This window comes from Melanotaenia boesemani, chromosome 6, assembly GCF_017639745.1.
Source record: "Melanotaenia boesemani isolate fMelBoe1 chromosome 6, fMelBoe1.pri, whole genome shotgun sequence".
Classification (NCBI taxonomy): Eukaryota; Metazoa; Chordata; class Actinopteri; order Atheriniformes; family Melanotaeniidae; genus Melanotaenia; species Melanotaenia boesemani.
This window is the reverse complement of record NC_055687.1, coordinates 9,387,200-9,675,557: the sequence shown is the minus strand read 5'-3', so window position 1 is coordinate 9,675,557 and position 288,358 is coordinate 9,387,200. Positions and strand designations below refer to the sequence as shown.

The following is a 288,358-nucleotide window of genomic DNA, read 5'->3' as shown; positions in this document are numbered from 1 at the left end:
GAGCTTTCTGAACTGAACCAGTAGTTATTTGAGTTTCTGTTGCCATTCCATCTTCTCCAACCAGTCTGCCCATTCTCCTCTTACATCTGACAGCAAGGCAATTTTATTCAGACAACTACTGCTCACAGGATATTTTTTCTTTTACAGACTATTCTTTGTAAACCCTAGAGAGTGTGTGTGAAAATCCCAGCAGATCAGCAGTTTTTCATATATACTCAGACCAGCCCATCTGGCAGATGTGCAAGTCTAAACAGCCGTTTTAACAGTCTCTTATGTCTCAAACTGTACAAACATACAGACCTGCTCAGACTCAAAAAAGAAGATGTCATTTCCAGATGTGATATCTTATAAAAGGGCAGTTTAGAAAGGTTTGCACATTGATTTATTTTGCTTAAACAAAAAGAACAGCTAGATTCAACAAATCTCTAACAGCAAAATCCAGACCAAGCCAATTCTTGTTCCTAATAATATCCCTTCATTTTAAATTGGATCATCCCGAGTCTGCTGATAACATGGCTTGAATGTTTCCACTGATGTTTAAGTCTGTGGATTTTACTTGAATAATTCTTTAGACAAGCTGCAGACCTTCTGATAGGTCAGGTTCAATATCACATACTTATTCATATAAACAAACCAAAAAAAAAAGCATGCACACATGCCACCTTTACAGTCGTTTTCTCCTACTACCTTTGATTTTTTTATCTATCTTCTGTTCCCATGTGTGTCTGTTTCTCCACAGAAGCTGTAGAAGAAAAAACACTAAAGCAAACCTTGAGCTTTATCTGACACCTACACAAAACTACCTTATCGTGTATGCATTGGAAAAAGCGTTAGGTGTGATAGGGGCAGTAAAATAGGCCACAGTGAAAGGGTAGAGGTCTATGAGGAATTTTATTAAGTTGTCAGAAAATGAAGAGACAAGACTGCATTCCCATTGACCTTGCTTAGACAGCTCAGAGCGATAACGCCTGAAAAATATTGAATAAACTTTGCTGTGCTTTATTTAACACATTCTCAAAGTGAGCAGCATTGAAGGGGGTATTTACTGTAGCATGTATGACTTACAAAATATATTTTTATTGATTTTCAGTAAAAGAACACAATGAAGCTTAAGCCACGCTAAGGCAGCTAAATCTTCAGCATATCTTAAAGTTAAAAAGAAACTCAAGTTTTCTCATTTTGAAAAACAATGCCCTGTTGATGCTATAATTTAATGTGAGGTTATGGAAATTTTCATTTTGTAAAATAATTTGTTTGTAACTAACTGTTTTTGTTTGTTTGTTTGTTTGTTTGTTTTTTAAATGACTAGTGCCCAATTTCATTATACTTATCATATTAATCCTAATTTTTATTGATATACGCAGGCATTTCAAAGCCACTGCTGCCTGAATTTTTACACTGTGACTGTGTAACTGCAGTGCAGCTTACTAAGACATGTTCACACTGCATCAACCAACTTTAGTGAAGCTGAGAGGCAGAGAGCTCTTCCGCTCCTTATTGTTCATATGTCATGGAAACTAACAAAATCTCGTATGAATTTGCTGATGACACTCAGCTTTATATTATTACCTCACCAGAGCACTCTGGTCCTATAAAAAACTTTAGTGAGTGCCACAGTCAAATCAATATTTGGTTGTGCAATATTTTACTTAAGTTAAAAAAGATTAAACTGAAATCATCCAAACCATCTGAGGATTAGTGAACAGTGTTAAAAACAACAGATCAAGCCAGAAAATTCATTTTATTCATTTTCATCAAATTGTCAAATTCGTCAAATTTTTATCGGTCATTTTGAAACAGTAATGAAATCACTCTTTTACCACCTGATGAATATATCAGGTATTTATACCATGGTCAACATTCTATTCTGATTGGCTTTAGGTTGTCCATTAAAAAGTGATAATGGACACCTTTAAATGAAGTTCCTGTCAAATAGCCTTATCGCTGTAAATTATTATTTGGTAACCATGGCAACAGAAACTCAGACGGTGGGCTAGAGACACGTTAGATTAAGTCTGTGATGGCGCATCGCTGTGAAAGCAGCCTGCAGGCTTATAAAAACGATTTAGGATAGACTTACTTGCTTGATACACAGATGATCAGAGTGAATGGTGGATAATATTTCTTGCAATAAAAATGATTTAGGAAACTATCTGTGGACTTTGACTGAAACAAAATTTTGCATCATCCTCTGGACACACACAAGCTGTAAGAGCTGCACCCGCCCTCTGAAATGATACTTTGTGTCACGTAACATAACGTTAAGCAATCATCTCCCTTCCCTCCACGGATCAGGTCTAATACAACAGCTGCGGCCTACCAAGTTACCTTGACAACGTGTCACGATGAAACAGTCCACTTCTTGGATTGCCGATTCTTGTGAATAACTTAGGATTTTAACGGTAAAAAACAACACTAACGTAATAATAATTGATTTGATATTTATTTCTTTTGTAAGTGATCATGGTATGAGCAGGATAATGCCCTTCAAGCTGCCCATTATCATAAATTAATGGACTTCACAGAAGCAAACGTTCACTCTTCCGCATCATTGAATTGATTTTAAGATTCTTTTATTGGTTTTTAAGTCTCTTAATGGTCTTAGCCCACCTTATTTATCTGATTTGCTTTTATCTTATGAGCCCACTAGACCCCTCAGGTCCTCTGGTACTGGCCTTTTAACTGTTCCCAGAGTAAAAACAAAAACCCACGACGAGTCCTCCTTTTATTTCTGTGGCCCTCGTATGTCGAACAGCCTGCCTGAGGACGTGAGGGGAGCACCTAGTGTGGATATTTTTAAAAACAGACTCAAGACCCACCTTTGTCGTTTAGCATTTTAATCATTACTTTTATTATTACTATTGTATTTATTCATTTATTTATTCTTAACACACAGGCTGTATTCAGCTTCTATTTATTTATCATTTATGTATTTGTTTTATCATTTTGTATTCTCTTATTTCACGGGTTCTCTTATTTTATGGGTCTTAGCAATATTACTTTTATACCCAGGGTTGGTTTTTAGATTGTTTTAGATTTGGTTTTACAGTGTTTTATCTCAGTGTTTCCCCACACCACTAGACCCCAGAATTTATGACAGCGTTTCCTTGGTCCTTTTAACTTGCTTTTACCCTCTGTGTTGTGTGTGTGTTTGATGGGAAGGGGTGGGGGGTGGGCTTGCTGCTCTTGGGTTGGGGTTCTGAGGGATTTTACTCTCTGTAAAGCACCTTGAGTTGCTATTTCTATGTATGAAAGGTGCTATATAAATAAAGTTTGATTTGATTTGATTTGATCATTCCTTAACTGATGATAATGGACACCTTGTCTGGCACTATCCCTTACTTATGGCTCAACATAATTTATAAAAATGGTTCAATGCATTTGTTTACAGTAGGCTTGACTACTGTAATTGAGTTTTTTACAATTTTCCTTAAAAGAAAATCACTTACACAACTGCATTTCATCCAGACTGCTGTTACTTCCTTACAAAGACCAAAAAAGGCAACATATAACTCCAGTTCTCAGATCTTTTCCCTGCTGGTGCTCAAGGTACTGAGTAGTTCTTGACCAAAATAAGTATCTGATCAGATAATGCTTCATCAGCCACTCAGATTCAGACCAGGACAACCTAGGTGATTTGGTTTGATTGGGTTGGGAGCTCCTGAAGATTTTTACCTTACTTTTGATTGGTTAGCAAACACACTGCACTTATTTAAGTGGACTAAACCATCTTGACAACGTTATGCAGTTACTACAACTTCTCGCTATGGATGATGTTCTCTGGATTAGCTTTCCTGTCCATTCCAAAAGCTAAAACTAAACAAGAAGAATCAGCATTTAGTTTTTATGCTTCTAATATCTGGAACAAACTATCAGAAAACCTGCAGTCTGCTCCAAATTTTAGTTCCTGTAAGTCGGGTCTGAAAACTCTTTTAAATGCCACTGCTTTTAATTAAGATTAAGGGAGTTTATCCTTCATTTTAAAAAATTTTTCTTTCACATTTACATTTACATTATGGTGACGATGATGATGATGGTGATGGTTACAACTGCAAAGATGATGACTAAGATGATTATGATGACTATGCATTTCCTGTTGACGTCTACCTGAGCCATAATAGATTGTGTAAATATTCATACAGCTCTTAACAAAAATCCTTTCAAATGTATTTTTTTAAGCTTTGACTCCTTTTAGAAGGCTTTTCAGGTGACCCTGTTCACCCATTGCAAAACCATCTGGCTCTCAAAAAAGTGTACTTTGACTTCTGTATACTCCAGGTAATATACAGATTACTCATGAGTACAACACACATACACACTCACAAAAATCAATTTAACACAACTTTAAATGTAAACACCATATGTTAACGTAATGATAACAGAATTAAACTAATATCATTTAATAATAAAAAAAAATGTTGCAGAGCAGCTGTTCTGCAGATAAAACCAGACATGGTGTGTGACCTTAAATTCCTGGTGTCACACACACCAGTTGGTGTTGTGCTCTTGCTGCACTCAGACTGTTTTTATCTGACTTGTGTTTGACATTACAAATAATGTACAAATTTCAACCCACATGTGCGTGACAGCTGCACAGTATCTGGCAATGTTTTTGGGATTTCTTTTCAGGCTGCAATCTACAGTGTGTTTGTTTACCATCAGCATCTAATGAATCCAGAGCTGTGTTTTCTCTTCTGGCTTTGATGCGTAATTACTATGTGCAGAGAAATTATGATGACGAAGGCTATACAATTCTGGTATGCTAATTGCTTCAAGATCCAGGCCTTTTTTGTACCACAGTTTAGACTATAGAATCCACATCACCTCAAAAAGTAGCCTAGACAGACTAGCCATGTGTCTTGTCTTTCATCATCTCTGTGTGTTAAAGTTTTGGATGTTTTGAAAGGATTGATTAAGCGATTGGAGCAGATCTGGTGATCTGCTTAGTGACAGCTGATTTGGATGTGTTTTATGTAAAATGTTTGACACATGAACTCTGAAACAACACATTCAGACACTGTACATGAAGGCACCAGATTTTGAGTAGTTATCTGGGTACTTATAAGAAGATAATTAACAGAGAAAGTTAAGATGATTCCCACATACTCATTAATCAAAAGTTACTTGATGATTCATTAAAATATGATCCCCAGGTCTCTATCAATTCATTTGCTACTACATAATTTTTATTAGAATGAATAAGAAAGCATTTATTTGCAATTTAATTTAGTTTATAAAGTATTTTTTGCTGTGTAATCTCTGAGACACTTAAGAGCCTTTACTTTTGAATTTGTTGTAAGTTTATCTTTATGGAATAGTTAACTAGGAAACTAATTATGCCCTTTGTCACAGTTCTGTTCATAACTTATGAGAAGGCACAGTCAGAGCATTGAGGGTGTCCAGTTTGCTGGACTTAGGATTGGGTCTCTGCTTTTTGCAGATGATGTGGCCCTGTTTGCTTAATCGGGTCGCGATCTTCAACTCTCGCTGGTACAGTCCAAAGCCTAGAGTGAAGCAGCTGGGATGATGATCAGCCCCTATAAATCCAGGTATCTAGATATAATCTAGATATGGGATTCTTGATACAGTTCAACTATCCCATATCTAGTATGGAGCCGATTTTTGTGGAATCTGCAGTGATGCAGACTCTGCATCGGTCTGTTGTGGTGAAGGAGGAGCTGACAGGCAAAGCTCTCTATTTACCAGTTCATTTCAAAGGAATTAGATGAGGTGGCTTCAGCATCTGCCTTCAAAGCTTCCCTGGTGAAGTGTTCCTTGAACGTCCCACTGGGAGAAGACCACTTTGGAAGACCCAGGAATGACTGGAGATCCCAGCAAATGAGCTGGGTGAATTGGCTGGGAGAAATTTTATATTTCATTAAAATCTGTTTTTTTTTTTTGGGGTACTCACTACCAAATAAAACCTTGTTTATATCTGGAAGAATTTTGGCCACTAACGGTCACCGTTCACTCACTGTGCTAGGCATTTTTAAGTAATATCTATTCCCATTTTTGCCACTAGATGGCACTGTACCATTAAACTACTGCCCTTCAACCTGACCTCAGATAAGCAGTAGAAAACTGACGGATAAATAATTGTATTCGGCAGCGTTGGTCTGTCTGTTTGCAATATAACTCATAAAGTTATGGATGGATTTTGATTCAATTTTCAGGAAATCACAGAAATGGAAGAAGGAACACATGGTTAGGTTTTGGGGGTAATCCATATCTATAAATGTGATCCAGGAATTTTTAAACTATTCTTTACTATTCTTTTACTATTGGGAGATAAAAAATATTTTGCCAAAAAACGTGCAATGGTTTGGAGGAGGTGTGCATCCTCCGAGTGCTTTTAGTTCTTCATTAATTTACACATTTCATGGCAACTACTCAAAATGTTGTTTTCAGCATGACTTCACAGATACACTTTAAATAAAAGTTTGCACTTTGCTAATTATCAGCTTTCTTCATAAACAGATAAACACGTTTGTCATCACATGTGTATAAATTTGCAAAGATGCACAAAAACTCCATCGTTAATTATTAGTACTGTCACAGTTTCATTCTGTATCAAAATGTGCTATATTATCTTTTCCCAAAACACTGAGCTACCCAACTTGCAATGATATGTTCACTCCTGCATTCACATTTCAAAAGAACATTTTCCCAAAAACTTTATTGGCACTGATTTCCAATACAATAAGTTGGATACTCTTAAAAAAAAAAAAAAAAAAAAAAAAAAAAAAAAAACTGACCACCTTGCATCTCTTTGGTTAGGTATGCCAATTCAGTTGTGATGCTTGTTTTTATTGTTTTAAAGTGCTGGGGTATTTATGGCAGCTGCATGGGGCTGAAGGCGAGAATAACCTGAAAACTGTGTGGTTTTGGCCAGTGTGCCACAGCATGCCCTGTAATGATTTAATATTTTTTGGAAGTGTTTTTATGAAAATATTTCTTTAACACTTAATCTGCTCATCAACAAAGCCAAATCCCTCCACAACCTTGAGGTTTGCATGTCAACTACTAACACTCAAGATTCCTTTGATAAATATGTCAACACTGGTAAAAAAAAGACTTAAAATCCTCAGGAGATATGTTCCTATACAGAGTAAATGGTGCATAAAGCTACATGCACAGTTTCATCTGCAGTGAAAATGGTTGTAGCTTTTTTCTAGTCTTATTGTTGAGTTTGCACATGAAGCATGTCTTTGCACTGCACAATCTCTGATTCAGGACCCTCCATCTGCTTGTTGGTGTCATTATAAGAGAGTACATGTGTAGGCGAGGTATTCTGTTTTAATTGAGAACATATCAGTCAGCTGTTTGCACAGCTGCAGACTGTGTTCTTTCAAGAATGCTTCTATTCCTTCTATTCCATAAATTCACAGAAACATGTCCATGTGACAGCCAATGTGGCTAACAGTATTGTGTATCTGTACCCATTGCTAATCATATATATATATATATATATATATATATATATATATATATATATATATATATATATATTATATATCTTACAGTGAAACATCACAACAAATGTTAACTTACCCTCATTTAAATTGAAAGGCTGTGTTCGCTTTTCGGAGGCAAAGTTGAAGGCAGAGAAGAAAACAGACTAATATAGGAGAAAGTTTAAAGAATTATTTATCACATTATCAACACTGATTAGCTTGCTGTGCTTAGTCCACATGGGAGGCTGTTAAAGCATACTTATTTGTCATTCTTGTAACAGTCATATGAAACTCATAACTTTTAACCTAAAGTGCAGGTGAATGTATTTCAGTTAACTGAATATGTGTTTATGATGTGAAGATGCAGATATATCATATTACTTAATGTGTGTAACAAGCTTGCATTGACTTATGAAAGGGTTTTATTGGGCCACATATTATTTACAAGGAACTTAATAAGTAGCATTACTGAGTGTTACCTCAGAAATCTTTGCAGGAAATAAGTCAGCTTGGTCATCTCTCCAACCTTGTTAAAAAGCTAAATATGTCTATCTCCCTTTTTTTAAAAAAAAAGTTTTTTTTTCAGTTGTAACTGTGCAGCATATAACTTTTAACTCTAGATACCTGCATCACCTCTACAAAATGACTTTCTTACCATTTCCCTTCCAGTACATATTTACAATTATTAGCGCACGTTATAATTGTAGATGACTGGATGTGGTTGGTTGTCCGTCCTGGCGCAAAGCTCGCATATCAACATCTATCAAATGTCAAAATAGTGCCTTGGAGGATTCACCTCTCTTCAATTAGGAGCTAGGGCCATTGTTTGGAACAGGAGGCTTATTTAGGTTTCCTCTTGGCACGTTTGCACATTAGAAGCCATCTTATGTCAGGGAAACTTCTCACCAACTTCACTCCCACACTGCTTGCTCTATTTTAACATTCACCCCCTCTGCCTCCCCTATATACAAACTTTCAGACTTTCTTGAGATCAACTACTGAGGAAGCACCGCCCCTAGGTTTATACACATGTACACATCTGTTACTGAACCACATGTTCTTCATTATATCAAGCCACTCACTGAACAGCCTGCGGCTATCCAGTTACCTCCTGCTCGCCCTTCTTTTTTAATGGGACTCTGTGTCTGTGAGTGAGAGAACTGTATGAGTATGGGTAGATTAAGTTGAACTGGAGGGCTTACTAAGGATGTGCGGAGAAACAGCCCCTACCAATAAATTGGAAACAGTTTTTTAGAAGATTGGGCACCAAATAAGGGGTGAAGTGTGTGCATGCATGAGTACATTCTCATGTGAAAGATTTAAACTCCCTCATCTTAAAGGTGAAAATATTGACATTTTGGTAGCTTCTTACTTATGGACTGCTGGAATGATTTTCATTTTTGGTTAAAAGATATCTATCTCTGCAGCTATTAGCTGATTTTGATTTCCAAAGCTTTGCACCAGACACGCTTTTCCCATTCTACTGAAATTTAAACTCTATAAAGGGTCATTTCTTTGTGTTTTAAAATATCAAAAACCATCTCCTCTCTTACACTTTACTCCCATAAGAACCCACATTTATCATAAACACTAATGGGCTTCTCAGTGGTTGGCTGTTTTCTGAGTGACACAAGTCCAGGATAATAAATGTAATTTAATAAATCCAGAAAGAAAGATGAAAAAATTGTTACAAAACCTTTACTAGTCAAAATCTCAAACCCTGCTTAAGTGATATAAAGTAAAAGTAGTTATGCTGAATGGCCAATTTCATAATCAAATGTTTTATCAGAAGATTAAAGGTCAAGATGAGCTTAGACATAATGTTAGTTGACAATTCTTTTTTTTTTTTTTTTTTTTTTTATTAAAAAAAAAAGCCAAAAAACATTACTTAACCCACTGATTTCTAGCTATCCTTGAAAAGTTTTACAATGGTAACAACTGCTTGTCATTCCTTAAAGGTGTCTTGGATCTGTTTGTTGGGTCAGCGATGGAATAATATGTTAATGTGCTGTTAAAAAAGTTAAAACAACATAAAATGATGGTGGCTGAGCTGCACTCAGAGCATAGCTAAAGAGTAAATGCAACTATACTTTAGAACAACATAAATGCTTTACACTGCAAGAAAAGTGGCCCAAATTTGACTATGTGTGACTCTGATATCTTTTTTTTTTATTTTTTATCTGACCCTGGCCACTTTCATGTGTGGTACTAAAACAAAATGTGCCCAATGCTTTTCAAGGCGACCTCTGCATCTGCACGGTGGCAATGGCCACCTCTGATTGGACACCTCAGGTGTCATCTCAGATGATTGACATGTCAGTAGAGGAGAAGGACAGAAACATCTTTGAACACGTCAGTGTCATTTCACCAGTGAAGTAAAATCTAAAGTAAACTCTAAAATAGTTTCCTAAATATTTATTTTTTTAAATTATTGTTATTTGACTGCACATTTGTAGAAGAATGTTTCACTGTGCAAGAACAGCTACTAGTAATATGTAAGACTATTTACCTGGTGTTAGCTTGAAGCTACATAGCAGCCCTAATCTAATTCTATAGTAGCACTACAATTGTTTAAAGATGATAAGTTGGAAACCGTGTCATATTTAGTTTTCAGTGAATGTACATAAGGACTACACATCAACTCATTTAATTAAGATTTTAACATTGGAACTGAAAATAAACTAAAGAATGTTAGAAGAGTACCTTAATATCCAAGTGACTTAGAGCTGGCTGAGCTAGAGCTACACGATCCAGTTCAATTTAAACAGGAGGCTAGCAAGGCAGCTAGTTGATTTTAAAGTAACCTAGTAACCCAGCAGCCGACCCGTCTAAACAAGCTCAGCTTTTTCCTGGAGTGCAGCAGCCGGTAAGACAAAAATTAACAAGCTAGTTGCTGGGTGCATTGTAGGAGACATGCTCCCCCTGTTGACTATTGAATCACCCAGGTTTAGAAAAATACAAGATAAAATGATTATGAGACAAGTGTGGCCATTTCTTCCAACAGACAGGGATGTTGTTCTTAAGGTTTCGAAGTAATTTTGTTTATAATATACAGTAAACACTATTCAGAGGGGCAGTGATGATTCAGCTACATTGTTAGTCCATGTCTACACGGTGAATTTAAGGAACGGTAAAGTAAAGTAATATGTAGTGGCGTTACTCTTCAAATGCAGTAATGAGTAAAGTAATGTCATTACAATTTACAGAAGTAATAAGTAACTAGTAGCTGATTATTTTTTTAAAGTAACAACCCCAACACTGGGCATTAAAATGTGTAGAAATATAGTCAGTATTATTTTGAATTGGAATTATTTTGTATTGGAAGATATAAGAATGTTAAGAAATAGTCATATTCATTACATTCTTGTAAAGAAGAACACAATCAAGCTGAGACAGACTCCAACCCCAATGTCAGCAGCCCTGACACCTCCCAACGTGGAGCTTACAACACAAGTCATTGTGATCAAACATGGCCCCCTGATAAAGTCTCGCCCACTCTCTGGCTGCTTGATGTATAAAAGTCTTGCTCCACCACTGTCTTGAATTAGAGTGAGACAGACAACAAAACTCTGCACCTATAATAGACAAGAAACAGCTAGATAAAATGTAAACAATGGAAGAAACAATATTATATCACACTTTTGCTGACTTTGGTTGCACAACTTCAAAACTGATGCACACACGCTAACATGTAGCATCAATTTTTACTTCTGTAAACTTCTGCACATGATATCACATCTTCAAATTGGGGTCACTTCAAGGGCTGTGTACTGTTCATAATGGTGTCTGATGCCAGACGCATTTAAATTATAAGGGAAACAACTAAGCAAAAAAATCCAGATTGCATCAAAATTGGAATTAAACATTAAGACCAGCAGTGTCTACGATGGACTGGCAACTTGTCCAGGGTGTACCCTGCCTGCTTATTGTTGGGATAGGCTCCAGCTCCCCCGAGACCCTGAATTGGACAAAGCGGTATAGAGAATGGGTGTATGGATGGATGTTCCTGCTGTGTGAATTTAACCTATGTTACTCTGTTTAATGCATCTTTGTTACTCTGTTTAATGCATCTTTAACCTGATATATTTTCCCTCAGGTTGATCTGTATTTTCTCTACCTCTCTCCTCTTTACTCTTCATTGGGTGACTAAGATCATATGGCTCAAATGGCCATTTCTCCTCCAGTAGTACTAGCCTGAGGTCTGTGTTGCTTTTGACAGTTTTGGTTTATATATTATTCATTGACTCTGAGCTGCCAACAGCCCAGTTTTCTGTTTAATTTCATTAGTTTAGTTTATTGGCTTTAGTTTCAGGGAGACGTCTGACATGTCAGTGTATGGTTGTATATTTTGGCCAGAACTGCCTTCACCCTTACTTTTGTTTGGCTGTGGACTTTCTGCAATTAGATGTGCTTTGAACTGCAGCAGCTCTCTGATTTTATTTTTTCTAAGCCACGGTTAGATTTAGGGAATGTAACAAGAACCAAGAGCTGCATAGAGACCTTGTAAACTTTCAGCAATATAGGTCCTTCATTCAAGTCCACTCTGCTGACTTGGGAGCAAAATGACAGATTTTATAAATAAACTAATAACACAAAGAGTTGACCTTTGACATTTGTTTTTGCCTGTACCTTTGCCTCCATATAGTCATTTAGATGTTTTCTTAGAATCTGTTTGAAAGTTTGTCTTCCTCTCTTGTCTGTCAAATCTGATGTTCACATTTCATCCTTAATGTGAACAATTAAATGTAATAATCTTTTGATTTAAGTAAGTGGTGGGAAGAACTAAGGTTTATCAGGGTCTTCAGTACCCAAGTCGAAGTGTATAAAATAAGGATTAGATTTTGTGTTTTGGGGCTGTTACTGTGTATTTTGCATTCTTGTTGCAGGAGCTGCTTTTATTTATTTACTTTTTCAATTTCACCTATTTTCACCAGGAAGTCCCCACTAGGAGTTGAAGGTTGTTACTTCCTGTCAACTAGTGGGCAAGAGGTCAAACTGAGCTGTTTTTTACACTGTCAGCTTTCATTTTAATTACCCCTCTGTTGTACCCAACATGCGCATACGTTTTAAGCCTGGTATTATTAAAGATCTGTCATGCAGTGCAGCTTCCTGTTGATAATGATCTTCATCAGCTTCAGGAATATGAGAACAAGTAATGGGATTTGTATTAATTATGTTTGCCTACTTTGTTCTGATCATGTGGTCTGATGTTGGGTGTGATAAAGATAACACTCCACAGCTTCAATATGGTCTACTTGACCCACCCCCTAACCTCAGATAAATCACTCTGCAGCACAGAGAAACCTGGATCCACAAAGAATTAATGGCTTTTTATAAAGTGAATTTTAGAAGAAGAAAATCTTAATTGGGAAATGTTTACAGATTAATAATCAGCATTTAACATAATTTTTTAAGCTTTGACCAACCCACATGTTGAAAAATGTTTTTCTTAAAAACACACCAAAATCATTTTAAACAATTGAAAATATAATAAAATTACAATTTGAATCATTCACCAAAGCCAATGTTTTACAATTTACTTTACTAACAATGTAAATGTAACATTGCTTAGAAGCACAGCATTTTGGACATTTTGTTTTAAGATAAGAGAGCACAACTTTTCCTATTTTTACATATACCAAACAAAAGTTTCTGAATTGATTTTTGATGAGAAACTGCCCATTCATCTGCAGAATGATGATACACATTACATCTGCCAGGAAGCAGTGAGCTGCGACATCTAACACCTCTTCAGCAGCTGATCTGTATCTGAGTGAAAAATTATCATAAAATCTTCTCTGCATGTATGTTTTCTGAGAGCAGACCCACAGCTGAAGATATAATCATCTTTTTCCAGAGTTTTGACACACCCACAACTTTAATAGACTAGTATTTAAAAACATGTTTCAATCGCTACTGTGTGTAAAGCAGATGTAGTTTGGTGGTTTGTGATATTTGAAACTAGTGTAATCAAGAGAGGCAGATGAGAAAAATAGCCAATGGATGACAGCTTTGACATGGGATGCCTTTGGGGATTTACCAGTTCTGTTTCAGTAGAAATGGTTAAGTTGCAACATCTGTTGAATAAGTGAAATATTTAGTAATTTCATAGTTCAGGTGTAAAAGTTACGAGATGACTGTTTTTGTAGATAGTTGTTTTGTGTCAGGTGATTTTACCTGTGACCAAAGAGCGTTAAGTGTGACAGCATTTTTTAACATAACCATGCACGTTCTCTCTATCCTATAAAATGTCCACATAAATCCTAATTGTAACCAGTAGAGGCAGAAAAAAAATTATAGAAATGTGAAAAATCATGTTGGCTAGGATTTGAATTAGTGATTTTATTCTTGAAGAGCAGATGGTTTAATGCCACCAATCAGCTTCGCTTTTACTTCTTACATGAAACATTTGTTTTTTGTTTTTGTAGAAACAGAAATTATCATGAATACAATGCAAACATTAATGTTGCCACATCGCAACAGGACCTGAGTTGTCTTTAGAGCTTAAAAATATGTAACTATTGTGTTAGTCTTTTTCTGTTACAACCATGGTCATTCATAAATTTTAAGATACTAGTTGGTGTGTAACCTTAAATAGTGAAAATTTGCATAAAACTATTGTAGATGGTTTATTTATTTATTTTTCATTTGTTTATTTTTTGCCTCTTAAGCTTCAGTAATGAATTGATGTCTTGTTGGAGCAATGTTGTCCACTGTGACCCAGTTTCATATTTGTAGCCTTGAAAGTTTCACGAAATCTGACACTGTTTTTCATGCTACTACTGCACACTCATTAATTCATTCCAACAGTCCCACCATCTCCCACCGGCTCTCACTCACTCAAACTGGGTGGCTCAGTCATGTTGTGCATTACAGCTCTTACAGAATATTAATTCACGCCGCACTCCCTCTCACTGACACGGGACAGCACAGGCGATGACAGAAGGGGGCCTGAAGCAGTGATGTGCAGCTTAAAGTAGCTGCCACGCTGATTTGCTGGTCTGGAATCAAGCCTGTATGCTGCATCACCACTGCTGTTATTAGAGAGCAGATTCTGTGCCTGCTTCCCAGCAGGGAATAAGCTCCTTGAGTGCAATGAGGCACTGAAAGTTTTAGCCGAACTGATCAGGATGACTAGTACTTCTGAATGGAGCCAAAGGGCAGTAGCCGTGTGGATGTGGTGACATGGAGAAAAACAAATTCAGTCTGTTGGTTGTCATAAAAAAAAAAAAAAAAAAACTGTTGACTCAACTTCAGAGCATCTAATGTTGTTTACTGGTTGGGTTGTTTTGTGTGTGTGTGTGTGTGTGTGTGTGTGTGTGTGTGTGTGTGTGTGTGTGTGTGTGTGTGTGTTTGAAATGATATTTTCTTGATTCAAAAATCCTGTCACAAAGCCCGTTTGATTCTACTGAGGATTATACAATTAATTTTTTTTTAGAGTTTCCTTTTAATGACATTTTAAACATCTCTTTAGAAGTTGAGTTCCAACTGGAAGGTCGGTGGTTCGACTCCAGGCTTTCCCTGACTACATGTCAAAGTGTCCTTGGGCAAGACACTTAACCCCACATTGCCTCCTGATGTGCCCATCAGTGTATGAGTGTGTGTGAATGGGTGAATGTGATAAATAGTGTAAAGCGCAAGCTGACTGGAAAAGCGCTATATAATATACCATTTACCATTGGGGACTATGATAAGAGTTGGATTAATAGACATTTGATGCAAACATCAGCCCACTATTAAGTCCCATTCAATGGCCTGAGCATACCCAGCCAAAGCGTCATTGGGTAACTGGTCAGTTACCAGTCATGTTATTGACTGGAAAAGTAGCTGTTAATGAAATAATGTGATAAAGGCTAAACAGCTGATAGATGTTCATTATTTTGTATTAAAGAAGCCTTGTTATACTATCAAATGGGAACAAAAGATGTGCCTGTGTCTGAGCATATTTATTTAGGTAACTAAAGTGACAACCAAGCAAACTATGGCATAAGACAACACTTTCAATTTGTTGGGACTACTGAGGTTGACAAAACATCCTTGTACAGAATTAAGTGAGGCATTCAGATTATCAGAGAGCTGTTACCTCACAGCACTGACTCAGCTTCTCCGGCCCAGCTGTCACTTAAAGACATGTTGCATTCATTGAAGTTTTGTTTTGTTCTGTGCTATTAGCAACAAATTTGTATCAGTATTATTGTAGTTCTGCTAACATAGAAAATAGGTAATAATTCTCTGCCGGTACTTTGTTCAATGTTTAATGTAAACTTTGACATTTAATTGGAATTCTCTATCCCTCCTATTTATGCATTTATTTATTTTCAATTCAACCTTTGTTTTACCAAACAGATGCTTGAAATAAAAGGACCACTTTTACAGGCACGACCTGGCCAACATAGCAGCATGAACACAAACAAGAGGGCCTTACACAGGACAACACATAACATTAAAACACAACTGCACCCTTATGTATTTCAACACTGAACTAAAGCTTCAAAGTTGCATTTGGCTCAAGAGACAAAGAAGATAATTACATACTGGATAAAAACATGTCTTTCCTGGTCAGTTATTTCATGATTATGAACCCAGTAAGTCTGAGAGAATGCTAATTGCATGCTTAAGGTTATTAGGTTACATCACAGCAGCCATGTCTCCTTGATGTTCTGTTTACATGCTACTAATTATTAAATGTAACCTTCTTTGTGATCAGCATACAGTCCAAGAACGTCACAGCTCTTTCAGAACATTGTTATTGAGCATTATCCAGACAATTATCTGCATATGAATGTAATTTTAACAAGACAGGTTTGCGATGTGCATGGCTCTCTCTCTCTCTGCTTCAAGATGGATTGTAAATAATTTGATATCTACTAAGCCATGTGGAATTACACATCCAGCTGAAGTTGCTGTTTTCATCTGGTTACACTTACTGCAGATTACTGTTGTTTGATTTGGTATCACAATAAATGGATGAGGCAGCAAAAGGTTGTCTTTTTTAGTGGAAGACAGACCAAAAGAATTGGACTCCAAAGTAACTCACTACATCTTTGTCAGCAATATTCAGATTTACAGTCTCCAGTGAAAATGGGAAGCCAGAACAATCCTAGAATCTCTAAATCTACTAGAAGTGAGGCAAAGAATAATAATAGCATCTTTATGTGTCCATAACTTTGTTGTATTGTATCGTCAAAGCTTTATAACTACTCAAATGCAAATTGTTGGCATAACTTATACATTAGTTCCTGTGAAAATCAGGTCACTGATGTTGTCCCCCTTTGAATGGAATAATTGCTGCCAAGGATTTCCAACATCAGCACCACAGGAGACTGTTGCATCACCTGAAAGCTTTCCAAAGCAACTCACTGCACCACAATGGTCCCAGCATGAGTCCCTTAAGACCCAATTCCCAGGATTTTTAATGTCATTATCAACATATTGAGCATTATAATCCAATTAAGAATCAGCAGCAACTCAGACATAATCAGCCAGCTTTAGGGTAACACGAGCCAAAGCTGGCTGATACTCAGGATATCACGACTCCTACACAAGCAGTATAATAGAGAAGCAAAGAGCAAAAAAAAATTTGTGTTTTAACTTATGTTTCTCATAGTCACGTATTTAATGGTTGATCTTAGGTTTTTGTGTTAGAGACAAAATTTCTGCATGACAAACCTTAGGAGTGAAACAAGTAAGTGTTTGCAAAGCAAAGAGGGTTTTATAAAATATGCTATTGAGTGGTATTATGTGAAAGTAGTATTTTTTTCTGCTTAAAATACCTGGGTGACTTTAACCCATTTAGACCTGAGGCTTTGATAAAAAAAAAAAAAATAAATAAATATATAAAGCATTCTTAAACATGAGCAGTGTTTGGAAATAGCATCCTTATGCCCAGAGGCTTTTAAGAAACCACAAAACTTTTATTTTTCGGCCTTAAGAGAGTACAAATATGGAATAAGAACCATCTGAAAAGTTTTTTTTTATTATTCAGTGCCCACATGGTATGAGGCTTCAAATCTAAAATCATGCTAATTTTGCTCCAGGTTTGAAGAGAGAAACTCACATTTGTTGCATCACATTTGTATGAACTGAATACACATAGAAAATACTGTAATAAAAAGTATATCATGTGTTTATTTCTATGTTAGAAAATAAATACGATGCTGTACAGTTGAATGTGCAACAGATTCTACATTCTTGTAAAGTAGATACATGATATGAACAGTTAAGCAATGAGAGATGACAAGAGGCAAATGTGATGTCTGCTGTTGTTTCTACTCAAGATAGTTTCACAGCTCACTCTGGTCTACCTGCATGCCACCAATCCAATAAGATGATAAATGGAATTGCTGGTCACACGTGGCAGGCAGAGCCAGAGGAAAGAGGAGGACAAAAAGGCATCAATCACATTTCCATAAATATTTAATATACCAATGCTGTGAAAGAATCATAGCTTCCAGGAAATGATTTGAAAGTGTCTTTTTCCATTTATAAATCATGAAGCGCAAGGAATTTACTGTCTATCATACAGAATTTATGAGAGATGCTCTCTTTTTGCAACAAATAGTTCACACAGCAGTGAGAGAAAAGAAGATGTGTTTATCCCAAATACCCAACAATTCCAAAGGGAATCCAAAGTGTAACAATCCTTTGCAATGTTGTCTCAAAATGTTTTAGAAATGTAGAAATGTATGTGCTCCAGCACCAGGGTTTAATAGGCTGCGTATCCAAGAGTTTGCAGCTCATGTCACCCACCATTAAAAACCTAAAATGTGTAAAGATTGAGTGGGAGATCTCACAACTCTATTGTTATTGAACCAGCAATAATGTTACAGCTTTAAAGTGCAACCACTGCTGCCGAATGCCGGGATGAATCAGTAGTAACAAACTTTATAAATTAGGTTTAAACTGGTTTGTGCTTCCATTTATTTTCAGTTTTCTGGACCTAAACCTGCAGTTAATTTGAAACAGAATATTAGATACAACAAGAACAACTTAAGGTAAAACATTTACACGGTTGAGGAAGACAAGCTGTAGCGGTCAAACGGGATTTATTCGTGGCCATAAAGTTAAAATTTATTTTTTGTTTCTTTTTGAAATTAATTTAGTCTACAGAAAGTTCTTATAAAGGACAGAATTTTTGGATGATAAACTAATGGCAGTTGAACAGTTCTTTCATTTTCAGTTTTTGTTTGATAATTAGCCCTGTGCCTGCTTTTTAGGCCTGTGTTTGAATATTGCACGCCCATAATTAAATGAGTTTATCACTACAACCACAACATCTGTCTTAATACTTTCGAGTCATAGTAAAGGGAACTCTTTTGTAAAGGTGTGGAAATATTAGTATTGCTGTTACCACAATAAGTGACGATGCCAGATGGCACAAATAAAAAAAAAAAAAGGTTTCAGGCTTGTCTAACAAAAAATCCATTCAGGATGAATCTCTTTTTGGAATGATGCAGCTGTGGCTCCAAACCTTCATCAAATCGCAGTACAATGTGTAAACATTATCTCTACAAAGGCTTGCTTTGAAGCGAAGCAGAACACAATTAGCACACAGAGTTCAGATGAGGTTTACTAAATGGCCATTTTGGCACAGTTTGGCCATCAAAAGCAAAAAAATAAAAAATCTATTTTTAAACATCTGTTCATGCAAAGTTTGGGAGGCTTCCATGCAGAGCTAATTATTTTCTATAAGCTCTTTTTTTTCTGTACTACTGACCTTTATTTGAAGGTTTTGACACAGGACAGGACACCATGGTGACTGCAGGAGTAAATCCAGACTAGTTTCAACGACTACTTTCAGCCTCCTTACCCACTCAACCTTCCACTCTGACCAAAGCCTAATTTAATGAGGTCTTATATATTAAAAATGTACCTTTTTCCAATCTGTTTATTCATTTAGGTCGTTGCATATCATCCCTGTTGGTGACCAGATGTATTCAACCAGAAGAGAAACACCTAGTGTCATCCCTTTTGAATCTTGTTTTTTGTGTCACTATGTCAGAGCCAAGACACATTTGTCAAACTAATTCCCAAAATTCTGCATATAAATAGCCAAATTTAAGTAATGTATCTTTAAAATCAATATATTAAAGGACAAGAATGTTTCTGATTTTAAAACTCTACTTCATTCAAGAAGCACTAGTTTAAAACTGACTGTGGAGTACACAGTACCAAACTTCTCTGGTGTTAACCTGCTCAGAGGTTTCAGAGGAAAATTGTCATTTCTTTGGCGCAGTGAGGGATAAGACTTGTAACTAGATACTATGGGAGTTTCTTACCAGCACCCCCATCCCTGCAGTGTCTTACATACATAAAGATGTGTTCAGAATAACTGAGTATTTTTAGACTTTCTACCTAGAGGAACAACTCTGAGCTGCCACACACTGTCAGGCAAAAGTTTAGTAGAGCAGAATGGACCAGAGGCGGCACCACCTGGATCTGAACCGCTGAGCTGCATGTCTTCTCTCTTTTTTTTTCTTTTTTTTACTTTTTCCATGTGCACCCAGGAGCTTCGATGTCTCATTATATTTATGAAATATTATTAAATCACTGACAGAAAAAACTTAATTTGCTGATTTTTTTTAAAAAAATATATAGTTTTGGTTCTCAATAGCTGAAACCAGTTTTACAGCTTTTTTTCTTCCCATCACATTATAACTGCCACATATTTTTAGTTATTTATGTAAACTTCTACTAAAATTAGCTTCAGCTCTTAACAGAGATGCAAATCATTTAGCATACCATATAACAACATACACTGTCATAGTATAAGTGCTGTGGTGTACACGCTGTCAGCAGCCTTTATCAGTAAGGGCCAGATTGACAAAACCAGACAAAAACAATATGTGGTTGCAAATCTGAAACAGCATGATAGTTTACAGTTATCAAGCAGCTTATTTAGAAGCTTCTACAAGTAACAACACAAATTAGCTTAAGGTTGTAAAATTTAGACATATCTATTGTCAGGAGTCTGTGATTTAACAACAACACAAGGGAAGTTTATTTCTTTGGTCTACATCACAGTTCATAAGGAACCTTAATACTATTCTACATACATATATACTGTATGTATGAAGAACAGGAATCAAGACCAACTTTTGGATGTATTCCTGAATATTAAGGCATGTGAATATGAACTTGGTGATGCAGAAAGAGATTTGTAAAGTATATTTTTCTCTGCAGGTGAAAATGTGGTTTGGTTTAAAGGGCATTGATGCACAATAGAAGCGATAAAATCAGCTCATCAATAAACAACAATTGGACATGTAAGACAATAACAGACATCTAAGATCCAAAAGTAAAACAATAAAAACTGATAAAAAATTTTATATAAACTAACTTGTAGAAGACCATACAGTCTTCTACATAGAAGCTAACGTTGTCATCTTTGCGCATTGATAATCTTTGTGGACAGTGGAACAAATGAATGTTTATACCTGTTGTGTTTGCACATGAGGACACTGTACCTCCTCCCTGATTTTCACAATGTGTATTCTATGTGCAAACCAAGAAGATGACAGAGGTCAGAGGAGAGTAGGCAAACTGGTTGGAGATGATAGAAAGGCAATAGGAGCTTAAAAAGAAAGGCAAAGGTTCCAACCAAGGTATGCAGAGTTAGCATCTCTGAACACAGAACACGTCCAACCTTAAAGCAAATGGGCTACAGCTGCAGAAGACCACACCAGTGCCAATCCTGTCCACTAAGAGCAGAAAACTGAGGCTACAATTTACACAGACTCACCAAAACTGGACAATAGAAGATGGAAAAACATTTCCTGGTTGGATGAGTCTCTTTATTCAGCTTAGAGAGAAATTTTAATGTTGTAGTAGTTTTTGTTTTGTTTTGTTTTGTTTTTTTAAATTAAACTAATTAGAATTAAGTAGAAGATGAAGAAGATAGTAACTTGTTCTGAAAGGTGAGGCTGCTGGCATGAATAATCTCTGGAACCTTCCTGTCAGAGTTGAAGAAGTCTCTTACTGAACACTTTTGTTGTTTCTTCACTGTGCTGTGTGGAAGTTGTGAGAAATCTTTCTTTTAGTTCAGCAGCCTGTGCAGCATTCTTTTCAAGACCAATCCGCAGCACAGAACCAACCTTCTCGATCAGTTTGTTCAGTCTTTTTAAGCCTCTGGCTCCGATGCTGCTGCCCCAACAGATGGCTGCAAAGCTGCTTGCACTTTCCACTACAGACTTATGTATGCAACATCTTGGTGCAGACATTGAATGATCTCAGCTTCCTTAAGGAGTAAAGTCTGCTCTGTCCCTTTTTGTAGATGGCCTCTGTGTTGCCTTTCACATCTAGTCTGTTGTCTAGCTGAACTCCAAGGTACTTGTTTCCCTTCACCTTTTCTCCCAGGATGTAAACAGTGTTTTGTTTACTCCTGTTCCTCATGAAGTCAACACGTTTTGTTTTGTTTGTGTTCAAGATGAGGGGATTGTTTCTGAACCGTCTCACAAACCGACTGACCAGATCGCTGTACTCAGATTCTTGTCCATCATTGATACACCCCACAACTGCAGAACAATCAGTGCATTTCTGCAGACAGGACTTAAATTGGATGTATGAGGTGAGAAATGGTGAGAGTATAGTCCCACTTGGTGCCCTAGTGCTGCTGACCACCATCTCAGACGCACAGCCTTTCCGTAAGTATTGTTGCTGACCATGTCCATCCCTTTATAACCACAGTGTAGCATCTTCTGATGGCTACTTCCAGCAGGATAATGCGTCATGTCACAAAGCTCAAATCATCTCACACTGGTTTCTTAAACATGACAACCAACCTTCTCGATCAATTTGTTCAGTCTCTGTTCTGGACTCCAATGGCCTTCACAGTCACCAGATCTCAATCCAATAGAGCAGCTTTGGGATGTGGTGGAACGGGAGATTCTCATTATGGATGCAGCCGAAAAATCTGCAGCATCTCTCGTGGCTTATGGGGGTTTTACTACAGTTTTGTTTCTGTTCCTTAATTTCCATTGTCTTTGTGTCTTGTGTTTTGGTTTCCTGTTTTATTTTGTAGTTTTTCCCTTTGTGTATTCTGTTTTGCTTCCTGTTCATCAGCACACCTGGTTTTATTTGCTCATTTGCTTCACCTGCTCCTCGTTAGCTGTCGATGTCTTTGTTTCAGTTGTCCTATTCCTTTTTTTTGCTTTTTTCTTTTTTTTTTTTTTTTATTTATTTATTTATTTTTACTGTTATTATTAAACCTTGGTTTCCTGCACCTCCCTCCTCCTTTCTTGTGAGCCTGCATTTGGGTTCACATTTCACAACTGTGTGATGCTGTCATGCCAAAATCTCTGAGGAATGTTTCCAACATTATTATTGAATCTCTGTTACGAATAATTAAGGCAGTTTTGCGAACAAAAATAGGTCAAAACCCTGTGCACCTTTTCAAAGTGTATAATATAGTGGTCAATATACATTTATTTACTTCTTTTTAATTATGCAGAATGTTTTCCCCTCTTTTCTCTAAAAACTTTAAAGAAAACTTTTCTTGAGATGAATTTTTAACTTTCAAATGTAGAAATATAATTTATTTGTGATTCAGCAGTCCATTATATGAGCTTTTTATAGATTAAGGAAACAGCTATAGCTATTTATAGTCTCCTTCTATTTGAGTTTTTAGATTTAAACTACGGTTCCATTATCAAGCTTTTTTTGTGTGAGCAAGCTGCAAACCACTAATAGTCCATCTGAAGGGTTGTTTAAAGAACTATAAATAGAATAAAAGCCATATTTTCTGGCTCTGCTGCTGTATGTTAATTGTCCTCATGTCTCTGACACCGGATCAGACTGGCTTAGTTCAGGGCCATGGTTTGCAGAATTACACTGCTCTCAAAATAATCTCATGCTTTAAAAACCACACAATTCATTTAAATATTCCAGTGAATATACCCACTTTGCATTCAAGTCAGTGATATACATGGAAATGTCAAAATATTCTATTCTGGCATTTATCTTTGTTCTTTCCCAAGAGTCTTTCAGTTTGTTTACATCATTACAAAAACCTTAGGCTACCTCTGCACATTGGTCTTGGACACATTGGCGTCTTCCACCAGGCCCGGACTGATGGGAAGAGCGGGGCAATTCCCGATGGCCTGGGCCTTAAGAACACGCAAAAAATAAAAAATAAAAAGAATAAATAAAATGTCATGATGCTCTACATCGGTGCAGCTGATTGGCCTGTCTGGTAGAGGCACCCACAGACTAAACAAGTTGTCATTAATAAGATAATGCTAACTGGTTGGTACCCCAATCAAGATTTTTTTCTAAGATTAATCAATACGAGGAAAGCGTGCTGAGGCACAACAGCTGAGAGGAAAAGAAACATGGTGGCACAAATGGACTAAAAATAAAAGCACTTCAGGATGAGGCATTTTGATATTTTCAAGGTCCCCACTGGCAGCAGAAACAGACGGGTTAATAAATGTGTGATACAGGCGAGACAATGAATATCATATGATGATCACTAGTTCAGATTCTTCATGACCCTTTTTATGTAGCTGTAGTAATGTCCCTGGTACAACTAACTGTGAAAACCTCATTCTGTTGTTTCTGTGGTTTGTTGCAGTACTGTTATATCTACTGTTGGCTGGAACATAAAGCTACTGGTTATTCCAACCTTGGATATAAAGCCGGTATTGTATGGGATTTCCTGGTATCATAGATAAAATATCAGTTAATATAATGTGCTGTGTTTAACTGACAGGTGGATATTTTGATACTTTGGCTGCTTGGTCTGTACACAGGTCCACATCTGTCCACATCTGTCCTTGACCAGCTCAGAAACAGCTGCAAACTGTTGAGGAACATTTTATTAGTCCAGGTTTAATGCAAATAAGGGAACTTTTTACAGTGTGTATGGAAGCATAGAGCTGTCACCCAAATAAAAAAAATTAGGTTGTTATAACGTGACAGTTTATTGTAAAAATGTGAAACTTATTACAATATAACGTGATGTGTTTTTGTGGTGAAAACATGGAGAATAAACAGTATTCACCTTTTTATGGGAAACTGCATTCTATGGTCAGAGAAATGTCTAATTTACCAAATGGGATTAAGTTGTACTTGATTGGAGAGATTTTGTGAAGCTTGGAGAACACTGTGATACCGTTGACTTTGCAGACACGACTACATATTCGTGCAACTTACTTCTCCCAGTCCCAGCTGTGCATATAGCCTTTATAATTTTTATTTTAGTTTTCTGAAGACAGCCATAGGCGTAATCACTGGTACATGTTATCAACCAAAAGCAGCGCACACACTCTATGGCAAGACACACACGCACCGTCTCACTGTCCCACATTTCTCTGTGTAGAACAATAAATTAGAGTTGAACAATTAATTCTTGCCAAAAACAACTGAAATGTTTCAGCTTGATGAGAATAATCTCCATTAAATGTATTTTGCTCCAATATTTCTAGTCACAAACAACATCTGCAATTGATTCATGTTCTTAAAATAATAGTTATCATGTTTTTATAATAAATCTTATCATGTAACGTGATAGGTTTCACATTTTTACCACAAACTATCATGTTATATGGTCCCAATTTTATTTTTTTTTAGGTGACAGCTCCACGCTTTTGTAAGTATGTTTATCTGATTTTAAGAAATATGTTTGCAGCTTGTTATCCTTATTGGTTAAATGTTGATGTCTAAGGTTTTCGTTGACAATATGGAGGTATTTCTCTATCTTCAAGAGCATAATTGTTTATTTGAGTGTAAGAGTTCTTGTTTTCATGCTCAAATATCATATTGCTCTCTCTCAAAACTCTGCTCTCACATTCAAAAAGTCCCTTCTTGCTCTCAAATATATCGTTCTTCCTTTCAAAACTCTGCGCCTCTTGTCAAGTTTAGTGCTGCAGGTTCAAACCTCGGGCATTCAAGCTTGGTCTCCCTCACACTCAGACACATTCTTTGCTGTCTATAAACTTCTGCTCTTGGACATTTTTTCTTCTCTCTTGGTTTGCAGAATGAGCCGCCTGTCAATTGTCCTCCAGCCACTAGAATACAAGATAAATGCTGACCAAGCAAATCATCCCAACCTTCTTCAGGGTGTGCTGTTTTTTATTATATACATAATATACAGGGTGTGCTATTAAAAGTAAAGAGGAAAATTATAAAATGATAATTCTAAGCAAACTTTGGTGCCAAACTGTGTCAAGTAAAATAAGCACACCCTGAAGAAGAAAGTGAAGAAGTTCGGGACTATTTGCTCCATCACCATTTATCTAGTACTTTATTGTTCTCTATTGTACTCTATTGGACGATACAGGACATGAGCAATATCTCCATATATCAACTCCATTGGGAGTGTGTGTTTGTGGATGTGTTTCTGTTTATATGGTAATGACATGGCTTATTTTACTGCATGAAATATTTGGGGTGACCTGCTGGACCAAACATATCTCCACAGTGTGTTGCTACATGATAAAGTTTGGAAACCCCTCTGAAAGTTGGACAGTCTTTTATCTAAGTTGAGTTGACTCTTTCATTTTCTAATGTTAGATAAATGGCATCAGGTAAAGTTGCTGTAGGCCACTTCTGCTTGTACTACAGTAAACTAGCGTCTAAATGATTTGCTGACAAAATGATCATGTTGTTTATTTCAGCACAAAACCATCATTAATAGGAGTCCTGGTTTGACTGTTGTATTGAACCTTTTGAAGAGGGCAGAGAAGAGACAAACACTGGACTAGTGGTTTGTAGTTTTATGTGAATGTTGATCTAGAATAATGAGCTTTAGTGATTACTTAGTCAGTATATGTGTGTGTACGTGCACTTGTGCAAGTGTGAGGATATGCATGCAGTCTATGAGCTGGGGTTGTCTGAGTGAGTGTATGACTTACTTCTGGCCTGACTTTGTGTCCCAGTCCGGCCCTGCTTTCTATCGACATAACTTATATCTGACATTTACTTCTGTACTGTTATACTGCTAATTGTTTTGCCTTCTGGTTTTTAGTATCAGTGTCTTTTTCTTATTCAAATGAGCAATAAAGATAATTATGGGATCCATATAATGCAGAATGACAGCAAGACAAGACTGACTGGTTTTTTAATTCATCCCAATGCCTTAAGGAGTGGTGTGATATGCTGCTGAGATGCTCATTTGTTTGCTAAAATAAAAACTCTTCTCAGTAAGTTGTGGTAGATGTGTGATCAGGTGCTCTATTGAGGACACTGCAGAGTGAATTTGTGTCATGACAAGAAGAACTAGTACAACAAATATGAGCTCTTGCTTTTAATATTGCTGCCTCGTCTCTTGTCTTTTCATTAAGATCATATAAAACCTACTCAGCACATGAAAATTATGAGAATTCTATCAATGTTTTCTATGTGCATGTTGAAGTATCACTAGGGAAAGGCTGATAGATACTGCAAAACTCCATCCATGCATCCATCTTCCGTATCTGCTTATTCCAATGCAAGGTCATGTGGAAGCAGGACCCCATCTCAGTTGCTATCAGGTGAGAGGCATGGTATACCCTAAATAGGTCACCAGTCTATCACAGGGCCTGTCAAACTTTTTATATTTTTTGTTTTTTGGGAGATGAACAAATAAAAATTTAAATATTTCCTTGCAGTTTGTTTTTTTTTTACATTATGTGAAAATGTAAAGCTTAACATACAGAATGTGGCACAGTCCATTTCTGCTTTAAGAGCTTTTATTTTCCTTTTAAATACTTTATTGAGCTCAATAAAATCATATTTTGATATTTTAGTTGCTTTTTGTGAACTGGTAGGAATAGAAGTGATTGAGTTAAAGCAGAATGTGAAATTGTCTCATTTCGATTGCTGATGCCTGAATTATGTTGAATCAAAAATTGTTTTGTGGCAGAATTTATATCAGCAAATATTGATTCTTTATCCACTGAACTGTTCTGACATTATATTGTATCCAACTTGTGACTTGCGTCTCTAGTAGTGATTTACAGGTTCTTTCATCTCTGTTATAGTTGCACCAACATTCAGCTTAAACTCTGCACTGAAGATAGATACAGATCCTTCTATTTCTTGCCTGCATTGTTTATTTGCTTAATTTGGTTCATTTTCAGGGCTTTTGCAGATGCGTACCCCATTGCAGCAAACGGAGTAGTACTACTGGAAACCAGGGTGGCGGTGTTGCACAGTATAGCTGGCATGAAACGATCAAAGAGAAAAGAGTGTGATTTATTTACAGACCACCACCGTATAACTACACCGCCTCTTTTTATATCTCTTTCTAAGAATGTATATTATCATGAACTCCTCCACCATCACCATGTTTGCTGTGGTCTGAAGATGACATCATGATGGGTGGAAAGTGGATGTATCTATTTACACATGTAAACGGAGCATAAATGGGCCTTTAGTAGAAGATTTAGAAAACGCAGTTACAACAGTCCCACTACAACTTCTGAACAAAACTCTATAGTTTTGTTTACGACAATATGCATTTTAGAGAGATGTTGACTTTTAACCAACAAACCTTTGATTTTATAAATCATTGTTTGTTGTCTTTTTTGCAGTAAGCTGACAGCTGGTTTATGTGAACAGCTTTATGTTTATGTCTGAACTTGTGCTTTTCTGACTTTGGTGGCCCCTTACGACGGTTAACTCAGCATCTGTCTTGCATCTTATCTCTTCGCTGAGCTCTCTCCAACCAGCAAAAGTCAGTCAAAGGTTTAGTCTTGTCTCATCACTTGCTCTGTCTCTTTCTTTTTTTGTTTTCTTTGCATCGTCTGATAAAATTCTCTTGCGTTTGTTTACTGAATCAGCTATGATGCATGGCCAGTGTGTTGATATCCAGTTGCTGGCATTTGATTAAGCAAAACTCAGCTGTAACATAATAGTACAGACTGGGGAAAAAAAAAAGTTGTGAAGTGCAGTTTTTTTAGCCTTGGGATACTGCAGAGCTACAACAGCTCCAGGAATGTACATAATTAATGTCAGTATGGCCTAAAATGGGTCAGAAGTACAGTTTTAAAGTCCCACATTTAACATTCCTGATCCGTCTGATAGCACAGTAATGGCACTCCGGGATGCCACATGATGTTACAGCTGCCTTTTGCTTTATGCACTGCGTCACACGATAGCAAGCAGATATCAACACGACAGCTGTTTCGAACACGGATAGCGGCTGAGTCACAGAGAAACATAAGAGGACACTACTGGAGGAGAGGAAAAGAAAGACATAGACAGCAAGAAATAAGACAAGAGTCAACATAAGACTGACTTTTACTATCTGGAGAGATCACAAAACAGATAGGATGCAAGATGGGTGCCTCTTTAAGGTTGGAAACTTGTGCAGTGTTGCTTTAACACTACTTTTAATTTAGTAATCTTTCATTCGGACCAAAAAATAATAACTCTTCTAACTATAATGAATTGAATTAAAAAATTAATGAAACCAGGTCTGTATGTTATCATATTAAATTCAAATAACACACAGAGTTCTCCCAAGACCATATCCATTCCATTTTTGGAGACATATCATTGATTGGTCTGAGCTATTGCAGTCATTTGAGATGTTAGATTAAACTGTTTACATGCAGTCATTTCTTTTATTCTTGTAAAGTAATACCAAAACTTAAAATAGCTTCTGGCCATTAAAAAGCTTGAAATATGGTTGGTAGTTTATGAAAAGGAAATGATGCTTTGTGCCACAAACCAGTTGCTTTTTTATTCTTATTCTTTTTTTTTTTTTTTAGTTCTTTCTCTGTTCTCTTAGACCTTTGACATCATCCTTCTGTGAATCTCTTCCAGCCAGTTTGCTCATGAAATTCAATTTACACCCCCCAACACCTGTTACCCACCCTGACAAGCTTACCTCTCTGTATTTGTCTCCTGCGCTTTACATCCTCTGTCATAAATCTCTACAGTTGCTTTCACTGTGCAAGCTGTATGGAAACCCGCATCGTGTAAACATAAAATGCTTCATGTTTTTTTTTTTGTTTGTTTTTTTTTTTTTTTGAAGGCAGGCTGCACATTGTTTTCCACCCATAAAGAGACTCTTTAGTCAGGGAAAAACAACAGGTTAGCAACATAAACAGCACAATGGAGGGAGGACATTATTTGCGAGAATGCAGTTTTTGTGTGTGGGTGGGAAAGGCAACCGCGTAAACACACAAGACCTCTAATGTATTTCATCGCTCCAGTAAATCAGTACTGATAGTCACCAAATGGATTTTTGTTTTTTATGACAGAGACAGTGAAATTTATATGATAATGTCAAACCACCAAAGTATTCATCAAGCAAATGTACTAAATATGACCTTGAGTTTCAGCAGTTAATGTGTTTTGTTACCAAAGGCAACCACTTATTCTAGAGTAAGAGCATCATAATTCAGTTGTATGACAGATGCATTAGTTTAGTGTTTTTTCAACATTTCTGTTGGCGCAACAACAGACTTCTGTGGTTTTACTTCCACCTAATTGTACAATAGAGAAAACTTTGTTCTAAATTGCAGCATTAAAGAAATTAAGACTAAACCTTTTCTTCAGCACACACACACACACACACACACACACATATATATATATGTATATATATATATTTATATATATGATTAGTCCATAAAACGTTTGATGCCTTTTATGACTGACCCAAGGCATCAATCATACTTACAAACTAGAAAAATAGACTGTTTTCTTGTTCTGGTACTTTTAGATTCCTTTTTCCACATACACATTCCATTCATATTGCTCTACTTAGCATGTTTTGTTTTTTGTTTTTTTTTAATATCTAAAGCGCTTTCTAGTGATTCTCTGTAATAAATCATAAAGTATTTTACCTATCACTTCCAACATTGTCCAAGTCTGGAGTATATGCAGACACATTCACAAATTGGCACATGTTAGATATTGTGGCCCTGCTCATCTTTGCAGAGCTTTCAAACAGGCTCATTAAACTAATAATATACAGTACAATGTTTTAAATCTTTCAACAACAACCAACTGTTTGCTTTGTAAAATATAGAGATAAATATATTTTTCTAGAGTATGTCTCCATGCCTATAATTTATGCTCATGAGTTTTGAGTTGTGGCCACCAGTGCATGCAAATGCATTAAAGTGTCTCTTGGGAGTCTTGCTGTTTTTTTGTTTATTTATTTATTTATTTGGAGTGTAAATCACATTAGTTTAGTTTTAACCTTAGTTTAGGGGTGCATTAGAACCAGACCTTCTTAAATGAACCCTAATTTGTTTGAGACCACCTTGTTATGCAATATTAAAAGTGTAGAATACATGCTGGGTGCATCATAATTCGAGGAAGGTTTAAAATTTGAAAGATTAAATTTCAATATGTTAACAATTTTTTTTAAATGAACTTTAAAACAAAGGTCTGAATCCAGCATGACCCCTAGATATTTGAATTCAATTATATGGTTAATACTTTGATTGTTTTTAAAAATCAGAGGAAAATTACTGGGTTTGTATTTTTGGAAAAGAACATGGATTGAGTTTTTAATCAACATGTAAGATTGGAAATTTGTAGCCATTTAATACCTTTTTGCATTCATTTGTTAATCTGGTAGCAACTTATTTTTCATTTTTTCCATGAAAATAGAGCACAGTATCATCAGCATACATCAACAAGTCAGCATCAGTGCACACAGATAGGTCATTTATGTAAATACTGAAAAGCAAGGGTCCTAACACAGATCCCTGAGGCACTGCCTTTGTAATTGGTTTGAATATAGATTTAATATAATTCACCTGAACACACTTATGTCAGTCACCCAAATAAGATTTCATCTAGATACCCATTAAATCTCATTGTTGACAGTATCAAAGGCTTTACTTAGATCAAGGAAAACTGTTCCTATCACTCCCTCTTCATCTAATTTAGCCTTAATCATTTCTAACAAGTAGCAGTTAGCCAACTCTGTATAGTGTTTTTTTTTTCTAAAACCAAATTGCATTGAGTGTACAATAAACAAGTCATGTTTCAGAGTTCTGACTTTCTTCCACCTGCCTTCTTGCTTTATAAAAATATCAATGCTTGTCAATAAGCTAATATTTTAGACCTATGTTTGCCACGTTGCCACATTAGCTGTCCCTGTCTTATGTTGCTGTTGCCAATAACTGTCAGGGCATCAATGCTGAAACAAACCTTGTATAAATCTAAGTCACAGCTTTAACAAAGCAGCAATCTTTACTCAAGATCCATATGCTCACCTCTTGTTTTTGTCTCAGAAGGTGATATTCACCCATTCCAAGAGGAAAGAGGACCACTTATTCCAGGCAGCCTAGAAATTGCGAGTGTAAAGTGGATCCTCGGGGTAATGGACAACCTGAAGCAGTTGGAAACATTATATTTTCACCTGCCAGTCACATATGGGTATTTTGTTTTTCATTACATGTAAAATTTAATTTGAACTCAACCTTCAATCAGCAATGTCATGGTTGAATATTGTAATTAATGTATTTTTGTAGCTTTAGTGGAAGTTCTACTTAGAGATGTCTAGAAATTTCTATTTATATTTACATTTGTCATAAGGATCCGTGTTGTCCTGTAATGTTTGACTAATCTCTGGCATATAATATACTACACATATATTTGAAATTACAAAGCTCAGTTGTTTTATTTTTTAATTGTTTGTTTGTTTCAGACTAAAAACAACTCCTGAGTGATGTTATCTTAATCTTTTCCAGGTAGAGTGTGATTCCCAAAGTTCTTTTCATTTCCAATAATACACATCAAGTCTTCTTTAAAGCACTAACTTAAAATGCATTTGTAAAAGTTGTTTTAATTCATTTATTCATTCCACCATTTAGATTAATGTAAAACTTATTCACACCTTCTAAATGTGTATTAATGGCAACCTGGCCACTGTTACAGTGGAGGTCCAGGAGAGGCAGCTGCCAGACAATAAGTCAGGATCTGAGCCTGAAACTTAGTCATTCAAGGCAGACAGGTGTGAAATTACAATACGAAGGACATTGGACACTGAAATGAACACAGACAAGGATTATGCAAATATTTTTGTTTCAGAAGATTCCCAAATGAGTAAAATTATCTGGAATTATCTAATGACTAAAAGTATAAATGCTTCATACTTGTAGCTGCAGGTAGATAAAAAGTGCCAAAGGTTTTGTAAATTATAAAAAAAAAACAATTGTAATTCATAATGTGTAATTATGCAGACATTTGCATGTGTTTCATATAAAATGAAAGACAATGCTAAGAACACAACAGCACTATAACGCACTTTTTGTTGTTGATCTTTGGAGCAGTCTCACCACATCAGACCCACATCATAGTTGGATCATCAAACTTAAGAGTCCACATTCCATATTTTCTTGACTGGGTGATGTTAAGAAAAGGATAGAAAAGGTTTTGTGACTCAAACTTATTAAAGTTTCACAACATGAGTGATATGGATTATCAAGTGAACAAGTGAAACCAACACACGCAAAGTGGGAAAACAACACTGAAAATGACACAAAGTGATGTAAAAAGTTAGACGATAAGTTACAAACATGGAACACAAATATAAATAGGAAGAAAAGGGAACCTAGAACACAGGGGTAAAAGATATAGAATTAAAAGCTCAACTCTTTTGTCTATTTCTAGCCTCCTTGTTCCTTTTCACCTTTATCCTCCTGCCAGTGCTTCTTTCAAACTGAGACTTCCTGCTTGCAGAAATCCTTCAGTCAGTTCCGAAAATGCGCACAGAGGAGTGAGGAGCCTCATTGCGGGAGCTAAAAGTGAAGATATACCAGTGTATCTGTCCTTTGCTAGGGTCTTTTTGGCACATGCAACATGTAAAGAAGGATTGAGCCATTTATCCCACATTAAGTTCAAAGAGTAAATAGATCAGATGCACTTTCAATGCCTTGTCTAAGAGAAATACTGACACAAAGCTGTACTCTGATGCAAAAAATACATATAATCAAAAAGTACTTGTTTAAAATGATGTCTCCAAAACAAGTTTTGTTATTTGAACAATCTCATCTTCTTGAAAATGATGGAAATCAGGTGCACATTGAAAAATGGGATAAGGGCAAGTAACATGAGAACAGAATAAAAAAATATCAGCTATACATTAATTAATCCTGAAACCATGATCACTTTCCCTAACGGAGTACAAACTTTGTATGACTAAAAAGCACTGATCTTTAAGCAGGCTTTGCATTAGTATAAAAAGGCACTTTTTTAATTATTCAAAAAAATTGGGGGACTTGGAAAATAATGCCCTTTGCTTGCCTTTAAGATTATTGCTTTAATGTGCAGTATTGTTTCATTACACACTTTCTGTAGGCAATTTGAGGTTTCTGGTTAATTTTGACTGGGTATTTTTTACTGCTGAGAACCTTAGACCAATTTTTAGATATAAAATTTAGGACAACAGCTCTAAACATTGAGTCACTGTGCCAATCATGCAAGACAATATACCACACAATTCAACTGTTAGTTTCTCATGTTAGCTATTGTCAATTACAACAGGAATGGTTTCCACACAGTGTAAACAGAATAATCAGTCAAATAGTCAACAAAGAAAGAAATGCAGAACTCTGAAGGAGCTGTAGAAGCTCAAACATAATCATCACTGATCATCTCATATATTCTTTGGCTGTTTTGGTCTCCATAAAATTTTCAAGTAACATTTCTAAAATTATTGGTTCCTACAGTAGGTTATGAAGTGAGTTTATGTGATCTTTGTACCTGCAGAATTTGTTTAAGAGGATAAAGAGTAAAACTGTAAATTAAAAAAAATTAAAAATCCATGTTTATGACAAGAAAAGGGGAAAGTCTTATAAATGCTCATATGAGTTTCTGCTGTGCTGAATTGAAAATGAGTCCCTTTCTTGCCTGGTTGAGCCTTGCTCTAGTCTATTCCACTCACATCCTCTCTGAAGGCAGTAGAGTTTGAGGAGGACTAGTTGGGGGTGAAAGGATTGTGTAAGATTTTCTGTGATCACTTACACATCTGAGAGCTAATACTTGTCACTTTCTGACAGGAGCTTAGTCTCAGTAAGGCTCTTTGGTGAAATTTTGCTAAAGGCCAACACAACTTCATTAGATGAAAGTCAGTGAGCGTTGATCAACTGTTATGTAACTTTTCAGAGATTGGAAATTAATCAAATAAGCTGAGTCATATGAAGGTAGTTTCTGCTCCAAGGGGTGTGGATTTTTTGTTGTTGTTTTTTGTTTTACTTCCTTCTTTAGCAGCTTTCTCACTTACATTAATTGCTTATTAGACTTACGGTATATAACAGAAGAGCTCACTCAGTTTTGTTAATTTAAAATAACCCTGACACTTAAAAACAATTGCTTGCACAAATTATGCTTTGCAGCCACCCTTCTTTATCTAAATATGGGTGAAGACGAATGGGTGTTGGTACAACAGCTGCAGACTAACTTGGATTGCCGTCATACTAATTTCATACATCTGAACTGCAGGAAACAAAAGATCAACATTTATAGAAAATTACAAATATCCAGTTAGTGATGAGGCTTTCCAGTAATTTGATAAAAGGAAAGCTTCTCAAACTTTTATATTCTGTTTGGCATTTATAAAAAAAATAAGTGAAATCATGCAGACTGTTTTTAGTCTGCAGTGCAGCTTCTGATTATTGCCATTTCTAAAACTAAATTATTTAGTGAACTTTAGTGTAGAATCAGTCAGGGATGACAATTAGTAGCCAAAAAGATTCTATATGAATGACCAAATTTAAGGAATACAAAATACCAACTCACAATATAAAATAAGCCTCTATGCGGATGATTCCTTACTATATCTACACCACCTCCATAGTTCACTCTTAGAAACCTTTACTATTGTTACATTTTCTGATATCACTAGTCATACAGTAACATTTATTCTGCAACATCACCATCATCCTGACTGACTGGTTGAAAATTGATCAAAATAACTAAATAACTGTCACACCTTGTAAATCAACACCTATATGCCATAAATTCCGATTTCAAAACAACCCACTTTACTTTCTGTGAAAGTATAAATCACCCACATTCATCATCTGAGATAATAAATTTCATTAATATATTAAAGCCAAAGTTCAGATGTAAAGATTTGGCAGAGAACACTTCCTATAGTATTAATAGTTTAAGTCAATAATTAAATAGAAAATTAGCATATCAAATAATCTTTTAAAGCCGATGAAAAGAACAAAATGCAAGGAGTGCTAAATGGGTATAAAAAAGGAGTATTCCTATGGTACTCTTCAGTTCAGGGATTCAGGCATAGAATGATAACTGAGGCACTCAGGAAGATGATGAATAAAAAACCTTTATTGTATCATGGCTAGTCTAATAAAAACATGCCCATGCCAACACTTTTCAGTCTAAGAGGACTTTGTCAGGGCAAATGGCAAAATGTTTGTCATTCAGCTCAGTTCATGTTTAAATAGACAATCAAAGACAGCTGCTCTGTGTGGGCAGGTAGGTGGTCACATGGTACATATGACCTGCCAATGACAAAGTCAACGATTCATTAAAAGAACATTTTCACTGCATAAATAAACAAGATGAAAGAAACATATATGTACACGTACATACATTTCAGCAAGTGCATCCTCTTATTAGGCTTATAAGTAGACAGAGAGCAGCAAAACCATTACAAAAAGGTAGGTAGTTTTTCATTTAAACCTGGGTAATGTGTAGCTTTCAATGTATAGTATATGTATGTAATGTATAGTCTTTTGAGCCTTTCTCTACCTCTGGTTGCGTTTTCAATGTTCTCTATACCTGATATCTTCAACAAATTACAACTGCTATGATTAGCATCTTTATAATGAACAACCATAGGATGTTGGGGGTTGCCAGTTCTTATTGCATGTGTATGTTCAGCCAATCTTGCCTTCAGTTTGCACTTTGTTCTCCCAATATAAAAACAACCACAAGGACATTTGAGTCTATAGACTACATATGAGGTATTACAATTAAATACAATTAATCTTTTAAAGCCCTCTGGATTGAATAAAAAAATACTGAAAATATTCAGGTAAAAAAATAGTAATATCTATCACTACAATTACTACTAAATTAAAACTGAGGGTGTGGTGGCCTAGTGGTTACAGAGGTGGGTCTGGAGAACCCAGGTTCAAGTCTATGGTGTGCCAACAGAAGTGAACCACTCTGGGCCTCTGAGCAAGGCCCTTAATCCCCCTCAACTGCCCACCAGGCATTGAAACATGGCAGCTCACTGCTTTCAAGTAAATCTAGAGATGGGTAAAATGCAGAACCTATTTTCCAATGGGGATTAATAAAGGAAAAATATTAGTATAATATAAATCAATATCAAGTTTATATACTGCAGTCACTATACTAAAAACAAAGTGGGAAATTATCTTTAAATATCTCCCAGCGTAGACATCTGGACAGATCTTTGCAGTAATAGCTTGTCTATGACAACAAATGCAAACTTTATGAATATAAAACTATTCACAGGATACACATTACTCAAAAGGAAATGTTTAACAACGGGCTTATCCAACACTTACACTTGTTGACCTTGGGGGGCAGAGATGATTATCTTCATGCCACATGGACTTGCCAACCAGTATTCTCCCTCTGGATGGTACTCATGGAAAAATCTGTTATTTTGAGCTGCAGTCTCACTCTATCCATTATTCTTCCTGCTTGATATGTGGGAAGTTGATTATCTGTCGATCAAGTATAAAAACCCACTCCTCATTTCTCTAGCTATCGCCAAAAGAATTTTTTTAAACCTGGAATGAAAAACAAATCAATAAATATCAGTCACTGGATTAATCTGTCTAGAGAATATATCATATTTGAAAAAATGAAATCTACCCACAAGAACAATATGTGTGAAACCGATTGGACATATTTTAATTTAGCTCACACATCTGATCCTGAAGCCTCCTACACATCCATTAACTTGTAGCAATGCAAACATATTTTCAGTCATCCTTGTGTTATCAGTCGCTCATTATTATTATTGTTGTTATTGCTATTATTATAATAATTTACTTATGATAGTTCTGTGGTTGTTTTCAGCATTATAATAAATATTTGAGGTGTAATAGGTTTTTATTAAGGCTATCAAGTGATTAAAATTTTAATCAGATTAATGATGGCTTACAAATTAATCATGATTAATAACCATTCGCGACTATGCCTAAAATATGCCTGTTTTTACTGTATTCTGTCAATGGAAAGAGCCAGTGCTCACTTTTAAAATAGATTATCACGTTAGTTGCAATAGTCAGTTCAATTTTACATAAAATTAAGAACTTAAAAAATATATATCTCATTTGTGTCCCCTTTTTTCCTGGTCAGTGCCCCCACCTTGCCCCCCATCAAAACTTATCTAGACCCACCCCTGCATTGCCGAGGCATAATTCCTTTCTACCATCTGTCACCTACTTTGTTAAAGAGGAAAGCTCCTGTGATTTAAATCGCAGAACCTGTTCATAATTTATCTCAAAACATTCATGGCCCCTAAATCATCAAAGAAGACCCTTGCATCCTTTTGCTGTTTTACTCTCACTAGGTACAGTATCTAAACCTGATCTATCTTCATAGATGCATTTTATGATTAGTATATTTTACAGCAGTCACTAGCAGACCTCATTAATACTGAAAAGCTATATAAAATAAAGGCAAACAATATCTAACTGAAAAAGGTTGTTATCAACATTGTTCATTCTTCAGCTTCAAGTGACAGTGACATAGATCTGATTGACATGAGACTGATAAATTAGCTTGCTTTTGCTAGTGCATCCAAAAGCAATACTTTTAGATAAATATGTGCCAATGTGAACCATGGAAGTTTTTTTTTTTTTTTTTTAATGAGGGTAAAGTGCATGTGATAAATCTTCTGACCTAGAAAAGTGTGGGTGTTAAAGCATCCTCATCCCCCACAGGTGTGATGCTCTGAAATTCATGTAGAGCCAACCAGCTTCTTCCATGTTGCTTTTAGAGACCTCCATGTCTCGCTGTCATAAATGATGGACGCTCCCCATGTGCTAAATACGTTTAATGCAGTTAATACATAAATTAGTTACCACTGTTAACACGTTATTTTTGACAGCCTTAGCTTTTATTAATTTTTGTAAAAATGTTTTTAAATGTGATTTATAAATAAAGTGGATTGGATTGAAAATGTTATTTAATTTATCTCACTAGCTGTCCATCTATGCATGTCAAATACATATAAACATACCTAAAAAAATAAATAAATAAATAACAAATAAAGAATATGGAGTGCAATGTGGTCTCTGGGGTGGAGTTTCTACTCAAATGTCCACTTTTAATAGATTTCATCTCATCTGCATTGCCAGGAAGGAAATGGTAATAATTACAAATTATGCATGGTATGAAGGTAGTGGCAGATGATAGTACATTTGGAGTGTTGTGGGGGTTGGGTTGGGAAGGTTCCTCTGATAGCGCTTGGTTAATTGATCCTACTGGGTCAGTAACAATGGAACAGTAAGGTTAGAGAAAAGTAAGAGGATCTGGATTTTATTTTTTTCATATTATGAGAATTATTGGTATTGGTAATTTTGTTGTCATTTCTTGTCAATGATAATAATAATAATAATAATCCCCACAGCCCCTAACTGCTGCTTGAATCTGGAGAACCCAAGTCCCTGACCAGGCTACAAGACACATGTCTGCTCCTTGGATGCTGGAATCTGGCAGCCCACTTCTCCAAGTGCAACTGGGATGGATGCTATAGCTTCTTTCCATTTAGTGCTTTTGGTCTGATTTGAAGGAAACATCAGTCAGAAAATAGTCATTTTGTTCAACTCAACCATTTGATTGCGGCAGTCTTGTTAGTGTCTTGTGGCTTTTACAGTTCCAGCATTGCGTTGATTAATCTGTAACACCGTGCTATGTTCCTTTTGTACCCTGAATAGACATAAGTAATAACAGCCTTCACACTGAAGAGTAATCATCCTTCATTTCTAACAGTCAGAAATTTATCCCTGCTATATTTGGACTATAACAGCAATAGCCTTTAAACCTCTGTGCAATATAGAAATACATTTTTTTAACCACATTCAGAGAATTAACTCTTTATTTCTGATCATATTTCATATATGACAGCCTAGAATCTCACAGTGTATATCAAGCTCCCAAATGAGTTTCTGTTCCTCCAGTTAGACATACTGTATATTAGTTTTCTATGGTCACATTCTGGATCTGTGAATAGCCTTTTTTAGAGCATCAGCAATAGCTTTACAAAAAATCCATAACCCAGCTATTGCGAAACATGTGTAATGCTGTTTCAGCAGAGGGACACACAGCCACTGAAATAAGAGGAAAATGATTTTTGAGACAACAACTGGAGGAGGACTGAAGGAGGTGGTGGTTCCAAGTCCAAGTGCACTTTATCAAAAAGCTAAATAAAAAAGTGGTACTGAAGAGTATTCAGTCAGAGGCTTTACCCTATCCAGTGCAACTTCAGTGTTCAGAACTTGTAAAGCCCTCAAACACAAACAATGATCCCAGACACTTCACCAGTAATGCGTTTACAGCCACACTAGCCTCACAAATCTGTGTTTGTTCATTCTGTTAAAATGAATCCACAAGCCATACAGACAAACAAAATTATCCAAAGGTTTCCCATTTTTTTAATTCAGTACAATAGCCCATACTTAACTCATCAGGATAAACTGTAAATTTCTTTATATTTTTGTGTATTGATGGTAACGTTCTAGAAATTCATCAACAAAACATTTAGAATAAATTAACTTTTAAAGATGCTTTGAAAGTAACTTGTTAGGTTTTTGTCTTTTAAATCACTTATCAAATACTTGCTAACATTGGCTTGTAATTATATCAAATGCTGTACTGACAGCAGCTGCATGAAAAAGCAGTGCTGTGCTCAGTTGTGACCTGATTCTTAAGCTGAAGTTTAGATTAAACCAGCATGACCTGGACAGTTTTGCAATGAGATCACATTATAATTAATACTTTGTTATATTTAGTACTTGTTAGCATTTAGATTTAAATAACTTCTTCATCGTGGGAATTTTGCCAGAACAGTTCAAAGATTTGTTAACCAATTAATTAACCAATGCAGCCACACTAACCCTTTTCTTTTGTAGACCAGCGCAAACAACTGGTGCAATTGTTTAACTAAAGTTCCAAGTACGGACACAATTTTTCATGTCTTTAAGAGGCACAAAGACCAAATTCTCCACCTACAGAACATTTAACCATCAAAAAACAAATTAGGTAAAATTGTATGTATATAGATCACAATCACCAGTCCCTTATTTTCTTCTGGGGTTTTACAATCTCTGCAGCAAATCCCATTCCCTGTAACCTCGATTCAAATAAGTTGGAATTCCCCAAAATCTTGTTAATAATGAAAATCTTGAAGAGCTCCAGAGAATGTTACTTTGCAAATACAAACACAACTAGTGTGGTGTTTTAAAAATAGTCCTCCATAATAAATGGACAATAAGTATGACCAAATTAAATTCCATAAGTAGATTTGAGATGATGTCAAGCAACCATGTGTTGAAAACACAGAATCTGAGCAACACAGCTTCTGTCTGTTTGCGTTTGAAGTGTTTCACTTTTTCTTAAATGAACCAGCTGTCACTCAAACTGAACAAGCTGTCATTCCATTATTGCAATTACTCTTGCTTTCTGCAGCCCTTGAACTCTGAAGTGCACATTTTTCTTTTCTGGAATATGGAGAAAATCATATACTATTGAAGAAAGGCAAGTGGAATAAAAAGAGGATTATCACTTTTCTAACTCGTGAAATGTCACCTTTATACACATGTACACTGGGAGCAGATGCTCTCCTCTCAGGGCTCCTCTGGGGCACAGCAGTGCTGCTTTCACCACTAAATCTCTTTGCATCTGTGAGCTTTTCAACAGAAAATGTTGATCAATGGTGAACAGGTGGCTGAAGTACCCAACTTTATGAATATGCATATGAGTAATGTGTTAAACACTGGCAGTTTGGCTTCAGCTTCATGCTAAAAGAAAGAGAGAAAAGGGAAAGTCATAGTGAGAAAAGGCAGGCTCATTCTTTTTTCTGCAGAAATAAAGTTGTAAAGATCACGCATGGGCTTATAATTAGATGCACTATGTGTGTAATAAAGGTACAGTAAAAAGATATTCCAAAAGAAGGTTTGTTTTTGTTTTGTATTGTTTTTCCACTTCTGGATTAGGTTCAGTCACTAACAAAGTAACACTTTATTTTAGTATTTATTTAGTAAATTAACACTATTTAGTACTTGGTTTTCACTCAGGTTGCAACTTTATTACATTTTGCTGGATGCGTATATATATATATATATATATATATATATATATATATATATATATATATATATATATACATACACTACCATTCAAAAGTTTGGGGTCACTTCCCTATTGAATCCCATGGCAAAGTGACCCCAAAATTTTGAACAGTAGTGTATATACATATATATATATATATATATATATATGTGTGTGTGCATATATAAATGACGCCAGGTCAAGGGAGAGTTAACAACAACTCTGTCTGTTGTATGAACCATCACTGAAACCAATGAGCTGATCTCAAGTGTAGACAAGAGTGTAGACTGTGCAAAGAAGCCCCTGAGACAATCCAACACATAACTGCAGGGTGTAAGATGCTGGCAGGGAAAGCTTACAAGGAGCATCATAACCAAGTGGCTGGTATAGTGTACAGGAACATCTGTGCAGAGTACAGACTAGAAGCCCCGAGGTCAAGGTGGGAAACACCTCCGAAGGTGGTAGAGAATGACCGAGCCAAGATCCTGTGGGACTTCCAGATCCAGACCAACAAAATGGTAATGGCAAACCAGCCGGATATTGTGGTGATGGACAAACAGCAGAGGAAAGCCGTTGTGGTTGACATCGCAATACCAAGCGATTGCAACATCAGGAAAAAGGAACATGAAAAACTGGAGAAATACCAAGGCCTGAAAGAAGAACTTGACAACGCCTGGAAAGTGAAGGCAACAGTGGTGCCCTTGGTCATCGGAGCACTCGAGGCAGTAACCCCCAAACTGAAAGAGTGGCTACAGCAGATCCCAGGACAAACCTCAGACATCTCGGTCCAGAAGAGTGCAGTCCTAGGAACAGCAAAGATACTGCGCACAACCCTCAAGCTCCAAGTCCTCTGGTAGAAGACCCAAGCTTGGATGGATGAGAGACAGCCCAAGGAGGGCGAGGGGACAATATATATATGTATGTGTGTGTGTGTGTGTGTGTGTGTGTGTGTGTGTGTGTGTGTGTGTGTGTGTGTGTGTGTGTGTGTGTGTGTGTGTGTGAAATATTTCACTTTGCATGTAATGAGTCCATATAAGTCCATATTAGTTTACCTTATTAAGTTGAATTACTGAAATGAATTTTGATATTCTTTTTTTTTTTTAGTTTCATCTGTTTAGATAGATAGACAGACAGACAGACAGACAGATAGATAGATAGATAGATAGATAGATAGATAGATAGATAGATAGATAGACAGACAGACAGACAGACAGACAGACAGACAGACAGACAGACAGACAGACAGACATCTTTTTAAAATGGCCTTTCAACGGTTTGAATTGTCCTCTGTATCGAAGTATAGACAGAATAGTTTCATTCCATGTGTCCAGCAGACAACAGAAATATGGTGGCTCCCACTTTTGTTGGATCATTGATCGATTAGGAATTTAATTGCGAATGTATAGTCTCTACATCAAGTAAACACAGGCTTCTATGTGGTCTAATTATATAGTCTGCTTAATGCCTCAGGTGAAGTGATTACCCTACGTGAAAAGAGCTAGATGGGTATTTTAATGGCTCATATACAGTGACATTATGTACTTATTTAAAATAAAGTCTCTAAAGACCCTGACCCACTCAGAAAATTGCGCTGAGTATTGAGCTGAGCAGGAACAAACACATGGGATATGTTTTGTTTTTGTTTTTTTGTTTTTTTTTCCTCTGTCCTCCCCTGCTTTCCAGATAAAAAGCCTGGATGTTGAACAAGGTTTGATTTTCCTCTGCGGCCAAGACGAGCCCCATAGTGTGAGAAAGACAGCTGTATTATTTTGGCCGAGGCCAGCGGGTCATTATCTTGTTCTCAGGTTGTCTTTGGGGGATTTCCGGGCAGTGGTGATGTATCCCTCACACACACACACACACACACACACACACACACACACACTGAGGACATACTGGCCTACAAAAACAGTCAGATGTTTTTCTGTTTAGTGTTTCATTTGTTTTTATGTGAATTTTTTTTATTTTATATCTATTCTTTTTGCTCACATGAATATTACATATTTATGAGGACCTTTCATGGGAATGTTTTTCTGTGCCATTAACACTTTATTTATGTCCTTCTTGTGTTTCCTCTGTGGTGGTCTTCCATGCTGGAAAAAAAGAAGTATGCTCATGCCCGAGTACAGATCAGGAATTGATTACAGCAGTCAGACTAAGATGAAAATAATTAAATTTTTTTGTGTATTTAAATTGTTCAAATTGTTCAAAATGGATTATTTATTTATTTATTTATTTTTTTATTTATTTATTTATTTATTATACTGTATTATTTCCAGCTAGGAAATTCCTTTTCTGTATTTAACCTATCCTAGTTGCAATAAGAACAGTGGGCTGCCAGATTCCAGCATCCAAGGAGCAGCCATGTGTCTTGTAGCCTGTCCAGGGACTTGGGTCCTCCAGATTTAAGCCCATTTTTCTAACTGATATGCCACCACTTCCCCAAAAGTGCACTCATGGGCGTCTCTTTTTTGCTTATGCCATGGGCCTGCTCTGATTATTGCTTTAACCCTTGTTAACTCTGCTTTAACAGTGACTATACTTGATCTTATCATAAAGATTAGGAGGTAAACTTGTCTGTGCCATCTCCACCCTTTGATTTAGGCATATCATTTTAAAAGGGAGTATATCTTATGTTAATACTTTTTCAAATTTTGACACTTCCCATTAAGTGACATCTTAGCAATCTGTTAAAAAAAAAACAGTCATTCAAGCATCAAACAAGTATCTATAATTAAATATATATTTTACTTCTAACTCCAGACATTAATGATTGAAAACACAGTAGACAGCGTGTTCTTATAAAAAGACCAGATAAAGTTGCATATTATTAGCATGCATTTATAGTTTTGTGTAGCATTTCATGTTACGTATATTGAAGGGACAACTCCCGACCCTGTAATTTACATCTAACCTTTTGGATGTATTGTTAATGACATAAAAAGCAGAAAATGTGTTGAAATGACATGTTTAAAGTCGCAGAAGTGACCTGTTTTTTATGAAAGGTACAATGAGATCAAGTTGCAGTAGATAAATGGAAAACATAATGTAGGATAATTATGCCTGTTCTGGGGCATGGGAATCTAATATCTCCTCCTGCTACTTATCAGAGTTTGTGTACAAATCATGAGTCAAACATTGTCAGGTAGAGAGATGTCTAATGTGATGGCCAATGCAATGTGTTTAGTTGCATTCAGTCTTTTTGAATTGTTCCTTTGTACTCAGCTGTTGTTTTGAATTTTACATTCATGATGAAACCGAGTTTCTCCACCACTGCAGATCTTAAAAGCAGCCTTACCTGAGCACCATATGGATGCTCTGTTCCTCTGCAACAATCGTGACTGTAACTGTAGATGGCAGATTAATTACTCAACGACTCTCTTAGGAAAGTTTTCATTGTACAGCACAACACAATTAGACCTATTCCATAAGACAAAGGTAAAAGCTTTGGTTTAATAAGCTTCTTAAATCTTGCTCTGAAGCCGGCGCCCTGCCCAGCATATCACATTTTTGTGTAGTCAATATAAACAAAAGAAAATCACGTATCAAAAATATCTGTTTGACCTTATATAAGTAGGGGTGTCAAATGTGCAGACTGTTCCATTAAACTAATTCTAATCACAAGCAGTGTACTACAATATAATGATTTTACTGACACTGACACACGTCATAACTCACAGTCACATCTGTCTGCTGTTTCTATCGAGTCACTTTTAACATCTGCAAACACCTAATTACATAAGTAAGACAGCAGCTCATGAACTGACCCAGGGCTTTGATGTTATCCTGTTGTGTGCATATATATCTGTGGATCAAAGGTTAAAAGTCAAAGAAGGCACACAAGGAATCATCAGTATGCAGGGGGTTGGGATGCTAAAACTGACCCATACCCCCCCACCCCTTGCAGCCAGATGTGTCAAAAGTTCACCATCCTCTAAAATCATCTATTCTTTCTGTCTGAGTCCAAAAAAAAATAAATTAAAATGAAAATCATGTTAAAAACTACAAAATAACCCACACAAATATTTCCTGATGGCTTCATTCTTCTTTTTAATCAGAGCAAATTGTGAGAAGAAGCTGCAAACAAAGATGTCACCTTCTAAGAAATGCCACCATTTTGACATTTGCAGCTTTCTCACTTTTCCCCACTGCTGCACAAAAGATCTGAATTTCAAATGCCAGCAGGTACACACGAGCTGAGAGGAGGGGGAACACTGTGGGGAGGGCTTATTCGATCAGGCAGTGGGTGGCTAGACCTCGCCCCCCTCACTCCTCACCATCCATCTCTCTTCTACAGAGCGAGGGAATAAAAGTGACAGAGTGCAATCACTGTCTCTTATCTGCCGATGAGGAGAATGGGTAGGGATGAGATTGAGTGACCAGCCGGCTGTGGCGTGTCTACTGTGTCAGCCTTATTGAATTACGACTGTTCAGGAAGTGGCGTGTTATGAGCCGCGCGGGGCCACGGTAAGATATCACAGGCGTGGATTCGGTATGAGTCGACGGGGCAGAAAAGCGACTGAAATAAAACCCGTCTGTATGTAAAGTTCATGATATTTTTCATGAGGTAATGAGATCTGAGAAGATATTGAATTAGCTGTGATGAAAAAATGTGCTATAAAAGGTTTTGGGTAATGTAATATATTCCACAGAAGACATGGTGACAGTCCACAGCTCCAACATAAGAATGATGGAAGTGAGCAGCTAATTCTTTACAAAATAGTATTTCACCAACAAATGGAAGAACAATGACCTAATTAGGTTGTAATAAGGTTATGGCCGGTCACGAAGCAGCATCTTTTACAGCTGGTATTACAATTCCACCAGATAAATCCAAGTTTGGTATTTCCGTCTGCCACCTCTCCATTTGACCAGCTCTAGTATCTATGTTCACGCTTCTTCTGTGAGACTGGTGAGAGCCTATTAAGATCTGTTGATAATTGTTGGCTTTCACCATGCCATGCACGGCACACAAACAACTGTAAAAATCTCAACAAATGGGATTAAAACTGTTCACAAAGGCCCAACACATCAGTGGAAATAGCTCATTCTTCTCTTCTTTCAGCTGTTCCTTTTAGAGGTCACCACAGCGGATAATCGGTTTCCATCACTTCCTGTCCTCTTCATTATCCTTTGTCATGCCAACTTCTTGCATGTCCTCCCTCCACACGACCATAAATCTTCCTTTTTCTTCCTTCCTGGCAGTTCTACTTTAAAGTATCCTCCTCCTACTACACCTAGTGTCCCTGCTCCACAACTGAGCTCCCTCTCCCTGTGATATACTCATTCCTAATCCTGTCCATCCTCATTCCTCCCAACATAAATCTTAGCCTCTTTAACTCCACCTCCTTCAACTTCTTTTCCTTTCTTTTCATCTGTGACACTGTCTCCAACCCATCTAACATAGCTGGCCTCACTACCATTTTGGAAAGCTTCCCTTTCACTGCTGCGTGGTATCCTTAGTCTCAAATCATTCCTGACATTCTTCACCACCCAGCAAACCCAGCCCATGCTCTCCTGATTGCTTCTCCTTCGCAACCCTACTGCTTTGAACAGTTGATGTCAGGTATTTAAACTCATCCCATTTTGCCACCTCTTACATTCTAATCATTCCACTGTCCTCTCTCTCATTCAAGCATATGTAGTCTGAGCCCGGTCTTACTTACTCTTAAACATAAGCTTGATCAGGACCTCCTCTGATGTCATAATATACTAGATGTTATTTAACAGGATTTTTAACTTTGCAGGCTGAAGGCTGAGTAGGTGTATTTTAACCAAACTAAGAAAAGTCTGACATTACAGTGTCCAAGATGAAATAAAAAATACTGCAGTCTCCCATATCTCACACAGTATTTCAGTATCATTATCCAGTGTGTTGGTTTAACATAATCAAGTGTTTCAAAAGCTCAACCACAACCTTTTCCTAACTGAGTAGTTTTAGTGCCTTAATCTAACTACATAACTGTTGTTTAAACCTAACAAATAAGGACTGATGCCTATTCTTAACTAAATAATTGTGTGTATGAATAAAAAAAGTGCACAATTTGTGCTCATTCATCAAATTTTATCATTTTACCAGGCCCCAGACAACTCAGAAAATTCAGACATCACAACTAGTGGTGCACTAATTATTCACAATCATAATCTGATTATCATGGTGCAAGTCCAACAAAATTAAAAAGCAAGCCTTAAGTAACACTACTCAAACTTTTCAGATTTGTCCACTCTTTCACCCCCGAACATAGGATAATTTAGCATTTGTCTTGCATTCTGTATTTTCTCTGAGTTTTCTTCAACCTGTAAAAGCCAGACCAATGTGGACTCTTGCTTTGTCACTCATCCTTTCAATAATGTCCCGGAATATCTAGCAATGATCATAATAAATGACTAGATAACACAAGCATGGAGTTTTAAGGTTAAAAATATATGTAGTGTTGCTTTAAAGTGCACAATGAGCTGCAAAATCATACTGAACTGCAAAAGGTTTTTATGCAGCAGATATTACAAGATCCCTTTTAGTTAGAGATTATAGATAGTTTTCAATTTCATCAAGTTGAAGAGTGCAATCTGTTCTGCAGCCATCAGCCATTCATTCATTCATTCATTCATTCATTTATTCAGGGTCGCGGGGAAGCTGGAGCCAACAAAGATGTGCAGTATACAGTGGACAGGTCGCCAGTCCATCTTAGGGCCAACACAGAGCGACAATAACCATTCACACACACTCTCCTTCCTGTGGAGAATTTCAAGTGACCAGTTGACCTAATGCATGTCTTTGGATGGTGGAGGAAGCCACACTTACACAGAGAGAAAGTGCAAACTCCAAACTCCATGCTGTTCAAACTCCTCCCCAGTGATGAATAGTAAAAATGACAATTTCTTCTCAAAAATGACCCCAAAGATCAGAATGCACAATCATATTTTGTGATTGTTATTAGAATGAATAAAATGGGAAGCACCACAAAGAACAGATGTGCTTAGAGCACCCATTTGGCTAACAGCGGCCCTGGATTTAGATTTTTATTGAGTGTTGACATGTTACACTCCTGCCAATGCCACAGCCAAAAGTTTAGTCTTAATCTGCATTGTGTTTTTATCAATGAGTTTGTCTTCACCAACATTGCTTTTCTTTTTTTGAGCGTGACATGTGCAGGAAAATTCTTTCTGAATTATTTCTGTGTAATTTAAAATAATTGACTATTAAAGTAGCACTACATACTTTTCCGACTTTATAACTCTGTGCTTTTAACTCCTTTTGAAGCTATCATTGCCCAGCAGCGCCCAAGCCTGAGAAACCACAGATCATTTTTTTTTTGTATGCAAATCACCATGTCTCATCATCTGCTCCCTGGTTCTCTGCCCTCTGGACCAATTGCTGCTGCATCCACGGACAAAAGGGCGTGACGTCCCCTGGATCAGTGGCAGCTTTGTTCTTTGTTTGGCAGCTTGCTCACTTGTTGAGACCCTGGTTGTTTTCTTGAAATTTGTAAATCATCACTTTGTGTCTGACCTTTCAGCTGGTGCTGAGGTCTGGTGTTGAGACTTTAAGGCTTTTTACTTCTTTGTCATTTTTTACTTTTGACTTTTTATTGCTGGATGGAGTTCAGAGAAGAGACAGGATGCAAGATGGATGTCAAATTATAATCTAATCTGTTTTTCTTTTGTTTTTTTTTTCTTTTTAAATGACAGCCAACTCAGCTTATCCTAAACTACTAATAATGGCTCAGTCTTCTCAGTTACATGAAAAAAGACCAGTCTTGATGACCTACACTTCTGGATGTCTTGTTTTCCATACAGAATTTATTATGTCTCCTATCACATCGTCACAATCACAAAGCAGGTTATAGGAAAACAATTAGATGCGGCTGATTATCTCATGTATCTAAACAAAGGGGCATATTCACATTGCCTTTCAGTTATAAAGAACATCTAAAGATTGTTTTCCAGTGACCTCATCGTGTCTTCATCACCAGGGTTTTGTCTTAACTGCTTACATCACCAAGCAAGTGAGAGGCTGCACAAGGAGCTGCCCTTGGCTTATTGTAGCAGTGCTTTGTCACAAGGATTATGCCATCATGCCCATCAAACATAAGATAGCAGTAGCAGAAACAGACAATCTGGACCTTTCTGACCTTTCTTTCCTCAATGACAAATGATGCAACACAGCTCACAAGGTCACTCAGAAAAGATGCTTTTGATATTGGAAATGCATTTGTTATGCATATAAAAAGTTCATATTTGTATGATCAAAGGCCAGGAGAGGTCTCTCAAAGAGAAGAATCAACTCGTACTCATCCACCCACTATCTGTACAGTCAGATATGTGGTACAGACATAGAACGGCTGGCATGGATGTTGATAGGCAGGCACTGAGCCCTTAAGGGCATGATAATAACACATGAGAATGATATTTTAGTGGGAGTGAGGAGGTTGGTGGGAGCTTTGGCTTGCTTATTCGTGGCCCTAGCCTCATCTGTAGAACTGTGCCCAGTGGGCTTCAGGTCAAGGCTGGGTAAGCGCCCTCTTACACTGCTCCCCAGGGATGTTTATTAGCCAGGCTCCACAGCTAACATTGGGCTGACCTTCCAATGCCTGCTGGCTCTGTAGCTCCCTCACTCTGCATCACTGGTGGGCAGTTAAACAGCGAGTCACATTACAAAACGAGCCAGAAAAGCCCTCTTGCCCTGAACAGCTCAGGGGCAGTATTTTAAACACATGCGATCGCACAATTTGCAGCCTTCCACAGTGTAAGGTGAATAAATCTTTGAGGTTTTAAAGAGTGGTGATTAAATGTTATACTGGATCTGTCTACCATGCCTCTGGTAAGGGAACTGGTCACAGAAATCTTGTTTTTGTTCAGTGTTTGTATAATAGTCAGAGTTATTTTATTTTCTACTACAAAGTCTCAAGTCAAATATTGACCTTGTTAGAAAAGGTTTAATCTTCATGGCCCTTAGTTTATCCTGAGAGATTTTTAACAGAGGCTCACATTTTTTGAGAATGAGCACTGCAGAACAGTAGAACTTGTGAATATAGTTAGTTGAAGCACTACGTAACTTTTACACCTTGAAACTTTACATCCCGGACTTGTTTGATGGCCTACTGACATCTAATATGTGTATTTTTGGAGCCGTCACTGACCAGCAGCATCTCGTAGTAGAGAAACTACACTATACAACTTTTTCTTCCAGGACGCCATGTGATGCTGCAACCGAGTTTCACTTTATGCACCGCGTCACACACTAGCACGCTGACGTAAACACACCGGCCATTTTAAAAGCGCACTATAGCTGATTTAGCAAAAAAAAAAAAAAGCAAACACAAGAAGAAATTATCAAAGGAACACAGTACAGACAGGATGCAAGATGGATGCTGAATGAGCTGTCAACAGATGGCATGTCCCTGAGAAAGTTTTAAATCTAACTTTTGAATGGCCACTATCTGTAACTACTAGAATAGCAGCAAAAATAACAGTAAGAAAATGTCAAAATGATAAAACACGAAATGGGTATTTCATGATTATTTTTACAAAATCAGAGATGGCTGCAGATAGTAAAAGTGGATTAAAAACACCTCCTTCATCAACATTAACAGTGAGTCAGCAATTTTCAGATTTTCTTTATTGGCCTTTTGTAATAGGTTGTGGGTTGACAGTTGGGTCAAAATGTATTAGAAGTTGTATTTCCATTACAGTTTTTCACAAAACAGAAGCGATATTTCGACAATTTAAATAAAGTACAATTGCAATTTGCGGCCATTTCCATTGAATGGTGTTTAGCGCATTAGCCGTTATTCTAGTAAAATCTTGTCCATGAGACTTTGAGGAGGAAGGACTTTTCTAATCTGTAAAACTCTGCATTTTGCTGTTGTTTGCTATCAAGCATGGTAGTTAAATTTTTTCTTCACTGATTTGTAAAAGTATTTCCATCTCCTCCTGCATCTACTCATACCACACCATCTTTGCTTGAAATGAACTTGTCACGTGACCTCATGTCCGGGGATGTGTATACTTCTGTATCAATACGTCTAAAACAAACCACCTAATGAGAGTGTAAAAACTTTTTATCGATATTTGGGAGGTTGTTTTGAAATGTAGGTGTTTCTATTACCAGTTTCTTTTTGCAATATTTAGGTTTTGCGCAATTCTAAGGGTGACGGAAACGCACCTAGAGACAGCTTCATTGTAGGTGTTTATAGACAATATACAGAAATAAAACACTTTTTTATTTTTTTACATTTTTGTCCACATTTTAATACTGATGCAACTGTTTGTCTCTCATAGAGTATCCAACAGGAAGGAGGAGAGCAGGCAGCAAACACAGAATAAAAGTTTTTTTATTTTGTCCAGGACCAGTTTTCACCTCATCCATCATTTCTTAAGTCTGTCATTTCTGTGTTCTTTCTCAATCAAAATCAAAATAGGATGTATGCTGCTCTAAAATCTATCACTATGCTGAAGTAAAGATGCTTATTTTTTTTTAACAAATTGTGTTTAATCTGACTGATTCCTGCTAACTCACTGCATGGTTTTAGTGGCCTTAAGAACTTGCATGGTTGATATGCACATTCAATGGAGCACAAAGATTAGTGTGGTTCATGATCCTACATGGGTCAGTCTGGGCCAAAATTATTTTTATTATTATTTCATATATGTTTTTGGTCCTGGTCATCCCCTGCTAACGGCTAACATGGACAGCTCCCTTTAGGACCCAGTAGTTTACAAGAGAGCGCAGTGTTGGCAGCATAGTAGAGGTTAATACACAAGCAGATTAGCAGCAAAGAAGGCGTTGATGACCCATAACTCATCGGGGAATATTTAATGTGCTCCTATCCTCACCCTCCTGTTAACCTTTGTCTTTCACACCCTTATATACTTGCCCCTAACACACACACACACACACACACACATACACTGACATGCATACATGCTTCACCACACAGGGAAGTGTTTGTAGCTCAGAAAGACTAATTAGATTGTCAGGGCGAAAGAGGGAAGGTTGTAATGCAGTCTCCCCTCCCTTGGTGAAGTGACACCAATTAATGCAGAATTGCATGTGACTGTCTCTGCCCCCCCACCCCTTTTTCCCCTCTTCAGGCCACCATTGCCCACCATCCCTCCCCACCAGCACCTCGAGGTGACAAGCACGCTGACACATCACGGCAGCTCCAATCTTTCTTCAGGCTGTTGTGGAGGAAAAAAACAGCTAATAAACAAAACATCACCACAGGAAGAGAGGTGGCAGCTGAATGATGATGTGGGTGAAACATATTGCGTGTCCTCGGCTGCTCTGTTTTTTTTTTTCTTTTCTTTTCTTTTCTTTCTTTATACCTTTATTTGAGCAGACAGTCTTTGGCACAGTGAGATCAGCAGCCCTCACTCTGATGAGAATGGATGTGTTGGAAATGAGAATCCTTTATGAAGAGGTAATCCGTGACATCCTTCTTTACTTCTCTTTTTTCCCTCTTTTTCATTTTGTCTCGATCTTTCTTGCTGAGCTCTCGCTACTGTGGTGTGTCTGCACAGCTTTTACACTGATATCACCTGTCAGTCAAACAATGTGGGCACCATGTGGCAGCTTCAAACTTTGATTTTCTGTTGATGCGATTAGTAGATTTGCAGGTGGTGTCCAGTCATCAGTTGTTGAAACATGGTGTCTATCACAGCTGATAACCACACAGATTAAACAGATGTAATCACTTCTTGAGTGCAATTAAAAGATTGATGCAGTGTAATGTTATTTTGTCTCACGGCTAAATTTTAACAGAAGTCACTTATGGTAGATATTGAATCAAGTTAAAGAAAACAGTATTTTCCAATCACAAAAACAAAGCTGATTTTTTTGGGGCTTTCATTTAAACAAAACCCCACAAAAAACAAACCAAAAAAAAAAGCAACAGCAACAAAACACAATACATAAGTTAACAAAACAGAGATGTGCATTAAGTAACAATAACCAGTTTTCAGCATCACAAATTTGGCTCTTTTGTAATCACAATCACCATAGCAACCACGATGCTGACCAGGTTGAGTTTCAAATTAGGCAAACCAAATTTATTTATATAACACATTTTCTATAAGACAACTTATTCAGCCGTACATGATCAAAACATACAACCAAGAGCATACGGTGAGTTCCATATAATATAAACAGAGATAAATCGGATATACATCATCTTCACAGTCATTGTCATCAGAGTACATATTCAAGAACATATTTAAAACAAAATAAATAAAAAAAGAAAGAATAAAAACGGAAACAGGGAAATCTCCCAATTTAAATTAAAAACCGTGGCAAATAAAGTTTTAAGACTTAATTCTAAAAAACTAAGATTTGGAGCAGAATTCAGGTTTTCTTGTAGTTCGTTTGATTTTAGGAGCATAATTCTTTTATGATTAAATCATCTGTAAAGAGCAGCACCCTTTTAATTACTTTTTCATTAATTATCCCACATAAGAAAAGAAATCTAATCATGACAGTAATTTCATCTGCTGAAATATTAAATCTGTCAATACCCAATACAGAAATAAAAAGTGTTAGCTGACCCCAGAATAGTTGTTTATACCTCACTTTATTATTTGATGTCCTTGACAGTGCACATTATGGGGATGCTAACGTCAGGTCAGCAATAAATAGAGTGAAAACAACTAAGAAATTTAATGTTTTTGTTTTTTTGCAAAGGATTATGGGTCCTTTGAGAACAGCATAAACACTGAGAAGCATCCTTGAAATTTCACAAAGCAAAGGACTAATTCCTTTAAAGGATGGACATCAGAAAGAACTGATGGCCTTTGGTAAGATTTTGTGATGTACTATCCTACAAATGGAGAAAATCACCTGCTGTCATGGTTGAAAATGGTACAAACAGTGAGGCAGATCATGTACTCTTGATGAAGATTTCAGTAAAAATAATATTCTTGTTGGTCAGTATTAGATTTTCCAGTATGCCTTAATCAATGAGGCTGTGTTTTCAAAATGAGCCAACATCCTTTCTTTTTCTTTTCTTTCTTTTCTTTCTTTCTTTCCTTTCAGCACCCCTGCAGAATAACCTCCCTGTCTGCCTTTTGTCAAAGGGTTTTACGATGTTTCCACACATAAATAGATGAATAGACAACAGTCAACTCTCATTCCTTTTTCTGAAAGTTCTTGTCTTCTTTGATGAAAGTTGCAAAAAGTCAACATTAAACTATTTCTGCAGAACAGAAAGTTTGCAAAACTTAAAGATGCTGTTCATTTCATGTAAATGCCTTGGGAGTCATAGCCCTTTCCTCTAATTTCAACTTCCTTGTCTCCTCCACTCTCCTGATTTTGACCTGGAAATTCTTCAAACTAAATATTCGGAAGGATATCTCAAGTTCCTTCATTTAAGGGAGAATTAGTAAGAGAGGAAACTTTTCGAAGGAGCTATAAGCAAAGATACACCGATAAAAGAAGGCTTTTTTATCACCTGTAACATCTGAGGAGGATGTGACATGTTAATTTGAATTAAAATTAGATCATTCTTTGTCACAAACACTTATTGAAACAGATAATTAAATGAAGTCTTAAGTTGTGTCACATGTTATTTGAGATGAAGTAAGAATGTGTCACTTTCACGTCATTACCTCTGTTTCATCTCTGGTGGGCGGGACCACGCCACGAAATAAAAGGTCAGTCTCTTCTTCTTCTTTCCTTGTAGAACATGGTAAGTAGTTATAAATAGTTCGTTCTAAGAGACTAAAAGCACAAGTTATTTTAGTAAAGTGATTAGATACTAACAAAAACATTTTTAATTATATATTAAAATAGACCTTTGGTTTTATTACACACTGTATCATTTCTAACAGAAGTTAGGCTATGGTTTTTTATGCTATCACTGTATGAGCGTCATGTCAAACAAAGTGTTCAAAAATCATTTACAGTGATTATTTCACCATACTAACTGAGTGACAGTGGTGGAAAACCAAACCACTGATCCATCACGGTCCCTAGTCGGTTCTTCATTAAAGAAAGAGCAAAGTGTGTTAGATCAAAGCTTAGACACACTGCGATTCAACCTAAAAAGTAAGAGATTTCACCCTGAAGAAGGCCTCCTGGCTGCTGGAAAAGCCCATAAAACAGCACAGACCATGAGTCACCAAAAACTTCACTGAGCCCAACACTAATGACATTCTTCAAGGCAAAAAGTCTGTTCCGCTTTAAAAATATCACTTTCAGCACATATGTGGAACTGCTTTTAAAAAATCATATTTATTTTACTTATTAAGCACACAAGTGTTTCATTTCAAGAAAACTTGTTGGCCCCAATCGGTTTTTTTCTCACAATCAGCTGTTTTAGAACCGAGACTGAAGTAGCATCCTGCCTGTGTGAAGCTTTACAGCAAAGGAAACCAAGTCCACGTCTCTGGACTCAACACACTGTGTGCAGTATAAAAAAACAGGCTACAACTTTTAGGAAGAGAAATGCATTTGAAAAATCACAGTAATAATCATTAAGAAGCCATAAGGCACATCAATAAATTCATGATTCCCATTTTTCTATAACTTCAATTTGCAAGCGAAATGAAAGGAGAAAAAAAACTGTTGCAAAAATATTCACATAATGCAATAAAATATAAATGACATGTATTTATTTTCATTTTTGCTCCACGCTTGACATTTAAAGTGAATAATTTCAAACAAAAGACGAGAGCCCATCTTGGGAATACACATGAAATATGATTTGTCAGAAGGACTAGGCGAGGACTGATTAAATACTGACATCTTAATAATAAAGAAGATCAGAGCACACTTACTTTTTTTAATAAAAGATCCTCCACAGATTTACTGGTACTGAAAAAAAAAATAATAACATGGGATCTAATTAGTTTCAGTCATAGCATTTCCTTCTGTTTGAGCTGGAAAGTGAGTGAGTATCCAGTTATGGACAGAATAAAAGAAATTTCATCAATAATAATTATTTCCAAAAATGTGGATGTTCAGTGGAGGTGTTGGTTATGCTAAACATCCTTTTTGTAGTTTATTAGTATTGTCACACAGTTGTGGGACAAAAATTCCGACTGCCAGAGGTGACAGCAGCTCCCTGTCAGTCACAGCAGATACTTGTAATGATTTTGAATGTGTTTATTAGACCAGACAGCAAATGTCTGCAATTTCACACAGCAAGTGGTCAACAGAGAGAACTGCCTTCTCCCCATCGACTCCCTCCTACTCTATTCTCTTGACTGTTGCCCTCTGTGTGACTCGTCTGCTCAGAGCTCATTTCAAGGCAGAGCATGTCACCACAGAGCTGGTGGTATCTGCATTCACTCATATAGAACCTAAGCATGCATAATAAAGCATTTGCCCTATCCACTGTGTATATCTGTATAGACATATGGTGGCTGTTTTATAGCTTTGTCATATTCCACAAACCCTAAGCCTGAGCTGCAGCACAGCTAACAATGTACCTTTCATAACTGCCATCCTTGTACTTTACCTCCCTTTAAATGGGGGTCACCTGCTGAGATGGTGATGATAAATATAGCAAGAGAATATGAGAACCAAAACAAAAACAACTCTTCACAAATTTCAGTGCACATATCAGCTTAGTATTTAACGAGATGTAAACTGTGAGCAGTAGTAGAATTTCTTCTTTTGAAATCATGCATGAAAAAGAAAATTCCACAGAAATAAGGCCAGCACTTAAACCTGCATTATGTGCATTTTGTAATATTAGCATACAATGAAGTGACTCAGTGTGGTGTGAAAGGTTTGAACACTGTGCCAAACCCACTTGCAGCCCTGCAGCCCTGTGCAACTTTTAGTTTGTATTCATGGTGCACTCACACTATAATGGGAAAATGAGAGAAACTGAAAATGTCAAGTTGGTAGCACTGAAATATTGTTCCCTTAACCTCTATGGTTCATTCACACAATTAAAACATTTTTTTATTGACATTGTTTTCACATTCCAAATAATCCAATATGATATATAATAACTTTTTCATGAGGTAAATTAATCATATTAGTGTCATGGTTTATGGTTTTTTGCTTCAGTGTTATTTCTGTTCCTTAGGCCTGGTGCACACATAAAGATTATCGGGCTGTTTTTGTCTCGATTTTGCCCCTTTACGACCAAGGGCAGCAAACGCCCTAAGATTTTCCTATAAAATTATCATTTGGTCTAAGGTGTGTTACGAGCGAATTTGTCCCGATAATCGGCTCCGAAACAGGTCGTGGCTAACAATGGGAAATATTAAACATGTTCAGTATTTCCGATTGTTGGAATATCTGAGCCGATGGCTCCTGAGTTGAGACTCTGTGGATGGCGACATGGAATAGAATGTAGCCAATCAGAGAGCGAGTGGACTGGGGAACAAAGAAGGATATAAAGTTTGTGGTCAAGCTGTCTCCAGTCTTATTTTTTTTCATTTCTGGTTTTTTCTGTTAACAATAGTCCCAAGACCATCATCATTGACTCGTTCTGTATATCCTCTTCCATGGTTGGTGTTCTGTTTTCAGGTTGTTGCTATGTTTCTTCTTCTTTGTTTTTTTGCCGGTTGTTGCCATGGTTCCTCTTCTACATTTTTGTCAGATCATGTTTGGTCATGCAAGATGTCTGGCTAGGAGGGCTATACTAAGGATCGGTTGCAGGACAGCATCGTTATGTGTGTGTTCTGTGATGAGATTATCTGAGCACACCACATGTACGATCAAAACTGTTAAATGCCAGATTTTTTATCTTCACGTCTGAGGTCTTGGATAAAAAATCTCATAAGTTAAAAGAAAATTCTTATGTGTGTGCCAGGTCTTAGTTTCTGTTATCCTAATGTTGTCTGTTTTTTGGTTTCTTGTCTTATTTTGTAGAGCCACATCCTTCTATGTTCTCTGCTCTTTACTTCCTGTTGAGCATACCTTGTTTAATTAGCTCATTCACTTCACCTGCTCCTCGTTAGTTATCATCAGTATATTTACCCCTTGGTTTTTGTTACCCTTTGCCAGATCATTGTTCTTTTCCCTGTTTTTTTTGTCTCTGCAAGTTTATCAGTTGTCCATTTTAAATCTTGGATTATTACACTTGTCTGCTTCCTGCCTCTTCAGTCTGCTTTTGGGTTCACTTCCTACCTCTCAATGTGACAGTATGATCTAGCCATTCATTGACCCAGCAAACTTTAGAAAGTATGATGAAGCCTTTGAGGAAATGCACCAGGCCACAAAGGCTTAAGATTATTGCATCGTTGGACCTATCTCCATATAGGACCAACTGGCAACAGCCAAAATGATTATAGACTTGTTACAGGCTAAACGCTGGTACCCAAATCTTTTGAGAGGGGCTGCCTCATTGGGAGAGGTGAAAGAGGACATTGATTCCCTATTTGAATTCAGCCAGTCAACTAGTCCAGAGTCCATCTACGTCCCAGATGTCAACATCCAAACCCCGAGTAACCGGTCCACCAAGCCCCCAGCTCTCCTATCTCTTCACATGAGCAGAGACACTCCAAGAAGAGGCAACACAGAAAACCACATCCCCACGTCATATACCGAGCAGCAGCCGCTCTCCTGAGCAACAGTCAACATCTCCTGTGTTGTCTCCAGGGCTTCAGCTTCCTGCATCTCTTGTGTCATCGCTTTCGTGTCATCACCACGTCGGTGCCTATGTCCTGTCCAGCACTTTAGCATCCCATCTTCTGTCCAGCACTTCAGCGGTCCATGAGACCTGTGTCCCAGCCCTGGTCCATACTGCTGACACCACCAACACCAAGCCTTGCTCCTGCTCCTGTTTCCGAGGGGGTCCTGGGATGGGACGCTCCTCCGTCTCCTGTGGTTTCTGTCTCTCAGGAGGTCACTCCTCCTCCACCTCGGGTTACTGCACCCGAGGAAGTTGCTCCTCTGCTTCTGGTTTCTGTTCCTGAGGGTGACCAGGAACCCTGGAAAGGGATGGTCTTCCTTCGCCTTTGGTTCTTGTTCCCAAGGGGGTCCCGGAAAGGGACACTCTTTCTTTTTTAATTTTTTTTTTAAATAAATTGTGCTTTTTCTTTGCTGTTCCTTCCATATCCATGTTTGTGCTGCAAACAATGTGGTATATGCGGATAATCAATTAGGGAAGCCTTTACACCCATTTGTGGCTAAAGAAGGGAGTGGAAAACAGGCTTGTAAACATACTTATAATTGTATGATTGAAATTCATGAAAGAAATCCAAATGTACATGCTGCTTTTTGAATCTCAATTCAATGCAAATGCCATGTTTTGCCTTTTGCATACAGACAATTTAAAACCCTTTTTGTACATCTGAGCCACAACATGCAACATGGCAGATTATATCAAATAAAGTGAAATCATATGTTGACAGCCTTGTTGTTTAAATATATGTTAAAAACTTATATATAACTGATGTTGCTATTCAGCCATCTAAAAAGCCACAACTTCTACTTCCCAAAAAGGATTTAATTAACTGTCATGTTCAATATAGTGTTATAACATTTTAATAGTTTAAGGTGGATGGCCCAGACCAAGAGCTGGACAACTGTCAGTGAAAGACAGACTGATAGATTAAATCAGGTCTTCTGCACTATAATATGTTGAAGAGAGCCTGGAGAGGTAAAGATACTGTATGTTATGAAGAAACGTTATCAAGAGTAAGACATAAAACTAAACTACAGTATTTTCATTCCTGAAACACATGAGATTGTAAGAAAACCTGCTGGTAAATCTGAACATGCTTTTTTGTTTGTTTGTTTGTTTTTTGTTTTTGTTTTTTGTATTTTTTTTGTTTTTGTTTGTTTTTTTGTTTGTTTTTTTGTGATCACAAAACCCAATTTTTTATACAAAAAATTTCAGTGTTGCATTAAGTTTGTGACAAAGAAGATGAAACTCTGCATCCAGAACAGGGCATGGATATTAGTTGGTAATGTGGGAATTTGTAACAAATTGTTGTGTTTTTTTGGGGTTTTTTTTTTTTTTGTTTGCTTGTTTTTTGTTGGGTTTTTTTTACTTTGGCTAAATTTACACATCAAACCTACTTTGTTAGAATCATAATCAAACTGTTTGGCGTAAAATATAGCCTTTCAGATCCCTGCATGTTTCTTGCAAGCATAAGGCAAGGCCTTTCTCCGGCAATGAGGCTGAGTAGATGCAACTCTGTTTTTAGCATCAACATTCCAGAAAAGTGGCAATGTCATCAGATCATGTCTCTGGATCAGCCTGACCTGGCTTATTTTCAGTCTGTATAGAACATCTGGTGGATGCTTCAGGCCTCAAGCAAGATAACACTGTGCATTGTGTGTGTTACATTTTGAAAACACATCTCTGGTTATTGAATACAAATATGATCACACTACCCATGTATTATAATTCTGTCCCACATTTTGCTACAGAGTAAAGTTAGAGGAATTACTTCAGCAAGGATTTTTAAAAAACATTCACTCTTTCATAGATGAGAAAGGTGCCATTATATAAATGTGAAACTTAACGAGCTGTTCAGTAGCTTCTCTTCTAATGGTAATTTAGGAGACTTCCTAGCTCATTAGCTTAGCTTTGCTCTCTGTGTGGAACATTTTTTTACTCCAATCTTGGATAGCTGCCCTTTTTCCTTCGAAAGTGAGGCCCTTGTTACTTCCACTTACTGCTGGTCAGTGAGTTAATATTGCCTGTACAAGTTAAGGATCAACGCTAAGTGGTGAATTTGCAAGCATTGAATGTGTTCCTAAAACAAATGTTGACCATTTGATTGAATTGATTTTACCATTAAATATATAAATAAATCACTGTGTGTCACAAAGAAAGTTTTTTTGCACATAATGGGATTTTTTTTTAAGATCAGAAGAAAAACTTTTCTTTAAAGAAGAGAAAACTCCTGAGCGATTCTCTAAGTAATAATCCCTGAAATCCTGCAAACCCTGCCAACAGCATGCAATAATGGAAGGGATGTGAAGATAGCTGCTCTTTTTCTATCATCTCCACTGCAGGTTTCTCTCAGATGTGTAATGATGCTATTTGGGAGGGCAGTCTTGATAACTCTGCAGAGATAATCTGTCGGTGTAATCCCTTCTTCTGTAAATTGGGCTCTTCAGCTGCCAAGCTGATGTTTCTCTGAAGTGCAGTTGAAAACCCCTTGCCTTCAGATAACCTTACTTGTTTCCCATTTTATCCCCTGTTTCATCTCATTTCTTGCTTCCACTTTTCTCTTTTGTGTATTGCTTTATTTACAGTAAGACGACCTTTATAAAACTGACTTCTTCTGAACTTCACTTAAAGCGTTTTCTCCCTTTACTGTCTCGTGAAATTGAAGCCCTGCCAAGAATAGTCAACAGAGTTTGGGGCACTGCATGAGCTGGCTGTTTGGAAGATTATGATTGCTCATAACGATCAGCATGCCTTCGGGCGATGCTGTGTTTTTTTGATGCCTCATCGAGTACAGAATGGCGAGGAAGGCATAGGAGAGAAAATGTATATAGTATTCTGAAATGATAGTAATGATGATCATAATAGCGCTGCGCTAAACGTGTTTCATGGGTGACAGCTTTAAGAGGCTGCAGGATAGCCTATATATTTTGTTACTTTCAGTCTTAGTGTCTTAAAATAACTGCAGTGAAGCGCACTCCAGTTCTGGTGAGGTGCTGGCTAACAAGTCTTTTGTGCCTGAAAAAGAAAAAAAAGAAAATAAATATTTGTGCGCAGACTGTCATGGCTATAGTGCCTGATCTGATCTGATTTATTTATAGACACAATACAAGTCTTTTGCAGATTTTCTCAGTGAAGCGCCCCCTATCAGTGGCTAATTCAGCATCCATCTTGCATTCTACATGTACTGTAAGATCTCTCCAGCCAGTAGAAGAAAGTCTTATTGAGACTCTTGTCTTATCTTTTGCTCTGTCACGTTCTCTCTCTCGTTTCCTCTCTGCCTTCAATAATGTCTTCTTGTGGATTTTTGCTGAATTGCACTTTAAAAATGGCCAGTGTGTTTAGGTTCAGTTTAAGCCTCTTAAAAATAATAATAAAGAAAAAAAAAAAAAGGAAATGTGTGTTTTGTCAATTTCTCCCCTTTAATAAAAGCAGTTGTTGTATTAGACATTGTTGGACAGCCTGATTAGTCACTTTTAAGGTGAATTTTAAACTATTAAGATTTTGCATTTGTGGAGTGGACAACACAGCCAAACATTTGGGTAGTGCCCCCCAAAAATTGTGTAACAATTCCCTGTTTTAAGATGTAAGTGCTGCTAGGGAAGTGTCAGTCACAGATGTATGACTGGCACCTGATTGGCACCTTATTGATAGACATATAAGAAGGAGATTCTGGGGCCAGTGTTGATCTCATATCTCTAGAATCTGGGACCTAACTCCATCCTCTAAGATGACAATATTCTCCTCCAAAGAGCCAGGATCATCACAGAGTATCACCAGAATTTGGAAGTGTAGAGCCTGGAATTATCTGTTGTAAGTTCAGACTTGGCCTAAACAAACACATCATTGTTTTTTGGAGGCACTATTCACACATTTAGCTGTATTGCTCATTTGAGCACAATCCCTACAACTTAACGCCCATTTACGCTCCCTTACGTGCATACATAGGGACGTCCATTTCACACGTTGTCATATGTTGCCATCCTCATACTTATATGAGTGTGTTGCACTTCCATGGTGGTTGAGGCAATTGTTACACTAGTGGGCAGTGGTAAATTCAGAGTTCACTCCCGTGAGCCGACGTCAGTTTCAGACACTGTTTGGCTGCATCGCTAATAAGTTGTTTCTAACCGCCCAACAAACCCTAAACACTACAATCTTTATTCAAAAGCTTGCACAATTTCTACAGTTGTGCTCATCTTCATTCCTTTTTGCTTTTTTTGTTCTCTATTCCTGATCCTCTTCTTCTTCTCTAGTTTGTTTCTTCCACTGGTCGCATATCAGCTATTGTGCTCAGCAATTACCTCGTGATTTCTGGTGGTAGTGCTCCATCTTCTGCATCAAGCGATAAATAGCTAAGCTCCCTGAAAACAAATCAAATTACGTGCATAACCGATGCAGAAGACGGATGAAACTGCTGGTCCATCTGCATATCCGTCTTCTGTGTCGAGCATAAATGGGCTTTTAAACTGTGTTGTAAAGGGAACTAATTAGGCATTGCAGCAAACTATGAACCATTTGGTATTATTAAAGGGGAGAAACAAGTAACAAATTTCACTACTTTTTGTACAAAGTTTAGCTTTATTTAAAACAAGCATTAGCAGTTGTAGTGGCATCATTGTCAAATTCACTTTTATTTCCATTGTTTTGCTTTGTGAATGTGCTGTAGTTAAGTAAGTTTAAATTTTCCAACTGATGCCAACCAATGAATCTGCTCGACAAACTGTGTGTCTGATCTTCCTGCTGCAGATTCAAGAATCAGGCCCAAATGCCATTGAGCATTAAAGTATTACATCCATGTAAATTTTGCCCTGCTGAAAAACAATATTTCAAGAATAGTAATTACAATTATCCTGGATTTTACAGTTGAAAAGAAAATATAAAGAGAAGTTTTTAGGAATTTCTTAAGCCGTTATCATTATTCTTTCTTGTAAACAAAAGTTGATCATTTCATTCTCTAAAAACCAGGTGATTCAACAAGTTTGTTACATCAGAACTTATTCAAAGTTGGAACTTCCTTTTCCCATAATGAGTACAAATTACTCCATACAATCAAACACGAAGATTTTAGTGTAACTGAATAATATTCCATATATTTTCATTTAAAATTTCCATTAGTCTCTTCTTATGCAGAACTCCTTTATTTGCATTTAACAGTTATGAAAATATGACTGAAGAAAAAAAAAAGAACCAAACTTGAGACATTTTTTCAAATACTTAATTCAGATAACGTACACTTGCCTCTTCATACGTGCATAGACGAGACGTTCTTTGTAGAAACCTATTCTCAGTACTGAAAATACTAAAGAGGTCAGAAAGAAAGACAATGAGAAGAGTAGTCTATGTTCTGTCAATAACACATCAATGTGGTGGGTGAAGCTGCCGGCTTATGTTGTTTTTTCATTTATATCAATACTGTATGTATTTGGATGTCTCAGCAATATTAATGAGGCAGGCAGAAAAGAGTGCAAAGCTGCAAATATAATCGGCAAGCTGACTTGTTTGCAGGATATTCTCAAGACACATCAATCTGACACTGGACTTTTCTTGCACTAAAGTCCTCTGGATAAAGTGTGGAAAATTTCAGGCTTGCTTTTACATGAGAGAAAAACTTTTATGGAAACAAAAGGAAGGTAATACCTTTGAATCATCAATCTCTGATAAAACACCTTTAAGAGTTATTTTAAATGCATTCAAATTAATATATAATTAATAAATATTAGTCTTTTGTGAGCATCACATACTTTTTATACTGCTGAAAAACAGACAGTTTACTGTTGGATTTCAATCATCCAGGTAAATACTATGCAACAATATACATCTTTGTTATCATCTTACAGTAACATAAGATAGAGGTATTTTCTACACAGAATACAGACTTTTCCTGCCTAAACTTAACCAGGAAACTTATTAACTTAACCTAACCAAACAGTTATGGAACCTAATCATAAACAAACTGCACGTCAGTCACCTCTTCAAGAAGCTCCTCATGTTTCACTTACTCAAAAACACAAAATTCTATCCTTTCTTAACATATTTCTCTACTTGATCTAATATGATCTCATTAGAAATTTCTCATAATTTTCTCCTAATTGTGACTATTTCAACATTTTTTGCAAGAACTTTTCCTCATTCTGCCACTGCAGTGCTCTGAGAGCACTGTGCTTGTAACTCTTGACCTTCTTAGTATTAATTTCTTGTAATGATGGTGATCTGCTATCAGGAGTGAAGTTCATTGTGCCATAAGATTCACTTGAATTCATTAACTAAAGGTCTACTTTGTTAATAAAAATGGAAAACTGGGAAGATGGGGGATAAAAGTTCAGTGAAGTACGCTATGCACCATACAAAAGCACCACAGAGTGTGCCATTCTACGGAATATTGATCTAAAATAAGGTTGAAAAAGAGTGAATGAGGGACATTTAAACTTAGTTTCTTTAGCTGAAAATGAAAAAGACCTATTCAATAATGTATTCAGGTTATTTTTGTGTTATCATAATGTGTTTAAAAGCATTTTAAAAACTATCTTTGACCTCCAATCATGCAAAATACAACTTGCTATATGTTATAAGGCATGTGTGGAAAAGTATTTATCTCATACCTTGACCATCAAAGACTTGAAGGTCATTGTTTGTTCAGTGCTCATATTTAATCAAGGATATTACCCAAATTCAAATTATAGCATTAATTGCCCCAAAACCTAGAAACAACCAACAAGATCACCTTAGGAAAACATGCCTGAAATTAAATTGATCTAGCAGTAGGACATCTCCACATGCTTCTGCCACAGATAAACTAACAATTCCTTAATCAAAACAATAATTACATCAAAATAATATTTATTTTTGCGACTCTGTGGCTTATAAAAGCAAAACACTTGAAAAGGATAAATTCTACACTGTAACGTGGAAATGTTCATAAGAGCTGCATTTTTATGGTATAGAGACCGTACTTTTGTATTTAAAGGTATTAAACCATTAGCTTTAATTATACATAGGCACATTTTATACAGTGCACTGAGATTTGGATACTTGTGATCAGCACAATCTAGATTATCCACATCCCATCATATTTTAATTATTCATTCATTCATTCATTTTCTGTACCACTTAGTCCAATTAAGGGTTGCGGGGATGCTGGAGCCTATCCCAGCAATTAGCTGGGATGAAGTGCAGGGTACACCCTAAACAGGTCACCAGTCTATTGCAGGGCCAACACAAAAACTCATGCTCACTTCTAGGGAGAATTTAGAATGACCAATTAACCTAACATGCATGTCTTTGGACAGTGGGAGGAAGCTGGAGGACCCAGAGAAAACCCACACATACAACAGGGAGAACATGCAAACTTCACACAGAAAGGCCACTATTCGAACCTCCCCCAAGCCAAGGCTCGAACCAGTGACCTTTTTGCTGTGAGGCCATGGTGCTAACCACCACACCGTCATGCAGCCCCTATCATTTAAAATGTATATGCAAAACATCAATGAATTTGTGATTAATGTGTTTTTTCACATTCACCCGTCACAATTACCTATTAGATTTAATGGGGCAGTGTGTCCAGACTTTTCACTCATACCGTCTGTATTTATTTATCCACAGTTGAGGGTCTGAATGTTGAAAATAAAACATGGAAATAGAGGGGAATTATTTTATGGTGCAGTTTCAAGCTTCTCAAATAAAAGCATTTTAAATTCCCATTAAATGGGAAGCAAAGTGATATAAACTCCTGCATATTTACAGGTCCCCTGAAGTACTACAAGGAGAGCTCACTATAAAAACAAACAAAAAAAAAACTGTCTCTTGTGATTGGTCAGCATTAGCAACCTGACTCCATCAATAATACCTCCAAAGCTTTTTTTTTTCTTCATTGTTGGCCAAGGTACTCAAATTATGCAAGATCACATGGAAAAAAACAACATTCAAGCCTCAAATTCAATTTCATTCTCAGTGTTTCTTTCCTGGTTATTTGTTCTTTTCATGTAGCCAGGCTGCATTGTGATGTCATCCCATTTAGGGCATCAGTAATCTGCATGTGGTAATCTTCAAAAGATTAGGAAGATCTAATCCAACATTGCCGTAAAAGTGGTACAATACTAAAATGGATTACCTAATCCTGAATAGCATAATATAGGATTTCCAAATCTGGATCACTCTGATCCAGATTAAAGTTTTTGAACAACTTGGCCTGAAGAATTATGACCTTCAGCATTGTATTAAGCTTACCCATACACATACTATCTATGCACAACATGCAGTTAATATAGAAATATGGTCATTTTTCTTTTCTCCACTTCATAATCATCTGTGAGGGATTTTTATATTATAATAGACGTTTCTGTGGTTTTATATCTGCACTGCACAACATTTAATTTAAGAAGAAATTATTGTTTGAGTGTCTTCATATGCATAAGAGAGGAACAGTGAGGGACTCATTCTGTTGGTCTTTACAATCCAGCAAGGCAAAGTTCAGAAATGCACAAGCAGCCCAGCCAAGAGAGTTTCTTTGTCTTTTATCCAAACAAAATCAAATGGATTCATGTTTTAATGAAAATCCTGTTTCAGCCTTTCTTTAAAACTATATGATGTTTACTGAGAAAGATATTATAAACAAGAGCTCCATGTGTTTGGAAAAGAAAATAATCTTTTTTTCATTTTTTTTTTCACACATTTCCCCAGTAATTCAGCCTGACGTATTTGGCATCTGCTCTAAATTTGCCATCTCCAAAATTTTAAACAAAGATCACTGGGTTCAAACAATATTTGGCTGCACATTGTGAATTTGTGGTGAAGTTTAAATGTGGTTTTACTGTATGAGCTGTGTGTTGCCAGCAGGAAGCTTTCAGGATATCATATGAGAGATCAGTTGTATGAGTTTTTGTAAAATAAGAAACAGTATGTGCTGCTGTTCTACGTGGGCACAAGTACATTGTGCTCACATTTCCTTTACAACACTGATGCATTACTTTAGAGTTCCATGTGACAGCAAGCTGAATGTGTTGCTTGGTTGGTTATAAAAGGTAGTGATTAAAGAGAGATCCTGGTTTGATTTTGTTTTATAACCATACTACTAATCCATATCCAATATGAGCTCAGATTGTTTAATTGATGTATTTAGATATTTGTTTTTCAATCAATTCTGAGCATATTTTCATCATTTCAGATGTAAAATTATATAAAATTATTTGTAAAAAGACAGAAATAATTTAACATAGTTAATAACATAAAGTAATTCTACAACTTATAGCTATGTTGAACTAAATATAGAAAAAAAAAAAAAAAAAATAGATAAACTTGCAGCAGCAAGCAGTCTACACCCGAAGTTTAGTTTTTATGAGGATTAAAATGCTGAGGAAGAATTTTAAAAAATGTTCTTCCTTAAAGACATTTTCTCTTCTTTAGATGCCTTGTTGGAAATGTCCTCATGTGAAATTAGTCCGTACCTTGCCTTAATTAACAGGGTGAGGCATATGAAAGTGCCTTTCATACCAGCAGGGCTCTGTGCTTATGTCAGCTCCCAAGCCAAATTTTGAACTGGTCTGCACATTCACACAGACTGAAAAAAAAAAAAAAAACTTGGTTCAGAGGCTGAAAATTCAGTTCTCAACTGGAACCAAGAAACAGTAGTGTTCCACTCCAACATCTTCAGGCGGCAAAGGCTGGGTTTACCCAAATGCTAGATCAAAAACAATCATCAGACCGTAAAAAAAAGACTTGGACAAAATCCGGATGTGGTGTTACATATCCATCTTTGCAGCTGAGAGCCAGAACATTTTTTGTCTGAAAGCACTAAGATTTGTGATTGGCTGCAGTCTTCATCCTGAAGTATTTCTCTGATACTGCTGCTAACTTATAAAATCCATGTGTTCTTTATAACATATTGAACCTTGTGTTAAATGCAAATGAATCTGACCCTCTGCTTGCTTCGAACAATATGTGTAACAAATTTCTTCACTTCTTTGTTGACAAAGTTAATATTAGATCTCTGATTTCACTGCCGTCCACATTAGTGTCCGTCTACATTAGTGTCCGGCTCAGGCTTGCTTGACCATTTCCAGCCAGTTTCTCTCGCTAGTTTAGAGACGTTTGTGTCTAATATGAATCCATCTGGTTCTTCATGTGACATGGTTCCTCCTCGGCCGCTCATGGAGGTCTTTCCCACTGTGGGACCTTTTATTCTAAACTTGATTAATTGCAGTCTGACATCTGGCCAGGTACCAAAAGACTTTAAGTCTGTGTTCATCCTTTGCTAAAAAAAATCTGGTCTAGACTCATCTAATTTAGCCAACTTTAGACCTGTTTCCAAGATACCTTTCTGAGTAAAATACTGGAAAAGCTTGTTTACACTCAACTGAAGGACTTCCTAGATGAGCATACAATTCCAGAAGAATTTCCATCTGGTTCTTTATGTTTTCCAAACATGCCACTTCCACACAGTGCTACAGGTTACTCAGACTGGAAGCTGCATGACTGGCTGAAGTAACACCAAAATGCCCATTGCACCAAATATTGTGGTGTTACAAATGGAGTCTGGTGCTCTATCTCAAGAAGCACAAACTCATCTTAAGTTAGAGCACCAGGCTCCATTTGTTTTTTCTTTCAACTGGTATTTTGTTGTTAGTCTAGTCAGGCTGTCTTTGTCTTTATTTATGACTATTAAATTAATATCAGGCTATATTTTTTAGTTATTAATGCATCTGTCATTTAAATTCCTATTTGTCACAAACCAAATTATAACAGCTGTAGCTATATTGTGTTTTTACATCATCATGCTGTTTCATTATCTTTATTCTCCACAGCTGGCGGTACCTTACAATATATGCTCAACCTTTACTTGCATGCAACCATGTAAAAGATCCAGAATTTAAAAACAACAACAAATTGCTCATTATATTAATCAATTTTCAAATACCACCAGTCATAGTTTGTTTATACAGCTCTATCCCAATGGAATAGTTTGAATTTATTTGCATGTATTAATGATTATTGACAGGCAGGGATATGTCCAGCAGGCAGATAAACACAGGTAGGTATTCTTTGTGGTTTAGAGAATCCTATGAGAGGATGAGACACTAAAGCCTTGTGGAACACTATCATCATTATGCTGCATTCATATTCAACATCTATCTCTGTTCTCCAGCTTTCAGTGGCTTTGCTTGCTCAAAGAGACCCAAGGGACCAAGTATAAAATGTATAGCTGCTGCGTGTTTCTCATAATTGGCTCTAAGGTGAGGCAGGTCTTTGAGTTGTTTGTGCAGACTCCAAAACAGCCTGTCTGAATTCAGCCATTGTGCTTGCATGCCCTCCATGCAGGTATTTGTTGATCTGCTGCAGCATGGTTGTCAGTCCTAACTCAAAAAGGCCACAGAGCCAGTGTTTGTAACATTCTCATGGTCACAAGAACATCTTGTGTTTGTTAAAATATATAATATTTGGATTACAGGCCTTGTGCATTAGGTTATTGCGACAATGTTGATGTAAGCATTCCACTGAGGTAGTGGTTTTTCCAGTGATTGCATCAACAGCATATGGCAGGTTTATTATAATGATAATAACCTTTATTTAAAGAGCACTCTAAAAACATTTAGGTATTCTTATGATTAATGAACACTTTTAGACATGAGCACATAAAATGTGTGTGCTGCATTTTCCTTTTAATGAAGCATTTAATATTAGTATGTATTTTTCTTCCTATATTTCATTGTTGGTTTGGGCATTAAATGTTATTTCATATGAATGCAGCAAGCTGTGAGGTAATGTAGACTAAGTCACAAAGTCAAAACACCAGACACATAAATATGGAGCCCTGTCAAAGCAAAAATTACTACATTACATTTCACACTTAGAAATGAGGGTGCAGGAATGGTCCTAAAACAATGCAAATGCTTCATTGCACCAAGTATTTGAAAAGCTACCTTAGAAAAAAAAAATTGAACTATATCTTTATCTTTTGTTTATATATGTCAAGAATGGATGAGGTGGTGAGGACCCAACTGCAGGCAGTCAAGGCAGGAGGCAGAATCAGTGCAAATGACAAGGTTTATTTTCCCGAAACTCAAGACAGGGAACCACACAAGACAGGGATAAACCATACTACATATACCACATATAAGGATCTGACAAGAGCAAACTGAAAACCAAGGGCATATATATACACGGAGGGAGTAACAAGGAACAGGTAAAGTGAATGAGTAATTAGACCAGGTGAACTAATGAGCCAGAAACAGAAACCACAGGAACATAAGAGGGAAAACTGAACTAAACATGACAAAACTGAAAACCTAAAGCCTGTTATTAGCCTAACTACTGAACTTTGGTAGGTTTTCTTATTGAGATGTTCCCTAACGATGGCTAATTCAGCATCCATCTTGCATCCTGTCCACAGCAACTAAAAGTCAGTCTGATGTGGACTCTTGTTTTATCCCTTGCTCTGTCTCTGTCTTTCCTCTTTTTCCTTGATTTCTCTGTTAATATTCTCTCGGGGTTTCTTTGTTGAATCAGCCACACAGCATTCAAAACTGCCAAGGTGTTGATATTCTGTTGCTAGCGTGTGATGCGGTGCCATAGAGTGAAATGCTGCTGTAAGGTGATGCACATTGATGGGAAAAAAGTTGTGAAGTGCAGTTTCTTAGCATTGAGACACTGCTGGGCAATGACAGCTCTAATGTACATAATAAATGTCACTTTGCTATTGAGATGAATGAGAAGCTCTGAAAATACATGTTTAGAGTTGACATGCTATAGAGATAACTGATCCAGTTATCAGATTGCATAACAGAAATATAAACTTTAATCTTTATTAAAACTTGAAACTTGTTGACTACAAAATGTCCTCTGTTGTCATTTAAGACAAAATTATAAAACGAAAATGTAATCATCACATCTGCCCGTTAAGCAGGGTGCTCTTTTCACCAGAAAGAACCTCCAATATCCTTCAGTGTTGCTTGTGCCTTGGTAAACATTTTGCAGGCTTAGTCAATCAATTTCTTGTTCCTATGCAAACAAGTGAGCACCAATGTGAATGATGATGACAGCCTGTAGCGTTGCTGCCCTTTTCTAACCAATTATTGTTCACAAATTTCACAACATGTCTTTTGTTTTTTGCTTGAAGTGTGGTTTTGTGAGATATGGAGGCATGAGGCATGGAGTTTGCTCCCTTTTGTTTGCTGAAAGTCACAAAATGAAAATGACCTGCTGCGCATTAAAAATGCCATCACTAAATAACTTTTCTATTCAGAGACGGATTGATCACGGCTCTGTGTGTGTAAAAGCGATGATGGCAGTTAGACACATAACATACAACATATTCATAACCGATCAGCAGAAGTGCTGGGCAGGTTTTCTCATCTGCAGATAAAGCCAGATGATGAGTCCTTTAAGCTTTGTTTTTATGTTTCGCTAAATTAAGATGAGTGGCATTGGACTGTGGCTTACTGTTCAGATATGAGAGAGGCATCATCGCTTTAAGCTCCTCACAAAACCATTGAATATGTTCATTCCCTTAAATGTTGAACTCTTCCTACTATCTGTCCAGGAATCATTTTATCAGTGTAGTTTTGCATTTGCTCGGCATGGTCAGAATTATAAATGCACCACTTCGCTGAGCCGTAAACACATTTCCATTTAGGTTTCAACCTGAAGGAAATAATAAAATGATGAAAATCCAAAAGAATATATTGGCTTTTTATCGAGTTTGTTTACTGGAGAAACCTTTGGAGATTGTTGTGGTATACCGACAGTAGACAAAGATTTGTCAGATCATTGTATATCATTGCCCTCTGAGCTTGTGTCCTCCTCCAACCTTAGAAAGCGCCTCACCACAACAGGCATCATTGCGCTGACAAAAAAAACCAAAAAAAACAAAAAAAAAAAAAAACAGAGCTGGAGTAAATCTAGTAGTGTTGAATCACAGTTCACTCATAGCAGAGGATTTCTTTTTTTATTTTATTTTTTGTGCTGCTTGAGGCCAAAGAGGAATGCAATGAACAAGCATGACCTGATCAGAGGCCTCCCTATTTAGCTGACCACTAACGTGGTGGTACATGTGTCATGACAGTTGCAGAGGCCACTTGAACTGTCTTCCTGTGAGTAACCCAGGAGCATTTTGACAATAGAGACTGGCAGAAATAGAAATGCAGTAGATGAAGGCAAGAGATGAATGAGTCAGTGCAGTCATGGTCATCTATTAGATTTTCATCAAACACAGATGCAGTCAGACCAAATGTCTCAGCACTACCATCTCAGCACAGGTGACTTATTAGTCTGCCAAAGCATTTACATCATCATCGACAGCTAATTAACTGTTGTCACCCTATCTATCTATCTATCTATCTATCTATCTATCTATCTATCTATCTATCTATCTATCTATCTATCTATCTATCTATCTACCTACCTATCTATCTATCTATCTATCTATCTATCTATCTATCTATCTATCTATCTATCTATCTATCTATCTATCTATCTATCTATCTATCTACCTACCTACCTACCTGTCTACCTACCTACCTACCTACCTACCTGCCTGCCTGCCTACCTACCTACCTACCTACCTACCTACCTACCTACCTACCTACCTACCTACCTACCTGTCTGTCTGTCTGTCTGTCTGTCTGTCTGTCTGTCTGTCTACCTGCCTGCCTGCCTGCCTGCCTGCCTGCCTGCCTGCCTGTCTGTCTGTCTACCTACCTACCTACCTACCTACCTACCTACCTACCTACCTACCTACCTACCTGTCTGCCTGCCTGCCTGCCTGCCTGCCTGCCTGCCTATCTATCTACCTACCTACCTACCTACCTACCTACCTACCTACCTATCTATCTATCTATCTATCTATCTATCTATCTATCTATCTATCTATCTATCTATCTATCTATTTCTTAATTTTTTTTTATTCTAATTCATTAGGGACTTTGTAGTGAATTAATCTAAATTAATCCCATTTTATTTCGAAAATGATATTTGCCTCAAAAAGCACATTTTATATTATTTAAATGGATTTTAGTGGGCGACTGACTCAAATAATTAACACAGACATTAATATTGTAAACTCAAACTCTGGTTATGTCTGTAAAAATGCATTTAATTTAATTTTAATTTAAAACAGTAGAGAAAGAAATAGAAAATATTCCTGAATATAAATAAACACACCAAAAGGGAAAGCTCCATTTTAAGTACTTTAACAAGCGGCTCCAGCTTTCTCTAATTGAGAGTCTACTTTTTAAATGTTTTCATCCACTATCTTCTTTATTTGGCGTTACAGTAAATAGAATTACTAGATGGGTCTGAAAACTCATTAAATATAGTACCGAGGCTCTGACTTATGTGCTGTGTAATCGTTGTACAGGAAGTGATTAAAATTCTGTGTTGTTTGGAATGCAAACAGCAATTAAATGTGTGTTTTTTTTTTAAGTAATTAAGCCTAATTTAACAACGTACCACTAAACATTTACCTAAAGGTAAAAAGACGTGCCCTTATAGTAGCATATGCCTCTCAAAATTTCCAAAAAATGCCCCAGCAAAAATAATATCCTTACACATATAAAAGTAACCCAATCCATGGACACTGATGGTCCGATATACGATCACAGGTAGCTTTGACTGATAACAGCCTGGCCGATCTCTCCTATCTTTGGCACATAGAGCCATGTGCCAGCTGAAATGTGTACTCATCTGAAGCCCAGAACACTTGTCCACTGTCTTTCTGGCCATCTCTGATTAGCTTGTGCCCAGATAACTTGGCAGTGTTTCTACTCAGAGTTGACATATGGTTTCCTCCTTGTTTAATATAGTTTTTAGTTCTGGATGTGAAGGCTGTGTAGAGCAAAGATGGTTTTCCAAAGTACTCTCAAACTCAGGAGGTTTTATTAATTATGATGCCACGATAGCTTTTTATGCAGCGCTGCCTAGAGCTTTAAAATTATTCTCAACCTCAATAGCAGTTTTCATCTGGATCCTATTTTCACTGAGGTTCACCCAGACCCTCTCTGAATCTTTGTAGATGCTGAAAGGCCAAAGTTCTTTACAATTTTCTATTGAAAGATACTTATTTGGAACTTACAGAAGTTTTCTAACTGAGTTTTGGCTTAAAGTGGTGAGCTGCAACTTGTCCTTGCTTGGAAAATAGTAAGGCTCATTATATACCAAATTCTGACACCCTTACCTGTTACACATTGATCTATTTATTGTAGAATCCATAATCCAAATTTTTTCATTTCTTTAATTGCCGGTTTCCCAGGTTCTTTTGAGTATATTGCAGATATTGTATATACTGTATATTGTTAAATTTTAAAACACTGTATACAATCAAGTTAGTCAGTGAAGGAACTAAGAATGATTTCTTTGGACTTGTGTCTATTAAATTAAGGTTCCATTGATTTATATAATAAAGATTTACGTTTTATTTAAAAAAAAAAAAAAAAACCCCAACTACTCTACAAATAAGTTTTGTCGAATGGGGCAGAGATAAAACTGCTTACCGGTCATTTCTCTTTTAAGAACACACAATATGTTGGTTATAGCTTCTGATGAAGGATTTGTCAGTTAAATGTTTATGGGTTTTGTTGAGTGTTATAATACAACCAGCACTCTGAAGAAGTTAGATCTTTTAGAGCATAATTAGGATACTGTACACTTTTTGTCTAGTCAGTCGACCATCAGTCACCCCCACCCCCTGCCCCTAATATGTGTTACTCTTTTTAACTTTTATATCTCTATCTTCCAGTCTAAGTTCTTCAAATGCTTTGCCTTTTGCCTGGATTGTAAATCAGAATTTGTGCTCAATGACTTGGCCGGATGACAAAGGATAAATAAAATATTTTTTAAAATAAAGTAATTTCAATCAGAAAAAAAGCCTTGAAGAGGTATAATAAAATCTAAACACGTGGATTCGAAGATTTTAATATTAGGACCTCGCGCTACAACCCCAGCATGACCCAAATAACATTATACTAGTATTTATACTAAATTTCGTATTGCTGTGGACTAATAACTAATTTATGAGAAATACGATGTCAGACATTTACTAGTGTGGTATAACAGAGAGAATAATGTAGCTAATATGTTTTTAGAGTCGTTTAAACAGACCTAATCCCTCCCATAAAGTCAGAATGTGCGCTTGTTTAAATCCTCGTTCCCGTGGTCTGATTGGCCGTCTGCTTTTGAAGGGGCTCAAGTGTTCAGGCATTCAACATCTGGAAGAAAAGTGAGCCCTGCTAGGCGGAGCGAAAGAGTCATACTCGAGTTATTAACCAGTTGGAGGCGACAGAACTATAATAGCGTTTTTCTATTGGTTGGAACTCCTGTCAAACTCCGTTGTGGAGGCGTGGCCTAAACTGCTTCCGAAATGTTGTGATTTTCAGTCTGACTGACTCCAGTCCTGAAACAGCAGTGAGGGGCGCCTTTTCGCTACGCTGGCGCTCTGGGAATACAAACTGCAGAAAAAACAACCAGTTTTAAACTAACAACTCTCTCTTTTTTAAAATCTTCTTCATTGAGACTTGACTGCTTCGTCACTGCGACACTATCACCGCAGAAAGACTGCGACGTATGTTTTTCACGGTGGAAGTACCAAAGAAACAATGAGGTAAGAAGTGGCTCGATTGCTAGTTGCAGACTGAGCGGAGAGGTTCTGTCGCAGCTGGGCTCTCTTTCCTCATTAGGGGTCTCGTTATCTTAATTAGCCACAGATAAGATGATACTTTAGCATCTGAATAACGCTATTTGCTTACAAAAAGCACTACAAAAATACCTAATAATGTAAAAATGTTCTTTAACTCCTACCAAGTTTAATTTAGGCTCCAGAGGAGCTGCTGGTTTTCAGTTTTCTCGGCTGTTTCTGAGACAGTTGCAGGAATGACACTCATTTACTTGCTGAGACCACAATGTTTTTTATTTAATTGTATTTATTATTATTATTATTTACGTATTTATTTTGTAAGAGATCGAAGATAGTTTAGTGTTGGCAGTTAATTATATCGTATCATGTTTCCACTCCTGTTATTGCTTCAGGAGTCACAACTTATCACGAGCGCGTCTCGTTGAGTGGCATTTTGCCTGGAACATTGATTGAATTTGTATACCGATTTATTTCCTAGCGAAAACAATCTAAACTTGTTTACACTGGATGGTTTGTGCAGAATAGGCAGCAGATGACACGAATAAATCAATTTAATAGGGAAAACAGTATTTGCGTGACTGTTTAGTTATAATGAGACGGCACATTTCCCTCCCACTTCGCCTACATTTTACCTCCTAAATCATGGTTACTTCATCTGCAGTTTTTTTTCTTAATACCAAACTCACAGGGGAAGGAAAAAAAATTAATAACGATGAGCTCATTGTTCTAACAGGTCTCTGCTCCTGCACGTAGTTTTTACTACAGCCTGTTTTGGACCCCAATGCCATGCACAAAGACATCTGAAACCTTCTTTTTTTTTCTGCCTAAAGAGTCCAATGAGCTGCTGGTGAATATTTATGTTGAAATGGATGCGCTGAGCTGCGCTTGAACCGTTTTCTGCAGAAATATGAGTATGATTTGTCTCAGTCTGTTGTGAATTTACTCTCTCTTCTCCCTCAGTGGGTGTTCAGTTTCAGTTGAGGCTAAGAACATTTCAGCATTAAATAAATCTTGCCAGGGTGCAAAAAGCGACATACTACACCACTTCTTTTTAGATTTTGTCCTGTAGCAAACTAATACAGCAATATTCCAATGGTGCTTTGTTCTGTTTTTTTCCCCTGATCAATAACAGGCTTTGCAAAAGTTTTAAAGGCATTTTAAGATTTTATACTCAACTTTGCCCCAATTGCACAGCAATATTTGGTGATTCAGAAGGTGGCTTTTGTTTTTGTTGTTAGGAAAGAAACGTCATGCACTCCCTGGTCCGGGCAGTCAGATGTTTTAAGTGGAGACAGTGTGGTCAGATCTTGTGACTTTCTTTGGATTTGCTTTGTCCCAACTCCTCTCAGCTGCTGCAGTGATATCATAGGATGGGGAGAGGGGCACTAATGGCTTGCGGTTTCTTACCGCAGTTGTACAGTGACTTAGCACTCTTTGCTGCTCAGAGTATATTGCAGAATGGTTCCAGATTATTCTTTTTGACACGACAAGGCAAGGTGCTGCTTCTGTACAGGGACAAGTGGGATGCCTGATTCTTAACCAGCAGGTCTGTCTGTGTTCCCACTCACACTGTGAATAGTGCATAGCAATCTACATTCAGCCCTCGTTTGTGCTGGTCGCCCACACTCAGAATCAACCAGCTTGTCTTTGTTTTTTCCTCCTCTTTTACCCATAACCATTAGGAAATTCTCATTCAGCTAACGGGCTGAGTTCTAGCCGTAAATGTGTGCTCATTCCTCATCACTCCTGAAAATTGCTTGCTCTTCATCCAAGCTCTCATTCTCAGGCCCACATAGGTCCGTTGCTCAGTTAGCCAGGTTAATGATGCATTTAGCCCAGTGTATAATTCTATTTCTGATTTCCATTTTGTCGTTTGGTTTTAGTTTAAAATGACAAGAGGCCCAGATGGAAGGGCCCTATATGTGTGTGCAGATGGCATCCTCCTAATGGTCCTGAGGGTAATGATGGTTGAAATAGGTTCCTAACCAGAGGCTGAGGGCTGTGGCCCTTGGGGGGGACATTCAGCTTGCCTGTTCCATTTTCATCATCAAGATAAAGTGCTCAATATATAAGCACAGCTACATATAAAACACACTCACTTGATTTTGCAGCTTGAGTTGGTCAGTAAGGAAAAAAATAAAGCAGAATTTCAGTGGAACTGATGAAGACACTTTACATCAACTCCTCAGGTGCTTGAAGTTGTTCAGCTGATGCTCTCATACTACCCCCCGCCCCATCTGGGCTCAGTGGAATGTTGGATGATATATTTTGGGCCATTGTTGTGCCACCTTAACAACAGTGATTTGTCTAAAGTGTCTCCAATCTCAAGCACATGTGCAACTGCTGATGTCTAAAGAATGGGTTGGTGCAGTGCTGTGCTTCAGGAAGCAACAGTTAATCTCCCCTCCACATCCGCAACATATGGGACTTTGTTTGGCCCTGCACCTGAAAGCGGCACCGGTCTGTGGCACCTCATATTTCATTTTGATAATGGCTGGTTACCCGTGGCAACTGTGCAGCCAGTGAGAGTCTTGTTTCTTGAAGGGCATGGAAGAAAAAGAGGAGGAGGGTGGGTTCTGAGGATGTGAGCTCCAAGGCTTTTTCCCCTTCTGCACCTCCACCCTTTACTGGCTTGTTGCGTTGTAACCAGCGAAGGGTGTGGGACCCCTGGGGAGTGAATTATTACCTGTCAGCCCTGCAAGCTCCCTGTCATCCATAATCCTGGCCTGACACAGCACAGGCCAGCCCGGGCTATCTGCTAAGACCACCAGGCACTGGCCTCCAGGCCTGGCCCCATTTGGCCACAGCTGGTACGAAATCACATTAACATGTTGCGTCAAGCGTTACAAACGCGCAGGTTAAGCACAGCAGACGGACCTGCCTCATGCCTTCAGCAGCATGGAAAGTGGCTCCTCCATCACTGCTCTCACTGGTTGCTTTTTTTTTTTTTTTTTTTTTTTCCTTCTTCTTTCCGTAATTTTCAGCTGCTCTCCCAACTGAGCAGAAGCAGCTTCTTAACTGTGCCTGGAAGAAAAGTTTTTGCTCATTGTTTTGCTGATGCAGTGCTACGAATCTCCCAGGTATATTAGCCTGCATGGTTTTTTTTAAGTTCATTTATAGATTACCTGTGGCTCAGACATAATAGATGGTGCCAATTTAGTTGCATCTGTTTCCTCATTAATGGTGCAGCCTGCCTGAAGTTAAGGTGAATTCAGCACTGACAGTCTTTCCTCCCATTGGTCTGATCTGAATCCTTGGCACACTTATAATTACTTATGATTCCAAAAACAGACGTGCAGTCATATCCCTCCTGTGGTCTTGGTGTGGTTAGTCCGGCAGTGGAAATTACAGCCAGGCTGATGAGAGTGTAAATTTTGGGAGGAAAACCTTAGAGTTCAGTGAAAGGCTAGAGGGAAAAGGAAGAAAAAGAGGCGGGAGGTGGCAGACCACAAACTGGACTGGTGACAGGCCTCAGTCCGTCCATCCAGACTGGCTGTCTTCCTGTGGTTTTTGCCGAGCTGCTCTTCAGAAACATTAACCCCTTGTCAAACATGGGCTTAGGCATCACTTGCCAACCCGCTATGGCCACAAGCAGAGGAGCAGGAACACTGCATGACTGTCTGGTTTTGCGCTTCATAAAACTTACTGGACAGAGTCCAGAAATTAGAGGGGAACATATAATGTGTAACTCGTAAAATCAGCAAAATGACTGTGATTAATGTTTCTAGACTAGAAAGAGGGATCTAATATCCCATGAAAGAATCTCTGTTAAGAATTAAATCTCAGCTGCTGTGTGTTTTTAAGGATTTTGGTCTCTGTTTCATGTCAGTGTTTAGACATGTGCTGAGGTTTCTGTGTTTTCACTGAGGTTTTACATAGGAAATGTTACCGTTGGCATAAAAATACCTGTAGTCTCATGTTTTTTTTATCTCACTCGTTCTTATTTTGGCTGCCCTCTTTAGATGAACAACGAAGTACCTCTCCTTTTTATACAGCGTAACAGGCACACACACTTTGATTTGCGTGACAGAAGCTACCAACAGGCTGCTTGGAAGCGGCAAATGCAACCAAAAGGATCTCTCTTGAAAGGAAAAAAATGAATTATCCAAAATTTAATCCTCTGTGTTTTTCATTCATATTTCATGTGATAAAGTAGCTAGCATGGCCTGCTATGTGCATGGATTTGTATCATTGTGAAGGATAATTATCAGATGATAAAGCACACAGATCTTTAAATACTCCGATCCAGATTTAAATCTTTTAAAACTTTAACACTCAGTAAGTTAAGTCAGACAGTATGGGGAAAGTTTGTTTTTGAAAAGTGGAAATTGATTTATTTTGAGATGACATGTTCTGTAGAACATTAAATCATGCTGTGTTCTCCAAATGCATCTGTTCAACAAGAGTGCCGTGAGCGTTGTTGTTGCCAGTCAGTACTTGCCTGCATCCTTTGTGAGACTTTGTTCCAACGAGAAAATGCTGAGTCACCATCGTTCCATTTGGATTTTTTTTTTTTTTTTTTTTTAATGAATGATTAGAATTGTGTGTCCAAACTAAGCTGGACAAAGGCAACAACTCTGATGTAAAAATGGCAGCTGGGGTTGCAGATGAGGAAGATGTGAGGACTAAAATGATACATAGGGTGTCTGGGGAGTCGATGGCTTCGCTAAATAAAGCTAAATTTAAACTGTGGCAGGTTAAGAGGAGTTCCGTGGAACTGATTGCTTGATCTGAAGCAGCCACAGTATTGGCTACAGTGTGTTTGATAAGCAGAATATTGGTTGATGATCACACAGTTTTCTTTTGTGTTTTATATATGCTGCACACCCTAACCCTCCCACAGGTTGAAATCAGATGATGAAGCCATGGATGTGTTATTGCTTTCACTATTTTATTAGTTGCTTAGTATTTTTTAATTGTATATATTCTTTACACATTTTTTCTTTCTTTCTATCACTTTGGAAGTCAGAGTTGCATAACGATACGCATTTCCTTTGAATCTAAGAACAGATGCAGGCATGTGGTGCGTTACAATATTCTTTAGATTTTCTCTCATTCTTTTGTGGTAAACATAAATAAAATGCACTTACATAGTCTGACTACTATACTGTACTCTGTTAAGTTTTTAGTTCAAATGGGTTTAAATTTTGATGACAAACACCGGCTTGTATTTGACACATTCACTTTTTGTCTATCCTTTTTCTCTTCACTTTTTCGCTATTCACTTTTACCTCTTACGGTTTTTCTGACTTCTGGCTATATAAGCATTACTAAATCAGAGTTATTGTTTGTAGAAACATTTTGACAACAAATTGCTTTTACTTCTCCATGTTTTTTTTTTCCAGTATTATTTCCATCTCCATTTCTAAGTGTTTTTTGCCTGCTTCATTTCACAGAGACTGGCTCTCAATCAAACCGGGTGGGCGGCACAGTAGCGATCCCTTTTTTTTTTTTTTTTTTTTTTCTTGGTTTTTCAATTTGTGAAGTTTTCATTTCTGTTAGTGGAGTTATTTTCTTTGCCTGTTCAGCCACTGAGGCTATCACAGCTTGTACTAAAAAGCCCAGTTACTCTCCTATTTCCTCCAAACAAACGTCTGTTTCTTCTAGAGGAAATGTAAGCATCCATCTTTGTGCCAGAGGTTATTTCCCTGGAAAGACCGACCAGACATCCAGAGCCTTTCACCACCTCTCTTTGATTTGGTGTGCACTCTCTAAATGAGCATTTGGCACTGCTGACATCAGTTTTGTCTTCAACAGAAGAAGTTGTTATTGACACATGTCGCCATGCTCTGGGTCACGTCCGTACTCAACTTGAAAATTAAACTTGATTCAATATATATTCCCCCTGCACTGATATGTTTGGCTGCGTACCATTAAAATATCCTCTCACATGCAGCCTTTAGCAGCACAGATTGAAATCTCACAGCTGATGGAGTGATGACATTCAGAGACAACAAAACAGATCCAGATAAGATTGAAAAACAGGTTTGCTTTAGTAAAGTTGGCTGACGATGCCTGAGAATCTGCTGTCAGACGTGTCTGTTTTGGCAAAATTCAGCTTTTAGGCTGTTCATTAGTATGTTGTTTTTAATTCATGAGAGCTGAACAAACTTCTCTGCCAAACTGTTAGATTTTAGCCCCGTATGCCTGAGACGGCTGCATGGTTAAGCTCCTGCTTTGTGCAGTTTTAAGATAAGAAAACGTCTGTTTAAACGTGTTAATCTTGTTAAGGTTTTGTTTAGACTCTTTCCTTGTTCCCGAGTGTGAATGAACAACTTGTGAGAATCAGCTGAAGAGTCATATTAGAGCTTGCAAGCTTTGCGTCATCATCAGCTCCCCTGTCAGTTACTTTTTAATTTCATTGCTTCATCAATGAAATGTCAAAACATTAAAACACAAGTCCAAAGTGTTCTTAAAAGGCAAATACAAAATACAATATGAAATTACATCTTTTTTTGCTGCTTTTATGTGTTATGGTTTTGGGTTTTCATGCAAAATGAGCAATTTGGAAATGTCGCTGTTGGTTTGAAGACTTTTTACATTTTTTTACATTGTAGCTGAAGTGATTTGTTGGTTTATCAGTAATGAAAATGCTGACTTTCAGGCATATATAAAGGTATATTAAACAAAGGAAAAAGCTTTATAGCTAAATTAGCAGTTAAATGAGCATTTTTGGGGGGGTTGGGGGGGAGTTCACTTCTTGGTTACAAAAGAAGTAATTCTTAGTTATGATCATGTGTCACTGAGACTTATTGCAGCTTTTTGAAATGAGAATTTTCATGGCCTTAAAACGTGAAACGAAGCAGGAAATTAAAATCCCAAGATAAGGTCCCCCCCCCCCCCCCCCCCCCCCCCCGTCATACTTTTTTCAAAGCTGCTGGTTCCCCCAGTAAGATCCCATTATATCTCATCCCTGCTCTTCACACACTAAGGTGACAGGTTCTTTAATTTATTTAAGTGCTCATAGATGTTTTTCTCCCATTATGATGAACGGGAGAATGAAATGAAATGGGCTTTCCTCTCAGCAGTGTAACGTGGCATGTCTTTTGGGGGGTGGGAGGGTTGTACCTGCATCAAATTTTTCAAAACATGGCCGTTTGACATTGTCACAAAAAAAAGTTGGCCAAATTCCCTTGCTTTTTCTCCTTTTATCGTGTTCTGACTAATATGCAAGAGTGAAACTCTGCAAATTTTAGTTGAAAAGTTCATTAATGGTTTAGGAAACTCAGATTGGATCCCAACCCTCAAATGGGGTCTTTATCAGATCCCTTATGTGTCCACCCTGTCTGCTGCAGACAGGAAATGCAGCCAGTTTTTCTGCAAACGACACCCTGCATACCTTCTTACTTAAATCGGGAATGTGTTAAATTTAGAATCAGCTGTGCTTTTGCTCATAAGATGAAACTGTGAATCTCTGTGCGTGTATGAAGTGTTTTGCTGTGTGAACATTTCGGGGCAGATGCAGGCTGGTTTTAATCGGTACTTAAGCTCTCACGCTATTATTTATGTATGTTTTAGTGGTCACCATATGCGCAGCAAATATTTGGCTTGGACGTCGTGTGAGATATAAGACTGCTCGCCTACACTTAGCTTGGTCATTTTCATCCATTTCTCAGAACTCTGGGCTGGTTTCCATCAAACTGAGTCTATTTTTAAAACGGTCTTTGGGGGTGGAGGTGGGGGGTTCAGTTAATGATATATGAATTTGAACTGGGCAGTGGTCCAGACTGACTAAAACATACCACCTCTGCCACCACCTCCTCCTCCTGCTCTCCTTCAGTACCCTGAACTCTTCTCATGTGTGTATGGTCATCTCTGAGTCCATTGTGCTGGGCTGTGACAATGTTACCAGCAGTACTAAAAACTAAAAAACCCTTTCAATACGGTAGTGGTGGTTATAGGTCTTAGCTAGTATAACATGCAAGTATAACCTGATGCATGTTGCAGACAAACTCCCTCAACTTGGCAACGGACTCCTCTCTTTCCTTTTTAACAGTGATTTCAGAAGTAGATGCATCTGACTGTTTTCATGATGCATTTTAAAATTTAGGTTACAGGTTGGTGCTCAATAAAAATGTAGATTTTACAAAAGGGCTAATAACTACTGATAATGAACAGGGTCAAGATGCTTTTTGCAAGCTGAGTTGGAGGCAAACTGTGATGCTCCAACCGTGTGAACAATTTCAGAGTAATTATGGATGATAATTTTGCATAAGTGTGTGTGTGTTTGTGTGTGTGCCTGTACCCCTGCAGTGATGTGGATGACTGCTTCAGGCAACAGAACATATTCATTAATTTACTCTGAAGCTGTAAACTTATTTTCACATAGAGAGACACACAAACACCCCGACTCAGTCACACAAGCCCACTTGCATTTTCCAGGAATGAATCTTTGTTTGATCTCTCTTCATTGCCTCCCTCTCGCTCTACCCCCTGCCTCTCATTGTCTCCCTGAGGGGCAGTTTCTGGTGACTGACGGCACGAAAACCATCCGACGGTAAACAAAAACCCAGACCACAGTATTGCTTTAATGTCGCATCTGAATGACAGGAGAATGTGACAGGAATAAGGGGGCAACACACACACGTTAATACTGACTCCACGTCTGAAGCTGATAGTAGCCCTCCAGGAAAACACTGTGTGTGCTAGTGTTGGCCTGTAGCTACATGTACCAGGAGGACAAAATATCAAGAAGTCCAGCTTAAAGGCTTGGACACGAAGACACTTCACAAGTCTTTCTACTATTCTAAAGCAGGATTTCATAATTTATCTCCTGCTAGTTAATACTTACAAGGTTACCTGTTAGATACACACAATGCTGCTAGCAATGAAGAATTTCCACTTATTAAATTTGTGTGACAGACACTGTGGTTGCACTTTTGTTCAATGAATAACTGTTAGTGACCTTTTAAAAATGAGCAACCACATTCCCATTCCAGTCTCTGCTTCTTACTGCAGTGTTGCAGCAAAATACAGAATGGTTTCTGCTCTGTGTCAGGGGCATCTCGGTATCAAACATGGCTTTCTGTAAAATGACACAATCAAGAGGAAAGCCTAGTTAATCTGTGGTCCCTGTCAAGATTTTCTTTTTGATTGTGAATTACTTATTTAGGTCTGTTGTGTTTCTGTTTTGAGGAAATCTGAACATCCTGCCCTGAAAGCTTTAGATGTCTTTAATCTGGTGTTATGAAAAAAAAAACAAAAAACCCTGGGATACTGCTACCCTCTAACATCTGGCTTTTGATTACAGTGGGAAAGTGTTTAATCAGTGTGAAGTCCTGCGCCAAATGACACTGTAGTATGACACAGCTTCAACTCCTATCAGCCTTGACGGCAACACTACACGTTTTCGATGTGCAGTACAAATGTGATCCTTTGAGAGAGGATGTGTGGAGTGTATCTCTGTATTTTTTAAATCCTTAGGGGAATATCCTCAACCACTAGAACTACATGACTGAAGCAACTGCACATTAGGTCAATGTCAAGCTTCAAAAAACTTAAAAGCTCAGTTTGTCACCAGTCGGTCATTTTAATAAAATATGTGCTTGGCAGGCATGGCAGATGTATGGGTGAACTATACAGACACAATTCTGGATTCATTGTGCTCCCTAACCTGCCATTCCAGTCATAAATACTCTTTAGGAGACACTGATGAATCAGCCAGTTTTCAGCTGGATGATCACTCTCATATGTTCTATTCTACGCCTTTCACATTTATACTCATGAGCTTCAGGATTGTCCTCATCATGCACAAAGTGACAACCGTAACAACACAGCCGCTTAGGCGCACACGCGCTAGCAGGCGGTACATGTGGAAGCTCTTCACCGTGAACTAAGAAGGCAGAAAGCTCTCAATATCTTGGAACATTTTGGTTAATTTCAGCTAAATGCATATTTTGCTGTGTTTTAGTGAATGGAGGTCCCGTATCCTGGGAGTCCTACAGAATAACGCATCATTCAGTGTTTAATTATTAACAAACGGATGAATTTCTTTTTAAAGATGGGATCTAAAAAATATTTTTGTAATCTGTTGGATAGTGAAAGGATATCAGAATTGGTCAAAATTGGAATTGGCAGGTTTGAGTTTTACTAAATCCGGACACATATGGGCAAAGAGGATTGCAGTAGGTGCATCTACTCATTTACTCATGTTTATCTCAGCCATAGTTTCTTTAATCTACACAGTACAAACAACTTCAAATTAAATAATGATTAAATCCAAACAAAAATTCAGAAATCTACTTGCAGAACAAATTGTTGTGAAATCATTTATGAGCAATAAGTTTGTTCAAATGATGTGGAATTTAATCAGATCTCTTGTACCAGCACCACGCAGTGATGTAGCACACTTCCTGCAACATGCTCCATGTCCGTGTTTGCAGCCCCTCTGATGTGTAAAATAAATGTGTTAAAGAAGAGAGATTTTGACTGGCCATCATGTGCAGGAGACACAGGTCACTTACTGCACCGAGGCAGTCTATTCACCAGGAAGATCTTTTTAATTAGGCTATGTTCTTTTAATTAACCAGCCAACATAATGTCTGTGTCCATTTGTCACCCTCTTTTGTCTCCTTGCAGTTCCAGAGGTCCTTGCCTCCTATTATATGTCTTCATTCACTCAAATGTATTTCTTTCCTCTTCACTTTTAGATTAGCATGATAATACCCCGTAGTAGGGAGGGAAAGTGCTGAGGAGCAATTGCAGGACTGCTCATCAGATTCAATGTGTGCAAGACCACAGTTATTATCATACTGAATGCACTATCACTTAAACTAACAGCCTGAATTCTGACATTTATCTCCAATATCATAGAATGAATGTCAATTGCATAGGAACTACAATGGCAAATTACAGGTTATGTTATGCTCCTTAGAGCCTGGATCTTTCCCCTGTGTAATTACGCTATGCAAATTCTGCCCCCATGCAGTTGGCGCGTCGGAAAGAATGCTCCCCAACTGTTTTCGATAAGAAGTGAAATTTGAGTGAGTAAATGTGTTCATTTACACACTGGCATTGCCCCTGAAACCTGAGCACATCCTCTGTTTCTCCCTTGAGCTCAGAGGCATGGGGGAGGAAAGGCTCAGCTGGAGCTTGTAGCTGTGTTTCCAGAGACCAGGTCAGATGCAGGTCAGGCCACCTTGAACTCCTCAGCTGGATTTATTGTGTTGGAGGTGGACAGGATCAGACCGTGCTCCTCCCCACAACATGAGGACTTTGTTAGTCGGACACGGAGCAGACGCTGGCAGCGCAGACAAATCCCTGTCACGCTCTTAGAGTGGAACCCTGCAGGGGTCAAAGGTCTTGTGTTAAGGGTGGTGGTGTGACCTGAATACTGATTGATTTTTTTTTAAGTTTGTATCAAGGGAGGGGGGCTTTGCCTGGTAATATAAGAGCGGGGCCAAGCTGCTTACCCTTACCCCAACCATGGGGATTTTGAATAAGTGAATTTGGTAAAAAGAAAGAGGAAAAGCTTTGTCACGACTTGTTTAACTCTTCGGCTCTACTGTATACCTCAGTGGGTGTGTATTTTCACTTTCCCTGAAACAAGACACGAGACCACATGTTTCCCCTTAATAGACAGCTGAGTGGGAAAGGGCATGAGCGTGGTCTGTTTGTCATTTGGTGGAAGACAGAAGAGGCCACCTTCCCCAGTTCCTCTGCAAGATTTATTACTTGTTCAAATGCCTGATCACACTGACCATTGATAATTATATCAATCATTCAATTAGTGTAGTTCAAAGTGCTTGAAAAGTGACCTAAAGGTAAATGGAAATCCCATTATCATACAAGCAGATGAAAATGATGTAGTCCGGAATTTAAAATGACCCTTTAAACTGTCAGAAAATCTTTATTTTATCATACTTAATCATACTGTTCTCAGGCCAGTTTTGTTCTTTCACTTCTTGTACTATCAAAAATAAAAGTTTTCTGTTCATTTGCAATGAATTGGGCATCACAGATGTCACTAAAATCAGGAAAATTAGACATGAGCTATTTACTTTTTTTTTTTTTCTTTTAAGAAAAATAATTAGGAATATGCAGCATTATTAGTTTTGGTTTCACATTATTCTTCTGCTGAGACATTTCCATAAGGCCTTCATGTAATTATATTAATAAAGTTTGCCCTCATCCTGTTTCTTCAGTGCTGTTTAAATGTCTCCCGTCTCCACCTTTAAAAGGTCAAAAAACACTTTGGGCACAGAACTCAAATAAAATTGAACTACCTTCATATTGAACTAAGGTCACTGACTGGATTTCAGTTAGCAACACGACCACTGTTTTATGGGTTTAGTTCATACATAGCTTAACATCTTAATGCAAAGATGTATTTTTCGAGCACACAATTTATTATGGATTGCACCCACTGCTGAAGTATTGAATTTGGTTTGGTTGGTTTTATGGCTGGGCAATATATCGCGATTTTCAAATATATCGAAACTTTATGAGACGCAATATAGAAGGAAGCAATATCGTTTATATCGAGATAGCTTGTTTTGAGATAAGATTTGGTTCATATCGCCCAGCCCTAGTTGGTTTGTCCTTCTTTGCAGATTCATTTATGTAATTTATGACTCAGAAAACTTTGATTCTCCAGCACAAAAAGACTTTGCTGCTACTATGATCAAAAGACTTAGAGCAGGAATCATAGTTTTATAAAGCAATGCTAAAAAGAAAAAAAAGGAGTGCTAAGAAGAAGGGTAACTAGAAAGATGATTTGTGAACTGAGTTGTATTTTATAATGGTATTAAGCTTTAGGTGATCTTAGGAATTTTCTTCTTCTGACCATGGATGCTGGATTTTATCTTGGTTGATTATTGAGTGAATTTTCCCACAAGCTCGGTTGATTAACTCAATGCTGCTGAGGTATCAGAAGGGTGAGGAAGTGTGTATGTTTGGTGTGTAAACCCCACTAAGCTGGTTCTTTTATTATATTTAAATAGTCATTAACTACTTGGCTCGAGGCTTTCCTTTCCTGAATTCCTTTGACCGCATGTTGTGTGTTTTGTTTACTGGACCTGAAAGAACCAGTGAGGTCATGGTATCGGGTCAACCATCACTGTCTTGTGTTTGTGTCAATCAATAAAGAGTCATTTCACAACTGTGAGGTTTGAAGAATCTATACATCCATAATCGATTCTGCAGATTATAAAGGCTAAAAGCTCCAGGTGGCCCAAACAAGCATAACAAACATCCGGTCATGCAGTCCAGAGGCCAAGCACTGATTGGATTAGTCCTTCAGTTGTGGCTCCAAGTTGTGGTTTTGAGATTGCTCAGTTGCCTGTTGAAGGATGCTGTTTATACATTTGGTCAGCACTTGATTCTGAGCCCAGGCAAAAACTGGATTTATTTATTTATTAATTTTCTCTCTGTTCATTCTCTTCACATACACTGAATGAACTAACCCAGTCTTTAATCTTGAACTTTTTTCTTTTTCTTTTATCTATTTTTAAGGTGGTGCTGAATCGTGGGACTTGTAATACTGGAGTTTTCCAAGAATCTGCGTTTCCCTTTATCTCATGGATAAGTGTTGGCGTGATTCTAGCAGATGGTTCAATCTACGTCAGTAGCTCTTCTTAGCTATGTTACAAAGCACAAACACAAACTATTAAAGTCATCTAGATGCATTTAGGAGCAATTTGCAGTCTGGAGACTCGAGGTGCCTCGGAGAGCCTGTAGTCTGGAACCTTTGTTGTGCCGACACAGGAATTTGTTTTCCATAAAGCTTTATCTGCCTTTTGATGTTTTGTGTTGCTCCCAGCTTGTACTGTAACTATAAATGGCGAGTGCAGACCTATTTCTATCAAGATTTCATTGTACAGCACTGAAACAAGAAAATAACGACCATATGCCTAAATGTATCACTACCTGGGATACACTATACTGACACCCAAAATGTAGTTTCCATTTGGGATTTGTGGCATTTATGTCAAAACAAAGAGAACTCGAGAATAGAGAAGAAAAAGAAGTTGGCAGGCTGGTTTCTGCCTTACCCTTAACTGAACCATCACCAGCATGTGGCTGCCAGCTGGAGTGCTCGCTAATCCAGAGGATGCTGCCTCTGCAAGTCTTACTGGGCTCTGCTGGTTGAAATGGGCTGGGTCTAAACATCCATTATCATCATTTGTCAGAATTCGCCTTTTCACATAGTCACATTTTCTAATGCCCCAAGAAAGTTTAAGGAAATGGGCCAATGGGGCATTGAATCATCAGCGCTTTCCCAAAACAATAGCTACATAAAGGAGTTTTCTAAAATTATAAATATGAATGCTTATTGAAATTTGTTCCACATTTAAACTGATTGCTTTTTGGCTTGAGCAAGGGACTGAGTTATTATATTGTTTATCTAGCAGTGACTTTCAAAATATTTATTTTTTTAGAGTCTGCAAGTTAGTTGAAGCGGATTGCAGTACTTATGCACACAAAGTAAATACGTTTGTTTTTAATTTGTGAACATACATATTAACTTAAAGTTGCACCACTGGACTTTGGCAGCGCTTAACGATAGCAAATTCGACATCCGTCTTGCATCCTGTCTCTTCTCTGAGCTCTCTGCAGCCAGTAAAAGTGATGAGCAAGAGATAAGACTTTTCTTATCTCTTGCTCTGTCTCTTTCTTTTCCTTCTGGTCTCTGATAATGTCCTCCTGTGTTTCTTTACTGGATCAGAAATGGTGCGCGTTCTTAATGGCCAGTGTATTGCTATCCAGTAGCTGGCTCATGACGCTGTGCCACAAAGCAAAACACAATTATTTCATGATGCACTGGACTGGAAAGTAAGCTGTGAAGTGTGGCTTCTTGGCTTCAAGGTGCTGCAGGGCAATTACAGCCCCAGGAATATGCATAATCAATCTCAGAATACTATCAAAAAGCTCAGTTTTAAGGTTGCAAACTTGTATAGTATCCCTTTAATGCTCAACTTAAAACTGCTCTTCAGTAGAATCTAGCTTCTTCAACAGTAAGGCGCTTCTTTAACCCACTTAAGTGCTCAGTTTTTAAAGTTTTTTATGCATGTTATTGAACTTTTATTTTTACATATTGCATTGGCATTGTTTTAGGTAATGTTTCACTGTATGAGATTTTCTGGGTTCGTATTCTGGCAAGGTGAAGGCATTTTTCTGGGAGCAGCTTGCAGAACAGATTGTGGGCTGAGATGCTATCATCAGATTTGGCTAGTTTGAGCTCTGGGATTTGTCAAAAGATTTTGTTCACTTATTGCAAAGCAAGCTATTGTCATGCAAACAGCATTTCAGACATGATTTTTCCCCACAAGAATTCAAAGTGGATAAATTCTTATTAACATGGCACTTGGCATTTTCACGATGAAAGACATCCAGTATTAGTTTGCCACTGTTATTTATACTTTTTGGTCTTAATGGAAAATATGATTGTTAGCAGCACTGTAAGCTTCCATGTTTAATATCTTCTATAAACACGTGTAAGACTCTTTTCTTACTTTCCATTCAGATTCACAGGCCGCTGCAGCTGAAGCCTGCTCCAGCCTGGTGTACTAACCTGCTCGGTGGATTGCTGCACTCAGCAGACTGTTGGATAGCTGCAAGGTAAGGAACGCTGTTTTTCTCCAAAATAGGTGCTGCATACTTAAAAGTGAAATATGATTAGACTGAGGTTAATATAATGTGATGGAAAAAGGTCTACTCTTGAGAAAGCTCTGGAGATATACTTAATTAATAGATGCTAAAAGGAAATCCTGCTACTGCTGCCTTTAAAGCTCAACATGAACTCCATAAATATTTGCCATATTTTTGTAGAGCTGTTGTTATGAATCCAAGGACAAAATATGTTCGCATACTGAATTCACACACTTACGTACATTGTGATGAACTAGCTGTATAAGAGCAGTAAAAGTTCTGTTCATTTTTCAGTAAGTTTAGTTGTGTTCTGTTAAAATGGTTAATGCCATTTTGTATGGGGTCTCGCATAAGTTCATGTATAAATCTGGCTTTAGCCAATGCTGGGTAAATTCTGGTTATTTTAAATGAGAGCTTCCTGTACTTGTGATTTATCTGAAGGGTTTGCTTAAAACAGAGAATGGAGAATGCAGGGTTTTGTTGATTGCACTTGCCATGATTAACAGATGGAAAATGGATTTGCAAATGGGCTTCATTTAAATTGTGAAGTAGAGTTCTTTGTGCTGATTAATGGTAATCATCATCACTGTTCCTTAATTAAAACAAATACTGTCTGTAGTCTCCGAAATCAGGGATTGTCAATAAACCTAGATTGGCACATGCCAAGTTTAGATCTGATCAGTGATTTCAGTGCTATACGCTTTGTTGTTCGACTGTCAGGTGATCAAGTAGAATCGAGCTACAGAAATGCATCAGAAACTTTTAGAATCACTAAAAAGCTATTTTGTCTGGTCGAGAAATTTCCCCAGTGAGCTTGAGCGTGGACAGTAGAGGACAGGGCCAAGGAGCGGAGATGACAGCCCGCCTCGTGGGAAGGCTGGAGACAGATGGTTGGACAGATGCAGGCCTGCTGTGACCTTGAAAGAATCAGTAGGAAAAAGCAGTAAAAATATCTCAAACAAGTGGTGCTAAACAATTCACCAGGAGGGCCAATTTTGTGAATTACATGCTTCTCCAGAATTGTTTTGTTAGACATGTTGTTATGCACATAAATGCTCCTGCGTTATCGATCATTAATGCAGCAAAATTAATTTGGGGGAAATTCCGCTGTAATTTGATTTGTTTTGGTTTACATTGTTTGAGCTTAATTGATGGCAGGATGACAGGAGATTCACTGACTAAAGAAGCTGTTAATTGGAAAAAGGTTCTAGTAGCCTTTGAAAGCAGGTACAATTTAGTTAGTAGTCAAATAAATAAATTAATAAAATCCAGTTTCCTAATGGTTTCCAGCAACTATCAGTCAGCATCCACTCTTTTATAAATCATTTATTCATATAACGTTTCTGTGAGAATTTAGTTAGATTAAATAATTTAATCAGATGTTTTCTCACAAGAGATTCAATTACTAGGGCTGGATATCGTCACTAATTTCCTGAATCAATTTAAATCACAACAGCCCATTTCAAATCGATTTCGATTAAATTAAATTCGATATTGATTCATTTACAGCTAATTGTGTAACATTATCTGTTTTTCTTGAAAATTAAAGACACTTTCAGATCATTTTTATAAAACACTGAGTGTATTTACTTGACAACCAAAATCAGTTATCTTGGAGTAATCAGATTACTATAATCTGATCTGACGCATCTACATGCATTTCTGAAATAATAACATGGTATGATGTTGTCTCCTCTGATTTACAGCCAGAAATGTTGTGATGAGAAAAAACAAAACAACAAAGCAAACATTCATTTTCTGGACCGCTTAGTCCATTAAGGTTGCGGGTAAGCTGGGGCCTATCCCAGCATTAACATGTGAGAGACAGGGTACACCCTGGACAGTTCACCAGTCCATCACAGGGCCAACACATAGGGGACAAACAACCATCCACACACACACACACACTCACTCCTAGGGAGAACTTAGAGTCATCAATTAACCTAACATGCATGTCTTTGGATGGTGGGAGGAAGCTGGAGTACCCAGAGAGAACCCACGCATACACGGGGAAAACATGCAAACTCCACACAGAAAGGCCACCGCCCTCAAGGTTCAAACCTCCCCCCAGCCGAGATTCGATCCTGCGACCTTCTTGCTGTGAGGCTGCGGTGCTAACCACTACACCACCATGCAGCAACAAACAAACCAACCAAAAACAACCAGAACAGGAAAAAAAGTAAAACTTTTTAAATGTCCTGAGGAAACCGTCTCATTCATATTCATAAAGTTTCAGATCTCAGTTAATGTGTTGATGTTAATAAAACAAAGAGTATTGGATCAACTTTCAGCCGTAATACAACTCAGAAATTCTTAAAGTGGTGTGGATTCAGCTTGTTCAGCTGTGCGCGTTCCCATGACGACCGTGATACTATCACCGATACTAACACATGGATGGAGCAGAAATACTTCATCTGCTCCACAATGGAGGAAGATGCTTCCATCTTCACTTACCTGAGCTAACCTACGTTAGCTGCTAATGTAAGAGCCCGCGGTCTTAGCATTAGCTGCTAATGTGAGAGCCCGCGGTATTAGCATTAGCTGCTAATGTGAGCGATAATACGCTGCATAATACTTTACAGATTAGTATAATCCACACTGGTGAATGAACACATCTGTATTTGACATGATCTCGGCAAGAGAAGCTGATTTTGAAGGAGGTGACACACAGGCAAGCAGTTGTGTATACTAAGATCTTGCCGAGCCTCGGTAAGTCACACGAGAGTAGGATCACGTTACCGGAAAAGAGGACGTGTAGAAAAATGAATCTCCAAGTTAATTAATCGATATTGGATTTATTTAATTTGAATCGATTCAAATTGCTGAATCAATTTTCTTTTTAAAACCCAGCTCAACAAATTACGGCTGTAAACAATTATTCTAATTCAGTAAATGCCCCTCAAAATATTTGGTTAGCTAAAATATAAAAAAACTGTCATGCAAAGCAGCAATACAGTCACGATTTAGTCTTATCAAGTCTAAAGCCTAAACTCTGTTCCTTTTCTGCGATGCAATTTACAGATGCAATAAGTGAACCTGCAAATAGCCTGATCTAATTAATTTCTTACATATCTCTTTAGAAAATCATTTAAAGATTATAAGGCAAATTCTTTGGTTGATTTTCTTTCAATCCACTCAGCAGACTATGAAAGAGTATGCGCAATTTTGTAAAAACGTGTGGGAAGGTGACAGGAAAAGGACAGTTTCACAAGCACAGCTGCAATAAAAACGGGTGTGAATGTTTATGTTTATGTTAAAGGTCATCTATAAACATGTAATATGAACAAAAATGAAAATGTAAGAAATTACTCTATAAATGATTTATTATTATTATTATTATTATTATTATTATTATTATTATTATTATTAAATAATAATAATAATGATGATGATAATGATGATAATGATGATGATGATAAAAAATTGTAATGTTGATTCAGGTCACCATCTGTGTTGTTACTTGCCCCTGTACCCAAAATATTCATACACATGGGTCAGAAGTTCCATACAGGTGCAAACATTCTTGGGTCAAACTTGTTTTATGTAATCACATGTTTTCCCTTCACTCTGTTTATGCTGTAATTACTGAGTTATATTACATTACTACTATTAGTATTCTTATTTTTTCTAGAATGGCAATGACATGCAGTAGCTCTGAAATTTCCTTTTTTTAGCTTTGTATTTTTCTTAGATTTCCCAAGCTTATTTCTATGAAAACACATTTTTGAAGCATTTTTCTCTGCTGTTTGGTTTCAGTGATTTCTGCTGGTAATCCTGGTACTTTTTAACATCTGTTTCAATGCACAACTAATCAAATGGGAGTTTTTTTTTTTTCTTTTTTTTTTACAAATTGGAGAAGCTGATTAAGTTTTCCAAAGTTGAAGAGTAGACACCAGATTCCCATGGAGGAGCAAAGAGGAGAAAGTGAACATTGTTTGTACCATAATGGAGAATGTGAGATCACTGGCAGACAAAGTAGATTAGATAGCATCTATAAGAACTTGTGCCAGACTCAAAAACTGCTATCAAACTACAGGCAGACAGGGACTGCAGACAGAATGGTAACAGTAAAGGATTAGTGGCTGCAGTTATTGGTAATGACCGATGGTGTAATTCTGGTCATGTTACTGAGAGAGTGCATCTTCACATCCTGAAAGTTGACCTTTTGAGTGTGAGGCTTGGTTCATCTTTGTCTGCTGAGAGTTTACCTGTATTACGTACTTATACTACATGTGACTAGGACTGCAAATAATGACTATTCTGATAGTCGATTGGTCGACTAGTCATTTTAATAGTTAGTGACTAATCGGATTATGTATCTCATAATTATTAAATGGATCTTATATCACTTGCAGCTTTGAAATCTTGTATAAGGTTGTTATGTAAGTCTGACGTGCCTCGTCTTTAAATGTTCGAGCATTGCAGACGTATTTCCATGGTACGCAAGGTCCGCTTCACAAATCTCACATGTATTTAATTTATTTTGTAAGTTTAACGTGAAGTAATTTCAGACTGCCACCGTTCTATTCCCTGGTCGGCCGCCATATTTTTCACCTGGCGGACTTTATTGCACATGTGCACCTCTCAGCAGAGATAAGAATAGAAGACAATGTCTCACTCTGTAGTATTTTTTGTTTTGTTTTTGTTTTCTTTGCCGACAATAGTCGACGGGTAAATTAGTTGTCGACCACTTTTATTGTCAACATTGACTATTGACAACATTGACTAATCTTTGCAGCCCTACATGTGACATCATCGGCACACTTCCTTCTGGGCCACAAACACCCCAACGTATTCATGGTAATCTCTTGAGATGTCAATCATCTCCTACTTGGCAAACTTTTTCCTCAGTTATTTATACTACATCATCGGGCTGGGCGATATGACTTATGACGGATATCCCGATTTATATCTTTTTTTTTACTTTATCCCGATAGACGATATATATCCCGATGTTTTGAAATCTGCTCTAGAGCACTGTGTAAGTGATAAATTCAACATTGTCCTTTTTATTGTGAACCAGGAACTTGCACTTAAACTTAATAAAAACTAGTGTTTCTCCAACCATTATATTAGGGGGGCGCCCCAACCCCCAACATCAACCCAAAGATCAAGTTTATTTTATTTTCTATAATTACTCAATGAATATCTGGTATATTTTTTCATTCAGTTATTTTAAATTCAAATATTATATTATTTTTTTTATTTTGCACCAGATCAAAACTGAAGTAATCTAGGGTTCCCTTTTCTCTAGAACAGGTTTATATTTTGTTCTTTTATTATAAAACCTAAACAGCCTAGTTTTATCCATCTTATTCTCATGTTGGCATGTAATTATGTGCACACACAGGTGAGCTTCGCTCCCACCAGCAGACAGAAAGTGCACATTAAAAATGGTTCAACCACCTGTAAATCAGACAGAAATATCTGCTTTAATAATAATGTCAAAAGAGCAGCTGAAGGAGTTTCCTGCTCCGGTGTAAGAACTTTCTGTCCATTGGGACACACATGTAGCTGAACAGTCTCCTCGTCATTGTCGTTATTTCTGAGGCGAATTACTGCTTAAAATGGACGTCTTGCATTTAGCCTCTATCTCTTAACGCTCCTAAACTAGCTAGATGGCTACCCGCATACTGCTTTTCTCCATGATTTTTCCTGTTTCTCCTAAAACAACATGCATGTGCGCAGGAGAGTTTTCTGGATGGATGGGGGAGTGAGCTGCTGTGAATGAGGGAAGCTGTGCGACCAGTGGACTGAGCACTACGAAGGAAAAACCCATATAGAAGCTTAAAACGTTGCTGAGATTAGTTTATACGTTTATATGTTATATGTAAAACGTCTCGGGATACATCGAGAATACTCGACATATCGCCCAGCCCTACTACACCAATATAATTTCTGTTTAGGGACTTGTAGTGCAATTCAATTTACTTGCTATTAAAGGCTTGATGGAGATTTAAGCAAGACATACTGGTCTATAGTGGTCACTTGATTCTCTCTGGGGGAGACTGATGAAATACATGGAAGTTTATGCAGTTCCGTGCAGAACAATAGTTATCTTGTCTGTAGTGAAATGAATGCACTCCTGATTCAATTCAGTCAGCAGAGAGTGAAGCAAAAACCACCATCAGCCTGATATTGTGCAGGCCTCTTGGGCTTTTATCACAGTAAAGGGAGAGCCACGATCAGAGCTGGGAACTGGATGGTGGGCTGTGGGTGTAGGGAGATGTTGTGATGGAGGACGGTAGAGGTGTCAGGCGTATAATTGGGGTGAGGAGATCTCTGGGGTGGATAGAGGGAAGCTTTATTAAGACCGCTCAAGTCTGATGTGCTTGCATGGCCGCCTGGCTCTCCCATGCACACCCACGCCTATCCTCCATTTCCACTAGAGACTCTGTAACAACAAAGGGATGAAGGCCAAAGTCCTCAAGTTCCTTTCAGTTACAGATAAGACAAAGGACCCCATTACTTTAAAAGCACTGATGGGAAGGCAGCAGTGTATGGATCTGCCTTTTCTTTTAATTCAGGTCCTATTGTTCCTTCTTCCCCACTTTTAAGTCACTATTACTTATTGATGCTGCAGCATTGTATCCTTAGATTGTAAAGATTTGTGAGCGAGTTGTACTTTATTGAGATGTCAGTGATGCTTTCAGTAGAGTGTCAGAACTGACGACTGGTTAATGAGCTTCCTGAGTTGTTTAACTTGTAAATTGAATAAATACTCTCATATCTTAATATGATGCACATTATTCGCCTTAGCTTTATGATTACTCATTATTACATTTGTTTTCCACAGTATGGTGATACTTTGGTTGTGATCCAGTTAATGCACAACTTGAAAACGTATGAAGAACACGGCAATAACAACATTTACAGCTCAAAGTGTTGACAAATATTGGCACTCACAACGGATAAAATGGCAATAATATTGCTTGTTTTGGCTCACGACAGAAAATGAACTTTCCAGGGTGACTTCCCCTGTGACTGAGCACATCAAGGCTGATGGTAAGATTAGGAGCTTAACTGCTTATTTTCTCTTGCTGTGCGAGTACTGCATTGTTATTTTTGAAGTGCTCATATCAATAAATGAATCCTTTGTAGATTTGTGCATCCTTGACTTGTTTAGAATTGTTTGCTGTCTCACAAAAGCGGCTTTTGTGAGTGACAAAGATTTTCTGTTGAAACAGGGGTGGTTATGGGAAGAATTGGTGGCCAACCCCAGAACTCGACTGTAAATTGGTTTCTCTGGAACTCATGAAAAGAGGACCGGGGGTCCGTTCTCTGCTTCCTTAGAAGCTTGTTAATCCCCCACAGCTCTGAACAGAGGGAGAGCTGCTGCAACATACATAACCCTTGTGAAAATGGCGCTACTTCTCCTCCAGCCCTCTTTGGGCCTCTTTCTACTTGGTACTGTGGGCCTTATTGGCTAATCCTCTACCTTGTCATGGCAGGGAGATTGCAGGCTTTCAAAGCTGACCGCACTTCAAAGTTACAGGCGTACGGGAACTTAAGGGGGTGGGAGGAAATTGGGTAAACCGCAGGCAAAATGTTCAGGGTTCACCTCAGCTGTTCTTTGTCCATTCCCGAAGTTACACTGAAACATGAGTACATGCTGTCACTGGATCTGTGTTGGTTTTCAGCATAATGTCACTACTAAGATTATATTAAATATTTATTGAGAGTTTGCTGAAACTCAGAATTAACAATTATATTTCTGAAAACCATTCTGATTTGGATTTTATTGCTTGTAATGGATTCCTGGAAATAAATAAATAAATACATATATATGCATATGCTGCGATACCACGCTGCGCCTTTTTCACACCGGCTCAAAAGTAATACAACCCACTGGGAAGATTTTCCGAACCTCTCGATTAGTCAGCATTGCACTTGATGTGTATTTTGTCATATACAGTAGTATATAGACTGACTCTATTTGTGTAATGTGCCTGCGCATTGCAGGGGTTATTACTGTAGGCCAGGAAGTGGGGGCTTTGTACTGACGCCATAGGCTACATGTGTGCTCTGCCTACTTGTGGGGAGCAGCGAAACAATTATTGAGGCAGTGCTCGCAGCTATTGTTTCTCCATTCGACTTATTTACATATTTCAGCATATAAAAAATTATCAAATAAAAATTATCACGCTCATTTTTTCTTACCGTACAATTAATTGACTTATTGCTTATCGCGACAGGTCAATAACATGATTGCTCATAAAACTTTCTGAAGATAAACAAGTAAAGATGCTGCTATGATCGTGTTTGTTAGTATACAGATCATCCAGTTGGTCAAACTTAGTGATTTTGCTTTTTCCGTAAAGAAGCATCCTGTATAAGTGGCAGCCATTATAAGTGCAACTCTTTAAACGCTTGAGAGGAGCATCAGTGCTGAATTTATTAACTCGTAAGAAAACACTGGACCAACCTTAATGAAGGGAAAGGAGATACTATGTGGCTGCAACTTCAAGTAATGCCTGATTATTTTATTGCATTAGACAGTCATGTAAATTACATGAATACATTTTGTCTGACATCTTTCATTCTTTAGTTTTTTAATGCAAAATTTCAGACAAAGTCATCTTATATTAACGTAGCCTCTGTGAAACAGAGTGGTAAGATAGCGTTAGATATGGTCTAAAGTGCTTTTTATAGGATATTTAAATTTTCAACATCTGTAGTTTCACCACTGCAGACTTGTATCACAGCTTAGTATAAATGTGTTTGATTTTCATTGCAGAGCAGATGTTTTTTTTGTTTCAGTCTTTATGATTTTTTTTTTTTTTAAGCTTTCTTTATCCTGACAAGTTTCCAGTGATGCCAAGTAAAAGACAATATGAGGTCATTTTTTTTTTTTTTTTTTTTTTTTTTTTTTTTTTTACCCAATGTCTTTTTCTGTGAATGTCCTTCATTTTTCAGGAAGATGATGCCAAAATTTACTGCAGCTGTTACCACGGTGTGACTCTGCCTTCAGGCCAGATGTATGACTCACTGAAAACACTCGAAGCACAATGTGTCCCCTTCCTGTTGAGCAAGACAAATCCTGTATCAGTCCAGAATGGGATAAAATTTCACTTTTTCTATGTATCGAGGCATCAAATCCCTAAATAGTCAATGCATCCAAACTGTAACTACATCCATTCTCTGTACTGCTTTGTCCATTACAGGTCGCGGGCAAGCAGGTGAAAGGCAGGGTGGACCCTGGACAGGTCACCAAAAAAGATAACCCCAAAAATGCATGTTTACAATTTTTTGTTGTTTAGTTGCATATTTAACATTTCTTTTTTTGTCCTTTCATAATTAATTATGTTAACTTTTAATTGCTTTAAGGGTCATGTTTTAAAATTTCTTGGTGTTCCCAAATCACCATCTCACTTATAAATTTACATGTGCAACACAGCAGCTTAATTACTTTAAGTGGAATTAGGTGGTTATTATTTCCCACATTGGTGCTGAAGAAATGTTTATTGTGACTCAGTCACAATAAAAGAACACACACACACACATTTTGCAGGTCTGTGTAAGCTCAAGATGTCAATAAGCTGTTTAAACCTTTGCCCACAGCAGACCCTTTATAAAGGTTAGTTAGCTTTAGCTCAGCAAAGAGGATTATGTCATTAACTAGTTTCTTTAAGTAGCATCTGTTTGAGTTTTATCTTATTCTGTTCATCTTATGTCATTAGTACTGCTTACTTCAAAGGACTTTGGAATATATCAGGATGCTCAGGGTGTAAAAGATGTGCAGTTTGTTTACTTTGTTCTGATTTCTTTTTGAGAAATGTTTATTTTTTTTCTCTTCTTTCCATCTTTCTCTTTAAATGGGAATTTAGTCATGTAGAGCTCTGATACACCTGACATCTTTAGATGGCTTGTAAAGAAAACTCTTTAAAAACCACATAATAGTTTTAAAATGGGTTTCAGTTATGTTTTTTTATTTTATGCAACTAAATATATAGAAAACTATGTTTTTGTTAGCTTGCAGTGCTCAAGGTGATACTTTGTAGCTCTCACAAATAAACCAAAAAAAACTTACAGTGATTTAAAAAAGTGGAAATGATGGTTTAAAAGATTATCTAACTCTTGCCAGGCATACATTGCAGTGTATTTACCAAGTCGTTCATGTAACAGTCGCACAAAATTAGTGTGTGTTCATAATAGGTGTTCACAGATTGATGTATCATCTTTTCCAGCAAACACTTGCTGATCCCTTACTGTCATGTGTGAGATTTTTTTTTTCTTTATAAAACAAACCTGCTCATGTCTTTGTGGAAGGTGGAAAATAGTTGACATTTGACTATTTTGTCATTTTCTAGTTAAAATGAGTAATGAATTAAATCCGTGACAAATTAATCAACAGTGACAGTAATTGTTAGTTATAGCCCTTAAACAGATGATTGAGTCTTTCCTGCCCAGGCTTTTAATCCACTTGTTTCATCCCCCACAGGGCAGCCAGGCAGTGACTCTATTGACCATAAAAGCCTGTGGTTTATGGCTGAAGTTGATGCTTCATGTGGTTATTGACCAGAAGCTGTTGGCGTAATGTGGGCGGACCAGTCTGATTAGTCTTATTGACCACAGAGCAGTGAAGCTCAGATATTTCCTTGTACCTTTTTTTTTTTTTAAATATGTTTTTCATCATACATCTATTATGAACACTTAGATAGTTTTCACACCCACTAATAACATTTTTTCTCACCCTGGAAATGATTTTGGTTATTGGGGGATGCAGAAAGTCAGTCTCTAGCGAGACTTTAAAAAAAATGTTATTGCCAATATCATGTTGTTAAAGCCTGAGAAGATGAGGCGTTTTATATGAGAGCCTCTCGTATTTTCTTATAATTGATGTTTACACATTTTCTCAGTAGAGCAATAATAAAGATTGGTCTTTTAATTGCTGATGCATGCCACCCACACAGGTAATTGCAAGCTGTTTGCTAGAATGCAAATGTGCTCATCTTTGGTGTTGGTCTCTAACAAATTAAGAGACTTGGATTGATTCCCTCTGATTTTAAGGAATTACTTTATTTTATTGTTGGAGGTATTGCAAACACCAGCTTCATTATTACTTTTCAGCCAGTAAGATGGCAAATGACGCCAAGTAAAGTTAATGTTGGTTATTATGGTGACTATTCATATTTGCCGGTTTGAGATTTAGCTGGGAACTAAAGAGGAACTGAAGGTACCCTTCCTTAGGTTATTTGTCCCAATAATGTGTACATAACCAAATCAAATAAAAAGCAGCAAAATATAGATCTTAGAAAATAAAACCCATAAAAAGTATAGTCGGGCTTCCAATAACTATCAAAGCAAATCTGAAGCAATGTTTTGAAAAAACAAATGCAAATCAAACGTTATTTTTCATCAGTTGGCTGATCGATGATGAATGATGCTGAGTTGTGTTGTCAGAAGATGACAGTACAGGCTGTGCTGCTTAAAGTTGGAACTAATTAGAAAATATAGTTGCTCGAAGAGGAGAAAAAAAAAAGAAATGCTAGATATATCTGGGATATTATATCTCATCTGGAAAGATATCTGCCAGTCAAGTTTACTGTGTTCCCGCTCAGAGAAACTGAGTCATTAAATTTCTAAACTTCATCATAAACTTATTTGATTGATTGTATAACTGTGCACGCTCCCACGATGGGCACCAAGGTTTCAGTGCAATAGCAGAGCAGGAAAACCTGTCCAACTTCTCACTGGAAAGCAAAGTTTCCATCTTCCTGTTTCTAAATGTGCACACTCTATCTGCTGGTGGGAGTCTGCTTACCTGTGTGTGTGTGTGTGTGTGCACTTATCCATGTGTGTGGATGGAACGTGTCTGTGTTGCCATGTGCGATACAGATATGACATGATAATATAAAAAAGATAAACATTATCGTTTTTTAGTAAAAGTATAAAGTATACTGTAAACATTTTGTAAAGGAAAAGTTGTTTTTTAATGACCTCTGTTCTGACTTGGCTTGTAGAAAAAATGAGATCAAATTAAATTCACCTGTAGGGAGGTGGTGTGTCTCTCCCTGTCCCTCCCCCAATGTAATAGCAGGGGAAACATTGAGGTCCTTATTGGATATTTGCTTGACAGGAATGGTTTAGAAAAGATGGGGTGACATGCAGGAAAAGGCCTCAGACCAGGATTCCTACACATCAAGAAGCTGTAACTTCTATATGTTAACCATGTCCTCAACCAGCCCTAAACCAGTTTTTTTTTGTATATATTTAGATATTTTTCCTTTAAATATGCAGCAGTCTCTCGTACCTGTAGTTTCTTCTCTTGGACAGCCTCCAGGTGCAGCTCAAACACAGGAGGTAGGTAAGTTTGATGGAGGGTGCTCTCATTATCTGCCGGCGCTCCTCTTTGGAAACAAGGACCAGAAATGGATGCAGCTTTTTCACGTTTTCTAGAGCCACGTAGCATTGGAGGTTCTCAGCTTATGGACAACTTAAGTGTTTTCTGCCGACCTCTTACCCCAATTTCCACCATGTGTGTCTCATTCTGGCTGCGCCGTGGTTTTGTTCCGACATCTGCGACGGGTCAGTTCACACCAGGAGCGTGTCAGGTGCGGAGTGCCCGCAAGTGCAGTCTGCTTAGCTGGATCTATGAGATCATGAAATCACAGGAGAATTGGAGAATCTTGTGATTGCTATTGTACTGCTGTTGCAGAATAAACACCTCGTCGTCCATAATGAAAAACACACTGGGACACCCAGACCATTAACACTAGAACCGCCAAGAGGGTAAATTTTACTTCCTTGGTTGTTCAAACACTTGTATCTCTGTTAAAATAAAATCCCTACTTCTTATAATTCGTGACTTTTCCTGAAATGGGTCCTGTAAACATACAGTGAATTATGGTGGGTGTGTGATCACAAGAAAAAGAAATTTGAGCATGTATACCTAGAACCTCCAAGGAGCTAATTTCTACCGTCTAATTTAATGCACTGTGTTCAGCTGTCAGATGTTTTCACGTCACGCCCATTCGCACCACCTCTGGTTGCTTAGTAACGCACGTGAGTTTGACAGCTGTCAGAGTGAGTAATAGGGTTTTATAATCATTTAGGGTAATATAGTGCTAAATTTGACTAATGGATAAATACAATAGACGGATGAATGCCAAAGAAGTTTGATTATTATTCCAAGGCCTGAGTGACGGAGAGTTGGAGGGCGGAGAAGTAGCTCTGGATGTGGGTGAGGAGGATTCTGACGAGACAGTGGAGGAATCGGGAGAAAGTGATGATCTGTCATTTTTACCTGGTAACGAGTCATCTACTGAGGATGACCTGATGAAAGATCGCAGACAAAGGAAAAGTTCCCGGCTTTTGGTCACAACTAAGGAGTCACCCACCACACATACTCAGCCCTGGTAGGGCCTGTAGTGAAAGGTGATAACATGTCATTTTGTAAAATCCTGGTAACATTCTCTGCTCTAGTTGAGATAACTCGACATTAGCTTATTTTATTCGCCCCCGGCACAACTGTCGTTCGGGACAGACTGTCAGTGCGCCCCAACCGCACAGGGATCAGTCCACGCAAAGGGCGCAAGGGGTCTACGGTGATGTCGGCTACCTACCCGACCCCTCTTGAAACACGACCAAGGAGTCTGATGCACGCGCGAGTCAGAGGGCTCGCAACAACGTTTATTTATATTGTCTTCCTCTAAAATGAACTAAAATATTGAAATCTGTCATTTTGTTATTTAATATATGCTGTTTTGACTGTTTAGTTAGTTTTTTTTAAGTCTCCATTATAACTATTAAAATAATAAATGTAAACGAACAACTTCAATGCATCTTTGCGTTATTTGCGCTGTTGCAGCAGGGGGTGGTAAAAATTACCCTACTCGGCGGTTCGAGGAGTATTGGAATACTGGCGGTTCTAGTGTTAATGACATAATGTTTACATGGTTCATTGAGTGCAAATCAGCACATGAGCTGATATTTTGACACGTGCTGTCAAAAATAGACTGGGCACATACAGTATGTTTAGCGGAGAGCCGCTACAAGCCTCTGAGACGCTCCTGACACGCACACGTGTGCCTGGTGTGAACTAAACCATGGACTAAAACAGCTGCGAATAGCTGCAGAGGTTGCGGCACAGCCATAATGTGGCACACTCGCACCTGGTGGCAATTGGCCTTTAGCTACTGCTGAACTTCTGGGGAAGACTTGATCCCTGTGCACAAAGATGGGGGAGGCTGCAGTGGTCAAAAGGCATTCAACCCCCATGTAGCTTTTTCTTTATTTTGGCTCAGGCACCGTGGAAAACTCTTAAAGGAGTCATCACCTGGAAATTGCACTTTTTCAAGTTAAATCATTTGTATTGGTGTTGGACCAAAGTGTTAACTCACCTGAAAGTCTTTCTTTTGAAGACGGTCGAGTTTTTCTGCCCTTTGTTCACAACAGAACCACCAACAAGGGTAAAGTCTTGCAAAGGTGTGATTTTTAATTTGCTCCTGGGATTTTGTCATCACAGGAGGTTATTTGAATAAGCCAGTGCCTCTTTCCCGCCTAAAGTCATGCTTTAAGCGTGGAATGATATGATTTAAAGTCGATTTACTGCTGATGCAGCTAATGCTAGCGCTAATGCTAAGGGACAAGCCCAAAAGTTTAACCCCCTGCAATGTAAAAAGTGGGGTGAAGTACTCTGCCACATAAATTTTTATTAACATTTTGTTGTAAACGTGCTTCTTCCACCATCTCAATATCTTATCTCAAGCTCGGAGTCTGGTTCAAACATAAATGGCTTCCATCTATGATTGAATCATGGATAGGGAGATTAATTTTTATTCAATATGTATAATACCACTTTGTTGTTCATGGTCTTACATTGAAAAACCAAATTGATTCAAATATATAAATCTATAAAAATTTGGTTATTTTCCCCATAATCATGGTCAAATAGTTTGGTAATTGGATCAGTGCGGGTACATACCGTAGATATTCATATGAGCCATTAAATAGCCGCCCTTTCATTTTAGTTCTTGTGATGAATGCAGTTACATAAACACCTTTTTTCCTCTGCAGCAGTCTGTCTTGAACTGAGCAGCTTTTCATCATGGCTACCCTCAGCTTGTAACTGTGTTGAGCGGGACTGACCCATGATAGATGACCTATCAATACAGGTGGACATGCACACTAAATATCCCTCTTTCTCAAGATCCCCCCCACACCCATTAACTCCCACCATTTTCTTCTGATACAGAGTATTTCATACCTCTACATAAGTGTGGGCGTTAAAAATTAGTTCATTTTCCCTCATCCCTTCTCAGCAGACTTCGCCTCTGCACTCAGGGTTCCGATTTTTGCCCAATTGTGAGGGGAAGGAGCAGAAAGTCTCCCCACAGCTGCTGTTTGCACCTTGAATTTCTCTGCACATCAGTGCACACTTTCTGCAGGGCTGATCCACAGAGAGAGGGGTTAAGCACTCTCCTTATAAGCACCTGTGTGTCTCAGAGATCAGGGGATGAGAGTGGGCGGATGGGATGAGAACAGAAGGCGAGGATGACGCCACTGAGAAGGTGAAGAATGTGATTACTGAGGGTTGGCCTCAGGGAAAGTGGCACAGAAAGCAAGATGAAAGATTTTTTTTTTGATGTTGTAGTTACAGTTAAGTTTTGTTTAACTTTTAGGTCCTCTTAGTTCTTATCCAACTGCCTTGCCTACTCTTAAAAAAAAAAAAAAAAAAAAAAAAAGAAAAAAAAAGTTGACATGGCATCACAAGCAAAAGGCTTGGTAAGCTTTTTAGAGCCAGTCATGGTGCACCATTTCCCTCGTCGTAATTACTGCTGAAACAAGCAGCTCTGGGAAGGTTCAGTACTGGCAGACCCGTCATTACTGACAATCTCCCAGCCTTTACCTGCCACAGCTAAGATGCTTTCGCACTGCAGGGTTGTGATGATTGCCCTACTGAGCTGGCAGAGGAAGAAAAGTGGGGGAGAAGAAAGGAAGATGATCAGAGACAGGGAGAAACTCGCATTTGGAGGTTTTTAATAACTGCGAGAGAAATGACAGCACAGCTGAAACCCTCAAAAAGAAAAAGTGTTTCAAACCAGAAGCTCCTCAAACCTGCCAAACAGCCATCTTGGTTTCCATGGTGATATAACATTGTCCAGGCCTAAGAGGTGAACTTCAAATTTTCACAGCGGCCTGTCAAGCATGTTTTTGCTGAGCTGTCTAGGGCTTGGGTCTCAGCCACCAGGCTTTTCGTGCCCTTCAGTTCAGCACTTAAGCCTTTTCAGCTCAAAACGTCACGAGTCATTTACTTTACTTCAAGGAGTGTGTACATGGAGCTATTTCCTGCCAAGGCATGTTTGAGGTTTTTTGCCACACCTATGGGCTGTTTATCATAAAGTAGTTCTTAGTGGTGCTTTGCTTGTAGCAGGACTAGAATCTTGGCAGCATTTTGATTTATCCTCAAATTCTTCAAGCGCCCCTAAAGATTTCCTGGCTGTCACATCATTTGGATTTTCCTTTCACTGTGCAGAATATGCATGTGTGTATTCTAACATCTGTACTCCATACATTCTAATTTTAGATGGGCACACATGAACAAATTAAATTGACCAAAGTTTAACTTCAATGAGCAATAGTCGGATGTTTTAAAGAGAAGGTGGAAATGTTAAGAGTTGATAGTTTTTGAAGCAAAGAATGAAATACAATGAGTTTTTTATGTCTTATAGAGTGTTGGGCTGATACAGATTCTAACATAACATATATGGAAATACTTGCTAATCCTGCCAAAAGTAAGGGGAACAGCTTCGGAGAGTATTTCTGTCTTAACACCATCCAACACCACGAATCATAATTGGTTTTTTAATGTCAAACACCACTACACAGAGACAAGGAAGTTACACAATCTTGCGTGGCAATTGTTTTGAGTTAGGTGGAGAAGCAGCTACACATGAGTCACTGTTGCGCTAACATTTAGCATTAGCGTTACACTTTGGAAAATCCCACTTGCAAAGCAGTGATATGCCTCATATGCAGGGCTGACATTTCTAAAAGGGGCATGAATGCTGCCAGATTTACCACAAGTAACGTTATAACGTTTATGGTAGCAGTGCTACCAAAGTATTAGATTATTTTATCTTATTAAATGGCACTTTGTGCTACTACCGTATTGTGTGTATATCGACGCAAAGCTGTGCTTCTCAGCTTTCAGAATATGTTGAAGCGTAAACAGTAGAAGAGTTGCGGTATTTTAATGGATGTCAGTCTTTTTCTGTCGAGGCTTAAGTTATAAAGGGTTAAAGGAAAAGCGTAACGAACCATACAAACAAAGTTTTAGAATTTTTTGTTCTGGATGACCAGCTCCTGTCCGTTGTGGAAAACCTTCACTGTAAGTCCCATTTCAAGATTTTTTTAATAGAACTTCTTTGATTTGAGTTTCTCCTCTAATTGAAAAAAGTTCTGTGAAAATCTTGTTTTGTGTTAATTGATGTTTGCGAGTTTAGGCAATGCTAGGCCATTGAGTAACTGTCTACAGCAGGGGTGCCCAGCTCTGGTCCTCAAGGACCACAATCCTGCAGGGTTTTGGATCGGTACTCAGATTGGCAGATACCTAAACACCACGCACTGGAACCGGTATCGGACAGAAAAAATTGGTATTAGAACATCCCTAGTCTTATATACATTTTTAATACTATATTTCTTAAAATATTGCAAAGTATGATTCATAAAGCTTGAAAAAGACAGTTGCATCTGATAGAATGGATGATGGATGGAAAGAGGGGTTTTTCAGAAAGCATTTTTAGGAAGGAAATATATTTCTCAGTTGGTGAACGTTGGCATAGTTGTGGTGAAACAGAAACTTATCGGCTGCACACCAACTGTTTTCACTTCTTGTTTTGCAGCATATAGTCCACCGTCTGTGCCCAGTGCTTCTGCTTCATGAAATAACTTGGCTGAATTTTTAGACGTGGGTGTGTGCTTGTACATGCGTGTGTTTAGAAGTGTGTCGTTTCTTCCACTTCCACACAGACTGTTATAAGAGGAAAGGTGAGGCAGCTACTGGTTAAAAATGCTTTCAACCCAGCAGGTGGAAACAGGTGCTGCAACTTACCTGCCCTGCAGCAAGTGCATGCCCCAAGGTGGAAACAAGGGAGCTCTTTACACAATCAGACAAAGCAACACAAAAGTGTTTACCTTTTATTTTTCCATTACCTCAGCAATGTAGATGTATGCAGATTCAGTGTTGTCAGAAATAATAATGCTTTGTGTTGTTTTGCATTGAACTATGTTATGTTGACATATTATTAACCACCAAGTGCAGGCTTAACCCTTTGAGCCATATGCCTGTTTTTCAGAACTTTGCTCAAAACTTGCATACCATTAAGATATCTCTGCTGCCACAAGGTTAGTTTGAATACTTTTAAAGTAATAGTAAAGAAAATACTTTTTAAATATTTTTTTAAGATGTGTAAATGTCAGTATATGTGTTACCAGTGAAGAATAAATGAAGATGACACATAGCATAAATGGAAAAAAAAAGGTTTAAAAATTTATATAAATATTGTTTTTTGGAATGCAATTGTACTTCTAAACCTCTAAAATATCATAGTACAATATGTGGACATTACCCATGCAAAGGTCAACTCTGATCTAGCAATGCAGAACAAATTACAGAGGTTTTAGTGCAGACAGTTTTTGAAATGGTCATTTTGACACAGTTTGTTCTCAAACTCCATCAGTTGGGGGACCTCAGGTTTTGAAAGAGTTAATATAATGAAGCAGTTTGACTGAACAATGAGCTGTGGCAAATCAGTTAGTACAAAATGAGAGAGGTTTTAGTACAAACAGTTTGGATGAAGTCTTTCACCGTTTAACCCAGTTTGGCTGTCTGAGAACGCCAACTGTAGTACTCAGGTTTAGAGGATTAAAATGCTCTTAAATTTAGTTTTTTTTTTTATTATTTAGGGTTTGCATCAAGTATTTGAAGTCTCAAATTGTCAGACTAATGTAGAAGCTTACTTTGGCTGTACTGATGTCTGCAGCTGAGCTAAAGACATGTTTGTGTGCTTCACTTCTTCCAAATACAAAATTTAACAGAAACCAGGGAAATGTGTTGTAAGAAGGACCTTTTTATTTGTTCATGTCAACACCTTCATTTTAATCTTTAAAGTTGCTTTTCGCTCGCTGCCTTATTTGGGTCTGGTTTACAGCGCTAAACAATAAAAATCATACTTTGAAACTTTATCACCCCACACACAGTATAAACTTTATCACTGTACACACAGTATACACCACACACAGATTCCAGTATCCCATAATCTAATAAATGACTTGACAAGTTGTTCCCAACCAAAGGTCACATGCATAATTCAGTAAATGGAGACGGTAGCAGAAAAGGAATACTTTAAAGCTTAAACTTCGTTGGTGTGTTGTCATGTACTCAGGGTGGAAGTATGCAAAAGTGCATCTTTTAAAATCTTTTTACAAGTCTGATGCAGTGGGTGGATGATTTACCCAAGGTTGTTATAGTTTTTTCAGTCCCCAGCACGAGCCCTGCATATGCTCTCCAACCACATAATACCAACTCAGACCAGGTCGGCATTGTCTCAAGGGCAAGACCTGAATAGCTCTCTGCCTTGTTGACTGATGAAGCTCATCCATGCGCCAAGTTCAACAAGTCGGCTGCCCTTCCCTTGCTGTGCAATCCTTCAGCCTTTCTTTCTGCACACGGGTGTATCTCCCCACTGCTATTGCACTCATCTTCTCCCTTTTCAAATGCTAATGGCACTGAACCGTGCTGGAGCTCTTCAGCTAGAAGTGAACTCTCTTCTCAGTAGAGAATTTATGGATTGTCATGCAGAGTTTTTAAGGTTTGGCCCAGCGGGCAGTTAAAATTTCTTCTTGTGGCCAACTCCTTTTGGCCACAGTCTCAGCAGCTTACTGCAATACATACACCATGGGTGTCTTACTGTTGTTATTATGCATAATGGAACAAAATCCAGTTTCGCTGCCCATTCTGTATACCCACCCACCACTTCAAACCCCACAAAAACCACTGGTGATGTGTTGGAACTTTTGCCTGGCTTCAGCATCCTAATGCATCAGCAGTGATCCAAACAGTTTGAAAAAGGACAAATCACATTTGTCTCTTGAGAAACACTAACAATGCACATTCTCTGTTGTCCCCCCCCCCCCCATTTGAATCAAAGCTTGTTTTCCCAAAGAACAGACAATGACCTTCAAAAGCTGAGCTCCAGTAAGTCTGCTCTTTTGACGTGTTTGGTTTTTTGAGAAGCGTGGACATGATCACACGTAAACTAGAGTGAGGAGTCAAAAAATTAGCATATAACTGTCTTTTATTGTTACTTAGTTCCTTGCCTTTTCATCCCACAACCATCAGCTGTCAGTGCACCTGCCAGATAATAAACTAACAGCATTTTCTTCCAGACTGAGTTTTAACAGATGCAGTGCTTTGAAACTGGCATGAACAGGAACAGGAAAGCAAATATTTGAGGGCACTAATTAATGAAAACCACTGTGCATGCATCATAAATAATTCATTTTAATAAGTTTTGCTTCTCATATTTAGAGAAAAGCAGAAGACACCTGAAAAATGTCCTTGGCTACTTTGAAAATGGGTCTTTAAGAGTACATGTACATATCACAAGTTATTCTGATGTGGGGAAACAAGCTGACGTGTTCAAGTTCTTCCCACTCCGAACTGCTTATTCACGCTCCACCAAAACATATATTTATTCTTTCTTGTTTTAAAAGGTAACTATTTCCTGTTGGCTGCATTGTGGTTGCCTCACGGGGCTGCGTGTCCCTCCCCATGCAGTGTAATGTAATTTGACCTTAGGCATGAATGTGAGCATGCAGGGTTATTTGGTTTTGTGATGGACTGGCGACCCATCCAGGTGTACCCCGCCTTTCGACCGATGGATAGTCCCCAGCTCCCCCGCGTTCTGAATTTAATCAAGCAGGCATAGAAAATAGACTGATGAAACTCTTTCCTGCCTCAAAATAGGAATGATGTTACTTTTCATTTCAGCCTTATTGAGTACTGCATATGTGCATCTATGAAAATGTTAACTATTTCTGAGGACCATCTCCACCTCCCTCTGCTGCTTGCCTTCAGCTTGTTTTTACACATATGTTTGGCATATATAAAGACCATATGGATATGTTGGTGTGGTTAAAAGCTTCATTTAGATTGGAGCAGATGTTTAGATGAAAATAGTGACAGCACTACTTTATTTTAAAGAAAGTAACAAACTTTGTTTGCTGATGCGACCTGAAAATAATCATTACCTGAACTGGTAGCTAAGTGTTTAAAAAAAAAAAAAAAAAAAACATCCAGTATGAAGCATGACTCATAAACTGTTTAAAATGTTTTTATTAATTATTAAAAGCTTTTGTATGGTTTTGATGTTGAATACCCTGTGGGTGTATGAATTTTTCATTGAGGCAGGAAGCTTTGTTAAATCTGTATGTTGCATTGAACTCCTGCATGCATGTTAGCAAAATTGTGGAACATTGTTTAAGGTTCATATAATTCATAAAGATTCATATATTAAAGTAATCTTAATTATCTGAGTCAGTCATGATTCTTAGAAATTGGTCCAACACATCCTGTAGGTTACAGTGTAATCCCATCTTTTCCTTTCAAGTTGTTCTAGCTTGTTCCACTTGGAGGTAGTGGTAGTTACAGGAGGAGTTCTGCATCCCACAGGACAGGTGGAAATACCCTAATGGCAGTGGGTGGTTGTTGTCTGGGTTTTTGGACACCCCTTTGCCATTGTTGGGCTCTGTTTGTCTCTGCTTATTTTTAGGCTGATTTGACTTGTACAGCGGTAATGATGGAGGACCTACACCTTTAACATGTCACGCACAAGCTCTCCTTACTTGTCATCTTCATTTCTTCAAAACAAGCAACATTTTCACAACAATGTGGCCATTTAGAGTGAAGAAATGATCATGACTGAAGTGAGACCACCTCTGTTTGACATGACTGAAAAACACAAAGCACATTCTGCTATGGTAACTTTTTATTTGTTTTTATCTCAAGTCTTCTGTGTTGCCTTGCTGTATAATGTCTGTTTGGCTCTGGGGAGCTTTTGCGGAGGCATAGTTGTACATCGTTCATCAGATCTGTTATGTACTGTTTGGTTCATTCAGACACTGGTGATGTAATTACTGCAAGTTCTTCTAAGACACTTGTGATTCTACATTTACTGTAGGTGCAATTGTAAATGCTTTGGTTTCTCTTGTGCTCCTCAAACTGAATGCTGAAGCAGAGTGTACCCCAGGAGTGTTGCTAGGCATAAAGCTCTACTGGGGCACAGGTCCCCTTCCACATATCCCCCATCTCCCATACACACACACACCCACACACACTGCCCCATGCCACTGTCACATTCCTACCAAAAATACTAATTGAGATATTAATGAGTGTAAGAACATATTTATTTTAAGAAACATGAACACTTTCAACATGGCAGCAAATGCATAAATGCCATAAACGATGGCAAGTCAGAACTCTCTTCATACACATTCCAAAGTAATGGATAGTACCTGGTTTTCAGGGTGACAGTTCAACTCATTATGAACAGTTTGTTTAATTTTTGAGTATTAAAGTGTACTGCCTATTTTTCAATTCCAAAAAGTGCCCCAGTAAATGGGGTCTGGCGACGCTTCAGACGTACCCCATCCTTTGTCATGTGGAATAGTTTCCAGCTTATTGTGACCATTTACTGGATAAAATCAGTATATTTAAGTAATATAGTTGTTTTTGTTAAGCATTTTGTAGCATCTACTGCATCAAACCTTACATTTTCTGCATGAGTTCCCAGCTCATATCTTTACAGCTTTCAATTCCCAGACCTATTTTGACACCTAAATAAGCAGTGATTGGTTTAATCCCTTTAATATTTCATCAGTTTCCGAGTTTTTACCAAACACAATAAAGTTATTTACTGTAGTTATTGTGTGGGGATGGCCAAAACAGCTTTGAGTTTATTTAGAGAAAATGCACAGTACAACGATCCAGAGCTTATCCCAGGAAGGGAAAAAAAAAAAAAAAAAAAAAAAAAACTGAACAAATTGAGCACAGAAGCAAAAAGAGAAGACGAGCCAGACCATTGACCATCTGGCACTCACTGTGTCACTGACCCCAGCTGATGCGTTGTCAAATCATTTTCTCATAAAAACCCTCCCGTCCTTATTGCCAGAGCTTTCATCAGAGTCTTAAATGTTGGAAATGAAACTCTGTTGTAAACACTGGATCGTGAGCTTGATTACAGTCACACACTGGTGCTGAGGAAATCCTGTTGACTGCATGAGTTGATTGGTGGTAATCTGAGTGATTTAGTTGGGGAGGGATAGAGTGAAGTAGCAGATTGAAGTGGGTAGTGGAATTGTTGGCAGCTAAGTTGTAGATTAACATGTAGTTTAAAACTGAGATAAACTTTTTCTCTGTTTCCCAATACAAAGAAAGTAAAAAGCAGAGGAGCGGCAGATACACTGGGTTGGGAACCTTTTTCTTTATCTTTATTGCTCTAACAAACCTTTTGACTTGGAAGTTTTGTGCATTCTGGCAGTTTGAGGCATTTTCCAGTAATTAAAACAAGGTCGCAGCTTTACGTAGGTTTTTTTTCCTGTTGGGGGTTATCAGTGGGGACCACAGATTGACTCGCTGTATGAAGGAATGTCAGACTCAGCCTCATCTCTTACAGCTGTAGCAGCACTTTGTCACTGCATTTCAGCTCTGAAACACAGCTGCTTCTGCAGGCTCCAGACTGTTGATCAACAGCTTGCCATGTACGCCATGCATGAATATTTTTTTCTATTCCTGCTTTCCTCTTTTTTTTTTCTCTCCCACATTTTTGCTTCATTACTGGTGTATAAATAAGGAACGGAGGCTCGTTCAATTGAAACTTGGCCAGAAGGAAGAGTCTGAGACTTCATAATGGAGTAATTTGAATAAGAGGGTGGGCTGCTTTGTTTTCTAAGGTTCTATCATAAAACGCTCCCACTCAGTTTTTCTAGAGGATTTGATTCTTAATTGAAAGCTGCCTTAGAGCAGTGTTTTTATAATTCATGAAGACGGAGATGGCGGAAATCATGTCTGAAAGCAGACAGTATTCACACATCCACATATTGCAGCTGTGTTTGTTCGTATCAGTCCTCTGTCATTTTTTCTCATTGCCACTCTTTCGTGTTTCTCTGCTCCCCCTGTCATCACCTTGGCAAGAACCTGTTTACAGGCCCCGAAACACTTAATTGACTTTTCATCAACACAAGCTGTAATTGGCTTTTAATTACCGTTTTACATCATGTTTTGAAATTCAAATCAACAGTGTCAACTCAGTGAAAGGGGGCTCTTCAGTGCGTTGCTGTCATTAACTGATGCTACAAGAGGAGTGTCTCAATATTTGTGCCATGTCGAACATCTTGCCCATATTCACTAACTGAAGAAAAACCTCACCAAGCTGTTTGTCTGCCTGGAATCCAAACAGAGAGCCTTGATACTGAAACATTTGGAGTGACAATGACTGTCAGCCGTTAGATATCATGCAGCAGCCTGATAGACACAACGTAGATGAACTCATATCCCAATTTGATGCAATATGCAGTCTGCATATTGCAAGCTCAAACTGATTAATATATATCACAGGGCTTGGACTACAGCATGCATGTGCACAGTTGTGCACGTAAAATCGGAGCGGTGCATATAATTTGTGATTGCTTGTGCCCTTGTGGAAAAAGATGTTAACTTGGAGTGTAGCAATCTTTGTCGGCCGCTCCAGCAATTTCTTTTCAAAAAAGCAGCTAGCACCACATCTACCAACTTTTTTCTGCTGTTATTGAAGACTTAGGGAGAATAACATGAAAGCTTGCATTGTCTTTGCTTTTCTCATTGAGCAGCAGGGCTACCGTAGGCTCCTACCTGGTCCCACAGCACTCACAGGTCCTTGCACAGCAGGCCCTCCCAGCAGCAGTCAGAGCAGGTGTTCACATATGATCTGGACCCAGACTGAAGAAGAATTGCACATGCACGAGTCCTGCCTTACAGTCAGATATTAATATCTATTAATGTAGATCAGGGATCCTCAGTCCTGGTCCTTGAGGGCCAGAGTCCTGCAGGTTTTAGAAGTTTCTCTTCTGCAGCACACCTGATCCAGGCTCAGACTTGTGCAGAGCTTGATAAGTCTGCTAATTAACCTGTTGATTTGATTGAGGTGTGTAGTATTAGGGTAACTTTTAAAACTTGCAGAACACTGGCCCGTGAGGACCCTGATGTTGACTGTAGACCAGGACCGATTCAAACATTTATGGGGTCCGAAGCAGAATTTGATTTGGGGGACCCCCAACCACCACAGTACCGCTGGTACTCAACCGCTACAGGTGTTTGATAAGTTCATCCACTATAAATTCATTTGCATTATTTATAGTTGGCATACATTATACCAGTATGGTTTTTAACTTTGCTGGGGTAGCAGATTCAGGAAAACGGTCAGTTATTCATTTGCACTTTTTAATATTTACAGTGATAACAGAAAACATCACAAGACACATCTAGAAAAATTAAGTTTAGCAACTTAATTATTGCAAAACATGCAATCTTCCATTACACATTAGCTTAAAACCACAGCTGATTTGTCCATGACTTCTTACATTAGAAAACCTCCATGCAGTAGAAGCCCTACACTGCTGCAGAAATGGATTAAACCAGCATTATTTGGCAGCCAAATATGATGAAAACTTAATTGAGTTTTGTGCTTTATTATTTTTATTTAAACAATTCAGTGATATATTTCTTTCTTTTTTGTGTGCGTGTATTAAATCAAGATATGTTGGCATTTCAAGTGCACTTGAGGGCCCCCTGGTGGTGGAGTTAAAGCAGAATTAAGAAAACTGAACTACAAAAACTAATGTTTTTTTTTTTTTTAGTTTTAATAAGATTTCTTTAAGACTTAGGTTAAATTTAAGGTAAATATTTAACAAATATGGGTTGTGCACCTAAATCAATTTTCGTCCATGTAATTCTATAACAAGTGCACTTTTACAAAAAAAATGTATTTTGAGCCCTGATATGGAATCTCTATAGTCTCATCTCAACAGATCAACCTAAAGCAAACTGTGAATAGTAATGAAGCCTTTATCTTTATTTTTTATTTGTCTGCAAATAACCACATTAAGCCAAAGCATGTGATGAGTTTTCCAAATTAGTTTAAAACTTAAATTATGCATTTAAAAAAATGTATAAAGCCTCATTCTAATCAATATGTTTCATTTTTAAAGAGACTGCATTTGGCAGGTGGCCACATCAGCCATCAAGATGTGCATTGTGAGCACCGGTCGATAAGTCAGGGTCAGTCTTCCACCTCCATTCAGCACTCTAAAAGCAGTTCCCACGCTCTTTGCTATCAGTGGAGAGAAAATGAGGGTAGGCATCTAATCTGAGATAGCATCAGTTCTACTGCACAAAACATTTTTTCTTTTCTTTCTTTCTTCTGACTGTGAACATCGCAGCTAAACCTTGGCATTGCTCGGAGATGTCCATAAACTTACAGACCTCAGGATGACCTGTGGTTGTTTGTGCTTTTGCTCGGATAGCAAACATGTCCGGTCTCTTGACGGCTCTAAGCCCTGCTGCTCAGAGACCTTTTCTCACATTAGGCTGAGCACTTTGGGAGATGAGGATTGGAATACAGGAGTGTTTCTTTTTTCACTTTTTGCTCTTTTTCCCTCTTTCTTCTTGGCCACCATCTGCCAGAGTTTCTCAGTTTATCTCATTTAGTCCTTTTTGCCACATCTCTGTTTTCTCCCTGCTCCTGCAACGGTGGTTCAGGGATTGTGAGTGACGTTTACCAACGCTTCAGCCGCCAGAGGGGCTTTGTGAAAGGGGCCGATCTTTTTAGAGCGTCTGTGATGCTCCCCAACAAACTGTGACACTAAGACGAAACGTAAGCTGGCAGCCAACGTGTAAACCATTCAACCCCCCAGACCTTGGACAGGTTCTTTTTCATTGCTCCATAGAGCTCATTTTGTTCTCCTTATTCTCTCCTTTGGTACGCAGTTGGAAAGTGTAACAAGACTTTTTTTTTTTCTCTTTACCCCTGGAAGGAAAAACCGGAGGCAACCTCAGTCTGAGTTATTGCTGCTACCACTGCCCTTCTAAATTTCAACATCATTCAAACAAAACTTGGAAATTTGATTTTTCTTTCATTTGAGTGAAAGCCTTTTCCCTACCTGCACACTTGAAAGCCTATTAAAAATACTTGTGTGTTCATTATTAGTAAACCGTCACAACTGAAATGCAGAACCCCTGCTGAAAACCACAGCTGTGTGCTTACCTTAGCAGGAGGGATTCATTTTCCAATTCACTTGCCTCGAGTGATTAATCCTGGCTACAATGGAAGCGAGCCAATTATTGTTTCAGTAATTTATATTTTCATAATTTATCTATTGTTTAATGTTCAATGGAAACCCCACCCCCAGGCAATTTGATAAATCATGGGAGAATAGCAAGATAGCAGGATGTCAGGAAGTGGAAGTCACAGCCAGAAACTCACAATAGGCTTTCCTTCGATTCATGTCAGTTGTCAGTGATACGTTCATATGAAGCTTCAGCAGGTCTCATGTCCAACCTTTCATTACTGATGCCCCATTATCTAACTCTCAGGCCCTCTGAGGCTATGAAACCAGGCTGATAACGAGACCTGCCATTTAAAAGGCCACAGTTTTCTCACTGTGTCGTGTCTCATTACAAACCACCATGTTATTTGTTTATACTGCTGTCCTGGCCTCCCAGCCCCTTCACCAACAACTGTTTCTGCAAGAGCTCTAGAATTAAAAAAAAAAAAAAAAAGCTTTAATCACAGGAATATGTTGGAAATTTTTTTAAATTAAAGTGCAATTGCTATTATCTGTTTTCTTTTTTGGGGATCAGTCTTGTTTCTGCAAAATTGCAGCGATTGTAATCTGTTCCAGCTAAAAGCGTGGAGAAAAAAATAAAAAGCTCAACTTGAAATGGAGCCATTCATCACAGAGTAACAGCATCACAGAAAGGCTGTGAGAGGGAGCAGGAGAATGTTAAGAGAAAACGCTCGGGGTAAGGAACAGAAAAGATGTAGCCGTTGGAAGGGCAAAGAAAGCGCGGCACCCTTTCTCTGACAGAAGTTCGCCATTCCCCACTCTCCTCATGAGGATGTGACATTTAAGAGGGTGGTGTCTTGTTATTGCAGACCTAATTAACATTCCACAATATGCCAGCTGGAGATGGACGCCCTGCCAGTCCTGTCCTCTTTTTCACCCTCAGCTGTGTTTGTCCATCAAGTTCTTTCACTTTCTCTAAACGTAACTGGCTCTGGGTGACTGATCCCCTCGCACCCTGAGGTCTTTATTGTGTGACGACACATAGGCCCTGCCAGCGTCTTCTCAAATGTTCCACTGTGGTCAGTCTATTTGCCACCGCCTGAGGTGTCAGGTAGCGGTAACCATGGTGACAGAGCTGAATCTGAATTGTTGAAGGTGTCTGAGCCCTTGAGGCACCGAAGATCCAACAAGCAGTGTCTTGCTAGATGCACTTTCTTTGCCAGGTCAGTTACAGTCCTTTTACAAATGTCAAAGGAAAGTGTCACAAGTCTGCAACCTCCCTGCAGAATGCAACACAACAGCTGGGACACAATCTTTTTATTTTTTAAACCTATAATAGAGTTTAAGTATGACTACTATTTTTCTTTTGTTTGGAGGCTTTTTTTTTTGTTTGCTCCTTCACTTTTCTACACTCAATAGTTAAGTTCAAGCCATTAATGTCAACTTCCAAACTGCTGTTGCTGTCTCCAAGAAGTATAGCAGAGACTTCCTCACAGAAATAGCCAGGTACATAAAAGTTGTTAAACTTTCCATAAATGGCTTTAATCGCTGTGAGAAAGTGATCTAAGGTTTAATTATGTACTGCAATGTCTCACACAGCAGACGTCACTGCAAAGTTCTGAGAGCAAATCCACAACGCAAACAGTCCTCTAAGCCTGCTGCCGCTGCTGGTGAGATCAGCTAACACAGGCACTTACAGGGCAATAAAATGAGTTAAAGTTAGGTGAAATGCACCAACTCGCCACATGAATAGTAACTCTGATACATGAGGAGGATTGCATGACAGCTCTGTTGTGGAAATTGTGAGATTACGTCATCTAAAAGCCAAGCTTTGCAGTGAGATCCTGTCTTTAGTCATTTTTCTAAGATTTTATGTAAACGGTGCTGGCATAAATTTAGGACGAGAAATAACCTCATTAACATGCATATAAAATGATATGTTAATTAGATATGACTGCTGTTGATTAACTTAATTAGTCTGATGAAATCTGTTTTTTAAAGATCTTTGTGTTTAAATAGTGAACTGGAGTTCCAGTTTCCATTCGTATGGAAATGTTTTATGTATTTGTTTTTTTGTTTTAGAAATCTGTCACTTACATCAGTGAGTACAGAGCTTGAATAAATTTCTAATATCAAAGGCAAGTTGGAAAGTATATTCTTAAGCAGATTATGTTTTAGTTTGTACATGTGGTGCTTGCTTGTGTTGTAATGTAAGCATAAAGCATGATGTTGCCTCAGCATGTTTTTTTCTCTGAAACATGAAGGCACTAATGACCTTTTATGGAACATGAAAAAATAAATGACTGATACAGAAAGCAGGCTGCAGCAGCTGAGGGCAAAGAAAAGGATCATAACAGATCATAAATCCCATAAATAGATATAACAGTATAGCAATATGTAAATTTTTTTGTATTTTTTTGCAAGGAAAAGAAGTGATACACATAAAAAATGACTATAAGCAGTGATCTTTGATCCTTTACCCAATAAAACACTTTAAAGCCTCTTAATTCGTGCTTTAATCATTTGGTTAAGGTTCAAAGAATAATGCAGAAAAAACAAAAATACACCAGATAAGTAGGTCTCTTCTTGGTTGCTGCTGGTGCTTGTGTGCTGTCTTGGGATTTATTCATCACCACAGTGTTTGGCTGCTTATCAGCAGTGCAGGCAAGTATGGAGCTTGTGGAGATGACAGAACGGCAGGACTTGCTGTGGCAGGTTGGATCTCTGAGCCTGGAACAACAGTCGCCGAAAGCGAGAGTGGCATCTCGAGGTTGGAGGGGGGGCGTTGTCACTCGTGTGAAAGATGGATGCCACACAGAGCCTGAACTGAAAGTGGGGCAGTTCTCGGAGAACAACACCAGAGGGGAGGAGGGGAAGGGGTAAATAACATCCCAATCTACAGTCTGAGGAGACGTTTAAGGAGTCTTTCAGCAGTGGTTTCAGTTTGGGACACGCCAGTCAGATAAATGATGAGCAGGAGATGTTTTGGGCACCTCCTTGCTGTCAGTTCAAATAAAACTTCAATTTCGACTGTGAGCTTCAGTGCATTTGTTCCTGTTACTGTAGGTGGAGTTTTCTCCCACTGGTAGTAAATTCCAGCGACATCTCATTGTCTTTGATATTCTTGATTGTGGGCTGCAGCTCAACTAAACGCAGCCTCTGAGTCTGTGCATATCTCTGTGGACCGTCTCCACTGATCAATTCCTCAACCCATCTGTCTGTTGGGCTTATTCACAGAGCCACACCGTAGGCGAGACGAACCCCCGCTGCAAGAGTCTTCATTAAACCTTTCCTCCCTACCTCCCCCTGCCCCTCTTCTCCTTTTTGTATCTCTGCAGCCTTGAGGAAAGTTAATGAGAAGATTCGATCAGCTGGCACCCCTTCTCCCCTGCGCCTTCCTCCACTACATCCCTTTCTCCCAGCTACTATCTTCCTCCAGTGTCAGCGTTACTCGTGTATGTAGCTGGAAAGTGGTGAGTCAATCCCACCATACATTTTTTCTTTTACAGACTTTTTACATCCATTTGTTTGATATATCACTTTACTGAGCCATTTCAGCAACTTTCTCCCACTGGAGACCCTGCCCCCAAGCTAGTTAAATTGTCTATTGTCCAGGATTTTCTTCATTTATTCAATAATCATGAAACACATTTGCTTAATGCCTGCCTTCTGGCTTGTTTGGTGAGCTTAACATACAAAAAAAAGACACAAAAAGAGAAGAGAAGCTGCTTTTTGTCCAACCACAGCAGATTGGAGCTTTCTGGAGGAGATGTTAAAGAAACATGAGCTAACATGTTGGATAGCACACATAAGTAATGTGCAATCCCTCTTGTTCAATATGTTCTTAGTTCAAAGCTCATCTTTATCCTTGTTCCTTACTTCTCTGCTGCACTCTCACCCATAAATGGTTATGGTTAGACATTAAAGTATATGGCTGGGTTAGAATTAATATGCTTTGATTTGATTTGCCAGTTACAAATGGTTACTTAAATGGTTACCATCTACACATTTTTCTATTCATGCTTCATCATCCCCATCACATCACAACCTGAGGGGAAAACAGCAGCTTAGGGATATGTTGCCATCTGACAGTTTGCAGACATTGTTTGTGACACGTGTGTTTCAGAGGCAGACAAGTGTACATATTACATGATGTGAGACTATTCTGGATATAAAATGCAGCTGCTCTTTTCACTGTAAACTTTAGAGGTGAAGTCTGTGTTCCAGACTTCATTGTTAAACTTTGTTGTTAATTATGATCTGAAGTTAGACCCACAGTTTTCATAAAACAAGTATTACTCAGTTCATTTTGATTTCCATCAACACGTGGAGTTTTTAACTGACAGGACCAAATAAATTCAGGCATTGGTATCGACTACAAGAGTCAGCTTATTAATCTGACATATTAGAAATGTGTTTTTTATGGCTTTGTACAATCAAAAAGACAAATTTAACTTTTCAGAAATGCTTGGTATGTGCTGTGCAGCTGTTAAATGTGATTTGCTCTAGTTTTATGGTGACAAAGATAAATGTTTGCAGCATCGTTTATGTCACACTCAACTATTTATTGTACAAAGATAGTTTAACTTAAAGATTTCAGCTGAAAAACACCTGCATCAGTATTAATTTAGTATAAAATCAACTGTGCCAACATACAGTTGGGGATTGATTGTATGCCAAGTGCCCTGAGATGATGATGTCAATTGGCGTTATACAAAAAAAGCTGAATTAAATTGAACTCGTTTTTTTTTTTTTTTTTTTTTTTCCACCTGCTGCAGTGTATTGTGGGAGGTGCAGGGTGCTGGTGTGGCTCCGTTGTTCTGGCAGAGAAATGGATTTGCAATGATGGATGGCACCAGTGGTGCTGTACAGGTCTCAGCCTGTTGCTGAATCACAGCTTTAAACTAATTTTGTGGACACAGTGAAGCCGTTGTGCTTTATACCCGAGCTCAGGACCTGGCTCGTTCAACGGCCTCGCTGAAGCTTGCATGCCAATTACCCGCAACCACTCCCTCCATATTAGTCAGAAGGGAGGGAGCGAAGAAAGGAAATAAAAAAATATATATTTGCTTACTTGCTTAAGTGCTGTTATAATGCAGGGACTGTCACTCTGTGACACGCTGTGGAATTGCTGAATTATTTTTCCCGTATGTAAGAATTATAAAGCATGCATATACTTGTATGGTTGAAGCAGTGACATCTGGGACATGTGGACATGTCTTGTGTCTCTGTTTAGAGCACAGATCTCTTAAACTGACGTCATTGAAAACAGTTTATTTTGTGCTTTTGAAGACTGATCCTTATCCACTCGTTTTTTTACAGGTTTAATTTCATTATGAGTTTGATGTTGTGCAGCAGGAAAGGTCTGGCATTTACAGTCTGTATTAAAGGAAAGTCGAATCGTATGTTCCAAGGGTTTGTAAGGTGACCTTTAACCCATTCATACATGTGCAGGTATGGCTTTACTACTATCTGCTTCCTCTGTGTTCTTTAAGACTTTTAACTTGCTGCTTCTTCCATGCACTGAGCGTTTCATACAGCTGTTAAAGCCAGGAAAGAATTACATAGTTGCACCTGGATGCACCTCAGTGGGAAACCATGTCTGAGAGGAAAATCCTGTTAAATGTCCTCCTCAGTAAATTCACTACCTTTTGTTTATTTTACATCTCTCCAGCTCGATAGCTACAGCAAGTAAGCATGAACTGATTTCAACTGGGGGGATTTTAGTCATGGTAAGTAAATATAAACTGCTTAAGGGCATGTCTATATTTTGGGCTGTATATAATCACGGTTGCGCTCCTTGTGACTGCTTGCTTTGCAGTGCGAATGAAATGACTGTAAGCAGCAGTTGGCACTTCCTCTGCATGAGTCTCACCAGGCAGAAGTCTGCAGCAAAACTTAGATGTTCAGCATCGCTACATCCTCACCGGCGGCCATGTCTGTTCTAAAATCATGTAAAGAATGACAGTATGATGTCATTTTGTTCATTTATCAGTTGGAACATTAAAATGTGTGGTTTTTTATTGTTCTATGCCCTAACACAATGTTGGGGATTTCCAGGAGACTAAAAGAGCACTTATGACGTCAGGGTCATCAAACTCGACAAAGTTGCCCCAGGATGCACAAGACTCCATACACAATTTCACACCTTTAAGTGTAAAACTGATGGAGATCCCCTTCACAACAGCGTTGTCTTAGAAATGCAAAGAACACTGCCGGGAGCTGTTTGTCACTGTAGTTATTCATGATTCAGAGTGGATTTATCCCATTAAGGCTGGTAAAACATTCCAGTCTCTCAGGACAACCTTCTCTAAAGGCCTGTCTTCATGCAGGTAACGGTTGGAAGATGATACAAACATTGAACTGACAGTATTGTTGTTGTAGTTCTATCTTTGTGGAACCTCCCAAAAGTCCTTGGCCATCTCATCCCTGGCTTTTAGTGGGAGGATTTCATGGCAGCCGTGTGTGACCTGGGACCTGTTTGGGTCTGTAATGCATTAAGATGGATGCAGCCATCCCGCTGTCAGATGATGAATTGCGGGCTGCAGAGAAAGCTCTTCGCTATGTAAAAGAGGTGCTTGCAGACATGGCACTTTCATCAATCAGCTGGGGACTGCTGTAATGTTGTTACACTGCAGAAAGAACACACACTGTTTATATGCAGCACACAGACATGAACAGAAGACATTTTTTCTGCCTGGATAATATTTTCCTCCTTTGCTTCAAGAAATGTGACTTGAGTACATTAACGAAACGTTTGGGGGCTTGAAATTCTTGTTTTGGACTTCATTACAAATGATCCCAATACGTAATCAGCTGTCTTCTTACAAGTATAATGCTACCTTCTCTTCCCTACAATTTTCGTGGTTTGCTTAGGCGTCGGTATCAAGGTCTCGGTTAAAGTGACACCTGGAATCTTGCATTCACACATCCTCACAAAAGCCCAGCAGAGCTCTCTGACAAGCCTCACTAAGATTTCAGACGCTCAGGAGATAATTTTGGCAAAGGTGTGATTGCCCCGGTAAAGTGACGGTGTGCCACATGAAGCTGGATTACCACAGCAAAGTGGGTTACAGAGCAGGTGAAAGAGCCTGATGTTATTCCCAGGTTATATAAAAGAAATCTAATTAACATCTAATTATATTAGCTTTATATGCCTTTAATTTCATTGTCCTCAACTGTCAAACTGATACCCAGACCCAGCAGTGATGCACATGGTTAGTATGGTAACAAAGCTTACAGGACCTACTGACTTTCCTGTGTAAATGTGAGCTGCTGATCTCCTTCAGAATGCACCGTATCTCCGCCCTCCTGTTCTCTCGTCTCTCCCTTCATGTTGCCACCCTTTTATTCTCTCTGCGTGTGGTCGTTGAGTCGTAGCAGCTCTTAAGGCAGGAGGTGTGGTGCAACTCTGGCTGTTTTGGCAGATAAGCCTCAGCCTGCCCACCTGCATCCCCTGCTGCTCATCAACCAAAAAGACTTGCAGTGTCACAGGCATTAATTCTGCGGCGGTAGATTGCCATCTCAATGGATCCATGGTAACCACCTCGCCGCCTTCATTTTTCACGCATGAAAAAGGAAAAAGAACATCCAAATCTCCTTGAAACAAACAAGAAGTCTCCAAAGAATGAAACCATTGACTGGTAAAATGCTCCGTGTCAGTGAGCGATGAATTTTTAATATATTTTCACTTGACCTTTCATTTTATCTCGTGAGATCAGAGAATTAGTTTTTCAAGATTCCCTGCAGTAAAAGCACTGGAGTTTATAGATGAAAAGTGGGCTTGTTGTTTAGTTCCCAGAAAAGGAATTGATTTAGAGAGTTTGGGTAAATCAAGCAGTTTTAAAATCTATTAACTGGAAGTGTATCAACCCTGCAAACACTGTTGGTAAACACAACAGAGAACATATAAATGCAAATATTTCAATAAAACAGGGTCTTTAGCAGGACATCTTGTGGGCTTCAGTTGAGCGACATGATGGCTAGCTTGCTGCCTTGCCTGCTGCTCATACTGGACAGCATCTGGTGAAAACCGTATTAGTTTTGAACACAGAAGTTAAAAAAGAAGAAAAAAAAACTAATACTGCATAAGTTTAGTGTTGCTCCATTGTTAACTTGCCATGAACGAGCTGGTTGAAGGGAAGAGATCTCCAGTTTTACTCCTGGCCAATCGGTGAGCCATGTTTTCTTCTTCTGCCTGCATATTTTCTTTTTGGTCAGTACTTGTTTCGGGGAGCACCACCCTAAAGTTCAGAGTGAAAACAAGCCAAACAACGGTGCAATGTTTATATACATACCCCACCCAATCCAACCGAGTCCCTTGGTCTATCCTGATGTGAATGTGTGCTATTAGTTCCTCACTGAGTGAAGTGACCTGGAAGTATCTCCAGTGGCATCTATGATGAGAGCTGGAGGAATTCTTTAACTTCTAAGAAAAGGGCTTCATTGCCTCCTTTAGCCTAGGAAGCACTGCTCCATCATTTATCAAGGATGGATGATTCCTTCATTTTCTTGTGATTACAACATACAAAGCGACGCTTAGTTGTGCTGTGATTTAGATAAATAGATGGTATTTGGTGTGAGCAGTGACTTTTTTTCACTTTATGGATTTAGTTTTATTATTTTGATTCCCAAACATCATAATAACCTAATATTTGATATATTATGATACTTGCAGGATATAAAATATAGCCTCTGGAACAATGCAAAAACATTTTATGAGGCAAAAACCTTGATGCTCCATAGCTTTGACCTGGAAGTACCAGAAGAAGGCAGCACAGAGATGAAGATCTACAACATTGAAATCTTCTCCTTTGAGCTTCAAAATGTGAAAATGTTTCTCTATGTCAACACATTTTCCTTGTCAAATTGAACAATGGTGCCAAATCCACTCAGACCTTTACTGTTGCAATTACCTTTAATTGATTTCTTTCTGCACATATGATGGCTATAACATCAAGTTGTCTTCTTTGATGCTCCAATCGTCGTGGCATTCCCTTCCCCAGGCGCTCACAGCACATCCTGCTGTATCCTGAGCTGTGAGACCGGACATGAAGGCTAGTTGTATGTTGGGGGATTTTACAGCTCTTAGTCAAGCAGAAGGATCTATATTTCTCTGCCCTGAGCCAAAAGAAGGGATTGGCTTGTGAAAAGCACCGTGGTAAAGGTCAGTAATCAGCGGCTAGGTTATTATGTGGCAGATTGAAAAGGAAATTATTTTCTGGTGAAGGCAGGGAGGTGTGAGTGTGTGTAGATGTAATGGTTTTTGTTATGTGTGAGATTGTGTGTAGAGGTGTAGCCTGGTGCCCTGGTCTTTCCGTCGAGGGTTTGCTGACCTGTCAACGTTAGTCAGCCTACAGGCCTGTGAAATGACCCACCACAGGGCTCACCTGGGGCCCTGCAACCTCTTTCAGCTGTTCCCTTCACACTGTTGCTCTCTATTTTCTATTCATTTTTCCTCTCTGTGTCTTTGCAGCTTGATATTCAAGCCTTTCACTCTCACACAGGCACAATTGCTGGTTTCTGTTTTCTTCACAGACACAAATCTCCTTGCTTTTCCGAGTTTTAATAAAAATCAGTTAAAGAACTGAGTGATGGGAGACATTCCTGTTTAATTTTTTTTTATTTTTTCTTCTTGCTACTGAAATTGTTCCAGGAACAGAAATAACCTATTTTAACGGCACAGTTGGGCTTTTTGTGTTTTGAGGCTGTCTGATGCTCTTCCATTATATACAAAATGATTTTTTTTTTTCTGTTCTTCTGTAAATTTTCACTCTTATCTTTACAATACTTGTACACCTCCTGCCGGACCTGCAGGTTTGAGGTTTCAAGTGTTTTTTCATGTCACAAGCTTGATTCTGGGAGTATATTCCCGCTGCTCTGGTCCATAGCACTGTACTTTTCCTCTGATGGTGAAGAGATGGATGGTGGAAAGAGATTGATCCTCATGGTGCAGAAATCAGTCAAGCTGACAAATGGCAGCCCCAAACTTGGAAAGCCATTAGCATCCCGAGCGGGAGTGAAATCCAGCCAAGACCCGCTGGTTTCCATGAGCCTTTCTTCCAAAGCACAGGCCCATGCCAGGCCACGACATGGCAGTGGGTGTAAGGCAAGGCAAGTTCATTTGTATAGTAAAATACAACGGGTGGTTCAAAGTGCATTAACAAAGTAAGAAGCATAATTTAACATTAAAAACAAAAGAAAAAGGAAAAAGAACATTAGATAAAAACAGTATGAAAACACAAGTTTTAAAAATTCCAGCCTAAAAGAAACAGATGCTGATTTGGACTTCTAAATAAAACCTACTAAATGCCGTAAAGAACAGATGGGTCTTTAACCTGGATGTAAATTAAGTGTGTGAGCTGATCTGAGGCTTTCTGGGAGTTTGTTCCAGACATGTGGAGCATAGAAGCTGAAAGCAGCTTCTCCATGTCTGGTTCTGACTCTGGGAACTGATGAGAAACTGGATCCAGATGACCTGAGGGTTCTCGTAGGTACTGGGTCAAGAGGTCACTGATGTATTTTGGTCCCAGACCATTCAGAGCTTTATAGACCAGCAGCAGAACTTTAAAGTCTGTCCTCTGATGGACAAGCACCCAGTGTAAAGACTTCAGAGCTAGACTGATGTGGTCCTCCTTCTTGGTCTTAGTGAGGACTAGGCTGCAGGTGTCCAATTGATTTTTTTTTTTTATTTAGGTAAACCTAAAAAACACTGTTACAATAATCAGGCTGACTAAAGATTAAAGCATGGACTAGTTTTTCCAGGTCTTGTTGAGACATCCTAGGTGGTGTAAGCACCACCTCATGTCCTGGCTGGCCTTTACAGCCGCTAGCCGGCATGTTGACACAGGGCAGAGCCCCAGTCATTAATAATAAAAAAAAAAAAAACCCTCCAAAGACACATGAAGGAGTCGGCTGTCTTTCTGTTTAATAGTCATGACTCATGCATTTGGCATTTTGGCTGTTTCGGAGTTAAAATCAGGACTTTGACTGGCATTAAGTGTTACTGCTGGATGTTTGCAGTTAGTCAACACTGTCAGGATTCAGCATAGAATTGGACAAAGTTAAGTTTTGGAAAATAGACTTGTGCACATGTCCTGAATTAAAACGAGGCTGAAGTTGTTACAACCTTGCATTGAACATGTTTTCCTCCTTTACTGCTCTGTTTGAACAACCCTCCTTTTCTGGCTGGAAGAGGTCCCATTTGGATTCATTTTGATATTGAATCAGATTTTCACTCCATGGATAATGTAGAACAGCTTTTTCTGTCCTTCTGTTACAAAACCAGGTGAGAGGTTAGTTTTTCTGCTGTTGACTGTGGTCCGCAGAGAAGAAAATCTGTCCTAGACATCAGCCAAACTGTTTTCTATACGTTTTGTGTTAGAAGAGGTGTTTGTAAAGGAAGCATTTCATTTTCTGTGTTGAAATTGAAATGGGAGTCAGATGGTGGGCCAGCAGATGGGAAGAAGAAACATAATCTTGTTCGTCTAAAATAAGTGACAATACTAAAGGATGCTAACAGGAGTGTTTTACTAATTGTCTGATTTCGTAAGAGGCAGATTGATGCATTGTGGGTGGAGTACCGTTTTGCAGTATAACCTTCTACAATGTTGAACCTTAAGTGCTAAATCTAAAACAGGGGAGTGGATGGTGGATGGGCTAGTGAGGGAAGTAGTTCCTCTGTAGATGGCAGAAATTTGCATAATTTCTATTCTAGTTGCGATCACGTCAAATGTGAAAATTACATGTTCTAGTTTAAAGTAGTTGCATCATGACTGTCAGTCTTTAAGTGTGTTTATGAAATGTAAACTCATTGTCACGCAAAGGGGGCGGGGGTGGCAGGGAGAATGCCACTCTACAGGAAATGCTGCGACAGACGTGGAGATCTAGAAGCAGGAATGTGACCCGACGATTCCTTGCACCAAAAGCTGTTTGTGGATGAGAAGCAAGACACACAGACTTAAACTAAATATCTCCAGTGGATAAACCTTTGGACTAAACATGCATGTTGAACTTTAACCTGTGATTTAAAGCACATTGAGTAAGTATTTCTGTTTTTCAGTTTTCTGTCGGAGCAATTTCACCTGCAGCTCTTTATGAGCTTTTAAACGACTGAACTTTCGATGTGGCTTGAAGTCGGTTTCTGAACTTGTTTTATAGATGATTGCAAAATGAGAGCAGGAAGTCATTGAGACTGAGTAAAACTTTAGATTCAGGACTACAAACGATGGTCTTTGACTTGGAAATATAGAGGGTTTTGCAAGAAGGAGTAAAAAAAAAGAAATAAAGTAAGAATGATAACTGTTGCCCTTTTAACATAAAAAATATAATAAATCCTAATTTATGTTCATGCATACATAAAGGTTAATATATAGTAATTACTCGAACTACTTATAAAATTAAATTTACTAGAATTAAAATTAAACACTTTGAAGGCTCACTAGCAAACAAGTTCAGTGCAGTAAAGTATTTTGCAATTTGACCAGAACTGATCCAGTTTTGCTCTAAATTTAATTAATTTTATTTTTGCAGATACTTGTAATCCATAACAGGTTTCATTAAAAACTCGCTTTATTACAAAATTCGTCCTGACAAACTGAGATCTCTGCAACGTAAAATGCATGTTAGTTTCAGCAGCCTTGTTCGACCATTCTTGTTCTTTTGTCCGTATCCAACTTCCACATCCATGTGATAGGCTGGCAACCTGTCCAGGGTGTACCCCGCCTCTCGCCTAATAACTGCTGGCATTAGATCCACATCCCCGTGACCCTAAAGTGAAATAAGCGTGGTAGAAAATGGATGGAGGGATAATTTCCACTTTCATGAATCAGCACACTTGTTTGTGTTTAGGTATGCACCGATACCACTTTTATTCAAAACAAGTATAAGTACTTACGTTTGAGTACTTGCCGATACAGAGTACCGATATGAGTACTAATAAATCCCATTACAGTTCTCTGGTAAGATGCAACGACTGAGTGCTAAATTGTGTGATACATCTAATGTAAGGCTTTAAAACCCTCAATCTTAATAAAAAGAGAGGATAAAGTGATTTTTGCTGGATTCTGTTCACAGCAGTGACAGGGCACCGTTATGTCCAAAATCTGTTTCTCTTACTGAGGTAATGCCAAATTCTGATTTTTAATTGTAACTTTGTTGTGTATGCTTTAATTCCACAGATTAATCTCTTTGCATTAACACATTCATTTTGACTGCCCTAGTTTTGACAGATTGGTACCAGGTTCGGTAGTTTCAGAACACTTTTATGAATACAGAATATGAGTACACACAAGTAGTATCAAACTGAAACTGGTATTGGTCCTATTGGGTTATTAGACTAATATCCCATTGAGGTAAGAAAATAAATATACCCTGTTTAATTTATCTAAAAAGGTGAAAACGCTAAAATAGTCAAAGTTGAGCACAATTTGATTGACATTGAAGGATGACTGCAGCTGCTGTAATTTCCATACCTTCTTGGAAAAAGTTAGCAGTGATAGCATCATCGGCCTTCCATGTTTAAATGCCTGACCTGAAAATGCTCATGAAAACGCTGCCAAAGTGGTTGTCTCACTTTTCCACCTTGCTGGTTTATGGCATTCTGGCTTCAGCGCGTCTTTAGCTGGCTGCAGCCTTGACAAGTGGTGTCTGGCTATGTAGGTTCTCTCTTAGGCACATCAGTTAAGTGCACGTTAATAAATGTTTACAGACTTTTTTTTATTTCTGGTGCTGGCTAAGAAGGGTGTCAATGTTTAACCATGTACTCTGCTAATTAGACTCATTCCTGGTTATTATCAGCATCCAGATTGGATACAAATTTCTACCTTCACTGACTTTGAAATATGATTTTGCTGTTTCTTATGCACACTTAAAATCTCACCCAGCAGCAAACGGCAAATTACTTGCTGGATTGCCTACATGTGGTGGCCTGTTTAAGGGATTTTAAGACAACAGGAAATTTCATGCACTGCCTAGATACCTTGTTTACAGAAGGGCTCTGCACACCTGGAAACAGGCGAATGGGAGCTTAAGAGTGTGGCTGCCAGGGGAAAAAAAGGGATATCGTTGACAAGGCAACGAGAGCTCATTATCTCTCCGTCTATGCTGGTCCACGGTGCATCATTGATGGGTGCCACAGGAGAGTTTGGTGCAGATAGATGGGGTTGCGCCCTGTGTTCCATACAAAGGACGACTGAGCAGGAATAACACATCCATGAAATGACGTGTCACCGCAGTAATCCTGGATTACCTGTCTGCCTAGCTTTCTTCATCACACGTCTGTGTCGCATGTTCCCCATCAGAAAAGATACGGAACAGCAGCTCAGCCTCAACTGTTGTTAGGCCGCATTTGACCTGTATTGTTAGGAAACAAAGTGCATGTTGTGGGAACTCGGCTGTTTCTGCCTCGTGCTCATTCTCTGCTCACCAGTTTTGGAAAGGATGTGTGTTGCAGAAACTGAGGACTGATGCATTGTTCACCTTTCTGCTACTGCTCATGTCTTTTTGTCTGGATCAGTTATCATATCTGCTGTACTTAAAGATGTGCATTATCTGCTGCATTTATCAGCAAGTGACGCAAAGAGGACATTTTTAAGCAGATGCACAATAACAAAACATGCAATATGTTTGTTTTTTGTTACATTTCAGCAAGCATTAATTTTTTTTTTTTTTTTTTTTGTAAATCATATTACTGTACCAGCTTAGTAGCCAGCCAAAAGACCCTCTGATTGGAAGAAGTTTGAACTACATTGGTTACTTTTTACTGTTGTGTTTTAATGCATTTTTTATAATGATTCTTTCTGAGCTGAGCCTCAGCTGCGTTATAAATGTGAATTCTTTTGTTAGTAAGTTTGGTGTCTACGGGTAAAGAGCACAAGGAAAAACGTCTGAATTTAGACATTTTTCTTGCTCATTTTACATCTTCAGCTTTGTGGGAAAGTCCTCTGAGAATGTGTGAGATTACAACCAGAGGAGTCTGCAGACAGAAAAACCTCCAGCGAACAACCCTGATTCACACCTTTGTTCAGTCCCCATTTTTAGTGTTTTATTTCTAGCATCTTGCTACTTCTATTCTGCAAGTTAGTGATCTGTTTACATTTCAGCCTCTAAGCAGTGAGATGTATTCTGCCTGCTGGTGTTTACTGGTAGATACGTCTTGTGTTTGCAACCACCAAGTGGAGAATGAAGTTTGCTGTTTTTCCCCTGTTCATAATTTGCATGATGCACTGGAAGAAGCCTGCAAAACCTCAGGCGCATTTAGCTGGCACAAATAAGTGCATAACTTTGAGAGCAGTCAGAGATTCTTGGATTCCTTCAAGAAGGCTCATTCATCACATGCGTTTATCATGTGCTTGAGCAAAGAAACCTTGCAGAAGTTGATAAGAAGTGCTCCTTTGGCTTGACATGAGCTATGATGGACTTAAAAAGATGAGGATTATGGAAACAGCTAATTAAATGCAATATTATACACAAAATTCAGTTTTGTTGAATGATAGTTGAGTTCAGTCGCATATTTTCTTTTGGTTTATCTCGCAAACTACTCCATAGTTACTGTTGATGCTGCAAAAGCACATTAAATAAATGTTCCTCTTTATTTTGTAAAAGAAACAAACTATTAGATGTTAGTTTCACTTTGAGTTGGGGCGGAGCACTTTAATAACATAAATAAACCATGTGCCAGGTAAAGTGGAAGCTTTTAGCATCTGAAAAGGTCTTGCACAAAATATTAAGTGGATATTTTTCCCTCGCTCTTTGCATTTATGACCTTCTGATCCCTCATAACAGTTTATTACTATTTTTGTCAGCCTACATGACATTTACTGTTCACATTTTCCGATTTAGCTGTCAAGGATAATGGAAGAATGTACAGGGAAAAATAACCAAACAAAACAAAAGTCTGTGCATAACAGTTCAGAGAATTATTTCTATATATTGTCATTATATAATTGTGTCTTCATAAATATGCTTTAAGGGGGTTCGGAGGTTCGTGTTTCAGTGTAATGTGCTCTTTAATAAAGACACAAGTTTGCTGATTGGGAATGTCAGTGCATGTGGCATTCAGCCCCATCAGGTGATTTATGAGCATGCTGCTTGGCTATTACATTACAGACCCCAGCCCTATTCAGTGATGTTAGTAGAAGGAGTCCATCTTTGGTAAAACAATGCAAGAAAAAGCTGCATGTTTCAGTGGAATATCACTACTTTTTGGTAAAAGAATGAAGAACAAGGATAATCTTATAATGTTGACTGTGTAGCAGCTATAGCTAATTTACATAGTGTTTGTTTATAAAGGAAGATGATGTACAAAGAGGGTTGGCTCGGGCTAGTTGGCATCTTTCTTGAATATTACATGTTTAAACACTATGGTGGATCAGTTGTGCTTGAATGAAGTAGTTTTGAGGACTTTTCCCATTTATCCTGGAACAGTTCTTCCCAGCACAACATGTTATTCCCGTTTGAACCACACTGCAGTGAGAAAAGGTGCAAGTCTGCAGTTTCTTCCTACTCTGGACCTGGCCCTGTGTTTACAGAGGGAAGGGGGTGAGAGGCCGCCACAGAGAGGCCGGAGTTCACACAGCAGAGCATCCCAGCTGAAAGGCCAGTTGTCAACCACCGGCGGAGAGGAAAACAACGGGGCATCAGCCGGAGTGGTTTGGAGAAAGGACGAGTCAGGGTCGCTTTCAATTAGCACAGCGTGTTGTCACTGCAGAAAGCCACAGAGGCAGGGAGGAGGAGGAGACGGGAAGTAGCCTTGGGTTTAAGGAAGGAGAAAAGAAGGAGAGCCAGTACACAACGAATAAGACAGAAAAAAAAAATAAATAAATTACTCAACAGACATCACAGTGTAGATATACTGTAGGTCGTGGTTGAAGGTCCTAAACCAACAGGCTAAAATTCTGCTGAGAAGCTGGTTTGCTCTTTTTCCAACCAATAAGAATAAAATTCAACCAATTCTGGCAAATGTTTATGAATAAGTACATACTGTATAATTCCTTCTTCCACAGAATCAGTATTGTTTTTTGGAGATGTTTAGAAGGTCAGCGGCAACTCTTGACATTTTTTGGATGGAAGATGAATGTGTTGGCCACACTGTCCTTTGGGATGATGTGCCAACAGATTCCAGAGATGGCAGCCCAACAAAGCTCCATCTTTACACATTTACTGTTACGGCAGGAGTCGAGCAGGAGTCAAACTTGTCAGTAAAGACTGAAGGACTGTCTCAGAACTGCCTCCCAGCAGGGTAGAGGAGTGGAATAATTAATAGGTCTAACATTCCACTTCATGCTGACAACCACTCAAGAACTCATTTGTGACAAGAAAGCGTGAAGACCCTCACACTGTCAAACATGCTGATAAAGATGAATCTCTTTATAATTCATGACATGAAATAAGAGGACCAGAAAAGCACTCTTTGTTGGTAAAGTACATAATTTGTCCAGTAGCTGATGATGTCATGATGGTTATGGGTGACAGATGCCAGTTCAATAGGATTTCCTGGAATTTTAAAGGAATAACATGTCTTCTAAGGGGTTCTGGAAAATAAATGTTTTTTTTTCCTCAAGTTAAAAATGGTACTTTATTGCAGTTAATGCTATGATGCATGCTGGGATTCCTCTTCCCGAGGGTTTGTAAGAACTGCAGAGCAGAATGCGAGTCATCGTCTCTTGGTGGAGGGCAGTCTGAGACAAATGAAGCTGCTCTTTTTTTGGAATACATTATCCCATCGAAGTGCTGGTCTGCTTATGTTGAATGTGGCTGTGCATTAAGTGCAGCCACACAAATGTGCCAGTTAGTCGTGTACTCTGAAACTTAGGCTTACTATGTCTGCTTTGCCGTTTCTCATTACTTTGACAGAAGTGATGTTGACTGTTGGCTTGAATTACATGGACTTTAAGGTCTAAATTGAAATTGTTTTCTAACTATTTCAAGCATTGAATGCAACTGAAGTTTTTTTTAACATTTTTTTCTTAACATTAGTAATTAAAACCAAGTGGAACTTTCAATAAGCTTAAAGTTCTGTCCTGTTTAGATTTATCTCATTCAAATTTTTTCAAATGGCAAGTGTTTTATTTTTGTTTAGAGATGTTGAAATGGTAAAGGGATGCTGGGGGAAAAAAAAAGGTTGAGGTATCCTTTTATAGGCTTTTGTCTTAGGCTCAGTCCTTGACCCTACCATTTGGCCCCACCCCTAAATTTTGCATCAATTAGGTGTCCCTTCTCTTTTAGGGATAAATGACTTATGGTCGTTTAGCTATTCATATGGGCTCCAATGCCCTGGTTCAAGGGGTGGAGGATCACTGCTCCTTGAAAGAAAAGAAAAGGGGCACCTTTGCAATGCAAAACGGAGAGGTAGGCCAAGGGGAGGATTTGGAATGGGGCCTAATACAGCTGAATGGAAGAAACTGAGTGTGTGGCCAATTTCAGTTTAAAAAAAAGAAGTCCCAAACTTCCTCTGTGTTTTCTTTTGGAAAAATGTCTCTGACACTGAATCAGTTGAAGTTTAACATCCTATGTGTAGTATCAAATGTAGGTCATCATTACCCATGATTCTCAGAAATAGAAGCATTAATGCCAACAAAACAGGCTAAACAGGACTGAAGGTTCTCCCTAGGAATGCTCACTCGTCTGCAGAGTAAAGTAATGTGCAAAGACACACACACGTTGCCACCAAACATTTTCATTGTTTGGCAGAAATAGCTTGTGTGACATTTTCCCAACTCTGTGCTTAAGTTTGTGCATGAAGAACATCTTTGTATTGCAGGATTTTTGACTTAGGATCAAGTATCCCAACAGGGTCTTCCTCAGTACCGCTCCACTGGTGTTGTAGGTAAACCCCAGACAGGCTTCTAGTCCATCATGGGCAACACAGGAAGCCTCCAGCTGACCAACAGGTTCAAAGCCATCCTTCACAAGTAGCAAAATGTTAACAAATGGGTACTTCTGGAGATTCATTTACCATCTTTCCTTTTTAGATGGTCTCCACTTGTAATGCTAATGACTGCAGACATGAAGCTGCTTTAGTGGAGGTTAATGCTTTGCATCAGTTCAATAAAGGAAAGTTGCTCTTTTAAAAGCATTAGTGTAATTTATATAATATGGTTACTTCAACCCACAACTATGTTGCTCAACCCCATTCTGCATCACTTAGACCAAATCTTTGTTCCACAGCTTTGATGTGGGCTTTATGAGTTTTCTCTAGATGACAGTAGGGAGATTAATTAGAGCTGAGCCTCCACACATCTCTACGCGCTTTGTTTTCTAGATAGCGATGCTAACAATAGACTAATGTGGGAATCGAAAGAAGGAAATTGCCTGAAACGAAAACGCCAACAAGTAAGTCCAGTGTCGTCTTCAGTTAGCGATGTGGTCAATGCAGCTGAGCTGTTTTCTTTTGGCGAAGGCATTGTAGAAACAGGCCCACAGAGCATTGAGCAATTTGTTGGACATTTTTTCAGTAATTGGTAGTTGGTTAGACTTGGCCTGAATTCTTGTTTATTACAGACGTGGGCTATGTTGAGTTGTGCACTTATTTCAGAGTAGAAGGATGTATTCCTGACCGGAAGAGCCACTTTTAGCAGTTTTGATGGATATTTCTTAGCCGACAATGCTCCTCTATTCTCACACAGTTCAGCGTTCTAGTCTATTACATTCTCCTCCTTTTCTAAAAGACTGCAATTAATCTAATTAGTAATCAATCAGCCATTGAGCCTCCTGCCTCCTCTGCGCTAATGGAGGGTATGACAGGTCGGACCTTACATTATTAATACCTTGGTTCCTGAAGCCCAGGACCCCCCTGATGCCCACGGTCAGGGGCCATTGATCACCACCACAACCCAGTAAGCACTGCAAGGACCATCGGGAAATATCCAGAGTTGTGTGTGAGTGGAGATGGGAATGAGGTGTGTGTCATTCTATGAATCTGTTTAGTGGGATTTAGAGTCATTTTGGTACAGGATGGATTTTGCCAACTTTGCTCAGGAGAAATTTAAACAGTTGGAAAAAGTGAGATATTTGCCTGGTGGTGTGTGGAGTCTGCAGGGAGGTTTAGGAACCATGTTGGAGGTAGGAGAAGGATTGTTTGAGTGATGTTAATGGGAATATAGGGCCCTGAAAACCTCATTAGGTAAATGGGGCTTACTTCAAAACTATTATGGCAGAATAAGCAGGCCCCTCTGTGGGACTATATCTAGAAAATGGGATTAGAAATTATAGTATGGCACAAACACCGGGGCACAGTGATTGCAGCGTGGCAATGAAACAATCTTGGCAACATTATCCTTCGTTTCCCATGCATTATATGAGCACCTTTCCTAATAGCTCTAGCAGCTGAAGTTACAGAGCCCTACCAGCTGATCTCATTTGATATAATCAATATTGGACCCTGCTAGGTTTAGGCTGGGGTGGGGATCGGCTGAGCAGACCATTCAACAGGGCTATCTTCATGTTGTGTCCTCTTTAGCTGAATCTGCTGACCCCAATTTATCTACCTCTGTGCCAGCAGCTGTTAATCATGTAGATTATCTAGTCTGCATGTTGTTTTTGAGGACAAGCAGTCTTTGTGGAGTTATCAGGACTAGACAATCAGAATCAGCTCCTCTAGACAAAATATATTCATATCATGTCAAAAGTCTCTTAGGTGCTGCTAATTTACATTGTTTTGTACATTTGTGATACTCCTCACATAGATGCTATAGAAATAACAATTTTGGATGTTAGCTGAGCAAAAAAATCAGCATTTAGTTTTAGTTTGTCTTGACCAGAAGACTACATGAATTAATGCAGAGATTATTAAAATGATCTGCAGCAATACTTAAAAAGTTATACGAGACAACTAAAACTCAAGAGTAGATAATAAATGTATATGCTTCCTTTAATACCAGAAGTGGTCATTAAATAGGATGATGGGTATGAAAATATGCGCCAATATTCACAAATAGAAAGAGTTAAGAGGGGAGAATGGGAGGACTCGGTATGATTGGGGACTTGGTTACATAAAGGCTGCAACACTGAGCTGCTCCAAGTTGACTTTCACACTGCACTACCCAAAACAAACCAGACCTTTTTAATATCATTTTCCCATCCTCGATAAGAGGCAGCGCTGCATCAATAATTACTGAAGGATAAGACAAACAACAAAGAAGAAAACTCGCTCATCTATTGGTTAATGCGGGGAAACTAGAAGAGAAACTTCAACACGATACTGTATTCTTTGCTCGAGTTTGAGAGCACATTTTTACCACCGTCAGCTATGTCTGCTCCATCATACACTGTGCAAGTTTAAATCCTGCTTCAGTTTTATCAAAAAGGGTGGGTGGGAGGCAGATAAAGAGGGTGTTTACTTCCTAAATTCAAATTGGGACCAGGTTCCACAAGAGAGGGGCCTAATAACTGAAGGCTCTACTTCCCACTCTACTTTAGTTACTATTAGCTTTGTGATATTTAGATCTGTTGATTGTAATGATATGAACCAGATCAACATGTGCTGCTTGACTACAGAGTGAGTGATTGGTGGAAGTGAGTGGTCAGGGGTTGTGTGTAAATGGCCTTTCTTTTTTTTTTTTTTTTTCTTTAAGATGACATCATACTTAATGCCACCAGGCCACTTCCCGTGACTAACATGCCGTGTAACTTGGCACAGTGGCCATAACATCTACACTAGCCAGAGTGCAATACCACACTCCCTCATCTTAACGCCTCACAGGTTAAGTCACCACAAGACGGCATGTTGAAGCTGTCATATGGCTCTGTTTAATTTCCAGAGAGCTGGGGCTGTTAAGTATTTACAGTCCTTCAGTGGCTTTATGGTGCTATGATGGGAGTGAGCAGTGGTGTTGAGCTCACAGCAGCTGCAGTCAGCGGACTCATTCAGAAGGGATTTAGACAGCAGCTCATCTACTGTGCTATGTGAGTCAGTGGACATCTTTTATCCATGGCTGAGGATGTGAGGCATTGCTCTGCGGTCATGACACCCCCCATGTCCCCTCTTGAGTACCTCATGGGTGTAGGTATATAAATGTCATATACAAATGTAAGCTTGGTTACGGGAAATCTATACAACACTTGTCATTAGTCATCACTAATCATTGTAGACTGCTGTTGTGTATGTTTGGAGAGTGCTGAATTTTCAGTCATGGATTTACAGGAAGTTCATTAGTCATTAAGGCTCCTCAGTGTGATTGTGGTGTGTCTGTGGGGGGCTCTGGGTGAAAGATGACAGTGCATTGGGCGAGCTTACAACTGAGTGGTGCTGGTTAAAACTCCAACTGTGCTACATAAATGAGTCTTTTGAGAACAGAGATGAGATCAGGGAAATAAAAGGTTTTCAATAGCTGAGAAGACCAAAATGAGAAGAAAGATGTTAAATAGCTAGCTAGAAAATATTTCTACATAGGTGATGCTGGGGAATATTAGATGTCTTTGATGTAGTGAGGACAGGTCAGAGTTCACCTGCACACCTACACTTACCAAGCTGATTTTGTTGTGAGCAGCATTTTTATTTTATTTTTTTTTTTGCAGCAGCAGGTACATCAGTTCTTCTTTCTGCATAATATTACTTGCAGATATCTAGTTACAAAGCAGGTTTGGTGTAAAGTTCCAAAGTGTAGGCATGGTAAACTGCTTGGTGCATTGAGTCTGAAGTACAGTTGCTGACATATTTGTGTACTCGCATAAAGAGTGTGGGCTGAGGTTTGGACATGGGAACTGAATTATCATGAACTCATGACCTCTCTGTATTTATCATTATTCATTTTGGTCAAGGTTGTATATGAAGAAGTGAACAAAATTTCATTGTAGAGAAAACAAAGTAAAACAAGACCAAAATCAGAAGTTATCCTGGACTTTTTGGCCCTGTCATCACCACGTTGAAAGCCACCACAGCTCAGCACATCTGGCTCTCTTTATGACGTCTCTGCTTGTGCTAGCTGTGATGTTATGACAGCACAGTGAGTGAGGAGATTACTCTGAGAGGACATAGAGCTGATACCCATGGGGCCTCTGTGGGTCACTGACCCCGTTTAAGCAAAAGAGAAACCCCTGAGGTTCTTTTGCGAGTATGTTTGCAGTGCAGCTGTTCCTATTGTGTTGTCCATTCTCATGTTGTTTTCTATTTGCTCTTGCAGGAAGTTTTTTGAAGACTGAACGCTCATAGAGGGAGAACCTCAAAGGGGGCTTTTAACCCCTAACAGCCCACCAACCAGTCCATCTTCAAAACCCTGCTCCCTTTACATCCCTGCTGAGGTTGCTTCCCGGGGAAAAAAAAGGAGGAATACAGATTGGTGTGCAGTTGGATGTGACGAAACTGTAAGTGCTTCTTTTATATTTACTTTTACAGATACTTTATGTCCTTAATTTAGTTTGTTTTGTTTTTTTTAACATCATTGAGCACTGGACTTCTCAGGGCTCAAGCACTAAGGTAGGTAGTTTTCCAGTGCTCTTTAATACTCTGTAGCTCTGCAACTTGTTCATGAACAAATAAAAGTAAAAAAAAAAAAAACACAGTACCTAAAGCACATAAAAAAACTGAGTTGCATGTCCTTGCTCTGCTATGTTGAATATTTCATTGAATAAACAGCCAGTCATCGGAGGCTCATCTAGATCCCCCTAAAACAGGTTTATTGATTGAGAATGACAGCTCTGTAGCTACACTGGCAAACGGCCCAACAACTGCCATCAGGTTCAAATTAAGACTTGGATCAGTTACTATTATAGCTCAATATTACCAGTTTACCTCAAGGGACTTCACATCCTGTGCAGCTTACATCTTTCTCTGCGTGTGGGCAAAATGTCAGATACTTCAGTGAGTTGCTACTGAGGATGTATCCCTCCTCCTCAATAGGTCAAACGATGTTGAATGTGTAAAAGAGTGGCATGGTAGGTGAATATTCTTCTTAAATGTTCTCTATTTGCTCAAATCCTCAAACTACACACAATTCTGCTGATTGCCGATGGCTGTAGAGAACAATAACATGTTTGCTTTGTTGTGATTTCAAGTTGTCACACCGAGAGGCTCTAATTTGCCATAATAATGAGGGTAACCGGGGAGCAGTTAGCATCCTCTGTGTTATGTGGGAGTTGGTTCAGATCATTATTTTGTTCTGTTTTTTTTTTTTTTTTTTTATTTTATTTTTCAAAAGCAAAAAACTTTCAAAGCTCTGTTTCACACACACAAACGTGTAGAAAGATTGTGTAATACAGACATTGTTTTGCAAGGGTTAGCTTTACCCCCATGTGCTCTTATTTTCATTGATATGACCCAATAAATGCTTACCTTGAGCTATTGTTCTCACTATTCATACCCTCCCCTTTGGCGATACAGGACCAACGTAGAGCATTGTGCATCGGAGTGAATAGAAGCCCACCACTTTGGCATTGCACTCTGCTGACAGCAGCAAAACAATACATGCCGGTTCGGTTAGATGTATGAGTGTACAGGAATGAGGTGTTGAACTGAATCATTGGTATACTGGTTGTATGAGGGGCCCTGATGTCATTCTTTTCTGCCTGTCTTTATTGATGACACAAAGACATATCAAAGGGAGTGAAATGGGGACAGAATGGCAGTCAGTGCGGGTGCACAGGCGTGAGACATGATCAGACCTCTGTATTGAATAGAGGTATTATCGTGCCAAAAAATGTGAGAGCTGGATGGAGGCAGAAAGACTGAGGAGCATTGCATTCATATCTAGTCACCCACTAGCTTAAGAATGCCTTCACAATGTTCTTGTCACTGTGAGGGAAGCATAGTTTGGATGTATGAACATTTGTTCATGGCCCACATGCTTTACAAAAAAAAGGAGAAAAGAAGACTGTTGTATTTCCAGCTGAAGTAGCTGTTAGAAAATTCTGCCCTTTGTCTTCATGTGTCCAACCGCACAAGGAAATGCTTTAAGATAAACTCTGAGACCTGCTCGATTTCATTATATGACCTCGGTAAAGAAATACAAATGTTTTTTTTTTTTCCCCATTTTCCTCTAGATGTTGTATAACTGTACAAAAAGATGGAGTAGATATAACACTTGATCACTTTTTATAAATATATGGGCATGTGATTGGTGGAAATGCTACCTTAAAATGTCCATGTCGACTGTTAGAAAAAAACATTGAGCTAAACTGGATTTTTTTTTTTCCCATTTATAGAAAAAAATGACGTGGTGATCTTTGGATTCCAGGAAGAAAACTGTACAATCTTCCTTCCCACTGTTTTTACAGTGGCAGTATGATACCAGATCTGTACTAAATCTGCTACTGGAGTTCCTATAAATGTTCCTGAGTTACATTGAGATCTTGGCAAACAGCTTTGTGCTCATTATGTATTGATCTTGCAATCCAGCGCTGCTTTTTACATACGTTTAAAGGTACCATCTCATATGGTTTTATTTAGAAGAGAAATGGGCGGGTTTTAACTGATACTCCTATCTTCTTTTTTTATACTAAAGTTATCATTTTTTTCAATGTATGAATAAATGAAATACTCTCTTGAATAAACCTTTTGCCATATTTTTATTTATTTATTTAAAAAGACAGCAAAAAAAAAAAAACTAAACAAACAACAAACCTTTTGCCATCCGGACCAGGACTTTCTGAAAAAGGAGCTTTTTGATCATTGCTTGCTAAATAAAGGACTTTAACTAGAACAATCATGCAGTTTTACATTGCTTCCAATTTGTTTGATAAAACATTATCTCTGCATGATCCCAGTTTTTGCTCCTCTCTTTTCAGCCAGATGAAGGAAGGACTTCTTTAAATCTGTGCCACACTGGAAATGCAGCTAACTTTCGGTTTTTGCCTGACAGATCAGATGGTGAAGGTGTGACGGAGAAAAGAGGCTCTTGGTCCAGATTAAATCCTGGGGTGTTCCACATATATGGTTTATACTTGAGTCACTTGAGTATTAGGGCTGCAGCGATTAGTCGACATTGTTGACAATAGAATTTACCCGTCGACTATTGTCGGGGAAACAAAAAAATAAAGAAAATAACTACAGAGTGAGAAATCCTCTTCTCTATCTCTGCTGAGAGTTGCACATGTGCAAAGAAAAAAAAAACCAAAACTACAGAGTGAGACATCGTGAGTTGCATATGCGCAATAAAGTCCACCAGGGGAAAATATGGCGGCCGACCGGGGAGCAAAACGGCAGTAGAGGACGTCAGAAGTCTGGGATAACTTCACATTAAACTTACAAAATAAAGTAAATACATGTGAGATTTGTAAAGCGGACCTTGCGTACCATGGAAGTACATCTGCAATGCTCGAACATTTAAAGAGGAAGAACGTCACACTTACATAACAACCTTATGCAAGATTTCAAAGCTGAAAGTGAAAAAAGAGCCTTTAATAATTATGAGATATATAATCCAATTGGTCGACTAGTGGTTTTAATAGTCAGTGACTAATGGACCATCAGAATAGTCATTAGTTGCAGCCCTATTGAGTATATTTCCTCACTTTCGGCCTTTGATAAACTCAGATTAGCCTCTCACCGCTTACCTGAAGGGCTTGACTCTTTGTCAGTGTCTTAACATTCTCCTTCACTTTCTTCCTTGTTTTTTTCCTGAGTCGTGCTCTTGTTCAATGTTAAATGAGGGCACGGCCACACTTGGATGTGCTGTGACAAATTGGCACAGAGGAGGCAGATGGTGATGGGGAGGAGACTGGTTGTCATGCTATTTGCTGCAGCAACATGAATTGATCTCTGTGCCGTAGAGCAACCACACATGCTCCACTTGTAATCCTGACTTTGGTTTCTTCGTACACACACAACCCCCCAGCCCCCCCCCAGCAAACTGTGATCCACATGCCACCCTGCACCAGCCTTCTGTCCCCATTAGTATCAATGATGTGTGCAGTTGAGGCGCTTGCTAACTGTCAGAGGGTCTCTGCTTGGATTCACTCAGAGAGGCAAAGGAATGCAGAGGGATTTGACAAAGAGACAGAGCTCAGGCTAATGGTAGGCTGGTGGGACTCTGGGATCCTGGCATACAGCGTACTATAGGTATACAACATCTCTACCATACTATACATGACAACAGACTGTTCTATTTACAGAACTGCTGTTTTAACAAAGTTTACCCATGAAGCTGTGGTGAAGCTTGACTAAAAGCCTCGTGGGTATTTTCCCTGCAGCATGGCTTCAAGTAAGATCATAGTTTGTATGGGTAGAACTGGCATTTCTCATTAGGCTTTGTCTCTGGGATGTGAAGTTGCTTCCTGTTTGAGTTTTCCTTTACAGCCTTTTGGAATAGGAATTTTAAAACACACCACGTTTAGCTGAAATCACATGAGACTGCGTCAAGAACAGTTTCAGTATGAAAAACTTGGTGAATGTGCAGACAGTTTGGACCAGTGTGATCAAAGTACATGTGTGAAATCAGATTAAGTTGTTCAGAAAGCATTGTCCGACGTAGATTTGACTTGAACATTGCTAACACCTCTTATAGCACAACTTGGGAAATCAGGCCTTAAAGTAAAAATAAGTAGGATTGACACCTAGTCTTTCAAATCAGAACTGCAGTCGAAAGAGAAAAACACGGAGAGCGTTCTTCCCCCCTCCCCTACTCCCCCTCGGAGATTTTCACGTAGGTTGCCAGTTTGTGAGTGGACGGTTCTTTTATACGGTCTATGAAGGACGGAGAACATAGCACCAGCAAACATCATGATGAGAGAAGATGATTCACACACACAGTAAGTTGCTATGCTTTGCAATGCTAGAGCTAATTTTACCCACAAATTTATGTTAGAATAAAATAGAGTATAAACAAAGCTACACTAATCAACAAACGCCACACAGCAGCAGGTTTCCCTTCATCTCACTTAATAAATTAATTTGCCAGCTCAGACTTCTCCACCTTGCAAAAGATTCTCCAACACTGATCCTTGTTTTATTCCGGTTTTGGTAATTTGCTTTTTTAGCAGGATGCTGAGGCTTTTTAGGTTTTTCTGAAACTATTTCAGGTCTGTTTATTTTACTGGCTTTCATTCCTGCACACTGCTGCTCTTTTGCTGACATAAAATACCGAATGCTCCCTTGTTGTTAGGCAACCGTGGGGAGTCGCATATGATTGGTTAAGGAACCAGGAAGTTGGAAAGAGCAACACAATGCACCCAAGTTATTCAGGCACGGAACTCTTATTTTGAAGGAGAAAAACTTGACAAAGACATTGTTGATGTAGGAGACGGATTGTTTATAAGGAAGCTTCCTTTTGTCTCTCGCAGCAAATGAGAACATTTTAAATTATTTCTAAGGGAAAAAAAATCCTAATTATTCAGCCTTTAAGAAGAAGTTCGACCCTGTCATTACCACTGATAGGCTCCTCCCCCTTCCTCTCTGCTGTGCTTGAGCTTCATCTCCAAAGCCTCTCCTTTTAACTGAGACTGTTCACACAGACTTTCAACCACAACGGCTGAAGACGTGGCAACAATGGACACATGTGCTTCTCGTCTCATGTATAACTGCCTGACCCTAATGACGGCTGCAGTCTAAAAGTCGCTTTCATTTAAGTTCTGCTTTAGTATTATCATTCGTGTTACATTACTGATCTACCTGTGGACATTATCAAGTGTTTTCTGAATGTTTTTCAGTTCTGAATTGTAGTCATTTTCTGATTGTAGCCAAATAAATAAGTCCTGTAACAGTAGAAGCTGTAATCCTCATGAATTATCGCCTATCTGCTAATCTGTATTATGTCTCCAAATTGAGTTAGCCCTAAATGTTTTTACTTTTCATTAAAATCCTGTGTTCAGTCTGTGGGTGGAAGGCAGGTTGGGATAATTGCTGGCTTCTCCTGGAACGTGACGGGATAACTTTCCCACGGTTGTTTAATATTCAGAGAATCTGCTAGCCCTAAGAAGGGGATATTGATCAGCAGTTGTGATGCATTCGCTGCCTGTCTGTAGTCTCTGGTATCTGTAGAGCAAAGTGTAAAGTTCTCAGATTACTTCCTTCCTTTCATGATTTTTTCTTTTACTGTTCACTATTTGGACTTCTGCTCAACAGTAAGCGGATTTGCTTTATAATTACAGAGTGAATAATATCGACTTGGCTCTGAAACGCACCTCTTACACCAACATTTTTTATCTCAGAGCAACTTTTTTTGTTGACATTCATGTATCAATCCTCACATGGGAAAGCTGGAGTGATACAGCTCAGTAGAGCTAGTTAAGCTAGCCAGCACAACAAAATGACAAGTCCAAACCTTTAACAGCATGCAGTGTTTTATGAGTTGTCCACACGCTATTAGACACCCAAAGATCCTGGGCAGAGGCCAGTTTGTTACAAGAAACACACGCACACACACACACATGCATTTGCGTGTTCAAGCTCAGCTGGCAAGCTGTTCGGAGAAAACAGCCCTCTGTTTGTGATAACAGCTTTCTCACTGTCAGCACAAACGGTCTACAGGCCCTTCGCCCCATAACCAACACTACTGTTCCCATTTTCTGTATTCACACTGAAACAAAAAGCTTCCAGACGGTGGAGTTCAAGAAGAAACCTGCAGCTGGGTTTAAATAAATCATCTCCCTGTAATGGAAAATACATTGCTTCAAAAGAGCAAAACTGCTTCAGCTTTGTCAGCAAACATGACTGCATACCACTCAGTTTAAAAATCTGTGTCATGAACAGGATTCAGGTGCTGTGGATTGGTGCTTTATGCAAAGCTCAGCTCACACAACTCTGAGTTGCTTCATCCCTGTGCTTGGGTGGAAATGCTTACTAAATTTGGATAATAACGGAAGGATTACTTCATGTTGAGGTGAAAGTCAGGCAGCCCTCCAAAGCTTGACTCTAGCGTGTTTGTTATTATGATTTAAATAAGCAAAAGGTCAACAGTTAAATATTTTAGTCTTGAAAAACAACAAAAGGTCATGAAGTGTAAGTTGTTTTAGAGTTAAACTGGAATTATGGTAATGCACTATGCTGTTGAATAATGTTTACTTTAAGGGCAAAGCCCACACTAACTCATTTAAAGTAAAGTTCTTATTAAAGTGCTGTTTTTTTTACCCTTCAGATAACTCTTGTGCACATAAAAATGGACCTGTTTGGATAGTTGGCTAGAATCCAAACTAGCTGCTTGAAATGGGATGGGATCTCTGTGTTTCAGCTTTTGGCCATTTTTACTTATCAGCCTGATACTCTCGCACTGCACATGCTCAACAGACGTGGTGGACAGACCATATCTATCAGGGATAAACTTTAAATTGTATCATGAAACTCTAAGGGTGTATTTTATTAACAGAAGCCATGCATAAGCTCAGCTAATTACTCACTTTCTGCAGCATTTCTCAGATGTTTCTCACTCGGAGTGTTTGTTTGAGTGCGACAAAAGCAGAAAATTTGTTGAATGATAGACTGAGGAGATTGAGTCATCTAATGTGAGAAATACATTGTGTGAACTGTATCAGAATTTCAGCCAGCTTGAAAAGATCAGAAATTCACACAGCTATGAACTGAGATGAACATTTTTTCTTTCTTTTACAAAGCAGCAATAGATGTAGCAATTTCAGACCTGGCTGCAGTCGGAATACTTGGAATCGGGAGGGCTCAAGTCAACTTCAAAGCTTTGTGTTTTTTAATGACAGAATGTGCTCCATCATCAAGAAGACTGATTAAAAGCCCTTTGTGTCACCGTCTGTGTGGCAGTAGCATATGGCCAAAGGGCTTAAGCGCACTGAGAAGACATCTGCAGTACCAAATCACTTGGATGGAAGTGAGGGGATGAAATCAGAGAGATAAAAGTGAATCATCTCATTACTCTTTGCAGAGAGATGCCTCTTTTGTGAATACTACTAGTTTTAGTTTCCTGTCAAGATATAGTGGACATGTAAGCAGACTGAATGTGTTCAACTAATTCCCAATGTACTTTCGACATCCCAATAGCCTTTGGTTGTAAACGCTATATATATTTACAGCTTTAGTTTTTGAGCTTCATTTGTGTCTGCTTTAAGGAAATCTGACTTTCTTTTGTGATTCACTTTGAAAACACATTTGTTTGGATTTTGGATGACAGACATCACAGATCATAAAGTAAAAAAAAAAAAACATTCAAGGCAAGACAAAAAGTCCTTTAAGATTGTTTAACAGTGTACAATGAATACTTGTTTATTTCAGACTGAATTGCAAACACTGTTGGTCACACACACGTCAGAGTCCAGTAGGCGTCTGTTTTGTTGCTCTCTGCCTGTTGCAAATTTATTTCAGGAAACTGTTGTGTAACTCGTATAGATTAGGATCTTCATTTGCAGCCATATTTAAATCCACTGACATTGGAATTTACTGTATAACTTTCATAGTTGCTTCAGCTTTCAGTTCAGGCTCTGTATCGTTTAATATCTCTGACTGTTTAGTGATTTAGATTCAGTGTTGCATCCTAAAGTATCTTGGTCATGTAGATCATTTCAAATTCTTAATAAAAGCCAAATGAACTTGTTAATTTAAGGTACTGTGTGATTGTAAGCACCAGAGTTTTGCAGATGTATTCACTACAAACTGCAAATACTATCGCTGTCCCCCTGGATGTAGTGCATCTGAATTAGCATGTGCAGATGTTTGTAAGTGTTGCCAAGAGTTCCCTCTGGCACTCCTGTCTCTTATTTACCTGTATGTTTGTATTTTCTTCTTAGCTGAGTTCTTTTTCCTGATTCTGCAGCCCTTTAAGCCAAGTGGCCGTCTCAATTATAGAACAAGGATGACATTTCTTTTCCAGCTACCCACCACGTAGTCTTGAACTGATGAACAATATGGCACCTGCTCCACAGAGGCTTGTACATAATGAAAACTACGCAGCAATTGAGCATCAAGGTCATTGTGGCAGTGGATTTCTCAAGTGGGCTGAAAAGTCATCTACAGAGTGAGCAAATACGGCCAGGTGGCCGATGAACTCGAGGAACAGTTTGACAAACCATATCAGCAGAGACAAATTAAAGTGTCAGTGGCCACTCTATGTGGCATCACATTTCCTGTGTTGTTCTGCGATAAGCTTGACTGCCGAGCCAGCAGCATACAGCTGTCTGCAGAACCGCCTGAGAAGGCTGCGAGGACAGAGGTACAGTTACAGCATACCCGAGCAGATGCTTGTCTCGGAGTATTGATTGTACCAGACGTCCAGACGACTGTTTCAGCAACTGACATAAGCAGGCAAACTAGACTAGTGGGCAAGCCTTCCTCCTTCCACTCATGCAGCCAAGAGGACCCGCAATATTGAATATCTGACATGGCATACTGTGGTTAAAAGAATGTGTTTTATTGGTACATATATTATTAACCATACATTTACAGATACAAAGTGACCTCTGTTTCAGAAGTCAATATGAGCAGCACAAATGTTGCACTGATGAATCATTGTTTTTGTGTTTCAGACCTCTCGGCAGTCACAGTTCACTCGGGAGCACATCTGCACATAATAATCACACAAAGATTTGGCTAAAGACTGAAAACATTGTTGTAATGTGATTTTCAGTTAACTCATGATTTCTGGAATTTATGCAATTGTCTGAAAACACAAAGCTTGATAAGTAGTTTAATTTAATGAAGCCCTTGTTACGTCCTCCTTTGTCTAGGGGTCTGAGGACAGAACATAGTGAGTCGAACACCAGATAAAGTAAAAGTTCACAATTTATTTGTCACAATTTAACAAACTGATTCACAAACAAATAAATGTTATCCGAATGTCAACTTATCCAAACATAAACAAAATATAATACAAACCAAACTAAACGTGTCCCTAAATGGGTTACCAATTACTAATATTTACAAAACTAAACAAAACAAAGTCCCCCTTAGGGGGTTTAACAATTACAATTTATCTAATCAAAACAGAAAATGTCCCAAGTAACGGGTTACACGCACACAGGTGGTTATACAAAACCAAACCAAAATGCCCTTTTATCTCAAGCAAAACTCAGAACTATATAGACTTTAACCACTAGAAGTTTAACACCAAATACGAAATTCCTTCTCGCAACAAGACACGAAATCACTCCAAAACAAGCAAACTGTCCCACAGTCCAGTTGCTGGCAAACTGCATCCCACTGTCCACGATCTGCCCCGATTGCTGGTGCAGGTGCAGATTTAACGGAGGATGTCCCCAGGGATTGGTCGGCGTTCCCGGAAGCATTCCATCAATCCGGCATCGAGGAGGCGGGATCCGTACTGCCAGTCTTAATTTGAACGGCTGCAGCTCCTTAGGTTAATCAGCGCTTCAGTCCCTTTTGGCTGTAGAGCTGTCAGCCGTAACAGCCTTGCTGCATGTTTTGTTTACCATGCAGCTTGTGATGCAATCAGCATATACAAGTAGTCTAGAGCAAAGGAGACATCAGCACTTTGGATGGGATATTGCATCCCACATTGTTACAAGGTGAAAACTGAAAGATATGCATCTATGTCACTGGTGATACATAGGGGTAAAATATTCAACATGGCTGCCACCACAAGCTTTAGGATCGGTAATATAACAGATAAATATCTTAAAATAAATTATTTAGGTCTGGATAGTATTTCTGCGACCTACCAAATGATTTCTGGTCCACAGACAACATCTGTCCAGATATTGGTCTTTCTGAGTGTTATGTACCTCAGTTATGCACCAGGAGAATTCAAGGAGCAAAACCTTAAAAAGCATTGAAAAGTTGGGATGTCTGGATATGATTTACAGCATGGTTTTTCAAAACAAATTAAGATGACAGGGACCCACTTTGGTTGTGTACTGAGAGGTTTGTACTAGAAGTTTTATTTTAATCAAACATTAGTCATGAAAACTATATGGGTTCAATTGTGCATCATCCAATATACAATCCATGTTATACCTGATCAGAGTCACAGGGCAGTTAAATGTTTTAGGAACACACTATCATGGTTTCTGTTTTCACCTGCTGGCCCTCTGCAACATCTTTAGAAAATTCAGGACTGCAGTGCAGTGGTTGTAGTTTGTAGCAGCTCTTAACCAAAGTTACCAGCAATGAGACATTAACAGTGGCAAGTTTACAACAGTGCAAGCAGGATGTTGCACTGGACACACTCTCTTGTCTGGAACAAAAGGTAGGTGGATATTTCATTGATCCAGATGTGCTAAATATAAAATAGGGGGGAAAATGTGTAACGAGGCACTAAAACAAATTACCAATATCATATATCATTATACACATTAACACCGTATTAAGAGTGAGCTGGATGAAAGAACGTTCAAATAAGCAAACTGCAAAGAGAGAATCAGAGTTCTGTGTAGACTCCAGAGTTCTGACAGCTGGACCTGATGAGTGGTGGACCTGGTGGTGTGATGAGCGGAAGTTATTTCCAGTAGCAGGAAAGACTTCTTGTATCTGTTCTTATGAAACTGACCCGTTAAAGAAGGAGCGCTGTTGTTGGTCCAGGATGAGGATGTGAAGGATGGAAACAGCTTGTTTAAAGTCCTCCTCTCCATCCCAGCATTATTAAGTGTCTGGGTTGCAGCCAATGAGAGAACCAACTGTCATAATCAGTTTGTTGATCCTGTTTCTCTCCCATCGGTCTTCCTGCTTCTGATGGAAAATGTTCAACTTCTTGCTGCAAACCTTAAAACAGCCGAGCTTTTCGTTAAGCAGATAAAGGATGATAAGGAATATTTCTAGTAGGGCAGTTGTGTCGATTGCCCCCAAAGGTCACTAGATTTAACTAAAAGAAAATTAGAGGTGTCCCTGAGCAAGACACCAAACCCCAAATTGCTCCTGATGAGCATGGCAGCTTCTGCCATGAGTTTGTGAATGTGTGTGTGAATGGGTGAATGTGACGTATAATGTAAAGCACTTTGGGTATCATTCATGGTACAGTAAAGCGCTATAGCAATACAGACCATTTACCATTGTGACTTTTTATATCAAGTGCAGCTATATAATACAATTTGCTGTATGAATGCTTTTGTGAATGGGGTAAGGCAAGGTTAAAAAGCACTATAAAATTTACCATTTACCATTCCTCTAACCAGTCAAAAAATCCCCACAAGAATTATAACTAATGGTTCCAGTTAAGACATTCATGTCATACAGTCAAGCTAACTAGCTGTTGCTTGAGTACGGAGGACCTCCGACTCTGGCTGCCAAAGGACATAATGCTTCATTTAAAATGTCTCTATATGTACAAGCATTACAATAGAAACCTGCTTTTTTTCTGCTCCTGTACACAGACACAATCAGCTTGTTGTCAAGGCAGCTGCAAGAGTAATGGCCTCAGGTCTGCTCCTGAACACAGACTAATGAGAATCTCAAATCCGACAAGCAGAGTGCATTTATCACACACTCACACTTAATGACACCACCACCCAGGCTCAACAGAACACTCACACCAGTATCTGCCCTCTTTATGGATAGCACCGTTTGTCCCCTCGCTTTCCTATTATTATAGCTGCTTTGTCAAAGCTAGTGGAAGGATGAAGAGGGAGGAGAGGAGGAGGAGGAGGATGATGAGAGGAACTGTAGAAGCAGAGTCAGTGGTAAGTCTTATGGAAAAAGAGTAGCTGTTGTTTTCTGCTTCCTGCTTTTGTCTCCACTGCCCTCCTTGTCTGAATTTATTCATGTCTTTTAAAACATAAAGTGCAAACGAGTGGAAAGGTGCAGCTCAGGAATGATGGGAGATTTGATAAATGAATACTGTATGTTCTCCTTTGAAGGGTTTTTATTTTTGGGGTGACAATGAACCTTGCACAAGTACTCTTGACTCAAGAAACTTGGGGGGACCCCTGTCCACAAAGACAAGGTGAAATGTATTTTCAAATTATTCTGACAGTGAATATGAACTGAGTAAGGCCGAGCATCATAGTTTTCTGTTCCATAGTTAGCTGAAGTAATGACATCCTAAGTACAATGCCTCTTTAATCCATCTTTATTGAACGGATTTCACTGTTGGAAGAAAGGAAAGGATTGAAGGATGATTTGAGCTCTAATTAGATGGACTTATAGGGAGGCTCTGCTGCCTCTGACTGCTGGAGATTTAGATGGAGATAAGAGCTTATCCTCTTTAAGTGCTGTAAGGCAACATTATCTATACAGAGATCCAGGCCATGCTTTAACACACAATTCAGACATGGCAGACTCATGCTGAAAGACAATCAGCTGAAGCTCTGACAGACTGAGGCACCATGTATTTTGAGGTGGACAACAGTTATCAATGCTTTCATACCGCCTGGGAGAGTAAATTGAATCGGATCTCTCAGATTGGCAACTAAATCTGATTAATACCGGGTCTAGTTCAGAATGGTCCACTAACGGTTATTAACTGTCAGCTCAGCAGGTGGGTTGACTTCTCCAGTGATGTCCTTGGTGACCTCGGATACAAGCCTGAACATGTATCAGCGAAGCTATTTACGAAGTTATGTAATAACTGAGATATTTTCAGATTATGTGAAGTGACTGCATTTAGGCAAAAACTAACAAGTTTGGAAAAGTAAGACCAAGGCACAGTCAGTTTCCCATAAATGTTGAAGTAAAGATTTCAAAGGTAATAAAACAATTCACAACATAGATTAAAACATGTATAACTATGTAGAAGTGTAATTTAATCCTAAAGGAATTATAATCCTGGTTAAATTGTTTGGAAAAGTAAACAGACTATTTTAACCCAAATGCTGCTTTAGTCATGTTTGACCATCTGGGACTAAGCTGCAGTGGGATGTTTGATGAATGCTTTATTTAAGCTGTAAGAAGTGTCATTGTGTTAAAAAAAAAAAAAAAAAAACTTTATTCTACCGGAGAAGCAGACTGATAACTTCATCATGTGCATTCTTATTTAAAAAAAAAAAAAAACAGGAATTTGCCATTAATTACTCAACATTTATAGATTGTTTTTTGCATTTGGACATTAGAGTCTTAATTATTGAAAATAATTGGTAACTGTAAACATTTTTAAGGCTCCTCCAGCTGCTGGAGAAACTGTGAGGCTCAAGGAGTAAAACATCTCCACCTGTTTTTGTCATGCCCTCTGATCAATAACTTTTGGACTATAATTCACTCTGAGTTGGAAGAGATTCTGGACATACAAATCCCTTTTAACTGGGATGAACTTTTTTGTGGACTTTTGCACTCAGTGGACACAGACGGAGAGACTAGATGCTTGCTTGATGACTTAAGTTTGGCGGCCCGAAAAGCAAGTAAATGGTTAAGCTCAAATGCCCCAGCTATGGACGACTGGCACCAGATTGTATACTGATTATTCATTTTGGAAAGAATAACATTCTCTAGTAGATTTCAGTCTGATAAATTTGACAAGATCAGGGATAAATGGAAAAGATACATTATGTCAAGGTGTCCAGAATTTGTATAACTTTCTATATTGTCTGTACTATCATGATTATTATGACTTTATTATTTTGATTTTATTTTATTATTTATATATTTTTTTTATGGAACCCTAGGTAAACCCCCTGTTTTGTGTTCATATTAATGTCTGTTTTATTTTTCTTTGTAAAGTTTACATAAAACATTCTTAAATAAAAACTAAATTAAAAAAAAAAAGAAAAAAGAAAATAATTGGTAACAGCAAAACATTTAGTTTAAGTAAAGGATGTGCTAGAACTAGATTTAGGTGCTGTCTCCACGACGCCGGATTGAAGTAAAACCGCAAAAGAATTTCAGCAAACCACCCTTTCATCCCCACGAAGCCAGGGATTAGCCTCCATGAAACCGACCATGTCTAAAGCCAGGTACCAAAGTTTGAGTCTTTCACCGTCTGCGGTACTGTATGGACAGCATAACCGCACCACTAGAGGATATGATGTCAAATGTGACGAACATGCGCCGATTCCCAGTCCACCCATCCTCAAGTTTTTATGCTTTGTAGTCAAGAAGAAGCTCAACTTCTTTATTAGTCCAAAGAAATGTTTCTCTTTTGCCTCGCAGTTAATCCTCGGCTGTCTTCTCTGCTTCCAATGTGAGCCGTTATCTTTACATGTGTTGTTTTGCTCTAGCTTTGGAGTGTTACTCTTTAGCACCCCCCACAGCCTTGTAGTATGTACTACAGCGGTGTCGTGGGGATGTTGAATCCTTTCTTCTAGTTTTCGCCACCGTTTTCACACCTGAACCGCTTCGGTGCCATGTGGACATAGCCTTAGTTTGGCTGTCACTAATGCTCCACATGAGAGCTCTTTGCAGAATTTCTACAACTAAAAGTTCATAATTGTTCTCCTAAAGAATAAAGCCCTGGATTGGTCATTGTCATGCTGCTGTATGTCAATAATCATCTCACATTTGTATCATTAGATGAATGTTACTCACAAAATTGAATAAGTAATTCAGCACTGTTGCCGAAGCAGGACCTGCCATCCTGAAACTGAGTGGTGGAATTGATTGTCTACGTGATTCCAGACCAGTGAGCTGTGAGACACTGTCATCCTCTTTTTCCTCATCCTCCTCTTCATTGGGATTTCTGTCTTTCTGCTTTCTCTGTTCATGCCCCATTTCTCTGTTTGATGCCCGACTCCTGCATTATTCCCTACATGTTCCATGATGCACAACAGCCTTTGATGAGCTGCAAGGAGCCTCACTGCTCTTCGGTGTATACATGCCCATGGCCACTGACTTTTCTTGGGAAAGACAGGGATGTTACAGCCATAAAACGACATAAACTGAACTAAAAAGCTGCCGGGTCTTTCAGTATGGGTGTAGATGATATCATCAGTGAGAGACAGCAGTAATAAAAGTGAGGTCAGCTGCCACCGTGGGCTACGGTCCTGAAAGGTAGTGCTGTCCTGATCTGACTGCTGTCTCTTTTCATCTGCTCTTTTAAGACTTCTGGTGTGATGAAGCTGACGCATGGATGTCTGGTTTGAGTAGAAAAGGTGTCTAATAATTGGATGCATGTTCAGCGTACAGAATGTTTGTCTTAAAGACAATGATAAAGTGTTTAATCTTTCCAGGAACAGCGAATCACACAGGCATAGTGATGCCATTATCTCTGTGAGGCACTCTCGCCAAGGCGCTTCACTCTTACCCTTGATTTATATTTCCCTTCATCATTATCAACCACTCCGATTGCAAAAATCATTCATATATAAAAGCAGGACTTTGTGCTTTTGTTCTTGTTTAAATTAAATTCACCAAATGTTCTTTTGTCCCACGTTCCTATACCAGCTCTCGTCCTTATAGTCTTGTTGGGGCTATGTGAAAGCGATGGATCTTCTTGGTGACAGCTGTGTGATTACCTCTGCTAACAGGGGATAAAGGCAGTGAAAGAATCTTCACAGCTATTTATCTTCCTTTGATCAGTTCTCAGCCATGCTGCCTTCATGTGTTTTATCTTTTGAGTAGACATCTCAGCTTTTGCACACCTGAAACTGTGGCATCTTTTTTGTCAAGACTAACCGATATAGGCAGGAGGCCTCTTCATTGCATCACAGTGACATAAAAGATTTTTACACTGAGTGAAGGCACCGCTGGTAGGTACAGGAAACAAAGCTACATATCATATCTTTCCGTCGCTTGTAGCTCCCCCTCATTTAAATGAGCTGAACTTTAGAGATATGACACTCATAATTCATATTTTTTTATCAAGAGGGAATAGAAGTTCCAGTAGATTGATAATTTATGCAGGATGCATTTCAAAATAGGAAGTACAAAGAGCTTGAAATGCAAACGGTGCTGCTAATTAATTGGTACCAAAGGGGAGATAAAGATCAAAGAGTCTCTGTTACTAGCAAACTCTTAACTTTCTTTCTTTTTGCACCACAAAAGTCCAGAGCAGAAATGGTCCCCAGCTGAAGCATCCTCTGCTTTTACAAAAAATGAAGTTACATGTGTGTCCACTCAGTTAATCAGCCACACAGGCCATGGCATTTATTAGCTCTGATTAAATCTTTTCTGATTTCTGAAACCACAGAGAGCTGATTCCCAGGTCTTCTGTTTATCAGCAGCTGTTGCACAGTTTGGACTCTGAAGGTCTTTTTGTGCTGCATGTATATCTGACCACACTGGCACTCCATTCTGTTTGTTGGTTTTTAGTTTGGCTTTGAAACTGTGTTGGAGACAACAGCCTCACGAGTGAGATAAGCTCCTAATCTGCTCTTTGTGTGTTGTGATTTGGACAACAAAAAGTCTGAATCTTGTGGTTTCATCCAGTTTGGATAAGGTTTCCCTTTTGTGTCCCAGGATTTATTTCCAGTGTTTTCTGCTTACTGAGAGCAGAATCAGCATTTTCACAAGCCAAACCGTTTGATCACACTGTACACAGTGAGATGGCAGTGTTTTGGTTTTACTGCTGTGACCTTTGAAAGTAAACATGCAAATGAATGTCTCCATGATCTCAAACTAAATTTCATCAAAGTACGGCAGGCAGACCTATTTGCAATTATTGTTCCCCTCTACTAGTTTGTTTCTCGACCTCTGTGAGATTCATGGGCACCAGTAAACATCACCAAACACTTTCAACAGCCTGCTTTAAAAAAACAAAACAAAAAAAAAAAACACATCTAAACACCCTTTTATTCTATCACCCATTGTCTTTTCACTTTCCCCTGTAATAAATTACATGATTAGCATATGTTATTCCTGCCTGGTTATTCCTGCTGCATCTAGCTAACTTAGGCTTTTCTTCCTGCCCTTGTTGCCTGTCAGCAGCTCTGTGCTCAGGCAACTTGATGGCATGTAAAGTGCTCTGGGACAAGAGATTAGAATTGCCCTTTCCTTCTTTGTATAAGCACTATCCTTCATTTGTTCAGTGTTCACCATTAGAACCGTGGTCATTTTAAAATACTTTTACTAGTTTTTAAAGCTCTTAAATGTTTTAGGGTATTTATCAGACTTCCAGGGCTCTCAGGTCATCAGGGACTAGTCTCATGTTTATCCCAAGGGTGCGGACCAAGACATATGAAGTAGCGTCTTTTCATGTTTATGGTCCTCGCCCGTGGAACAGCCTTCCAGAGGACCTGAGGGCAGCTGTGAGTGTTGATATTTTTAAGAGGCAGCTTCAGACTTACCTTTTTAGTAAAGCTTTTGATTAATTTTGGACTGTAATTTTAGTTTTTAATCATGTTTTAAGTTTTGTTAATTGTATGTACTTTATTTTTAATGTGTAATTTTTTTATTCTTTGAATTTTACCTTAGCATCTTTACTTTTTCCAGTGTCTTAGCATCCCCGATGCGGTTAGTGAGGGTTAGAACGTTGCTTCTAGACATAATTTCATGTACATGTGTGTCGGTGTGTGATCATGCATGTTTTGTATAGTGTATATGTTTGATTGTTGGCTTGTGATCTGGGGAATTTAATAGATAATTTTTTTGTCTTCTTTTTGTTTGTTCATTATGTTTTTAATGTAAAGCATTTTTTGGTATGAAAAGTGCTTTATAAATAAAGATCGACTGATTGATAAATTTCCATTATGTACACATGGATATCCAAGGTTATATTTAAATGTCTATTCAGTTGATAAAATGTCACAGTCACTTCTCATTCAGGGAATCCTTTTTACAAATTCCACTCTGTAAAATTAGGAGTGCTTTCTCATCCATCTCTGAACATTCCCAAAGGATTTCTCTGAAGTGGATAAGTTGGCTTACTTTGGCTACTAGGTCAGATTCCAGCCCTTGAAATAAGGAGGTAAAAATGGAAACACGCAAAATTTTAGAAAACAACACTCAGCTTTCCCACCTCTTGCTCTGTGCTTCACCTCAGTGGCCTCGAGGGGTATCCAGTTATGACGCCCTTGAGGGAATGACAGTGCTTGGATTTCTGTCAATACAGAGTTCAGGTTGTGTTTCCCTATAACATTGTGAATTATTAATACCACAGATTGGGAGGAGAAATCTAGTTAATATTCACTTTTCTGTATTAGAAGAGAAAGGGAGACAAGGGAGAAGGATGAGCACAAATGCCTGCCAGCATATTTTAAAGAGATCTGTTTGCTCGGTGACTCTGAGGGAAGGCTTGTTTTAAATGCCATGAGGATCCCAGAAGATTGAAGGTGCATCATGACTTACGGGGAGTATAGATGGGTCAGGAGAATTATAGGTCTCTTTGAAGATTAATGTAAATAATTAACAGGAGGCAGAGGAATGAAGAGGATTTTACTGATGCAAGCCTGATTCCTCTTCCCTTGATGGCCCTTTGGGCTTCTTTTATCCCATTGCAAATAGACATGAAGACGATGGATGACGCCTGCAGCGATTTGCAGATCGATCACAGAACCGCCTCACTGTCTGAATCGTGCATAGATCCCTCTGTATGAAGTCTGGCCAACACACACTGTCTAAAGAAAGAAGTCCTGAGAGCAGGCCTTACTGGAGGCAGTCCTGCTGTTCCTAAGACTGATACCCATGAACAAAGCAGTTGGTGTCAGCCAGCAACATCCATTTTTATTGAATATTGGACCTTCAGGACACGCTGATATCGGCATCCTTTACTCTCACAAAGAATGGTGCACATTTTATCAAAGCAAACCCGAAACAGTGTCCTGAACTTCTCTTTCTCTCTCTAAGCTTGCCTTTACGTTTATTGGTTCTCTTAAGCTCTAACATGGAAGCTCGACTTTAAACTTCACTGTAATCTGTAGGGATTCTTCTGGGGTGAAGCGAAGTCGTCTGACGTGGGGTGACAATCAATGGCCCCTGCGATGAGACAACCCATCACTTGTCTGAACTCTGTGGGCACTGGGGTTAAAGCAGCTCTCCTCTGGGAACAGGCTGAGTGACATGATGGCAAGGAGGGTCCCAACCTCCCCTGACAGACACATCTCAGCCTAGATGCCATCTTGCCCTCTCCCTGCCATGGCACAATGCAGACACTATAAGAGTGAGACTACATTATACTGACACCAGGCAGCTGACATACTAATCCAAGAACTAAAGGACTACAGGGACCATCGATTTTCTATTCTTGGTAAAATGCAAGAAGCCAGCCATCACTCGTCTTCGACCAGGGATGCTAATGGACTTTTTAAACTGTTGCCGCAGTGATCCCCTGGAGCCATTCTGTTTTTGCCACTGCAGGACCTTTGAAGTGCGCTGAAATCCCCAACTTCTTTATTTGACATGTTTGTATTCAACAGCCCAGCTTAGATCCCTCATCTGGGTCAAGTGTTTATTCGTGGCATCTGTCTGAATGACAACAGGTAACACTGGAGGCCCAAACTCTGACTCCTGGAAAAAGAACTAGGGAGCTTCAAATATTTAACTTGTGTCTTGTGACAAAAATAGTAAAAAATAGAAAAAAAAATTTAAATTGTCATCAGAATTCACAGAAATTGTCAGGAGTCTCTTGAAGGACTATTTACTCACATTTTAATGTTTAAAGGGCTTAATCTAAATATTGCAGTGATTATTTCAATGAATTAAAGAAAAGATACACATTTTCAAAGGCATTTGTAATTGGAGCCTTGTTGTAACTACACTAGAACGAACTCTTGCACTACGTCTAACACGTCTGAAAACAACCCTTCAGATTCCACCGCTGTGTCCTGTGGGGGTTGTTCTCTCAATTATTGCTCAGGGCTCCTTGATCCCATTTCCAGTTTGCCGTGACGACGTCTGCGCGGTTAGCCATTGGAAATCTAATTAGCAAAGTTTCCCCTGTCTGACAGCGTTGAGGCTAGACTTGAAATAACTGCCAGGTAAAGGAGAAAATTGCTGAAAGCATTTAAAAGGAATATTGAAGGCCAATATTTGCTAACTACATGCACCTCCTGGAAATTTAGTTTTTCACATCATCTGTCATATTTGAATGTCAGCTGTGGCTGTTTGTAGGGAATAAACTTCCTGAAGTGCAGGGACGGAGTGTTTGAGAAAAACAACTCTGCTCGGATGAGTACTAGCTGTGTGATTCATGTCATGGGACTGCAATGAACACGGTGGTTTAATGAACCTTCCTAAAGGATTTAGGGGAGGAACAATATGGCTCAGGACCCAACAATGAAATGTTTGTCTTAACAAAATCCATTTAAAACATGTGCTGTTCTTCCCCTGTCACATTAGTACTCCCATGTGGTTATTTTGACAACAACCTGCAGACAATTGGACAATGAGAGCATTAGCTATCGACTGGCCCTGAAAAAGCAAGACAAACCAGATAATATTACATGCAGATGTTAATTCTTAAAGGTAATGGAATATTTGATGTTTGGTATGTCTGCTTTGAAGGTATGAACATCTGAAGTCATTTATATAGCTTAGAAGCGTGTTGGAGCCAGTTAACGAAGATACAAGCGGTGCCACAGACTATAGGAAATTTGTGACCATATGTTCTCTTACATGTACATCATATCTTGTATCGTACAAGCAGGGTTTGTTTTGTCTGCCTTTACTCATGCACCCCACATTACGACTCTGTTATTTAATTCAATCATGAAGCTCAAATATCGTGTCCTCAAACATACTTTACACTTAACGTATCATCTGGTCGCCATATCCATGGTGTTATTATAGCACCCAGCATAAAAGCCTATTTTGTGGTGGCCTGCGGAGAGCAGAGGCTAATGTGCCTAATTATATCTGAGATTATTGAGGAGGCCAGGGATGTGCTCGCTCATTTTGCTGACTTTGTACCACAAATATGTCAAAGTGAAGGATAGTGTGGCTTCAAATGTATCAGCAGCTAAGGGGCTCAGAGATATCCATGTGCTCAGGGGTGAGAGGTATGTTCTGTTCTCTGTTCTGTGGAGCTCAAAATCGAGTGGATTAACCATCCCACCACTAAAGCACCAGAGAAGTTAGGGAAATACTAGAGGGCAAATCTGCATCAGGACTACGCTCTGCTGTTTAGCTCTGCGCACCAGGTGCTGGCAGAAAATAGACGTCCCCGGAGTTGACAGGTGCATGAGGTACAATGCAGCTGATTAGGGATAAAATTGGAATTTGGATTTTAATTAGGCTTTTTACTGGACTGTTATCCTTGGCCAAGTGTAGACTGTGAAACATAAAAATGTTACTTGCAGGAGTTTATGTAAGAATACAAGCGATTTCATGGCCTTGTTTATGCCAGCCAATAAAAAAAAATATATAATTCTTTTTTAGCTTTAGTCTTATTTACACATTAACCCAGCAAATGGGCCAAATTCTGTTTGGATACTTCATATCAGTTCACAGACACATGGCTGTGTGCTAATCCAAGGGAATGTCAGATAATCACTGAAGTCCCCCCAACGTCCCAGAAAACCCCTTTCCTATGAAGAGCAGCAACTCTGCCAGTTTCTCTCAGATAGCTTAACAAGTCCAGTTCATTAAAAACAAAATGACCCAAGCTCTCCCATCCAAACCCTAGAACACAGAGAGCAATGTGGGATGGGATAAGCGGTGGCTTATTTCCCTTCGACAGCTGTCAGCTCATCAGCCATCCACTCCCTCTTCAGACACACACTCATTAACTGATTCGCTGTCTGTTAGGTGGAATTAGGGGAGGTCAGAATCCCAGTCATGTTTGTTTTTCTGATACATTTACATGGCAGGTAACTGTGGGAGTTTAGCTGCAAGTGATGTGGTTTTACTGTTTCTGTTTATATCAGAAAGGTCAAACTTGATGCACAGCTATTTTACTGGAGCTGGAAGCAGAATCACTCTAGAGCTGGGACACAACTGAATTAGAGGCTTAACTTTTAATAGATGTGTGTGTTCCGCGTAATTACTCAGCTGTTTGCTGCATATTTGGAGCTTAATAAAATGTCAAGACTGTGCTGAATGTACCAGCAGGAAGCCACAATGAATCAGGATCCTAGTCAGTGCAACATAGATGCAGTGTTGTTACTAGCCAGGGCACCTCACTAGATGTGGGTAGTTAAATGGCTGATTTTATGTTCAAATACTAAATCCAAACCGTCCAGATTTCAGGTACAGTTCAATTTTACTGAACTGATCATGATTGATGATGTGTAAATTAGAATAAACTGGGAGTTTGAAAACTAATCTGATGGAGCAGTTGTCATTAGTCTTAGTACACAAAACTGCACGACTTGAACTTGATATTCTTTTGTTGGCATCAGATGTGGTGGTTTCTTTTTTTGTGTATCAAATTTGATTTGGCCTGAAGACAAATCCCTCTTTGAATTGTCTTGTACATGAAATGTGCTATACAAATAAATTTGCCTTTTGCCTTTTTGTCATTGTGCAGCTTCTCAGTTTAAAGGGAACTCTGAAGCAGTGGAGCTTGAAAAATGTCTCCAGCACCAGCTCGGAAAGATAATCATAAAGTCCTCAACAGACTGCACGGTCTGAGTGTCTTGGCTTGTAGTAGAGGTGTTAGCTTGAGTTTCAGTGAATATGACTGGTCTTGCATAAGCTCTTGTATTCACTCTGGTTTGTCTTGTTTTGCATGCATCATCATCACACCCTGCTGGCTGCCTTCCTTGAGCTAAGTAGGTTGTCAATAAATGATGTCTGTCTTCCTTCCTCATAGGGATTCACTGTTCCTCAGTGTGCTGCTTGCTTTTCCAGTGGCTGCTTTTCCATATTCATAACAGAAGCGAGTCAGTCGTATAGATCTTTTAACATTTGGAGATGTGTTTAAAGGGTACTTTGTTGGTAGCTTAAGCATGTACATGACCCGAGTTGCCCTGGATGTCGTTGACATTTTAAGTGATTTTCCTTATTGATTTATCTTATTCAGCAATACCACTATAACGTAATCTTTCTGAGCAAATGGCTGTACTCCCAGGCAGGGGAAAACATCCAAATGACTGCATATGAGGCCAATCCATCAGGTATATTGTCCTTATATACTGCCTAAGGCAGGCCACACGGGCTATTTTAATTCACAAAGTAAACACAAGCAGACTCTCTCCCACTTCCATTAGTTTATAGCTTTGTGATCATTGCTTGACCTCATTGCTAAATGAACCTCCCTCCCTGCATTTAAATGAAGCAAACTATTCTCAGTATTGATAACAGTTCATGTCCCTGTTGGCTTAATTTTCTGCTCCCACTTAAAACCACAAGTCCAAAGCCAAGTGACACAACACCTGGGAGGGTGTAAGAAACCCTGCAGAGGACACATTGACCTCGACAACATGGCTGGGAGTGTAGGCCATCACATTTTTAAGTTAGTTTGAACAGATTCCTTATCCTCATGCATTAAATTAGATGTGGTAATTAACATTTGTTAATTTGTGGACAAATGTGTTTGAAATAAAGATGAATATAATATGATATATAGCTTTTTATGGCAACTATTCAAAGTTAAAGTTAAATACAGTTAAATTTTTCTTTTCTGTTAACGAGGGTTGCATTTACACTGACACTGTTTGGTCTGCTTTAAATTAACCTGGTCTGCTTCCACAGGTAGTACAGTATATTCTGAGCAGTGTGAACGCTCATTCACACCCTGGTGTGGACCAAAGAAGGAAGCTCTGGTCCGCTTGAAAACCCGTGGTGTCTGTTGAAGTGGAAGCGAACCCTTGTGTGGTTAGCTTACAATATGAAAGCAAACAGAGCATCCAGTAAACAAAGAGAGGAAGTGATGTTGAGCCTGTCTTAGTGCAACATGTTGGATAACCCGCTGCTCATACTACGCAGCTTCTTGTGAAAGAATTAGCTTTGAACACTTCATGAACTTGGTGTTTCTCTTTTGTTTACTTGAGGTGAACAAGCTGGCTGAAAGGGAAAGATACCCGTTTTCCTTTCTGGCCAGTCAATCCTGCTTTTATTTTTCAGTGCTTGTTTTTGGGAAAAGTGCCCCTAGACATATAGTAAAATCATTTGTATATTATCCTTAGCAAAATCATTAGAATTATTCACAAGAAAGGTTCAAAATTTTTGACCAAATGTTAACTTCCTTTTCCTGATTTCCTGGAGTTAATTTCCACATGTTTTCATTGATGGTGTTTTCTCTAAAAGTTTCATCTTGGCTTGTCTCACTGCCGTACTTTTCATTATCTGTGGTAAAATCCTCTGGCAGACCTCTGGCAAGTTATCTTGTCAGTTTTATTGATGAGATGACGTGATATTTGCACTCAGGATTCTGCACAGGTTGTTGTCATTTTTAAAAATGGACTTGATTCTGTTCCTGTGTCTGACTTCCTGCTTGTCTCATCCTCTCCTCCTCTTCGCCTCATATTTTTAGTGGAGCGGAGAGTCACTTCTGTGACATTTCTGGAATTCATCATTGTGCATCAGTGAAATAACGAGGATTTTCTGCAAGGGATGTGATCCACTTATGAAATCTGGAATGTGCCACAAGCACATCCGGGGGAACTGAAAAGTTTACTACCTTGCACGCATGTTACTTAGGACGGTTTTTATATTGAATCAGCCACATTTCAGTACATGAGACTTCGCCTTAATCAGTCCATACTGCAGTAAAATATTTGTTCACCTCAAAAAGGTTTTTCTGTTTTTTGAAGCTACACATGCCTTTCTCCTCACTCTAATATTTTTCTGTTTCCTCTGAGCTTGTACTCTGAGGTCACACTGGAAACACAAACACTAGCTTGTGTTATTGTAAAGAGAGAGAGAGAGAGAGAGGGGAAAGTATTAGAGGAAGAAGTAAAATTAGGCACTAGTATAGAGTTCCAGTTACTGGTTTTGGTATCATTCAAATGTGAAATGTTTACCAACACGAGACATATGCCATAAATATGACACTAATAGTAGCTAATAGAGTAGCTAATACAGTACATTTAACAACTATATTCTGCATATTTTTTAAAAACATGTCTTCATTGTCCTGACTTGTTTATTTTGATGCAAATCAGTGTTCAGATAAAAGATTTTGACATGAAACTGAGCTTTTTCATAGTTAATACTCCAGTTCTCCTTTAGTTATGTATCATTCTATCTCTGCATTCCTACAGTGATTATTGTTACTTATTAAGAGCTGTTGTGGATCTAAGCGTACACTAAGTTAGGATGTCCTATGGCCACAAACAATGATAATTAGAGTAAATATATTTTAGTGTTTTTGTTTATTCCTACTTTAATGTCTTTGGAACGGAGCTTTCTGGTACTTCAGGCTGTTATTGCGGCTTCACCAACTTGAGATGATGTTTGATAAACGGTTGCTTACTCTACGTGTCTATTTAAACAACATCATCTCTTAGGTGTTCATTCAGTCTGCTAAGCACAGAGCTGAACTCTGCATCCTGGCTGCTACACTGCTGCAGAATTTAATTCTCCCTACATAGCCTCATTCTTCTCACGTTCTTCCTGTGTTGTCGCGGTATGTTAATGATGAATTGATAACCTTTTTTTTTTTTTTTTTAAGCCTGTGTCAAACAAGTAAAGCCAGTTTATATTGCTTTTCCACTGTTTTGTTACATCTTGATGGGTATCCTGTCTGAACTGAGGGTTGAAATTCATTTGTTCAATCCAAATACCATCTTGTAGTTGATTTTAAGATATGGATATTCAAAGCTGTCATATCACCCATCACTGTCACCAGGATGGTGTCAGGGAAGGTTGAAACGGGTTGTGACTGCTATGTCAGCCTTTGAAATGCAGAAGTAGGTGGGAAATGTGCGAGGTGTCCTGGTGGTCAGGGCAGTGGTGACTTGGCTCCTGTCCTGGCTGCTTCCCTTCCTGTGTCTATATCTGACTCCAACTACCCCTTTTTTTATGTCTGCTTGCTCTTTTATCACAGAGGTTTAGTGGACACTCAATCACACTGGCACACTGACATAAGGCAGTGCATGCTGATAGGGGTTTTAGCTGCCATCTTTCTCCATTGCTGAAGTCATTGTTCTGTTACTTGCTTGCAGCTGTTTAATTTGGAGAATTTTTAAAACGCACAAACAAGTTATGGTTATATCAGAATAATCCAACTCATTAGTTCTAACCCTGATAACCTTTTTGTCTCATTTCAGGTGCGTTGGGTGAGTCTGCGGTGGACCATGTGTTTCTGGTGAGGTCTCATCTTCTACCAAAATGAGGCTGATGCCTGGATCGCCTCCACCCATCCTGCCAGCCATCCTGGCTTTCACCTTAGTCGCCTTCTTACCTCAGCTGTCCTCCGGAGCCACGCCGTTCCCCCAAGACCTGCAACCAATCAACATCGTGGGCAGAGAATGTAAGTTAAAAATTGTTTGTGTTGAAACCTTGTGAGCCTTGTTTCAGGAGTACATGTTAAACAAGAGTGAGGGTCACAAAGGGATTACATTTCATCACCGGTGAACACGGCTTAGTGAGGTGGGGGTTCGCAGAAAGTAAATTTGTAGAGGTTTATTTACTGCTGGAAATATGTTATTGGATTGTTTTTCTTGAATTGTTGTTGCAAAGAAGTCCGTTTTTATCTCTACAGAAATATTCATGAAAGACTAAATTGAAGTCTGAACTGGGGTGCAACGTTATCTGCAACTTTGCACCAAACAAACAGATATGAAAGCTGTCAAACTACAGCAATCACATTTAGACTTTTTTCAGTGTACTGACAAAACTCCAGTTGCACATTGTCAATTGAAAAACACGTCAGCTTTACCTCTTTGTATTTCAAAGATGCTTACACTTGTAGTACAAGAAACTTGTTGACGTGTGCACAGGTGTTATTACAAACACAGCTCTTTAAATTCACTTTGGCCGCTCATCCACACACTTTTTTTTTCATCTTTTATAAATCTTTTGGAGGTTTTGGCTTGCCACGTCTGATTGTACAATCATCTTTATGGTTTGATGTCATAGTATTTGTTGCTTTTATGGTAACAACTTATTACAGTAAGGAACGGTTAGGTCACTGCTGCAAAATCTATCACTGAACCTGCCGCTGGAACAGACGGGTATGAGATCATCTGCTAGTGCTATTAGAGAAGTTGTGCACATGTTGAACTATTTAACATGTGAGAGACGTGATAGCAAACTACTTTGGACTTTTAGGAGAAGTGAGCATTTACAGATTTTACAAATTGTGGATATTTGTCACTTTGAAATTTCTTCAGCGGAAAGCATTGCTGTATAGGCAGGATTTTATTGTCATTCCCTTTTTTTATGAATAAAGTAGAAAAAAACATTTAAAAATAAATGTCTTGGGGTGCTGCATTAGCTTTGTTGTCCTAATGGTCCTAATTGAATGCACCTGTGAAAATGTGGATAAACGCATGCCTGCCGAGGCTTTCACAGAGTCTCCATTTTATATTGCAGCACACAAGCCAGGTCGTAACATAAATAGACTCATCCGGGATATGAACCCGGGAGCTCTCACACAGTATTTGGTGTATTACAACATGGCATGAACCATATCGTCCACACAAGATTTTTTTTCCCCTCTTAGTTTGGAATAACTGTTGGTATTAAAATCCTCTGCACTCAAGGTAATGTGCAAAAGTTTACGGCTTTTTAGATGTTTAGTTTCTGATTCGTCATGCAATGCCATAAGTCATAAAGAAGGTTTGTAACAGCTTTAATCCTCTGGATAAATTTGGCAAGTTTTCCAAGATGCTTGAAACAACCAACCTGTCAAGTGCCTTGTAAACTTAAAAAACTGTACCTGGGCAATAAAACTGTGGAGAACTACAGTTACTCTTGGGACAGTCAATCGAAGCTAATGCTACATTAACACAGAGCTCCACAACAAAAGGAAAACTTAAAATAAGGTTTTGACTGGACATTTTGACATCTCTGACAAGCTGCCTCATCAGACTACCCAAAGGACCCATCAGTGGCACCCCATCACTGCTGAGGTCTACAGGAGAGGCCTTGGCTACTAACTATAATGGCCCATAATTGATTTAAGAGGTGGCTGGGACCATGGCCCACACACTGTAATTGATCTATCTGGAAGAGAGTAACGCAACCATTAGCAGAAATAGCTGCGCTAATAGTGCTATATGTGGACCTCCGTCCCAGGTGTAATGAGAGCAATTTGTCAACTCTGGTTCTAGCAGGTGACAGCATGGCACAAGGTCCCTCACAAGTCTGTGACACATCCATTATGAGTCGTAGGACTTTGTCAGGAGGAAGTCTATGAATTCACATCAAAATGACTCCTTCTGGAAAAGGAACAGACAACTTTGTTAAAATCATGGCCTCGTTTGTGATGGGTTGCATAAACATTCATATATATTACTCATGCAGAAGTTGTTTCTGTTTGAGTTGTTTACTCTTTTTTTTTTTTTTACTTAATTCTAAAAAGGATACATGTTCTTGATTTTTGTGTTCATGTTTGTAATTATTTGTTAAAGTGTGCAGTAGTCGTGACTTGAATCAGTAGTTTACTGATAATCATATTCCATCTAATCATAAAAGTACTTAGACAGCTGATTGATTTTGAGCAATAAGTCGCTGGAGTTTTAACCAGGACTAAGAGACCTGAACACGTCACATTAGTTATAAAATTTTTACACTGGTTTCCAGTCAGTCAAAACACATTTTAAAACCCTTCTGATTGTTTACAAATCCAGAATGGTTTAGTCCCCGAGTCAGTCAGTGATATGTTCAGAGAATTTAAACTTATCAGAGCTCTTAGATCCAAAGACTCATGTCAGCTAGTCCATACCAGAGTCCAGCCTAAACCTGGAGAAGCAGCATTCACACGTGGAACAAACTGAAAGTGGAAAATAAACTTTCACCAAACGTAGACAAAACCAGGTTAAAAACATTTCTTTTCTCATGCATCTATGCATGAAATCTGCACGGTAACTTTTAACTTATCTCACTTTTAATTATTTTAATGTAAATCAAGATTATATTACAAATTTATTGTGATTTTTGCTATTTGTTGCTGCCTTTTATTCCTTTCCAGGCTTTCTTTGCACCACCTGTAATGCTTTCAATGTTTTATGTAAAGTATTTGTATAGTCTTGTAGATGCAATGTGTTGTAAAAAATAAACATGCCTTGCCAATGAACTGATGCCAAACAGTGGTTGGAGCCATGTAGTATTCTCTTTACAGACTGTCTGTTGCATTGTTTCACGTACAAGCCTCTTTATTACATTAATCTTATAAAAGATGGTGCTAAACTGAGCCAAAGTGGCCATTTTGGAGACCTTGCCTGAACTTTCTGCACTAAAACTTCTGTGATTTTATTCTGCCTCACTCTATCAGAGTTGGCCTTTGCAGCAAAATTGTTCACACAATGTACTATGATTTGAAAGAGGTTTAGAGCTACAGCTGCATTATTCCAAAGAGATATTCATTAGAGGTGGGGAACTTTTTAGGCACGTCATGATTTGATGACGATTCAGATGGCTGCGATGTGATTACAAACAGGGAAGAAAACTGGCTCATCTGTTGGTTAATTCAGGGCGACTTCTGTTTCTTTTCTAACACAAAAGAGCAAAACATGGAGCTGCATTAAATTCTGGCTGCCTTGTCTGACTGTTGGACATTTATACCATCTGCTTCCTGCATTTGGTTCCCTTAAAGCTAAATTTGTAGGCAGGCCAGAGTTTGCTTTAGCCATCATGTCTGTTATGTGCACGCCACAGACGGCCCGGACGCTTTAGCCATCATGTCTGTTATGTGCACGCCACAGACGGCCCGGACGCTTTAGCCATCATGTCTGTTATGTGCACGCCACAGACGGCCCGGACGCTTTAGCCATCATGTCTGTTATGTGCACGCCACAGACGGCCCGGACGCTTTAGCCATCATGTCTGTTATGCGCACGCCACAGACGGCCCGGATGCTTTAGCCATCGTCTCTGTTATGTGCACGCCACAGACGGCCCGGACGCTTTAGCCATCATGTCTGTTATGTGCACGCCACAGACATTTAAAATTGGGTTAATTGATGTTCATTATTATTATTATTATTATTATTATTATTATTATTATTATTATTATTATTGTTGTTGTGAAGTGCCAGTGTTTTCAGCCTGAATAAATTATTTTGGTTAAGTGAGTCTTCGTCTACAAAGTGAAACGTGCTGAGTCATGGTAGTGATATCTAACAGTGGACACCATCACCTTCTCCTACTTTTGCCCCAAGCAGAGCTCTTACAGCCTCTAAACGATATAGGTTGTGATGTTGCTAAAGAGTAATTAGAAATGCTCATTTGCCAGGGGCAGGACAGCAGGGCGGGCCTTTGAGCCAGTGGGAGTCCTTGCGCCCGACAGCATAGCAAGGTCCAGCACTCAGCCAGACATTAAGCATTTAAATCTTTAAACAATCGATTAGAGACGAGTATGTAAGAGAGCGTACTGCTCCCTGTAGAGAGACTAATTTCAGATTGTTGTGTATTTCTAGGGGGATTGCTAATTCAGCAGCAGCTCAGGTCAGATGGGAGACTGGAAGGCACTTATTATATTGCTTTAAAGGCCCGGAGCACTATTGCCCTAAGCTGAATCTTCGCATGGTTACAACAAGAAACTGAGAGGCAGCAGAAGTCTCTGATCATGAAGATGCCCCGGTGTCAGTACTGAAGAAGACTAATTTTATCTTTGCCTGGAGCATTTTTTTTCCTTTTTATCAATACTGAGGTTTGCAAGGCATGTCAGTCTATTGGCTGGTTGTCATTTTGGCATTTAATGTTCAGGACTAAACCCCCATTGTTTGAATCCAAATCCTCTTCTACAAGGGTTTTGTGCTGTTTGAGTTGAGGAGGAAAAGATGAATAAAGCAGAAGAACAGAGAATGAAAATGTTCTCTAACGTAACAAAGAGCTGATATATTACTTAAACCGTTTTCTCTATCTCACTAGCTTCATCTTATCTTACAATTATTGAACTGCACACAAACACCTGATTTCTGTTGAATTGTTTTTTTTTTTTTTCCTTCTTCTGGTGTTTGGGGATTTTAAAGGTTCTTTGCAAGGTGCAGCTATTTAAATTGCTTTCATGAGAACTCTACATTAGACTTTTGTGACCTCAGAAACAGATGATTGCTGTTTAAATGTGGGTTGACCCAGACAGACAGGCTCTTCATTCAAATGCTTTGTTTTGTTACCTTGTTCCCAGTTGGCTAAGTCCCCAGATGTGTCTGTTCATAAATGCTTACCAGGAGCCATTTATTTAAATCAGACTGACTTCATTGACATGACTGCTTAATTTGCAACTTGGGTTGATTTTTTTTTTTTTTTTCCTTTTATTCATCCACCTCTTCAAAAGCACATTAGCATATATTATGTGCTCAAATCTTTTAGCACAATAGGCTAGATTGTAACCTTTTGGATCGTGTTTCTTACATTGCAAATAATACTGTAGATAAATGTGCTGCCATTGTTAAACAATTGCTTTTGTACGATTATTACATGACAATAAACAGGGAAAATGGCTTGTTTTCATTTTTTGCTCTACAGTTCAGAAGAATTTAGTTTTTTTTCCCTCTTTATTTTTTTTCACTGTTGAAATTAAGGTTTTAAGAGAACCTGAAAGGGAAGTTATGACTTAGAAACTATGATAAAAAGTATTTAGAGGGTATCTTTATGGTATTATGTGTATAACAGTTTCTTCTTTCTCCATCCTTTGACCCATGCAGCTTCGTACCTCTACCCCAGCTTCCAGGGTCTCATGTCAGACAATGATACTGTCCGCCTGGGGCTGGACTTCCAGAGGATGCTGAGGATCAACCACATGCTCTACGTCGCTGCCAGGTCTGTCATTGCTGTTCACTTTCTAGTTTAAAATGACAAAAAATCTTTAGTAGCTCTGTTTACTTTCTTTGATTTATTTATTACTCTGAATGTTTGCATAGAAGCTCCAAGCAATCAGTTTTTTTTCCTACTGATGAATCTTCTTATTTCCCTTTTTGGTGCTTCCAGCCAATAATGTGGACGTAATCGCCACAAATTTCCTGCATCTGAGTCTTTTTTCTGAGATTTTACAAGTTTTGAAAAACCCTGATTTATAAACAATACATGCACGTTTGTTTTTAGAACATGTACCCAGTCAGCAAAGTTAATTAGATGTAAATCAGCTCATGTATTATTTGCCATGATAGTAGTAATGAAACAGATAGGAGGAAGAAACAACTTTGGACTGGGGGTACAACTGAATTTAAAAAAAAAAGGACCAAAGCTGATGGGTCAACAGACTTTCCTGTTAAGTCTGTCTGTTCACAGGAAAGTCATCAAAACTGAACAGAAGAAAGCAAGAAAGAAATATGATTTAAAATAAGTATGGGTAGAGAAGTGGCTTTTGTTTTGCTCTGCTGGGCCCTGAAGGCAGCATCATCATAACACAGAAGGCAATATGAAAGGTAGAGTGTGTACTGTTCAGGTCCTACTGAGCTCAGATAACCAGCAGCAATTAAAAATACATAAAAAATTACAACTTTGATCTTGACATTTCTAAAAATAAAACTTTAGCCCTCTATAATACATCTTGGACAATATGACCTCACTAAAATGCTTTCATGTTCACAGTTTAAGCTGAACCTGAATCTTTTCCATTGCATCTTTCTGCATAATTGCATATGCTCCCCCTCTCGATCAAGATGTCGTGCAGCAAATTATCTAAAAAGTACAGTGTTGCACCTCCTCTGCCTCCTTTCATTGTGCAAAATAAATTCTCCTGTAGCTTTTGGCTCTGTTCCAAGCTGCAGCGCTCACACTGCCAAGAACCCCATCCAAAAGGTATGGAGAGCCTTAATGTACGTAAATGGGCTTAATATTTTCCACAGCTGCATACAACAGAGCTCATGCCTCACTTCACAAAGTGATTCATATGGGTTTTGTCAATAGTTGGAAAACTTTTGTGAGGTCCTGAAGCCAAAGAGCCAATAAAGTTTTCCTGTTAATGCACCTTCCAGCCTGTGTTGCTGAACAGCTGCGATCAATCCAGTCGATACATCAGAGGGTTTTTTAGGTGAAATGATTAGATCAAAATCTTATGAAGGTTTGCACTTAGAAAGCATCAAGGCTAAATAAAAGTTTGTACTAACGTTTGGACTCGTCTCTTGCAGGGACCATGTGTTTGCAATCAATCTCGCCGCTTCATCTGAGCAGCTAATCCCACAGCAGGTAGGAAAGTGTCATCTATCGGGACTTAAAATCTGTCATTTAGGGTAGCATGTATCTCTAAAAATGATGCCTTGGTCATCATAAATCCTGTTTTTAATACATGTTAGCGTGTCAATATCACATAACCTGTGTGCATTGCTTCCCAACCTGGACAGCAGTCTGTTGGTTTCCATAATGCAATAACATGATGAATTCTTACTCTGACTCTGACATTTAGGGGTTTAATCACTTAATCCTTCAGAAAAAATACCAATGACCCGCATGCTACAAGCTTTATTTACCATTTTTAGCTATTAAAGTTAAATATGGTTTAGGTATATATGATGAACTAAGGCTTTGAGGTTTTACTAATCAGGTATAAGCAGGTTAGTAGATCACCTGTACAAATAGACCTGCAGAGATGTTTAATGCAATCCAGATCTTTAAATAGCATTCTATCTTGTTTTTCTGAGCTACAATGTGTTTATACAGGAAGAAATCTCTTGTGATGTTTGTATCTCATTATTTTCCTTTCTACCCTTTGCCGTACTTTTCATTCAAGTATTAAGCAATCTCTCTTCACACATATATCCACCACAAGTGAAGCGGTTCTCTTGTTGCTTTTGAAGTGCTGTCTGAATCTCATTTGTCAAACATGATTGCTCTTAAATTAAAGCTCTCTGAGGTCTGGACTTTTGTTTGCTTGTATTTAGATTAGCACCAGACACGGATATTCACTCTGATAAGGCCACTACTCCATGTCGAGGAGATCTTAGCTATTGATTTGGGTGTGGACTGAGGCACAAAGAAATACAAACTTCCAAGTGCCTCAGTGTTCAGTTGTTATATGAGAACCTAAATATTGAATGTTTGAACATGGTGTTTTTTCCATCTATTCACTCGAGCCTCTCCTGACTGGAGTGTGATCGAAAGAGCTGGTTAGAAAATCATAAAGACTGCTCCCATATTCTTCTTCTCACTGTCCTTTTCTTATTATCCATCTGAGCTCCATCATTAGTGTGTGCCTGGCTCATGTCACCAGAAAATGATGCTTCGTCCTCATCACAGATCCATTTCTTCATGCAGGCTTATTTTAAACTGGCTCTTAATTTTCACATCCTCTCCTTCACTGATCTCCCCAGGCCTGAGTGGCCATAAGTAATTATTAGTAAACCAAATCGAGCGAGGACAAGGCAGGACCTATTACCATAATGCTGACTCCTGCTGAATTGTCAGGACCCCACAAAGTCGCACTAGAGGTACAGAAAAGAATTGCAGAATAGTAGATGAGGGGTATAATTAGTCATGTTGTGGAAGTATTTTAATATTAGTCATGTTGTGTATTATGTGAAATCTTTCAGCCAGATGTCAAATACATTTCGCATTAAGGGAAAAGGATGATATGATTTCAAAAAGAGATGAATGAAAGAGAGGAGCAAAATATATTCATGTATGAAAGTTGAGTTAAATAAAAAAGTTGGTGATTAGACTCTGAAGCGTCTTGGCTGAGTGGTGACCCGATTGGAGGAAAGAAAAAGGACAGGACTTGTCTAGACACTGCTGGGGTTGACTTGATTAACTTTTAATATCAATCAGGAACCGAATCTGGATCCAGGATTTCTTATTCAGTCTTGTCTCATACTGCCGTTGTTCTGATTTAACTGCTGGGCTCAGAGATGTCTGACAAAATTGAAAACCAGTTCTCAGAAAAATAGAACAAGGAGCCGCAGGATGAATCATTATTCAGGGAGCCAGTTCTCAAGAAAAGTGAAATATCAGCTCCAGTTAGGAGTCTAAATGCGTTTAATTGTATATCTAGCTACAATAGCTTCCAGCAAGTAATGCACTGGACTCAGGTTTTATTTATTTTTATCTTTTTATGTGCAGCTTCATTTAGAAAAAATTTGCCTGAGTAGAAGAAACTTGAGTCAAAAACTTGTTTCAATTCAGATTTGCCTGCTAATGCTCAGAGGCCATTCCATTATATCCCATCATGTCACTGAGTGAGACATCGAGCTGTTGTCTGCCCTCATATTGTTGTGAGATGCTGACCAAAAGGAGCTAAACTGATTGCGACGTGTACATGACGGCCAATGTTCTCAGTACTGTGAACCTACTCTGGGAAAATTCAGGGCATAAATTAGTCAACAAAAGATAGGAGCACATTCATCCTTCAGTTGGCAAAGCTTGATAACAAGTTAATGGATCTTTGTGTGTAACAGCCCACTGGGCATCATATATTGATTTTAAAAATAAAAAAAAAATCATGTGCGGTTGTGATGTCTGCAGAGTGACGCCCGGTGTTTTAGCCAGCAGGTTAATTGAGGCTAATCAAGTCTTCCTCATGTCAGCAGTGAAGTGATGTAAACATCCTTTTGTAGTCTTTTGTTTCCCCCAGTGTGTATGTTCGGACTTATCTTCCAGAGTGATTTTATCTCCTAGGAGCCACAGTGTTTGCCTCCCCATTGATGAGCCTCTCTTGTGCCTCAGGCTTCTCTGATATTTTTGTTTTTCTCCACAACAATTTATTGAGTTTAATGAGTTTTTTTTTTCCTTCACAGCTGTCTCATAATAGTAGTTGAATGATTGAGAGCAACAGAAGCTGAGATGGTAAGAAATAGTGTCGCCTTTGAACTGACACTTGGCTGTTTTCTCTCTTTTTCAGAAACTGACTTGGAAGACGAAGGATGTGGAGAAGTGCACTGTGAGAGGAAAAAACAGCGTGAGTGTCATCTTCCAGACACATAAATATCGCTGCTCTTTGTGTTTGTGCTCTTAGTTTTACTTCTTCCGCTCTCTGCTTTTGCCCGTTTTTTGTTTTTGTTTTTTTGTTACCCAAAAGCAAAGTTTAGTTTTCAGGTAGCATATGGGAATCAGTTTCCTCACCAGAGCTGCAGTGAAACCACAAAAATCAGCCTGGGAATTACTGTAATCGTGAAACAGGGGGAAGGTTTTGTGTGTGCATGAGGCAGAAAAAAAATGCACAGTCAACCTGCTGCAATCCGGCTTTGATTGTGTTGCTGCTGTGCAAGGAACCAGCATGGACCCGCTCCCTGGTGTACAATAACACTGAGCTGTTTCACTCCTCACAGGATGAATGTTACAACTACATCAAAGTGCTGGTGCCACGCAATGACGAGACTTTGTTCGCCTGCGGCACCAACGCCTTCAACCCCACCTGCCGCAACTATAAGGTGGGTTAGTGCTCTGCTGTGTGCCGACACCTCAGTAACAGAAACGATTCACTGGAGATGTAATGAGATGCAGTATGTGTGACCGTGTCCTTGCATGGTCTTTTGCTCAGTTTCACCCCGTTATTTGTGTGTCTGATGGAAATGACACATTCATGCCACATTAGCTCTAGGTTTGTGTGAAAGTGCCAGTAAGTACAATATAACACACGAACACAGGTCCCAGATAGACCATGTGTTAATACACAAGGAAAAGAAGCCGATTGAAACATAAAACCTATTATTAATGCATGTAAACAGAAATGTTAGTTTTAATGTTTGGTAGAAAATGGGGAGGTTAGTGTAGATTTAAGGAAACAATTAAATGATTTTTACATCTAAAGTGGTCTAATGTAAAATATAAAGCAAATCTAGTAAAAACAAACAGCCAGTGTGATTTTTATTCATTAACAGACTTTCATCACTGGTGCACACATATTTTATTGATATTTTAGTTTTTCTTTTTTTAGCCACACAGATTCTTGGAGTGATTTGTGATGTCAGTACAACTGAAAACTTTTTATCTTAAACATCTTTTCTGTCACAAAAAAATAAATCAACTACATTATGTCAGTATTGTAACTGTAGCCAAATAATTACAGTATGACAAAGTCTAAAATGTAGCTACTGAGCATAACATGAAAAAGATGAATAGATGCAAGCATGATAAAAATGCTGTAGCAACAGGCTTGTGTTTGGGTGGTTAGCTCACCTGGTGGGGCAGCTGCTACATGGACAGCGGCTTGACACAGCCAGCCCAGGTTCCAGTCCTGGCCTCGGACTCTTGCCAGTCTACCTACTGTACTATAAAGGCCACTAGAGCCCACTAAGTCTTAAAAAAACACATTTGATTGAGTGAAGGGTACAATTAATGATGACATCACAACTAAATGACCAATCAGTTTTATTTAGCACCATTACCCAACTTAAAAAACAACCTTAAATGCCCATCCCCTGTTGACAGTTACAAGTAAACTGTATAAAATGTGTGAAATGACTTAAGAGAAGTACAGTGCCTCTAATATTGACAATACACCGAAACATCCTGACAGCCTGCTAGACTCAAACAACAGATAAAGTAATGTTTACTGACATCTGCTGTGAAATAACAGCCACAAACTCTGCCACAAAGCTGGGTCATACCACAGTGTGTGCAGCATTTGTCAGCTATAAAAGAAGTCTGGCAGTCAGCCCTTCGGTTTATGTTTTCAGTGATGATAACAACAAACAGCTGTGAGCTCAAACTGCAGGTACACATATAAAAATAACTGGAAAAATAATTTAGTAATGTCTACAGGAACAAAACAATTCTGACAAAAAGAAAGAAAGAAAACCTAAAAGCAGCATTTCTGAAAACAAAAGTGCTCACAAGGTGAGATTCACTGACATAAATGGGACGTATATATTATGAAATACCAGATGTCTAATAAAAGAGACATGAAACAGTCGTCTGGATATTAGCAGCAGATTATCGGTGAGCACACACAGTGAGCTCTGTAGGTGTTGTCATATTTGTGTTTTACATGGTCAGCTGGCTTTAAAACCTCATGTTGTTACAATAATATGCTAGTGCAACGAGACATAAGAAGCAATCTGTCGACAGAACACAGATTATGCTGATGGTAACCTTTTTCTGCAAAGCTCGGGGAGAAAATGGAAGGCGAGGAAGAAAGCAGGAGTGGGAATACAAGTGAAGATGAGTGTCAGACACACTTGTTTTGTGGTTGTAGATAACAATGCTACTGGTTAAGTTAAAACACTATACTTGAGTTTCACATTGTCTTCTAACAAAAGATATCTCCACTTTTGCAAGAGCTCCTAGAGTTTGATGACTGTTGAATAAATTCCAGCATGATCCTGTGGTGGAGGCTCAGAGGTGACATCACAGGTTGGATGGTGATTCACAGCACGGCCATTACAGGAGGAGGGAGTGCAAGTCCTGCAGCACAGACTGTAAATCTAGCAGTGCAGGGGAGACTGAAATCCAAAGGGATGAGGAGCATCTCCAGACTTTAATTTTTTTTTAACCCCTAGTTGGATCAACTGAGAGCTAAACAAGTGGTCAAGATTAGGGGTCGAGGGAGGGGACAAGAACTAGGGGTACTTTGGGATTTCCAGGAGACAGCCTAACAAGATGAGTGTATTGTTGTTTTACTGGCAGCGGTGTACTGTGGGTTTGGGAATTTTCAAGTAATCTAATCTGTAAAGTAATTAAGTCTATTCACTCAAGTGCTTTACTTACTGAGCATAATCTGCTTCAAATGTAACTCATTTGACTCTTACAAGATTTATGCATGTGCTTAACAACTATTTGATGCTATTTTGCAGCATCCCGGGGCTGCATAGGTAGAGTACTGTACTGTCATCGCAACAGGACAGGAGAAGGAGCATGTGCAGAACAACTGGAATTAACTTAACTTAAACATATACATGATGAACTATTCAATTCAGATTTAAAATCTGAATAAACCAGCCACTTTGGATTTAAGTTTAATCCGGAATGGCCATTTTAATTTGGAATTAGGTGTTTACAAGGTCATTTTTAATCTTTCTAAAAAATTTTATTTTTATTCTGAATTAAAGAGGAATTAAAACTCATGTAAACATGGCCAATGAATGTCAGTATGCCATCAAAACGTGTTAGAAACAGAGTTTTAAGGTTGGAAAGTTATTTAGTGTTGCTTAATAAACTCAAAGCTTGACGAATAAAATAAAGAGAAAATCTAACATTAAATAATTTGACCTTTAAACAAATTCCAAATTTTTTTTTCTTTTTTCTTATGGATAACCATTTGTGTAATCATTTGAAAATGACTCCTTCAGGTCAGTTTTAACTGCAAAAATGTGATAAATCCACTGAGGGACAGATACCAAGCTAAATATAAGATTTAAAAACATTTTTTGATTATGCAAAGGGTGCAGTTGTCTAAGAAATTCAAATATGACACATTTGATGTTGTAGGTCTTAAATGCAGAGCTAGCTAATATTTCCTGAACTGTAATAACACAGTTAGCTTCACTGTGTAATCCATTGCTTACATAGTGGAACTTTTACTCCTGCATGGTCCGTTTGCTCAGAGTTAAACATGTTTACACTGCTCATATATTTTAATATACCACCAGTATGCTATCACTAATGCCCACTGTTTTGTGGATGTTAATGTTTTGTAAATGCGATTTTTAAAAGAAGAAAAAAAGACGTCCTTTTGAACTCTTTAAATTGTTTTTGCTTTTACTGTACCACTGTTTACACCTAGTTTTTGAGAGCCAAGAATTTTTATAGGTTTGAACTGGTTCCCAGGCCAGTCTGGGGGCTTATAAACTAAACGGAGCATCTCCCCACAGACAAACATTACCTAAATGCTTTTCATGACCAGACTGTGTAATAGGCATGCAAAAGGTCCTGCAGACAAGTTGATGTAAAGTCTGCGTACTGACCTGGATTCAGACACAGATTTACAGTTTTAGCAAAACATTCTCTCTACCCGCAAACCCTTCGACTGCACCCCGCAGTAGAAGAACGAGGAATGGCTATTTAGATAGTTTGGGGAAGTGGGAGGAAATAAAAATTATATCTAGGAATCTGTCTCTAGGAGTCCACAGAAAGTCTGCAGAAGGCAGTTGAGTCATAAGCCTGTGTGTTTGTAACGGATGCCTCGCCATGAATAGGCAGCATCACTGACCAGGCAGCTGAAACAGCTGGTCTGTAGACAGCAGGAAGGCTGTCGTCAGCATACATTATGATTAAACAAACCTGAAAGCGTTCGACCCGCAGCAGCAAAATCTCCCTGAGTATATTCCTTCAGTTAACATTTTCTCTAAAATCACTGTCATAACTTTTTAGTCTAGGAAATATTTCAGCCATTACTTTATAAAGAAGTTCTGAGAAATGCATTTAGCTCAATGCAAGCTTCAGCAGAGCAAAGGAAATTTTCTTGGTAATATACTAAGCTCTGCTATTTGAAAATATCAAGACATTAAACTTCCAGTTTTTAAGGTTCAGGATGACCTTTTGACAGTAATGCAACATAAAGTTCATATTATTTTTCATTAGTATGAAATTGTAATTAGAAAAATTTTCATGAGTTTAAACTAGTAACTTGACATCTTGTGTCAGAATGTTACGACAGGAGGTCAGAACAAACTGGTTATAAGAGAAGGGTATTCAGAAGATTGAAATTTGCAATTTCTCTGTTAATGTCACTTCATCCTCAAAACTGGGCCTGAAGCACTGAGAAAATCTTGTTTTTCTGCCGCTTGATGAATTTGACCTGTTCAGCCTCATTTTTGCAAAACACACTTTGCTGTTTCCATTTGATGCTTTACTAAGTGCAGTAAAGTTGAAGTCGGTGCAATTCATTTTTCATCTCAACTATGGAAACTACCAGATTTCTCTAAGCTGCACGGGATCATTCTCAGGAAAAGCTCTTGTGTTGGTTTGCATTAGGCTGTTCTTCAGAACACATCCTGTTGAGTGTTTACAGATGGCAAATTTCTACTGTGGTGTTTGGTTTAGTTTTTCCTCCTCTGGACAACCTCATTGCTAAATGTACACAGAGAAGCCATTAACACGCCGTCCTGGCATAACAAATGAACAAAACACTAACACAATGATGAACAGTGATAATAAGGCAAGAAAGGATATTGCACCAATAGTATTTACTGTAAAAGTCTCTGTGTCTATTAATGCATACATCACATGTGATCTTTGTGTTTAATTAAGTGATAATTTTCCATTGTAGTCAACGGGCTGACTAATAATGGGAACAATTACACAAAAAAAGGTGTTTCGGATGAGCATGACATAAATAAACCTTTGTGTTAATGGACCTTTAATGTGGTGTCCGTGTATATTTGTGTCACCTTTTTGCAGCAGACCGTGTTAAAGGTGCTCTGCATGCATTCAGCCTTCACTACACACACACCTATATATATACACATACACACACACACTGCACGGTTTCACGCATTGTCGTGTCTGAGGTTTACAACCTTGTTAACAGCAGGTTAGAAAATAGCAGCTTAATATCTGCGGCTTAGAGATAAACTGTCCTGTCTGCCTGAACAGCAGGACCTTCACACACATCTTTTATGGAAATGACCCACATATAATGCATCAAATAAAACTAATCTTTATGATGCATGTGTTGCCTTTCATTATCACAGATTGATTTGGTACTCCTGCTTTAACCACACTTCTCACATATAAGACTTTGGGTGTTTAAGGTTGATTGGTTTTGCCACCAGCAGCCACCCAGTTGTAAAGCTCTGTGTTTTTCAATAGTCAGATTTAATATCCCATTATTTTGTTGGGGAGAGCCTTACATCCTTCTATATGACCTTATAAACCATTCTTTTGTTGCCTTTTTTCTAACCTAGATGTCAACACTTGAGCAGGAAGGGGAGGAGGTAGTGGGACAGGCTCGATGTCCCTTTGAGTCCCGTCAGTCCAATGTCGGCCTTTTTGCAGGTAAGTAGCCCAAACTGACCCACTCCACAGGTTCAACTCTTTATGCTGCATCTATGCGTTAAGATTTATTGCAGGGTCAAACTGGGGGCACCACACCCTGAATTGTTTGTTTAAATTAGACTGAATACAAAGTCTGAACAGGCTTCCATGTCGGACTCATTGTACATGCTAATTCACATGAGTTGAATTTATCGTTGGAGCATCTCAAGGTGATGTGCCGGTGCATGAAAAGCTGCAGTCATGCATGATTGAACAGAACTTAATCGCTGAATAAAGAGAAAACTAATATGGAAATGCAGCAGTCTTGAATGTATCCACTGAATACGAAGTCTGGCCATGAAGCACTGTACTAAAGGATCTTTTCAAATCCTCCAGTGGAGCGTTTGAAATACATTCGGACAAAAATGTAGCTCCTGAAATCCCAATTCTGTTTTCCTGACATGAAATTTAATCAGCAGATTTTGGAAAATGACCCAAGTCCATTAGATCTGTTTTTGTTTGTTAGTGACTTAATTGTTCTTTAATAAAACACTAAAAGCCAGAATTCTGCAACTATTGGACTTTATTTCATGATAATCATTTAATTCTCTGTGTTCAAGTTTTCTTAAACCCATTATTATTAACAAATACAATAATTGGGATGTAAAATTCCTAATGAATTGGCAGAAATGTGCTCATGAATACAAAGTAAAAAATATTCAAAATATATTGATGCAAGTTGCAATCTATAATTTAGAGGCTCATCAAGGGGTACAAACAGAAGTTTCCTCAGTAATGAATTCTGCTTGTTGTTTGGATTTACAGTTTCTTTGCTAATCATAGCAGAGAAGCAAGCTGATACGCTGTGAACACACGGAGGTCAAATTGAGGGAAGAGAAGGGAGAGCCAAGCGTAAACTCAATCCTGCCAGGTTTCCACTGACATTTATACAAAGTTCACTCAGGGTGCTTTTAAAACTGGCATGTTCTCCTACATCTGTTCTCCTCAACCTCTTTTAAAGAGCACTAAAATACATGTGTGACTAAAATAGGTACTTAAAAGAAGTGGGTTCACCCTCCCTTTTTTTTTTTTTTTTTCCTGTCCTTCAGGTGGTGATTTCTACTCTGCCACCATGACTGACTTCTTGGCCAGCGATGCAGTGATTTACAGAAGTCTTGGAGAAAGTAGTCCTGTTCTACGTACGGTCAAGTATGACTCCAAATGGCTCAGAGGTGAGCATGTTAATGTCTAGCAGCATTTAAAGCATTGAGGTGGTGCTGGTTCTAGAAATGGAAGAGTCTCATCTGTTAATTGGGGTCTTAACTGCTGGGGCCTTATTCAGATTACATCCAAGCCTCGTAAACATGAACCATCGCTGGGTTTCAGCATAATAAATCGCATCTCATGTTGCAAAGCATATTTCGGTAGCTTGCTTGTCTTACTGCCAGCACCAACCATTCAGCCAGTAATGATTAATATAAATTCTTGACTGATGTCCATATTTGTAATGGTACAAGATGGAGGCATCATCAGCTTCTGAAACTACACTAAAGTGTTTGTATTTCCAAGTGAAACAATCTAGTCACGTCACATTTGCTCTATGTTTCCGATTTTTTGTCAGATTTTTCTATAAACATCTAATTTGATGTCATTTAAAGCGCGACATGTTATCTTTTAATCCTTTTCCACTTCCCACCAGGTGGGAAGTATTGCTTCCAACTGAGAGAAAAATCAGTTTCCTCTTTGGAAATGTTTGGCTATTATCACCATATTTGTAGCTCATTAATTCTGTGCTAATTAATCGTTTCATCTGTGCTACTATGCATGATATTTTGAGCACAGCAGTAGTTCTTCAGAGGGAGGATATTTTGTGCAAGTCGCTTTTGAACAGAAAGGAATGTACAATAAGTGAAGGATGTTAACACCTGTTCCCAAGCTGAGAATTTCTCATTCATCCCAAAAAACCTCAAGCCAAAACTAATTCAGTCTATTACAGCAGCTCTGGATGCTGGTCCTACCTTTCCTGGAAACTAATTGTTGTATTCTATGAGATTGCACTGGCAGGTTTTTTTTTTTTTTTTTTTTTTTTTTTTATCACTCATTTAAATCAGTGAAGCGTGACACTGTGTCTATGATTCAGCAGCCCAGCTTCATCCTTCATGAACACACAGTTGCATCAACTGGTGAAATAGCACTCATCACACTGAATACCTTTGTGAGATAATATTTATGTATACTGTGTATGTAGCTGTCATCCAAATCATTTTGTAATTTTATTAAATTTTTTAATATCTCAGTTGCTTTAGAGACTAAAATATATTCAGTTAAGGGATTAGAAAAAAAATGAAGTGTTGCAGTGCAAATCTTTGGCAGCCGTAAATATACCCTCTGCTTTTTTTAATCATGTTCTCTAAATACATGACTACTGTACAGGACCATCAGTTTAAAATTAATTGATATTTTATCTCTGGTTGTTCTCATTTTAATGTCCTATTTCACAGATTTGCTATTTTACATTTGTGTTATATTTTCTATTTGAGCCTCTGCGTTTGCCAGCTTCTCTTACTGCCTGACCCTGATGCATTTTTATATATGACACAACAGCCAGTGTGTTTGTGACACATGTTTTTTCTGGTCTACAGAACCCCATTTCCTCCATGCTATTGAGTACGGGAACTATGTGTACTTTTTCTTCAGTGAGATCGCAGTGGAGTACACCACTCTCGGCAAGGTGAGGGAGTCAACCCTTCCCTTTACCGGCAGAATAAACTCCCAACAACAGAATCGCTTGTTATGCAAACCACATTATGATCATAATTCAGTATTCCTTGCTGGCTGTGTCTGGGTGCGTTGGTTCATAAATCAGTTGTCAGCTTGTCAAGTGTTTTCATTCTCATCTCCCGTAGGTGGTTTTCTCCAGAGTCGCACGTGTTTGTAAGAATGACAACGGGGGCTCCCCGAGGGTGCTGGAGCGGTACTGGACATCGTTCCTCAAAGCCCGGCTGAACTGCTCTGTGCCTGGAGATTCCTTCTTTTACTTTGATGTTCTGCAGTCTCTGACCAACGTGCTGCAGATCAACCACCGGCCAGCTGTGCTTGGAGTCTTCACCACGCAGGCAAACAGGTTGGGATGTTCACTGTTCATGTGAGCATTAATGCAAATGTACAGAACCATTCAAAAGTTTTGACACGCTTTAAATCTAATCAGAATGCTGAGAGCATTATAGAACATAATTCTCTGGATGACATTGTTATTTTGTTGGGTTTTTTTTTGTAAGAAAATGTAGTGAAGTCATACCAGTTTTGTAAAGCAGTTTTGAACTCAAAACCATTTATCTAAATAGGTTATCAAAATGTGGCTCTTTAGTGATTTGTCTTTTAAAGATATAACTAAAATCCACTTTTTAAGGCAGTTTGATATTGGTTAAAGTCTGAAATATTCACTGCAGCTGAAAACTGCCTTTCTCCAGAAATCCCCATCTTCCTTCACAGCGGCAGTTGTTCATCAACAGCCATCACTAATAAGCTCATTGTTTACAGCGTTAATTGGTGCTTCTCTCAAACACTCATCACATCCTCAGTTTTGTCATTCTTCAGTGCGTCTGCTGCATCTGTTGAAACCTCACCAGGCAAAGATAGATAGTTTCCAAAGTGTTCTGAGCCCCTCCTTTTTTTTTTTAGCTGTCAGAGAAGATGGAGACACAAGACAACCAAATCTGTTGTCATTATTTTCCATGCTAGACTCTAAAGCAAACTGTAGTGCTGTAGGGATGCAGTGAATAGAGATTCTTGAATGACCACATGCATATCATGCTGATTTTTGCACATTGGGTACAATGGTATATGCATGTACAGAATCTGTGATATGAAAGGAGAATTTGGATGCTTTCTAGTTTCTTTTTAAGTCCAAGTTGTATTGACCATTTCTGCTTGAGCAGGCTTTGGTTGCACTTTGGTAAATGCTTTTGTGGAGTACAAAAGAAGCAGAATGCTTTGGTTACAATGCAGTGAATCATAAAAACTATCGGCTTTAATTAAATTGCACAATTTATTAGTATTCAGAAGAATGACGGAAAGTCATTTATCTGATTATCAGACACTGTGCTTATATTCTTCACATGCTTTAAAGCTAGGACTGGACACACAAAAATAAAGTGTTAGCAGCATTTTATCCACACAGACAGGATCATGGTACTGATGCTTTGAAGGGGTGTTGAATTCCAGACCATCATATTACTGATTGTGATGTTTTCCTCTTTGTGGTCTCCTGAACAGCATCACTGGCTCAGCAGTCTGTGCTTTCTACATGGACGACATAGAGAAAGCATTCAATGGTAAATTCAAAGAGCAGAGGAACAGCGAGTCAGCATGGACACCTGTTCCAGAGGAGCAAGTCCCAAAACCAAGGTGAGTGATGCATCTGCATCAAAAACACAAACTGTCACTTTCCTACAACATGTTTTCCTGCCTCTACTAAAGAGCTGTTGCTGTTGCTGTTATTATTCTGCACAGATGTCTTGGAGAAAAAAAACAAAACAAAAAAAAAAAACAAAACAAAAACTAGCAGTCGCATAATACACCTGTTTTCCCTCCTGCTAGTCCCCCAAAACAAACAGCTACAAGTGTTTTTACATCTGTGTCTGTCGGATCGGATTCAGCTGTGATGTTTTTTGTTTCTTTCCTTTCTGTTATCGTACAGGCCAGGCAGCTGCGCCGGCGAAGGCTCTGCAGCCGCCTACAAGTCATCCACCACCTTCCCAGACGAGACTCTTACTTTCATCAAGTCATATCCACTTATGGACGAGTCTGTCCCCTCAGTCAATGACAAACCCTATTTCACCCGCACCACCAGCAGGTAGTGTTTACTGTAATGACAGGATGGTAGAAAAGTGGATGGAATATTTTTTGTATTGCTGAGAAAAACACCTTATTAACAGTACTGTGTTTTAAAATTCCTTAATGAAGGAAAATTTAAAAACAAAATTCAAACACAACCTATCAGTCCTAGTTCCTAACTTGCTGACCTTATGCAACCTGTAATCTATCCCAGTAGCACTAAAGGGTTTGCAATCTTTGTCTTCTGACTATACAAAGACTAAAAATTCAGCACACTTTCTAAACATTTCCATAACCATTAATTGCTGCTCAGAGAGTGGCGAGAGAAAATGCCAAGCTCATTTCTTTAATGGCTTGTATGTATTTATTTTCTCTGGCAACGTAATGTACCAACAGTGTTTTCACACTCGAGGTTGTGATTGGTATAGATGAATGAGTTCAGGTGGAACACTCAACCTTGTCCCTCATTAAAACGCATTGGATTTATTCAGCGGTCGATCTCAGCCCACATCAAAGGCAAGGCTCTTGGGGAGAGGATCTTCCTCGAGTGCTTTCCTGACCTGCAGACGCTCCACTGCCGCACACATCGAAGAGAGAAGGCCGCTACTGTGTGGGAGTGTGCTTGTTGTGACATTTGAGAACCTGCTGATATCAGATGATGATGGGGTGGACGCAGAATCGTAGTGTCAAGTGTTTCATTCACCACCACAATAACTGCAGACAAGGATGTACACACAGCAGAAACACATCACTGGTTCAGCCTTCACACACAGCCACATAGTGTACAGGAACCTCCTCCGTGCCTCCTGAAGCAGAGCCAGGCTGACAGCCAGCCAGACACTGCTGTGGCTGCACACTGGGGAAACGTGTACCGCTTCACATCTGCCGCCAAAAACATCACATCTGCCGTGCCTTTCCCCGGAGACCTGCTAGACAAATGAAATCCAACCACAAGCACATCACGCTGTACTGCCGAATCATTGCAGGGATGTGCCAGTCAAGCCGTTGTGTGTAAACACACCAGCCTGTGTTGGACCATCTGGGAGGGACTGAGGGAAAAGTGAGGGCACCGAAGCTGCTGCGGGTGTCCTCTGTAGAAAAATTGAGAAGGAATGTGATGCCAAAAAGATTATTAGAGAATGTGTGTTTGTTTAAATCGTGGGCCAGAGAGGGGAACTTGCATGCAGGGAAATGAATTGAGTAAAGCACCGGACTCAAGGTGTCCTTCAGTAAAGGCGTTCAATCCTCAGTTGGATCCACCGGAGCCAGAGGTAGATGGCTGCGGCAGTGCTGGGTAGCTCCCAGGTGGAAACACGTAGTGTGTGGGGTGAATATGAAGAAGGGCGTTTCTGCAAATAAGGCAGCACTCACTCCGCGTCTTCATAGAAAATTTAGATACAAAAGGAGGCTGCAGCGTACCGAGTAAAGTGGTTGAATGACATGGAAGATGATCGATTGAATGACTGTGGGTGGATGGGTAGATGAATTAGTAGGGTGGCGGTTTTAGAGGAGGTAGGCGATGGAAGATGGGAACGGAGGGTTGGTAGAAGAATTGACAGATTGAACGCTGAGGCTTTATACAATGAGCTGAGTACTCGCCCACTGTTTGTCTTCTTTACCAGTGAACATTGACTTTACAAAGCAGGAGTTTTAAGATGCAAACCAGCATGCTTGATATGATTACCTTCCTCAGATTTACACCAGTGATCATATTCCATTTAGATCCCTGTTAGATCTCTCTTTTTTCCTACATGTTAATCAATACTTTTAATACAGTTGGTTTTTATGATAAATGTTTGTCTTTTCTTGTTTCTCACACAGGTTCAAATTGACCCAGATAGCAGTGGATACATCAGCGGGGCCTTACAAAAACTACACTGTGGTTTTCTTAGGCTCAGATAATGGCCATGTGCTGAAGATCCTGGCCAGCACGGAGGGAGCCAACGCATCTTTCAGCACCCATGTCCTAGAGGACATCGACGTCTACAACCCAAACAAGTATGACAATAAGCCATTTTTTGTTATTTCTATGTTTATCTAGGTTTTAGCTTTGTGCTTTCTTCATTATTGTAGCTTATCCCCCCCCCTTTTTGCATCTCCTCCTCCTCGTTCTTCCTTGATCTGTTCTGCCCACTCACTCTTTGGTCTGCTATTATTTTGCATCACCCTGTACTGCTAGAGGATATATTTTTGTTTTTTTTTATTTCTGTGTATTCTTCTGTTTTCTTGTTTAACAGCTTGAAAAAGTAAACCTTCACGAATACTACCAGTTATCTGCTATACTTGAAACAAAATTTAATTGTCTTATTGTGACATGCTTTTGGGTTTGGTTTGTGTCCCTAGATGCAATGTGCAAGGGGAGGACAAGAGGGTGCTGGGTCTTGAGTTGGACCGGGATCATCATGCGTTGTTTGTGGCGTTCTCCAGCTGTGTGATCCGCGTACCGCTCAGCCGCTGCTCTGAGTACAGCGTCTGCAAGAAGTGAGTGACTTGTAGAATAACGTAAAGGAGCAGGTTGGAAGTTTTTTTTTTTTATTATTTTGCTTTGGCTTTGTTTTTCCTCAAGCAAAAATTCCACAAAATTTTGTTTCAAACTATACTTAAGTTGGTTTGAAGTGTGACTCCAGTCAGATTCCTGAAGGCACTTCTCAGGGGCCGTTTGATTTGAATTTGCTGTCTTCTTCAGTATAAATCCACGTCAATAGCAGTGTTGACCAGAATCCACACTATTTCTGGCAGAAGACGATGGAGGACACCACACAGATCAGTGGTTCCTGGATAGACACCAAAGTGAATTGTTTGTTGAACTTTAGAGAGATGTTTATTTCAGTAAACGAAGCTACATACAGACTCCTCTGCTGTTGGTGATGTCTAGAAACAAATCTAACCTGATCTCTTGTAAATCTGGTTTAAGAGCTTTAGTGTGAATATTATCCTGGGCCCCTAAGATGGGATGAAGCTCACCCTGTGCTGCCAGGTTAGCACACTGCTGCTCAGGAGAGGACTGAGTTGTGTAATTCAGGGATTCAGGATTTCAGTATCGGCTTGTCTTACATCCTGAACTTGACGGGTTGTTTCTGTTGGCTTTGCTTGTGTTTGTCACATCATGCAGCACAGCATAACTAACTTGATCTTTGACTTGAGTTCAACATTTGGCCATCACTCATGTCACACTTAATTTGAAAATAACCAAACTTTATCAGAACATAGAAAATGAAACACATGAACTCTTTCTGTAGACCTGAATCTGATATTATCCATATTATTCACTGTCACAACTCATGAGCTTTAAAGGATTTCTAATTAAATATTTTCATGTCAGAAAAAATGCATTTTTTTGAATAGTCACAAGGGGCTGCCCAGAAACATTGCATGGATTTTGGTTGTCCTACATATTCACCATGAATAAACACGACACCAGCACTGCCAGGTGACTGGAGAAAAGCAGTTTCCTGTAAGCTACTAGTTTAGGAAATGTGTTCACTCGTGATAATATTATATTGGGGTTTTTTCTGCCTGGTTCCTGGAGATTTTTGGACCAACTTTAGAAATTTTTAGCAGTGTTAGCAGCTATATGGTCAGCAAAGTAGCAGAAGTACTGAGTTGCCTCTTAAATGCTTTAAGAGTGAGCATGCAAAGTCATGGATTTCAGACTTACAGCTTGTGTGCATTTTTTTAAAGCCTAGATAATATCATTTATTCTAATAGTGTAGTGGTGTATTTTACTAAACTACAGTACCCTCCATCACTGAGAAAATAAAATAGCAATAATTCAAGCTACAAATAGCCGTCTGTCGCTGCAAACATGTTCAGTATCTGTGCAACAACCAAAACTGCTGTTTTACGATTAGCAGAATATAACCCAAATATTAGGTTTGTCATCACGTGTTTTTTTTTTTTTTTTTATGTTTTTTCATGGATCCACACAGATCTAGAGGCAGATGAGCAGCGTACATTATGATTTTCATTTTAATAAGAACTGAGGATTCCTTGACCCACATTTCTTTAGGCTTTCCCTCAAGGTTTTAATTATATTGATCCCTTCATTATCATCTCCAACTAAGGTACATCCAACTGTGTCTTAACTGCAACATGACAGTTTATGGTAGTAAATGGAGGAAGTTAAATCATCCAGGAAAGAGTGATCTCGTGCCAAGAGACACTAAATGATGAGTGATTGATTTTTCCATTTTTCCATTATAGATTTAACCGACACACAATTTACGGTTTGTAATGTTTACAGTCAAATCTCCGTTTTTCACAGCTGAGCTCCTTAAACCACTTTGCAGTTAAAGAAAATAACAGATGTTCACAGATTTATGCTGTGAGATCTTTCCACTCAGTTATTGGTACACGGCTCATAAAGTGCTCATACTACATGAATTCAGTGCATGAACAGGTGATCAGGATCCAGTTTATCATGAAAATGAAATAATCAGATTGATTTCCTTGTTTTATTTTTTCTGTTTCTGTAAAGTGAGCTGTCTGCTGATTCTTTAGGATGATGAAAGTTGGAAAAGTAACTTTAATTCCAAGTGTGAGTGCATAGAAATGAACTCCCCATAGAAACTGGATTTACATCACTCTTTAAACTTGCAATGCCATAAATGTGTTAACAGTTTAACTAAGTTAAAATAAACTAAGAATACCTTTTAAGAGATTCTGTGCAACACCTTTAAGAGAGTCCCTAGGCTAAGGAGATATCACACTTTCACCGTTTGAAAACTTTTAGAAAACTGAAGATGTTTTTTATAACCAGCCTCTAATGCTCTCATCCACCGCTTTACTTAAATTAATTTATTTACTTTATTTATTTATGTCTTCAGAGAGAAAAAAATACCTTTGATGTTAGAGTTTGATTCTTGTGGTCTGTGTCAATTATTTCTTTTCATCACATTTAGTCAGATTTCGCTTTCAGTGCTGCAACATTACCGACCTAACAAAGTTTAGACAACAACTTTTTATCTGCAGCTGAAAGCCGTGCATGCCTGAGAAGATGTTTATGAGCAGTGCACAGCCTCGCAGCTCCTCTCTTACAGGCCTATGTTTTGGCAAACGATGTTTAGCCTCAGCTAGTGTACTTGCTCTCCAGCTTCAGGATCTATTTTTGGGGCTGTGAGGAATGTTGGCCCCTCTGACCCCCCTTCTTTCCTACCATGTCAAGGTAGAGGAATGATTTCTCCCCAGCTCCTTTTGGGAGTGCATATACCCCCATCGCATGCTAACTCCTCATGCAAAGGCCTGGAAAAGCTTTCAGCATCATTTAGTCATAAATTAGAACCAGCTGATTGGCTAGGAGCCAGCAATGGTGGCCTTTTTTTTTTTTTTTTTTTTTTTCCTCCACTATAGCTGGAGAGGAGAGGAAAAGACTAGGGTGGGAATGGATAGGGCCTGCTACATCTCCAGATCCTTTTTAAAGACTACGGCTACAGCACACCTCATGCTTGGATTAGGGGCCCTGTAAGCTGCATCAGCACTGGCCAGGAGGTCAGGTTTCAGCCACCATATCCTCCTTTAACACACCAATGAGTCTGTCTCCCTCCAGATGAGATTTAGTTCATCTCCATCGTCACTACCTCCATTTTCTCTCACTCTTGGCTTGTTTCTCTTTCTACCGCTCACTGCAGCCTATATCAGGTTTGTTTTTTTCCATCAAGGCCCCACTGCCAATATTAGGTTTCAGAAAATACTTTTAAGCCACAGCAGGGAACTGTATGAAATGAGAATTTTAATAAAAAAAAAATACAATAAAAGGGCAGGAGAGGCCTTAAACCCTCGAATTCTTTAGATCTAGGGATTTTCAGCTCCATCAGATATTTCCTTTTTTCATGAACTGGCTGAACCTGGTCTAACATCTGCTTTTAGATAGGTAAATATATAATAATTTCCCCCCATAAAGACAAGTTCATTAAGGTAGGGATATAAGGCTTGAATGCATCAAAGTGTATTTACAGTTGATTGCAGCTTTGGTTACATTTTTTATAGGCATCACCATGTTTTCTATTGCTTATGATCATATTGTGCTAAATCAAAGTAATTCCTGAAATCTGGCAGCACCTCAGAGCTATAATAAAATCCTTGTAGAGCCAGACACACGAGAGGTCAGACAGACTGAAAGGTTTTAAAACAGAAAACTGAAACCACAGAGCAAGAGTTCCAACAAAACCTGTTTAGTAAATTCTCAAAGAAAAGACAAAAATAAACTCAAACTCATAGCTCTTTCTTCAGATGTGGGAGGCACAATATTTCATCTCTGTTAAAATGATAAATTTCTGTCAGTCTAACTTATATTAATGTGTCACGCAGCTTTAAACACACCTACAGCTGCAATGAAGAAAGTGACAGTCATGTACAATATTCGTCAAATACGCGAGAGAGTGGGCAGTAAATCAAATGACATGCAGTGTGATGCGTATATTCTTTCTACATTGTAGACAAATGTTCATGTTTACCTTTGCTCAAGAGACCAACAAAAACCTTTGTCATTGCTGTCATCCTGCCGCTTCCACTCCGATTAGGTAGGAACGGCATCACGCATCACGTGGGATCTAACCTAGCCTGTGTCTTTGTCCAAATACAACACAAAAATTAGCAGAAGTTTTTAAACCAGGTTTATTCTAATGTAACTTTTTTTTCTCAATTTGTATTGGACATATTTCCATTGCCTAAAGATTTCCATCTTAACAGGATGCTGAATACTTGTGAGATCATAATCTGAAGAGCGAACAGTTTTTGGCCAAAACATTAAAGTTAATTTAAATCAACTTCAAACACTGGCAGCTACAGGCGGGTTTTTGTGTGACAATAACGAACAATTGCAGCCTTTTTCTTTTAAGAATTGATCTGATTGGCTGAAATCTGCTTAGATGCTGATTGACAGATGTTCCATCCAATCAACTGCCACCTGCTCTCTTCCAGACATTTTCTAATGATGCTGTTGTTGGTTTGCTCATTTTATCTAAGCTCTTTCAATTTTCTGAGGAGGACACCACAGATGGTTTTCTGTTTAATTTTATTTTACGAAAAGATGAAGAAAAAAAAGTTGCCCTTTAAGGTTTGTTATAATCTAAATTATTTCAACAAAGAGCCTTGAAGAGCCTGAAATTTAGGCTGTAGAGTGGTCGTCTTTCAGTCAGAAGATTGGTGATTCATTTCTGAGGCCTGAGTCAGCATGCCTATGGACCTTAGGGGCCATCCCCACGACACTGAATTGCAGTAAAACCGCAAAAGTATTTTAGCAAGCCACCCTTTTATCCCCATGAAACCAGGGATTAGCCTCCATGAAACTGATCATATATGAAACCAGGTACCAAGGTGGATAGGTTTGAGACCTCTACCGTCTGTGGTACTGTGAAGACAGCGTAACCGCTCCACTAGAGGATATGATGTCAGTGTGATGACCGCGCCAAACACAAAAACTATAAAGGTGTCCGTGACCAACTGTGTTGTGGTGCTGCTCCAAACAGTCTTGGCTTTTGTACAGCTTTAGCACCAAAATGCACAGCGTTTACAACGCAGTATTGCACTCCTGTAGCATGAACAGCAGGAGTAAGCAGATGTGTCATTATCTGCGCATGCGTTATGTCTCGTTCTAGCGCTGGAGTGTTACTCTTTAATCATCGTAGCACCCCCCCCCACAGCCTTGTAGTATGTACTACAGTGGTTTTGAGTGGACGTTGAAGCCTTTCTCCTAGTTTTCGCCACCGTTTTCACACCTGAACCGGCTTCGATGCGTGTGGACATAGTCTTAATCTCCACATTGTCCTTGTCGTGCTCACTGGTATGTGTATGCCTTTATAGAATGCAAATATATAATAAGTATTTATGAATGCTTAAACAGATTGTAAAATCTAAGGTTCAAAGACACCATTTATTATTCAGCGACCTCAAGCCTCTAAAGTCTTTTATGCAACATTGAGGAAGTTTATTTCTAACACAATACAACTTTAGTGGGAAACCATTGTGTCAAAGTTTTAAATGGAAAACCATTTGTTCACTTAAAGCCAGCACAAACTGAAACAGGACATCAATCTGAAAACTGATGGATGGTTTCGATAAAGTCATTATTTTATTAAACTAACTGAACTGTTGTCTTTGTAGGTTTTCTGCAGATTTGTACAACAGGCCTGGTGGTGCAACTTTGTGAATTTATGTATCATTACAGCAGGATTATGAAAGTTTTTATGCTTTTCTAATCAAGTAAATGTATAAAATGTGTCAGTACTAGAGCAGTTTTTCACCAGCAGTGTCACATTAGCTGAAACAGCTTCCAGTAAGTCAGAATTGTGTTATTTCAAAGACTTTGGCAACATGACAGCTGGAAGTTATGAAGGTCGGCCTCAGACCCTCAGCAGCTAATGGATGTTCCCTACAGATTGTTACTGCAGGCACACAAAACATTACACACATCTCACACACACACGCACCTTTGTGTTCATTGTGAAGTCTGAAGTTTTAAAGAGCAGCTTTAGTGACGCACAATTCCATTCTGTAGAAAACTGCATCTAAGACTAAAGCTTCAAAGTTTGCTTCTTTACTGAAAACTTCATCTGGAACAGCTGACCTCTTAAGCCACAGGGTTCAGGGCTCAGCTCCATTCATGACATGTAACTGTAAATGACTGCTGCTGATGGAGAGAAGAGAGGCAGAATAGAGATATGCATATATACCTTATGGCTACTGCATGAATAATTTATTAAAGCAGCACTTCAGTATGCGCTGCAGCATATAGGCAGTCACATGCAGTGGTGAGAGTCATTTAAGCTTCTCGACACTCAAGTCCTTAATCTGTGAACCGTGAAATTTAAAGAAAAAAAATCTTTTTCTTCTTTGCTGGCATTAAAAATGACCACTTCCTGCTCATGTGAATGTGCACCAGTTTCAACAGATGCAACCAAAATGTCAGAGGTGGGGAAAAAAGAAATATTATGAACTTTTGTTATTTGTATTCTCACATCATTACAAAACAAGTGAAAATTAAATTGTGTTGTTGAAAATGATGTAATTAAGGAAGATATGTTTATTCACCAGCAGTCGCAAGTAATGACACCTCAATCGTAGGTGCACAAGGGTTCATTCTAAAGTATTTGTTGCTTTGAACAGGTTCTATTGTATTTACGGTCACGTAAAAAAGCCTGATATTTTACAGTCTACAATGATTATTCATCCAAATAAACATGTTAAGTAATCTTTGTTATAGTAAAACATTTTTGACATATTACAGAAAAAGAGAGAGAGAAAAAAAAAACACAAAATAATGCAAATTTAAAAATTGCCACTGCCGGGATTTGCTCTTTATTCAGTTTCCAGCTGCAGGTGCAGCTCAGGAGGACGAGCTCCTGCAGCACCTTGATTTCCTTCTGCTCTGAAGTGGCACACTGAGATGCTGCTGTTTTGATTTCTTACTATGCAGATATGATTCATAAATGGTTTCAGGTGTTAGAAACTGGACCCAAATTAAAAATGTATTTTAACTTGACTGCCATGTAGGTTTTACGTACATGTAGAGGGAAGAAGCTAAGCATCATTGCTGACTTTTTCCCCCCTTGTCATCGTGTACTTTTCTCATTAGGTTGGCGCTGCTTACAGCTGTGAAAAACATTGTTCACAATCAGAGACACTGAGTGTTATTTTGCAGCTGCACAGCAATGAAAGGAAAGAAACAACATTCGTAAATCTCAATAAAACCCAAAGAAGCAGATGCTTCAGCCACAGATCAGAAAATAAAAGTTTAATCAACAAAATTGACGCATTGGTCTCAAAGCAAAAGAAAAACACTAAATGTTGTGATTCTTCTGAGACTTAATACAGTAGGGAATGTGACTAATGGCTATTGATTGTGGCTAATGCTGACTGCTTTAAGGGGAGGAAGTAAACAGCCCCAAGTCTACTGATCGTGTTATTTACTGAATCACAAAGCTGACATAAAGCACAGTAAGTAGGATCAGGTGATTGAACTATCTGCTGACTGCTGACATGAGACTGGTGGTAAAAAGCTGTGCTTCACTTTCTAAATGAGGTCATTCATGGCTGGTCAGTGTAACTGCAGTCACTGTAGCAGATGATGGACCAAAGGAAATGCAGTTTTTCTTTCATTATTAGAGTAAAATGTAAGTGCCTCAGAAAGTCAACATACCAAGCCTCTAAATGAATCATTTTTAATATCATTTTCTTAATTTGAATACATCCATTAGACAGAAACTACGTTTTTATATACATATAAACATTTGTAAATCTTACATTTATTGTTTGTTTTTGCTCCACACAGGGCCATTTTTACAATACACAAAATTAATTTTGATTAACTATGCTTGTAATGTTTCTGGTCAAAATGGAAGATAATTAAAACATGTTTACACAAAAAAAAATAGACTTTTTTTTTTTTAATCAAATGAAATTTCTGTTGCAAATTGAAAACAAATCCAGAGTCAAAACTCTAGTGAAAAATAATCAGATCATGATCCATTTTCTGTCTCTTTGCAAGCACATGTGCATTTATCTCTGTTATGAAGAACGCCGTGATGTTTGGAAACATCATTGAACACTAATGAGCACAGCTAATTACATATGCTATTCATAGAAACACTGAAAAAACAATGATGTGCATCATCCAGCTATAAAAGGGTAACTGTATTGTTGTCAAATATCACATATCTCTCTGTGCATCAGCAGATTTAATAAACAAATTAATTGGCTTAAAAACGGTTGCATGAAGAGATGAAGTAAAATTGGTGAGATTTATTTTCCGGCATCAATAAAACTGTTCCTATTTTGTCAATTAGTGCTGCTTGGTAAATGATGATTGCTTTTTTATGTGTGTACAATGTTTTAATCATATTTAATGAAGAGAAAAAAAGCAGCAGCTTAATGAGGAATCACATGCCTTTATTTGTCTTCTCCCTCTTTTCCTGTTTGGACTCAGTCACACTGTGTATACCAAAATACTCACGGAACTAGTTTCTCCTGCCGTTGTTAACAGCAGCGTTGCAGGGGGGACGTGATGGGTGGTGTTAGGGTAGCGTCTCATTACCCAGCTAACATGCACTGGGCTCGGTGTTCTTCACACATGCTGTTCTGCTCGTTTCCCTCCATCACTAACTCACAACCTGTCTGTTTTGCAGGAGCTGTTTGTCTTCGCGGGACCCTTACTGCATTTGGCTCAAGTCAGGCAGCTGTGTCACAGTCTCACCAGGATTCAAGTGAGTCACACCCACACACAGTCAGTGCTCACACTTAAAATAAGGGAGAGCAGCACTGCAGCGATCAGATAAAGGTTGACTGACATCAGTCTGCGTCACTTTCTATTATGGTGCATGGCAGTGTAAAATTCAGTGACTCAAATAATCTGTGTACTCAGTTATAAATGTTTTCTCTCAGTTTTAACTTTCACTGAGCTTTGCTTTAGTCTGCAGCTTATTGCTACACTTTAGTTTCTGTCAGTGTTGTCATTCTTAGCTCAGATACAGTATGTAAGACAGTAATTCTGTCTTTTTTTAGATGCTATTTGTCTTGCTCATCTAACAAAGGAAAAATAGTCTGAAGCTGTATAGAACAGCATACTGACAGCGATATTTGAAGACTCAGTGAAAGCCCCAATAAAGAAGCTGTTTCTTAGTTTTCACCAGTTCTTCAATCTGATCGTATCACACAATCCTGACGTTGAAACTGCACAAGCAGAATTTTTAAATGAGAAAGTGGCTGCTTTGTGAAAATGTTTAAATTTATTCAATATGTTTGAGTGAAGTTAAAAGATGATTGAACTGAATTGATTTCTCTGAAAATGCTTTTTGTTTTTGACAAACATTGGAATTAAATCTGTCTCATCAGATTTAGAATTTTACAAATCTTTAAATTAATAATACCAAAGCTGAATACATTTAAATTATGTATTTGAATTTTTTTTGTTCCTGCTTTAAGATGGATATAGCAACCCTTGGAAATGGATGTAGCCTTCCCTGAGTACTCAAAAGTTTTATTTTTTTTACCCTTTGTACAGGGTCATATTATGCTCTTGTTGGCTGCTGAAGTCACAGTTACCTGCTGACTAAAGCACCGGCGTCACATGACTACTGAATGCCGGTTCCAGGTCATCCAGCATCGACTGGTTAGCCTCATGTGCTGGATATTAAACCAGACAGCATAGTATAAGCTCTGATTTAGACCAAAGTGAAAATAGGTAATCAAAATTCCGAACAGTTTGACTTCATCTTTGTTTAGTCCCCTTCTTGCTGCTACTTTTGAAGGTTTATGTGGAAACATTCAAACTGTTTCAGCCCCACAACGTTGCAGCAGTTATTTTCTGCCTGAAGTTGTTTATTGTCTTTAATAATGAACCACTCAGGATCAAGAGTGTGCAGATTTGCTTCCTAATCAAACACATCAGCAGGAGGTTTCAGCTGGTAATTCTTCTCTGGACAAAGTGTTAATAATTGAGATCAATCACTGTAGTGTTTGGTCAGCCTGAAAGCATCGGGGTGGGCGCAGCTATATAAAGACATTATTAGTCCTGTTACTTGAAATCTCGAAGGGTGAATTTGGAACTTAGTAATAATGTGTGGCCAAGAAGAAGCAAAAAAAAATAATTTCTTCACTCGCTCCCCCAGCCCTTTGTGTGTTTCTATGACCAGCTGCAGGATGTTCTCTTAATAATCAATAGCTAATTTAAAATATGTTGGAAACACACAACGTACCTTCATCTTGTTTATTCAAGAGCAGCGGCCATGTGTAAAATCCATGTGGGTGAGTGTCATGGAGCAGCGCCACCACTCTGACTGTGATTAGCACATTCACACATCCGTGTGCACACACACATACACTAGTGCTAGCACTGGTGTATGCGTTGGTACAGCTGTTTTCTGGGGGGATTCCAGAAGATTGTGTCTGACCATGGCATTTCAACAATTAGGGCCACTACATACCACTCACAAACTGATGGTCTAGTTGAAAGATTCAACCAAACGCGGAAAAAGATTCTGAAGACGTTTGTGGAGACACTGGTAAGGACTGGGATCACTGGTCACATATGAGGTTCATCATCCAGAAAGGAAAAGGCCAAAACACATTTACCACATCATTCTCTTGAAGGAGTGAAAGAAGAGTCCAATTCAGTTTCCAATGAAGGCACCAAAGCTGTAAACACCAAAGTTATTCCTGAACTGAACCATCTTGCATCGAAGCAGACCGCACAGCTCCTCCAGATCTTTCAGGCAGTTTCACCCATATTCACTTCCAACCAGGGGGAAACCACCCTAGTCAAACATCAAAACATTCTTTAAGACGGACACCCTATTTGCAAACATCTGTACCATGTTCCACAACACCTGGTGCAGCAACTCTAGCAACAGGTGGAATAGGGGGACTTATGGTATAAAAAGAGCAATCCTCACTGTAATGAAGTCAGTTCTGGAGATGAGAGAGAGGAGATGGCAACCGGTCCACATCTGTTAAAACTGGAATATGGCCAGTTATTTTTCATGGAAGGTGAGGAAATAAATGTCACAAGCACTTTACTTCTTTGGTTTCCCTGAGGTTTGTTTTGGAACTGTGAGAAGGATTTGGAAGGAACCCCATAACAGTGAGGAACAGGGGTCAGACAAAGGAGAACCACACTATTTCCCTGTTCTTGCTTAATGGAAGAAAGTAATTTTAATAATATACACTTGAAAACAAGCTTCATAGCATCTGAACAGGTTTTTAATTACCTCAAAGACTTAATTTGAGGAGGCTGTTCTCAGATGCTTCCTTGGTTTAAAGCCTCATTTATTCTCTACGCTAAATATGCATACAAACAGAGCCTTAGGGAGGCTCTGCAGGAGGCTCTAAATGTTCCCTATCTGATGTTCGTTTGGCTTCAAGTTCGACATTATGAGGACTAACGCAGGAAAGCCAGAGATCATACTTTGTTCACGTCGCATTTCAGCTTATTGTTGCCATCAGTCCATGATGTAACAGCAAGAGTTTGTTTATTTAGAGAAAGTATATCAATTTCTGTCAAAGAAAGGAGGAGAAAGAGGAAATGGAAGATGGACTGGAGAGGGAGTTCTGTAATGAAACCTGTTGTTGTTGAATCTGATAGGGTTTGTTAAAAAGTCTCACCAGACATGTGATTCACATCCTCTACAGACCACTGCTTCATGTTGTTGAGGGAAATAACTGTAATTCTCTTGGTACTTGAATCTGCAAGCAGGAGGTCGATCATCACCTACGTGTTTTTCATCCGCTTCCTCTCCGTCCTAAAGCTCACATCATATAATCAGAAGTGATGCTCTTCTGTATGTGTTTCAATCATGGAGCAGCACAGAGTACTCTTCTGCAAAATGTTAAAGATAGATTGATGGTTACGTAGACGGATGGATGGAGTAAAGGGTGGAGGAGGGGGGGCAGTTAAAGGTAATACGTTCTTCTCCTGAAAGTCAAGGACTCTGTGCATCCTGGTGTGGTTGATGTATAACCACACCAGGATGCTGCTAATTCACCTCCCCAGTTGTCTTTTTTATTTTCCTCTTTCCTTCACATACGGTGGCTGTAAATTGTGTGTGTGTGTGTGTGTGTGTGTGTGTGTGTGTGTGTGTGTGTGTGTGTGTGTGTGTGTGTGTGTGTGGAGGTTTGCTGTAGACTGAATACATGCTGCATTTAACATCCCAATCAGAGTTGGAAATGGAGAGAGCCACATCCACCATCGACCGGTTGCCAGTAGATTATTTTGATGACTGAAAATGTGCAAAAGAGGAATTATTGCATATCTTCTGCTTGGGCTCCCAGACACATTACTTACCCTGCCCTCACATGGACAGAGGCTAATGGGATTTTATTTAAAGCATGTTTCTCTGTGCGCTCTATTTGTGTTATCGAAAGAGGCTGATCTCTTAGGTCTTGTTCTTAAATCATTATTTTGTTTGGTTTTCAGCTGCTGTGCAGTATCAGGTGGAATGTTTGTTTTGCTTTTATGTTCATAACTATAATAAAATGTTAATTTCAGAAATTAATTCATTGTCTCTTTCTTGCCAGTGTCTTGGCGAGACATGAAATCCTGAAGCCCTTTAACTTGGTGGTTACCTGGCAACCAGCTGATTTCACCAAGTGTTCAGCTTATCCTAGCATGTAATAGCCCGAAACTGGTTTCTCAAAGACCTAACCCAGCAACGATGTGAAAATACTGGAGAATTGTCTCTTTTCATGCTTGATTGCTCTGGAGCATAAAAAAACTAGTTGGTCTTTGCTGATGTGATTGGTTGTAGTTCAATCTGATAAACAGATGTTTCTCTCAATCACCTGCTGAGAATGTTTTCCATGGAAGACGCCCAAGTGTGAAAAAACATCTGGCACATCATTTTAGTTTCTAGCACTCCTTTGGTGTATTAATATATTACTATATGAGACAAAACCACCTCAGGCAAATGTTTCGCTGTTTGTGAAATGGAGGAATTTTGTCTTTTATATTCTTTTTTTTATTATTTTGCTTTTAGAATCAACCTCAGGATCATAAAAAAAATGAAGGAAACACAAGTGTTAAGAAATAGTACTTGTCCTTTTAAAAGCACCCTGTTTTCAAATTATTTTCATTTTAATTATATATTTATTTATTGATTGATTGATTGTCCTCATAGGAAGGTTTTCATTTCTTTGTACATAGCCTGGCAAGCTAAGATAGTATTGCGCCCAGAAGGTGATACAACTACTCAGCTGTGTTTTGGATGTGAAATACAGCAGAAGCTGTCATTTTTGAGCGGCAGCATTGTTAAAAAAATTTATGAAACTTTTCTGAAGCATTTCCCCGTAAACATTGAGCTACTCGTTGAAAATGCTCTGCCATTTAAAATTAGATTCAGAGTGATTGTTGGGAAAGTAATGTGATCCACAGTTTGGGTTTGACTGTGGCTGTCACTGGATGTTTTTCACAAGCAGCATAAGATGTGCTCCTGTTGGGGGAGAGGAAGTGCCGATGTGACTCCCCGTTGGCGAGGCCCCCAAAGGCCCTCGCTAAGGTTTGATTTATGTGTTGCGTTCAGTGTACAGGACAGAGCTGCAGCAGAACGCTGTGGACCAGAACCAGAGAGAGATCGGCCAAAAAGATCCCGTCCAAACTCAGCCACAGTATCCGTCTCCTGCCAGAGAGAAAAAGAGATCAGAAAAGAAATAGCAGGAGAAAAAAAGGGAAAAAGACAGTGGGGAAGAAGGAAGGATGTAAAGAAACGTAAATTTAAAAGAAAAAGCAGACAGAGGGTTAATGAAAGTAAATAAAAAGGAGCAAGAAGAGATGATTTGTCAGTGTGAGTCAAAAGTGTAGAAAATCTATTTTTCATCTATTTTTTAAATAATTTATTTAAAGAAAACAGTCTGCTGCTGACATCAGATTTTAGACCAACGTTAACAGTAATCTTTTATACCAGTGAAAAGTGAGAAGCTGCAGTAAAAGAGAGAGAGAGGGTGATAAAGGGACAGTGATGGGATGGAAGTTTGATATGAAGTAACTAAAAAGTCCTTCACCTCCTGGGAAGACCTCCTCTTTCTCTCATCACTCTTTTCATGAACTATCAGTCTCTCTTTTCTTCCCCAGGAGTCCTTTCTCGTCCAGAGGTGGCATAAATTTTAATGACTGATTTGTGGCGTGTTCAAAGTATTGAAGGAGGAGAGCAGAGCGGATTTACAGCCTTTTTCTGTCTTTGTCTCTTGCGTTGAAAGATTGCATTGTGTGGCCGGACAGCTGGGTTTCATTCCATTTCTGGGCTTTTAGTTTTTGTCATTCATAATGCATTTGACAAAATTGCTGTCTCCTAACCAAAGAGAGACAGGAGAGACGGGTCAGCTAAATGGAGGAGGTGGAAACACCTTTAAAGATGAGGCTACTTCATATATTTTTCGTATAAGTTAATAAGTCTCATGAGAGCGGCTTAGTTTTGTCTTTGACTATTTCCTGACATCCATTCCCTTTCAAAGACACCCAACAGTTACCCTGCATACACAAATGTGTTTTTATTTGTTGAAAAGTCTTAAAATCTGTGTATAATACTTGATATATATCCTTCCTTTGCCCCTAAATTGGATTAGGTGAATATGGATGGATGTTTTTTCTTGTTCTGTTGAGTATTTATTTTTTCAGTTTTCCCTATAAATGTTACCAATTGATTGCGCAAAAAAAAAACAAAAAAACTGCTTGAAGTGCTGACTTAAATTATGTTCGTACATTAAATTATATTTTATGTTGTTAGGATGTTTGCACATTATTAAATTATTTTTATGGATCCATATGTGTAGGTTTGAATGTTTTTTTTTTTGTTTGTTTTTTTGTTTGCTGATACTCACGTTACATGAATGCATCGATGTGGCCTGTTATATAAGACTGCATTCATTAAAATGAAAGGCCAGCCACCCAACAATGTATTTTCTCTGATCTGCTGAATCAAATCAATACAGTGTAACTGAGTGCAACCTTTTTCTATTATCAGTTAGAACACAAATAATGATCTCACAGGAAAACTACTACACCAGGTGGAAAGGCTGTGTTTATATGGGTTCGTTTTGTCATGCTAGAGCAATGCTATTAACACTGAGATAATAGCATCAACGCTCTGGCTGTTATGTAGCATATAACAGAGCCAGTTAGAGAACATGAACTGAGACTGAAAAGGTGTGTGGGTGAAAGCAGGAAGAAGATTCTTTTTTTGGAACAGAATACAATGAAATAACTTTGCCCGAGTTCAGCCTTTTATTCCTGTGAGAGAACACCAGAGAGGCTAAAGTATGGTAAAGAATGCTGATAATTCTGGTGATTTTCTTTCCCAAATGTAAAGTTAGCCGTCAATTCTGTTCATTAAAATAAATCTGTTTGCAGATTTTAAATACACGGCATCCATTTTAAACTCCTCATTTCTTCATTACAATGTTCTTCGCTGTGCAAGATAGGAGTTGTCAGTGTTACCAGTCTGCTGAATCAGGATCTCTGAGCTACAAATGTGTACGTTGTGCACAGATGATAAGAAAAGTCCAGTCATTATTTAAATGATTTTATGCTTATAACTCAGTTTAGGTCACAACTTTGAGACTTTAAAATTTGAGAGAATGTAACTAGCCAGACCCACCCCCTCCCTCTCTGCTGTGTTTCAGCTCTGCCTCTGAATCTCGTCCATGCAGAGGGGGCCAGAACCATGGTGACCGTAAAAGTGTCTGATTGACACCAATTAGACTCTTCCTGGTTTTTACTGGATGTTTTCAGTCAGGCAAACTGCATTTGGAGCTGCAGGAAAGTACCTGCAACCTGCTTTTTGTCACACACCTGCCTGCTGTAGGACTTTCAGGATGTAGTGATGTTTTTTGTTTGTTGTTTTTTAAAAGCAAAAAAGGTATAGAAGTCATTCATTTCTACTTAAATTGGAAGTGATGTGGTTTAGCAGGTGTCTATCTTAAATTAACATATGAAACTCTTTACAGGCCCAGATTAAATGGTGTCATTTTTTTATCCCCAATATCCCTGAATGTTTTTAGGTCGCATACTATTTAACAAGAACCTCATGTTTGAAGACAGTGGCTCTAGTTGTGGGCCAGTGTTGTCTTCTTTTTTTTTTTTTGTTGTTAAAGCCATCTAAAGTTTTTTGATAAAAAATCGGAGGGGATTGATTCTTCTGGAGTTTGCTCTCCGCTTTCTGATCCATAATCTACACAAGAGCAAGCTACAGCCTGGGTTTATTTATTTTTACTTAACCTGTTACCGCCAGACATCCTCCCTCCTCAGGGAAGACAGGTACTTACTATAAGAGATTCATTGTAGTCAGTGTGTTAACATGAGAGTAGAATTTGGTCCACCAGGTGTGTTTATGTTAGCTTGAAAGATTCCTCATATCTAAACCTGATTGCTGAGTTGCTCTGCAGTGAAGAAATTAAGATGGTTCATTCTTTTAGATTTTTTTTTCTATTGCTTCCCTTCATCAGTGCTGTTGTCATTATTTGGAGTTCATTTTTTTCTTCATAAAACTTAGAAACTGCTTCTCTCCCATGCTGAAAAGTGTGTTTTAGTGAAGTGTTATGTGTCTGTGTAGGATTAATAATTATAGTTGGATGCTGTAGGTCTGTTTGCATAAAATGTGTGAGATTTATTTTTGTGATCAGGTTATATAACCTGCTAATTGCTTTGTTAGAGAGTGGGTGTGCATGCTTGCTTGAACAAAGTGGATATTGGATCATTACTCTTGAGCTTGTGCGTTATATGAGGCTGTGTCTGTGTTATTTGGTTCTTTGCAACGTGTGGGAGGATAGTTGGCATCATTGCAAAGCTGGGCTCGGCTGGAGGGGCTTCCATTCCACCATGCATCAACTCAATCGCATTACTAAACAGTCGAACGGATTTGTTTGGATGAGCCGTTCATTTCTGATTGACTTGAAGGTGAAGGGTGATGCATCTATATGAGGGAGAACAGCGTATGATTCATAGGCGCGTTCTAATCAGAGAAGCAGAAAATCAGTGATTGTTAAGATCACGGTTCAAAAGGTGAATTAGGAGTATCTGAATTTAATGCTCACAACTAAAGAAAAAAGGTGGAGTTTCAAAAGTGAAAACATTTTTTTAAGAAGTTATCGACATGATTAAGGTTTTAGGCTAAAAGGATGTGCATAGATGTTGTAGGAAAACAGAAATGTACAAATAAACATTTTTACTTTTAGAAGTTCTAAACAGTTTTATCAAGATCTTGTCTTCTTTTGAGTCTTTGCATCTTCTCCTTTCAATTACTGTCAGTCACGGGAAACAAAATACTCCTATTTCCTGTATGTTTACCCACAGAAAACTGCCAATATGATTTAGTAGCATATATCATAAACCATTAGCAGCAGGAGGTTCAGGAGCAGAAAACACCTCTATGAATATATGTCTTGCAGATGATGGGTTTTTGTGTCAGTCGTTCTGAATCTATACACTTTCTTCAAAACTATTTTTCACTGAGATTCCACAATCATGCACCGAAGCTTTCATTACAGAACAAGCAAACTGTAGGTACCACTTTCACCAGCGCTAGCCTTGATACACTAAAATGCAGTTCAGCTACAAAAAGTGCTGTGTACAGATATAGTGAATATAGGAAATGACTAACTGGGATACAAGCAAAGAGTAACAGAAGTAAATTACAACTTCTCATCACAAACTAACTCCTGGAATCTGCTGAAGGCTACAAAACTGATGGTACAAAACCTTGTAGGAAGAGCAAAGGTTGAATTTTCCCTTCAGATCTGGCCACCGCTCTGTCCTGACAACAGAGACACTCTGACCTTGACCAGACACAAAATAAATTAAATTCTGAAATTACCTCCACATTGCCAACAATCCTGATGACCAAAGCCAATTTTGGAAAGAGGTGCTTTGTTAGAAATGGACTTTCAGTGACATGGATTGATGCAAATTTTACTGACAGGCATCTTTGTTACTGTGTGTGTGTGTCTGTGTGTCTTTGTCTTCAGAGGCGGGTTTGAGCAAGACGTGGAGAACGGCTACCATCAGTATCCTGACACCTGTCACGGTGAGACGGAAACCCTTTATTTATTCTCAGTGTTATCAGATCTTCATAGCAGCAGGTGAAATTGATTGTGGTTAAATAAAATTAGAAAGGAGAACTGGAGGATGTATTTATTATGGCTAAAGAAGCAGTTCGGTTGTTTTTGAAGAAGCTTGGAAAATAGTTTCTTCACACAAGCTCACAGTTCCTGCTGGAAAAGCTGTTTAAGTGAAATGATGTAGGATGGTGTTTTTGGCTCTGCTGTGTCTGAGATGTAAACAGAACCACTAAGATGACTACACTGGTCTTATCAGAACTCCGTAGCCCACAAACTACACTGATGTTGTCTTGTTTCTCTTTTCCAGACATCTTGGCAACCACTCGCAGGCAAAACACAGCGCTAGACTCAGCGTATGGTCAGTGGACATTTCTTTGTAATTTCATTTACCTGCTTCTCCTGATTTAGCTGCTTTCCGCTGAGCACAAAACCCTGATCCCTTAATTGTTCCCACAAAAGTTATTGGTTTGATTTTTATTGTTTTTCTTGTTTGTTTGGTTTTGTTTTTTTTTGTTTTTTTTTACATATTTAGTTTGAATTTAAAATCTTGGTTCAGATTGCAAGTTTTCACCATCATATATATTGGTAATTCAACCTGTTCTAATCCCAGGTAGTCACATAATGCTGTTTTGTCAAGACTTTATGGAAAACAGAAGGTTGATGTTAAGCATTGCTGCCCTGACAAACCTAGATGCCAACAATATGTTGGCTTAAGTCAAGTTAGAGCATTTATCGACAAACAACTTCACTTTTTTCCCTCGTGGTCACTGTTTATTTCCAGTGCCAGTCACTGTTAGGTTGGGTTTAGGCATCACAAGTACTTGGTTTGCTTTGGAAAGTTTCATATTTCAAAACCATCACTTTACAGTGATATTAGTCACACTGGATCATAATGATGAATGAACCTGTTCAGTATGTTTACCTGATGAGTTAAAGGCTTCCCTGACAAAGCAGCAGTATGTGATGAAGTGTGACGCCGATGAAGTTAGAACTGGATCTATGTTTCTGCCACAAGAAATGAGACAAGTATTGAAGATGTTAGATATGTCTGTGAAGTTTCTCTTTAAGATCATGGCAACTAATGTATGTTGAGTCAAGTGGACAGGACTGGGTTTAGGTTCTTGAAAATGCTTCACTCTCAGCTCCATAGTGAACGTAATTGTTCATATACCCGCTTGTGTAATATTCTTGTTACCAGAGGGTTTCTTTAGGGAACTCATTACTCAAAACCCAGACCAGATAGTTGCTGAATATCTGTTCATTTTAAGGTCATAGCAGAAAAAAAATAACAGCAGCAGCATTGAAGATGTATATAATTCTCCTAAACCAAGCACAGAGTGCCTTGTCTTAGAAACTTTCCATCAATTTTATCCTTGCAGATCTGCTTACCTTTCAAGTCAAAATGGGCCCTACGTTGCCCCAAGTGGTTACTCGTATATCACAGCTTTCAAATGTGTAACATTAATTTCTAAGGATGTAAAAAATGATGCTTCATACAAATGAAAAACATGTAAGGCAGCCACGATAATCATGCATATACACAATTAAAAACAAGTACATTTTGTTCACGTTCAACAACAGTCATAGACTTTTACAGGTTTCGAAAGTGAACTCTCACACTAAGTCCATCAGAACTTGAGTAGCTCCTCTGGATATAAGTGAAATGTCATAAAGAAACTCAACCCAGTCCAGCTGGCTTAACTCAACCTACATAAGGAGTTAAACAAATTCAAAGTTTATATATCCCGGCTCTTTGATATACGGCTGGGCGATATATCAAGTATACTCGATGTATCCCGAGATGTTTTACATAGGATATTAAAATGGCTATATCACAAACATCGACCATAAACTATCACAGCAGTTTTAGCATGGAGATATGTATTGTGTATTGGGATAAGGCAAAAAAAATATCGGGATATCAGTTATAGGCCATATCGGCCAGCCCGATTTTGATAGTAAAACTTATCAGAATCTAAGTCACTGAAAATATGTGCTCACTAGCTGCCTGCTTAACAGATTTCTGTTATAAAAGAAATCATCAAAATGAGTCAAACAGGTCATATTATTACAAAGGGAAAAAAACTGCACTTCTTTAAATATCTGTGCACACCATATTGAACTGCCACCTATTCACTAATTGTGAAGGGTTCAGATTTATTCTGTTATACGCTTGTAAGTAACTTTTCAGTTAACAATGCTGGAGATTACAGAATCTTTTACTGATCCAGCTAAATGGCTGGAGCCTCTTCTCCCTCTTAGTCAGTTTGACAGTTTAAACATTGAAACCATTGTGTGGAGCATCGCTTCTCTGATGGACCAGGAGCTCTGCTGGCCAAGCTGCCTAATGCCTTGTATCAAGAAAGATCATCATCCCTGTCACGTCCCATTACTTCCCTTGTCAGCCACACCGAGCAGCTCCTGGCAGAGCTGGAATAGACATAAAAATGCCGTTATGTTGGCAATCTTTCAGATAAGATTGAGGGGGTGTGGTTGGATTGTCTAACAATGCAACATTCTGATTTGCTTTTATCGACACAACTGAAGCAGTGGCCTCAACTTCTTAAGGCACTCTGAAGACTTGTTTAAAGTCAGGCTCATTTGTTATCACACAAATTGCAACAGAGAAGAGCTAATAGCTGCAGACGATCCAAGACAGTGATCAATGTTGGCACTGAGCCCATCGTGTCAGAAGATGTCATCCATTATGGCTAAGCAGAAGCATTTAAATGTCTCTGTCTTATTCTCTCAACAGAGACCACTTTGTCAGAGGCTTTGCCCTAAAGCTCCACAGCCCCTCAGTAGTCTGTAGCCTCCCTGCTGAAGGAATTGCCACTCAGCTGGTAGCAAGACTTGATGAGCAACCCTACTGTGTAATCCTACAGGGTTCTCACCATCCTGATGCTTCACAACACTGTTTGAAATTCTCTACATGCAGTCAGATTGCTGATTCACACCACAATGCTTTTAAGTCCATTCACTGAAGATCAATTATCAGCTTTCCTTGACAATAAAACACCCCATATGTCGAATAAAGCTGCTGTCACAGGCAACTCTGTTTCCTGTTCAAAAACACACCACAGACGACAGGGTTCATTTTCTTTTCTTCCACGTTTCTGTCACCCACACAATTGCAACAAGCATCAGCCTTTCTATTTTCTTAATAATATGATCCTGCTTGCACTTTCAAAAAACATCATCTGAAATGATGATGAAGCTGTGGAGCTGTTGTCTGGCATGCCAGGCCCAAACACCAAGCACCCTATGGTGTACAGTTTTAATTTGCCCGGCACAGATGGGGAAGTGACAGGACACCTCATTCAGAGTCAACACTGTCAACTCGCTCACAGTGAGCAAGAGAACAAGCACTTTTCCTCCAGCCTGTGTGAGCTCTGCAGAATGCTAACGTTATGGCTGGCTTATTAGCACATGAGCACAAGCCAATAGCAGCATGCTGCTCACTATAGTTTAAGGACAACAGAGAGCTCATTGGGCAATTAAGATGTGGAGTGTGTCATCAAGATAAATATGTTTGATAATCCAAGGCCTGCGGCAGCTAATGCCCAGTGTGTTTCTTAGCGTACGTTTTTTGTGGTTCGACAATATGGTTATGTTTGCTCGAAGGTGGCCAGGTTTGCTGTGAAACAGCATGGGTGAGGTGGTGGAAAAAGAACTGTGCTGGAAAAACACATTACCTAACCAGCCGCCAGTATCTCTGTCCACTTGTCTGTAAAAACAGTCCCCAGAGCAGATGATGAAGAGTTTTATTGTGGTCATAGTTATAAGCCATTTATAAAAAAAAGAGCAGGATGGGGAAATAAACCAGAGAAGTGGGGTTAAAACATTACCGAGTGGGTTTAAAACAAACACTAAAATCAGAGATTAAAAGCCACGTTTTTTGTGTGTTTTTTGTTTTGTTTTTTAAGCTTGATTCAATTAAAATTTTGGGGGATTTTTTAAGTCTTGGATGAAAATATCAAAATGATCCCAGTGTTTCAGAGAAGTTAAAGGCGGGTTAAACAGCAAGTAAGAAACAGTCATTGTGTGTGTAGAAGTAAACCATTAAATTAAACACACAACATTATGCACATTTTTATTTTATAGTTTTATTATGAGGGCTCACAATGGGAGGATTGTGTGCATAAGTGCACAAAAACGCACAGTTTGACTGTCCATTGCTGCAGCTCCGCTTATAACTTTTTGTATATATGCTTCATTTTTGCTACTGTCTTGTGAAGGCCCCTTTCCTGTAATGTCCAATGATTGGTTAGCTGATGTGTAAGAGCTCATCATGCTTGACACTGGCTGGCATCATGTATATGTTTTTCTTGGTGTTATAAAAAAAGTGAAGTCTGGACTGTAAACAATGCAGTGCAGGCAGTTAAACCACAGTGTCTTATATGGTCTAGAATAACACGCTAGTTTGGGCATTGTGTAACCCTATAGAATTTTTATGTGTACAAAAAAGCTATAAAAACAGAGATTCATGGAGAAAAAGTATCACATGGCCTTTTTAACCTTTGCTCTGAGTACTTATCCTGTTTCATATCATTACAGGGTCTAAATGTTAACAGCTGAAGGTTTTCTGGACTCATCCACATTTCTGTGCAGTTGATTCTCCAGGCTGATTCACATTTCACTAATCACTCACTCTGTTGCCCTCCCCTCCTCCTCCTCCTCCTCCCCCTTCGCTACAACCGCAGGGAAGACCACACCCACAAGCGCCAGCACAACCTATCATGGGGCGGCATTCCCAAAGGAGGCAGGTGACTCTGAAAGAGGTACAGGTCCTGATCGCCCTCCCCCTGTGGGTGAACAGGGGTCACCTGACTCAGAGCCAATCAGTGTGGAGATGGAGGGTAAGGGGGAGGGACACGTGTCCCCACTGAACTGTGACCTGCCGGGGATTGCACTGCTGGGCCCTGATTGCCTCACTGTACACTGCTAACCAGACTAACCACGCAAAAATAACGCAAAATAGCCTTTTACTCTGGTGCAACAGTTTCCTGCTACCTGTCAGTTAATTATCCAACGTGTGTTTCCTTAGTCCTCCTGTTGGAGGCTGACCATTCAAGACCCCTTGATGGTATGTGTGCTAATAAGCAGAAATGTTTTTCCAGGGTGAACTGCTTTCATTAGCTAACTAACACTTAACTCTCAATCTGAATGAATGGCTGAACACATTGCTAATTAATTTTTATCACACATATAATTCATTAGCCCCACGAAGCAATGCTTAATTTCCTTGGCTGCTTCATTTGAAGCCCATTTGGTGAGACGGAGGACAGCAATGTACACATTCAGAGACAAACAGAAATCTAATGCAGTGCTGTATATGAGTCAGATGATTTAAAAAAAAAAAAAATCAGAGAATGATGTTGCCGCCACCTTTAGCTCAACTGCACATCTTAATCTGCTGAATTCAGCAGCTATGAGTTAAGCACATTATGTAAACAGAATCTGCACTGGCTTTAATTAACTCCTCAAATCAAGTAAGAGTCTAAACACGAGTGCTCCCACATGCCCTTTCCTCATCTTTTATTAAGCTCATCAGCACACAAATGTTTCTTCACTGTTATTACAAACTGAATGCAACATCTATATCTCCCTCAGAGAACTTATATTTAAACTTTTAATTTTAGTTTTCAGGGAAAACAGGCAAATTTCTCTGAGCAACTAAAACATCGTCATCGTCAGGTGTAACTGCCATCCCTCTACGACCCTCCTTTTTTCATGTTTCTTTGGATTTCTAAGAAAGGAAATAATCACCCCAGCTTTCACTGCCCTGTTTTAAGAAACAAAATACCTACTACAGGCATTAAAATTATAGTTTGTAGCATTTCTTGTTGTTATATATAAAAAAAAAAGGAATTGGCGTTATTTGTCACAAAAAGAGACAAAAGCACAGCATCAAAATTAGATAACAGAGTAGTTAGATCATTGTAATCATCTGATCCGATGCACATGCATGCGCTTATAAAATGTTATACTTGGAAAACGATGGTCTACACTTTCCAGTACATCATCAGATTTCTATTGGAACACGTATGTAAGCTTCAAACTTCATGTTTTTTTTCTGAAACATGGTAGTGACCGTTGTCATAGCAATAGCTACTAATATGGGAACTAATAAGTCTGCAAAATAGACTACATCTGAATGTTTTACTTCGTTTATACTCTCACTTCCCATTGCTGCACAGCGTCGTGTTTTTCTTTTTTGTTCTGCTCATGTTGCGACTGCATCACTTCTGTCATTTTATCAGAAAATGTTAAAAAGATTGAAGCAGCGCAGTTTTTTGCACATGTGCAGATGTAGAAAAAAGTAAAAAAATAATAAATCTGATATCCAGGTCGACATCTGCAAAGTCGTCTAAATAATGGAGAGAAATCTAGGTGTGTTAATTTGATTAGTCATAATTATATAACTGACATTATCTAATAACATATTTTGCTGTCCACATGATCACTTCAATTATGTGGTAACTCCAGAAATCAGATAATTATCATATTTTTTTATGGTCATGTAAATGGGCTAACGGCCAAAAATTATTTTCTTATTTCTATTTGCTATGACAACACTTTAACTAAGGTTATAAATATTAAATAACCAATGTTCAAGTTTCTAAAATATCTGTAGTATAGCACACAAAACTAATTTCACGACAAATTGCTGAAAAGAGCTTTTCTTCATCATTAGCTTATTTAGCACCAGTTATTTTTTTTTCAGTTTTGGTCTATTAAAAAATCTAAATAATGAGAAATAGAAAGTAGAATTTAAAAAATTAAACTTAAAATCAAGTATTAGATTATTTTATCAGACAAAAAAAATCCTCAAATATCAGAGAAATCATCATTTTTTGATTTTAGAATCATTTGAGCTTTAAAAATGATAGTTTTCAAATTATAGTGACTCACAGAAGTTTTATTACTCCTGAAATCAAACCCCTAATTTCTCTCTAAATCATGGGCAATCCCTTCTTGGTCTGAGCTGTCAAATACTGTGTTTGTGTCCAGCACCATGGAGTGCTTGTCAGACCTTTTCACAGAGAAGGCTGGTGTAAATGTGGGGAAAAGTTACTGGACTTTGAAACCTGATTTAAGACCAGATCATGACCAGTATTTTCCCTTTTTCCCTTTTTTTTTGGTTCTGTTTCCCTTGTTATTTGGTTTAGTTCAGGTATTTTAAAAAAAAAAAGAATAAGTTCAGGAAGGATAATATTCAGGTTAGATTGAGGTAGCAAGTCTAGTTGGTTAGGTTTAGGAAACAAATGTCTTGGTTAGGTTTAGGGAAGTATATTTACCCTTTAATCCACTGCTTTCGATAAAGCTGCATCTCATTACGTATTAAACCAGCTGTTAAAAGCTTCATTCTGCATTGATTTGTCATAAAAAAAAAACATTTTTTCAAAGCAGTGGTTGTCAACAGCTGCCTCAATGATTGACACATCAAATAAAAATCCAAAGAATTCTTAAATACTTAATCACATCTTGATATTTATTGGCTTGAAGATTAATATAAGACAGTTGAGAAACATTATAAACATCTGAGGTTTATGTGACAGGAAATGAAACAAGCAACTCAGAAATTATAAAGTGGAAAAATGAGATTCAGATTAAGAGAGAGAAGCTTTCTGGATCAGTGTGCTTCTCAAATTTGAAGCATTTTCTAGCACATTTAGAAAGGAGATGCTTTTCGTTTGGATGGATTTGAACAATCATAAAGCAGCATAACGCAGTGTTATGTACTCCCCTTGCTCCTTCATGCAGAGGCCATGTCATAAGTCCATAAATCTTCAGTAAGTAAAAGAAGCTTCTATTCCAACAGACTCACTCTGTGGCTGCAATGATGAGCAACTCAGTCTTAAATGAGAAAAGTCCATAACAAATAAATAAGCGGCAGGGCTCTGAGCCAGGGGACAACCAGGAGGAGAGGAAGCTGAAGAATATAATCGAAACTACAGCAAAATCTATTTCAACGGGAGACTCTGACACTACTGGTTTAATCAGAAGAGCTGGGCAGCCGGATTGATAAAGTTGGGAGAGGAACTGGTGTTGAAGTAGCAGCTTCACTGTTCCAAGAAGGACTCCGATCTCTCTAACTTCATGTCCATTTCTCACCAGATATCTGCCTTGCTGTCTGTTCTGTAGGGCCTCTGCTGTGTCACATATCTCACAGCAGCCACAAGGTGGGCCGGCAGACAACAAAGCACAGAGAACAGCCAAAAATAGAGCAACCAGTCAAGAGAGGGAAAGATAGCTGAACTAAAGTTACACATCACTGCAGGCAAAAAGATACATGAGAATCCAAATGGGTCACTGTGATAAATTAAATGGTCTTCATTCCAAGACATAATAGTTGTCCCAACAAAGAGGTACCTCAAAAGCTATCAGTGCTCAAGTTTTGGTTATGTAAAGTTAATCTACGTCTGCGTAGCATCAAACTTGTAGATCTCGGGCTTCCGTCAAAATGGACTTACAGAAAGGAGGATGAGAGACTTGGAAGACAAAATATTGGCAGAGTAATAATAAATTATATTCTTATTAAACTACTTAATAAATAGACTGGAAGGTATAGGTGAACATGTAGTTCTACTTCTTGCTACATATTTCTAAACTTTAGTCACTGAGGCTGTTCACTTGAAAGTAATCCTTGAACGGCATTTGGTCTTTTTTTCCCTGTATGGAAACAACTTGAATTCATATGTGATTCCTGTTTAAGACATCTAAGTCCTCTTATGCTCAGATATGCATTTTAATCAATATAGTCAATGTAACACAATGACTCAGGCTTCACAGTTGTTCTCTGTAAGCATCAAGTATATTACCTTCCAAATACTCCGTTGATGTGAATTAACACTTCATGATGCACAGTTGTGGCTGAGAGCGTCAAGAGGCTGACAGTAATGGAGAAACACACTACTTTCACCACACAGAGACTACATCTGAATTTTACACCAGCTCTGCAGCTGTGAAATCTCCTGGGGATTTTGTGAAAGGGCTGCTCATGATTTGAGGTTGATTTTTTTTTTTTTTTATCTTGTAGATGCGTCCAAATTTATATAGCATTTATATTAGCACAAAATAGTCATTGTTATGGAAAGGAAAGGAGTCTCAACCACCACTCTCTTTGATTCCCAAAGTATACTCGTGTATATACATTATGGTCCTACGTCATGTGCACTCTACCCACTTACCACTTAAAATATTTCCAGTAGTAAGAGCACATCTCAAATAGAAAATCTCCTACTGTGAAGTGCATGTGTAAGAGGCAACTGCATTGAATGCTATAGATATTCTTCAGTTTTCACAGGTGGAAACAGCTTAAGATGCAACTCTGCTGGCTTCATTTTGCAGATATGCAATCTGGTCATCAGGCTGCCAGATCAAAAAGCTGTAATTAGAACATGCAGCAGTCGCCCTTCTTTATAGCAGATAATTAAATCCGAATTACCAGAAAAGCAGAGGTTTTATTGGTTTTGAAAATAACCAATCCAGTTTAAAACCATCACTGTGACCAAAACCGGCATCATGGTACAAAACATTTTAAATTGAATTATGTAATAATTTGTTTTACTATTTTACATAAACGGGTGACTTTATTTTATCATGTGTCAGAATTTCCCCTCTGAAATAAAGCTGAGGAAGACGGGCTTTCCCCAGAGAGCTGTGATGGTTAACAGACTAATAAGGTTGGCAGATTGATCAGAACCATCAAGAACTTGTCAGTTCCAAACAGCACATAGCAGGTGTTTCAAGTCTGTTAAATTCTCTGGAGACTGCAAAGGATTTATATTTTAAAGAGCAGAAGAATCCCAGCTGTGCAAGTCTGACATCTGCAGTGCAGTCTGCAAATGTTGCTTAAATTCTTTTCAAACTATCTAAAAGACTTTACAGCAGACAAAACAAGACAAAACTTGCAGTAGCGTCTGGGAGTAGAAATAAACTTTCTGTAAACTTGCGTTGAAAGTGTCAGTAGAGGATGCGTTCAGCAAAAACCTGATTCCCATTTAGCACATGAGCCATGTTAATCCATATCATCCATGTTTCATTAGCTCAGTTTTGGTCAGAAAAAAAGGCTTAAAGTGAATTGCTTCCTCAGATGTGGGTAGCTGCATTACATTATGTAAATGCATGAAAAGACTAAAAGGCATGGGCAGGAACTTGTTGACCTGCTGCTATTTAGAAAAATGCCAGCAGTCAGGTTGCACTAGAGCTGTTTCTGGCCTGGGAATACGCCCACCTCTGTTTTATGTGAACACAGAAATCTGTGCATCAGCAGTCCGGGCGTTAGAGCTCTGTGGGTTATTTTTTCCTGCCCTGCATTGTGATTTGACCTTTTCCACGCCTTTTGGTACATGTAGATGAACCAGTGTGGGCTGGACAAAAAAGTCAGATTAGCAGCTAATTTATCTGACGAGCACAGGAAGACGATGATGATGATGATGGAGTCAAGTCAAGCAGTTGTTTTAGACTCATTAAAACAGTGCAGGAAGAGAGAAGAGTGAACTCAGTATGAACCTTTTCATCAAAAAGGACTGTTGTCCTAGGGGGGGGGCAGGTAGTTTTCTAAAGAGTTATTTATACTTCTAAAGACCAAAGCAACAGATCCCGACTGTATCATCTTTCAATCAGCTTGTACTGTGTATCCACTCTAACTGCCCTAGTAATATCTGGTCTTCACAGAAGCTTGAGGTCACATCAGAGAAATATGTGGAGTTTTAGAACACAGTATGAGTTAAAGTCTTCTTATAACCTAGCAGAAGGTTGGAGGAAGTAAGGTCAGAGATAAGCTAGGGATTTGTGGTTCATTGACAGTGACTTCATGGATAACACAAGACTGTTCAGGCTGGTTTTATGGTTGTAAACTTAATGAAAGAACATTAAAAAACTTGGCAATGAAAGAACAAACGATACATATTCGTCGTTTATTAAACTGTGCAAGTGACACAGAATAGCAATTATCCTGTTTATCACACAATAACACCAAAAATGCACACTGTTCTCACTGTGCTTGAAGATTGTGCAGTTCTCCCAATGAAATTAAAGATCTCAATTACTTTGTGCATGACCCTCACTTTTTAATGTTTTAGGGTCAAGTTGAGGCTTCATCTTCAGAAAACATTCATTATTGGTGATATAGGGGTTCTGAAATTTCACTTGGTCTGTTCATCTATAATGACACTCTAGCTGCTCTTGCAGGATTTATTATAATTCAGCCTGATTCAGTGCACGCACACACACACACACACATCTCATTCCTGAAGCATCTCTGCTAATATAAACTTCCTGTCTCAATTTGTTCTTCTGTACTGCAGTTTGAAAAGGAGAGGGACATCTAATTTCCGTTTTCCTCTTTCTTTACTTTTTTCCTTTATTTAGACTTCTGCAACCTTTAAATAAAAACAAAAAGAAAATGCATGTAAACTGCTGTACACATAATACCACCATGTGCAAAAACACAAGTGCAGTTATAGGTTCAAATATGCAAACTATCAGTAACTAAATCTATTAGCCAAAAAAATTTAAAATTTCTTTATCAAACTACAACCTCTAATGTGAAACCATGAGGGATGCATTTTACACATAGCACCTTTAACTTGACTGAATTAATATGCTACCATCACTGTTAAAAAAACACCCCACTAACATTAAAAAAAATCATGCACTTGCTCTTGCTGTGCACGTTAAACAGGCCAACAAAAAGGTTGTCACTCTGCAAGCGTACAGAGAAACAGCAAGCTGTAATCGCTGTCACCGCGCAACATTTATTCAGTACACCAGCAGAACAGCAATCGTCCTTAGAAAACAGCATAAAGCCTCTCTGACCGGCAGCCTCTCTAGTTTTTGTAGATTTTTTTTTTCCTGGTAGTATTCCGCGGAACGCTGTGGTGGTGAAATATTTGGTGGATTTTCTTGTGGTGTCTCCTCCAGGCATGACTTTCCATTGATCACCTGCTGTTCCCAGCTGTGGCAACTATGACGCCACACAAAGACGTTTTCTTCCGCTCACTCTCACCAAAAAAAATTGGCTTTTTTCCCTCCCTTAAATGAAGTTTTTCTCAACCGAGTCATTGTGCTGGCATGATTGCACTAGTTAAAGGTCACATAGAAGCAGATCATTCTTCCCTTTGCTCAGATCACCAACAGTTTACATATATTATAGCGGAAGTATAGCATGCTGCTACAAAAACAAAGCTAAAAATGTGTTGTAAAACTAACCTAAATAGCATTAAACAAACTTAAACATGCTTCACTTTTAAGACTGGCGCTTTGAATAATTCTACACAAGCTTTAAAACGCAGCTCCATGGGCCCCACAGTTATCAAATCCCCCTACGTTTAAGTCCCGGCTCTTTGCCCTAACCCCTTACCCTTTACTGTCTCACTGACCTCTGGGGAGTGTTGTTTCTACTTACCTGCCTGTTTTCTTTTTCTTTATTATTTTTCTGTTTTTAGTTGGACTAACTCTTTTAAGTGTACCTGCCTCCTTTGTTGAATTCTCTTTCACTGACCCCCTTCATTGTCTTTTTATGATCTGCCTCACTCAATTTCCAGCCGGTGGTTGAAACTGTGTGCAGTGGTCTGCACGTTTCTCCATCTCTTAAAGCAGCAGTTCACTCCAAAGCAAACACTGTGACAGTTATACATGCTTTTTTTTTTCTTTAAGCAAAAAAGCAGCACTTTGGAAAACAAAATATTTTAATTAAAGATGGATTACACTTTTTGATTCGTGCATGAAATTTACAGTATATTACTGTTGAGTTACAAGAAAGGTGACTTTGGTGTGGACTGTCTCTTTAAGTTGGCCGGTGAAGCCACGTTTCTTCCACTGCCACCTTTTGCTCTTTACATTTATGAAAATGCAGCAACAGATGCATTGGAAGCTTTTTGCCTTATCAGCCACTGAATGGCAAATGAACAGCTACTCTTTTTGTTTCTGGTGCAACTGCATGTAAGAAGAATAAATAACTCTGTGCATGTGCTTTCTGTAGTTTAATGGCTTGTAAAGTAACTCATATGCAGAATTGTATAATACCAAAATATTTATGAAGTCTTCAACAATACACATTTTTTTATATTTAAAGTTTGAGATATCTACCTCTGAAAATGTAGCCTTTGCCCACTGAGATTCTGTTTGCATTGGTTGAGCAATCCATGAGCTATTCCCACATGTTCATTTTGGTTTTCCTTTTGTGGGATATTTATCCAAATTTTAGATTTGTTCCAGTGAAAAATGTATTGCATTTGGGGCAGTGGCTGCAGAAAGGACTGAGATGGATATCTTAAAAGTTAAAAAAATTAGAGCCATACTGCATGAAAGGTGAGAAAATGTGTGTTTTGGTTAATGAGGTTGATTTGGCCTGTAACCAAGCAACATGCTATTTAAGTTTGAGGTAAAATATGACGTCCAGGTGCCTGAATAGGAGGCACTTACATGCCTCACCTCATCAGAAGGACTTCTTCGTTTCAACTGATAGAGGTGAAATATCTTTCAAAAGCCAAGAAAACAAGTTCAGTTGCTTTCTATTAAAATATTTACAATTGAAAAACAAAATATGTAAACTGCTTTTTAAAATTTAGCTTCTCCTCAAATCTCATATTTAAATATTGAAATACTTAATTCAGTTTGGTTTATATGATCAGATGCCAGAGAATGTTTAATTTATCAGTGTTCAATGAAAGGTGTAATAATATGTTTGTTCCTTATGTATTAGCACACCTGGAATGAAATAAGTGCTTGAATGGATCTGTTGCATTACACCAGCGTGTGCGCATATATTTAACTGCATCCAATTAGCAGAGCACTGAGCTGGAATATTATGCAAATTCCTAATAACAAGTGTACATGATTGAATTCACTTAATCAACAACTGGAACCCCACACACATGCAGCCTATACACGCTCAGTGTGTCCTTGTTTTTGTGCACACATGCACTGACACTGATGTATGATGTTCCATTTGTTAACTATGGCTTTCTGTTCACAAACATCAATTAACAAAAACGTCAAAATGCTAAACCTCCCAGCTACAGGGCAGCTATGCTCTCCTTTTCAGCTGGATTTAAAGAAGGAAAACAATTCTTTTGTTTCTCTCTTTAACCTCAGGTTGTCCTCCAAGAGTTGAATTGTTTTTAGGTTGGTATGTTTTTTTTTTTTGGAAGTGAGGAAATAAATCTACACCATTAGCAGGGGAGATAACCCTTGCGTGTGAAGCCTGCAGCTATATTGTCTCATTGGCTTTTCACTGGGATGGAGGAGCCATTAATGGAACAATTACTTGCACTTGTGAGCTCATGGACGCAGAAACTAATTAGGGTTATTTTGGAACATCTTCACTTGATGAGCAAAAATAGAACACAAGTTGTTCTTCAGGTTTCAAACCATTTAAGTAAACCCGCAAGGAAAGCCCTGACACGATGCAAAAGTTATACACAAGTGAAGAAGTTGCTCTTCTAAATTCTTTCCCATCTGACTTTGAAAGTGTTAAGAGCCATTTCTTCTTGGTAATGTTTAAAATTCCAGTTTTCTAGAGTTCTGATGCTTTAATGTCCTGGAGAGAGATGCAAATAATATTTCTCTCACAATTGAGCAAGTGCGAAACTTCAAAGTGTTGAGATTAGAAGTAATTGGTGTCATGGAAGAAGCTTACTGTTAATAAAGTATAAAGATATAAGAACTTGCAAAGACAGCAGTCTTTCCTAAAAAAGATGTTACTTTCATTGTAATTTGTTTTTAACGTTGACTTAATCACCTGCGGGGAAAAAATCTAAAAACTATTTAGCCTACTTGGTTTCCATAATGTACAAACCAGCAGTAATTAGTATGACATGGTGCAGGCATCGCTCAGTATAACCTGCCTGTTTACATAACTTGCTGCGCTGTCTATTTTTAACAATATGGATGTAATCTCAGAGTGCTTCTCTTCCCGCGGCACTGTGGAGGAGCACGAAGGTTGTTCTTAAAACATATCACAGCTGCTGCAGAGAACCAGGCTTCCAAACCCCATCAAGGTGCTGGTGTGCCACGCATCCCCATTAAATCTGCCTGGTTCTCCACCCGTCTCTCTCCCCATCCTCCCCATCTGCCTTTAAATCTGCTCCTCACACTCCTCACTTTATGTTTTTTGCTTTGTTTTGCTCTGTATTTAATCTTCCAACTTTTTCTTTGCTCTTGCCCTCCACTTTCTTGGATCTTTCAGTCTTTGCACATTCGCTCCCCTCTTCAACCAAGGTTGATTTTTATCCCTTCATCTCTTTTCCTCTGGTGTCACCATCCTTCTCTCTCCTTCCCTCTCTTGCTTCCATTCACACAGCCCATCTGTCATTTTACCTTTTGGCAGACTTCTAGATCGCTATATTAAGCCTTCGCTGAGCCAAAACCATGTTGAGTTGACACAGAAATAAAATGTTGATGTTAGAGAGGAGTACTGACTCTGAAGCTTTATAAACATTGTCAGAGAGTTGTGAAATGAGCGGAAAGTGAAGTTAATTATCCTCTCTATTTTAGGTGACAATTTAACCCAATAAGCAGATTTAAAGATATTAAATTAGTTCCGATTGGCTCTAGTACATCTCTAGATGTACTTGAAAGCAGTGGGCTGCCATGTTTCGGTGCCCGGGGGGGTAGTTGTGGGGGCTAAGGGCCTTACTGAAGCATTTTTTTAGTTTTCAAACCCTCGTGAAGCTGTAAGGAAAGTTACTAAGTACAGTTTCACAGCAACTCCTGTATGCCATATAGCTGTGTGCCAAGCAGTTGGCATGATTCACCGAGTATTACTTTCACTGTGACCACTGGCACCATATGTCCCACATACTCAGTGATTGAGTCATCCAGCCTGCATGAAACATGTTGTGACAGGTCGCTCATAGACTCTGGATTTGTTTACCTCAGCTGCGCATTTCACCTCCTGTTGTGCCACTTGACTCATACCCTTGAACCAGGAGGGACACCTCAATGGGCCTGTAGCTACAGCCAGGGAGGTGGGTTTCAAGGTCCAGAGGGAGAGGATGACTCACAGGTACCAGGAAGCCACAGGGGTAACAGAAGGCAGACTGCACAGATGATAGCAGACTTTTAGCACTCATTACAAAAGCTACACGCCGCGACCACCACCAGGTCACCGATCGGCTCGATCCCCAAAAAATCTGAAACCACAGCGATGATCCAGCTTGTATAATGAGACCATTAAAAAATGGAGGTTAAAAGATGTATTAACAGGCTCAGTGCAGCATCACATTTGATAGCTTTTCCCACTGGGATTACAATTATGATTTATGGCTTTTTAATGTGGTCATGAGTAGAAGCAATCATAAGGAGAAATGGCTACAAATTGAGAAGTTTTAATTAGAATATCTGTTCAAAGCATTATTTCCAGAAAGATTATAATGGACCACATTTTCTCTGTTAGGAAAATGGTAGCAAAGCAGTCCTCAAAAGGAATGTAGTGTGATAAGCCTCTACAGGCACACCTGCTCAGGACTGTACCTCCATGACATGAAAAGCAAAAAGAACTAAACACATCTAAAAAAAAATGTGACCCAAAGGTTTAATTTAAAGCTTAAAATCTGATGGTGCAAAGTAATATACATACAAGTGTTAGAGATGTAGAAAAAAAAATATTGATTATAAATTCTTTGCATCTCTAAACTGTTATTGTGTCACATTAAAGCTGTCATAAGAACTGCTATGCAAAAATATGGGCACCCTAACAGATAGCTGTACCAGGATATTTTGACATTTAACACAGCAAGAGAAGGGTAGGAAACAGCTGCGTACAAGAATGACAACATGATTAATTATAGGAAAAAATATATATATACAACTCTAAAGAGTCATGGGAGGACATCTGATTCTGCATCCAAAACTTGCAAACAGACATCTAAGCAGGCCTGATGCAAGTCACATAACTGATTAAATAAATGTAAAAAGCTGCAATGAGCAGGAGTTTGTAGGAAAAAAATAAACTAACCTAATTTTATTTTTTAGGAATTTAAAACTGTAGACCAAAATGTTGTACAAAATTGCAATTGGCAAATAAGGGGTGCATGAAAGAGTTCCTCTGTTGCTGTTAAGCATGGGGGCAGGCCAATTATGCTTAGGGGAGTATAGATTTAGTTAGATACTAACAGATTTTAGATGAAAACACAACTGCATGTGTTTAAAAAAAAAAGGATAATAACATTAATAATACATTTTAAAATAACTGAAAATAATGATCAACATTGCATGTTTTTTTGTCCCCTTTCCATCCTTCAACAGAAGTCTTTGATGAATAAATGTTGTTTAAGCTTTAAGTTGTTTAAGGCAGGTTAACCTGATTTATTAATATTCTCTCTTGGATGTCTTGAAAATTAGAGCAACAAATACTCTATTGTTAATTACAAGCTGTTTCTTGATGGGTTTATCTGGAACAAAGATTTTTCATCATGTCAAGTCTAAGTTAGTTCATTTCAAGGAAAAACAAAAAATGATCAAATGCAGACCAAGTTATTGAACTGATCCCTTTTCATTATCCTCATCATTTTAAACATCTCATAAATGATCAAACCTGATTTATTGTTTTCTGTTTCCTTCTCCAACAGAGCTTTCATTGGCTGTAGAGTTTTTTGTTTGGCACTTCTGTATTTTTCCCTTCTTGATGCAGCTCAGCTAACAACCCCCCTCTCTCTACTAAGCAGACTAATCAGTTTTCACAGAAAGTGTCATTAAGGGTGAATAGAAGGGTCTGACACCACAGATGGCAGCAGCTTTTTGCAAATGAGCTCTGATTACGAGAGGTGGCAGGTTTCACTCTTTTCATCATCTCTGCCTTTCACGCCATTAACCAAACACAGTGCGAGGGTCACAACACCTGAGGACATTTACATGGTAGATTTACTTCGCCTAAGTAACCTTGAGTTTTCAATGCACTGCTGCACAGACCGTCCCTTCAGCTTCATTTTGAGAAAATATGACAACCTTATTTGAGTCCATGTTGGCAAAGACGCCTCGCTCAGTGAGCTATTGGACAGACCTGTTATTTTTGGCTCGTTCATCATACCAGGTGCTCTCGCCCCTGATCCTCGCATTGGAAAGCAGGCTCTGTGAAAATAACATTAGGGTCCTGCTGCTTTACTTCCATCAATATTTAAAGCTTTAACTCATCTCAGAGCTGATTTCTCTCTAACTGGGGAGCTCTTGGCCTCTGCCAGTCTGAGGGGATGCTCAGGTCCTAGAAAGAAAGACTGCATTGATCTATTAACAGTTAAAAGAGAGGAAGCCAAAAGCTTAGTTCAAACACTTCTGCCGTGCCGTTTCCTGCATAGAGAAGCCTCTGTAAACACAACCTGTCTTTCCCAGCTTCTGCTTGACCTAAATTACCACAAGATGTTTTGTTTTTTTTTCCTTCTGGTTTAATCAAAAGAGCATCAGCTAAAATACCTTTTTTTCTGTTTTAAAGGTGTGAGACGACCTCCAGAGCTGGAGAGGACCAACCACAGTGTCCATTACACCCTTCTGATAGCTTGTGTTTTGGTGGCCTTTGTTCTCGGAGCCTTCCTCTCTGGCTTCCTGGTCTCATGCTACTGTAACCACACAGGCCATAAGACCAAGAAGTTGTCAAAGGATCCCGAAGCTCCGATTCCACACGCCCTGTCGCTCCGCAGCCTGGCCAAGCTTAATGGCCTCCTAGACAGCCAGAGTAAGGAAGAGAAGCTGGAGGTGTCGTCCCCAAAGATCTACAATTCTTTTTTCTCCAACAGCAAGGAGCATCACCCACCGAGGAGAAATGGCCATCATGGAATGACGATGGGAGACCTGGTTCACCCTCATCCTCATCACCTCCACCACTCCTCAGAGCTGTCTGGTCTGCCCACACCAGACTCGACCCCAGAACTGCCTATTAAGAGCATGAAAGCTTTTAAGAACCAATGGGAAAAGAACCAGAACTGCAATAATGCCAAGGAGCCAAAGTCTCATAACATTAGCTCCAGGCCCGGTTCTGCTCTGCTTCACCAGCAGGTCTTCCCCTACTCCCACAGCATGTCCAATGGGCAGCCCATAGTTGGTCACCTGCATCCAGAAGAACGCAAAATCCACAATGTTGATCGAATGATTTCACATCCGTATCCTGGTTACTCTCAGAAGGTGATGGAGGTAACCTCACTGGATGAGCTCCTGAAGCACATCCATGAAGCAAGCAGCAGCAAGAACTCCCAGTTAATGAGCCCATCAGGTCTCATGGCCAGTGGCGGTGGAGGCCAGCTAGCCTTTGCCAACCGCATTCAACCTCAAATACCTGAGACAGAATCAGCCCCCTACTACAGTTCATCCACTTTACCTCGGGACAGTCTTACTCGCCGCATGGATGTTCCTCCTGACATCCCCTCACACCATCAGTCCACCCTGGAGAGGAGGCACTCCTCCCAACGTCACTCACTAATTGCTGCAGCCACCAAAATGTCTGGTGGAGGCGCGGTAGGAGGGGGAGGAGGAATGATCCCCCGCCAGCACAGCTTCAGCCAACGAAACGGCGGGCCCCACCAGCAGCCTCCCCTTTTGGCACGGATGAACTCGACGGGCAGCGCCTGCGAGGTTCACTACCCTCTCATCCCCAGTGGGTACCTGACACGCCAGCACAGCTATAACGGAGAGCAGGAGATCCAGCACAGGGGTGCTATCGTGCGGCGGACGTCTTCTATTAAACCCGATGTCCCTCCCAAGCCCTTGTTCATACCTGCCACGTCCCCAGTCAACGAACAGGGAAAGTTCAACTACTGAGGAAGAACACTCCTGGACTAGAGGACGCCACCCTCATCATGTCATCTTTAAGAAACTTCTCTTTGAAGAAATGCTGTGGGTTTGAGGTTGCATACCTTCACCCAAAAACACAACAAATTTATTGTGGCAGCCAGTTTCACTGTGGACAAAAGCCTCAACCAAACTTATTTCCACTTTTTTTTCCCCCTCGATTTTTTTCACCCCCTCCCCACGATTATCTTTGTACCATATTGGTATTGTTCAGCTATTTGCTTATTATTGAACCACTGACTAAGGTGACGTGTTGCCACCTTGTTATATTAGGCTGCCAATGTCCCCAGTGTGGATTTACAAAGCAACTCACTTGTTGGACATGATGATGATGGACAACCTTGACACATCAGTCATGTTAAAGACTTAAAAGCCGAAGGCTCCTGCAATGCTTCAGTTCATGCTTTTTGCTTAACCTTTTCTGATGTAGTGTTTGTATCCAATCCCCACCCACCCCACCCTAGAATGTGTTTATATTATGCATGTGTGTGTATATATATGTGTGTTTATATCCACACCGTATATGTATACATATACATATGCAGTATGTGTAACCTGTGGTGAAAAGTCAGCAAATTCCCTTGAAAGTAGATATGTCTTTGCCTTACTATACTCTTTCATCTTTGGGCATACCAAACGATCCCCTACTCCCTAAGAAATACCTTTGGGACACCAAATCATGCACTTCATCAACACGATTTGTCATTTGGGCTGAAGATTTTGTTCATGTTGATCGAACAAAGGAAATACTTCTATAAAGCAGCTACACACTCCTTTCTCCGTTGTTTTTTTTCCTCACCGATGTCAAGTCAGAAAGGACGAGTTTGGGTCCGTTTAAGTTCCTCAAGAATGTTTCTTTGAGATTGGTGCTTCACTTTCTCTTAAATGGAAAGAAACATTTTGGACCCAAAGAGGACACGACAAATATCCTATCTGGCGTTATGAGAACATACATGAAACAGAACAGACTGCAGTTATTATAATTATTAACTTTGTGGCTATTGGTTGTAAATAAAAGAATAATTACTAGCCAAATTTTTACTGTATGTGTAAATGTGTGCCTTATTTAAAATAATGTGTGGCTTGGGGATAGGGGTTAATGCAAGGGGCTGAGATGGCTACTATGCTACAGTATATTGTAGGTATTTGACTGTTTTCCCCCCAATGGTCGTCAATATCTGTCATCCAGCATATATTCTAAATTTGAAGTGTTTCATTCCAAAAAAATGAGCTTAGACCTTTCATTCATTGTGATAAGCCAATGACTGAGAACATAATAAATGATCTATTTGGATTTATTCTAAATATGTTTTTTTTTTATTCATATTTGATAAATTCTAACGTTTCATTTAGAGAACTATAAAACCTCAAAAACATGTTCCAGACTGATGCAGTCTTTCGGAATGAAACCCTTCGTTTCTTCTTTTTTTTTTTCCTGCTTTTCGTCCAAAAGTGTGAGCCTGCAGATTGTTTTGGGGGGCGGGTAGTGCTGGCCAAAGCTAGTTCATAGCCTGAGACTGCAGACATTTAGGTTTGACTGTCTCTGTATTCTGTTAACTTTCCACTTGGTGTCACTTTCCCTTTTAGTGCCATTGTTTGTGTTTTTTTTTTTTTTTTGGGGGGGGGGTGTTTTTTGGTTTCAAAAGGAAAACTCACAGTTCATCTTCATCATTAACCTCCATAGTCACATTTACCTGTTGGAGAAAGCAAAGAAGAGATGCTTAATTCTAAATGTGAAGGTTAGTTACCTGAGAGATAATTGTGTTGCACTATCTTTGAAAATGGATGCACATCGCTGGACTTCTACACAGGCTACATCTGTAGATTGTGGTCTGTCCGTGTCAGCGTTCAAAACATGGAGAAGAAACATGAGAATTGCAATGAACTGTCATCCGACAGGTTGAGACTGTGTCTTGGATCGATTCTTGGGAAGTGATGGTGAAATCTGTTCACAAATGGCTTCGCTTGCCATCATGTTCTGAGGATTTCCCTCTGGGATGTTGATGCCAGTCTGCCCTGCCTCAGAAATAGCACTCCCTCAAAACTCACCACTGTTGCACTTTTTTTTTTTTTTTTTTTTTAGGAGAGTTACTGGTTGACCAGAACCGTGATCAATTCTGTGAAGACAGCACTGCGCTATTTACTGTATCTGAAAATGGTGTTCATCAGTCAAAATTTCCCAGAGCTCATTTGGCTCTGTGTAAAGTTTACTATTCATGTCTCTTGATTCAGTAAGTAAAGGTAAATATGGTCACTCACAACATTTCCAAAAGTTGATGTGGTTATTAACAGATGTCAGAGCATTAAATAGACTATAAGACAACAAAGCAAAATGTTTAACTCAATTCAAAGTTTGGGAGTCAATATTTTTAAGAGGAATTGTGGCAGCTACAGCATGGTAGTGTTCCTTTTTATTTTTATTTTTTTACCTGCTGGTTACAGATTGTATGACAAAGGGGGATGGTCTTGCCTCTAAAAGCTCTGTCAGTATTTGATTTGGTGTAAATACATTCTCTCTGGGCGGGGGTCTCATTGATTCAGTATTATGTTTTTCTCTGTTTGATTTCCAGGCTAAGCCTCTTGACTTACTATGAATTTGATCTCACAGAATACCATTGTATGTCTCTTGTACTAGGAACAAATAAAAATGGAAACGATGATGCATGTGTCTCATTGGTGAATGTGTTAAAATAATCATGTAAATTCTCTCTGGCTGAAGCATGAGGGATGAACACAGCAACTTTTATAAACTTCATTTAAAAGCATTTTTATATAAATGTTGAGTGAAACCAGGCTGATTTGATAGTTCTAACATCCAACAGGGGCTTGAATTAAAAACAAAATGTGAAGCTGGTTTTACTTTGGTATCCTGTGGTTTGCTGAATTGCTGCATCGTGGCTCCATATTCACACCAGCAGCATGTTGTGCAGCTCCTGCCTGCACAGTTGTTTTTAACACGTCTTTGACAATGGCCGTGGTTTTGTCTAATCCATGGTTGATATGACTCATAAGGTGAAGACGTGGAAGATGCACAGCTGTAACTTCAGAATGGTTGCACAAAATATCGTGATCAAAAGGAAAGCTATATTTTGAATATCTGACATCTTGCCTACACACTTTAGTGAAAGGTGTATTATTCCTGACCTGGAGTTATTATGATGACTAACAAATAGTTTCTTTGCTCAGAACTCCTTACCTCAAGATTACCTCACACAGTTAAAATACACTGAAACTGCAGTTCAGTTTGACCAGTGGCCAAGAATTGTTTAATACCCTCACTGAGGTATCCAGATGCAGCCAAATCAGCTCCAGCCATGTTCTTAAAGACAAATGAACAGACAGATGAGCAGTTTTTTAAAGAAAAAGTAACCTATTAGGTCCAGAGATTACCCCACATTGTAGGTGGAATCCAAACTGGTTGAAAGTTGGCACTAGTTGTTTGCTAGAGAATAACATAAAGGATGAAGTGCCAAAAAGCATACATAGCAAGGAAGCACAGGTGAAAAATGGGAAGAACTGGAAAACTTCATTATCTTAACATTTAGCTTTACTCCACTTCAGAAGAGATCTTTGTTCCACTTTGTTTTTTCACAGCCGAGCAAAAGTTAAAGGACCTACAAGCATATCAGTTAGTACAAATCATTCTTTGAGAGATAAACCTCAACAAGATCTCCACACGAAAGATATATTTGTGAAGCAAGTGGAGAAGGTGAAGCTATTGGGAATTCTAATAGACAAACTATCCTGGGATAACTACATTCAAAGGGTGATCTCTAAAATGGGTAGCAGTTCATCTGTTATCAGAAGATGCTCAGAACATCTAACTAAGCAAACAATTATATATGTCATTCAAACTCTAATTTTGTCTCATCTGGATTATTGTTCTGTGGTTTGGGCAAATACATCATTAAACTATCAGAAAATTACAGTTGATGCAAAACAAAGCAGCACGTGTTGCTCTGAAATGTGGCATTTTGACAAATGTTAAAATCGACCCTCCTGGTTTTGGGTGAAGGATAGATGGTTGTTTTCACTGATTCATTTTTTGAATAATATTATTATGACAAAAACACCATCTATGTTTTACCAGAAACTTCCTTTTAGCAAAAACACACATAATTACTCAACAAGGCATGCAGTAGGGCTGTGTTTCACTCTACCAAAATGTAAAACCAGTTTAAGTCAACGTACAGTGATGGTTGGAGCCATGCATGAGTGGAACTCACTACCACAAAATATTATATAGCAATGCACTGCTTATTGTTTTAAAAAGCAAATGAAAATATACTATAAAAATAACCAGATTTAAATTGAATAATATGTGAGTGTATTTTTGTATGATAGTATATAAGATAAGTATGACTACATTGTAAATGAATGTATATCTTAGGATAATGTGAGGGAATTAATATTGTATTGTCAAAATTGTAAGATGATCAAAATGTTATTTTAATAATTAATTTGTAATCTGTCATGAATGTAAATTGTATACTGTTTTTCTACTGTAAACAGACCCCAGGAAGAATAGCTGATGCAGCATGCTGCTGATGCTAATGGGGATCTCAATAAACATAAACACCACTAAAACATCTTGGAATACCCTGCACCTCACATTTCTGAGAGATCTCCTAGTGGCAGCAATATGCTTTGACATGTAGATGTGTGTTGCAGGACATCGGTAGAAAGTTTCCAGAGAATTGCAATCTCCTAAGACTTGTATCATTTAGCTTAGTGGTTTTCAAACTTTTTGAGCCACGAAGCCCCAAGACAAGATGGTGTACACGACCCCCACCCCCACACAACGACTTGGTGATTAATTGTGTATCAGATGGGTCATCTTGCAGCATCCTCTGCATGTAAGGCCCAAAATCTGCTTCTTCCACAGAGATAATGTCATTCAGATTTTTAATATGGCATGTGTACTAACTTTGTTGTTTATGTCTTATTGTGTTAAAAAAAAAAAAAAAAAAAAAAGTGCTAATTTTAAATATTTATCTTTTCGTTAATGGTTTAATTTTGAAAGCCCCAGAAAAAGAATCCGAAATTCATTTGATAAATGTAGGTTATATATATATTATTTTATTATCTCGCGACCCCCATGGGGGTCCCGATCCCAGTTTGAACACCACTGATTCAGCTGGTGTAGATCTGTTAACATATAAATAAGTTGCTACTTCATCTCGCTACTTTAAAACAATAATAATTTCTGATATAGTTAAATAAAATTTTGTTTTATAAACATCTTTCTCTTGCACGACAACTTTTCTGATTTGGAGGCAGCTGCATCATTTAACTGCAGTCTGTTTTTTGTTTTTGCACAATAAATCGTTAGTATATAGTTTTGTTTTATAAAGCGAAGCAATTTAAGATTTATAAACTCAGAGAAAAACTAGATTGAATCAAAATAAGTATCAACAGCATGACTAGAATGGTAAATCATGTTGTGGTAACTGCCTCAGTGGAGATGCAGTCACCCGGAGTCCAATACTATGAAGTCATTTCTTTAACTTTGCAGACCTTCTGCACAGCTTCCAGCTATTTGGCGAGAATAAAGTCATTATCCAGTTATTACCTTGCAAATAAAGAGCTCAGTACAGTACTGTAGGTTATAATGATGCCCTGCATACCCTACTGGTTGTATAAATTGTTATTAATGAATCAATCTGAAGATTTCTGAATACTTTCTTAATGCTTTAATATTGATAGTTCATTTAAAATGTAATAATTGAATAATATGAAGAAAAAGCCATCAGAGTGCAATTTGTTCTCTGATAGATAGCCTGAGCAGGAAACAAGCAACTCTGAATTACTTGAGGGAAGGATGTAATGTAATCAGAAATAATTGAGAAAACATTTACATAGAAGTAAAATTAGAGCCCAAGTGGGATCATTATGTTTAATATTTTCCAGGAAGAAATAAATAGATGTGTAGTATAGATTTGTGTTGGGGAAAAAAACAGCTTCATGCTGACTTGAAGTACTTAATTTGCTTGACATTATCAAGTTTATTAAGAATTTTGTAACAACAGCAAGTCTTCTCCGCTTATTGCAAAAATATTAAATTTTATTTAATGTGTCTATGCAGAAAAGGACATTTAAATGTTTTCACATGAGCAATAGTGGATTTTTCCTCTTTCAAAATTAGCTTGCTAACACAAGCTTTGATTAAAGGTGCTCTTACAGGCTGAACTTCCCAACTTAATGAGAAAAGTTTATCTTTAATAAAACCTAAAAAGAGTCCCCTTGTTTCAGTTCCATGTTAAAAAAAATCTAATGTGCAGAAAAGTGAAACTCTTTGAGTGTTTACCCTGGTAAAACTTGAATTTAGCTGCTGGCTCACATACAGTGTTCCTGCTGGCAATTACATAAGATAATAAACAGTCATGGTGTGAAAGCTCCCCTGTAGTGAGTAAACAGCCTGGAGGTCCAGGGTCATACTGTGAAACACTTTTTTGCCTGGTTTAGGTCAATGCAAACACTGTCTTGAAGATCCTTTGGTGTTATCAAAAGACTTGATAACATCCAAGACTAAACAAATAGTTCCCTTAAATTGCATTTTTTTTTTTTTTTATTCTCTCTGTCTCACACACACACACACACACACACACGTAGGGAGTTGGGAGGCATGGAGCCATGCGGGGTGGAGCGGAGGGGGCCATTCAGTGGTCTCCTTGGATGCACCCCGTGGCGACTCGCCTCTCAGTTTTAATTGCACCTAGACACCAAAACACAAGAAACACAACACACAAACAACACCTGGGGGGCATGTCATGCAGTGCATGTTGGACGGGGCCGCTTAGGTGGCCTGGCTCATTGCGGTCACTGCCCCTCAATTTTAATTGCAAACAACACACACTACATAAACAGTCAGGAGCAGGGAGGGAGAGGGTATTAGGGACCTCTCACACCCCTGTTCCCCCTGGGTGTGGCCAGGGGCAAGCGGGGGGAAGTGGTTGCCCCAGGGGCCGGGTCCCGGAGTGACTGCGCTGGTGGGCTGCTATCTCTGTGGGTGCTGGTTCATGGGGCAGGGGGGAGGGGTGCTTGGGGTCCGCTGTCCTCTGGTCCGCCTGGGGTGTCCCCCACGGGGCATGGTGGATGGGTTATGTGTGACGTGACTGTGTGATGGTGAGTGCTTGTGGGTACGGCACAGGGGAGGGTGTGAGTGTGGGGTTATATAGGGTGCAGATTGGAGTAGGTGGAGGGTGGGGGGAAGGGGTCGATGGCGCCTTGGTTCCCGGGGTATGCGGCTGGAACATTGGGGTGTGTGCTGGCCTAAGCCGGGTGGTTGTCTGGGGGGGCCTGGTCCTCCTAGGCAAGGTGTGGGCCCTCTGCCTTTGGGGGGTGGGGTGGCTGCCTCTGGGCTCCTGGGGCCATGGGCCCTTTGCTTTGGTTAGCCTGGGTGGCTGGTCCCTGGCGGGGCCGGCGGCTGCCGATCTAGGCCCACTGGGACCTGTGCCCCAAGACCGTGGGGGGCTCTTGCTGGGGCTCTCCTCTGGCGCCCTTCGGGTGGGGCCAGAGTCTTCTCCGTGGGGGGGTAGCTTGGGTTTGTGCTCCGGGGCTGTTGCTGAGGGCCCGGGTCTCTGGGCTGCCCTGGTCTGCCTCTAGCCTCCGTAGAGGTGTGGTCACATTTGCATGATCTCACTCACCACTCTTCATACTGATCACTCCTTATTTCTAATCCTCTGCATGCGGACACAGTCACTGAGTTGTCCAGTGGGTTTATATACTAAGAGATAATTCTTCTCTTTATTTTTCCTGTGAGTTAGTATCTGGTTGCTGTTATGCTACTTTGATGATATGTCTTTTTGATTTGGTTATTATTTAAAAACTCTTAAAGACTAGCAGCTCTGTTTTTTTTTTGTTTTGTTTTTTTTTGTGTGTGTTTGTTTTTGGTTTTGTTTTTTGTAAAAGTTGTAGGAAATGTTCTGGTGTGTTCATGTACAAGTGTAACAGTTTGTTGTCTGGTGGTGGTGTAGATTGAAGGGTCATTTCCTTCTGTCTGTGATGTTTTTGTCTCCTTTCTTCTTTCCCTTTTGCATCTTTTTACTAATTTTCATCTTTTTCTGTCCCCTCCGGTCAGGTCCAGCAAGATTACATAGATTCCGTGATTCAAAGTAAATAAATAAATGAATCAGATTATCAAGAGGAGCCTTACCCATAGGCCTCCCCTTGGCAGAGCAAAAAAAGAGCAACCAGATTATCATTTTGCTTGCTACGATGCTAGACAGGACAAGGTAAAAGAAAACAAAAAAAATAAAAAAATGCATATTTTACCGCAAGCACAGTCAATTTGGCTTTTTTGTATCAAGCTTTTATAACTGTAGTATTTCTTTTAAAATACCGACACCATGAAGGAGACAAATATTTAACACACATCATATGACTTCTCTACATGATCTCCTGGTGTGAAAACAAGGTTTGTGCAGAATGAATGAAAAAGTAAAGGACTTCCCTCGGCACTGAAACAAACATTAGAGCAGCTGTGCTTCCATTTCAAACATGCCTGCCATCCCTTGCTGTCACAGGGATGAGCCCTGTAACTGCACTGCAGCTGAGGTGTTCATGGATAAACTTATTTTTGTGTTCAAGCAAAATGATGTCTTTCAGTAAAAGGGCTCTGATGGGTGTTGAGATTGACCTTTTAGCTGAAACTGTTCTCCTAATGAGGTGGTATTGATTAGTTTATGTAATTATACTCCCTGGGGTCTACTGGGTAATCATGTCTCTGTGAGAGCTCCTGAATGCATATGATGATGGGAAGCAGTGACTGGCCGATGGTGGTGCTTGTAGAGATTGACCTTCGTCTGGATAATGGACAGTATTAGCCACAGCATTTATATTGGATTCCAGGAAAACACCTGTGGATGGCCCACAGATTCAGAATGTTTGAGCTTTTTCCAAACCAGTTTGCACATTTTGACTTAGGAGGCTGCTGAAGTTGAACGAGTGCTGATGGAAATGAGCCTCCACTAAAGCCACGGTTTGACTTACAATAAGTCTAATCACAACAAAGAAATTTCACTTCATATTGGTGATAATTGCCATTTGGCTTACAGTATTGGCACATGAAAGTTTAAGTGTATCATTCTAGCCATGGTTTGATGTTTGTGCAGCTTTTTAAAGGAAAGGAAACAGGTACAGTTTTATTTGTGCAGTGTGAATTTTATCTGGTAGATGTGCCTTCACTAAATTTTTATTTTTGTTATTCAACATCAAATCTGTCTTGCACAAACCCTCATTTAGATGATAATTACTTATAATTGCTTTTCTTTATTTAGTGTACATTAGACTTTTACCACTGCTTGTTTTTGGTTGTAAAGAATCAGATTAAAACAAAAGATGTATTATTCTAAGGCAATGCAATGATCCTCAGATACCTCATTAGCAACTGCTGTTCACTGTACAAATTCATCATGCAGATCGGACACAGTTGCTGCATTTTACAGTGATTTTTCTTATAATATTTTATTTATTTATATATGTATTTATATATATATATATATATATATATATATATATATATATATATATATATATATATATATATATATATATATATATATATATATATTTTTTTTTTTTTTTTATCCAATGCCACAAGACTTATATTTTCCCCTCTTGAATTGAGGCTTTGTTGTTGCAGAATGGTTTGTGTGGTCCAGTGATTCTTAGGGTGATGTTGGAGCTTCATGCTTCAAATACTTATCCAAATGCAGTCTTGTCATAGTAAACTTTTCTTTTTTTTTCTCCTGCAGTATAAATCATTACTCTGCCCAGAACAGAGAAAGCAGGACTTCTTCGTGGAGCCAGACCTAGGGGTGCAGTGTGCTGGTTTGCAAACTCTGATTGTTGTTTCAGTTCTCTGAAAGGTTTGATAAGGCCCTTATTTGTACTTGGTACCAGTTAGATCTTGTGAGATTGTGTGTTTTATGGCAAATTATTGTTCTAATTCTCTGTTCTGGTGCTTTGTGTCCACCCTGCACGTTTTAGATATTTCAGTGTCAGAGGAGTTTCGTGATGCTGCAGTATGACTTTCACTTGGCCTCAAAGATATTTTTGCCAACCACCAGATGCCAGAGGAAGGGGAAACCATGCTTTACAAACACTATTTACAGTGAAGATTGAGCTCTGCCAACCTCAACAGGGGATAAAGTCCAGCAGAGCAGAAACAAAGAGTTTCTTCATGGTGGCTGTAAGCAGACAGAATAACTTGAAGCATCTTTCCTGAAGAGGAGACGAAGCCACAACATCCAGCAGCCTGAAATTAGTGTGATTTTTCTGTTAGTAATTGATTTCATTAGGTTTCCATTTCATTCATTAGTCAGATCTCATATTCAGTTTTATTATGAATAAATGAACATTTCTATGAACATAAAGTTCTGTTAAAGGGAATGTATTTGAACTTTAAAAAAAGTAACTGAATAATTATAAGTATTTACACTTATAATGCTGTACCTCCGATACTTTTTGCAAAAAGTAACTAGTTACTATAATTAATTACTTTTTAAAGCAACCTGCCCAACACTGATTAATTACATATCATCTTTCAGCTCTATAACCTCTAGTTCTCTGAAACTGTGTCGATGATTATACCCTCTGTTGAAGCGGTATGATGACTTAATGCAGTACAACTAATTTAAAAAGTGCTGTGACTCTTCTTGAACACGTTCCTAAGAGATTTGTAGATGCTTGCTAACAACATTGCTAGCCAAAGTAATGAGAACACAGCAATTAAAAAAGTGCAGCTTTCTTTTTAATGAGTCTACTTTGATGTGTGGTTGTCAGGGACCAAGAAGGAGGTTTTTGTTCAAAAACTGGGTCTTTCCATTTACCCCAAAAATGAAAAAAAACATTACCAAATCAAAAATTTAACTAAACAAACTGATAAAAGAGGCCAACTAAATATGATTCAAAATCAAAGCGAAGTAGAACTTAAGCCAATAAATGAATGAATGGGAGAAAAAATGTGGTTAAGTCCAGTAAAGCTGGTAGCAGCTTATCTGAGTCCTCAGCCCTTGGCCACACCTTTGCTGCACCAGGAAGGAGAGACTGAACCCCAGGTAATTCAGAGAAAAGAAACAAATATTAATACAAACATAATTTTACCTTGCAGTGCTAAGATGTATTTAACATTGTATGGCATGGGAAATGAAATTGATTTAGTAAAGAAATAATGTGAAATAGATTGTGTAGTGTTTAGACTTATGGCTGCAAATAAAATTAAAGTAGACATATGCTCGTTGTGAGATGTGGATATTACCATGTGTGGCTGGCCATCACACGTGGTGTATTCTAAAACCTTCCTGAAATTTAATCTTGAAAGGATTTGATGTGATCATACAGGGTGTGCAGAATTATTAGGCAAGTTGTATTTTTGAGGATTAATTTTATTATTGAACAACAACTATGTTCGCAATGAACACAAAAGACTCATAAATATCAAAGCTGAATATTTTTGGAAGTTGGAGTGGGGCTTTTTTAGTTTTAGTATCTTAGGAGGATATCTGTGTGTGCAGGTGACTATTACTGTGCATAATTATTAGGCAACTTAACAAAAACCAAATATATACCCATTTCACTTATTTATTTTCACCAGGGAAACCAATATAACAACTCAAAATTTACAAATATACATTTCTGGCATTCAAAAACAAAACAAAAACAAATCAGTGACCAGTATAGCCACCTTTCTTTGCAAGGACACTCAAAAGCCTGCCATCCATAGATTCTGTAAGTGTCTTGATCTGTTCACGATCAACATTGCGAGCAGCAGCAACCACAGCCTTCCAGACACTGTTCAGAGAGGTGTACTGTTTTCCCTCCCTGTAGATCTCACATTTGATGAGGGACCACAGGTTCTCTATGGGGTTAAGATCAGGTGAACAAGGAGGCCATGTCATTATTTTTTCTTCTTTTAGACCTTTTCTGGCCAGCCACGCAGTGGAGTACTTGGATGCGTGTGATGGAGCATTGTCCTGCATGAAAATCATGTTTTTCTTGAACAATGCTGACTTCTTCCTGTACCACTGCTTGAAGAAGGTGTCTTCCAGAAACTGGCAGTAGGACTGGGAGTTGAGCTTGACTCCATCCTCAACCCGAAAGGTCCCACAAGCTCATCTTTGATGATACCAGCCCATACCAGTATCCCACCTCCACCTTGCTGGCGTCTGAGTCGGAGTGGAGCTCTCTGCCCTGTACTGAGCCAGCCACGGGCCCATCCATCTGGCCCATCAAGACTCACTCTCATTTCATCAGTCCATAAAACCTTAGAAAAATCAGTCTTATGATATTTCTTGGCCCAGTCTTGACGTTTTATCTTGTGTGTCTTGTTCAGTGGTGGTTGTTTTTCAGCCTTCCTTACCTTGGCCATGTCCCTGAGTATTGCACACCTTGTGCTTCTTGGCACTCCAGTGATGTTGCAGCTCTGAAATATGGCAAAACTGGTGGCCAATGGCATCTTGGCAGCTTCACGCTTGATTTTCCTCAGTTCATGGGCAGTTATTTTGCGCCTTGTTTTTTCAACACGCTTCTTGCGACCCTGTTGACTATTTTGAATGAAACGCTTGATTGTTCGATGATCACGCCTCAAAAGCTTGTCAATTTTAAGAGTGCTGCATCCCTCTGCAAGACATCTCACTATTTTTGACTTTTCAGAGTCCGTCAAATCTCTCTTCTGACCCATTTTGCCAAAGGAATGGAAGTTGCCTAATAATTATGCACACCTGATATAGGGTGTTGATGTCATTAGACCACACCCCTTCTCATTGCAGAGATGCACATCACCTGATATGCTTAATTGGTAGTAGGCTTTCAAGCCTGTACCGGTTGGAGTAGGACAACATGCATAAAGAGGATGATGTGGTCAAAATACTCATTTGCCTAATAATTCTGCACACAGTGTATGTCATTTAGCAAAAGCTTGCTATAGACAAGTGGAACTAGAGGTTCAGACACTGCATGCTACATTCATTTTCTGTACATTGGAAGCTAGAGCCAATCTATCCCAGCAATCAACAGGCGAGAGGTAGGGTACACCATGGACAGGTCACCAGTTTATCACAGGGCCAACCACTCATGCTCACTCCTAGGAAGATTTTAGAGTGACCAAATAACCTACTACATGTCTTTAGATGATGGCAGGAAGCTGGAGTACCCAGGGGATCCCACGCATACACAGGGAGAACATGCAAACTCCACACAGAAAGGCCACTGTTTGAAACTGCTCAAAAATGCAGGATGATGCATATGCAGCAACAGCAGCAGCAACATGGGAACCGTTTTTATCGTCTCCAAGAACCAGATGATACAAAAAGGAGGATCAACATCCGGCTAGCCTTCCCCAGGTGGAAGGTGCTCAAGAAGGAGAAAGATTTTAAAAGGGATGCTGAAGTTGCGAACTTTCTTCTCGACATGTAAGTCAGTGGTACTGCCTAAATGAGCCTACAGCTAACTTTTTAAATTTGGTTTTGTTATACAGTGTTGCTCGTTACCATGGGCAGCGTAACGGTAGATAAATGTTTTCACATGAAATGCACTGGTACAGAAGTGTATGTTTATGTGGTTTCAGTTGCTTAGTCACGGTAAACACCAGCTTTAAAAAGCCAGCTAAAAGCTGGTGGGAAGTCTTTATAAGCCGGTTTTTACTGTAACAAAAAGCTGGTGCTGTTTCGAAGCCAGTTTCCCCTTCAAGATCCGTTCCCCCTGTGAGAACCATTCGTCCTTCTGAACACAGAGGAACAATATCTGACAGTCAGATGACATGCTTTCATCAGTGTTGTCAAGGCTTTTTGATTCATGGTGGCTAACGTTGTTGCAATACGTGCTTGAGAAAGTGAGGTGCAAGAATGCACTATATGTTAGAATGTGATAAAACGCTTCCACTGCTAGATGGAAGTAATTCTTACACAAGGTCCATTTAAAGCCAGGCTTTTTAAATGCATATAAATATGTTAATCCTGTCACACTCAGATGGGCTCAAAGATTAATTTTCTTCAGTCATCTTTCAAGGATAAATCTTAACTTCACCCTCTAGTTTAGTACAGTAAAGTGGGGTAACTTCTTTTTTGGAAGTTATGAGGATCAAACACCAGGGTTCAAAATGTCAGTTCACTAAAGGGACATCATGGTGTCTGTGCTTACTTCTTATTTTCAAGGGAGAAATATGAGAGATGGCAATGTTAATACACTGAGATAATAAATCGAAAGTTCACATGCCATCAAACACAGATATATGTGTGAACTCACAAGGACTATAAATACATTCAGCCAATTGACTTTTGATGAAAAACACAAGAAAAGCATTGTCTATTTGGCATTTATTTAAACAACTGTTTGTGTAGCTGTTTGTAAGACTTTTCATGTCTCCATTCACTCTGATTACATCTTTTCTCAGGAGCATATAACATGAATCAAAACCTAAAAATAACGTAACCTACAGCTACAGCTAGATCACTCCTTCTCTTTTAAGGCTAATGAATTTATGTCTTTGTATGTTTTATCAAATCCGCCCAAAGGCAGTCTCATGCAAAATATTTTGATCTCTAATCCAATTACCAGGTGTGACATTGTTTGGAGTTCAGCTGTCCAAAATTCAAAGGAAAACTATACAAAAACACAGTGATGTGATTGATGGAGCAAAAGCTTTTTTTCCACTAACATGCATGATCCCTTTCATCCGCAAATCTGTCTAAATGTGTTTTTGTGGAATTAGCTTTTCCAGAATGACCCTTTGAACTTTTCTCACAAACCTCCGACCTCTAGAAAAAGAAACATACAGTGGAATCGTGTATTATTCCAATAATGACTTTCCATTCCCCATCATCTGCGCTCTGGCAGCAGCACGGTGACAGCTGGCATCACAATTCATTATGTATCCACCGCAAAAGGCTTCAGAGGGCCAGGGAGAGGCTCTCGCCATGTCATTTCACTGACACTGACAGGTTTCCACTCGGTCTTTTTCTTTCTATTTTTTTCGATTTTTTTTTTTAATTCTTTTCCTTCACAAACAAGCAGATGTTTGAAGAACAGTAATTCTGGTTTCAGGACACGTGTCTTATTCCTTGTTCCTTACAAGAAGTCACATGCTCCTGCCCTACATCAGCATTTTGTGGGTTTTTCCAAGGGTCCTGTTTATATAATCTCATTCATCACTGTCACCAGCTCCCGAAGTAAAAATCCTACAATCCCTCTGACCATAAAGCTTTAAGACAAGGTTGCTCACGTCATCTGTGTACTGTGCACTTCAAGTGCAAAGTTTTAGTTCCCCATTATCATTTATTCCATTTATTTTTGCTCATATAAGGATATTTTGTAGATATATACAATCCAAGATGATTTGGATAATTGTGCTTGGCATTGAAATGAAAACTTGAAGTGAATTAAAGTCCATCTTTAATGTTTGCATTAATAACAAAGAGTTCAAATTTATTTTAATAATTTTACTGAAATTGTCGTGAGAATGTTTTAAGGATTTGTAATTTTACCTTGACATGGTTCGACTAGAACTTAAGTCTTCTTTAGAAAACGACGTGTTGTGACATGTCTTTATCAGCTGTTGGTAGGAGGTGTGGTCAGCCCGGCAATCTGACAGATTTTTCCCAGCTACTCAAGCCTCCTGCCACTTGATGGTCTTTGCAGAAGAGAATCCCATGTGTGGGATAGCATGAAAACCCCCTCATCACGGTTGATGGTGTTCTTGGCTCGCCTCCTGATTTCTATGGCCTCCTTAATACAGCATTTGAATTTGTTGCTCCCTGACTTGGTGATTTTTGTGGTGTGCCAGTCCATGATTTGGTTTTTTCTTGTGCAGTGGTCTAATATGGCCGATTTTAGGTTTACCTGTTCTGCTTTTTCTTTTTGTGATCTTGTGAGACGTCCTGTTGTTTCCTTTTCATATTCTTTTATCTGTTAGATTTTTCTTGTGTTAAATCTTCTACCTGTGTCTATTAAGTACATTTTTGTCACATGTTTTGCCAAAATCTGTCAGATTGCTGGGCTGGTTATACCTCTGGGATACCATCAGCTGATAAAGACACATCACAACACAAGTTGGATGATGTTTTCTGAACACTGGAGTTCCAGTCGAAACACGTTAAAGTAAAATTACAACTCCTTAAAAAGCTCTTTGTCTGATCAAAAGAATTCTTACAACGACAACTGAAATAGACTAAATGAACCTAGTCACGCTACTGAAGTTGTCATTGCCCAGGGGTGGGCTCTTATCTTCAGGACTAAAGTCGCAGAGGTAGTTTAAAAGCTCCTTGGTGGCAGGGCATCAGGGGTGGACGACAGCCACCTGAAAAATCTAGCTAGCACTGTATTATTGTGAACGACACGGTATGGCACATCCTATTTCTCAAAGTCACATTTTGTCATCATAGCGTTTTTAACTGAAAAAATAATTAAGGGGATTTCGTATATGTTGCTCTAACACAGAGGAACTCGATACCTCTTCCTAAAATCCATCATCCTATATGCATATTGCAAAACATTTTTTCGTCTGATAAAACTGGGTCCTCTCTTTTTGCAGATGATGTCGTTCTGTCGGCTTCATCAGGTTGTGATCTCCAACTTTCGCTCAAGTGATTCACAGCAGAGTTTGAACCGGCTGGGTTAAGAATCAGTACCCCCAAATCTGAGACCATGGTCTCTGGATCCGGTAATAAAAATCTGAGGGGAGGAGTTCAAGTATCTGCGAGTCTTGTTCATGATTGTTGTAAGGTTAGAACGGGAGATTGACAGGTGAATCGATGTGGCATCTGCAGTGATTGTCATGATTACATGATTTCCTGCCGTCTGCCTTCTCTGGATTTTGACCCATGCTTTGGACTGACCACTGAGCCTTGCCTGTCACTGATAAGTAACCTGTTTTCTGCCTTCTCATGTATGACCCTGCCAGCCTCATTACAACTCTTCTGGATTATTGGATTTTTCCCTGTTCATGTCTGGAGTCCCTTTTTCAGGATCCTGTACCCCACAGAATATAAGGACCTTGTTGTCACTCCCTGCTGGACTGTCTCTGGATATTGCCTTGGAGCTCCTGATTCAAAAAACACATTTCTTGTTTAATACTCCATCACTGTGTGTGGCTGAATTTCCGGGTCCCCCCCCCCCTTGACAACTCATTACAGTGATGCGAACTCTGCATCGGTCTGTCATGGTGAAGAAGGAGCTGAGCCAAAAGTCTAAGTTCTCGATTTATCAGTTGATCTACTTTCCTACCCCCACCTATGGTCATGAGCTGCAGGTATGTGACTGAAAGAATAAGATCGCAAATACAAGCACCTGAAATTACTTTCTTCCGCAGGGTGGTTGGGCTGCCTCTTAGAGACAGTGAGCATCTCAGTCATCAGAGGGGCTCGGAGTAGAGCTGCTACTCCTCCGAAATGAGAGGAGCCCGATGAAGTGGTGTGGGCATCTGGTCAGGATGCCGCCTTGACGCCTCCCTGGTGAGGTGTTCCTTGTACGTTCTAATGGGAAGAAGCCCTAGGGAAGACCAAGGACACACTGGAGGGATTATGTCTCTCGGCTGCCCTGGAAATGCCACAGGATTCCCCCAGGGGAGCCTGAAGAAGTAGCCGAGGAGAGGGAAGTCTGGGTTTCTCTACTCAGGCTGCTGCCCCCATGACCCAACCCCTGATAAGCGGCCAGGAAATGTTTTCTATATTCTCACATTTCTGTTTGTTTCTGTTAAATTATTTTATGAAAACTTAATTTGTTTTGTTGTTTACTATATTTTCCATTAGTTTTAGTTGTTTAATTTCAAATCTGCTGTATTTGGTCACATATTGTTTGTAAATACCACATTTCTGCTCTCTGCACCAGCAAGGCTGAAAGGAAAGAAACAGAAAAAGTGGGACATTAATGCAAACGTTTGAGTCCCCAGCAGTACTTTAATATCACTTAGTGATGGAAACATTTTGCTGACACAAGTTTTCGGTTAAAATTCAGCAGATGGATTTATTCCCTGTCACAATGAAACAGGTAAAGGAGTTGATACAAATTTTCCAACATCTCCTGATTAACTTTTAGATTCTTAGTGTAACTTTTTTTTGGGGGGAAAAAAGGACACAAATAGTTTATAGTATTAATCCCTTGACACTGTGGGATAAAATCATCATCCAATCCATCAAGCAACTTTAAACAAGAGTGAATACCAACAGAGTGATTTCAGGGGATTTAAGCACATTTTTGGAGCACCACCCACACATATTGCTGTACTGCTTATTCCACAGAAGCACAATCATTAAAATTTGTACCTTGTACAAGTTTTAATTATATATTACAGCATCAAATGGTATTATCAAAGGGAAGAAATAACTAATATAACGTTTCCAAACTTTTTTTTGAGGATTTTATGATAGTTGCTATGATAGGAAATAGTTCACATTTTGCTCAGTTTGACCATAATCTTTAATCATGTGTTTTTGATGTACTAATATCTAGTATACAACTGGGATGAAGTCACTCGCAGTGGTGGTAAATAACATAAATCTATTTAGGCTGGCCAAATGAGCAAAATGAAAATAGCAGAAATGTGAGAAAGTAAAACCAACAATGCAACTCTTAAAGCTGCAAGGTTTCACTTGATGTGAGTTTCTTATTAAAAATCCTAACAAGAGTAATAGCCACACAGAATGAGTCAGGTTTGAATTTTTCTCATTATTATTCCCCACGTCTAATGAACTTGAAACTGTTAGTTACAGGCACTTTTTAAATAAACTGATTGTAGCTGACTAAAGCTAATTAACAACATGAGCTCTTTTTCACAAAACAGTTGAAGTGCTTCCACCTGGATCATCTGATTAGTGAGGTTCATTCATGACCTTGACAGACAGATGCTTTGTCCAGTCACTGGCACTTAACCAACAGTTTCTTAGACAGGACTTCCTATCCAACTGGTTATTTATAGGAAATTAATTATTTGGTGCATAGGGAATAATTAAAGCAAAATTTGGCATCAAATATTGTTTCAGGGTAAAAAACAAAAAGAAGAAGAAGAAGAAAAAAGATGCTTCATGTTAAAAAAAAAAAAAAATACACACTGGCTCTGAAGATTTCATCTGTCTGTTTTTATTCTAAATTTTAGCTATGTGTTACTCTAAAGGATAATAAAATAGTGATACTGTTACATGAACTGCAGTAATGATACTGAAAAGGGAAATACAATAATGATACTGTAAACACTTTTACATCACAATACATATGTAAAAACTTAAGTTTTTAACCACCATCATTTGAATATTTTTTCATGTTGTTGGGAGAAACTACTGTAACATAAACACCTGAAAGTCACCAAAGGGTCATAACATTTCTATTATTTAAAAACATGTGATAAATTGTAAGTGAAGCATTTTGCAGTCAGAAATGGAAAAGAATGGAAAAAGACAAACCTGCACTGCTGGTTAAATCAAATTTATTTGAGGAGCATGTAAGTAAATATAAGATATTTGTCCACTTGGAAAATAATCAGATCCTTTTAAGTTTCCACATTTTTTAATGATTCAGACTCCTCAAAAAACAGATTAATCAAAATGTAGAAAACTGAGAACATTAAGTTTTTTAGTTGTCACTCTGGCAGATTAAGTGTTTGTGTCTGAATTTTTATACAGTTGTGAAAATGGAAGAGTTGGTCAAACTTTAGAGTCGGGAGTTTGCATCCAGGATTTTCCACAGACTGACACACTGAAAAGGCCAACTAAAAAACTGCCTCCCACATGAGAACCTGCCTATGAAGTCACACCACAGAATGCAGGTAACGTAAATTCCTTTTTGTTTTGGTATTTTGAACCTTTTTCTTTTTAACACAAATTGATACTTGTCCCATTTTATCTATGAGCACACAGTACTTATTCTAACTTTTCTCATAATTGTATTTATTTACCAATCAGTGCATTTATTAAATAAAAGTGAACTTATAATCTAACTGAACTTCTTTTATTTGCCACTTTTTCCATGTTTTATTTTTTCAAGCTGCGGATCGCCTCGTCTATCAGTCCTGGCTGGTCTAAAGACTGTATAAATGAATTGCAGGAACAGTCTTTAATTTTTAACATTATTTGCCTCAGATTTTGTAGATTGTTTTAAAATAATTTTTGTAGGATTTGTCGTTTATTGCATACGAATTTTCAGTACATTATTTTTCATATATTTTTAGCTTTTTAGGACAGATTCCACTGACACCACTAAACTTTGCTCAGTGCATTCATCCCTCAACAAGTCAGCCAATTCAGTATCTTTTATAGGCCTCACCAAATGGCAAGTTTTGTTTTGAATGAAATTTGGGATGCTACAAGTTACATTAAGTTACATTTGGTTGGGCCTCTGTGGAATCTGCCTGCACTGAACCTTGAAGAAGTTCAGGTTGTGAGTAAATCTGACATGTCTCATGTTTAAGAATGAATATTGATACATATTTGATCTTTATTCATTATGCTGTAGAATTTATTATAACTCTCTGCTTTTACATGCAATATAGTCATCTACCTTATGATGTTGAGCAAGTTTTTGTGTGTATGTGTGTGTTTAATGCTACTGTACAATGAAAAACATTCGGGTTCACTTTTAGTTTCTCAAGAGATTTGGAAAAGCACAGTAACGCCAACTGATAAATAAAAACTAATACGTAAAAAGCTTTGAACTTTGCTTCCACATCCCATTCATCTTTTAATCCTTGAGTGTCCAGTACTGTCAGGGTGTGTGGAGGGAGCAGGACCCAAAGGCAGATTAAAACACAGGAGGCAGGTGGATGAAAATATTGACGGCTTAATACTAGGAAAAAAAAGAGCACTGCACAAGCAGGAAAACCAAAAAGTATTAGCTTAGGCATAAAACCTAAGTCCAGAAGCAGACTACAATATTAAAAAGAACACAACAATGACACAGGAGGACATGATGCCGGGTGGAAATAAGGGGTACACTGAGGTGAACTAACTAAATAAGCAGCAGATAATAAAAAAGCAGATAAACCTACAAAATAAAACAGGATACGAGACAGAGGACTGAGACGATGAAAAGCAGATATTAAGACAATACAACATGAACTGAACAAAACCAACACAAAGTACAACTGTTTAGCTGTCTGTCACGTTTTAGGGAGCTATGCATGCAGAACAAACTTATTCCCAGAAGAAAGACAACTCTTTCCCCCCACTCTCAAATTTGACCCCCAAAACAGCTGGGTTAAACTTATTACAAAGACTAACCTTACTCCAGCCATTTATCTTGGAGACACCCAGTAGGAGGGCATGTTTTCATCTGTCTTTTCAGTTCAAAATTCATGCTGCTGGCGGCAAAGCCTCAAGCAGTATAGTTAGCAGTCAACTTCAAACATTCTGTATTTCCAGGTTATATCAGACATCATCCTGAAAAAATACACTGGGTCTGTAGCACACAGTTATAAAAATCGCCATGGGGGGAGGCTGAGAGAGAGGTGGTTGTGACCAGGAGTGATTCTTATGTTGCTGGTTGACTGTACAGCTTTGGCTGTGCAGTGGTTAGCTCCGTCACCTTGCAGCGAGGTAGTTGAATTAAATTTGTATATCACCAATTCACAATAAAGTCATCTCCAGGCACATTTATAGGAACAGTTCAATTTAATAGTCCAATGATATGATCCACATTAGCCCAATTTATGATAACTGAGTTCATAAATAAAAATAACCATCTAGAAATCAATGGACTGCATTGAATCTTCCCTTTGATTCAACCCTTCATCTTGAGTATGAATGGGACTTGACAGTGGACAGGTTCATTGTCCTAGCCTCAGCTTAGGCCTTTCTGTGTAATGTGCATGCCTTGGTTTTCTCCACCTACTCCACCTTTGTCCCGCAATAAAAAAGAAAAAAAAAAGAGAAAAACATCCACACCTTAAGTTAATTGGAGGAACTTAAATCGTGCTAGACAAATGGCAGCTGTTTTGTGTTTTGCAACATCTTGTGGTGCCACCATTACTGCAGTTACTGATGAGGGTGTCTTATGGATATCTCAAAGTTATTCTGTTTTTCACATTAGTTAAGACATAAGTGTGTTAATGTAAACTATGCTTCATCTGACAGAAACTGCTTTTAATGACTGACAACGCTGCCCTCATAAGAGCTAAAGAATTTAGGGTTGGACTGACAATTGTTCAGTTAAATTTACTGTACTGATGTTGGGGGAAAAAATGTGTTTTCTCTACCATTCCTCTACCATTTCCTCTAGCCAGTGGGTGGGTGAGTACCTGGAGCTTTTATTACAGAACTTAACAGACTTTATCTTATTTACACAACATATTTCTCCTCTGCTCTCTGCATGCAGATTAAAAACATAATAAGGAACCAATCAATAAGAGCATTAAACTGGAACATCTGTAGTACAAAATCCAGAACGCTGGATCCACCACATACACCTTCAAACACACCTGGATACAGTGTTGTTTACAGCTCAAAAAACACATTTTTGGGCGCACTACCCCTTTAAACTAAAGATCAGTGCTGCTTGGGCCATAAAATTTGAGACTTGACTTGGAAATCTCTAATTTAAGGTGATCTTGCTTGCAGATGTGGTTTAGAAAATCTATCACAGGGTACAGTAATGATAGCAAAATAAACCTTTGTGAAAGTCATTAATGTAATTACTATTATAAGAACATTCTTCTTGGCCTCTAACACACTGCCCAGGTCTGAGATGAGGCCATTACTGATCAGATTATTATTCTCTATTATTTAAGCAGAACTAACAAGATGTGAGCAACAGAATTTTCTATTATTTGCTGATTTAAAAAGGCTCATTAAAATCTTGGACAAGAACACAGTAAACCAGAGGACCACATGGCCCACTATTAAACAATTTGAACCCTTTCAGTTTTCTTCAATTCCCTCTGTAAGTAGAGAATAAATATCAATGCCTTAACAGTGAAACATATTTAGAAAAGCTGTGCTAATATTTACATGGAAATATGACCAAACCATGCTGGATGGGATAACCTTTATCAGTCAGATAAAAATACATTGGAAGCCTTGCCAAGACGAGAGCCAGCAACTCAGTCTCTGCTACTTAAACCCCTATAACTCTCACTCCGCTGCTGTTTATTTTAACCGTAAGCCTGTGTTGGCAACTCGCCCAGGAGGTTTGTGAAGGACTTGTAGGCCACAAACCGCGGCACATTTGGAGGCTTTTAAATGCTCCATAGACGATGGAGGAGAAACACATGGATCTCCAGCACATAGAGCAACAAGACGTCTGTCCACTGCTTCCCCTTCCCCAACCCTCCAACTGAGCTAAATACTGGCTCCTTTTCCCCGAAAATGGCTTCAGTGAAAACTATTATGTTTCTCAATCTGATATGCCTTTGCTGCTTTTTTTTATAAGCACTTCCATGAAAGAGCCTTTTTATGCTGGAGCGAATGAGAGGAGAAATTATAGTTGTCGTACAGACTCTGGGCTGCCAGGAACATCATAGAGCACCGCTTCAAATGAAATCCCTCCTAACTGATCAAATAGGAGCCAGGGAGAATAAATGAGTTATGCTTTGGTTTTTTATTTTTTGCTTTTAAAGGAAAAGAAAACAACTATTTGGCTACTATGGGGCAGGAGTTTTGGGGGCAGCTGATTTCTGCTTATTAGTTCGCACATTGTACTTAGTCTCAACGAATAATGGCTCAACACTGACATCCTACATCCTAGTCTATCAGATTATGCCCTCTGTCTCACCTAAACCCAGCAGTTAATGGCTGTCATGTAAAAACACTGAGTTAGTCTCATTTTCTGCTCATTTAATAAAGGATCTTGTGGTGGGCTCTGTAAAGATCCATCCATGATGTCTTTGACACCTCAACCCTGATCCTATTTTGCCACTGATTAAATAAAATCTGATGTTTTAAACTTTTGTTTTTTCAAGTTTTTTCTTTTTTAACCATTAATAGTGTTTGTTGATGGTTGTGGGTGATTTAAAGTCTGTTGTGAAATTGTGGATCTGACTTTGCAAATACAAATCTGGAGAGAACTGCTTGCCTCCAAATGATTTTGAAAAAATAAAGCTTGAACTTCAAATCAAAACATTTTTATTGGATCATAAGTATTGAAAATTTCTGTGATACTGAAAAAGTGTATTGAAAAAAGTTGCAGATTAAAATCGAGATGTTAGGAAAATAATTTTCAGTGTAAAATGTAAAGTGTTTATGCTGACAGTGTTTTTATATGTTGACAGTGTTTTATTAACACACTGAGGGAATTTTGACATTTTCAAAGCAGTCTGTGACAGACAAGGCATAACGGAGGAAGAGTCAGAAGATCATTTGATCATAATTTGATGGCAGACCTCAAGGCTGATCCAGATAAACCAGGACCTATGCTTGGACAAATTCAACCTGGCACCACACGGTTGCCTTTTTATTTACATCTCTATAATCTTTGCGTGAAGTATTGTAAAGTATGATAATACTAAAATGATCTGTTCCTCCATGTTGGTCAGTCAATGAAGCCCCTCGCTGGTTGGTTGTAGTCCCCTATAGGTTGGTTGTAGTTGCAACAGCAACAAAAATTGAACATTTTTCTATTTTCTTGTGTTACATTGCAAGCCGCTGTGTGCACGTCTATGTGAACGAGCACAACACTGCGCAAACTGTCGCTTGCCTGAAGGAGGGCAGCGAGTTCGCCTCATCACGCAAGTTCCATAGGAAATGAATGGAGAATTAGCAAAGTCACCTCCTGTGTGTCAAGCCCATAAGTGTTTAAACATTGATTGTGAAATTGACTGTGATAAAAGGTTGCCACATCATACTGAGATAGCTGAACACACTTTTGACTTTCTTTCTTTAAATTCTTGCTTTATGCATATATACCGATAAATCCTATACTGATTTGTCCAATACAGGGTCAAGGGGAAGCTGGAGCCTATCCCAGCAATTAGCAGGCGAGGTGCAGGGTACACCCTGGACAGGTCACCAGTCCATTGCAGGGCCAACATAGAGACAAACAACCACTCACGCTCACTCCTAGGGAGAATTTAGTGACCGATTAACCTAATATGCATGTCTTTGGACGGTGGGATGAAGCCAGATTAACCGAAGAGAACCCATGCATACAAGTGGAAAACATGCAAACTCCATAAACTCTTACTTTAAATAAAGAGAAATAAAGGACATGTTGCAGAAGATATTTTTGTTGTACCACTTCCTGTATTTCATGCTGTTTCTCTTTTGCCATAGTAAGAGCTGAGGTCAGTAGGCAGTTATGTGGTATGGGTGTTATTCCTGGCATGCCAGGCATCCATGGACCAATGCCGATGACTAACCCTGATGTGACAGTAGCATCGGGTGTGTGTGTGGTTGCTACCAGTTCAATCCAGTTCGGTCAGGCCATGGAGAGGTCTGGACTCAGCAGTTCAGACACTTTCACCCAGAGACAAGAACCCACCTGTGCTTGTCTGTTTCATGTAGACTCTGATTTCACACATAGCCTCATCTGTACTCACGCTCTCTCTGCCCACCATAACCTGCTCACTCTGCACCTGTTTAGCCAGGATATTTCACCCCGCTCTCTCTCCTCCGCCATTTCACTTCACCTCATTTCACCGCCCTCCCAACCCTGTTTGCAAACCTGGACTCCCATCAGAGCCAGCTGGAAATGCCCCAGCACAACCAGTTCTAGACACTCCCTTCCAGTCCAAAGTGATAACCATCATCCAGCAACACAGTCTGTATAAATCTATCCTGCCAGAAAAACTGGGCCTATATTCACTAAAAATAACAGAACTATCTCAGATCACAAGAGTTCAAAAGTACAACTGGTAGAAATGAATAATACAATTGCAGCACTTCTAAGAGCACAATATCTCAAGGTGAAGTCCTTAGTCTGTTGTTTGACCTCTCAGTGTACCACAATATCTAGCTTTTACAATGTGCTATAATGGTCCAGGAAAGCCCTTAAACTTATATTATTCAGCAGCATCTCCTGGCAAGATGAGGACTCCTCTGTTTCTTTCTTTGCTTGGCAAAGAAGCCACAATCGATAGCCAGACACTGATGCTGCTGGATCAGATTTCCAGGAGAGGAAAGCTCAGCATTTTTCTCTGACTTGTAAACAGCTTTTACTCTTGTATCTGTAGCTGGGGTGGGTGGATGTGCCATGAAAAGTCAATAAGAAGAACAAGGTGGGACTGATTCATGTAGATAAACACAGCTATGGTGATAACATAGTTAGCAAAAATCATTATGACTTTCCAGCTTTTTCTTTCTCTTTGAAGCACCAAAATAGCCTCCAACATCAACGGTACAAACCCTTGCAGACAGCAGATGCTTTGAGATTTGTTAATTAAAAGTCAAAGTTACCACCGATGAAAATTCATAATTCATACTTGCACATAGGTGTTTCCACTCCACTGATACCGCAGGCCATAATAGTTTGGCTCTTGTTTTTCTTTGAAAAGTGCCTCTGCTGCAAGATAATCAATTTATCTGTTCGGGGTCATATTGTTTTGACTCATCAGGGTGTTATTTGAATTAATATAAAGACTAGGGATCTCACACATTTAAACACATAATTAATACCTCGGATTATTGCTGCTGGGTTCTAAATAAATACGATTTTTTTTAATTATCCTTTTTTCATAACATTAGAATGACAAGCTCAACCTTGAAGCGATAATAATGGAGTACTTTAGCACCAGAGAGCAAAATAGCTTGAGGACAAACTGACAGAGATGCAGCCTTGATTGAACCTTTTGAAGTCATTTTGTCTCGTCTGGTTTCATGTTAAAAATCCACCAGCCAACTTCTGGTACATGATAGGATTTGAGCATCTGACAAATGTAAGTCTAGCTGAGAAATATATTTAGCTTTTTGGCAACTATCTACTCAAACTTCATTTCGAGTACTGTGCTGGGAAGGTGGATCATACAGCAGCTGTCTGCTATGGCTGGAAACTGGGTTCAAACAAAACACCTGCTGTTGAAAATCAGGTACCACAGTTATTTCAACGAATGCTTTGCCAAGAAGGATAATTCTTACTAGCATGTCTTAATGGAAATAAACTCATTTGTTAAAACTGTTTGCATGTTTACAACAATCCTGAATATTATAAAGTGGGTATGGAAAATAAGTGAACAAAAGAATATTTCCATCTGTGTGAACTTATCTATTTACAAAACTATGCTGTTCACAAAAACAAAGCACTCATTCAGTTAGTCTCCAGCTGTAGTGACTTCATTGCAATGAACTAAGATTAGCCAGAGGTCAATTTTTGCTCCCCCCTTAACAGAAAATATAGACAGACACTGAGTCAAACAAATGTGCCAGAAAAACCAAAACATCAAGACTAAAAATAATCTAAACGAGCTCATTTTAGCTGCAGAGTTCAATGAAAAACATGAAAAAACAACAGTCATTTGAATATTTGCTCATTTAGAGCTTTAAATATAACTTTGTTATGTTTTCAGCTGTTTCTTCACCAGACCTCTTTCTTTTTCTTCAGCCAGACAAATATTTTGATGGTGATCTTGATTAGGAATACTTGACTTAGTATAGCTCTCAAACTGTGAGTGTCCCTACTTAAAGGTACGGTGTGTGAGAAGCAGCGACATCTAGTGGTAAAGATGGGCATAGCAATGGCTTTAATGCCAGAACAGTTAAGAATGTTGACGGCTACCAGGCTCCATAAAAATATTTTTATCTGTGAGTGAATCCGGATTTCAGGTGCATTATTGGCCGGTCTCGCTGCTTCTGTTCATGTCAAAACTACTAGAGTGTGCCATCTTCAGTCAGGTCTCACAGCTCCTCCACGAAACAGCCTGTTTGACCCATATCAGTCTGGCTTTAGACAGTGCCACTCTACTGAAACTATTCTCCTGTCAATTACTGATTCCCTGTGCTGGTTAATCCTCAATCCTTATACTGCTAGACCTGTCCACTTCCTTTGACATGACATCATATACTGTTCTCCACACTCTTGTCAGAGAGCTTGGCATCTCAGGATCTGTCCTCTCGTGGTTCATGTCCTACCTCACAGGAAGATCCTTCAGAGTGAGGGGGAGTGTCCAAATTACATTGGCTGACTGCAGGGGTGCCTCAGGGCTCGGTGCTTGACCCTCTTCTCTTTTCATTGTACACCTCCTCACTCTGTGCAGTCATTAGCTCTCACGGCTTCTCCTACTACTGCTATGCAGATGACACTCAGCTTTTCCTTTCCTTCCCACCTGACGACACAACCGTCTCAATATCAGCTGAATATCAGCATGCCTTGCTGATATCTCTGCATGGATGAAGGATTGCCGCCTTCAGTTACATCTGTCTAAGACTGAGCTTATTGTCTCTCCAGCCAATCCTTCCTTACCTCCACAGATAAGCGTGCAGCTCGACTCTATCACACTTGTGCCTACATCTTCTGCCAGAAATCTTGGTGTCATGGTACAACAGTGATTTTGTAAAGTAAATAAATACTAACAGAAACAGTTTTTAATGAATAATGATTTTTAATTGCCGTTTGATTTTGTTACACACTGCACCTATATTGGACATTCAAACAAACATGCTTAGGTAGCAATAGTCCATTTGGACCTTGTCTGTTCCTTTAACTCTGAGTTTAAATTTAAGTTTAACAAGATAGCATTAATCAGTTAACTGCCGTGCTTTTTGTAGGAATATGTATAAACATTTTCCTTAACAAATACACAAAATGACACAAAAATCATGGGCTTATGAGTGTAAGGAGACACATTAGTGTGGGTGATATGGGCATTTCTCAAGTTTGGAGAGCTGAGCACAACACAAAGGAACCGGAGACAAACATGGAGCCAAAATGCGGTGAAATTCCTTCTCTGGGACCTGAAAGCACATTTCTCAACTGCTTAAAAGATACCAGTACTGTACAGTATATAAGTCCATCATACTTATTTTAGTCTGCAACCACTGGAGGTTTTCTTTTCTTTTCTTTATCTGAACCTAAGAACATGTGAATCATTACTTACAACAATTTCAGACCAATATAAAAATGTTCAAAATAAAAAAACAAGAGACCTCACAGACCTCTAGAAGAGCAGTTCTTCAAACAGTAACCTTGACTTGATTTTTTTATGTCAACATAAAGATGCTCAGCAGTATATTTGTCAGTAAATGTTCACTTATTTGTTTTCGGAGACCACCCATTAACCAGAATACATCGCCTATTTCTGAAAACCACAGATTTTTTTATCTTAATTTTGTTTTTCTTAGCTTCATAATGCAACACACAACAACTTTTTGTATATTCTCTTAGAATGCAGCATTGTTAAAAGGTGTATTACATGCTAAACCATGACCTCTTTGTCAATATAACCAGGTCATTAACCAAACAATGGGTAGGGCTTTTATAACCAACCATGTTTGTTTTTCATACACTGATTTTATTTCAGTCATTTAAAGGAACAGTTTAGATCAAAACATAATCTTGTTACTAAAAAACAGATAGAGGAGGTGCAGAAATGAGAGCCAAGACTGGTCTCTGTTGGTCAAAAGGCATCAGTTAACAGAAACTGGAGATAGAACATTGCAAAGTTTAATGTTAAGGCAGCAGGAAATCAGAATGAAGTCTTAGACTTAGGGATCAGAGTGTGGGAGAGGGAGAGGAGCAGATGGGGATTTTTACAGAAGGGGTCATGGCAGGATGAATCCAGAGAGAGGACGCTGTTACTGGAGTCAGAGAGATGCTCAGGTGTTGCAGAAGGAAGAAGGAAGCAGAGGTCAGACCTGGGAATGCTGCAGGCATTGGCAATGAAAAAGAAAGGCAAAAGAACTATTCTTAGCCACTTATCCCCCGAGGTGCCCTCTAAATACAGGCACAGGCACTCCAATATATTGGATCAGATATTGTATCTTGTATTTACAGTTTATAGCCATTTTTTCCCTCCAGTGTTTTTCATTCACTAATAATAAACCAAAACTTATAGCTGTCACAGTTCCCTTCATTAAATATTTAAGTCAAAACCCTCAACTTTGTCTGAGATTTATTCTGTGATGATAAAGCTCTTGACTAGATTGAGGTTAGACTGCAGCTTTATTCCTGTAAATTCACCATATCACCCTGAATTTCTTCTTTCAGAATGGATCTTGATTCTGCATTAACTTCACACAGCAAAGAAAGCAAAAAACAACAAAAAAAGTGGACAACGACAGTAAACCTGGCCTATGGTGTGTGCTCCAGGGTGTCAGAAATTAAACCAGGGACGGCTCCAGTAATGTGCATAATGAATGTCACTGTTTCATCAAACAAGTCAGGAATGTGTAGTTTTATAGTCAGAAAGTTACATAGTGAAACTAAAGCAAAACAGTTATGAACTTAAACTCAGTCCTTTGAGAATGTCCTTGATTCAAAAATCTATGTCAAACCCAAAACTAGCACATAACATGAAACGAATCTCAAAATACTTTTTTAAGTTAGTCAATTAATTTTTATCTAAGAATTCTGAAAGTCTGTAAGCTAATCAAAATCTACATTGTGTATCATTAAAACTGTGCTTTTATTAGTATATATTTACTTTACAAAATAAACATTTTGTTTTCATTCTCTTAGAAAGATGTATACTTGCCGTAGGTCCACATACTGTACATGGCAGTTGCCATATTTGTGTCACCATTTCTCCTACAGTGTCTCTGAATGGACAAACAACTGTGTAAAATGAGAACATTCTGAGCTTTAAAACTGCCGTACCAGCTTTGTTTGATAGGAGCCAGAGCACAGTTTTGGATAAGTAACACTTTCTAAGGGCAATCAAAGAAGACAGTACACAATTTTGAAATAGTTACCTGTAGTTTCGTCATCACTGCACCTGAGGCCACAGGATACTGTGTACCTGGCATTTGAAGTCATTGCTTTGCCCATCTTTACCACTAGATGTCAGTAATTACAACTCATTGTACCTTTAAACTTTAAAGTGTTAATGGAAGAATCTAATTTACCATCAGCCTACTTTGGACCAGTTGTGAAGGTAGAAAGATTAGCTCTCCCACATTGTCCTTTCACTGTTTTTTGACTCATCAGATCAAAGGAAAATGCCTTTCAGCTAAATAAATGCATGCAACCTGAGTTATATGCCTCCATATGTTGGGTGTATCTATGTTATTTATCCCTTGCATTTAACCAATGTTCAAATGACAAAAGTATTGTATTTCTAGTGAAGTTTATTGCAGATAAAAGGACAGTCTGTTAGAGTTATTCTCTTGCCTTCTCCTCTTTGTTCTCGTGTCCAAAGAGCTATGACATCGACAAAATCCAGCCCAACAATGCCTGTGAATCACAGGAATGGACCATCTGTTATAGGAAAACACACTACCACTGAACATTGTCCAGGTTATAAACTCAGTGTCTGGTTGACAGATTTGGTTTCTATTCAGCTTGTTGAAGGAACAGTTAGTTTAGACTGGGTGAAGCTTTGAATTGGTAACTTTCAAGCTTCACAGTGCAGTGTTTGACAGTGGATACACTGCTAGCTTTTAGGTCAAATTAATTTCTCTTACACACTTATATAATTGTCCTCCAAGGAACAGTTAAAAGGCAAGTGCATATATGGAATTGTTGTATCTTCCAGAGGCTTATCCACTAAAACCCTCAAAGCTGCATGTCCTTAAACATTTCGGATCACCGTATGGCTCCACTTTTTGCTAACTTCAACTCTCACAGCTCTTCCCCCGGCTTGAGCTGACATCAGCCTCCAGGCCAGCCCACCTATGGTTGACACTGATACTCAATTAGTCCTGAAACAGTGGTGCTCCCATCGAACTAATGATTCATAACAAAACCCCACTCCCCCCTTTTTTTTCCTTTGTCTCTTCTCTCTTCGCTGTAAGACATTTCTTCTCCTCAAACTCATTTTTTCTTTAAATTACATGTCTTAAAATGGCTGTGTCTCGGGATCATTACTGTCAGCGTGAGATTGAAGACATGACAGTTTTGAGGAATGTAGATTTCTCTTTGCAGGCGGTAACATTTTTAGTCTTTGTCACCCTAAATGAGTTTGGGGTCATGTGGAGTGTGTGTGCGTGGGAAGAAAATTGAAACCATGGGTAAAACCGCAGGATTGATCTCAAAGACTCACCCCATTGATTTCTTTCTTCACCATCTATTTGTTTTCTTGTTCTATGAATCAAGAGACGTGTCTATGTGAGTCATGGGGCTAACGCACAGAGAAGGGCTGCTGTTGACTGGTTGGTTATGGACGTTCCGTGCTAGCAGTTTCGTTGTTCATGCTGCATTATTGTCTCGATTTGGTAATCTTAAAAATGCGAGAAAAAGCATATATAAAACAATAAACGGAGGATCAATTTTCTAACTTTAAGAATTAAGTCTTCATAACTTCAAGAAACTCTCACCAAATTCAAATTTTTAGTCTCTTTGCTTATCTTTGCAGCATATTTTCTAAAACATTAGCAGGAATACTTTATAAGAAGCTGTCCCATTTATTGTGTTGTGGAACTGATTTAATTTTCTCCCACAGGAGGCAAAAAAGCAACCCTACACATTATCACCTTCAGCTGTCAAGCGCTTGTTTATCTATACATTTGGTAATTATGGAACAACATTAAATTTAATGTTTTTACCTACACCTACGAAAGGTCCAATTCTGACTTCATTCAGTTCTGTTGTACTGGTGACAGCCCTGGACAAAGTTCGTGTGTTTTCAGTTTGTCCATCTGTCCCACTCATGATATCTCTTAAGCAAAATAAGGAAATAATTCCTTATTTGTCCAAACATTAATTATGTACTTTTCTTGTTGGATCTCAGTGCCGCTTTTGCCACTGCTGATTACAACTTTCTACTGCAGAGATAAAAACATGTTACGAAATTAAAGGAACTTAACTTAACTTGGCTGTTTTAAGTTATATTTTACTTCTTTACTTCTGAGAGACTCTGCTTCTTTCAAGTAGCCTTCATTAAACGGGGGGGGGGCCTAAACCCCACGGGGGTCCCTAGATAATTTCAAGAGGTCACCAGACCTCTTTTTGTAAAAAAAAAAAAAGAAAAAACAAGAATGACTTTAACTTCCTGATCCTCAGGATGTAAATTGAAATTAGTTTTTACTTCAAATTCCTGAGCAGATCTGTTTAACCCTTTAATAGCCTGATCTATCATTTGATTGAGCAAATTTTTCAGTGACTATAATGAATCTCATTAAAAAATTTGTGGATATAAACCAGCTCAAGCCATCTCTACCACTTGGTTTGGGTATGCAATGCCAAAACTACTACCATTTTTGGTTTGTTGATTCTTCTTCATGCTGTCCAAAGTTATTAAAAAAAATGCTCTGTTCTTAGTGCAAAGATTAAAGGGTTAAGATGGCACTTTTTGTAATAAACCTTTTTTTATTATTATTATCATCAAGTTGGTATCCGGAGCTCTTTTTACCTTCCAACCATTTTTTCCACATCACCTGCCTAAAGTATTTCACATCAGTGGAAACAGAAGTTGTCCTGCATTAACCAATCGATAAACAAGTCCTTTTCTTCGTTGTTTGTCAAAACAAATATGAGAAATCATATTACATGTTTTCACTTGCAAAGTAGTAGTAGTAGTCAGACCATCACTTAGGAACTAAAGGATGCACTAATAATCATTTTATAACTGCATCGTGGCCATCTGAATCATAATCAAATCGTATCGTGATGTCCCTAAAGATTCCCACCCCTTATGTCTGATCTGGATTATCTGCAGAGGGCATCTATATCACAATGTAACATCTGTATCTTTGCAGATGTTGTGCAAATCCACCTGTAACCTGTCACCTGTGCCTAGAAATTCTGTCCATAAGGGTTAGCATCAGAATCAGGAGTAGGGTAAATATGAATCTGACTTTCAACTGGCAGTGTGGTTTAGGAGTACACCGTGGGTGTACGTCCTTCTTCTTAAGCGGAATCACATTGTCAGAGAGGAAGACATGTGTGTATGTCATCATGGCTCTACATGTCACAGCATTGTTAGAGATTATTAAGATCATTATCAGTGATTCAGCTAATGAGTGCTAAACCACAGCTAGATTATAAAAGACTACTCAAGTGCATCAAAATCTCCATTTATGTTTCTATTTAAAGTCTTGTAAAATTACAATAAAGACTTCCAGTTAAGCGTCAGATGTGTTTAAGGTTTTTTGCTTCTCTATTACACCAAGTAAGCAAATTTTTAATGAGTGTTTTAATGATATGATGCTTTGTCAAGGCCATTTGCAGAAAGATAACTCTGACTGCCCTCTCTTTGGAGATTATTTACCATTATTAATGTTAGGACTCATCTGCCATTGTCCTTCTCTATTGGCCCAAAGAACCCTCTAGTGCCACTCAGCTTTCAAATTTTGATGATTTTACATCAGTGTCACAATATAAAAGTTCAGCTTGACTGACAGGAACATAGATGCCATTAAAACTCACACAAAAAATGTATCACCAGCAGAACCCCTCCCTGTTTCTGAATCTACTGAAAGCAAATCAAGGTGAGCTGTTCTGTAGATAGTCAATACAGAAGAGAAATGGGGCATGTTCACTGCTCTGCAGCCAGAGAAACAACCAGTTTTCCCTCCAGTTCCATCAGTCCAGGTTTCCCATCAACGTGCCTCATTAATTCAAATGATGCGACACAACAAAACCTTGTGGCAATCGGAAGGTTAGTTAATCCAGCCAATTAGCCTCCAAGTGGCCATGACCTGATCGAGCTCTTTGAAAGGGCTTCTGTACCCTCCATTTGCACACTAAACAACAAATGAAGACAAAGGCACTGAGCCATTTTATAAGCTAAACTGCAAAGAGAGATGGAGAAAAGGTTTTGTGGTGATTTCCTCTCACAAGGGCAGAAGCCAGAAATGATCTAATTTCCCTAAAAACACAAGAACTGTGTGTGTATTCAGATGGCTGTCTTTGTGAGGACCAGTTTTATTATTAGGAATCAGACCACACTCTGACATAATTCAAAAAGATTATTTGAGAACTTAGACCCAGTTTTAGGGCTCAGACATGAAATGGGCTTGAAATTTAGTTTTCCTCTTTTAAAGTTAAGTAGTTTATGGAAACATTAGGTCATTGGATGTCCTCACAAAGTTGCACATATGAACATGTTTCTAGGATGTGCAGCTGAAGGTAATGTGTGTATTTATTTTGTGTTAAGTCTTATAATTGAAGAGTTTGTTTTTCTTTCAGACAGTCACTTTATAAAATTAAATACTCTTCCAGCTAAAATCCCCCATGGTGCACCATTAGGTGTGTACTAACTGTCTCCGGAGTCCTTTTCAACCGATATGCGGGCACAGCTGTTAAGTTCTGCAACACACCAAACATGTCATCTAAAACCGCTGGTCGATGATCTGTGGCTGCATACTGACACCTTGTGGCCACAAACTGGTAATGCAGAATGTGTCCATGCAGTCAAACCTTCCTCGTCACCACAGAGTTCTTCTTCTATGCTTGAAAACAGTCATTTCACTTACACTTTGTACAGTCAAAAATGCACTTTGGCATATTAAAACTCTTCTTTAATCTTTTTGGTAGCATAATTGTTTACTAAGACTTAAATTTAAAGATGACGAGCGTTAACATTTAATGTAAGATTACTTCATTTCCAAGAAATAATAAAAAATTGACTTGTTATATTTTCACCGCATCAGAACCTCCCCCCCCTTCTTTGGCAAGCAACCCAGTGTACAAATCGCATGTTCTTTGTAGCCTTTTTAAAGACTTTTTTCTTATTTAGGAGGAGTTTTTTTGCATATTCTTTATGCTTCTGGTTCTGCAAGTGGCTTGGGTCATCTTGTGGGCACTTTTATTTTTTTAAGTCTGTCCAGTAATTTTACTTGATGTCTAGGTGTGCCAATTGTAATGATCATGATACAAAAGCTTGTATCTTGAGTTTACCTCAAGCGTCTCGAACTATTTTATGAATCATATTTAAATGTTTAAAAAAATCTTACTCTTTGTTTTATTTAGAGTTTTTGTAACCTACATTTTTGTGGGTCATTTCAGTTGTTCCCATTGATAATTGTTTTTTTGTTTTTTTTTATTTTGTTTGTTTTTTTTTAAGGTTTTGAAGTTGCAGATTATTTCTAAACTATTAAATCTGTTTCGTATGGCCTTTTATAACAATGACTGAACAAGACATCAACAAGATGATTAATGTCTGTAATATTGATTAGTTACCTAATTACTTAGATCATTTAGCACTCTCAAACTTAAATGCAGTGCCTCTTTCATCCTTTCACTTTTTCCATAACTGTATAAAACAAAAAGTGAACAATTAATCCCTTGTCCATGCTATTAGACTCAACTCATAAGTAAAGCAACAACGCATATAAATTACATAACTGTAGTTTGTGCAGATGAAACTCATGAAAATGAAAGTAGAACAGTGGTACTAAAAACCAGTGCCACATGATTTCAGTTATTTGACGCAATAATAGCATCTAAAAATTGATATATGTTACAAAAGTAGAAATTTCAGAGTCTTTACCCGCAGAGCAGGTTAATTCTGACAACATAGCAGGAAGGCTAAACATAGATTAGCAACACGCACACACATGAAGATATTCATCTAGATATCAGATAAATGAAATGCACATGCAGAAGCCATTAGGCCAGCGGGTTCCCACAAATGCTCAATGATGCCGGAGACACTCCTGGAGATTATTCAGGGTTCCAAATTGGATTAGCAGAGATGCTTCTGTTAGCAATTAGTCTAAGGGAATAAATGAGCAGAAGGAAGCACAAAGCTATTAATTAATGCTGGAGGGGGATGTGCCACAGAGTTCATACAGTAGCAATGAAGATGAGAACTGCTGAGGCAGAAGAGGTGTCAAACAAAGTAGCCCATCAGAGGAAAATCCTGCAGGGAAGCGGGGCAATCAATAACACCCTGAGCTGCGCTTTCAGTGCTGCTGATGGTTGACGTGAACATGAGTTTGCTTGAGGAGTGTCGGTGAACTTAAGCAATAAGAAAGTTTGCTAAGTGTATGGTTGGCATATTTTCTCACCCACAGCAGCCTTATTAGAATTTAATTTAAAGACTCTATGAGACAAGCAGGCAACATGAAAAGCATCCATTTTGTGGCTAGATCAAGACTGCAGGCTCCAAAAAACTGCCCACTGTGAGACTTCTGAGTGTTTAAGAAGAGTGAACTCAAGTTAGATTTTAGATGTGAATTGTGTGCAAGTGTTAGACATACCTTTTTAAATGCAAATTATAGGTCATGTAAGTTTGTTGAAAGAACCTAAGTGATATGATTAAATGACATTAAAGAGACCTTCAGTGATAAAATATTCCAGCATATAGCTGAAATCTGCAAATGTGTCTCTGACCTCAATTATTATTGTTATCGAGCATCTTGTCCTTAGATTATTTTCACACCTTTAATTTAGTTTGTTCAGCTTCTGTGGACTTTAAGAAAACCTTATCAACATTACATCACTTAGACTACAACAGCACTGTATGTTACTCCACCGAGGAAGATCAGGTAGAATACAGACGCATGGTGCATGCTTCCACTCCCAGCACCAGGCTCAGACTTATTTTTCTAAAGGGCAGAGTAAGCTGTCTTTTTTGTTTGTTTATTTTTTGATTGTTTTTAATTCCAGATCTTCTAATCATAGCTGACAGTGTTAAAGCAACCCAGTTCCATCTGTAAACCATCATTTTAAAAGTTGCTAACTGCTGATTGTGATGCTTTTACTGAAAAGCTGACGAACTTGCTAGTGTTTCAGTCTATATTTTCTGGGGGGAAAATCAGTTTCAGTGAGTCACTGCTATGTTTATCTAGTAGCCAAAAGTAAAAATGACATTTTTCTCTGGATTATTTTGAATCTGTCTTTGGCTTGGTAATGGCAACTTCTGCTATCATAAATATCTCTCAGCCATCTCAGACCTTAAAAGCCCATGTTTGCTCATTTTTGCTTCACATTTGTGGAGCTGTAACTGACTGAATGTTTGGATGTTTGTTCAGGTGCAAGTTTTTGTGCTTAAGGCTTATTGCATTGGTGTTATTGTCAAAAGTCTGCAGCATACATATATTCAGAAATGGATCCCATTTCTGGTGCTATTTTTCTCAGCCAGCTGCTCCAGTTATTGGTCATACTTTCTATTGGACTCATTATTTCATGAAAATGAAAAAGTACTGCAACTTGAGGTGTGTGGGATAATCTGTAAGTAGATGCTAATATTGTTCTTGTCTTTTCAACTGTGAAGTAGATAAATATACATTAGTTTCTGGATGAAGAGTCTGCTTTCTATGCGTATTGCTACCAACAGAAATATTGAGTACAAATTCATAAACTTTAAATAAGTTGCATTAATTTGCTTATAGATTCAAACTCATTGGAGATCCACTTCCAGTGTCAGCAGGCTTCATTTGACTCCCTGCTTGTCAACCTTAAGGGTCCAGACTTCTTTATTAAATTCTCCGCCTCCCAATTGGTTTCCTTATTAGCCAGCTTCTCAGCTCCCAGGTCAGTTTTTCTCTTCTCATTTGTGATTCTCTGCAGCATCCTCTCCTGCCAGTCTATCACCTGTTTCCCCCCAGTTAACCTCTCCTCTGTCTCCAGTCTGTGCATTCTTACTCATTCTCACAATCTATTACAGTAATGTCCCATGTGTGGAGGTCCCTTTTTTTCCCCAGAAGTCTGGTCCCTGTAGGTACAGGCATCCCTGTTGCTGCCACACAGTTTGAGTTGTTTGAGTTTATTTCTATTTTGAGCTGGAAGCTGCAAAGCTGACGCACCACATGCAGAACTGGAAAGAAGTCCAGTGAAACTGTTTGGAAAAGAGTAGCATTAAAAAAAAAATTTAAAAAAGCATATTTCATATTTGTAATGTTTATTGTGCAAGTTCAGAATTATTATAGTGAACAAAGTATCCACAAGGAGGCAGAGGACAAATATCAGATTGTACATGTCAGGGTTCTGGGCAAAGTTTTTACCATAGTGATACAGTAGAACTGTGTGTATGAAATGTGATACACACACCATTAATGTGTTAGTTTGCATTAACTCATAACAGATTATTCATTCAATTTACTTTGGGAAGCACTTTGAACAGCACATGTGGTCAGAAATGTCTTTTTCCACCTGAGAGTGCTTGGTAAGGTTATCTGCCCAGAAATGACCTTGAGAAAGTTATTCATTTGCTGATTATGTCCCGTTTGAACTACTGTAATTTGCCCTTTAGTAGAATCTTGGCCAGTGGTCTCTTCATCGACTCCAGCTTGCTCAAAATGCAGCTGTCCGTTTGTTGACTGGAAGGGGACGATGTGATCACATTACCCCCGTCTTTGCTGATTTGCATTGGCTCCCTGTCAGTTTTAGGATCCAGTTTAAAAATGTATTACTTGTTTATAAAGTATTAAATGCTTCATAAACACATTCCAGTCAGATCTCTGAGATCCTGGAGGTTCCCTGTTCCAGACTCATTTCTAGAGATGACAGCTTTCTCGATGTCTGCCCCAAAACTGTGGAACGGTCTGGCTCTGCACAACACAGCTGCTCTGTCCTTTCTGGTTTAAGACCTTATTCAAAACACAGTTCTTTGCACTAGCTTTATCTTCTCCTTGTCTTTAAATGATTTTATTTGTTTGATTGTTCTTACTTGTTTTATTGTGCCTATTTGTCTTATTGCTCCCATTGTTTTGCTTTGAGCAACCAAAGTTGTCAGTTGCTTTACAAGTAAATTTGAACTTGATCTTGGTTGGAAATGTGCCGTATAGATAAATCTGAGCTTGACTTTGACCTTAAATGACTATAAGCCCTTTAATACCCTGGCTAAATAAAAATCTAACATTAACATGGGGCTTTAAAAGGACAGATTGTGAAATTCTTGGCTGATATTAGTGCTGATAAGTTGACTGATGGCTGCCAAACATATTGTTTTTCATATATGTTTTCCTTCAGTGCCAAGAACTAATAACCGAATCATTTTTCAAATGTTGTATTTGCAGCCCATTATCACACAATCTTTAAATGAGCAAAAAGCCCATCATATAAGAGGACAAAAGAAATTGTGCCAATTAAAAATTAATGTAAATAAAGCTTCTCAGTTTCTGGACAAAGTAGATACTGTAAAAATGGACCACTGTCATTAAATTATTTATCCTTTTTACTGATAGGTTGATTATCTTTGAATGTTATCTGGTTGAATATAATCTGATACCAGTGTAAGGCCAATATACCAGCACATCTCTGGTTAAATCAGATTTCAGTCCTGTCTCAAATAACTGGGCTTCAGGTATTCATTGCATCTGATGTAGCTGACAGAGATTAAACACTGCACGCTGTATATAAAAATGTTTACTGATCGTAATATCTTAGATGGAATCTTAAGAACTGAAGCCAAAAACTGAGGTTCATTTTACCGGTTTACAAGAAAGCTGATATTTTATACTAAGTGCTGCTGTGTGGGGTGGATCGACAATATGTGGTCCAGGCCAAAATAATGAATGGTTTGAGGGTTACAAGTGCTGGATCAGAGCACTGAGGATAGACCTCCATCTCGGGAATTGGAAGAGATTTTAATAGGACTGTTTTTGCGGGTTAAGATGCTTTTAAAATAGCTCTTTAAACACACTGTATTTTTGTTGTAGAAATAGAAACACAAGCCAGTTCTTCTTGAAGTCTCCACCTTTCTTTTTAATAAAAACTCTCCACTTCTTTTTTAAAGGATGATGAAGGCATCAGCACCAGCTTCTTTAGTCCAAATGTGGCCTAAAAAGGTTGACATCACACAGGAAGCTTAGACAGAACCTGACTACCTCTTTATTTGTGCCTATCTCTTGAGTTAGAATCTGACTCTGTCTCAGGACAAAATCAAGCTCATTTAAAGCTTGGTTCAACATCTTACACATTTTTTCTTCTAGATTTAAATTGATAATTCTTTTTTATAGCTGCAGTCCACAACACCGAGCTTTGTCCCTCTTTATCTTCAGGGTCACTTTGTCCAATCCAACTCTGCCTTTACCAGCTTTCTGTCAATGCTTCTCTTTCGTCTCCGCCTTGGTTGTTTTGCCTTCAAGCACAGATTTCTCTTCACCCTAAAACTCCATATGTTTCTATTCTGTGAACCTCAAACTCACTTATTTTACTTTCATGTTATCTTCAGTGAGTTTCCTGCCATCTGAAATCCTGTGACCCATTCGCCTATTGACTCACCTGCTCATCAATCACTGTTTGCCCTTCAGATGTCTTTAAGACTGGTTTTCAGCTGTTGTCAGACGGATGTTACAGCCATCCCTGTCTCTCCATCAACATGCTGCAGCACCCTCTGCATTTAGCAACCTGGTTATGGCCGGTTAGGATAGACTGTGATACCTTTCTACAGCCAAGCTGACTGTGATGCAACTTTGTCTCAAAACCTGTTTAAGACAGTTTTTTAAAGTCTGCAATAGCTCATGTTTTGCGACGTGGGTAATTTCTTATAGAAGTTTTACATCTTCAGAAGAAGAAGAGGGAAGCTCTGCAGTTTGAGCCCTTAAAATGGGCATATTAATCTAAAGGCAACTGAAGCAAAGGATAAAAGTAAATAAAAGCTGATGTTCAGTAAATGTCTACTATCTTTTCTAGCACTTACTCAACATCAGGTGACCCTGCCTGGGTCAGTCAGTGCTTCACAATGATTCACAGCCATTTTAACACAAGCCAGGAAGGGTTTTAAAAATAAAAATGAAAACTGAGCTGCTGAGAAATATCGAGTGATGAGCAAGTTTAAACCTACAGCTGTCAGGCTCCTGGCTTTAGATCCTGTTTTAGTTGTGACTTTTGGCAGTCACTATGTTATTTAGCTATATTTTTTCTTCCCTCCCAGGGCTGTAAACACATCATTGCATATGTACTGATATTAGCATACAGCTCTTTTTTCCCAGTTTAACCCAGACGTTGTTTGAATATGCCATGAGTATGATAAGGGTAAAGATCAGACTTTAGTTAACATGTTTCAGAAATATCAATGTGTTCAATTATTCCAAGCTAAAACTGGCTATGTTGATAAGTGGTTTAAAATGTTCAGCTCGCTAAACCTTACCCTAGTAGGATGTTCAGATTTTTTTCCAATTCTTTTTTGTTACAGTGTCAAAAATACTGTATCAAGTACTTATGATAAGCTCATGAAATCATATTTGTATATTTGATTAAACACCTAAAGGTATCCAATGCACTGTTTGATAAGGCACAAAGCTGAACTCTGAATCAGATTCCTATAAATTTGGAATTTTAGCTGAAAAAAGTATTTGCAATTTGATTTTAAAAATCCAAAATCTGAAATTACTGAAGCTAACTGTGGAAGTGTTTTAGCACAATATACAGGGACAGTCAGCTGGTTAGGATTCATTGCTTGTGGTAATGTATTGTTGGTTTTATTGACAGACCAGCAACAGCTTCCCTATAATCAGTAATCTGCATCCTCTGCACAGCAACACATGTAGCAGACCAATAAATGAAATATACCCCCCCCCCCCCAAAAAAAAAGAAAAGAAGAGAAAAGAAAATCCTCCAGAGCTCATTTGCAATATTTTTCCTAATGGAGAAATGATGGGAGAGAGCCGAGGGGAGGTTTGCCCTGCAGGGACTCCAATATGAGCTAAAACTGCCTGGTCATCAGTGATAAATGTATGATAGGAAAACAAATATCCAGCAAAGGGCAGAAAACTCGGATATCTTTATTGGAGGCCATGTCTGATGGATGGATAGATGGATCAGCTGAAGGTCCACATCAGTCAATCTGTATTTATAGAGCACTTTTTCATGCAAAGAAATGCAATGCAAAGGGCTTCACATTAAAAACATAATAATAATAATAATAATAATAATAATAATAATAATAATAATAATAGTTATAGTAATAGTAATAATAATAATAATAATAATAATAATAATAATAATAAAACATCTTTACTCATCAAGTACCCCAGACCACAAATTCATTAGTTACACACATACACGATATACATGGCTGTACATCCAGGATGAGAAACTCCCGTTCCACCACATCCCAAAGCTGCTCTATTGGATTGAGATCTGGTGACTGTGGAGGCCGTTGGAGGGCAGTGAACTATTGTCACATTCAAGAAAGAAGTTGAGCAGAGATGATTTGAGCTTTGTGACATTTTGTAGATTATCCTGCTGGAAGTAGCCATCAGAAGATGCTATACTGCGGTCATAAAGAGATGAATATAGTCAACAGCAATACTCAGGTAGGATGTGGTGTTTAAACCACATTCTGTTGATACTAAGGAGCCCAAAGTGTGCCAAGAAAATATCCCCCATTCTGCCATCAACAGTTTACCAGCTTTAATGTTTAATACAAGGCAGGATGGATCCATGTTTTCATGTTGTTTATGCCATACTCTGACCCCACCCACTGGAATGGAGACTCATCAGGCCAGATAACGTTTTTCCATCTTCTATTGTCCAGTTTTGGAGGGTCTGTCTGAATTATAGCCTCAGTTTCCTGTTCTTAGTCGACAGGAGTGGCACCCGGTGTGGTCTTCTGCTGCTGAAACCCATCTGCTTCAAGGTTGGACGTGTTATGCATTCAGAAATCTTTTCTGCATACCTTGGTTGAATCAGTCGGCCTATTCTCCCCTGACCTCTGATATCAACGAGGTATTTTCATCTAGACAACTGCTGCCCACTGGATATTTTCTCTTTTTCAGACCATTCTCTGTAAACCCTAGAGATGGTTGTGTGTGAAGATCCCAGTAGATCATCATTTTCTGAAATACTCAGACCAAACTGTCTGGCACGGTTTCCTTTCTTCTCCATACGGTTTGAACCTGTCTACATGCCTAAATACACTAATTTGCTGCCATGTGATTCGCTGATTAGCTATTTGACTTAAGAAGCAATTGAACATGTGAACCTAATAAAGTGAGTATAGTGAGTAATGGAGACTAGGCTAATATTACCTCAAAATTATATATATGCTAATGGACAAAAAGTAGAATAATTCCTTGCAGCAATAGCATTGCATTTAAAAGCAAACAGAAGAGTCATTAATTCAGTTTGAAAATATGCTAAAGAAATTCTAAAATATTGTATTCTCAAGCCATTTGTTCTTTTGTTCGCCAGCTGTGCTGCAGGAAAAAGAATCATTCCAGAGTCCATACTCATAACTATCATGCATTTAGAACAAAGAGAAAAGGGAAAAAAAAGAAACTCTTTTTTTGCAGTCATTGTCTCGTGAAACATGATCTGAGGCCTGGGAGACTGACACCGCAGCAGCTTGAACCAATCGGCTACTTCCGCTGTGCTGATTGTCCAATAGGCAAGCCCCCATCCTGGCTTTCATAACCATGTATAGTGTGATATATGCGTGTATAGCAAATACACTCATAGAATCTAATAGATTCTCATTTATTGATTGCTAATGATCAGCAGATCTTTGAAGCTGAACCGGATGCAACAGTAATGACCAAGCAGCACAAAATGATGTTGTGTTAAATGTGCTTAGCTTGTTTTATATTGAGGTGAATCAAACACAGAATAGGAAAATTTACAAGGTGTATTACTTCTAAAACAAAATTAAATCTGTGTTCCTCAAAGTTTAGTTTGTTTAGCGCACCACAGCACTTGCAATTAGAAGAAATGCCCAAACTGACTCTGTCCAGAGGTAAAAACTCCATCAACATCTTGACTCATACAGTTCCCTGACAGCCTAACAGGCCATGAAATCAGGAAATAGTCTGCTTTTTTTTTTTTTTTTTTTTTAAATTGTAAAACATTTTAAGTTTTTGTACTGACTTAAAAAGATGTAGTGTTAAAAGTGAGCTTCAGAAGGGCTGGTATGCAAACTTATGAGTACTGACAGACCCCCTTTAATCAATTGCAACATGGACGTTTAGGGCCTTTTCACTGTAATAAACTCCCTCAAAGTATTTTAAGAGGGGAAAAACGAGGGATCTGAAGTGATCTAAGTCACAGAGTAGCCTGTATTATGAATTATATGACTATGCAGTCCTCGCTCACCTCCACTAGGTGGAGATGCAGCACAGCTGCTGGACATTGACAGCAGACCTGAGGACATTACGTAACCTCCGATTTCCCCAAACTATACAGACACTGACCCCTTCATGCATTGTCACGTCCTCTAAAATCTCTGAAGGAAGTTGTGCCTGTCAGGGCAAAACTGCGAAGGCTCCCCAATAGAACAGTCATGTTTTCTGCTTTTAATGTGCACCACTCAATTTAATCTCCAATATGTTGCTATACACAGCCAAATTCAGCAAGTGAAATTCAGTCAGCATGATTTTTATTCATTTTGTGCAACATATTTAGCTCTGTAAATATGGACCACTGTCATGTGAACATGTATTTAGGAAATATTCTAGAAAAAAACTATGAAATAACCTTTGACTCAAAGTATTTGTTAGAATATTACTTTAACTCTCATTTTGAATAGCCTCTATAAATATATGTTTTTAAAATATGTTTTGTCCGTCATATTTGTGATTCAGTCGTCAAAATACGGGAGCCACACCTTTATCTCATTCGCTTGCAGTATATATAGCCTACCTGGAGGATTGCTATGGCAACAGGTTGCCAGTAGCGACAGGGTACATCGGTGCCTGTGTGTCTGTGGATGAGCCGCGCGTCAGGACGGACAGGGGAGCAAACAACAGCCGAGTAACGAAGGGTGAGGTCTGCCGGGCTCAGTCAACATAGCCAGAAAAAAATACCCACTACGAGGCTTTTTTTCTGCCATGAAGTGAGGAGCTCTGCGGTCTGCAAGGACGCGTCTGTTTCGTTGTTTGTCTTGTTTCAGCGAAAAATACTGAACCTGTCGGATCCACCGGAATGGAGACCTGCCGCTGACCGAGACTCCCGAGCTCCCCTGATAACAACAGGTTAGTGTTTTTAGAATCGGTCACTTTCACCCACAGGTGATGCTCACACGACCACATTTAGATTCTGCTATGCGGGGAGGCTTTCTTTCTTCATTATTATTAATAATTTTTCAAGCTTTCGTATGATAGGTTCATTTTTGGTGCTGTAAAAGTGTACTGGGGCGAAAAAAAGACGCGATTTGGATGCGTTTTTTGATGCATCCACGTGCGCAGTGAGGACTTTAGCTGTGGCCAAGGAGAGCGGAATTTCTTAAAGATGGTTTATTGAAAGATGAGCAGTTTCAGATGTAGTAGAAGAAGCACTAAGATGTAGTTTGGTGAATTAACACTTTAGACTGAGGACGTTATTAAGGATTCTTGCGCTGAATCTGTGGGTGTGTCTACCTATTAACACAGCTGGATTACTGTAAATTCATCAGGAAAATAAATTAAACCACATAAGGACATTTATTGTTACCAGCGCCCTTTTGAGTGTACAGTCTACATTTATCACGCTTGTTAATCATCATAACTAACTTGTGTTTCCATCTCTTTAGATTAAACCTTTACTTAATATGTATGAAAGACTCTAAAGAGTGTCCTAATAACATGTGATGTTGCATTTATAAAAATTCAAACTTCAACTATGCAATTTCAACTGAAATCAGACCTGTGATGCATGTTTTATTTTTATGAATTTTGCTATTTCTTACAGTTTCCCTGGAACTGATATTAAATGGTGTGCATATGTTGGATTATAATACTCATAGATGAGGAGTATTTCTAATAATTTCCCACATCCAGAAGAGGGATTAGGAAAAATTACATAATAAAAAATATCAGATAGACTTTTCCATATTTGTACACCAGTCATTTATTACTGCTTTTGAGTGATTTTTGTGTCATTTTATAAGAAAGGACATAATATGCTATGATGCCTGTCATGAATCCTTTTTCTTTTCTTTTTTTAACGGGTCAGATTTATTGTCTGTGTCTTTTAAATTCTTATGTAGCCTCAATTGCAGAAAATGCACATTTATTAGCAACTTGCTCCCCTTTCTAAATTTAGCTCAGGATCTTTTTATGGATTTATACTCCTTCATCCCCACAAAACTGTCCCTGATGAGTCAAAATAACACGTGAACTTTCACTGCTTTTAAAAAAATCCTTACACACTGTAGTGTATTTGTCTTTGTCACCCTGAGGCTAATTCAGAGCTTCAGAAGTAATAATTTTTCCTGAAATGTAGCTGCTGATGAACAGAGTCAGATAATGTGACCTTTTGGGAAGTGCCTTCTTTTGAAATGAGAAGCCTGCTCTTGAGTTGTCACTGGGAGCTTAAACGTTTAGCGTAGCTCTCTGAAATGCTGTGAAGAAAAGCTGCTAACTCTGAGCGCTCATAGAGCTGCTGATGATATAAATATTAGGAGGCTTTGAAGTGCATTGCATAATCTTGCAACAAATAGCAGTGTAGCTTCTGGCCTGAAGTGTTAATACGCTGTAACCTAACTGTCATTGAAGGACAGGACGATGAGATTATGATTTGACAGTAAACACTGATGGAATACCAGTGGACAAAGAGAAAACAACCCTGTTCCTTATAATTTTTCTCAGCGAGGGCAATGAATCACTGCTGTGAAATATCATTTTTGAGTTTTAAGTGTGATGGATTACAGGCTGCTGATCAGCGAGGCAGGGCCGAAGGCTGCTCTCTCTGTTTGTGTCTCTCTTGTGAGATTTGGATAGATTTCTTTCCTCTTTTAAGGCAGAAAGAGACAGCTCTTCTGCTTTTTGTCACTTTGAGTCGTCTCATAACACATTCAGTATTTCTCCCAAGTGATTGTCAGTGTCTGAGATGGTTTTTTACGCTTACTGAGGTGTAACAGAAGGACACAATTCCAAATAGATTGGAGTTTGGGTTATGCAAACATTTCTCAGAGCCAATTGTTAATCTGGTTATAATTTCAAGCAGAGCAAAAGCTGCAGTTTTCCAGTCGGATTCCAGTTTTATTTTTGCTTTTATCTGTATTCCATTGTGCTCATCCAGAGTGTGCATTGCGACTTCACACTGCTGCTTTCCAGTTTAACTTCTTTCTGCTGCATGTAACACAGTAATACAGAGTAAATAATACCCGGTTCAAGATGTATGACAAGAGAGGGAAGCAGAACAATTAGGTTTCTTTCTGTTTGAACTCCTTATAACAACAGATAAATGGTGAGCTTCTGCTGCAAGCTAAAGTTACTTTATTTTAAGAAGCTACGAGACAAAAGATGCTGGAGACACCAACTGTTGCATCACTGAAGAAATGTCATTTTATAAGGACACAACAAGACATAAGCTAAAAAAAAAAGGAAAAAAAAGAAAAAAAAACGTGCTCTGTGTACTCAAAGCATAAAAGAACAACATCAGATATTTCAGTAATTTCATATACGTCAAAAACCATTTTATCTGCAGTGATTCTGTGCTGTGCAGCTCAGCTGGAGAAACAACATCAAACAGTCCCGCTAGCTGTTTTGAATTGATTAATTTACCCCAAACCCAGGTTTTAGAATAGACAAAATATCCACCCTCTCCTTTATATTCATTGTGCTACACCCCATGTTGTCAGGACAAATGAATCACACAGCTATAGGGCAGTAGGTGTTATTTGTTTTTTTATTCAACTTTATTTATTTATTTTTGCGCTTATATAACAGAATACTAACCAACCACCTGTAGAGCTCCGCTGTGTTAGATGTATTCAGGCAAGGTCAGAGTCTATCCTCTAAACTAGAGCAGCAGTGAGCATACAGCATCCTAAATTCACTTATTAAACACTTTTACCATGGTTACCCCATGCATATAAAAGATTAATATAGCCTCCGGGTATAAGAAATTAACTATATACGTATATATATTAGTGCTGGGCAACGATTAAAATTTTTAATCGCGATTAATTGCATGACATGCTGCGATTAATTGCGATTAATCGCATCGTTACGCTCAAAATGTCTCTTTCCTTTAAAAAATGGCCTACAGCTATAAAAAGAAAATGCAGTAAGTTTTGGTTTACAAACACGACATCAGGGGTCTCCAACCTGCAACTCTGGAGCTGCAAGTGTCTCTCTGGACCTTCCACAATGCCTCTAAATACGTGGCTAAAATATTTTTTTTAATCTATCTTTCTTGTCATTAGGTTGGAAACCATGGACTTTTTTTTCCTTTCTTTTACATCATTTTCCACAAATGTCTACATTCCTTAGCAGAAAGTCTGTCTATCCTCTTTTTATAAAGGTTTCATGTTTTCCTTTATTTTAAAACCTTAAAAATGGAAATAAATGTGGTTCTTCGAAAATAACAAACATCCTATGGTGGCTGATTAAAAATATATATTAACTTGCCTTTTTGAAAAGTCTCGTAACATTTGCGTCTGTAAAGTAGTTTCATTTAGCTGGCTGAGGGAAAAATGGCTTTTTGGATTGGAAAGGTTGCAGACCCCTGCACTAAACACATAAACAGGTTTAGTATTATTTTCAGGTAAAATATTTCTTCATATATATTTATAAAACCAAATATTTATGACAAAGAAGGATGAAATGTTCAGGATTTACTAACTAAAAGGTAAAAAGTCAGCAGGATGAATTTAAAGCTGTGAAGCTGTTTCCTTCTAAACACAGAAGGAACAATATGTGATGAATATCAACATCAGGTGAACAGACAGAAAGCAGGATGAGAATCTCACAGTTTCTAGATGGTGAGGAGAGAGAAATATTCACAATATGCACAATAACTTCCATCCATGCACCTTCAGTGTTTCATTATCCAGGTTTCTGGCCTATAATTTCTCTAAACTTTCATTTTCAGCCTCCACTACCGGGAGTTAAGGGGTTAACATCTCGTTCCGGGTGTAGCGTCAGGTCTGTAGATGTAACTATAAACATGTGTGGTATCCACAGAAAGTCCAGAATCTCAGCTACCAGCTCAGTAACACCATTTCTATCACCAACAAACACAGTTAAGACAACAAATTATTTAAAGAGTAGCTACACAAAGTCCAAAAAATGTGTAAACACAAATTATGTCTCCCCATGTCCACCCCAAGGCATGAACACGAACAAACGACTCCTCTACTGAAAGCTCACATCTCACAGATTCCACAGCTGGAAGTTTCATCTCGCTATGACCAAGATTCACCGAACCGGAGGCAGAAGAAGGCCCGATTTATGCTGCACGTTTGTAAAAGTCAGAAAGCATGTCTTACCTTTGCTGTCTTGCATAAATTAAAACCGCATTCATTAAAAAAAAATCATAATAAATAAGTTTCCCGTCCAAAAATTACGATGTTCTGTCCATCTGCATGTATTTTGACAAAGAGAAACAACGGTTCTTTTTTTCTTCTTGCTGTTCCAGACAGAAAACATCTCTTTATTTTAATAAACCCGCTCTCTCCCGATCACGTCAGACATACTGCTGCAGCAGGGAAGAGAGACATGGACGGCATGTTTCTGTCATCAAAGCCAGCGGCCAGCAAAAAAAAAAAAAAATTAACGTTAAGCGTTGCGTTAACGCGCGATTAACGCGTTAACGTGCCCAGCACTAATATATATATATATATATATATATATATATATATATATATATATATATATATATATATGTATATATATATATATACATGTGAGAGTGCTCTTGGTTTGGAGAAGCAAAAAGATGTACTGATGAGGGAGCCATAGGAGAAAAGCTAATTCTCTCCACCTAAAACAACTCACACCTCACATAAGTGTAGTACTTTGATACTGTTGACCTTTTTTCCCATGTCTTCATTTTGGCTTTAGATAAATTTTAAAATGAGCTTTTATGTTTTGTCAACACAAACCTTTTCTCCATAAAAGCCTGTAGAAAAATGGCAGTTTCTTGATATGTGAGCTCAACTGTGAGTTTATGGTTTTAATGACAATTTTTATGTCATCCTTAAAAGATACCATTTTTTTAAATGATGCTCTTGCTCAGAATAATACAGACCAGAAACCAGGATGTTCTTTTGGGTGTTGGGATTGGCACACTTAACCAGTGGAGTGATAGTTTCTATGGTACCTAGTCAAATTTACAGCACACTTATATTCCAGATATTCTCGGAGATTAAAGTAATTCTTGAGAAAGTTCTCTCTAGTTTCCCTTTTCTGGATGACCACTGCAGTTGGCTGCAGTTGCTCCAGTAAATGGAAACGTGCCTTATTTAAATTCCCTTTTTGCAGATGTTTTAAGATTTGCTTCACTGAATGGAAACCTGACTCAGCAGACACAGCAAAAAACATTAGATTTAGGGCATCTGAGGCTAAACCTATGACTTGTTCTCATTACCAATTTGCTTGGTCAGGAGGCTGTTCTGTAGGTTTATGAATTTAAAGGATCACTTTGGGACATACAGGCTGTCCCATGCTGGTAATGTTACAGTCATAGGACATGTTACCATGGCAATATGGATAATTATGCAAAACTTTATACAAAAAATGTACTTAATTTTCTATTTGATCTATTAATAAAGTAGTGGTGGTGCACAAGAAGCCAAAATAAAGACTAAAAATGGAAATATGACAAAAAAAGACATGAAAATAGACATGTGATGTCTATCCTCTTTCTTTCCATCCGACTTCCCTGTGTTATTCATTGATAATCCAGCATGATAGAATGAAGTTTTCCTGCTGCTTTTTCCTATTACTATTACCACTACTGAAGGAAAAATATTAGGTAATGAAGCCGGGCCCACATGAAGGCCTACATTAAACTTTCATTTTATCCATAGAATTGGCATGAAATAAGTCCGAACCAGTTGAGAATCCTTCACACGTCCTCACAGTTTTGTTTTGGGAGCCTGCATTGGCTTCCAGTTTATCTGCTCTGTAATCAGTCCTTCATCAGTTGGCTGTAAAACTATCGGTATTCATGTTCCATTCATATAACCTTGTCTGAGGAGAAATGCATTTTTCCCTATGCAGACCATGTGTCTAAAATAAATGTTTCCACTGAATTTAAATTGCTGCTGTATATTGACTGCAAATGAGAGTAATTCACAGAGGGCAGGGTTGAAAATTTCATAACATCAAGCTGTATAATGATGCCAGTGACATATCTACCTCCAGAGCAGCACACCCTCCAATAAATGTTGCATAACTAAAACTCCAGTGCCAGCTCCAACCCCCTGAGCTGCTGATACTCATGGCCAAAGAAGTCCTTTGAGACTTTGCTACTCACTGATCAGGCTTTGTGCCTGGAGTTCTGAAAATAGACTCATCCAGGAGCCACTTTTTTCTGTCCTGAGACGTTTTTCTCCCCATGTTGCTTCTATCTAAATAAACTGATAAAAATCTGAGAAGTTATTTCATTATATTTGTTTGCTGTTTCAGCTGTCAAACCCAGAGGACAAGATCTTTAATCCGTCTATTTGGATTTTCACACAGGTCTTATCCACTGAGCTCATCTTCCTTCCGAAATCTTTCAACAAACGAAAAAGAGCTGGAGCCGAGACGATCAAGCATGGATGTGCCCAGGATGGCCGAGGGCCTCTTCAGCAGCACGCTGTCCTCGTCGGGAGGTGGCCATCACGTGCCTTCCTACCTGACGCTGGAGCAGAAGGCCGCCTTTGTCTTTGTGCTGCTGCTCTTCATATTTCTGGCCCTGCTCATCGTGCGCTGCTTCCGCATCCTGCTAGACCCTTATCGCAGTATGCCGTCATCCAACTGGACAGATCACACTGAGAAAGACACGTTTGATTACCGCATTGTCTGAGAAAGCCCCCCAAGGGGGTGCATAAGTCAGAAATAAACATTAGATAAATTGACTGATTCGATTCTCATAGAGCACTTTGGCCCCAAGAACAAATGACTGCTGATTCGCCAGGAAAGTAAAGGCTTTCAGAAAAAGTCCTGAAAGTTTAGACTGAAAATAAATTTGACAGCGCATTGTTGTCCAAACTAAATCAACAGCTTCACCCTGCCAAAACCTGAAAAATTCTCAACTACAACTATAGTATAAAGATAACTGATCAAATAACACACTGACACGATGCACCAGAGCTGGTCCAGGTTCCCTCCCCACTTTCCCCTTCCATGAGTTCTTGTGTGGACTACCTCACTCCTCCTCCATCTCATGTCTAGATGTGATTTTTCTCGTCTCACACAGGGTCCAATATATCTTTCGAGAAACAAGCCAGATGGATTACAACAGTGTTTACATCTTATCACGTTTACTTACGTCCTAGGGTTTTTATTGATAATGTAGACAATCAGTGTTTAAAATAGGTAAAGTTAAAAAAAATAAATTTGCAGTGTATAGTTGAGGTTGTTGAGGTCTTTTGGTTTTTATAGTATTTTGTCTTAGTTTGTGGAAAGGTCCAAAAGACTTTGTGTGACATGATTCACGCGAAGAAGAGATTAATGCCTTATGTCTTTGTAAGATATGAAATGGTCTTAACTTTCTAGACAGGAAGGAAAGGCTGTGAGAAAGACTTGTTTGAGGGTCATAAAGCAGGTTTCTTAATCACAAAGAAGGAAATTGCAGTGGAAAAGCTCCCTTTAATGTTTAGGAACAGCTTGAACAGTCAGATGCCAGCAGTGAGTGACTTACTGTCCATGTATTCACCGTCTTCAGATGTCAACAAACAAAAGAAGAATAGAAAAAAAAGTTTACTGTGCAGTACTATGTGCCTAACCTGAAGAAAAAAATGTTGACATTAATGTTTTAGGAAAATGAGAGAAAATGGGTTCATAAATGTTTCTTTTGTGTATGTGTGCGTGTGTGTGTGTTTGAGGGTGTGCATTTGTATGTGGTCATTTGAAAGAAAAAACAATGAATTAAACAGCATTTTACTGCCTGCACTTGGTATATTGACAGTTGGTATGCCAAATCTGCAGAGTGTTGATGTGGGAAATGAAGCATTTTCACATCAAACCCTTTACAAACCGATGTTGTGGCTCTTTTGTTGGGCAACGTTTCAACTGTGCGCCTTATAGTGTAGATTGTTTACAGTACCGTAGATAGCAAAGACACGGAAACACTATCACAAGTGTCTTTGCTCTTCACAGATGTCATACATGTTAAAAATTAAAAAAAAAATTTACAACATATTAAAAAAAACCCAACAACATATGTTTTCTGATCTTGTCCCACCCAGGACGTGAACTGTGAGTCTTTTCGCGATATGTGATGTTCTTGTGATCTGCTGTGGCCTTTAACTGCATCATGTAGATGTTGCAATGTTGTGCTGAGGTGATGTCTTCTCTTTTTTCCCCCAGCATGTATGTTCTGCAGAATATCTTGTCCGTGCATGATAAATGGTGAAGTGCTTTAATCCTGATGTTGTAAAGCAGCTTTTTCCCGCATCTGTACTGGAGCCTTTTGTTTCGATCTGTTTTCCGCCTTGAGCCGCTGTTCTTTTGTAATAAAATGATCACAGTCCACAACTGCCTTTTTAATGTGTTTTATTTCAATAGGTTCATCCACCATGTAGCAAAAGTGGCAGGTGTTCAAGACAAATAAACAAAATGGGCAAGGAATCGTTCCCTCCAATCCTTCCTGACCTTTACAAGATGGCAGTATGTGCCGCAGGACCACGCATTCTTTTCCATTTTATCAGTGACTGGCAGTGGTAGCCGGCAGGTGTCTCGATTGGTTTCTGCAAACCCAGACACTTTGTCTGGCTAAAAATGCACACAAATACACACACACATGCACACAGTAGTCTCCAGGCTCCACACCCAGGGCTGCTCTTTGAGCCGAGACTCTCCAAAACTCCACGCAGAATTACAATCTTCTCTCTTACACGAATGCTGAATATGTTGATATGCAATAATCTACTGCAAACCTCCTTTAAAAGAACGTTATGTCTTACACTGAAGCAAGATGTGGATGGATCCACCGACAGTATGATTTTTTGCAAGTGAATGCATCTGTTGTGTTACTTAATAATTCTGCTGATATCACTCTTCCACTTGTTTTTTTATTTATTTATTTGAAGGGAGGGCAGAGGAACGGATACGGATCAGAATTTTAAATGAGAGCAGATCCAACAGAGGAGAAATATGCAGTCTGTGCTTCTTGGATTATTATGTAAGAGGTAAACTATGTCTTTGGTTTGTGTTTTTCAAAGTCAAACTAGTGATTTGGATGTCATCTATTGCCAATGAGTGCAAATATTAAACATTATACCTCCTCTATAGCACAATGCATACACCGGGATAAGGTCACAATAAGCAGATCAATGAACTCACACCTGCCTTAGCAGTTAAACACTAACAGATTTCAGTCCTTGTGGCATCTCTGTTTTCCCAAGAATAGTTTTCACTATCACCTCAGGGGTTTGAAATTATCTTTCCAAGGGATACCCAAAATAGAGGCTTATCATTAGGGAATGAAAGCTCTTGATTTCTGTCCCTAAAATCTCATTAACTTTTGCCAAACAAAGATTATGATCCAATCTAAACACACGCTTACACAGCCAGTGGGAGTGGTAGGATAGAACATGAGCCATTATGGATCAATAGCACAGTCATTCTTTATGCAACATGGCTCACATTAAAGAAAGCCACTAATAATTAAATTATTTTCATTCTCTCCTGTGCACGCTCAGATGCTTTACACCAAATTTATTCCCTCCCAAATGGCCCATTTCACTTTTTAGCCTCTAGTTAATTTAATGGTCTCTGAACAGGTTGGAAGGGATTGTTCCCCTGTGAATGTGAGTCGCTGTGCAAGATGACAGGGAGGAGTATTGATATTGCATAATTGATTTTGCTGTGATTCCTTTTCTTTTCAAGTGCAATGACTTTCCTGTCGCCTCTTTCACTAAGAGTGTGATGGTTCAAGGGACATTGGTAGCGACGAAAAGAAAATCCCTGCAGAATTTAACAAAGAGGGCCTAATGCTTGAAAATGTCAGACACATATAGATCTGCTTTACGCATGTGTGATTATACTGCTTGTTGTTTTACTCTTTAATGCTGTATCTATCATATTTGATACACAGTTTCTGAGACCTTTTGCATCACTTTATTGTAAAAACTTTGCTCAAAACCCATTTGTACACAATCTGATGCTTGTCTTCTGCCCCCTGGTGGAGACCTTTTGCACTACAATAATTATGAAATACCAAAACTGTTTTTTTTTATTTTGTTAAAGGGCCTAATAAATACTTAAGATTAAAAAAAAACAATAATAATATAAAAATTTCTACCCAGTTTTTTTTTTTTTTTTTTTTGACTCATGAGGAAGTGGTTTCGCAATCCAACTGTACAGCAGTGTGCAAAAGTCCTGAACTACCTTTCATTTAAATTAGCAGGTACACAGTAAATCGTTGCAGTGATTTATTAAAATGTGGAAACATAAATGGATATACACCAGAAAAGGCTCCATAACAACAAGTGTGCCTCCCATGTGAAATTTGAGTGTGACTGTGGACCCCTGCGGGATCAGATCCTGCTCCCTTACTCTATTTTTCCTGTCATCCTTGTAAGACTTTCCTCCTTGCTGGTCAGTATTCCCAAGGCTGAGTGAGTCTGTCCTTGTTTGATGCCGTGTAACCAGACGATCCAGTCATCAGCTTGCATTTGCACCTCTGAGCTCTGAAATGGCAGCAATTTCACTTTTAGAAGATTATTTCCAAAATTGTACAAGTTTGTTTTAAAGGTAAAAGTGTTCTTTCTCCATCTATTCCTTTTAAAATGATAGTTTCCCTGGGACTGATGAAGTATTTTTCATTTCATTCATTCATTAACAGGTTTTAGTAAAGATTGCCTCTTACATTAGAATCCAAAAAGGACAGACTGCACATTCTTTGTTAGATCACCTCTCATTTAAAATGCAATCTACTGAATTTAAACACAAAAATTAATATCAAATCATTCTATAATAGTTCAGATTTTTTTCTGCAGCATCATGAAAAGCACGTGACAAATTTAAATGATAGTTTTTCACACTTCAGGACATTACATGTCATGACAATGCATTTTACACAGTTTAAACATTTTTTTCCAAGTATTGAGTCTTTCAACTGTAAACACCAGCTCCAATCACGCTTACTTCATACAAATCCTCTGGAGGATTACCTGCTGTAGTCATAAAAGGTTCAGTCAGACATTTACTGGGGAGATGGCTGAGTGATCTCCAGGAGAAGCACTGATCAAATACTGTTGTAGTGCACACCAACAAGGTCCTGACCAGTTAAAGACGCCATTCTATTTATTTTTTGTAATCAAAGGCTGAGTATTTTTTAAATGCTTCACGTTTTTTTCAAGCATTTTTCTCCTACAGCATTCCAAATGGTTCTTTTAAACAAAACATTATGCATGTCTGGATTATTCCTTTTAGTCTAACATCATGGTTTGCTAAAATTAGTCCATTAGAATTAAATACAATGAATCAAAGAGGCTACAAACACTCATGAATGTCAGTCTCATGGTTGCTCTGAAAAGTCCAGGGCATCACTAAAGTCTTATTAATCATCACCTGGAAAGCATGACTACCAAAAGCTCATGCCAGTCTGGAGTTTGTGATAGACTGAAGACTGATGGTTATGCTCCTGGAAGGGCTAAAGACAAAAATTACAAGAGCTGAGTCATTGAGACTCCAGAGTTTATAGAAACTGCAGACACTGTCTCTATAAAGAGCAAGACTTAAAAATGCAATAAAATGCCTCGAGTTCATTGCAGTACTCTAAGACTCTTTGTAAGAGCCTAATAAAAACATATTAATAAAAACAACAATAAAAGAAAGCTGAATTCGTGGCTTTTCTTTTTTAGAAGTGAGTTCCTAAGATTGAGAGTATAGCCGATCTTCTCAGGCAGGTGCTTTCAAGCCTCAGGGTCCTGACTGATTAGGTATTGTCTTTCCTGGTTTCTCAAGGACAGCTTGAGGACTCCCACCAGGTGAATCCAGGGTATATATGACCACCCACACGGCCCTTGAAGCTCTAAAACACAGCAAGGACCTACAGCACATGATCAGCTGTTAAGGCTAAAACATGAGATCAGTGTAGAGAACTGGTTGTCTGTATGAGGAGGATAAAACAAGGGAGATAATATCTGTCTCCTGCATGTTGTTGGAAGTCTGGAGCTGCTCTGTCAGATTCATGTCAGCTGCAGTCTGCTTTAGTCCTCAAAGTACATCAGAGGGAGACAGCTGCTCAGGCACACACAGCACGTTGAATACCAGCACTGTCTCCCACTGAGACATTTTGTG

The 288,358-nt window shown here is 38.7% G+C and overlaps 2 protein-coding genes across 5 annotated transcripts; both read left to right on the top strand.

Annotated features, from left to right (window-relative positions):
• The first annotated feature begins 76,649 nt into the window (after positions 1–76,649).
• Positions 76,650–233,031, top strand: sema6e (sema domain, transmembrane domain (TM), and cytoplasmic domain, (semaphorin) 6E). Of its 4 annotated transcripts, none has more exons than XM_041988106.1 (22): positions 76,650–76,850; positions 92,347–92,441; positions 123,134–123,268; positions 142,916–143,096; positions 169,527–169,729; positions 175,070–175,184; positions 176,495–176,552; positions 179,197–179,253; positions 179,624–179,725; positions 185,141–185,231; positions 186,320–186,442; positions 187,853–187,941; positions 188,117–188,334; positions 189,486–189,617; positions 189,910–190,065; positions 191,868–192,044; positions 192,390–192,527; positions 201,167–201,244; positions 210,489–210,547; positions 210,889–210,939; positions 215,285–215,362; positions 229,021–233,031. In XM_041988106.1, the coding sequence occupies exons 5-22, from the start codon at positions 169,588–169,590 to the stop codon at positions 230,337–230,339; spliced, it is 3,183 nt and encodes a 1,060-aa protein (XP_041844040.1). In that variant the 5' UTR covers positions 76,650–76,850; positions 92,347–92,441; positions 123,134–123,268; positions 142,916–143,096; positions 169,527–169,587; the 3' UTR covers positions 230,340–233,031. The 4 variants fall into 4 exon arrangements, with proteins under 4 accessions (XP_041844040.1, XP_041844037.1, XP_041844041.1 ...); XM_041988103.1 differs by having other exon boundaries at positions 215,285–215,440; XM_041988107.1 differs by lacking the exon at positions 215,285–215,362.
• Positions 233,032–275,877: 42,846 nt separating this feature from the next.
• On the top strand, positions 275,878–284,585 carry LOC121641050 (cortexin-3). Its single transcript, XM_041986912.1, has 2 exons — positions 275,878–276,169; positions 282,587–284,585. The coding sequence occupies exon 2, from the start codon at positions 282,663–282,665 to the stop codon at positions 282,912–282,914; it is 252 nt and encodes an 83-aa protein (XP_041842846.1). The 5' UTR covers positions 275,878–276,169; positions 282,587–282,662; the 3' UTR covers positions 282,915–284,585.
• Positions 284,586–288,358: the final 3,773 nt, after the last annotated feature.

Bases quoted from the DNA above. Each gene is read 5' to 3' on its own strand.
- sema6e (XM_041988103.1), top strand. From the start codon at position 169,588: ATGAGGCTGATGCCTGGATCGCCTCCACCCATCCTGCCAGCCATCCTG. The intron at 186,443-187,852 runs GTGAGCATGTTA...TCTGGTCTACAG, and splicing joins TGACTCCAAATGGCTCAGAG to AACCCCATTTCCTCCATGCT. The intron at 210,548-210,888 runs GTGAGACGGAAA...TCTCTTTTCCAG, and splicing joins GTATCCTGACACCTGTCACG to ACATCTTGGCAACCACTCGC.
- LOC121641050 (XM_041986912.1), top strand. From the start codon at position 282,663: ATGGATGTGCCCAGGATGGCCGAGGGCCTCTTCAGCAGCACGCTGTCC.